The sequence below is a fragment of the Artibeus jamaicensis genome, unplaced genomic scaffold (genome assembly GCF_021234435.1).
Source record: "Artibeus jamaicensis isolate MK-2021 breed Jamaican fruit bat unplaced genomic scaffold, CSHL_Jam_final contig_797, whole genome shotgun sequence".
NCBI classification, from domain to species: Eukaryota; Metazoa; Chordata; class Mammalia; order Chiroptera; family Phyllostomidae; genus Artibeus; species Artibeus jamaicensis.
This window is the reverse complement of record NW_026521977.1, coordinates 387,501-625,608: the sequence shown is the minus strand read 5'-3', so window position 1 is coordinate 625,608 and position 238,108 is coordinate 387,501. Positions and strand designations below refer to the sequence as shown.

Sequence of the window (238,108 nt, the reverse complement as noted above, 5' to 3'; positions counted from 1 at the left end):
TAAGGACAGTACAACGAATGATTTCACTCATTTTGACTACATAGAATCTGAACCCCTTTTCTATTTGCAGGGAATTGTGCACCTCAGGTGTCGTCAGGGGCAGAGCTTGCTTCTCACTGTAGAACCTAGATGTATTAAAATCTTCATTTTCCAGCATCCCTTGAAGCCAAGATACAGGTCTAGTGGTAGTAATTAAAAAAAAAAAAAAAAAAGCTGGGCCCACAGAGACTTCCTGGTGGCAGTGTTGGTGGCATCAAGGTGGGGTTTCCATGGCAGCGGCAGCAACAGCAGCAAAACAAGTTGAAGCACCTGGTGCTTGGTGGCAGCGACAATTTCTGCAGCAGACTAGTTAGCTTAGTTTGATTTTCTGGCCTTCCCAGCAATTCTGTGAACTGCCTAAAAAAGTGTTTTCCAAAACTCATTTTCTGATTCAATTAGCCAGGACTGGGTTCTTTTACTCGCAACTGAGCACCCTAATTGATGCAGAAGTCTCAGAGAATCTGGTAAAAGTCCCGGATTTGTTCTTGGAGTTCCGGACCCCCTGTCCTGTGGTCTGTTGGACACCTTCATTTGGGTGTCTCAGTGTCACCCGGGACACCAGCCATCCTCTGGTTCTTCCTTGCATATTCCCGATCTCAGAAGCCAGGGATGTCAGAAAGAAATCGGGCGTGTGGTGTCAGAGAAGTTTGTGTTTCAAGGAGGGATGATCACTGCTTTTAATGCTCAAGATGAGACCTGGAAATCATTCCCGGTCCCCCGCCCCTTCCCAGACTGGTCCAGGTCCCTGAAACTTTCCCCTTACCTGGTCGGAGTGCTCTGCTGTTTTGTCCTTACTAATTATATTATAGTACTAACTATATTTTGCCCTTACTACTTATATGATGGACCTGGCAGGCAGGTCTGAGGCACACCCCCTCGTCCCGCGTACGTGGCCTCTGGACTGTTTTACCCACTGGGCGGTCCAGGCAGAGTATCTAGGGCCCGATAAAAATGTTATAAAAAATTTTTAATGACAAAACCTAAATAAATATACAATTAAATGTCTATAAACTATACCATATGTTAAACTCATTAATTGTCATTTTATGACAGTTTTCATAAAAATTTTATTACACTTGAAAATAATTAGTAGTTTAGAGTTTTTCAAGGGGCCTATGAAAGTAAATGCTAAAAAATTAAAGATGGTAAAACTTAAAGAATAAATGTCTAATTGAATATCTATAAACTTATGTTAAACCCATTAATTGTTAATTTTATAATTTATAAAAATTTTATTGCACTTGATAACAGTTTGTAGGTTATGGTTTTTTACTTCACAAGAACTTCTTCATTCAGAAGACGATTGATTGCTAAGAAGCCTGAGCCAACTGCCAATTCCACGAATTGCTCCTAGACAGATAATTTAAAAGGCAGTATTATAAAGACAATTTCCAACATTGGCAGTAGAGACCAGATTAACTGCAGGCTGTAGGTGCAGTTTAATGCTTGGTGTGTGTTGCAGGGCCTCCTAGAATGAGAATGTGCGGACTCTGGGAAGAGCCCTGGTCAAGGGCCGTGGAGCTGGGGGCGAGGGCCTCCTCCTGCAGCCAGGAGCCCCCGGAAGCCTTGCCCAGGACAGGGCTTGGGAGCTGAGAGAGTGATCAGCCCCTAGAGGCCAGTTTCCACCTGTGGCGGAGCCTGCTGATTGTCGGTATCCATTTGCTCCCTAGTTTTGTAATAACTCCCTTCCCCACCTTCCCGCCCCTCTCTACAGCTGGATGTTGCCTTATGAATGAGCCATAGCTGGTCCATCGTGAGAAGCAGTCATGTCTACGACAACAGGTTTTAAATGAAATCGCTTGTTCTCCACTTCCTCTCTCTTTACTCTTCAGACAAAAACATAGATCAACTTCTGGTCTCTACTTCAGTCCTGCAGATGGGTGACATCCTAGAGAATGGTGGCACTAGAAGCTGGAAGGAACCTCAGTTCCTTGACAGTCTCGTGAGGCAGTGCCATCTGCTTGAACCCACCTTGAACTTGCCTAGAACTGCCTGCTTGCTTACTTCCTGGACTACTACTTGAGAAAGAAATACATTTTTATCTTTTAAGCCCCTTTATTTTGGGGTCTTTTTATGTTGTTGTTCCAGCAGTTAGGCCTATACTGTTAACACACCAATTTTCAACCTTTTCCTCTCATGGCACACATACACTAATTACACTAATTACTGTAATTCTGTGGCACACCATAAAAAATATTTTTTGCCTACCTGTCCAAAAAAATAGGTATAAGAAATACTGCCCTGGCTGGTGTAGCTCAGTGAATTGAGCACGGGCCTGGGAACCAGAGTATCGTGGTTCGATCCCCAGCCAGGGCACATGCCTGGGTTGCAGGCCAGTTCCCAGCAGGGGACACATGAGAGGCAACCATACATTGATGTTTCTCTTCCTCTCTCCTTCCCTTACCCTCTAAAGATAAATAAATAAAATCTTTAAAAAATATGATCTTTAGAAAAAAAATAGGTATAAGAAATATTATTATACCTATTATAGAAAAAGAAATATTATAGTAATTACCTACCTTTTTTACTAAAAAATGACTTTAAAAAAAAGATTTTATTTGTTTTAGACAGAGGGGAAGGGAAAGAGAGAGGGGGAGAAACATCATTGTGTGGTTGCCTCTTAAGCACCCTCTACTGGGGACCTGGCCCAAAACCAAGTTATGTGCCCTGACTGGGAATTGAACCAGTAACCCTTTGGTTTGCAGGCCAGTGCTCAGTCCACTGAGCCATACCAGCCAAGGCAAAAATGACTTTTTAAAAAGTCAGGTGCCTATACTTGGACTTCTGGTACCAAGAATTAAGCAATCATTCACAACCTTATTATGTGATGTGACCAATAAAATGCAACTTTGTTTATGATTCAAGACTGCATTCACACCAGGCAGCTGTTGGGTTGGTCGTTGTCGTTTTTTTATTTGACAAAGGGAAAAAAGAGGAAAGCCGCTGCTCTAATACACTGCTTCCTGCCAGTTTCTCTACCCCTGGTCTCCACTCTGCAGGCTCTGTGTTCATGGAGAAAACAAAGGACTCTGTGGGAGGAAGCTCGGTCTCCACAGCCTCAGCCCCACCCTGGCCCATGGACAAGCCTGGTGCTGGCGGAAGCCTTCGTCCTTATGGTGTGCTCTGCTCCCCCCACTTACAGTGAGTCCCTCTGGCATGTCACTTCACGGGAGAGGCTGGGCCAGGGTGGTGCCTCTGTGAATTTTTAAGTTTATTAGTTAGGTTCACGAAGTATTCATCTTCTTTCCTATATGAAGTGTAGCTCTGGGTAACCAAATACAGTGGAACCTTGCTTCTCCAATTTCATCCCAGGCAACTGTTGGAGATGTGCTTTGCTCGAAAACCGAATCTCCTTTATTTGTTGCCTGAGAGACAAGTGACTGATCCTACAGGTCTCAGTGTGGAAATGTTGTCCAGTAGAGAACTGAGACCCGAAGTTTTGTTAAACAACAGACATTTTTTTTTCGTGAACAGCTTGGTCGAGAATTGATTTTTTTCGAGAACCAGAATGTTCAAGAACTGAGGTTTGACCGTAGTTGATGAGGTAAAGTTACCCTTTCAGAAGTATCCCAGCTAATAACAGAAGGATTAATAGGTTGGAATGTGACCATTTTCTGGTCCCCAATGAATTAAGGAATCTGGGCGATGACCATTGCTGGCTACCCATATCACAAGGAGAGAGACATCCAGACGTTACAGATCTCCTGACTGAAGAACACAGTATCACCTGTAAAGTGTTCCCAAACTAAGAAGAATCTGAATCTAAACAAACCTCTAAAGCTAAAACTACCAATTCACAGATGAAGCTCCCAATGGACAGGAAATGCCAAGAGTAGAGGAACAGCTTAAATGACATCACAAGGATATAATCTACATGATCCAGTCTATGAGAACTCACAGGACAAATGACTTTGTTTCTTTAACAAATATATCACAAGGGGGAAGAAGTGAGCCGGAGGGGGGACCTGTAAGAAGACTTAAAAAGCATGTAAACCAACTTCGAAGAAGGGACCTTACTTACATCCTGGTTTAAGCAAACTAAAAATAGCAGAAGACCGTTGGGAAAAGCTGAACACTGTCAGAATATTTGATGGTATTAAGAATTTGTTATTTTTATGCTATTTTAACTTCATGCTATTTATTTTATGTTATTTTTAGATGTGATCAAGATTTATAATAGAACATTAGGAAAACAAAAATCCTATAGAAAATGGCTAAGTAATTAATAGAATATAATTTTTAATGATAGGGAATACTTTAAATGAGACAAGTCTTTGTTTGAACTAAGAATCCAGCAGAGTAATGAGACACACAAAGGGAGAAGAAAACTCCAAAGTTGTTTTTTCTGCGTGGTAAACCTCTCAAGTATCTCAGAAAGCAGAGCTGTTTGTTTCAATAATTATCAAAAGGGAAATAAATTATTAAGACAAGAAAATACATATTTGTAGATATATATGTGTGTGTATAAAAATTTGGAGATCATTGTCATCTTAATATCAAGTCTTCCAATTTATGATAAATTAATTTAGCTCTGGTGTGCACTAACCTGACCTCTAATTAACTTTATCTGACACTGAAGCTGGGTCAGATATTTATAGTTGATGAGACAAACTGGATTACTTGCCAAATGTTTATTTCATTTTGACCTATAGACGTAAGGTTCAGTTTTACTTATTTTTTTATAGCCAGGGTAGGAGAAGAGAAAAGTAGAAAGACTTGCATAAATTGGTAAAACCTACCAGTAATCAAAGACAGACCTCAGTAGGAAAAAGTTACATTTTGCAATATATACTTTTGAAAGACATGTTCTTCTTTAAGAAATCTTAATGTAACGTGTAGTCTAAACATCTCTGAAGTTAGCTAATAGGACAGAAAAATTACGAGGTGTTTTTTGTGACATGGAATCTCTTAAAAATCTTTTGAATATGAGAGATAAATTTTAGTTAATGCATAAATCAACTGTTTCTGGACTTAAAAAAACCAAGCTCCGTCCCCCCCGGCACCCATCACGCTCCGGTGTTTTTACCAGCAGGGTCGGCAGACCTGGAACGAATGGCACTGATTGCTTCTCTGTTTTGTTATAGTGACAAACTTCAATCTGTTCTCTCTTCCTCAAGTGTTGAGCAACTTGATATTGCACTGTAACAATGACATTACCACAGAGTGTTCCAGTCAATAGTGTATAACTCTTGTTGCCAGTGGGGACATTGATGTTACAGGAATGGAATGAGAGCAGATTGTTGTGTGGGAGTGACCCCTGCAATAGACTGCGTTTCCTTGGCCGTATCAGGAGTTTGCCAGGTCGGTGGGCCTGATGTTGCAACCCATTATTTCACTGAGAATTAGTGACTTTAGCTGTGGTAACTAGCCATAATATTTAATATTTGAGCCACTTGAAAACTTAAAAAAAAAGGTTTTGTCTAAGGCTTTTACACAAAGGGTTCCTCAAGTAAACCCAGTACCTCTATGTACATATTTTAGGGAGTTGTGTTTTTTACCTCTTTGTGTGGCTTCTCTGATTTCTCTATACAAATGTTAGTGACATTTACACACTAGAAATGAACATTTGTCTATTTGTCAGGCTATCTACCCACCTATTTATCTTTCCATCTATTTAACTCTCACCGTATTCTACAAAGTCTCCCTCCTTCTCTCTGTCCCTTCCCCTCTCCCTTTTTTGTTTTCTCCCTTCCTCCCTCTCTCCCTCCCTTCCTTTCTTCCATTCATTCTTTCATGTACCAATGCCATGGTTTTTGTTAAATGGCTACTAAGTGCCAGGCACTGTCTCAGGCACTGGGAATAAGCAGCAAACAGACTGGGTCCCCATTGGCTTGGAATTCAACTTCGACAAGGGAAGAAAGGAAATAAGATTGTTTTAGCTGGTTTTAAGTGCTCTAAGACAACAAAGCAGGTTATTGTGATAGACTGTGGGGTGGGACTGCTTTAGATACAGTGATCTGGGAAGACTTCTCTGAGGAGGTGGCAAGTGAGCTGAGATCTGAACGATGAAAAAGAACCAGTCTTGTGGAGGTATAGGAGCAGAGCCCTGCAGGCATGGGAAGCAGTAAGTGCAAAATATTTAACTCAGCTTGAACTAATTCAGCCAATACAATGAGAAATGGTAGAGAGCAGGAGAAAGTTGTAATGCCTGTATGCAAGACACAGTTTGACAAAGTTATTAAAGTTGAGCTGTCAGTTTGGCTTCCTGGAAGCCAAGGTGAAAAGGAAAATGTGATGAATTTCAAGGTATGCTTTTTTTTTTTTTTTTTTTTTTTTTAAGAAAAGAGATGTCAGTTTTTCATAAGGAGAAAGATTTTTTGTTTTGGCACTCAGGATTGAAATACATTTCTTCCATGGACCTTCCTGTAAGGGATATAGAGTGATTATATTAGTCACCAAATTTATGGTAATTTATTACAACAGCCATATAAAATCAATGTAATTAAATTCATTTTGGTTGCAATAACAGTAACCCAGCCACTTGAACTAGCTTAAGCAAAAGAGGGCACTTTATTATAAAGATTTGAAATATTATGTGGGATTCAAAGGCAGGAATGCAGCCCATTTCAGGAAATACTAGATCAGGGGTGGGAAGCTGTCAGAACTCTTTGCTTCTCTCCTTTGTGGATCCTTCTTGTTCTTTTCACATTTTTCTTGCAGATTGGCTTTCTGCTTTCTTCCAGGCCAGAAAACACATCTGTGGACAGCTCCCGACTCTCTATGTTGTGATGTTCTATGTTAATGTGTTAGCTACCTAGAGAAAGACTGAAATCTCTCAGTCCCAATTCCAGATTCCTGGGGGAGGGATAGGGCTGGCTTGGCCTGAGTCGGGTGCCTGCTGTTGGAGCAATCAATGGCAGCCGGGTTGCCCAGTCCCCTTATAGGAGGATCCGGGGCTTGTTTCCAGAAAACGGTATCTGTCTACACTGCCGTTTTTAAAATGCAACTTGTAATTCATCTAGGGGTCAAAAAACCATTTAAAAGGTGGAAACCAGCACTAAAAAGAGATAAAAGGTATTAGCATGTGTAGGATGGGTAATATTATGTAAAACTTGTTTAAGTTATTAAATGTATAGGCACATGTGTGCTGAGTCATAATGTAAAACATATTTCTTTTCATGGGTTATGGTCCAAAAAATTTGAAAAACTCTGGACCGGGCAATCTGGTAGGATTCTACTACAGAGATGTGATAAGGATCATTATTAACCCTTCTAGTAAATAGAAGTTTTTTTTTAAAACATGATCTCTAATATGTTTTAAGGGTAAACATATGGCATAAGGGTAAAGTATGACAGCAGCTTTGCTCAGGTGGAGACAGTGGTACGAACACGCAGCTTTTTGATGATCAGGCTTAATTCAGAATAAATTACGGACCAGTGATTTCCAACTGGTTTTGTACCAAACTTGCTTGAAAACCTTTTTAAAATGGTTTAATGGGATCTATTTAATCAGAATTTCTGGAAGTGTAACCTGTGAATCTGTATTTCAACACAAAATAAAGCGACAACAGAACTCCCCAGACGCCTAGGCTACATAGCGGTGTTTAGGACTCACTGACCCAAAGACTATGTATCAACATATAGACGTGGGGTCGTCCGCGTGCCTTTCAAATAGTTCTCCATAACTGCAGTTTTTCTCAGCCAGACTTTTGATAAGCATTAGGAAGTGAACAGTTCAAAGTTATTTCTTGGTAAAGATGTGGACTGTAGGGCTTCTTTCACAGCTGCTGATTAAAGGCAGATCCATACACTTCACAGCTTGAAGCAGATGGCGGAGTGTATCTCCTTTTGTTGGACACAGTCTGCTAACCCTCATGCTCCATGGAGGTGGGGTTGGGAGAAGGGCCAAGGAGAAAATCCCTGTAAACTCTTCCAGACCCTTGTTAGACAATAGTTCTGTATTTCTCCAGGAAAAACAAAACACAAAACAAAACACCCTCTAGCCAAGACCCCCAAGTTCTACAGTAGAGGACATGATGGGGATTATTTGTGCTCGCCCACCAAGGCCATTTTGAGTTTTCCGGTGAACCGGACAGGATGAACCAGTTGCCAAATGTACCCCTACCTCCAAGCAATTAAATGAATAGGCCTGCTGTCCCAAGTGATTGGTTATCAATCAAATTTTACAGGCTATAGGCCTCAAATAATTAGGCTAGTATTGGGAGAGTTGAATTTCGTCCCCACAGCTGCTAGAGAGCAGGGCCTACGCCCACATAAATTATTCCTAGTCCGGGTCAAGCAGTCAGTACATTAGCAACCCGCGGGAGCAGTAGGTATTGCAGCCTCCAGCGGAGGGGGTGGGGTGGAGGGAGGCTGCAGTCACAAGGTTTCACAGAAGTTTGTAGCTAAAGTACCTCTCCCGGAATTGTCTTTTGGTCTGGCAGGAGTCTTCTCAGCCCCCTCGGTGGGGACAAACACCCTCCCTCCTCGGGCTCCCCTCCACACTGCATCCGGTTCATTTTTCTGTCTTTTTAGGCTACTTCTGAACCCACTGTAACACAAGGTCCCACTGGCGCCCAGACCAGACCTCGGGTCCTGGGGGCAAATATTGGCCCAGCCATCACCAATACAGTGATGATTCCACTGTTTGGAAGTTTTAATTTCGTGTCACTGGGGCTGCTTCTCTGTCCTGGAGACAGGATGATCCGGTTAGGCCCTAAGAGGAGCTGCTTTCGGGATCGCAGCCGGGGCAAGCAGGCTCCTGGTGGGGGTCGGTGGGTAGAAGGAGCTTTGTCCTCGCGCGGCCCCCGTCCGCCTCTTCCCGCGGCTGTTCCGCCGGCTTGGAAGTGGCTTTAGGTGCCGCAGTCCGGGCCCGGCGACCACCTGCGCCAGGTGTGCACGCAGGTCGGGGACCAGCGCTCTCGGCGGCGAGGGTGAGCCGCAGCTGGCGTCGCCGCACAGGGCGGGCTCCGAGCGAGCGGGAGGGAGTCCCGGGCTGCGGCCGGACGCGGCCGTTGCTATAGCAACGCGCCGGCAAACGGGCCGCTGGGCCTCCAGCTGCGGGTCGGCTGGCGGCCCAGCCGCGGAGGGAGCAGGTCTGGGCCCGCGCTCCCCTGCTGCCGTCTGCGGGGGCCGAGCCGTTGGGACCCTGATTTCCCCGGCCGGTGTTTGGGGTCGTCCCTGGCTGCCCTGGTTCGTCTCCACCTCTCACCTCCACCCCGTCTTGGGATCTGACCTTTTTTCAAAGTTTAAGGCGAACTTACTATAGGGTAAGTGTGATTGGGAAAAATTAACCCATCCTAAAAGGTTTCAAGTTGGTTTTTTCCTTCCTTTCTGTCTTTTAAAAATCTCCTAACGGGCCTGACACGTAGTAGGGCCTCATACAACGGTAGCCCTTTCTTACAGCACTTAATGGGGCCCCTTTTCACAGTGGATGCACATACCAGGATATAGCGAGGCCCTCACCGGCTCTCACTGGCCAGCGGACCGGTGATTTAAGCACTCTGCCTCAGTTTCCTCATCTGTAAATGCAGATAGTTTCTCACAGAACTCCGGGCTTCAAGGAGCCGGCAGGTGAAACTCCTTCGTGACCACTAAATGTAAAACACTTGAGAGTTAGGTGTAAGGGATAGGTGCGTGCTACAAGTGGGGTGATAGTCCTGGGCGCAGATCAGCCAGAGGACCTTTTTTGTTTGACCACCAAGCAGCCCCAGTGTCCAGCCAGAAAACTGGGCGGTCGTGCGTTGGAGAGGGCTGTGAGGATGGAAAGAAACAACACACTTTGAACCTAAGCTTTCCCTCTCTGTTTTATACATTCTTCCAGGCTTATTCTTCAAATTACAACCGGCATGCACGTATCTCACACGTTTAAATTTCTGGCCCGTTAAATTTCTCCTGCTCCTGTCTCTGAATCATCCATCTGGTTTGGAAGCCAGAAGTCTTGGACGCATCCTTGACATCCGCCATTCCATCTCCTTCCCTATCCAAGTCACCATCACAGTCTGTTCATTTTATCATCAAATCCATCTCAAATCCATCCACTTACAGTTATTTCTGTCCCTGCCACTATCACTCTGGACCAAGCCGCCAATGTCTCTTGCTGAGTCTCCTATAAGTAGCCTCCTCACTGGTCTCTAGATATTGACATGGTCTTAAGTATCCCCATCTCTTTGTGCTGCAGCCGGAGTAATCTTTTAAAAATTAAAAGTTAATTATAATTCCCCTGCCCCCTTGCCTTAAAATCCATTAAGACTTCTTGTTGTTTGTAGGTTAAAAATACAACTCCTTAATGTGGTCTCTAGAGTGGGTGACCATGTACTTTATTATCCAGTTCGAGGTATTTTTGAGAGTAAACGAGGTTGCCTGTGTTTACACTGGGACTGTCCATCAGGCAGATGGGGGCAAATGGTTGCTGTACCTGTAAGGAAGGCCCTGTGGCACCTTCCTGTTCTCCAGGCTCCTCGGGTTCCCTGCATTCGTTATATTTGCTCTTTTTCAGTCCTTTGTCACCATTTTTCTTCCTACTACAGGCCTTCGCATACGCCCTTCTCCCTGCCGGGTACGCTCTTCCCTCTTCTCTGTAGTCTAAAATAGCTCATCCTTCCCATCTCAGATCAAATGTTTCCTCAGGAAAACTGCCTCTGACCCCTCTGTCTAGAATGAACCCCCTTAGGGTCTAGGCTTTCCTGACACCGGTTATTTTTTCTTAGGAGCACTTGTCAGGAAGGCAGTTTTATTTCTCTGTGTGTGCCTGGCGCGTACATAGTGTGTAGTTAATGAGCGCTTGACTGTTTGAATCATAGGCATTTTGCCATATCATCAAACAGCCTCTGAAAATGTTGTATACTGGCCAAGAGCCAGACTCCAGAGCCAGACAGACAGGTACTTAGATTTGAATTTCAGCTCCACTGCATTTTTTTATCTGAAACCTGTGGGCCTAGCTGTGTTTTAATATTCAGAATTTTTCAGATTATAGAAAAGATAACAGTGTGTTACAGTATCACTTCTAGTGAGGTCTGAGGCAGCACCTGTAATAAAATAGTAATTTGTAAGATGACTTCACTCTACATGGAATAAGTGAAGACTGTACATAGTTTCACATCAGTTCAGGCCAGGTTTTGAATTTGCCGCAAGTTTATGAGAACACTTGGTTATCAGAGAGCTTGCTGAATTTTGGAATTCAGATGAGGGCATGTGAGTCCGTCCCACCATAGCCGGGAATCAACCGCTGTGCTCCTCTGGGCCTCAGATGCCTCAGCTGAGGAACAGAGATGGGACTGGCACCTACCTCGCTCGCAGGTTCCATTGGTGCTGTTGCGAGGAGTAAATGAATTAATACCTGTTCACTCCTTAAAGCGGTGAGTGGTCCTTAGTGCTGTAGGAGGGTCAGCTGTATCCTTTTTATTGGCTCTACCATAATCCACATTGTGGATGAGCCACAGTTTACTTATGGTTGGATATTTCTGTCTCAAGTACAAAAAAGTCGAGGTGAACATCTTCGTATTTAAATCTTTTGATTGGGTTTTTAATTACTGAAGATCATTTCTTAAAAATGAAGTTACAGGGTCAAAGGGAAGGCTCATTGCGAATGTTCTTGAAATGTGTTGCTGCCTTCAGAAAGATTGTCCTACCTCATCACCCTGCCACCCGGTTTCTGACGCCCGTGTTAGCACTGTTATTTAAAGACAATCTTCATGAATATCACAGGTAAAAATAGTACCTCCTTAATTCACGTCTTTCATTATTACTGTGGTTAAGCATTAACAAATCTTGCTGTTAGCTATTAGATATTTCTTTTCTGTGAATGACTCGCATAAACTCTATGATGGTTTTTATATTGGCGTCTCAGTTTTTTCTTACCAGTTGTTTAATTGTTTGATTTCTGCCTCTGCCAGCCCAGGCAGGAGCCAGTATGCTGGGCTTTGGCTGGAATTTATTGCCTGAGGTATCCCTGGAGCCTGGGGCGAGTTGTTACTTGCCTGCAGGCTACAGAACAATGTAGACAGTGTTTCAGAGGCTGGGTCTTGGGGGAAATCGGAGATGAAGACCAGGCTGACTGTCGGTGCATCTGAACCTTCATTGTAACTGGACGGGAGAAAAGAGGGCATCCAGGTAGGAGGCAAGAGTGATCCTGAACCTGGAAGAAAGAAGCTGGAACCTTTTTTTAGAGGAACCTTGCAGGGCTTTTTGTACAGACAAGGAGGGGGTCACTGGGGGCACTGACTTGGCCAGACACTGATTGGTGTGAACTCTCGATGGAACAGGAATGTTAACCTGTGCTTATCATGGAGCATTTCCCCACAGTTGCCTTTTCCTTTAATTTTTAATAGCTTTGAATTTATTGACTTTAAAATAATTTTATGTTATCTACCAATTAATTCTTTTCTTTTTGATTTATTGAAAGATGAATCTTTTTGATTTTTTTATGTATAGAAATTTCTTTTCATACAGAGATCAACTATGTTTTCTTAAAAAATGTTATTTTGTGATGTCAGCAAATTAAGGAAGCATTAATGAGAGTAAGAATTTAGTGTGATTTCCAATAAAAAAGCCCCTAAAAGATAATGCTGCAAAGGGTAATACTGTTATTTTGTCATCATCACAGTGGAATGCTCATCTGCAGTGACAGTTTGCTGGTAGAGAATCCATTTAGGATTCAGCAGAGGCAGTGTGTCCAAGGCTTGGGTTGTTGCACACTGTGCGTGCACAAGGTGTGTTTGCCATCGGCACACCTGACGCTGAGGTTCTCGTGTCTGCTCTAGGGAGCTCAGCCTCCAGCCAGCTGAGATATTAGGAAGAAAGCAAATACCCTTGAATGTTTTTCATGGAAATCAAATTAGTTTTTTCCCTTAAATTTTTTTATGTTGCTGGCAATAAGATTCAGTTATTTTTGTATTGTTATGAAAGTAAGCACCAGTATCCAGTATGGTAATACAGTTCAGTTATTTTCATATTTGTTGTTATGAAAGTAAGCCCCCATGTCCAGTGGGGATTTTCAAACCAACTGCTTTCTGTCATATCTGTTTGACTGCACACATGTTATAATGTGCATCCTGAGCTCCTTCTTGTAGTTGCACCTCACTTTTAAGTTGTGATATGTTACACAATTCACCTTTGAAGTGTGCAGTTAACTTTTTAATATATCACAAGGTTTTGTGACAGCACTATCTAGTTCCAGAATGTTTCATCCCCCCAAAAGCAACCCCACATCCATTAACAGTGGCTCCCCGTCCTCTCCTTGCCCAGGCCCTGGCAAGCCCTACTCTACCTTCTGTATGGAATTGCCTGTTTTGGACATTTCATGTAAGTGGAACCATGTAACTTGCAGCTTTTTGCATTTGGCTTTTTTCACTTAGCATGTTTTCAAGAATCATTTCTGTTTGCATTTGTATCAGTACTTAATTCCTTTTTATGACCAAATAAAATTTTGTTGTATGACTGTACCACATTTTGTTTATCTGTTCGTCAGGAGATGGCCATTGTTTTTTTTTTTTTTTTGGCTGTTAATGAATAACACTGCTATGAATATGTGCATACAGGCTTTTGTGTGAACATGTTTTCACTTCTCTTGAGTATATACCTAGACACAGAATTGCTGGTCGTATAGTAACTTTATGTTAACTTTTTGGAGGCTGCTGAACTATTCTCCAGAGTGGCTGCACCATTTTCCATTCCCCCCAGCACGTACGATGCTTCTCATTTCTCCATGCGACAACACCTGTTTCTTGTCCTTTTGAGCGTGGCCGTCCTTATGGATGCGAGGTGGTGTCTCGTACTTTTTCTTCGCATCTCCCTGATGACTAGTGATGTGGAACATCTTGTTTATTGGCCATTCCTCTATCTTCTTTGAGAAATGTCTATTTAAATCATTTTTTTTAATTCGGATTTTTTTTTTATTGTTGAGTTGTAAGTGTCCTTTATACATTCTGGATGCTAGGCCCTTATCAGATATGTGGTTTGCAGATATTTTCTCCCATTCTGTAGATTCTCTTTTTACTTTTTTGGTAGTGTCCTTTGAGGGACAAAAGTGTTTAATGTTATGAAGTCCAGTATATCTGTTTTTCCTTTGGTTGCTTGGCTTTAGAGGCCACGTCTAAAAAACTCTCGTGCGATTCAGGTCATGAAGATTTACCCGCATGTTTTCTTCTGAGAGTTTTATAGTTCTAGCGCTTATGTTCAGGTCCTGGATCCATTTTGAGTTAATTTTTGTGCATGTGTGAGGCAGGTGTCCACCTTTCCACGTGGCTGTCCGGGTGTCCCAGCGGCAGTTACCGTACACCTCACTTTGTTTGTCTGAGTCAATTTGTGAGTCATGTTTTGGGGGAACAAACTTCGGCTGATTCCTTGTCCCCTCGGTCAGATGGTACCATCCTACGCAGAGGACACTCCCAACAAAGGAATATCTGTATCCCTGTCTAAAACTTTAGCTCCAATTTTTTTGTCATTCAAATTTTCTTTTTAAAACAATTTTTTGAAGTTTTATTTTTCATTTGCTGTTTACATTCAGTATTATTTTGTATTAGTTTCTGGTGTACAGCATAGTGGTTAGATAATTATATACTTGGGAAAACATTCCCCCTGAAATTTCCAGTACCCACCTGGCACTGGATGTAGTTGCTACAATATTATTATTATTTTTTAAAATTTTTAATTAAAATTTTTTTTATTTTATTGATTATGCCATTATAGTTGTTCTATTCCCCCCTTCATTCCCCTCCACCCTGCACCCCCCTTCCTCACCATTCCCCCCTTTAGTTTATGACCATGTCTCAAGTTCTTTGAATTCTATATTTCCCCTACTATTCTTACCCTCCCCCCTGTCTATTTTCTACCTACCATCTATGCTACTTATTCTCTGTGCCTTCTCCCCCCTTCTCCTTCTCCCACTCCCCTGTTGCTAAACCTCCATGTGATCATTTCTATGGTTCCACTCCTGATCTAGCTGTCCTCTTAGTTTGCTTTTGTTTTAGGTGTGGTTCTTAATAACTGTGAGTTTGCTATCCTTTCACTGTTCATCTTTTTTATCTTCTTTTTCTTAGATAAGTCCCTAACATTTCATATAATAAGGGCTTGGTGATGATGAACTCCTTGAACTTGATCTTATCTGAGAAGCACTTTATCTGCCCTTCCATTCTAAATGAAAGCTTTGCTGGATAGAGCAATCTTGGTTGTAGGTCTTTGGATTGCATGACTTGGAATACCTCTTTCCAGCCCCTTTTTGCCTGTAAGGTCTCTTTTGAGAAATCCGCTGACAGTCTGATGGAAACTCCTTTGTAGGTGACTGCCCCTTTATCTCTTGCTGCTTCTAGGATTCTCTCCTTCATTTTAATCTTGGCTAATGTAATGATGATGTGCCTTGGTGTGTTCCTTCTTGGGTCCAACTTCTTTGGGACTCCCTGAGCTTCCTGGATTTCCTGGAAGTCTATTTCCTTCACCAGAATGGGGAAGTTCTCCTTTATTATTTGTTCATATAAGTTTTCCACTTGTGGCTGTTCTTTTTCCCCTTCTGGTACCCCTATAATTCGGATGTTGGAGCATTTAAAGATGTCCTGGAGGTTCCTAAGCCTCTCCTCCTTTTTTTGAATTCTTGTTTCTTCATATTTTTCTGTTTGGTCATTTTTTTCTTTTTTCTGGTCCGCTCCCTTGATTTGAGTTCCAGTTTCCTGTCCATCACTATTGGTTTCCTGTGCATTTGCCTTCATTTCAATTAGTTTAGTCTTCATATGTTTCTCTAATTTGTGACTAAAATCAACCAGTTCTGTGAGCATCCTGATCACCAGTGTTTTCAACTGTGCATCTGAAAATTTTGCTATTTCTTCACTGCTTAGAGTTATGGGCTCTGGGGCTTTGAGTTCTTCTTGAGCCATTTTTGGTCTGTTCGCGCCTGTTGTGTATGAGGAGTGGAGCCTTAGATGTTCACCAGGGTGGGGCTGCCCAGGTCGCTGGTTTGTGATGCTGTATGTGGGGGCGGGGTCAAAGAGGGGCTGTGGCGCTCCTCTCTGCTGCTTCCCATGGCTGGGGCCTGTGTGGTCTGTCTCAATGCTCGCTTTTTTGCTGGTTTATCTGTGCGCAAATGTGTGACCTCGGTCAGCCTGCCGCCTTGCGCCCTCACTGGGTCTGCGCATTGCAACCCCATGCCTGGGATCCACCAACCGCCACCCGTGCGCCTGGGTCGGTCTGACCGAGTTTTCCTGTGTAACCCTGCTCCGCCAGTTGCTGGCTCTGCCCCTCTTACCAGTCTGGCTGAAGTATTCGTTGTTGTCGGACTTCGTATAGTTCAATTTTCTGTGTTTTGGTTGTGTTCTTTGTTGCTAAAACTTTGTTCTTTTTAAACTTGGTTGTGCGAGAAGGCACAGTGTTTCCACCTACGCCTCCATCTTGGCGGAAGTCCCCCATGTAGTTGCTACATTATTATTGACTCTAGTCCCTGTGATGTACTTCCCATCCCTTAGACTGTTCTGTGACAATCAATTTTTAGGTCTTTATCCCTTCATCTTTTTCACCAGTCACCTAAATCCTCCTCCCCTCTGGCAACCATCATTCTATTCTCTGTATGTAGGAGTCTGTTTCTATTTTGTTTGTTCATTTAGTTTGCTCTTTAGATTCCACATATAAGTGAGATCATATGGTATTTGTGTTTCCCTTAGTGGCTTATTTCACTTAGCATAATACCCTCCGGGTCCATCCATGCTCTCACAAATGGGAAGATTTCATTCTTTTTTTTTTTTTATGGCTGAGTCTTACTCCTTTGTATGTGTGTATCACAGCTCTTTCACACACTCTTCTTAGCCCCAGACTTCTGTGGAGGCTTGTAACTTGGTGAATTGCCTTTTAGGGGATATAAGCTGCAGGGCTGCTTCCTCCTTTAACCTAAGGCCTCCAAGTGGACCCATGTGGCTGCCTCTTTGCCATTTTTTCTCAGAATAGTAACCTGATTTTCACTTGACCTTCTAGTGGATGGGAAGACTGAAGGAGGAGTTGCTTCATCCTTAGCTGAAGAGTCCCTAAAATTTTCCTTCGAGCCTCCTGGGAGGAATGGGAAGAGTCAGGTGCACCTGGAAGGAAAGGGAGTGAGCCTCAGGGGAAGGCGGAGCCTCGCAGCTCTGCACCTCGCTGACGGCTCTCCCCGCTGGAATCACCACTCGACTGAGCCTTGGCTGGTGTCGGAACGTTGTTCCTTGAAATGAAAAGACAGGGAAGGGGGCCTTGTGTCCTCCCAGAGGTTCCAGTGTCCAGTGAGGAAAAAGCTTAGGTGTGGGGCCAGTCTCACCACAGTTTGGATTTTGGCTCTGAGTTTCTATCTTTGGTTTCTTTATTTACAAAATGGGGCTTATCGTCCCAATTTTCCTGGATGATTATGGAAAACAAGTGAAATATTCTATGTAAAGTATCTAGCAAATTTGTAGCCCTTCAGTAAATGCTAGTTTCCCAGATTTTCTGGGGAGTTTGTATAAATTTGTATAAATCTTACAGTTTTTTTTAAAAAACTCCATACAGTCTTAGAGCTGGAAGGGACCTTCATGACCACAGCACTTTGCTGAGTCTGTCAGAGCTCTTTCATGTTTCTTTACTTGATTTATTTAGTTTTTATTGATCACTTACTGTATTTCAGACTGTTCTTTGTATGCCCATCGTAAGTCCATGGGGCAGAGATGGACAGACCTACGTGACCCGGGCTTGGCACACTGTTACCACTTCCCTCCTCCGCACTTCCCTCTGTGGTTCATTCACTCACTAAATTATGAGCCAGACTAGGCCAGGTTCTTGAAATACAAAGATACGAGTTTTTGAACGCCCAGGGTCTCTTGGAGGGAAGCAAAACCAAAACATTGTAGCAGCCTGTGGGCGGTTGTGGACTGGCGCTGTGGGAGCTGGGGAGCGCGCACTCCCAAGGCTGTCTCGGGGAGTTGGGGGAGTTGGGGGAGTTGGGGGCCGGTGAGCAGAAGGGCGGGCTCTCAGGCAGAATGAATAGCAGGCCCAAAGGAAAGAGGGTAGGCGTTTAAAAAAGCTGATATCCAGGCTTATAATCGGAGACGACGACTGGACAGGACAGAGCAGTGTTTGGCTTACAAAGAGCCTGTTGTGCTGGGCTGAGAGTTGTGATCGGTTTTGACGGAGAAGATGGAAGCACACTTTGTAGTTCAGAATTAACTGTCTGCTTTGGCTTTATTCTCCTTATTCTAAGCCTAGCTTTAAAAAATCCTTCTCTTTGTCTTTAGCATTTCCTCCATACATCTGCTGCTTTGGGCTTTTCCCTTCCTGATTCTCTTCATCCAGCACCTGCCATGTCGGTGTCATCCTGGGTTACTTGCCTGTCTCCTTGGAGGTGATCGCTTATGGGGAGCAAGCCCCCTGTGTGGCTTTACACTTTCTCTGGAAGGGTCTGTCTCCTGTTTGCTCCAGGCTTTACTAGGTAATGGGAAAGACCAGCTCTCACATTGGCTGAGACCAAGTGGAGAGAGAGCTAGCTCTTGGAGAAGAGAGAGCTCATGGGGAAGGCCCCTGAACTGGAGGTGCTGCCCTCGGGCGCTTCTGATGTCGGCCTAGTGCGCACCTCTCTTCAGATCTCCAGGGTCGCTCCCTGGTGGCCCCGCCCCAGGGCTGTGACTCAGGTCTTCCTTGAGACCTGAGTCTAGGCTGGTTAGTGGCATCCTGTGGCAGACCCTGTCCCTGTTTGGGTGCCAGATGTGGTGGACTCTGTCCAGCAGAGTCCGCCTGTTGTGGCTGACAGCGAGAATAAATGCACAGGCGACAACAGTCCTGTGGAGAAAAAAGGAACAGCATGGCTACTGTCTCAAGGGGAGAGTGTCTATGGATGCCTTGGCCACTCCCTCAAGAGGGGAGCACCCCCGACCCTTGCCTAGACAGGCTTTTATTGTTTTCCCTGAGGTCTTACATCATAGGAAGATTTATTATCTATCACAGAGAATATTATTGTCTACGTTTTAGGTACAATCAAGAAAATGGAAATAACATGCAGAGGGGAATGGCAATGAGCTGATTAGCTCTGTCCTTGGGAGAGCTCATACAGGCTTTGGAAGTTACCTTGAAGACAGACAATACACATTTGTTGCTTTAGACCAGGGTGATGGAGTTTTGGCAAGAGCAGGTCATAACAGTCTGTATGCATTTTCTAGGCCTGATTCCTCTGTGCATGCGGCCACACGTTTCCTAGTCTGAGCTGTCCCTTCAGACGTGAACGAATGTGCCTGAACTTCTGGAGGTGGTTTGTGTAGGTGTTAGTTCTGAGACTCTCCCCACATTCTAAGTCACTGAGGAACTGGGCTTGAGAGAAGATTGGGTAGAGGTGGGAAGGGAGAAGGAGGGAGCCTGTGTAGCTGGTTTCTTGGAGGCTTGTTCAAGTGTAGCAGATAAGGCGCCAGATTTCGGTCCGGGATTCTACCCTACCTCTTACTAGCTTCTTTTTTTTTCTTCTAAATTCCTTTAAGCCTAAAATAATTTTATGATTTAATAAATGTAGTAGGCAGTTACTGCTGATTAGATCTGGTTTCTTGAGGCACATTGAGTTTTAGCTTTTTGAGCTCAGCCACTAGTGAATTGCAATTGTAATAGCTGTATTTATTATACTCAGAATTGAGTGAGTTATTAATAAGCCATTTCATAGCCCTGTATTATCTCTTTTTCAGGCTAATTTTTTCCAATAGGATTTTCCTTAATCGTATCAAATGTTTCATTCCTAGAATGCTTAACATGTCTGATTGGTATAATCTCCAGGGAAACTAAACAGTGTTAATTACATCTAGTATTTTGATTTCATTTGATTCTTTAGATAAGATCAAAAGGAATTTTTAAATAAAAGGTTATGACTATTCCATATACTTGTATAACTATGCTTATTGCAAATTTAGAAAGTTTTGGTCATATTACATTTGTATGACCAGTGTCTCAGATAATTTAGGTATGGACAAATGGCTTGTGATACTATCTAGTTTTCGTACCTGCCCTATATTTTTCTCATCACTGTCTTTGCATTGATTGATATTTTCTGTTCATTTAGTTTGTTTCATAGTAAGTCCCTAGGAAGTAGAAGTTTCTTTGGTTTGACTCTTCCCCAAATGTCTGTTTCCTAGTGAATAAGTGTTTATAATAATTTGGAGAGTATGAATTTTAGTTCTGGGTGGCATTTAAAAAAATATTATACTTACTTATTTTTAGAGAGGGGAAGGGAGGGAGAAAGACAGGGAGAGAAACATCAATGTGTGGTTGCCTCTCATGTGTTCCCTACTGGGGACCTGGCCCACAACCCAGGCAGGTGCCCTGATTGGGAATTGAACCAGCAGCCCTTTGATTTGCAGGCTGGCACTCAGTCCACTGAGCCACACCAGCCAGGGCTGGGTGCCATTTTTCAAATAGAGATTTGGGCAAATTGAATTTCAGCCAGAGGAGAGTGAAGGGCTTGCGATGGTGAAGGGTCTTTAAATGGTACAGACAACAGCTGAGGGTAGTGGCGACGTGGAAGAGATGGCTGCCTGTGGGGAACAGGACCGAGGGACACACGCGCATTTCCTGGTAACGAGAGGACTGAGGCCTGTTAAAGAGGGACGAGGCGTATCCCTAGGAAGGATAGACTAGGCAAATCCGGTGGGAAGGTTACAGGAAAATAAGTTTGACTCAGTATGAGGAGAAACAGTCCGTCACTGGTGTCCAGCGGAATGACTGGGGAGCTAAACGGTGGGCCCCTGTCCCCGGAACACCTGCCGCAGTGTCCGTGCCAGCCGGCGCCAGACCGTCGGCGAAGGGGCTGCTGTGCCGCACCAGGCGTGCACCCTTCGGCACTCTTCCCAGGGTCTGGGCTCTGTGGTTCCCGCCCACTCCTGACACTGTGGTGTGGTTACTTCTCCATCCTAGGTTTTGCTTTAGTGATTAATATGATCGATTTTTATATTATTGAACATACCTCAGCACAGGAAGTGGTGAGGTGGGTAAAAACTTCCCGATATTACATTTTTCTGGTAGATAGTTCACAAAGTGGGTATATGCCACTTGCACACATGTGTACGAGGTGTGTCCACAGGTATCTGGCCATGTAATATGAAAAGTAGAGACAGTTATTGAAGAAGATGCAAGATACAAGAAGCATTGTACACAGGACAATGACTGACACCTCAGTCCCCTTCAAAGTAGGCACCTTCAGACCCCACACAGTTCTCCCAGTTGCCATCAGCCGCCCTGTTACATTTTCCTGAATCTCATCGAAGGTCAGAAATCTCTTCCCTTTCAAAGGTGATTTTAGTTTTGGGAAAAGCCAGAAGTTGCAGGGCACCCAATCTGGGCTGTAGGGGAGCTGAGTCACCTGGGCGATTTGATGTTTCACTAAAAAACTGCAAGAGATGTGATGTGTGAGTGGGTGTGTTGTCGTAATGAAGCTGCCAGTCACCAGTTGCCCATAGCTGCGCCCTTCCGAATCCAAATAGTTTCCGTGGAGAAATTGTTCAGGCTTAAGGCAAAAATTTGATGCAGATTCATTGCTTTACTCACTCAGTCATTTTGAATGTGACAGCCACACAGCACACATTCTCACTCAAGGTGTACCCCACCCCCACTGACGAGTACAGTGAAGTTGTCGTCATTCACGCACACTCATTCCAGTGCACTCTCCTTGGCCGCCGGGTTACATTGAAGTCATGCAAACAGTTCTCATCATAGTAACATTGGCTGGAATTTTTCCGGACAGACCTTGTACCTGTACACATACAGCTGTTTTATAGCATTGAGATTTATTATATTTTCATAGTTTTGTCCTTTGTTCCTACTGTTACAATATATATGCTTTAGAGACCCATGAGTCTCATAAGAAAACGTTTATTATTTTGACATTTATTTATCAAATTGATTTTTAAAAATACAGCTCTGTTAAGTCTTCACTATGGAGCCAGCAAAGAGCCTTTGTGGGAACAGGAACTAAAAACTGGTGGTTTTATTGTGAGCTTATTTGAGAAAGATCTATAAATAAAATAGCATGGACATTCAATTAGAGTTTTATATATTTAAGAATAGGAAGTGGGAGCACTCTAGTCATTTTGGAAAATTGTGTTTTCAGACTCGTTTACTAATTGGATTGTCGAGTGCAGTATTAGTGGTTTCAAATGGCATCACAATTCATTGCAGTTCTGACCTGGGGTAATAGATATTGAGGTAAAATGAAATCCATCTTCCTTAAGAACTACTGGTTTTATGAAATAATTAAATCTGATCTTAAAATAAAGCATTAAGTGAAAACCATTAAGAGTTCAAAAAATACTTATAGGTCCCATGAAAGAAGATTTAGTGCATTTAGCTTTCAAACAGTTTGCTCACTCTGGATGGAATGCCTTTAAAGCGATGTAAGTTATCATGCCAACAAATGAATGAAGTAGGGGAAGTTCTGTGTCTTCTTTTTGGAGTGGGCTCACCCTCCAGGGACAGACGGGTCTCTTCCGGAAGGCCTCCTTCCGAAGTGCTGGGGCGTCAGAGAAGGCTCTTGTGGGATGCGCCTGGGCTCAGTGTGGGCGCTGTTCAGGCTTTCAGTCGGTAGTTTGAGAAAAATAAGTCACGTCGGAGAATTTCCCTGGTTAGAAAGGTGCAAGTTTTAGAGTTCTTTAAATCTTTCCATTTAAAGAGCTGAAAGCATATGTGGTTAGGCCAGATCACCCCTCTCTCCCATGAGCTCTAGCATCTAACACAGGCCATTGGTGTTAGAGGATTTGGGGAGTTTCCTCGAGTTCGTTAGGGACAAGGGAGATCCTTGGCCGTCTTGGAGGATGGACAGATTCTCCGACTCTGCTAAAAACGAGTCTCCCATAGAGTCATCTTTTCTTCTGACTCCAGCCTGGATACTGTGCAATATAAATAGTGATATTTAATGTTGGGATATATGTATGATTTTTCAAATATTTGCATATCTGATAAAAATACTAAACAAGTGAATTTATCACTTTATGTCTGAACATTTTACAGTCATGCTGCTTAGTGAAAATATGACCATGAATTCCTGTTGAGAAACTCAATCGATGTTTTTCTTCCTCTCCTTGATGGTAAAACATCCTTGTATATCTTTCTCAAAATGTCATTAGTAATATTGGCTATAGACATCCATTTTGGAAGTATTTGGAATCATTGAGACTTCTTAGATACTCAGCTGGAGCATGGATCAGCTTTTTTTTCTCTTCCCAATTCTGCCCCTCCCCCCATATATTTAATTGTCTCTGGGCTTCTACATAGAATTGATGAAGAACTCTGCATGGACCTACTGACTTTACAGGCTTGTTTGCAGAGTAACAGTGGAATGAGACTGAGTAGTCATTGTTTCTGTGGTTAATTCATATTGTTGAAAGTTTCCTACAGTATCTGAATGTTAACTTTCAGCCATTTCACTTTTTTTAGGCTTTTTAAAAAAACATCTGTAGGGCTTCTCTACTTCCTCACCTGCTACCTTTTGGATTATTTGTATAAAGAAATTGCTCTTTTTCCTTTCTCTCCCCTTGTCTTCCTCCTTTTTCTCCTTTTCACAAACAACCGACTACCCACTACTGGGTGTGCTGGGAGAGCCCCGAAGATTCAGTGATGAGTTGATGACACCACCTGTGTCTCTGTGCAAGCCCGGGGGGAGGGAGGCGCATACACAGGCTGCCGGAGGGGGTAAAAGGCGCCCCAGAGCCGCGTGCTACAGTGCGGCAACATGGGGGGGAGGAGGGACTTCCTGTGTGTGGCGGGGGTGGGGGGATAAGAGAACTGGAAATTGAGGTAGAGGTAGGATTTAGTATTTATTCAGTTTTTTGCTCTTGTCAATGTTATTTCATCTGCATGAACTTTAGGCATTGATTTTTCAGTTCAGTGTGGTGGGATTTATAGTTGGCCAGGAGGTTTGAAGCATGTATTTTATATCTTTAGAAAAAGATCCCCTATGATAGATTTTTTTTTTAGTTTCTAGAGGCTCAGCAGGAGATATATTATTGCTCTTGATTTCTTGCCTCTGTATTACCGGAAGCTATTTCTGCCTGTTCTACAGAGAAGCCTATTTTGTCATTTTTCAAGGAGTCTGACCTGGTCACTGAGCAGTCTTAATGAATAGAGTCTGTTGTACGGAGTGTATTCCTAAGGCTTTCAACTTCCGTATTTATTAGTTTTAAATTACTGGTTTACTTGAGTTTTAAAGAATTCCTACATTTAATGGTGTTTGTAAAATATTCATAAATCTTGGGGAGCCCTATTTGTGATATTAAGTTGTATCAATTCGACAGATATTTCAAAAGGCACCTGCCATGTGGCGGGCATTTGGGTGGGCACCGGTGTGAAAGGAAGATGTGGTCCCCCCTCAGAGAGCGCACGGTTGAGAGGGGGATGCAGTGGGCCACCAGGCCGTTGAGAAAGGGGCCGTGACGGGGGCAGTGCATGGTACTTCTGGACTTGTAGGAAGGGCGCCTGTTCCAGACTCGGGGGCCAGGAGATGTGTTTTTGGATGAAGTGACACTTAAATTAAGACTGAAGGGTAGGCAGAGATTCTTCAGGTAAAAGGTGGAGTGATTGGGCACGGTGTTTGAAGTAGAGGAAATGACATAAGCAGAAGTCTGAGTCTGTGAGACATGGGAACTGACAGCGTCGGGAGAACCAGCCAAAATGATGATGGGCCTGGAGAGCCCGTTGGGGCTGAGCCCAGAGACCACACTGTGCATGTTGTGCGGGCTGTGCAGGCCACGTGGAGTCCAGATTTGGACTCACGGCAACGGGGAGAGTTTGAAGGGCTTTAACAGGGGAACAGCAGGAGTAGACATTCTTTTTAGAAAAATCATTTTGGCTGCAGTTTGGAGAATAAATTGGAGAGGGCTGGAGATAAAGAGATCAGCTACTCGGAGGCTGGTGTAGTAACCCCGGTAAGAAATATTGCAGCTGAGTGTAGGAGATGGCCATCGGCTTAACCGGACCAAAACTTCAGTGTGATGGAGGCTCAGATTAATTGGACGTTGGGCTGTGTTTTGATTTTCTGTCTTGATGAAAAAATTCTGGATTTTACACTGTTGTAGAACTAATGTCTTATGATATTAAAACATGATGTTTATGTTATAAATAGCAGTGAATACTATAAAGTGTACCAGACCTTATTCTAAGCACTTATATTTATTTATACTTTACAACAGTCTTATCAGGTAGCTGCTAATATTATCTCAATTGGACAGATGAGAAGACTTGAGACATAGGTTGAGTAATACACCCAAGGTCAGAATCAGAAAGCTGGGATTTGAGCATGCAAATTTGGAACCAGGGTCAGTGCTCTTAATCATTGCTCCCCAGCCCTGGAAGTTTGGGGGAGTAGGCACAAGCCCCCCTCTCCAACTCTCTCCCGTATCCATTCTGAAGAGAAGCAGATTGATGCTAAAGATTTTTTGAGATAGAAGGAGCATTTGTGGATCTAAGGAGAGGAAGAGTAGAATGACTTTTAGATTTGTGGTTTGGCCACTTGGGTGATCCCGGAACCATTCGCTGTAATAGGGAGCCCAGGCGGCTGAAGAGGGAGAGCAAGCTCAGACAAGCGTTGAGGGTGGAGGAGCAAGGTGAGCACGTTGAATTGGAGGGGCTTGTAGGTCATCCTGGCAGATCTACTCTGTGGACAGTTTGTTGTGTGTGTTTAAGTTGTTTACTGCCATAGTAACTAGAATCCAGAAAGCTTCTGTGAACTAGGTCTTGATTTACATAGGTCAGAGCCTTCTAGGTGAGGGAAGAGCAGTATTCCTGATGACTTCCTGGTGAAAATGTGGGCGAAATGAGCAGTGAAATGGGAACATTTGAATTATAGGCATTTTTGGTAAATATTTAAAATTTTCTTTTTAGAGGGGAAGGGAGGGAGAAAGGGTGGGAGAGAAACATCGATGTGCGAGACATCGATTGGTTGCCTCTTCACACTGCCAGCTGGGGTCCTGGCTGCGGCCCAGGCCTGTGCCCTGACTGGAAGTGAACCTGCAGCCTGTCAGTTTGCGGGACAACACCCAACCCACTGAGCCCCGCCAGTCAGGGCTGGGCATTTTTGTTTTTAAAGAAAGTTTCACTTTGGCAACTCCTCCTCTTTGGCTTTTATTTTATTTATTTTACTATTTTAAAATCATTTAAATCTATATTTAGTAGTTTGCCCTGGAGTTACTAATATTTATCTGTAAAAGAAGAATAAAAATATCCGCTCCGTTTGCCTCATTGTTGTTGAGAACTTAGAATGTCCTTTAGGAGACTTTCTGTTACTGAGATTTTTATTCCAGGAATTAAACTAAAATGTTTGAAAATACTTTATAAATGGTAAAGTAGGGACGTGAGTAGGAATTGGTAGCACCTGGTATTTAGTAGATTATGTGGCTGTGTCTCTGTATAGTGGCCACTGGGCAGTGGCCGCCGATTGCCTTGCGAAGGAAACTTATTTTATTTATTTATGTGTTAGTTTTGCCTTGCTTAGAAAATTTAAATGTTTAGCTAGTTCTTTAGGTAAATCTCTAAAATTTAGCTAAATTTTGGTGGTCTGAGCCAATCTTGAATGCTTATAAAATGGCTACAAATGGTTGGATGTCACATCTTTTTTGAAAGAGGAACTAACAAAATTTGCTCACTAAGAATAAGAAAGAGAAAAAGACATGGGTGATGACTGTGATTTCCAAGCCCACACTACCATTTAAAAGAGAACATTAAGTAACAATAAGTTCCAGGCGCTCTGCCAGGTGCTTGATTCCGTTGAATTGTCACAGTAACCAGGATTGGCCCCATTTTACAGAGGAAGCCGGGCTCGGAGAACCTGCCTGAGGTTGCACACTGGAAAGCGGCGGAGTTGGGACCTCACCCCGGGTCTTATCTGCAGAGCCTCTGCACGCAACTGCTGTATTTATTCTTCTAGTTTCAAGTTTAATTACTTTTGACTAAATAGTAGTTGTACTTGATACATGATTTAAAAGCAGGAGGGATATACAGTGAAAAAGGTCTTCCTTTTGTTCCTCTTTGTCTTCTTGACACTCAGTTCCTGACAATGAGCATCGTTTCCGAGATGTTCGGTTTGTATGTGCATGTGTGTGTAAACTAAATGTATAGAATATACATATACAACCTGCATACAAATAAAATCTAACATCTGTTTTACATAAGTGGTGGTATACTATGGGTCTGCACCGTGATTTTTTTTTTTGCCTTACAATATTTAGGAGATTGTTCCACTTAAACAAAGCATCTTCGTTTTTAAATTGCTGCATCCCACAGTGTGAGTATGCAACTAATCCCATAATGCGGGGCATTCGAATGTTTTCCAATATTTTACTATTACAAACAATGCTGTAATAAATAACTTTGAATTTAAGTTATTCATGCCTGTGTGAGTCCACCGTATATGCCAAACAAGATTGTAGGGGGTTGTTCTGAGTGTGGTGGAACTTGCTACAGGAAGAGCTGTATTTCATTACTAATATGGAAGTTTTTTTTTTATTCCAAGTACAGTTGCGCAATAAATCAACAAATATGTGAGTGCTTTTCTATCAGCAGGACTCCACATTAAGCACTGTAGTCATACACATGTAAGGGCTTACAGATTTCAAAAACGAGAAAATAGAGGGTTATGGCATAGTTGACTGGCCCGCAGTGAGAGATGTCTGCATATAAGCAGATACTTACTCAGTAGAGTGAAACCTTCATTCCCGAGGGAAAATGACTCGTTACCGCCTGGAAGAACTCCCCTGGGGGGCACTGATGCATTTGACCCTTAGTAGGATTATGGTACAATTCTCGCTCAGAAGAAGTTGCCGTATAGAAATAGCTGTAATGGCTCTGTTGCCATTCGGGATATCCAGAAAGTGGGCCAAAGGGAAACTTCAAGGTCTGTGTGCAAAGTGAAGAAACTGAAGTCCACCCGTGTGGGAAGAGCTGCAGAGCTGTCGGGTGGAGCCGAGTGCGAGCCGCACAGAGACTTTTGTCTGCGTAGCTTCTGCCTTGGTGGAGCATGACATGAACAGGGACACACATGTTGACACCACACAGTGATTTGTGTTTTTCTCTGTTGAGTGGACAGCTGCTGGTTGCAGGAGTGGTTCTGGATATGTTAAAATTAGCATGAAGAGGCTAGAAAAATAATGTATGTCCAGATAAACCCACTTAAGTCGGGTGACGTGGCAGATTCAAAAACACATCCAAGATTACTTTGTTTATAGCACATTGCATAACTAGTAAATTACAAATGACATTTGTGAAAAGTCATGGGGGCTTTTGAAATCTGAGCCCAAAAATGAGTGAGATTTGCTCTTATAAAATTGTATTTGCTAATTATGCATCCTTGGAATACCTTTGCTGATTTTTCTTTCTTGCTATTTTCTCTTTCTTCATCATTACCATTAAAATCTATAGTTAATGAACTGGAAAATGCAGAGTAAAGTCACTTTAATTAAAAAATTAAAAATCTCTTATCCAGAAATATAACCTCTTAGTTTTTTGTACTGTATTTGGAACATAATTATTGCATGTAAGACTAATACTATCATATTTTGGTAGTTGTATCACATTAGCTTTTATAGTACTCTGTTATAGTACTGTACTGTACTATACTATACTATAGCACTCTGTAGTGGTCTCCATTCTGAAATGAAATCCTTCATCCGAGGAGGTCTCCATTTTCTTCTAAATTAATCTTCCTCACTCACAACCTGTTTTGACACCTCTGAGTTCCTGCCATTGCCAACTGCTCTCCCTCAAAGCCCGATTAGAACAGAGTTGGCTGATGGGCACATAAGCTGCCCAGTGGTTTATGAGCCTTGTTGTGTTGCGCGTGGAGGCTAGTGATCAGATGGCCTTATTTGTGTGACACTCGGCTGGCAGTGTCCAGGGACTTCTGTTTCCCACACTGTTCAGAGTCTCCTGGCACTGGCTCCGAGGTGGCATCCGCAGTGTCCTCTAACGCGTCGTTCAGCTGGGCCTCGCGCGCCTGTGCCCTTTCTTGTCTCACCTTGTCTGTCTGCATCTTCACTTCTCACCTGTTCTGCACATTCTCTTTGCTGAAGAAGGAAGAAACAAATGGGAATTGACACATTTTTAGGATGTGATCATACATACAGCTTATTACTCTTTCATTCTTTTATGGATATCACATTTTTATGGAATGCTTATGTTTAAATTTAGTCTCATAACAAATTAATCCATTTACAAAAGCACCATTAAATCAACTGCTGTTACAAAGTTACCATGTCTCTGAATCAGGCATTAGTTTTTAACTATTGTCGTGAAAATATTTCAACTTGTGATGATGATCATCTGGTTATTTGGAGATAAAATGGAAAGCAACAGGAATTTGGGGGTTATTTGAGTATTTTGGGAAGTTTTGTTATATAGCAAGAACTGCTGGAGTCTGTTGGTTGTGCTTGTGCAGGTGAAGCATCTCACCTCAAGCTTGGGCATCCCTGTGTGTTAGTTGGCAGGCGTGTGATTCGCACTTTACAGCTCGGAAGACTGAGGTGCAGAAGTAAATGGCTGCCAGGGACACTGTTTAATAACATGGCGGGGGGGGGGGTCTGAGCATTGGTCCACTCACCGGGTCTTTCTTGTCTGAGTCTCAGAATTTCAGGTAATGGCCAGTATGTCCTGTGTTCTTGGTCATGTTGTGTTAATGAAGAAGTAGGAATGAATCATTTGTATGAAAATAGTTGATTACTTACTTAAAGTTATACTGCGCAGTACATTCTACTCTGGTTGTTTCTCATCAACTTGTCAAAATGGTATGATAATTCTTAAAAAAAATTTTTTTTAAATGGTAAGGTTTTTTTTTTAAGTTTTTATTTATCTTTAGAGGGGAAGGAGAGAGGGAGAGAAACATCAGTGTATGGTTGCCTCTAGTGCGTCCCCTTCTGGGAACTGGCCTGCAACCCAGGCATGTGCCCTAACTGGGAATCGAACCGCCATCCTCTGGTTCACAGACCTGCGCTCAGTCCACCGAGCTACACCAGCCAGGGCCTAAACATTTTTTAAAAATATATTTTATTGATTATGCTATTACAGTTGTCCCATTCCCCTCCCCCTTTATTCCCCTCCACACCCCCTCTCACCTGCATTCCCCCCCCCTTTACTTCATGTCAATGAATCATAAATATAAGTTCTTTGGCTTCTATATTCCCTACACTATTCTTAACCTCCCCCTGTTTATTTTGTACCTACCATTTATGTTACTTACTCTCTGCTCCTTTCCCCCCATTCTCCTCCTCCCCCTCCACACTGATAACCTGTCTCCACCTCTCCTACCGGTCTGGATGAATGTTTCTTCTTTAACTCCTTGGTTGTTGGACTTCCATACAGTTCGATTTTTGTCAGTTCTAGTTATTTTTTGCTTTTAGATTTGTTGCTGTCCTTCTTTTGGTTGTGTGAGGTGGTACAGTGTATCTACCTATGCCTCCATCTTGGCCAGAAGTTGAAAATTCTTTTTAAAAAAGGAGATTCTAGGCTTACAAAATTTGTTCCCCCCCAATAAGTGCTTTTTATATTTTCAAAAGGGTATAGAGTATAGCTTTTACACATTTCCATTTAAAAATTAAATTAGCATCTTTAATTTCTAGTTTCAAAAGTGTGTTTTCCACTGAAAGAACATATTATTATGTCTTTTGTAGGAGATATTTCTGTCTTTATTATTATAATGATGTTTTATTTTTTTCACACTTTTTTTTTTTTTTTATCAGATTATTTATTTATTTTTTTGAATTGATTATGCTGTTACAGTTGTTCTATTCCCCCCTTCATTCCCCTCCACCCTGCACCCCTCCCCCACCATTTCCCCCCTTTAGTTCATGTACATGTGTCTCAAGTCCTTTAGGTTCTGTATTTCCCCTACTATTCTTGCCCTCCCTCCTATCTATTTTCTATCTACTGTCTGTGCTACCTATTTTCTGTACCTTCTCCCCCTTCCCCTCCTCCCACTCCCCTGTTGCTAACCCTCCTTGTGATCTTCATTTCTATGTTTCCACTCCTGATCTAGCTGTCCTTTTAGTTTGCTTTTGTTTTAGGTGTGGTTGTTAATAACTGTGAGTTTGCTGTCCTTTCACTGTTCATGTTTCTTTATCTTCTTTTTCTTAGGTAAGTCCCTTTAACATTTCATATAGTAAGGGCTTGGTGATGATGAACTCCTTGAATTTGGTCTTATCTGAGAAGCACCTTATCTGTCCTTCCGTTCTAAATGAGAGTTTTGCTGGGTAGAGCAATCTTGGTTGTAGGTCTTTGGATTTCATGACTTGGAATATTTCTTTCCAGCCCCTTCTTGCCTGTAAGGTCTCTTTTGAGAAATCTGCTGACAGTCTGATGGGGACTCCTTTGTAGGTGATTGTCCCCTTAGCTCTTGCTGCTTCCAGGATTCTCTCCTTCATTTTAATTTTGGCTAATGTAATTATGATGTGCCTTGGTGTGTTCCTTCTTGGGTCCAACTTTTTTGGTACTCTCTGGGCTTCCTGGATTTCTCGGAAGTCTATTTCCTTTGCCAGCTTGGGGAAATTCTCTTTTATTATTTGTTCAAATAGTTTTTCAACTGGTGGTTGTGCCTTTCCCCCTTCTGGTACCCCTATAATTCGGATGTTGGAGCGTTTAAAGATGTCCTGGAGGTTCCTAATCTTCTCCTCATTTTTTTGAATTCTTGTTTCTTCATTCCTTTCTGTTTTGCCATTTTTTGCTTTCTGTCTGGTCCTCTGCATTGATTTGAGTCCCAATTTCCTTTTCATTCTATTGGATCCTGTGGTATTCAGCATTCATTTCACTTAATTTAGCTTCCATATGTTTCTCTAATTTGTGGCTGTAATCCACCAGTTCTGTGAGAATTTTATAACCAGTGTTTTGAACTGTGCGTCTGAGAGACTGGCTATTTCTTCGTCATTTAGGTTTATCGGTTCTGGGGCTCTGAGTTGTTCTTGCGCCATTTTTGGTTTGTTCGTGCTGTTAAGTGAGGGACGAAGCGGTGTTTCAGGACGGTCCCCAGGTCGCTGGTTTGTGACGCTGTGTGTGGGGGCGTGGTCAGAGAGGGAAGATGGCGTTCCTCGCCGCAGCCCAGAGCATCCGTCACTCGCACGCCAGGCTGATCCAAGCCGCTCACCTTCCTCTCACTGGTTTCTCCGCGCGTAACCAGGCGACCGACTGCCCACTCGTTGCCATGCGCTCCACAGCCACTGTGGCGATCGCCCTCGGTGGGCTGCCGGCGCGCTCACCGGGTTCTTCAATCCTGTCCGGTTTGGTGCCCGCGTCAACCGGTATCTAGTGCGGCTCCTGTGATTTTCCGTGTGGCTTGGTTGTGACTGCTGTTAAAAATAGTTGTTCTTTGTTTAGTTGTCACAGAGCGCGGTGGACCCTCCGCCTACTTCTCCATTTGGTCAGGACTGAAGAACATATTGTTGTTAGGTACATACGAAAAGTTGTGGTTCTTCCGTGTATTTGCTTGTGTTTTGTGACTTCCTTTTAACAATATAAGTTTAGTTTCGTGTCATTTAAACTGATGGGTTAGTACTTGACAGTTAGGTACAGTTGAGGTCACAGATGCCTAGCTGAAAACTGCATGTTTTCTAATTTTTCATTCAGTCAGCCCCAACTTTTATCTTACTCTTTTTAATAATGACTAGTTCTTAAGTTAAACCAGCAGAACCCTGGCTGGTGTAGCTCAGTGGCTCGAGTGCCAGCCTGGGAACCAAAAGGTCACTAGTTCCATTTCTAGTCAGGGCACATGCCTGGGTTGTGGGCCAGGTCCATAGTTGGGGGCATGTGAGAGGTAACCACACATTGATGTTTCTCTCCCTCTCCTTTTCCTTCTCTTCCCTTCTCTCTATGAATGAATGAATGAATGAATAAATGAATGAAAATAAACTAAACAAATACCAGTAGATTAGTGCATGAAAGTTGTTGAAAGCTATTTCTTTGTGACATTCTGATAGCTTCCATATCATATCCAGTATTTGATATTCATCTTGTATTTTTTTTAAAAAGTACCATTTTATTTTGAGACAATTATAGAGTCACATGTAGTTGTAGGAAGTAATGTGGAGAGACCCTGTTGGACTCTTCATCCAGTTTCCCCAGTGGTGACATTGTATATAACTGTAGAACAGTACCACACAGGGAAATCGACATGTACACGATCTGTGTACCTTATTTAGACTTTACCAGTTTTATGTGTACATGTGTGTACATGTGTGTTTAGGATCCCTCACTCCACAAACACCTTCCTCTTCTCCCCTAACCCTAGAAACCACTGATCCAGTCTCCTTATCTATGGTACTATCATTTCAAGAAAGTTGGTACATGCCTATTATTATATTTTCCCTTCATGTGCATGGTGTCCGAAAAGAAGAACATCTACAAGGAAAAAGGCAAAGGCTTCTCAATATTTGTTTCTACCTTAGTAGGTGTTCTACGGTTCTCTTTGACAGAAAGGTAAAGCTATCACTTCAGTGTTCACTAGATAAGTTATTTTCCCTGGGCATAAATTATAGTTTCTATATACTGAAATGCTGAGTTGCTAAATCTGTGTAGTTGACAGGTTAAAAAATACATGTAATTCAGATTTCTACTTAATATCACCTTTCAAAGAGACTGTTTTGATTATTCAAACTAAAGTAGCTCCCAACTTTTTTTTTTTAATCTCATCGTCCTCTTATTTTCATTATGGCACATAGACATTTTGTTGTTTATTTGTCCCTCTTTTCTTTAAATTTTTTCCATTGCAGTTTACATTCGATATTATCTGTATCACTTCCACGTGCATAGCGTGGCGTTCAGACAGCCATACACTCTGCAGAGCGTCCCTCCGGGTATTTCCAGTGCCCACCGGCACCATGCACGGCTGTGCAGTGCTGTGCACAGAATCTCCCGCGCTGCTCTGCACATCCCGCAGCCGTCCTGTAACCACCAGCCGGCACTGCTCAGTCCCAGCCTTTTCCACCCAGTTCCCCACCGCTCTCCCCTCCGGCAGCTACCAGTCTGCTCCCTGCATCTGTGAGTCTGTTTTCCTTTGTTTCCTTACTTTGTTCTTCAGATTCCACATATAAGTGGAATCACATGCTGTTTGTCTTTCTCTGACAAACTGATTTCACTTAGTCCACTATCCCCCAGGGCAGGGGTGTCAAACTCATTTTCACTGGGGGCCACACCAGCCTTGTGGTTGCCTTCAAAGGGTTGAATGTAATTCTAGGACTGTGTAAATGGAACTACTCCTTAACTAGGGGCCAGGAGCTCGGCACTGCCGCTGGCTGGAGACAAGGTGCCGGGCCGATAAAACAAGGGAAAGGGCCAGATTCGGCCTGCGGGCCCTGTGTTTGCCACCTGCGCTCTAGGTCCGTCCATGCTGTCGTGAATGTTAAATTTTGTCCTTTTTTATGGCTGAGGTGTAGTCCATTGTGTGTGTGCACTGCAGTCTTCTTAATCCACTCGTCTGCTGCTGGGCTGCTGCCACAGCTTGGCTGTTGTGACAGCGCTGCAGTGGACAGACACAGGGGCGCGTGTGTTCTTTCAAATTAGTTTTGGGTTTCTTCAGGTAGATTTCCAGAAGCGGAATCTCTGGATCATAAGGCAGTGCCATTTTTAAGTTTTTGAGGAAAACTTCATACTTTTTTCCTGTTTCCCTCTTAAAATATAAGCTCCACAAGAGCAGAGCCCTTATTTATGTTTTTCACTTTGCATTTCCAGTGCTGAGTGGTACCCATCATGACATGCTGTTATTGAATTAAATGCACTTCATAGGTGTGAAAATATATCTTTTAAGCCCATGGATTTTTAAAAATTTGATCATAAATTGTAATTTCCATGGCATCTGACCACGCCTGAATGTTGGTGTATAGTGTTGAAATGTTTGAATCATTTTACTAAAACTTAATCAACCAGTGATTTGTTTGGAACGTTAAACACCAGGAGGGTAGCACTATTCTTTCACACGCTAGTCAGGGCTGTTTAGGGTCATCCAGGTTCAAGTCCTATCCGGTAGTCTTGTGTGAACTGATAGAACTCTGCAACCTGTCACTCTCTTCATTTTGTGGCAGTACTGTAAGAGTTTGCTCTGGTAGTTGATTCCCTGGGTGTGAATCCTGTCTTTATCATTTATTAGCTGTGTGGCCTTGTGAAAATTACCTAACCTTTCTGTATCTTGGTTTTACAATCTGTAAAATGGGAGTAATAGGACCTATTTAATAGAGTTGTTACAAGAATTAAGTGAGACAGTTTTTAAAATGTATTTGGACCAATTCTTGGCACATAAGATATATTTAATTAATAAATGACAGCTATTATTGTTTCATATGAGAAAGTTAATATCTGTTTTATTCACTAATCAGGCAGTTGAAATAACACAATTTATGGCATATATTTAATTAGATAATGATAATGTATCATAAGAGTTTTGTCTATAATTGGAAAATTAACTTCAAGTTTATTTTTTCTTTTTTACATTAGATGGTTTCATGAATATCAAATAGTTTGGAAAGTGCTAACAGGAAATGAAATCTTAGAGGCCTGTGAACACCCTCCCCTGACTGTTGATTGTGACTCTTGCTTTGCCTGACAGAGGCCCCCTCGGAACATAGGCTGCTCTTTTCTTGTCCTTGAGGGTTGTGATCGCCGACGTGAATGTCCCAGGTGACCGCATGCTGCTAGTGAGAGGCAGTGGTGGGGAGGCTTGGGAGGTGGCCCCCAGCCCCCCTCCCAGACCCCCTCTCCCGCCTCCGTCTGGGTGCCCGGTTTCCGCCTGCTGCCCCAGGCACACCCTCTTACAGGCGTTTTCTGTGCCAGCTGCAGACGTGGGTGCGTTGGGGACTGGCTAAGTCTTTAGACTGCACCGCCCTCCCCTGTGATGACAGATTTATAGGAAGTTACAGAAATTTTCAGGGAGGTCCTGTGCACTTGCACCCATCGTCCCCTAGTTTTAAGGTCTTGCATAGCTGCTGTGTAGCATCGCTGTCAGGAAATTGCCATTGGTACAATCCAAGGAGCTTACTCTACATTTATTTTGTTTCTGTGGGTGCATGTGGTTCCGTGGGGTTTTTTTGTCACAGGCGTAGCTTTGTGTGACTGTCACTGCTGTCTGAGTTCTGAGCTGCACAGCACCATGGTCAGGCTCCCCTGCCGCTCCTTCACAGATCCCCACCCGCCTGTAACCCCTGGGAACCACTCGCCGGTGGTGGTTCTCCATGATTTTAGTTTTTCAAGAATGTTATGTAAATGGTATCATAAAGTATGTTACTTTTTGAGATTGGATTTTTTTCACTAAGCATAATTCCCTTGAGATTCATGCATCAAAATTTGTTGCATGTATTAATACTTCATTTCATTTTTATCTCTGAGTAGTATTCCTTAGTATGACTATACCAGAGTTTGTTTAACTGTTTACCTTTCAAAAGACATTTGGGTAGTTTACAGTTTTTGACTGGTGTTACTCTGAACATTTGTGTGTACAAGATTCCGTGTGAACATAAATGATCATTTCTTTCAAATAAATGCCCAAATGTACAATCGCTGGATTGTATGGTCAGGCCATTTGTAGTCTTAAAGGAACTGCCATGCTGTTTTCCAGAGTGGCTTTATCATTTTACATTTCTGCCAACAATGCGTGGTGGGACAGTATATGCTTATCTCCGTACTCTCCCCTTCACTTGGTATTACCTCTGTTTTTTGTATTCTTGTACATTTCCTTGGGAGATACATATATATGGCATCTTAAATGAGCTAAAGTTACTGTCTTGACTGAGTCATTTTGTAGAATCACGTCCACATTACAATTTTCAGAAAGATAAGCACCCAAATTTCAGCGCTTACCTCAGGGTTCTCTCTTGGTGTTGTATGTCGTGTGGGTTCGGATAAATGTGTAATGAACTGAATCCATCATGATGTCATACAGAGTGTTTTCCCTGCTCTAAGAATCCTCTGCTCTGTCCAGTCATCCCTCTGTCCCCAAAGCCCTGGCAACTACCGAGCTTTTTGCTGTCCCCATGGCGTCATGTCGTGGAATCACACGGGCTGTGACCGTTTCAGATGGCTTCTTTCATGAAGTAACAGGCATTAAAATTCCTCCGTGTCGTGGTAGCTCATTCCTTTTTAGAACTAACTGTACTGTAGTTTATCTATTAATCCGATGAAGAACTCCTGGTTGCCTCCAGTTTGGGCAATTATGAATAGAGGTGCTGTAAACATTCATGTTCAAGTTTTGGGGTGGACATAAGTTTTCACCTCTTTTGGGTAAATACCAAGGAGGATAATTGCTGGATTGTATGGTAAGAGTATGGTTAGTTATTTTATTTTTTTAAAATTGAATTTATGGGCCCTGGCTGGTGTAGCTCAGTGGATTGAGTGCGGGCCTGCAAACCACATGATCGCGGTTCAATTCCTAGTCAGGGCACGTGCCTGGGCTGCAGGCCAGTTCCCAGCAGGGGACTCATGAGAAGCAACCATACATTGATATTTCTCTCCTTCTCTCCTTCTCTTCCTCTCTAAAGAAAAATAAATAAAATCTTTAAAAAAATAAAATTGAATTTATGGGGGTGACATTGGTTCATAAAATAATAGTTTCAAGTGTATTATGTGATCACCACTCCAAGTCAATTCTCCTTTTGTCAGCATTTATCTCCCTTTACCCTCTTCTGCCCCCCCCCCCCCCCCCCGGCCATCACCTTACTGTCCATGAGTCATTGTTGCTGTTGGCTGGGTGTTTTTTTTTTTGCTTAATCCTTTTACTTAATCACCCAGCCCCAAAACTTCCTTCCCCCTGAAGCTGTCAGTCTGTTCTCTATGAGTCTGTTTCTGTTTTGTTTGTTTATTTTGTTTGTGAAATTCCACATATACTTGTCTTTCTCTAACTGGCTTATTTCACTCAGCATAATGTTCTCCAGGTCTATCCATGCTGTCACAAAGGGTCAGGTTTCCTTCTTTTTTAAAAAATATTTTATTTATTTATTTTTAGAGAGAGGGGACAGGAAGGAGAAAGCGTGGGAGAGAAACATCAATGTGTGGTTGCCTCTTGAGCGAGCGCCCCCCAATGGGGACCTGGCCCACAACCCAGGCATGTGCCCTGACTGGGAACCAAACCGGTGACCTTTTGCTTCACAGGCCTGTGCTCAATCCACTGAGCCACACCAGCCAGGGGGTTCAGGTTTCCTTCTTCTCCTTCTTCCTCCTTTTCCCCCTTCTTTTCCTCCTCCTCCTTTTTTATGGCTGAGTCGTATTCCGTTGTGTAAATGTACCACAGCTTTTTTATCCACTTATTACTGATGGGCACTTGGGCTGCTTCCAAATCTTGGCGATTGTAAATAGCACTGCTATGAACATAGGGGTGCATATATTCATTTGCATATATGTTTTGGGTTTCTTTGGACATATTCCCAGAAGTGGATGGAATCTCTGGGTCATAAGGCAGCTCCATTTTTTATTTTTTTTTGAGGCATCGCCACCCTGCTCTCCGCAGTGGCTGCATCGGTCCGCACCCCCACCCACGGTGCACACTGTGGACTCGCTGTGGCGCGGCCCCTTTCCCCACAGCCACGCCAGCACTGGTTGTTTGCTGAGTTACTGATGAGAGCCGCTCTGCTTGTTGCTATTTTTCATTTTGGCCATTCTGATCAGTGATATGCTATTGTTTTTTGTTTTAAATATTTTATTTATTTATTTTTAGAGAGAGGGGAAGGGAAGGAGAAAGAGTGGGAGAGAAACATCAATGTGTGGTTGCCTCTCTTGAGTCCCCTGCTGGGAACTGGCCTGCAACCCAGGCATGTGCCCTGACTGGGAATCGAACCTCGATACTCTGGTTCGCAGGCCCGCACTCAATCCACTGAGCTACGCCAGCCAGGGCCTAGTGATATGCTATTGTGATTGTAATTCACATTTTCCTACTAGTTGGTCTTCTTTTCATGGCCTTGTTTGCCACTTGTTTGTCTTATTGGTGAAATGTTTATGTTTTTTGCCAATTTTCTACTTGGGTTTTTTAGAAGGTTGAATTTTGAGAGTTCTTTATATATTCTAGATATAAGTCCTTTGTCTGGTATGTGATTTACAAATATTTTTCCCAGCCTGTACTTGTCTTTTAAAACCTTAACTGCATTTTTCATAGAGCAAAAAATTAATTTTGGTGAGGTTAACTTACCAGATTTTTTTTTTATTTGTTTAGTTTTCAAAAAACTGTATGCAGTTTGGTGTATCTCAAACTTCTTGAATTTGTGGGTTTATAGTTTTCATTGTGTTTAGAAAAATTTCAGCCATTATTGCTTTATTTTTTTGCCTCATTTTTCTCCTTTTGATACCCCATTTATACACAAGGCCTGTCCAGAAAATATGCAGCCACGTACTGTGTGTAAGAGACAGTTATTGAAGAAGATACAAGATACAAGAAACATTGTACGTAGAACAGTGGTGCCTCAGTCACCTTCAAAGTAGGCACCTTGGGACCTCACCCAGTTCTCCCAATTGCCATCAGCTGCCCCGTTGAAGTTTCCTGAATCTCACTGATGGTCTGAAATCTCTTCTTTTTCAAAGGTGATATTAGTTTTGGGAAAAGCCAGAAGTCACAAGGCACCAAATCTGGGCTGTACGGGTGTGAAAAAACTGCACAAGACGTGATGCGTGAGCAGGCTGGTTGTCATTGTGAAGCTGCCAATCACCTGTCACTCATAACTGTGGCCTCTGAATCATTGGATAGTTTCTGTGGAGGAATGTTCAAGCTTAATGCAAAATTTAATGTGGATTCTTTGCTTAATCGCTCAGTCATTTTGAATGCGACGGCCACACAGTACACACACTCACTCACTGGTGTCTACCACCAGTAGAGTGAAGTCATCACTGTTCATGCGTGTGTATTCAGTCCACTCTCCTTGGCTGCCAGGTTACATCGATGTCTTGCAAACTGTTCTCATTGTATTTACAATGGCTGGACTTTTCCCGACAGACCTCGTATGGACTAGAGGCACAAGTCACTGAAGCCCTGTTTGTTTTTTTGCTTGGCCTTTTTTTCCTGTCTGTGTTTCATTCTGTCTAGCTTCTCTTGCTACACCTTCAAATTAACCGATCTTTTCTTTGGAAGCACCTAATCTGCTTTAAGTTAATCCTAGCCACTCTATTTTTTATTTCAGGTACTGGATTTTTTTGTCTGTAGAGAGTCCACCTGGATGATTTTAAAAATACCATCCTTTTCTCTCCTACTGGTGTTCATGTGTTTCTCCAGTCACGTGCTGTGCACCGATGTCTGTCAACGACGGTTTTCCTTTCCCGAGTATCACAGTCCTGTGCTGTCTGTTGTGTTACGTGAAAATTGCTGTATCATGTGTCTTATCCAGTTTTCTAGCAGTTAAGGGCAGAAGGGTGAATCTGCTCCCACCAACAGGATTCCATCTTGACAGGAAATGGGTATCTGTGTGTGTACATTTTTAACAGCTTCATTGAGATATATAATTGACATACGGTAAACTGTATGTGCTTGAAGTGTACGACTTGGTTACTTTTGGTATATGTGTGTACCATCGCCACAGTCGAGACAATGAGCATACCCATTACTCCCGGAAGTCCCCTCGTGCTCCCTTTAATACTCCGTCCTGCCTTCCCTGCCAGGCCCCATCCCCCAGCAACTCTCCATCACTTTTCCTGTCGCTGTAGATTACTTTGCACTTTCTCAGATTTTGTGTAATTGAAATCATCTAGTACTCTTTCTGGTCTGCTTTCTTTTGCTCAGTGTATTTACTCCGATATTCATCCGTATTGTGCGTGTCGGTACTTCATTCCTCCTTATCACTGGGTGGCGTTTGGTTGTATGGATGTGCCGCAGTTTATATGTCCATTCACCTGTTCCTGGACGTTGGGTTGTTCGCATTTTTTGGCTGTCACAGAACAGCTGCTATGAACATAATTGTGTAAGTCTTTTTGTGGACATATGTTTTTATTTTTCTTTGTTATATACCTAGGCTATACCAAATTGAAATGATTTATTCAGTGTTAGATGTGCTTAACTTTATAAGAAACTGTTAAACTATTTCCTAAAGTGATCGTCCCATTTTATATTCTCAGCAGCAACATGTGGTTTTTGTTGCTTTACATCCTCCCCTGTACTTGATTTTGACAGTCTTTTAAATATCAACCTTTCTGAAGGGTGTTTAGCAGTATCCCATTGTAGTTTGAACTTGTATCTGTCCAATGAATAAGTGTTTTATGAATTTTTTTGTATGCTCACTGACCATGCTTATATCCTTTGTAAGGTGTCTGTTTTTTTTGCCTTTTTTGTGATGGGTTGTCTTTTTATTATTGAGTTGTAAGAGTTCTTTGTAATTCTCAAGATAGCCCTTTGATAAATAATATGTTTTATGAATATTCTCTCCCAGTCTGTGCTTTGCCTATTATTCTTTTTTTTTTAAAGATTTTATTTATTTATTTTTAGAGGGGAAGGGAAGGAGAGAGGGAGAGAAACATCAATGTATGGTTGCCTTTCGTGCGTCCCCTGCTGGGAACTGGCCTGCAGGGAACCCGCCTGCAACCCTGGCATGTGCCCTGACTGGGAATCGAACCGCGATTGTCTGGTTCGCAGGCCCGTGCTTTGCCTATTATTCTTAATGGTGTCTTTGAGGAACAGAAGTTTTAAATTTTGTTGAAGTCTAGTCTGTCAATTTTTCTTACATAGTTAATGTTTTCTGTGCTCTTTCTAAGAAATAACTTATCTGAAAGTCATGAAAATTTTCTATGTTTTATTCTAAAAGCTCTGTAATTTTATCTTTTGGATTTATGCTTGTCATCCATTTCCAGTGAACGGTTGGGTGTGGTGAAGGATGGGAGTTGAAGTCAAACTTCTTTTCCACACGCGCACGCAGGTGTGTCAGCGTCGTTCGTGGGAGAGACTTTTCTGATTTGTCGAATCACTTTGCTGCCCTGCCCACAGTCAGCTGACTGCCGTTTGGGTCCGCTGGTCTGCCTGTTCTTCCCCCAACACCACAGCACCTTTACTCTTGTGGCTTTATGTTGGGTTTTGAAACCAGGTAGTGTGAGTCCTTGTTTTGGACTTTCTGGGACTTCAGCCTTTACAGATACATTCTGGAATCAGTCTGCCGGTTTCTGTAAAATGTGCAGCAAAGTTGAGTCACAGAACAGATCTTGGTGAAACCCAATTCTGCTGCCGTTTCTTGTGGGTCTTCTTTGGGCAGTTTTCTTAGGAGAACTAGGCTGTGTTCTCTTTTAACTTCCAAAAAGGAATTTTAGGCCCTGGCTGGGTAGAGCTCAATTGGTTAGAGTATCATCACCGTATACCAAGGTTGAGGGTTCGATCCCCAGTCAGGGCACACACAAGAATCAACCCAATGAATGCATGAATAAGTGGAAGAACAAATAACCGCCCCCCCCACCAAATCAATAAATAAAAAAAGGAAGTTTACATGAACAAATGCTTTTCTTTAAGTGTTTGCTTGGGTACATAGTTGCCTAGTGAATCAGTGTCTTTGGTAGAACTGTGTTGTTATTATTTCAGTCTTAAAAATGTGTTGATTTAGTACAAGAAAAACAAGATAACATAGCATATCATTAAGTCTGTCTACAAAGGATGTGTCAGAGAATGAGCTTTTTTCTTTACGGTATCAGAACTGATCTTCCTTCTGCTACATTATCTTTTCTAGACAGGCATTAGGAAAACACTCAGCGACAGTTTCAATGGCACTGTACTTGGTAGCAAATACTATAATGAAGTAGCTTTATTGCTTTTATATTTCCAAGTAAACTGGAGTTCCTCAGAAACTTCCTACAGTCTGTTTTTTGCTGTTATCTTGAAATACATGCTTTAATAGTGTTACATTTCTTGGTGACATTAAATTGCAGAAAGAATTATATGACAGTATGTATGATATTTCTAGAATTTACCTAGCCATAGTGCAGTATTCATTTCTGTAATTATTTCTGAGTTATGTTTTCACATATATAAAACATTAAACACAATTCATGATTTCAGTTGCATGAATTGGTCCTTTTTAGTCTCTTGTAGTAAATACATGTAAATGTTATGAATAAGATCTTAGAGGAATTTTATGTCATTTTAATGGTTCATGTTTGTATTGAATAACTGAATTGCAACATTTAATTTCAATTTGGAGTGTTTGCAGAATAAAAAAATTTGAATTAACTGAAATGAATTAGAGTACCTCAGGATAGCGATGGAAAGAACTAAAAACTATATTCATTTTATTAGAGTGATCTTATTGTTTTATGAGAAAAACAAGCCATTTTTCTCTGGATGGCAATTATTTATAGTAAAGAAGTACCTTGGAATTAGAGATGGTTTTTCAATTTTATGGGTATTTCTCTCAGCTGAAAATAATTGCTGATTTGGGCTTTCCTTGGAAAAAGAGGTGGAAATTATATTATTAATTTTGTATGGCGGCATCTTTTAGTCATTAATATGCTGTATTACCCTGTAAGCAATGGAGTATTGTTTTAAAATGTCTATAATTCTGTGATATAAGTCCAATTAAGGAAAAAAACAGTTGTGTGCAGTAGAAAAAGTCCTGCCTGTACGCTTCAGAGCATCTGAGACATGACTTAGCCTGCGGCGAGGAATTAACTGTAAATGCTGTGGACATTAAGCATAAAAAGAGTTTAAAGGCCGAGGATCCAGGTGGTTTTGGTTGAGAGGAGTGTGTGCGGTGGCCTTGACCCTGCCATAATGGACGGCCAAAGGACTTCCCAGCATTTCCCACAGAATGTTATCCAGGTATAGGTCACTGGCTTCTGGTGCGGCCTCCTTGGTCACTAGGTACAAGCATAGCCCACTCGTTTCTGGAAACGAGAGGACCGACTTGACTGGTGCTGGTTGGCCGGTTGCAGCCTGAGTCCCAGAGAAACGCGCGCCCACGGGGCTCCTCTCCACGTCCTCTGGCGTCGGGGTTTGCCTCCGGCCGTAATCTCTCCCGGGTGCAAATAGTGATCACCAATAATGTTACGTTAGTGAACCATGTACAGCGCAGTGTTGTAGATGCTTTTCCTGTATCCACTCATTTGGTTCTCGCCTCAACGGTACGAGGTGAATGATATACTATTTTTTTCCATTTCACAGCTGGGCAACTGAGGCAGACATCACTCAGGTAGGAAGTGACAGAGATGAGCCACGAACCAGTCTCTGTACTAATAACCCTATTTCCTTTTATGCTTAGCTTGAATTTACTAATAAATCCCAAGTACATTTTTATTTTCAGCGCTTTAAACATTATTTTCACAAATCATTGCTAACTGGATCAGAGATGTTGCCAAGAAGCTTCTTCAGTAATTTCTTTAACATCCACTAGAGGTCAGTCTATCACTTGGCAATGTGAATATTGTGGGCTTTCTGTTTTTGGAAGTGCAAAATTTTAACTGTCCTAAGTTAAAGTAGTATGCTGTGACAGAGACTCGGGCAGCAGAGTAGTTTTTGAATTAGAAATATAACCAAAGAGCCATCTTGAGAGCAGTGAAAGCATATATGACTATTACAAGACCCAATATTGGCTCAACAGATCGTCCTTGCAGAATTTAATCAAGATACCCTGTGAGATAACATCTGGCATAGAAAAGGCTAATGACCTTCACCTTTCTTTATTGATTCTAAACTCACCACACATTAAACATTCAACCAGTTACTAGCACTCCAAATTTCTTTTCTGATTCATTTAATTCAATCAAGGACTTAGAATATACCCTGAAAGTAATGAAATAATGAAATTTCTAGTGTTCACTAATAGATACTCTCTGGTAAGTTTAAGGCAGTATAGATTTTAGAGTCTTTTTTAAAGTAGCCTAGAGAATTTTATTTCAAGTTTTGAAAATAATAAGGTATTGAGCTGAGATGCAGAAACCAAGAATCTTCATGTAGAAGCAACATTTCAAAGCAATTTCTACATCAGTGAAAGAGGAAAGTCCTGTTTTGGAGGGATCAGCTGTAGTTGTCTGGAGAGTCTAGGATTTTCCCGGGCACAGAGTGATTTACCGGTTGACCAGTGATGTTTGTTGTATGTAAGTAATGGTCTGGCTGCTGTAGGTTAAATAAAGCCCCTCAGGCAGCCTTCAGACTAACAAAACAATCTGACTTGACTTCAGATTTGTCACACTGGGAAAGAATGGCAACGTGCAGAAGAGGCCAGGCCAGGGAGGGAAGTTGTACAGGAGGGGGTGTGTCAGCAGAGTCTGTGGGTCTGGATAGGTAGTAAGGTGAATCTAGGGGATCTTTAGTAGAGTGAGGGACAAGAAAGGCTTATAGATAGAGATAAATAGGTAGAAGCAGAGAAGATACTGGGGTTCCAGGTAGACAGGTTGCCTGTAAGATCTGCACAGAAGAACAAATGAACAGGAAGGAAAGAGTTCATGATTTCTAATTCTAACAGTACTTTCCCCTAGTGTGCACTTTTACTTTCAACATGTAAGGTGCTGTGCTAAGAAGCTTGATATACGAGGTCTGTCCGGAAAAAGTCCAGCCATTGTTAATATGATGAGATCAGTTTGCATGGCATCATGTAACCTGGCAGGCAAGGAGAGTGGACTGGACGGCACCATGTGCGAACAATGACGACTTCACTGTACTAGTCAGTGGGGATGGTAGACACCCTTGGGTGAGCACGTGTGCTGTGAGGCTGTTGCATTCCAAATAACTGAGTGAGTAGAGCAACACATCTGCATCACATTTTGCTTTAAGCTTGAACATGAACATTCGTCCAAGGAAACTATACAGATGATTCAGAAGGCTGCAGCTATGGGCAGCTGGTGATTGGCAGCTTCAAAGCGACACATCTGCAGAGTTTTTTTTTTTGGTGAAACATCAAATCACCCAGGTGACTCAGCACCCTACAACCCAGGCACCCTGCAACTTCTGGCTTTTCCCAAAATTAAAATCACCTTTGAAAGGGAAGAGATTTCAGACCATCAGTGAGATTCAGGAAACTTCAACGGGGCGGCTGATGGCAATTGGGAGAACTGTGTGAGGTCCCAAGGTGCCTACCTTGAAGGGGACTGAGGCGTCATTGTCCTATGTACAATGTTTCTTGTATCTTCTTCAATAAATGTCCCTATTTTTCATAGTATATGGCTGCATACTTTCTGGACAGACCTCATGTATTATCTAATGTTCTCCTTCTAACAGTTGTATGAGGCAGAGTCCAATCCCCTTTTACAGACAAGGCGCCTGAATCTCAGAGTTTCAGTAACTTGCCTGGGGTCATATAGCTTACAAATGGTAGAACTGGTATTTGAACCCAGGGCTTTGTGACTCCAGCTTTCTGATGCAGAAGGTATTTCTTTTTTGCCCCAGTTTTATGCTGCCTGCAGTGTGGAGAGGGTCACAGGCTCACACCCAGTGGGAAATTAGCCCCACAGGTAAACCCCCTACAACAAAAGTAGAGGGTTATAACTTGCAGGGAGGTGAGGTAAGGATATTTTTGTTAAAAATGTGAAGTTTCTTAACCTTTGCTTATAAACCGCGGCAAAGACCTATATTCTCCATGTGGCAGTGATTAGATGGTGAATCTGTCCCTTGTACTTCTCACTACTTTGTGCTTCTTTCCCCTTCTCCTAAAACCTAAAACCCACTAATTACCTTACTAGGTGTCCTCTCTGTTGGCGTGGTTGCTCATAAATGACACTCCCGGAGGTGCCCTCTCAAGGACTTTCCAGGGCCTTAATAGGAAGAGCAGTGGGCCGACCTAAAAGAAGTTTAGGGATCACTAATTTGGTCTGTCAGTATACCTTTGTCACTTTATTTTTATACCTGCAGGCAGCAGGGCTTCTGAGACCTTTTAGTCCTTTAAAGATAGCTTTGATCCTAGATCTCTTTCTGCTTGGGATATGTTTTTGAAGGGACGAGGACAGAATGTCAGCTTTCTTCTCCCAAAGGCACCCGTTGCTGAATTTCCCCTGTAATCTAGGGCTTTCATCATTTCCTCCATGTTGATGGTGGCACAAGACCTGGGGAATAGCATTTATCTTTTGTTTTTTGACCTAAGTGACTGGTTAATGGTGAAAGGGCCATCAGCTAAGAATGCTTTTAATAAGGCCCCTTTCCTGGGGTCTGGCCAAGGCCTGTGGCCGACTGCAGAAAGTATTTCCCAAGTCCTCTCACTTTTTCCATCTGAAGTTGCTTGAAGGTGATGCTTAGGGCAAGCGAATGGAAACTTCTCTTTATATAGCGTTTAATCTCTGGGGTAAAACTTTGATTTACTTTGACCAAATAATATAGAATTCTTAACCTAGCAGCAGAATGTAGCACTGGAACCACAAGCACCAGGATTCCCTTTGAAGCTTTTAAGAAGAATTCTGTAAGGCCAGAGTGCCCGCTTTCTTCCAAGAGGCTTTTGGGATTGAATTTCCTTGTTTGTAGTCCATGAAGGCCCAAAGTCAACTCTCTCTCCTACTTGTATTTCATGGAGAAGGAAGAAAGTTGATGGGGATTTCCCTACAACCAGATTTAGGAACCTGCTTGCACCTGCACGCAGCCACTCTTCTTCAGGTAACTTCCCAGCTGGCTTTCCTGCTCATTTCCACTCTTGACTTTCTTGCATCCTACAACTAAAGTCATACTTTACAAATACTTGTCTGATCATGTTACTCTTAAAACTTATTTATTCCTCTGCAGTGCTCCTAGGTTGCATCTTGAAGCTTCACCCTATTTATAAGGCCCAAGAGGAGATTGTCTGCCTTACCCTCTGTAACTGACAATAGTGTAGCCTCTCTTCACTGTCCAGCCACACTGGCCCTCCTTGATTTCCTCGGATCTGCCCAGCGACCTCCTGGCTCCTCCTTTTGGAACGCGTTCTTTGCTTTTCCTAGCTAAACTGCTTGCTGTCCTTCGGATCTCTGCTCAGATATCACTCAGAGAAATCCTGATATATTCATAGTTCTTTTGATTACCAAGTCAACTGAATTACTTTCTACATGTTCTTATTGCCAGAAAGTTCCAGATCTCCCTTCTGAGGACTCCCCCTTCACTTTATGGGTGGTCTGAGAACCTGGAGGTTCCAAAGACGTGTTAGTTTCATGTGGCGAGTGGGGAGTGAACTGGAAATGTGGTAAGTGCAATGTAGCTGTTGCTGTAAAGACTGTTGGTGATGAAGACTGATCCTGAGTAGCCCAAAGGGGCAAATCAGCTGTTGCAGTGTGATGACCTGCCCAAGCTGCAGCATGTTTCATTAGGTTGCTTTCCTGTTCTCAGTCATTGTTCCTCAGAGCATACTCTTATATTACGAGCATGGTGGTTGTCGGCTGGGCCAGAGTCACCCTTCCTTTGTAGGCACCTGGGTTGAGTCACCAGCTCACACAGCTGCTGCCGAGCAGGTGCTTCTTCAGTGGCACGTGCAGCCCTTCTTGCTGGAGGACTTCAGTCAGGGCCATCTCAGGCTCACCCCAACAGGTCTCCTTCACTTCGAGTCCCGAGGAGTACTCCCAGAAGGCCTGTGGGCTTTGCACTCCGAGAGAAAAGGGAGTTACTTTAAGGTTATACACCCAAGAAAGGTCCCATCATACCCAGATGCAAGGTACTTATCTTGCAGTCTGACACTGAGGGAAGCAACTTAAGTGACTCTTCACAAAACAAAACAGCACCACGCTTCAAGGAGACTTCTGACTCTGCCCACGTGGAGGAACACTTCAGAGATTTTCTAGCTCTAACGATTTAACACACACCTCTCGGGCGCTCTATTTAATCTCTGCTTTAATAGCCACTTTTTTATTCACTTACCGATCTAGTATCCTTGTCTAAATGCCTGCCTTGCCTACTGTAATACAAGCTCCAAGAGGATGGGAGCGTTTCTGCCTTCTTCATTGGTGCATCTTCAGTGTGTCTCCAAGTGCTTTGTACGTAGTTCACGTTCTGTGCATATTTGATGAGTGGATGGACTTATAACTTATCCAAAATAGGAATTTAATAGCAACTATTCTAAAAATTCAGAAGATATTTAGAAAAGTAAAGCATGTTAATTATATTCCTTGTCATGGAACTAATTAAAACTTAACAAATAGAATGAAACATACAGACAAACATTCCATGAAATTAGGAACAGCTCCATTCCAGGCTGCGGACTGGTGTCTAAGAAGTATAATGAACTGCGGATCAAGTCTAGGAAGGGTGCTGACAGCCGATACTTGCTTCTCTAGATTGTAAGCAGACTGCGAATTTCACCGCAAGCAAGTGAAGGGCCCTACGTGCTCCATCCTAGGAGGTTTAGGAGTTGGGGCAGGCCATGCGGAAGACTTGGAAAATCCTCAAGGAAGCTGCTTCTGCATCTCAGCATAGACAGAGAGGTGAGACTAAGGGAACGATGTCTTTCTTGCCTGACTTCTGACGTATAGCGAAGTGAGGGGAAGAAAGAGGAAGCAATGACCGTGAGCTTCACGCAAGTTGACCAGAATCCAGTGAACAGAAGTGAATACACAACACATTAGCGAAGCCGAAGTTGGCTCCACTGCTTTACTCTAACCATGCAGAGGAAGTACATTGAAGATTAAGACTTATTTCAAGGGACGAATTCCAGAAAAATACATCTGTGTTCACTGGAGTAATCTGAAGGGAACATAGGGTTTTTAATGATTGTAATGGATCTTGGGAAGATCCTTAGGTCAGAATCGTGAGGTGTGGGAGTTGGAGCTGTGGGCAGCCCTGTCCTGCAGCGGGCAGGAAGTTGGTCCATCTCTAATGGTAAGAGCTGATTCCACTCTTAGAAGCAGAAATAAAAGACGAGAGGAACAGCCTGGTTGATGCAAACAGGCCGGGGGGTAGTGGTGCTGCAGTCTGTGGTTCTAGTTACCCCTGAGGCCCAGCCGCACCCCCTTATTTGACACACAGTATTGTAATTATTAGTTCCAAGTGTACAACATGGTGATTAGACAATTTATGTACCTCGTGAAGCAATCACCCTGATAAGTCTAGTACCCATCTGATGCCATACATAGTTATTACAGTATTATTGATTCTGCTTCCTATGCTGTACTTTACGTTCCCATGATTTCTATTATGGCTGGAAATTTATACTTTTTTAATCTCTTTCACCATTTTTTACCACCTAACTTCCCAACCTGCCCTCCAGTCTGGTGATCATCAGTTTGTTTTCTGTATCTACAAGTTTTTTTTCTATTTTGTTTTAAAATTTATTTTTAGTGAAAATAAGTGAAATCAGATGGTATTTGTTTTTCTGTGTGACTTATTTTACTTAGCAAAATATCCTCTAGGTCTGTCTGCGTTGTTGCAAATGGGAAGATTTCCTTCTTGTTATGGCTGATTAATATTCCACTTTGTACGTACACCACATCTTCTCCATCCACTTGTCTACCAGTGGACACTTAGGTTGCTTCCATGGCTTGGCTATGGTAAATAATGCTGCAGTGAACAGACAGTTGCACATATCTTTTCAAAATAGTGCTTTGTATTTCTTCGGATAAACACCCAGAAGCAGAATTGCCCAGCTGCTCTTCATGCATTTCCCAGAGTGTCTGAGGTGCTCCAGTGTCCTTCCAATACATTCTTTTTCTCTAAGCAGTTTAAGTGAGATCGCTGCTATAGGCTTGCAAGTGAGAGTTCTATCTAATACAGTGCAGGTAATGAGGACGAGCAGAGAAGATACAACATATGCAGCAGTGGCGTGCCTAGTAGAGGGAGCCGAACAAACAGAAAAATTTTAGATAGTAATAGAGAAAAAAGTCATTCAGAAATTAGGGAAATTCGCAATCTGTAAATCAAAAAGGTGCACAGTTCTAGGTAAAACTGAAACAGGGTGATCAATACCAAGTAAGCACATTAAAGGTAGTGTGTTTTAAAATTAAGAAAAGAATCTTACTAGCCCTTTAGGCAAAAAAAGAAAAAGCAAGTCATCCAAAAGGGAGAGATTTAGTCGGCCTCAGGCATCACAGAAAGAGCCGAGCGGCAGTAGAAGAGTCTCTAGAGCTTTGCAGGGGCATCCGTGGGTGTTTGCGAAGGTGTCAGACAGTGTTCTCAAACATGCAAGGGCCTCGTTCCTGAAACATCACCTCATGCGTAAAATTAGTCACCTAAGTGATAAATCAGGTAAAGAAGTTGGCCACGGAGAAGCAGATGTCTGGGAGGACTGGCAGCGCGCACGGCGCTCATTTAAATACAGAACTAAGTCAGACCTTAATAACTGTGCGTGTTATGAAAACAAGCAAATGTGAAGGTGATACAATTAATAATGAGAAAAGGAATTATGTAATGACTATAAAGCGGGGAAGATAGAAGAGGTTGTGTGTAAGTGTGGGAACTCATTTTTTGCAGCGGAGAGGGTCACATGCAGCTTACAGTCAATGGCTTTGTTGGTCTGAGTTGAAATCCTGGCACCTCCACACACCAGCTGGCTCTGCAGCCTCAGACCAGCCGAGCCTCATCTGTCCTCTGTGTCCTCGTCTGGGTCCCGCAGGTGGTGACGCCGGCCACCTGCTGATGTGGTTGTGGGGGTCAAGTGCAGTGATGTTGGGGGGGCGCTCAGAACAGTGCCTGGCCTCAAGTGCTCATTCAGTAAAAATCACCTATTTTACTGGAAGGAGAAAATGTGGGCAGATAGTTTTATAAACTCAGGACAGAGAAGGTCTTTCTAAGCATAACTTTAAACCCGGAGGCCATAAAGGAAAAGATTAATAATTTGACTTCATAAAAAGTAAAAGCTTTTTTGCATGGCAACATCATCATGGTAAGAATCAATGCACAGATACTCAAGCAGGAAAGAATGATTACAATATATTTCACAGAAGAAGGGTTGGTGTTATTAATATTCAGAGATCACTGATAAATCAACAAGGAAATACAAGCAACCCAGTCTAAAAATGGGTAATCGATAGGAACAAGTATTTTCTAGAAAAGTAAAAATAATAAAAATTGGAAAACATTCTTAGCCTCCCTTAAAGAACTGGAAATTGAAATACGCCATTTTTCATTTACCAAAGATGAGTTTGAAAATACCTAGTGATGGAAAGGGTGTGGTGAAATAGGCATTCTCACATCTCTTTTGGAGAGCAGTTTGGCAGTTACGGACATTATAAATGTTGATGCATGTTATCTCTGCAATGCTACTTCTGAGAATATGTCTACAAATATATTTATCTTAGCATACAAAGATATATGTGAAATGATGTTGTATATATCATTACTTACAATAGAAACAATTTGGAAAGGATATACCTGACTATTGATACTAGTTTGTTAAATAATTGAAGGTGCTTATTTGCTTTGGAATACTATATGGTCATTAAAACAAAAGATGTATAATTATATGTACTAATAGTGGAAAAATGTCCAGGCTATAATATTTAGGGTGCATAAAGCAAGTTACATGAGAATAGCTGTAATGTGATCTCATTTATAAAAATGATACATACGATTCTTATATAAATGCACAGAAAATTTCTGGAATGTTCCACAATACACAAGAACCAATGAAAGCAATTGTCTGTGAGGTGGAGAATGGAGAGGCCGTGCACTTTCATTTCCATTTTGTACCCCCTGGGCTCTTCCCACTTTTGTTAAGCAATCATCTTTTAATTTTGTAGTAATTAAAAGCAAACACAAATAATCTTTGATTGGTGGTGCTGGCGACTATGTTGCTTATGGAACTTAATATTTTGGGAATAAAATTATTTTGGGTAAATAGAAAAACTAATTAACGAAGTTTAACTAATGTTTACTCAACAAAAAGTAAAGCCCAACTTCACATGAAGCACGGAACCGAGCGCGCTCGGTGCTCACAGGACTTGGAACAGACCCTGCTGATACATGGGGCAGACGGAGGCGCGGACACTCCTCTTCGAGGCTGGATTTTTCCCACTGAAGCCTGATGAAGTCGGATCTGTCCACAAATACTGTCTTCACTACTTAACCCTTGTGGTGATGCCAATAGGAACGGGTGCCAGGGGCAAGAACAGTGCGGTGGCGAAGGTTCGGGAGAGGCTGCTGGCGTTTGCCGGCCTGGTGCTTTGGTTATGGCGACGAAGGCTGCCCAAGGCCTGGGGAGAGTGTGGGAAGGCGTCCTGCTGAAGACGGCAGGAAGAGAAGGCCCAGTCAGCATTCCTGAGAAGAGCTAGACCTGCTCCAGGCTGCACCTGCCATCGGTGTTTAGATTTTGTCACTGCGTACTTAGTGCCCGAAAGGAATGATTGCGTGGAGGGGATTGTACTTTCGTGGAGTTGAGCAGACTGCAGCCTTTTCTGGAGTTTGGCCATATGATTTTACAAATCTGTCTAGAAATCGTGACTTTTTTCCATTAGAGAGTCTGCAATTCTTCAGAATCTTGTGATTCTGTTCAGCTGAAGACATGTGAGCAGTGGCAAGTGACTGCAGCATCCTGGTGGCACCGGCTGTTTGCTTCTAAAGCCTCAGTCAGCTCTGCTGCATGTGGCCGTGCACTTGGTGGTGTCTCCCTCCCTGCACACCCGCCAAGTCCTGCTTCCGCTGTGTGGCTTTCACACCGTGCAGCGGTTTTCGAGGAATGCAGGTGTTTCCTTCTACGCTGATCTTTTTGTCTTTTCATTTAAGTGTATATAGTGCATCAGATGTGTAAAGTTTAGTTGCCCAGCCTTCCGCAACTGAATGATTAAAATCATATTTTTCCTTTTGTTGCTGGTGCTCCGTTGTACTAAGTTAGCTTAGCATTTCCAGGGTTAAGCCAACTCCTGTCGTTTCCTATGACAGTGGTTAGGCCTTCCAAGTTTACAGGCATATGAGCGAATTGGGTGACCTTTCTAAGTTAAAATTTTGCAAAGTGCCGCATTTTATCATTGAGGTCCCAAATGCTACACGTTGAACTCCTTTGGACCTCTAGACCTCTGGGACTTGAGGCTGATTTCATCGCTAGTGTCCTTTTTAAATTTATTTTTATTTTTTCAAACCCTTGTGTGGAGGGCTGACTTTCCGTAGATGGCAGCGAGGGCGCTGCTCTGCTATGTACAAAACCCTGAACATCACTAATGTGCTTTATGTTTGTTGTTATATGAGGAAAACATACCGAGTTTGCGGCAGGAAGTAGAAAGCTACAAGTAGCGTGTGGCTGATAGCCACATATTTATTATTTGGAAATGAATTTTTTGTGAAGAAGCTTAACTGTCTTTCTTTGAGGGTTTTGTCTGTTCCAATGGTAGTTGAGGTTACTATAAATTCTTTCATGTTGAATATAAACGTTCTTTTTGAGGTTCTAACATGATATGCAGAGAGTTAGGACAAGCGAATAACTGCCTTTTTAAAAAAGATTTGATTTATTTACTTAGAGAGAGGGGAAGGGAAAGAGGAAGAGAGGGAGAGAAACATCAGTGTATGGCTGCCCCCTGTGTTTCCCCAACTGGGGACCCGGCTCACAACCCAGGCATGTGCCCTGACTGGGAATTGAACCAGCAGCCTGTTGGATCACAGGCCCTTAATCAATCCACTGAGCTACACCAGCCAGGGCATAACTGCCTTCTTTACATCTGACTTATGATCCTAACCCCATTCCTTATTCCAATTCACTTAGTGTTTACATTGTGAATTATTTCTGTAAAAATAGAAGTAAGAAGGTATATTTTGGCTTGAATATTTGGTTTAAGATTTTTGTTTTGGAAGTATGGACTTGTATTCTGATTTTAGATGATAGGAATTTGGCCCTAAGTTGAAATTTAAGATTTCTCTTAGTCTTCTCTCTGAAAGAAAGTATCTTTGTCAATAGTACGTACAGAATAGGGAGCATTACAGCAGTGACCTTAAATCCTGTCCTTCTCCATTCATTCATTCTTCATAGAACAAGTATTCGTTAAGTGCCTACTATGTGTTGTACTGTTGGAATATGATGATGAGCAAGAACAGTGTTGTCCTTCCTCTCGTGATCTAGTGGTGGGGATAGTCTTTAATCAATCACTGACCAAAATAATGTAATTACAAATTGTGATAAGTGCTATGAAGAAAAAGTACAAGTTCCTTTGAAAGAGAAAAAAACAGGGAGACCTAATTTGGATAAGTGATGTAAAAGGCCTTTCTGAGGAAGTGACATTTAAACTGAGGCCTACAGGACAAGGAGTTTACCGGAAGGGAAAGGGGGTGGATGGATTTCCAGGCAGAGGCAAGAGGTTTTGTGATATCATTTTATAGTGCTTATGACCTTTGGAAATGCTTATATAATTAGGTACTAGTATATGAGCAAGACAGTTTATAGAGCTGTGTTACTGAAAAGATGTGTATAAATTACATTTTTATAAATGAATTCCTGAATTCCTGCAGGCTTACATTACACTCACTGTGCTATATCATCTGCATTTGATTGATGTTCAGTTACTTCAATTACTGCTAGATTGATCTTCCTAAAGCACAACTTTGATAATGCTTTTTCCTGCTCAGAAATCTGTACCCACTCCCCAGTTACTTGATCAGGTCCAGACTTCTCAGCCTGGTGGTCTCCGAAACCAGTCCTGGTCTCGGTATCCCACTTCGTCTCTAATTATTCCTCTTTCTGCACTACTTTCTGTGAGTCGAAAGAATTTCTCAGTGGGCGTGGATGCTTCCTTCTGTCCATCTTCACTTGCATTGTTTCCTTCTCCTTGCAGCCTGTCTACCTCCTTCTCAGGTTGTCTGAATCCCGTGTGTATTCCGGGCCCATCCCAGAGGTTACCATCTAATCTCCGTGTCTTCCCTGGCTACCCCAGCTGGAAGTCGCTGCTTTTGCTTCTGACTTTTTATGACATTTTATTTTACCACCCTTTAGGCACTTCCCCCTTCTTATTGTATTTTGTTTTGATGCTATTTCTAGGCATGTCTTATTGTCCCAACTGGAATTGTATGCTTTTTGAGTCAAAGCCTGTAATGGATAAGTCTTCGCTTCTGACACTGTGCTTAACACAGTCCCTTGCATATGACTGATGCTGAATAAAAAATTTTGGAAGGAATTTACAAGTTAATTGTGGTTTCTAGATTACCCTTAAAAAGTAGTTAATGATGTCTAATAAATACATCAAGAGACTGATATATGCAAAAATCCTTTTAATGTTAGCAATACTAAATTCAGATTTTCTCATAAAGGGAATAGTACTTGCTTGGGATGTTTATATGTCATTTTTGTGCATTTCTGTGACACTGATATACAGAGATTATTTTAGATTCATAAATGGTTCTGTCATTTTCATTTTTGCCTCTCTTTTGAAGAGTCGCATGCTCATTTAGCTGTAAAAAAGAATGGAAAGAGCACATTGGCACCCTCTCTGGTCGTCTGTACCAGGCGGGGAGAAAGAGCCCTGAAAGCGTGTCTGAGTGACCGACTCACTCTGCTTACTCAGGGCTTTCTGAGTGCGTGTGGCTTCAGATGAGTTTGGAAGGTGCCCACGCAGACCCTCCTTGTTTATTGGAGGCAGTTTTCATACTAGAGTAAACCGGGGACACAGAGGTTTAAATTTCTTTAAGGTTATTTTGAACTGGAAATTTTGAATTGCTATTTTTTAACCTTTTCTATTTACATTGTTCACATGATGAGTGTTTTCTAAAGACTATTTGTTTTAGTTATTTAGTCTTGACATAAATTTGAAATACCTTGGTTTATTACCAAGTGTGGCCAAATAAAGTAATAGTGTTTTAATTTCCATGATTAAAAATATTTTTTTTGAGACTTGGCCCGTGTGGCTTAGTTGGTTGGAACGCTGTCCTGTAGACCGAAGGGTTGTGGGTTTGAATTCCGGTCAGGTCACATACCCAGGTTGCAGGTTTGGTCCCCATCTGGGGCACATAAGAGAAGGCAGCCAAGCTGATCTCTCTCTCTCTCTCTCTGTCTCCCCCCGCCCCATTTTCTCCCTCCTTGCTCCCTTCCTTTCTAAAAATAATGAAAAAATGTCCTTGGGTGATGATTTAAAAAATTAAATAGATAAAATAAAATGCTTTGTTTCTTTAAAAAATGTTTTTTGAGCTCTACCCTGAAGGCATTTGACAATGTTTCCATCTGCCAATTTGAGTTCCTCTTTCAGATCCCGCGGCACCACAGCACCGGGCAAGGCCCTGATGAACCTGTGGTTCTCACCTGGTCGATGCTGGGAAGCAGGTGAATGAGGAAAGAGCTTGAGAATAGAAATTGAGTCTGTGTTAGGCAGCATCAATTGATGGAAGTAAGAAGTTACAAAAGGTGGAAACTAAATCTTTTTGTTTATTGAGATTTATTCATTCATTCTGCCAGTATGTTTGGTTGGTTCAGATCAGGTGTCTCAGCTGTGACACTGTTGACACTTCGGGCTGGCGAGTTCTCCTGTGAAGGGTTGTCCTGTGCATGGCAGGGGTGTAGCGTCGTCATCCATGGTCTCTACCCTGTGGATACTAGTAGCACTCTCCTGATTGACAGGTAAACTCGTCCCCAAACATTGCCGAGTATCCCCTGGGAGGGAAAATAAGCTCTGGTAGAGAACTGTTTTTCAGATGGACATTTAAAAAGCAAATTTTTTGAAGTGTACTTTGCATTGTTTTCCTATTTCAAATGTGGGATATGCTTCATGTGATTTACTCTTTCAGTATTCCTGGGTAGTGCCCTATCTGAAAAAGTGACTTAGGTCTTATTATGGAAGGTGGAAGTAGACAAATTACCTATAGAGATACCGAAAGGAAACCTTGCATCAAAAAATTTTACAGTTGACTTAACCACTATTCTGTAGCATTTATGACATCTTGGATCAAAGAATCTACTATTTTATGATCTTTTGAAGAGTACTTTGTATCTAGGATCAAATTATTACAAAGAAATCTTCTAATGCTTGTTATTTTTCCTCCTTTAAAAATGATCATATTCATCTTTTGTTTTAAAGCCTCTGTAACTTGTTGGTGCAGCATAAAAATTCCATCGTTACAGAGACCACACTCTTGGCTTCTCTGCTGCCTCCTTTTCTGAAGCTATGAGGGATGCAAAACATATTCAGAAAACTCATTCAAAGCTTTACAACTTATTATATCCAGGAGAGACAGATTTAAGATTGCTGAGGTTTCTGGTTGTAGCACTTCAAGCAGAAATCCATACTCCATTAGGTTCTCTAACATTGTGACCTTAATTTTCCAGATATTTTGCCCTTTAAATGGAAAGTAGTATTTTAATACTATTTAAATCTTCTGGAGGGGCTTGTAATATCACAGACTTAAGTTGTGAAACGTTTGAAACAAATGAAAAGTAAAATAGCAACTGACTTAGGACTGTATCACTTTATGTGTGCGCTTTTATTTCACACTTTGCAGGGAGAGGAAGATGTGCGGGAACACACTCAGTGCGCAGGCGCCGGTGGAGGAGCCCGCGGTGGGGCGCGCCGGGCCGTGCTGGAGCGGACTCTCTTTCCTGGGCTCTTTCTGGGCGTCACTTAAACAGTTTCTCATTAGGAGCAGTTAAATTCCCCGAACTTCGAAAATGTACTTTGTATAAAAGTATGGTCTGGGTGAAATGAAAATCGACATGGACAATAGCTGCTGAGTTATCTTGCTTCAGCAGATAAAGCAGAAAATGTAAAGCTGTATTATACTACTGAGCCCCAAACTGAGAACAATTAAAAAAAAAAAACTTCATAGAAAAGGAGAGATGAAAAGCCCTTTGTTCTTTCATTAGTAAATTAGGTCAGTTTTTAAATAATATTCTCATTGAAAAATGTACACATTTCTCAAATAATTGATATAATTTAATCCAATTCCCATCTTAAAGGTTACAAAACTAAACTGAATTCTTTAGAGGCCCTTAATTATTTCATCTCTTTTTCCACCGTAAAATGTTGTTTAGAACCTAAATTAATCATATAATCTTTTCTTTAATTTGTCCCTCACCAAAGGATAATACATCAAATATTCTTTATTAGCCTATAGGAGCTAAAAATTTATATTAGCCTGTGTTTGTGTATGACATTAGTTATGAGATAGTTATTAAGGGGCTGCAGTAACCTCCCTGAGTTCCTTACGTGTATTCCTGTTAGTTAAATGCCAGATAAATGGCATGAGTTACCCTAATGCCAAGAAATGATTGCGTGAGTTTCCAGGGGCCGTTGTTTAACATAAAGGACCATTGTGGGTAGATTCTACAAATATTTTCCTGTCCTGTTGCAGTCCAAAATGAGGGTAGTTTATCCCCGTTGGTGTTGCTGTTCTGTGGGTGCCCCATTGCTTTAGGGGAAAGGTGAAAAGGCCCTTCCCTGCTGGCAGCATGTACCCCGTTTCTGCTGAGAGTTTGGTTCGGTGAGTCTCCAGGGCAGGTTTTGGTTTCCATGTTGCCAGCTGTCTTACTTCACCTTATTCATTGACTCTCTGTCTCCCAAATGAGTACTCGTGGCCTCGTAAGACCAGGACAAGAGAGATCCTTCACCTCTGTCCAAAGATGGCCAGCAAGCCCCTGGAGGTCTTGACTTGCTATCAACATAAGAATGCCTTTCCGTAAACTTAGCAAAGCCTTTAGTAGAAAAACCTTCTGGGTACATGTGATATATTTGGATATGTCTGACATCAAAGGGAGAGCAGATTCGGGACAGCTCTTAAACTTGTTCGTCCCTGTTCATATCATCAGGATATTTAGAAATATTCCTGTTAGCCTTTATATACCTTCCTGTTGTCAGAATGGCTAACTGGCCAGACAGCAGTGGTTCACTGTCCCATGATTATCACCTGAAACAGTCCTCGACTCCTGACTTCTAGGGGCTCTTCTGTCAGGAGGTCATAGCTCCAGGTTATTCCCCTCATCAGCACCTTTTAAAAGCTCTCTACATTCTGTAGAGACGTGTGTGTTCATCCATCCATCCATCCACCCATCCACCCATCCATCCATCCATCCATTCACTCACTCATTTGTGAAACACCAGGCACCAGTGCAGGACACAGATGCTAAGTTTGAGTCATTCTGCAAAGTTTTTGGGAAATTACCTATATTCCAGAGCTCTTTGTCTTTCCAGAAAGTTTCCTGCTATTGGCTTTTTTCTTTAGTGGCAACAAAGCAGCCGTAAAATTACACATGTGACTACTGAAATGACAAGACTCACCCTTAATATTTTTCTTAATAGAACATCTCAGCATAGAAATAGAAGATACAAAGAATAACTAAGTGGAATTCTAGTACTGGAGCATGTAACAGTGAAGGAAAACATCGCCGGTATTTAGATTTAGGCTTGACGAAAGCCTGGTTCTGTGGTTAGGCAATAACACTTCCTCAGCGTGCGGCGTGGTCCCGGTTGTGTCATGTCGCGAGCGCCACATCACACGGTGAGACATGGTGTCAGGTTGTCTCACTTCACCGGGGCTATTAGCGATGACCTGTGGATGAGGGTGGCACCCGCTGGGTCCCCCTGGTGAAGTCTCCCCACCCTTGTTTCTCTTTGTTCTTGGTGTTCTGAACTTTTGTGATTGTTGGTGGGGATCATTTGTCGCTAACTTGCTGTGAAACCTGTGGCCTCTTTCAGTGTGAAAAGTCATTTACTCCAGAGATGGCTTATTTGTATTATTTCTTTGATAATTTCTTCTCTTAATTTTCTGTATTCTTTTTTGCTTGAACTCTTGTTATTCAAATGTTGGACCTCCTGGACTCATCCTTTATTATTTTTTTTCTATTCACTCCCATTTTCTATCTTTTTGTCATTTTTGTCTGTTTTCCAAGACACTCCCCAAATTTATATTCTAACTCCTTAATTTAATTTAATTTTTATTTTTAGATGTTAAGGACTCTCTCTGGCTTCTGAGTGTCTTCCCTTGTAGCTTCTTAGTTCACGGATGTATCTTTCAGCTCTTGGAGGGTGTTTGTGTATGTATAGTTTAGTTCTGCCCCGGCCCTCTCTTTGCTCTCTGAGTTCCTTTCCCCCTGTTTGTTTGGTCTCTTTTGCTTTGGAGTCTTTCATAAACTGTCTTGCTAGCCTTGTTATTTTTTCTGTTTAAGAAAGAGGTATTAAAATCCCATCGCAAGCTTTGTGTCGACCTAGTGCCTGTGACCCGGTGAGGATCTAAGTAACCTCTGTTTCAGGGGCTGTTGGGTTCTGGGGAAGAATCCCTGTATGTCAGCGTCTGTGCTGTGGTGGGGGGAGGGGAGAAAGAAACATCAGTGTGAGATGGAAACACTGATTGGTTGCCTCCTGTATGTGCTGCAACCGGAGATCGAACCTGCAAACTAGGCATGTTCCCTGACCAGGGATCAAACCTGCCACCTGTGGGACAACACTCCCACCTGCTGAGCAACCTGACCAGGGGTGTGTGTGTGTGTGTGTGTGTGTGTATGAGAGAGAGACAGTTTCTCCAGAGAGGAAGCTCTGCTCTCTTGCCTGAGAGATAAAAGCCTGGCCTCCAGCATTCTTGGAGTAAACAGGGAAAGATGGACAGGGAATCTCACAGTGGTGCTTCACTGTTGATCACAGACGAACCTGGACCCCAAGCCAGAACCTGGCTGAGAGGGTGACTTCCAGGCATTTGTAGGAGGGAGGGTAGTGGTCTGGCCGTGCAGGATCTGGTGATACTTTCTGAAATTTTTGCATTGATCGGGACAACTCAAATCTGTAAAGTGTTTCATCACATTTGAGACAATAAGACCAACTGTTCACTGCCTGGACCATTTATCGAGGCCTGGAAGGAAATAGAGGACGGTAGCAGATGCTGGTAATTGGGACTAAAGTGGCAACTGCACTCCAGCAGTTGTGGCAGATTCACCATAGTCGTCCGACTCTTGTGTGAAAGAAATAATAATTTTTCTAAAACTCATTGCTGTATGAGGTTTAGGCATGAGTTTTCATACCCTCCCCTTTCCTGATATCTTTTAAGGTGCTTGGAGCATTCTGTCATCCCAGGGAAATATTTGCTCTTCTCATTCCTAAACATTTTATTCAGTAGTTTGCATTTTCTCAGAGACACCCGGGGTATAGGGTCCCTTCAGAGGCAACCTCTTCATCGTCCTTGGTTTCTTAAGATCAGTAAGACCTTGCAGAGATGCACTTTCATTTCTGAGTGCTGTGGACTGTAGTTCTCTAATAATAGCAGCTTCATTTCGGTGGATCGTATGTCACTCAAACAGTAGAAGGCCCACTGGAACTGCGGATCACCTAATTGTCTTTATTGGATGATGATTTAATACGTTACAAAGTTGCATGCAGTCATTTCTGATGCCTTGGAGCAGTGGTTTCCAAACATTTTGACCCAGACCTCAGTGTGGAAAAGTTTACATCACACACACACACACACACACACACACTGCTGACGGTAATGTAATGAAAGGATACCTTTATGAATAGTGTTATTTTCTCTTCTATTTAAATTTAAAATATTGTGCCCTACAGGTGATCTACAGTTTGTAAATCACTGCATTGTAGTTCTTAATATTTTGGGGGGTGTGGTAGATTGTGGGCCTTTTTGGTGCACTGATGAAAGTACTGGAATCTCTTCCCAGAAAAATGTACATGCACATTTTTGCACACATTTTCAGGAGATTGATGGGCTTCGGGTATAAACAGGGACGTCTCCCTAGTGCTGAAAGCTTCTATGCTAGAGAACATTTGGGGCTACCTTGTTTTGTTGGCACATTTCACCCAGGGTGCCCGGACAGCTGCCATCGACTGCCCAGCAGATAGTCTGCCCTTCCTTCCTTTTTCTTACAGAGTGTTATTAATATCAGACTGTTGGCCGGAGACCATATAATAAATCAAAGTTCACCTTGCACACCAAGGTTAAAGGTCTCAGAGGATCCTTATGCTTTCTGGGTATACAGTTGTCTCTATGCTATTCAGAGTCAGTGCACAGGGACCTGGGAGAGACGAACACTTGCTTCCGGATACGTCAGGAGCTGTTGTTCTTTTGCAGAGACACTGCTTCGCCAGGACCTTAGCACACTGACCCCGAGCATCTGCAGGCCCATTCCCCAGCCGTCTTCGCGTGCAGTGCAGAACTTACTTGTCAGCCTCCCCTATCTTCTTTACAACCACCATTCGGTAGTCAGAGTGGAGCCCCAGCTCTGTTGTGTGAGCTTCTGCCTCCCCCTACCCTTCACTTTTCGTTCTTCCTGTCACTCCTTTCATAGAAATTCAGTGAGTTCTTTCTGCGTGCCAGGCTTTGTTAATGAGAGGAATAATAGGCTAGTGAGAACAACCCAACATCCGGGTGTGCGTGGTCACCCCTCGCCTCATCATTCCAGGACCTGCCCTCTGGCTCCTCACCCCGGGCTGCCGTCTCGGGCCTCCTGGCAGTCCCGCCGGGTCCTGCCTACTCTCCTGGGGTTTCATATTTAACTGTTACTTACGTGCCCATGTTGGAAATTTTAATCTGCAGTTTTTATTCTGCCTGGAACAGCAGACTTAAATCTTCTTATGCAGTTCTTCTTTTGTCTAGAACAAATGCTTTGTATCCTTTTAAATAATAATGTAAACATGCAAATCTTAAAATATCATTTCTGATGCTATGTTCTGGGTGCTATGTTCTGATGTTATGTTCACTATTGGGGAAATAACATCATGGGAAAATGGTGTTAATGTGCAAAAATTACCCCCAGAATTGAGAGTTTTAATCTTTGAAAGATGTCTTAGTAGTGGGGACATTTTTAGCTGATAAAATACAGGCTCATAGCATTGGAGCACTATTAGTGTTCTCTCACGAGCAGACACTAGTCTCAGACATCTGGGGCAAAAACGTGACAAAATTGGTCTTTATTACACTGATAAAACCCACAAATGATTTTATCTTCTTCACTTTTTCATGAAGGTAAAATATTTGCATATTATTTCAATAACTTCCACAGCAGTTGTAATGAAACCTGATACATTGTAATGGTGCAGTTAAAAGATGTTTGCATTACATCCATATTTTGTTGCAGTTATCCAAGAGTTTTTTTAAAGGATTCTTAAACTTGCCTGTTTTGCAGTCTGACTCAGCATAGACCCCATGCATGCTGCAGGTTAGCTCTTTCAGGAGTCCGCGGCAGACATCTCCGGTCAGTCACAGCCTTCCTTCCCTGCGACAACCTCACATTCTCAGCACACTGACCTGGGTCACTGCTAACCGAGTGCAGAGAGGCATGTGATAAGAGCTATTTACCGTGTTCGTTCTGCACCTTAACCATTAGAATGAGCAGAGGACACTGAAAGTCTGCTGAAGTTTGGAGAGAGGGGGCAAACAAGGACAATAGAACGACAGTACCTAATTAACTCAGGTACCGTCAAGCTGATGTCCAGGCTTTGCCATTTGTTGGTGTATCCAGCATTGTAGCAGCTGCCTTTCCACAGAGAGGGAGAAAATAGCAGCAAAAGGGAGGCCACCTGTGACCGATTCTTAACTCCTATTGTTTCTATTCAGGTTCGTATCCATGGTTGTACGTGGTGGACCCTGGATGCCCTCTTCAAAAAGAACTTTTTCAGCGTTCCCGGTCTTAACTCCCATTGAGCACGTAGGTCATTCCTCTCTGTGTTCAGGTTAGTTGGACACATGTGCAGGTTGGTAATTTTCAGTACCAGTTTGGTCAGACCTTAGCCCTTCCTTGGTAGTGAAACCATTTTAGCGCACTGTGTAGGGCACTGTGGCTAGAATGTTCTCAAAGGTGGAAATGGAACGGACAAGAAGAGCAAGTAGAGCACATTATAAATAGTAAAGGTATTTTATGAAGTATTCACTTATATGCACGTATGCGTATATTGGGACAAAATGTAAAATGTATTTGTTATTGTGGATCAGATAAAAATGTTTGAGAAATAACTAGACTGCAAGATCCTTGTAGTAGTCCAATTAATCTTTGCATTCTTCAGTTGATTTCATATTATAAGTGGATGTTAGTGCTCACGGAATGATTACAATATTTGCCTCAGTTAGACACTGCGCATTGGAAGTGAAGGGCTTGTTTACCCAGTCAGTTTCTGATATGGCTTCTGTGGATGTAGAGTTTTTTTTTTAACCAGGGCTGCCTCTAGGTGTACCGCCCATTATCTAGTCTTCTTTGGTTGAGTGGGTTTGACATGGATACGCCCTGTCTTTCCCCTTCTCCCTTCACCTTTATGTTTCCCTGTGCCTTTGTGTTTCTCGTGGGACCCATCAAAGACCCTTTGCTGAGACATGATGAGTGGTTTGGTCACAACCTGGACTCGTTCCCCATCCGTCACCCCGTAGCGTGTGTTGAGTGCTTACAGTTTATTGGACACTTTTTGTGCATTTCTGTATTATTTACAAGTATTTTACGTGTATTCATTTACTCCTCACAATGGTCCCGTGGAAGGTGCTTTGTTATCCCCATTGCGCCGATGAGGGACTGAAACGCAGACGTACATTAAAACCACAGACTCGGTGAGTGTTCAGGATCCGGACCTAGGCGGTCTGTGGGCAGGAGCACAGCTCTACCGAGGTGCAGAGAGCCAGGCCAGAGGGCTCGTAGGCCCGGGGAGTTTTGCTCAGTCAGTGCTCTTTCTTGGGGCAAGGTAGCTAGAGAGAAGGCCTCATGTAGTCTTTTTTGTATGACTGGGCCCTGAAATTCAGTGAAGCTGGAAGACAGACTGAATTCTCGTTTTTATTTTTTTGTATTTTTAAAATTATTTTATTGTTGTTCAAGTACAGTTGTCTGCATTTACCCCTCCCCACTCCCCACCCCACCCCAGCCATTCCCACCTCCCTCCCCTGCTTCTGCCTCACTTTGGTTTTGTCCATGTGTCCTTTATCGTTGTTCCTAAAAACCTTCCCCTTCTTCCCTCCCATTATTCCCTCCCACCTCCTCTCTGGTTACTGTCAGTTTGTTCTTATTTCAATGTCTCTGGTTATATTTTGCTTATTTATTTGTTTCATTGATTAGGTTCCACTTAAAGGTGAGATCATATGGTATTTGTCCCTCACCACCTGGCTTATTTCTCTTATCATAATTCTCCTCAGTTTCATCCATGCTGTCACAAAGGGTATGAGCTCCTTCTTTCTTTCTGCTGTGTAGTATTCCATTGTATAAATGTATAAATATATAAACTGATAGGGTAAATGTACAATAGTTTTTTTGATCCATTAATTTACTGATGGGCATGTAGGTTGCTTCCAACACTGGCTATTGTAAATTGTGCTGCTATGAACATTGGGGTGCATAGGTTCTTTTGAATTGGTGTTTCAGGGTTCTTAGGATGTAAGCCCAGCAGTGGAATTCCTGGGTCAAAAGGCAGGTCCATTTTTAGTTTTCTGAGGAAATCCCATACTGTTTTCCACAGTGGCTGCACCTTTCTTCATTCCCACTAACAGTGCACTAGGGTTCCCTTTTCTCCACAACCTCTCCAACACTTGTTTGTTGATTTCTTTGTTTGATGGCCATTCTGACTGGTGTGAAGTGGTATCTCGTTGTGGTTTTAATTTGCATCTCTCTGCAGGCCAGTGAAGCTGAGTGTCTTTCATATGTCTCTGGGCCCTCTGTATGTCCTCCTTGGAAAAGTGTTTATTCAAGTCTTTTGCCCATTTTTTTTTATCGGGTTGTCGTCTTGGAGTGGAGTTGTGTGAGTTCTTTATATATTTTGGAGCTCAAACCCTTGTCCAAGGTATCCCTTGGCAAATATGTTTTCTCAAATAGTTGGCTCTCTTTTCATTTTAATGCTGTGCTCTTTGGTCATGGAGAAGCTTTTAAAATTTTATGAGGTCCCATTTGTTTACTCTTTCCTTTATGTCCCTTGCTCTAGGGGACATACTGGTGAAAATATTACTGCGTGGGGTATCTGGGATTTTCTGTCTGTGTTTTCCTCTAGGACTTTTATGGTGCCATGGCTTATATTTAAGACTTTTATTCACCTTGAATTTATTTTTGTGTATGGTGTAAGTTGGTGATCAAGTTTCATTTTTTTTCATGTAGCTGTCCAGATCTCCCAACACCATTTGTTGAAGAGGCTATTTTTACTCCATTTTATGCTTCTGCCCGGTTTGTCAAATATTAATTGACCGTAGAGACTTGGGTTTATTTCTGGGCTCTATATTTTGTTCCATCGGTCTATGTGTCTATTCTTATGCCAAGGTTGTCTGCTTTCACTACTCCTATTCAACATAGTATTGGAAGTTCTAGCCACAGCAATCAGACAGGAAAAATAAACAAAAGGCATCCAAGTTGGAAAGGAGGAAACAAAACTGTCATTGTTCGCAGATGGCATGATACTATACATAGAAAATACTATAGACTCCACCAAAAAACTACTCGACCTAATAAGTGAATTTGGTGAAACAGTGGGATGCAAAGTCAATATTCAGAAGTCAAAGTCATTTTTGTATACCAACAATGAAATATCAGAAATAGAAATCAGGAAAAAATCCCATTTGATATAGCAACAAGAAAAATACAGTACCTAGGAATAAACCATAGCTAAGGATGTAAAAGTCCTTTTAACATTGTCAAAATGTCCATACTACCCAAAGCAATTTATAGATTCAACACAATCCCTGTTAAAGTACCAATGGCATATTTCACAGATATAGAACAAACATTCCAAAAATTTATATGGAACCATAAATGACCCTGAATAGCTGCAGCTATTTTGAGAAAGAAGAACAAAGTAGGAGGGATCACAATGCCTGATATCAAACTGTATCACAAAGCCACTGTAATTCTTACTTTTCAATTAATTTTTTGATGCTGTGTGGACAAAGCTTGAGATAAGTGGCAAGCTGCCTTGCCTTTTAATAAAAATTTGTATTTAGTCTACCCCCACCAATTTATTTAAAGTTGTTTTGGCAAATTTTCAAGGTCAAAATAATTTTTAAAAATGTAGATATAATTTACATATAAAATTTACTGCTTTCAAGTGTGCTGCTCCATGGTTGTACAACTAGTTTTAACTTCTGATCTGAGAATATTTCTAATTAGAAGAAACCTTGTAACCATTAGCAGTCACTTTACATTCTTTCCCTCCCTGCCAGGCCCTAGCAAACACTAATGTACTTTCTGTATAGATTTGCCTACTTTGGACATTTCAATCAGTAGAAACCATGCAATATGTGGTTTTTGTATCTGGCTTCTTTTACATAGCATAATATTTTCAAGTTAATCCTTGGTGTGTGTGTACATGCCACATGTTGTTATCCATTCATCAGTTGATGGGCAGTTCAGTTGTTTTCAACTTTTTTGACTACTGTGAGTAATGTTGCTCTGTTTCTTAGTGTATAAGTTTTGTGTGAGTATATGTTTCAAATTCCCTTGTGTCTGTTCCTGGGAATTGCTGGGTCAGCGGGTTACTCTGTTTGACTTTCTGAGGAGCCATCAAATTGTTTGCTGTCACAGCCACACCATTTTCCATCCCAGTAGCATGACATGGAGACAACAGTTGCTCCACACCCTCTCCACCACTTGCTATTTTCTGTTTTTGTTTATTTGTTTGTTTTACTGTAACTATCCTGGTGAGCGTAGGGTGGTATCTCATTGTGGTTTGGTTTGCCTTACCATGATGATAAAAGAAATTAAACATCTACTCATATGCTTATTGGCATTTGTATGTCTTCTTTGGAGAGGTTTCTATGCAAAAATCACTTGCCCATTTTTTAAAAAATTGGGTTCTTTTTATTCTTGAATTGTAAGACTTCTTTATAAATTCTGCATACTAGATTCTCATTAGCTCTGTGATTTGAAAATGTTTTCCCAATTCTGTGGGTTATTTTTTCACTTTCTAAGCAATGCCCTTTGAAACACAGATATTTTTAATTTGATGAAGTCCATCTATCTATTTTTGCCTTTGGTTGCTTATGCTTAAGTGTCATCTCAATGAAGCTGTGCTTAATACATGATCAGAACAATGTATTACCCCTGTGCTTTATTCTAAGAGTTTTATAGTTTTAGCTCTTACATTTAGGTCTTTGATCTATTTTGAGTTAATTTTATATGTATTGTGAGGTAGGTGTCCATATTGGTTCTTTCATGTATGTATGTCTAGTTGTCTCAGCATCATTTATTGAAGAGACTGTTCTCTCCCCATTGCATTGTTTTGATAACCCTTGTCAGAAATCAATTGGCTGCGGGTATAAAGGTTTATTTTTGGAGTCTCAATTTTATTTCACTGAACTAAATGTTTATCCTAGGCCAGTACCACACTGTTTCGTTTACTATAGTTTTAAAGTAAGCTTTGAAATTTTGAAGTATGAGTCCTCCAACTTTGTTATTCTTTTCCCCAATGTTGTTTTGGCTATTCTGGTCTCTTGCACTTTCATATGAATTTTAGGATGGTCAATTTCTGTCCTCCCCTACCCTCCAAAAAGAAAACACAGTTGGAATTTTGATAGAGATGACATCAAATCAGTAGATCAGTTTGGGGAGTATTGCCATGTTACAATATTAGGTCTTCTAAAACATGAAGACATAGTGTCTTTCTGGTCACTTTATTTAACAGGGTTTTATAGTTTTTACTTATAAGTATTATACATATTTTGTCATTTGCTCTTGTTTTTTGATACTACTAGATTGAATTGTTTTCTTAATTTCATTTTCAGATTGTTTGTTGTGAATGTGTAGAAATACGACTGAGTTTTGTTTATGGTTCCTGTGTCCTGCAGCCTTGCTCGGCCTATTAGCTTGTGTGTGTCTGTTCCTCAGGGGTTTTTATACATAGGGTCACATCATTTGCAAGTAGAGATAACTTACTCTTTTGCCATTCCATCATGGATGCTTTTAATTTTATTGTTATGTTTAACGCTCTCCAGGCTAGAACTTCTAGCACAGTGTTAAACAGGAATGGTGAGAGTAGACGTTTTTGTCTTGTTTCTGATGTTGAGGGCAGAGCTTTCTGTCTTTTACTATTAAGTATAATGTTACCTGTGGGGTTTTGGTAGATGCCCTTTGTCAATTTGAGGAAACTCTCAATGTTTTCATCATGGGGGATAAAGGCATTTTATCTGTTTTTTTTCTTTGGGTATTGATGATCATACACTTATTTTCTCCTTTATTATATTAATATTATATAGTACACTGATTTTATATGTTGAACCAACCTTGTATTCCTTGAATAAATCTCCCTTTGTCATATTTGTAATCCTTTTTATATACTACTGGATTTGGTATTTTGCTAGAATGTGCTCCTAATATTATGCTGAGGAGTTTTGCATTTATAGTCATTCCTAGGGAATATCGATTTGTAGTTGCGTAATCTGCACACGTGTGCATGCATACATGTGTGTGTGGTATCATTGACTGGTTTTGGTGTCAGTGTAATATTGGTCTCTGGCTAGTCACTTCATGTTTGAAGGATAGTTTTTACAGACAGGTTTTCCCCCCCTTTCAGAACTTTGAATATGTCATCTCACTCTCTTTTGGATTTCATGGGTTCTGATGAGAATCAGTTGTTATTTTTATTGAACATCCTTTGAATGTGATAAATCATTTCTTTGTTTATTCTTTCAAGAGTTTTTGTCTTTTGACAATTTGATTAATATATGTCTAGGTGTAGATTTTCTTAAGTTTATCCTACTTCGAGGTTTTGTTTTCTTTTTTAAGCTTCTTAGATGTGGAGATTGTTTTTCATCAAATTTGGAAGCTTCTGGCCATAATTTCTTCAAATATTCTTTTTGTCTTTTTTGTTTCTGAGTCTCTTTCTGAGACTCCCATTATGTATAATCGATACATTTGATGATATTTCTATTAGTGTCCAAAACTATGTATATCTTTTTCTGTTGTTCCTCAGACTAGGTCATGGCATTGGCTTATCTTCAAGTTCATTACTTCTTTCTTCTGCTCACTCAAATCTTGTATTGAGTATCTGTAATGAAATTTATTTCAATTATTGTTGTACTTTTCAATTCCAGAATTTCTATTTGATTTTTTAAAGAATGATTTACGTATCTTTAATGATAATATCTGTTGGTGAGATATCCTCATACTTTCTTTGAAGTTTTTAGACATATTTTCCTTCAGCTCTTTGAACATATTTAAAATAGTTCACTTAAATTCTTTGTCTTGTAAGTCCAACATCTGGACTTCATCAGTACCAGTTTACATTGAGTGCTTCCCCCCCCCCTTCTGTATGGTCATAATTTCTTGTTTTTTTAAAAATTTTTTCAGCCCTGGCTGGCGTAGCTCAGTGGATTGAGCACGGGCCTGCAAACCAGAGTATTGCAGTTCGATTCCCAGTCAGGGCACATGCCTGGATTGCAGGTCAGTTCCCAGCAGTGGATGCACGAGAAGCAACCATACATTGATATTTCTCTCCCTATCTCCTTCCCTTACCCTCTAAAGAGAAATAAGTAAAATCTTAAAAAAAATTTTTTTTCATATTGCATTTTTTTTGTTGTTGGAAACTGGATATTTTAAATAAGTTGGCAACTCTGCAAATGAGATATTCTTCCTTCCCAGGGTTTTTTGTTGCTGCTGGTTCTTGTAGTAATAGTTTTCTTAGCTACTTTTCTGATTATGCTAAGTCTTTGTTTCTTGTTTTCTGTAGCTCCTGAACTCTCTACTTATTTAGCACAGTGGTCAACTAATGATTGGAAGAAATTTTCTTAAATGTCTATGACTAATAAATCACCAGGCTTTGCTGAGGAGCCCTATGTGCATGTTAGGGTACACCTTCAGTGTTAAGCAAACTTTTTGTCAACTCTGCTAGCCTTTACTTTCTGCTGTGCAGAGCCTCGAGGTGAGCCAGAGATAAGAGCTTAGGAGCTCCTCAAGTCTTTTCCTCTGCATATGTATAGCTCTATTCGTGTGCAGCCTCCTAAATTCTCAGGAATATGTTGCAGCTTTTCAAATTCCATGTGGATCTTATTTCCCAGCTTTTCCTTTTAAGAATTTTGGTTAGTCTATTGCTCCAAGTGTTAATAACTGCCTCGGGCAGTTATGAAGTTAGAACTTGCTTGTAATTATTTTCAACAAGTACCCCCTGGGAATAGACTTTTTGTATTGGGTGAGCTCTGAATCAGGTCAAGTACAGATTGGCTTGTAAGTGGGGCCCCCCACTTATAAGGGAATCACCAGAAAGTTTAAGTGGAGACTAATATTTGGGGATGAGGATTTGAAAGAGCTGCAGCTCCATTCTCTCCCCAGTGACTACTCGGCTATAACAGGAATGTGGGCTATAATTTTTCAAGGCCTTTTGCAGAGATGGAGAGTGGGAGATGGGACTGAGGAAAGTTAAAATTCCACAAAGCTTACTGTTCTTACCGAGATCCAACTATTTATTTATTTAAAACAAATGCCTCCTGGATGGCTGCAAACCTTTGGTTAATTTCCAGAACTCTGAAAAGTTTATTCCAATAACTTTTGTTGTTGGTTTTTTCATTGTTTTTATGGGTGAACAAAATTTTGGAGTTTTTTAATCTGCCCTTTTTGCCAATAATCCATCATAGCTTAAGTACAACTTCTCAGACTTCATCTTTCTTGAGAATGTTGAGCCATTTTCCTTTTGACCAGCATTGATCAGTGGCCTCTCTTTCTCTGATTATCCTTTGGAAGCTGATGTTTCTCATGGTTCTGTCCCGGACTCTCTTCAGTGTTCATCCTGCATATCCTTCCTGTGCGATCAATCTCATCTACACCCCAGACCTCAATTTCCTCTTCTGTATGTGTCCAACCTCGATTTCTCTTTATCTGTGGGCTTATATACCACTGTCTGTTAAACATCTCTGTTTCAGTATTTTGAAGTCAAACTGGCTTAGCATGTCAAACTGAACTGATGATCTTATCTAAATCTGTTCTCCCTCCTCTTTACAGTCCCAGTGGTTTGGTGCTCAGCCCCTCAGTTTTCAAGATGTTCTTGACGTTTCTCTTTCTCACCATGGCCGTACGGTCATTTACCAATTTCTGTCACTCTGCGTTCTGAGTATATTTCCCTGATACCCGATGCTGTTTCCCTAATTAAGGCCACATTTCTGTCTTGCTTAAACTGTTGTTAATACTTTTCTTGTCTTTCCAGCTCCAGTCGTGTTCAGACTTCTGTATATTTTTTTATAATGTCAGTAGAACATGTTTCTTTTTTTTTGAAAAAAGCACATATACAGGGTCTGGCACAAATAATGCCCCCTTTTAATGATAAAATCATAGCATGTAATTCTGTAACATAACAATATCACACTCAAGCACACCATGTGACATTTTAGGTGAAATAGTCAAATTAAAACTATAAGTGATTACACCCATATTATTACCCTACCAAGCACACTCAAACAGGCCTTACAGAATCTGCCAGACACTGTATTTTTGTCACTCCCCGACTGGGTAAACAATTGATAAGAGTATAGACACCATCCCTGCCTTGGGAAGCTTCGGATGTAGTGAGGAACACAGACAAATACATGACCAAGTGCAATTCAGTGTGTGATTGAGCAGGTGCAGTGCACACAGGAGAGGCTCAAGAGCTCATGAAAATTTTAGAGGAGATGATATCTGAGTTGAGATCTGCAGAAAGAGTAAGGATTGCAACGATGGAGGGCAGAATGGGGTGTTCCAGGCTGTCAGTGCAGGTTGGAAGGCCTAGAGAAAGTGCAGGACTGCAGGGAAGAAGTTCTGTGTGTTGGACAACCGTGTGTTAGGGAAGTAGCCTGCGATGGCCTGAAGAGGCAAACTGAGGTCGTAGCAAACAGGCTCTTGTATGTTATGTTAAGGACTCTGTTTAATCTCAGTGATGTTGGGAACCAGTGAAGTAATTTTTGTTGGGAAAAAAAACATGATCAGATTTTGCACACTAGAAAGAGCATCCTGGCTGGAGTGCAGAGAATGCTTTGGATGAGAGAGCTGATTTGGAATCGGGGTGACCAGTTTGGAAGGGAAGGGACCAGTTTGGGAAGAGTTAGGAAGCCATGAAGTAATTGAGGCATGATATGATATTGATGTGGACATTTGGAATGGAGAAAATGGAATGGATTTGAGAAGTGTTTTGAGTAGAATGAATTTGTTATTGTTCAATGTGGAGAAAGAGGGAGAAGGGAGAATCTACAGAAAGTTGTTTGCATTATTTAATTAATAATTCTATCTATTTCAATACCTAGCTATTTAGAACATAAAGCTACTATGTATGTAAGTGTATTCATGACAAGAAAGTATATGGTGTTTTGTAAATTTTCTTTTAACAATTATTGACATCTGAGTTAAGTCTAAATGCCTAAGCTTCCTGAAGAGACTTTACTGTTCACTTGGTAAAAGGTAATAAGTGTAGACCTAATGCCTGGGTCAATTACTTATTTCTGTGAGCCTTGCTCTGTATTTCCTATTGGGATTCATAACTAGAATCATCTTAGCTTTTCTAGTCAACAATTCTTTTCCTGTCATAAATTTAAAACTACGTAATTGATTACATCAGCTTTCCCAGGCTAAATGAAGATGTTTCTACTTTGGAGTTTGCACTATGAAGCCATTAAAAACTTTTGCAATTTTCTATTTGTAGTATAGTGGAAGATTTGACTAAAGTCTCACTGATTTTAGGTTCAGTTTCATTTGGTCACTTTTGTCAAATGAATTTATGTCTGCATGACTAACTTTTGCTATTTGATTAAAAAGCATACTTTGAAATATGCATTCTTTGATTTTGATGGCCTTTTAAAAAGTTTATCGTTTCATCACTGAGGCATAAAAAGAGAGTCATTGATTATTTTTGCAGAAGACGTTTGGAAACTCCTATTTTTGGACTTTCATATTCTTCCACATGGACTTTGCTGAGATAATAATCTTACAAAAAACCACTGTCCCCTGAACTGTTCTAGGATTTGGTAAATGGATGTGTGGTTGGAAAAGTATTGTTAAACACAAGTAGCTTTCAGTTTAATTTTAATCAGGATCATCAATCTATTTTTATTTTAGGAACCAAGGAAAAATTTAATATTTCCAGAATATTACAGAGGACATTTTTTATCTTCATCATAAAAAAAGAAACATAATGATTTTCCTTTTAATTGAAGAGGAAAATTCTTTGGCTTGAAAAAAAGAAACCCTCTCTATTCTCAGTTGCCTTTGAAAATCTTGAACCTGTCAGTGGAATGGTGTAATCTAGTAATAACATGCCTGAGGCTTATTGCCTTTTCTTGGGCAACAGTATCAGCAAATGATGTGCTCTATCGATTTTAATCACATTGTTTTTACAGTTCCATTGCAAAGTTTTGAAAACTCACCAAGTAAATAAATCCGTGGTTATAGACACTTCCTGTCTCTGAAAACCTAACTATTTACATATTTTTCCTTCTTGATCAGTTGTTGAGGTATAACATAGACTAGTAATATTTTGGGAGACTGGTCTTGGCTAGGCTAAATAAAATGTTCTCCTTGATATTCAGAATTAATATATTTTTTAAGTAGAATTGTTATAAATTCAGCATTTGAGTGCCTGTAGCATTGAGAATTTAACAATTAACAAGCAGCTTGTGGGCTGGTCCCCCAAGCCGTTCCTGCTGCACCTCAGCAGCTCACGTCTGGAGCACGCTTGCATGAGGTTGTGTTCTGAGCTAGCGATGAGCTCATTAGATGGTGGTTTGTCTCTCGGAACCCATGTGGAACACTATTGGGAGCATCAGATTGAGAGATTATGACTTTGTTTACATGACAGGCTATTGGCTCTCTTACGCTAGGCAAGTACATTGTGTATTATATTCATAAGACCTGTTTCCATAATTCAGTGATGACTTTCAGTCAGTAATCCTTATCTTATTTAATGGTGGCCTTTCACTGGATAGAAGATGACAGAATGTAGTTCCTGTCCTGACGGGGATCAGTGTTACGAGAAATAATTTTGTTCTCTCTTTTTACTAAATTAATATTATTTCTACAGAAACTTGAAAACAGGGACAATGGCATGTTTTTGGTGTCTCGTTATAGATTGTTTGGAGTTGTCACATTTGCACAGATGTGGCCAAAGGAAGAAAGTTGCCTGGATATGTCTAAACCATGCAGCCAGTGTTGAGCATGGTCTTGACAGGCAGCTGCCTTTTCTCATACGATGTGACACATCTGGGTAGGGGCATTATATCGCACATCTCCTTCGAGGACGAGTTCCATGCAAAGTTGATGATTTGGAGAAGTTTGTCTTCTCCAGCACCCCTGGGAATATTTGGCATACTGGAAAGGCACTCTGAACACACTTACAGTAAGACGTTTTCTTAATGCAAAGTGTTGATTTGGTGAATGAAGTTTCCGAACCTCTCAAATTTACCTTCATATTCTTAATCTAATTGATCTGTTGCTGGTTGGATTAGTACTCCTGAGTACATATTTACTCTGTGTGTTGGAGAGAACATTTAAGTTTGCTCTCTTAGAAAACATTTACTCTCTTAGAAAACTTCAGTTTTGTAACAGGGTATTGTCAACGACAATCACCATGTTATACATCAGATTGTGAGAACATATTCATCTTATGACTGGAGTTTGTGCCCAATAGGTGAAGTGATCGATGGATGTGTTAATTTGGGGGAGTCCTTTCACAGTGTACAGGTATGTCAAGTTATCACATTGTACACTTTATCTGTGACTTTATTTGTCCATTATTCCTCAACGAAGCTGGGAAAAAAGATTCCTGAATATAAGAACACTGTTTTCTGTGAGCACCGTGGTGGGGCAGAGCTGAGTGTTCACGAACAGCCCTCAGAGTGGTTCTGCTTCTCTTCCGGAGTCTGTGGCAATGCGCCTTTGGCTGCCTTAGCTGCATGGGGGCCCACTCGCTCACTCTGCACCTGTTATGCCCTGTTTTCTTGAGTGGACGGGAAATCTTATTTCTTTTTCCTTCTATACTTTATTTAGCCTTTTTTAGCTAGTTCCACTGCTCCTCAGCACATCCAGCCTTCCATCCCATCCCTTCCTCCTCCTCACTATCCCCCTGCCCCCAGGGTAAATTCTCACAAAGCTGCTCTGTTACAGGTGAGATCCAGATTGGGTGAGTGAGTTTGGGGGATGCGACTGGTTTGGCTGGGTTTGCGGGAGGACGGACAGGACGACTCCCCGTTCCAGTGCTGAAGCCTTCCAGTGGTGGCGAGGTCAGGCACCGCTTCAGTTCCTTTACTGTCTGCTGTGCCTCAGCCGGTCATTAGAAGGGGTGATTTCATCTTCGTGGGTTTCTAGGGCTAGAACGAACTCCAGGCATCCCAGTCTGTGTTTAGTAACCTTCTAGGGTTTCCTGTTCACGGCCTTCCCACCTCTGTGTGTGTACTTCTAGGCGTTGAGTCTTTCATCTTTCACAGTTCTGTTAGGAAGGCCTTCACGTGAGACTGAAGTGGCATGTACCCTCCCTTTGAATTGCACTAAGACTAATTCCTTTGCCCTAATCCTTTTTAGGTCTGTGAAGAGATTAAATTCCCCTTGAGAGATCCCTTCTTCCTAGGACCCCCTCCACTCTTCGATGACCCTGCCTGTACCTGGCCTGAGTGATTCTGGCTCTGCCCCACAGAACGCGCATTCGCACATCCTTCCTGTGCGGGTTATGCACAGGGATGGCTCCGTGTGGCATAAAGGTCCCTGGCCTTGGGCTGCATATTTCGTACGGGGAGGAAAGACATGGGACAACAGGAAAGAATCAGGGAGAGGGTCTCCTGCTTTTATCCAGTCTTTATAAGCCGGACTTTTGTAGTAAAATCTCTGTTCTTACCTTACCTAACCTGTTGGTATGGGGACTGTATTTAAGACTGTCCCTCCAGATTACAGCTTAATCAGTGAGGAGTATTATACCAATTAAAATGGAAAGAAACACTAATGGTATGCATCAACTGTTAAACATTTTTTAAAAATCTATGAAATAATGTCAATTTTACATGTAGTATAAAATCCTTTTGTAAGACAACACAGACCCATTTGCCTAATCATGCCCTTTATAGATGTAGGAAACAAGTGCCAGTCTCCTTCAAAATACAACACTAGGTCTGAAGGCTCCGTGGGCCCCTCCTCAGGCTCGGTCAGCGAGCCGTGGAGACAAGTGGTTGAGAACTGAGTCTGCAGCCATTCAGCTCCGTCTGCCTGATGTCAGGTGACCACAAGTTCTTCACGTGAATAGAACATATTCTTGACCGAATTGACTGACTGTTTAGGTTCCCGTAGGTACAGTTTTAGGAAAGAAAATGAAAAAATTGCTTTTGGGGAAGAAAATTGTCGCTAGTTATATCTCATAAAACCATTCTTGTGTTCATTTTCTTGAGGAAATTGCTGTAAGTGTATCTATTAGGGCCAATATGTAAGAGACCTTTTTATGCTTAAATAAAAGCTCAGAGTTGTTCCATTGGCTTATCTTAGTTCTGAAAGTAAAATGAAAACCTTTAGCGGAAGGGAAGCTCACACGTTAGTTAAGTACTGACAGGATCCAAACTCACTTTGTTTGTTTGCATATTGTCTAACACCTGTGCTGTCCGGTCTTTGGAGGCACAAAGAAACACTATTATATTAGAAGCTTCTTTGGTTTTCTAATATATCTTTTTATATGTAAAGTCCTATTTAAACATAATTCCATGGTTCTATAGAAGTTATTCATCTTGGCGTTTACATAAAGATATGTTAGGTTTGTAATATTTGATTAATTCTATGCCACTAAAATATGAATGACATTATATGGCCTGCTAGAAAGTAGATTTATTTTAGTAACAAATATTTCATATCAATTCATAAGTGAGAAAGAAAGAAATGTGAGTAAACATTTGCTCTATTTTGGTTTTTAAGCTAAAATAATTAGAATTCAGCCAGCCAAAAAGAAATGATATTTGAAATCTAAATCTTGTCAAGAAATTCCACATGCAGCTCTTCAGCCTGTCGCTTTTGAGTTGCGGTGGTGAGAGTACAGAACATCACTCTGGCAGTGTAGTGGTTGGTGGGGGGCGGAGCAGAGATGGAACTTAGCAGCGAGTAATGGAGGTTCCTATGCTCTCTGAGTACAGCTGCTAGATACTTCCAGGGCCATGGACAAGTCAGAAACTGGAACAAGGAAGCCCTCCGCAGTCTATGTCAGTGTCAGCGATGTTACGATAACATGAGCTACTGAAGAATTGATGAAAAAAATTAAAGGAAATGCTTTTTGAACAGAGCTAAGAAAAAATCACTTTTTTAATTTACAAAACGTCAATATGGGGAATTTAATATTTAAAGATTCTGTTGAAAGTTCACGCGCGTGTGTGTGTGTGTGTGTGTGTGTATTTGAAGGCTATGGTACGCTTTTAGGAGTACTGTTTATTATGAGCTCAGCTACACTTGAAATAAACCTTTACATTATGAACATGTCCTTCAGTTTCTTATAAAAAGTACTCTAAAGTCAGTATTCTTAGTGCATGCATAAAATGATGCCTTACCCATCTGACATGAGGGCTTTCTACCCCTGCAGAGAGAAAGCACTGTTTTTCCCAAACAGAAAGGTTGTTGTTTGCAGATGTGCCCCACCCGCTCTGAGTCACTCGTGTTACAGGTTTACACTTCACCTGAAATGCAAAGCACTTTCTTCCATGGCCTGAAGTTAAATCATTTTGCAAAGTGTGTACAAATATATTTTGAGTGGGTTTTTTTTTGTTTTGCTACATATACTTGAAAAACAAAGCCAAGCATCTGTGAGAATGGCGTATGTGTGTTTAGTGGCGTCAGTTGTATTTGGAGTGTGCTTTTTATGTAACTTTTCCAGTACTCCCCTGTATGAGTTTTAATCAAAGCAGGAAAATTTGTATACCACTTTTATAAAAGGTCATACTTACTGGGTTGACTTGTCCACAGTTTCTATCTAATGATCTTAGCATACGCTGTACACATTACCCGGGGTAAATATAAGTACAGTATTTAGAATTTTTACACCTATTTACAAATGAGATTGGCCTTTTAAGAATCCCTTTCCCTCTTTTGAGATTACCACTATGGTAAGATTTTGGTTATAACAACAGAATGAAATGAACTGCAGGGCCTTTCACTGCTTTGAAACAGTTTATATGGGAATCATCTGTTCCCTCAAAGTAGGAGAGAACTCTGGGAGAGAACTCCTGAGCAACATGGTAGGCACTATGAATAAAAACAAAGCAAGGTAAGGGGACAGAGTGAATGTGCCTGTTGTCTCAGATGATGTGGTTAGAAAGGGTCTCTCAAATGAGCAGAAACAACCATGAAGTGAGGGCGCTAGCCATGCGCATGTCTGAAGAAAGCATCCTTGGCAGAGGAAGCATAGAGCCAAAGCTGTGAAGAGGGTGTGTGCTTGGCAGGTTTGAGGAACGGCAAGGGAGCTAGTGTGTCTGGAGCAAGGGAGAGAGGATGGTTAGATATGAAATCTGAGAGGTAAAGAGGGAGCAGTTTTGGGGGGATCTTATCGGCAAAATTCAACAAAACCTACACCCCTTTGTCATTTCTATTCAACTTAAATTTTATTCCTTAATCATATTTTTCTCGTTTTGACTTGATAACTCCTTTAGTATATTTTTACTCTTTTCCTATTTTTAATGAAGGTTTAAGGATGTACATTTTCTTAATACAGCTTTGCTTTCATTCTGTAAGGTTCATGGCCATAAGTCATGTCACCATCCCCAAGCTGCAAGGGAGGCTAGCAAATAGATTTTAATGAGCATGTTACTGCCACAGACAAATCAGGATTCTGTTAGTAAAGAAGGATGGGATAATAAATACTGGATAAAATACTAGCAATATCATAAAGTCCTGTGGACCCAGGAGGTTTTCCTTTGGATTCCCTGGTATACAGATTGTTACCAAGCATGGTGAAAAAAAAAGATGCCCGATTATTTTATGAAACTAGCTAGCATCTTGTATCAAAATCTGACAAAGAGGGCTGAAAAAATTATATAGACTAATTATATAAGTTTAACTTACGAACTTAATTATGAAAACTTAAAAATGTCAAATTTTCAGCACATTAAAATAATCCTTTGTCATGATCATGTAGGGTTCATACTATAAGTGCAAAAATGCTTTAATATTAAAAAAGTTTTTGACACACTGAAGCATATAAAATGATTCAATAAGAAAAATATGATAATCACAATAAAGATTTGATAAAAGTCAGCCCTCATTCCTGATTTGAAAACCAGTCTTAGACTAGAAGATATTTCTTTAATGAAATAAAGACACCTAACTTCTTACTCTGGTCCACTTTATTCAACTTCAAAGGAGAAGGCATAGTCCATATAAAGCCAGCCTTTTGTTCTCCTGCTATGATTAAAACTCGTAATGAGCCCTGGCTGCTGTGGCTTAGTTGGTTTCAGTGTCATCCTGTAACCAAAAGGTTGCAGGTTTGATTCCTCATCAGAGCACTAGGTTGAAGGTTCGATCCTCAGTCCAGGCATGGGTATGTGCACCCTCCAGTTTGAATGCATACAATCCCAGTGTGGGCACTGGTCCCTGGTCTGGGCGTGTACGGAAGACAACCAGTCAATGCTTTTCTTGTACATCGATGTTTCTCTCTTTCCCTTCCTCTTTCTCTAAAAGCCATGAAAAAAAAAATGTCCTCAGGTGAGGATTTACAAAAACTCATAATGTTGAGCATTGGATAAGGTGTTTAGGTTAGGACTTCTGGACAAGACAGACTATGTGCTTCCCTCTTCCCATAACCACATCAGAATTACAACTAAAGTGTAGAACAGCCATCAGTGAGAGCCACCTGAAGACCAGCTGCACAGTGTTACTATAACTAAGGACATAAAGAAGCAGCCATGTTGAGACTGGCAGGAGAATTGGAGGTGCAGAATGGGCAGGCCCCAGGCCCACAGTGTAGAGATTGAGAGTCAGGAGGGATACCTGGGCTCCAAAGGCCCTAGTGAGAGGGCCCAGCCTCACACTAGATTCGCTAATCCGGGACATCAGTGCCAGGAAGATGAGTCCCCATAATCTGGCTGTGAAATCAGTAGAGATTGTGTCCCAGAGAAACACCTTCTCTGATCAGAATGGTGTGAAAGTCGAAATCAGTCACAAGAAGAAAACCGAAGAACACACAGACACATGGAGGCTGAACATGCTGCTAAACAACAAATGGATTAACAATGAGATAAGGTCAGAAATTAAAAGACAACTTGAGACAAATGAAAACACGATGACTCCAAGTATATGGGGCACAGCCAAAACAGTTTTAAGAGGAAAATTTATAGCCATACAGGAACCTCAAGAAATGAGAAATGTCTAAAAAAATTAATCTAATCTAAAGAAAAAAAATAATGGAAAAGATCAGTGAAACCAAGAGCTGGTTCTTTGAAAAGGTAAATAAAATTGATAAATCTTTAGCCAAACTCATAAAGAAAATAACACAGAGGCCCCAAATTAAAAAAAAAGAGAGAAATGAAAGAGAACTGAAAAACCACACCACAGAAATACAAGAGCTTATACGAAAATGGTATGAATCAATATATGCCATCAAATTGGACAACCTGGAAGAAATGGATAAATTCCTAGAAACATATAAGCTTTTAAGACTGAGTCAGGAAGAAACAAAATCTGAACAGACCACTAATTACTAACTACTACTAAGTAATAATTACTAACAAAATTGAAGCAGTAATCAAAAAACTCCTAACAAACAAATGTGGGCCAGATGGCTTCACAGGAGAATTTTACTAAACATTCAAAGAAAAATTAATGCCTACCCTTCTCAGACTCTTCCAAAAATTGAAGAGGAAGCCTCCCAAACTCATTTCACTAGTCCAGCATTACCTTTGTCTGATTCTAAAATCAGACAAAGGCACTACAAAAGAGATAATTGTAGGCCATTGTGCCAGATGGGCACTGATGAAAAAATCCTCAACAAAATATTAACAAAGCAAACTCAGCCACATATTACAAAGATCACACGCCATGATCAAATGGGATTTATTCCTGGGATGCAAGGTTGGGTCAATATCTGCAAATCAATTCATGTGATACACCACATAAACGAAATGAAGGCTAGAAATTATATGATCATTTTAATAGGTGCAGAAAAAGCAGTTACCAAAATCCAACATCCATTTACAGTAAACTCCCAGCAAAGTAGAGATAGAGGGAACGTAACTCAACATAATCAAGGGTGTATATTTCAGACCAACAGCTAACATTGTACTCAGTGGTGAAAAGTTAAAATCTTCTCCTTAAGACAAGGAGCAGGAACAAGACAAGGATGTCCACTTTCTTCACTTTTATTCAGCATAGTATTGGAAGTCCTAGCCACAGAAATGGGACAAGAAGAAGAAATAAAGGCATCCAAGTTGGAAAGGAAGAAGTGTATAAAACTGTCATTATTTACAGATAACATGACACTATATAGAGAGAACCCTAAAGAGCCCACCAAAAAGCTATTTAGCTTATAAATGGATTCAGTAAAGCAGCAGGATACAAAATTAATATTCAGAAATTATTTGTATTTTTTTAATTAAAAGATTTTATTTATTTATCTTTAGAAGGGGAGGGAAGGAGAGAAATATCAATGTCTGGTTGCCTCTTGTGGGTCCCCTGCTGGGAACCGGCCTGCAGCCCAGGTGTGTGCCCTGACTGGGAATCAAACCACAATCTTTTGGTTCATAGGCCCTCGCTGAATCCACTGAGCTACACCAGCAGGGCAGAAATTATTTGTATTTTTATATACCAATAATGAGCTATCAGAAACAGAAATTAAGAAAATGGTCCTGTTTAGAATTGCATTAAAAAACCCCACTTAAGAATGAATTTAGGCCAAGATGGAGACGTAGATGGAGGATCCACCTTGCCTCTGTGCACAACCAAATCTAAGAACAACTATTTTTAACAGCAGTCACAACCAAGCCACACGGAAAATCGACAATACGGAGTCCAAAGGACAACTAGATACTCGGCTGGACCGGTACAAGGAGCGAGGCCAGCAGCGGAGCAGGTTAGCAAGAAAAAATTCCTGGGGCGGTGCGCGGTGCGCGCAGGCAATCGAGGGCGCTGATCGCCAGCGAGCTGGCTGCCGGAGCGCACAGGGAAGAGGCGCGGTGGGTCGGTCGGTCGCGCGCATTTACGTGCGGAGAAACCAGTGAGAAGGGAAAACCGCGCGGTGCAGCAGGCTCGCACAATTAGGATCGGATAAACAAGCCCGAGGCGTGTGAGTGACTGGATGCGCTGGGCTAGCAGAGAGGAACGCCATTGCTCCCTCTCTGACCCCGCCCCCACACACAGCGTCACAAACCAGCGACCTGGGTTGCCCCGTCCTGGTAAACAACTAAGGCTTCGCTCCGCTTACTTAACAGCACTAATAGACCAAAAATGGCTCTAGGACAACTCAGAGCCCCAGAACCGATAGACCTAAGTGATGAAGAAATAGCCAGTCTTTCAAATGCACAGTTCAAAACACTGGTTATCAGGATCCTTACAGAACTGGTTGACTTTAGTCACAAATTAGAGAAACATATGGAAGCTAAATTAATTGAAATGAATGGGGATACAAAAGATACCAATAGTAATGGAAAGAAAATTGGGACTCAAATCAAGGGAGAGAACCAGAAGGAAGAAAAAAATGATCAAACAGAAAGGAATGAAGAAATAAGAATTCAGAAAAATGAGGAGAAGCTTAGGAACCTCCAGGACATCTTTAAACGTTCCAACATCCGAATTATAGGGGTACCAGAAGGGGGAAAGGCACAACCACCAGTTGAAAAATTATTTGAACAAATAATAAAGGAGAATTTCCCCAAGATGGCAAAGGAAATAGACTTCCGAGAAATCCAGGAAGCTCAGAGAGTCCCAAAGAAGTTGGACTCAAGAAGGAACACACCAAGGCACATCATAATTACATTAGCCAAGATTAAAATGAAGGAAAGAATCCTAGAAGCAGCAAGAGATAAGGGGACAGTCACCTACAAAGGAGTTCCCATCAGACTGTCAGCTGATTTCTCAAAAGAGACCTTACAGGCAAGAAGGGGCTGGAAAGAGGTATTCCAAGTCATGAAAACCAAAGATCTACAACCAAGATTGCTCTACCCAGCAAAACTTTCATTTAGAATGGAAGGACAGATAAAGTGCTTCTCAGATAAGACCAAATTCAAGGAGTTCATCATCACCAAGCCCTTATTATATGAAATGTTAAAGGGGCTTACCTAAGAAAAAGAAGATAAAAAAGATGAACAGTGAAAGGACAACAAACTCACAGTTATTAAGAACCACACCTAAAACAAAAGCAAACTAAGAGGATAGCTAGATCAGGAGCAGAACCATAGAAATGAAGATCTCAGGGAGGGTTAGCAACAGGGGAGTGGGAGGAGGGGAAGGGGGGAGAAGGTACAGAAAATAAGTAGCATAGACAGTAGATAGAAAATAGATAGGGGGGAGGGTAAGAATAGTAGGGGAAATACAGAATCTAAAGAATTTGAGACACATGTTCATGAACTAAAGGGGGAAATGGTGGGGGAGGGGTATGCAGGGTGGAGGGGAAGGGAGGGGGGAATAGAGCAAATGTAATGGCATAATCAATAAAAAAAAAAAAGAACACCCCCCCCCAAAAAAAAGAATGAATTTAACCAAGGAGGAAAAAGACCTGTACTTAGAAAACTATAAGACATTGAGAAAAGAAATGAAAAAAGATAAAAGGGCAACTACACTGTCCTGATGGATAGCAAGAATGAACATTTTTAAAATGTCCATACTCCCCAAAGCAATCTACCGATTAAATGTAACTCCTATCAAAATACCAATGGCATTTTTCACAGAACGAGAAAAAGTAGTCCAGACATTTACGTGGAATGACAAAAGGCCCTGAGCAGCCAAAAACAGTCTTGAGAAAATGTATCATGTTACCTTATGTCAAACTATACCACGTGTTTATAGTAATCAAAACAGCATGATACTGGCATAAGAACAGACACATAAATCAATGGAACAGAATAGACAGCCCAGAAATAAACCCGTGCCTATAGTCATCCCTTGCTATATCGTGGTTCACTTACTGTGGCTTCACTGTATCGTGGGTTTTAAAAAAAATTTAATTCTGTAGTTTTTGGTATATCACAGGATTTTGTATACTTCACTGGTGAGTACCCATATAGAATTTTATATGTTGTTAAATTACATAGGTTTAAGAGTGTAGAAAGTGTTTAAGAGCATATGAAGTGTTTATAAGAGAGTGGAAAAGGTTTGTAGGAGTGTGGGAAGGGTTTATAAAGCCTTAAGATACATATAAATAATAAATATAAAGCCAATACTTTGCGGATTTTTACATATTGTGGGGGTCTCTGGAATGTAACTCCCTTGATAGGTGAGGGATCACTGTATGGTCAATCTGTGACAAAGGAGGCAAGAATGTCAGTGGGGTAAAGATAGTCTCTTCAATGTGGTACATACATACAATGGAATATGACTCAGCCATAAAAAGAAGGAAATCTTGTCAACTGCAACAAAATGGATGGACCCAGAGGGTATTATATTAAGTGAAATAAGCCAGCCAGAGAAAGACAAATACTGTATGATTTCACTTATATGTGGAATTCAAAGAGCAAAGCAAACAAAATAGAAAAAACTGATAGATATAGAGAACATTTTGATGGTTGCCACATGGGAGAGGGGTTGGGGATTGGGTGAAAAAGGTGAAAAGGATTAGGAAGTACACATTGCCAGCTATAAAAATAGGCACGGAGATGTAAAAAGCACAGCATAGAGGATACAGTCGATAATAGTGTAATAACTGTGAGTGGTCATGTGAGTACCGGACTCACTGTGGGGAGCACGTCATAGAGTCCGTGAGACACGGGTCACACCTGGAACTAGTATAACACTGCATGCCAACTGTGACTGAGAAACAAGTAAATAAATAAAAATAATAAAAAGCTTTGTCCAAGGTCAAGTGCTACTAAATGTGAGTTATAATTTCAATTTCATGCTTTTTGGAATAAATTTCAATTTCAAATGATAAGCAATCATTGGGAAGTACCAATAGCTTTGATAAATACTCAACTTTACAATTTCCAAACAATTTTCCAGGGTAGCATAATAAATAATGATTTTTTTGCCCATGAGTGCAGTTTTATTTTCCTCATCTTGATATTACCTTATTGAGGAAAAAAATAAAGATTCTATTTTTGGTTGACAAAACAAAGAAAGAAAAGGTGTATAAAAGTAGACAGGTGGAGGGGGAAAGGTATGCAGCTGATACCAGTACACACGTACACACACCCTCTTGCTAATGCTTGACCTTGTTTTTCAACAAAAATCAGTGACTACAGAATACAGAGGGGGGCAAAAGTAGGTTTATGGTTGTGAGTACATGAAAAAGTTTATTCTCATATTATTATTGTTTATTGTTGTGTTGTTTTCCATACAAACAACTGGAAGTGTGCTTTCGGCCCACCCTGTGCACTGTTAAATGGTATCTGAAACAGTATGGCGCAAGACTGTATGGTATGCACTGTTTGGTATGCACTGTATGGTATGCACATTTAACTGTGTGCACTGTTAAATGGTATCTGAAACAGTATGGCGCACGACTGTAGTCCCAGCTACTTGTGGCAGTTTCTCCAGGTGTTCCTTCATGTGCACTGCAGGACACACCCCTCCCTCCCTTCCAACCTGCCACTGAGTAAGCGCCGATAACTCTAGTTGGGTGAACTGCTGGACACACCTATTTTACATGCAGGGAAAGACAGCACCCATTGTTTCCTGTTTTTGCTGTTTGAGTTTAAAAACGAGGATACTTCTAGTATTGCCATGAAGTTTTAGAGTTAGGTGGCTTTATAAAATCAAATTATCTGCTTCTTTGTGATGGGTACCATGTACCTGCTCCCATAGTCAGTAGACGAAAGTTTAAATTGTGAATCACAGTAGCATGTGCTTCACATCAGTGTTTTACACTTTTTTAAAACCCAAAGTCACATTAAGAAGTACATTTTATAATCTGACCAAGCACACACACACAAACATTATATATATAATTAGATACATACATATATAATTAAAATAAAAGTTGCACAGAACTTACCAAGAATCGATGCAAAATACCCTGATATTTTCTGTTCTCTTTCATTTAAAAAACTGATATCAACCCACTAAATTGGCTTCTTTAGACTATGCTTTTCAGCAGTTTCACGGTTCTCAACAGAGAGGGTGATTCTTTTGATTGTTAAATAAATAAAATTTCTGGAGTCCAAGAATTCAGTTTTGAAAGAAATTAGAAATATGTCCTAATTTTGTTGTGAATATTAACTTTTTGTGTATAGGCTGCTTTCAGTGCTAGTTTTTCTCTCACCTCTAGGAGAGTGAGCGGATGAGATGGAATGTTCTAAATGGCGGTTTCTCTTTTTTCTGCAGCTCTCACGTGTGAAGAGAAGCCTAGTGCCTCGTTAACGTAAGGACCTCACTGACTGGAAGCTACAGGTTTTGCCATCAGCTTGCCTTATCCTTTTTGGTCTGGTTCTTTTCCTCAAACAGTGGAAACATCTTTCTTTTGAGTTGCTTTTGTTGCAGCATTAAGAAAATGGCTGATAGTGGCGTCAGGAAAAAACCCACAGGGTGCCCCCACTGCTCATCTGCCTCTCAGGAAGATCTCCTTTGCATGTGCTCCTGTGAGACAAGGCTCTCTCCAGTGTCGGTGGTGGAAATGTCAGAGACATCAAGCATTGCTTGTTCAGACATTTCAATTTCACTGGAGAGAAAAAAAGACCAGCAAATTAAAGATAACTCCTCTGGAAAAGATGGGGTAAATATCAAGGATTCTAGTTCTCAACACAAGTTGGAATCCTGTCCTCCAATGCCATGCCTAGCTTCATTCGTAGATCTCATGGGTCCTTGTCAGCTAATTCTTTGCCTTCTTAACTACTAAAGGAACATTTCTTTCTTATATAAGAGGTGAACAAAGTTGATTAGTACTTTCTTTTATGATATTTCTAACACTGCCCAAATTAATTACTTCCTGGGATTGTGAGTGATTTAGAATGTTGTTCCAGCTTTTAAAAAAAAAATGGTTCAAGCTGAATGAAATCTGAATTTTGGGGCACTTTTTTCAATGCAGAATGACTTGTGGTTGTGGTTAAATATAGGATGGTTACTATTGAAGACAATTCCTGGTTATCTAAATGGAATATCAAATATACTCTACAGAGTCAGTGTGCAGACAGTCTGTGACGGCCCCATCGGGCTGGGTTGGGTGCGCCTGCCTTTCCAGAGAAGAGGTGTGCGGAGGGTTTCTCTAGACACAGCACAGCTTTGGGGTCAGAGTGGGAAGTTTAAGAAAAGTTAGGTTCTCGGCCCTCAAAGTTGTACCTTTTTTAGATTTTCACCCTAAACTTTTTTTCTGATTTGTATTACAATATAGTAATTGCCATATAGGCATCTCTGAGTTAGTTGTTACTGGGTGAGTTGTTAACTATTATTTTCATTGGAAGCATACTTTGTGTGTGTCTGGCCAGTAATCTTTTATGTGTAATCTATTTGAAACGACCCCTATGTTTCAAAACAAGAATGATTAAGAAAGCTGTGAAGTTGCCTCCTTGTGACTTGAAAGAATCATTAAGGAGGTTCTGATCTGTCTGCTCTGCAGCTGATGAGGGACATACACCTGACTGGAGTCTGGGGCTCAGGTCGAGCAACTTCTTAAGGTCCCTTCCAGCCTAATGAGCCAGTAACTCATGAAGGGCTTACTGAGAATTGGAAAAAAGACAGCGAATTATCTTGTCTGCAGTAAATATCATGGCACACATTAAAGATTTGTCATGTTCTCTAAATTAGGGCTTTTACTTTGTCAACAAGTGTGCTGTATCTTAATATTACTTTTTCCCCCCCTTTTTGGTCTAAGCCCTCAAGAACCCCGAACATAGAGAGAAAGACATCTCAACAACAGTGGGGTCGGGGCAACTTCACAGACGGAAAAGTCCCTCACATAAGGATGGACAATGGAGCTGCTATTCAGGTATTTAGAAAGCAAAGTGAGCCACTAGGAGGAACGTTCACATTTCTTCTGTGTCACTCAGTGGTTAATGGCAAAAATGATTTAAAAATAAGTCTCTAAGGAAAGGAAGGAAAGAAGAGGGGAACTTCACTATTTTCAAGTATGTCGGAGTCTTTACTGCCAAAAATGCAGGCTGTTTTTTCTGTTCATAGAGGACCAAGTGGATTTTAATCAAAGTTTTTTATTAGATAAAATGAGAACAGGTCTTGCCTGTTGCTGAGTGCAACCGTGGAGTCCTTGTGTAGCGAAGACTACGCAGACTTTGTGTGGCGTGGAGTCACTGGGGGCGGAGCCAGGCCAGGCGGCGTCAGGTGGTTTGGCTGCTCACTTCCTCGAGGCCACTTTTTGCTGCCTGTGATGGGATGAGTGCCAGTGTTCGTTTTCCCAGGATTTTGATTATGGCATACAAATATGAATTAAATATTAGTGCCATTTTAGAAATGAAATGTTATTTTAACATCAGTTTAGAGGAACTTCAACAAGAATAGCCACAAAAGGAGACTTGTGTCAATGTTAACTTTAAACATTGTTTTAACAGATATTTAGCAATATACTTGAAGTGATCAGAAAAACTTCCTGAGAAATTCTAACTTGAAAAGTTTAAATCTCCTCTTTTAAGTGAAAGGCCTGTATTTTTTAAAGTGTACAAATTTACTGATTTTTAAATTTAGTCATGAGCTTTTATAAAGTAAAAATGTATTCATTGTGAAAAATTAGGAAAATACAGATAGAAAAGAATACAAAAAAATGATGAGCCATATATAACCAATGTTAACATTTATTACCTTTCTTTTTACATATGTATGTCACTCTATTTTTTTCTTTTCCATTTCTTTTCTGCTTTAAATTATGGAATATTCAAAGTATGTACATATTTTCAAGAAATAATCTTAACTGGGGTAGTAGGAGTTTTTCTTCTTCCATTTAATGGACAGTCTCATTTTAAAGATTTTAAACATTTCAGTAGAATATAAAACAGGAAGTTATAGTCATCCAAATTCTACTACCCAGCGATAACCACTCACTACAAATGAGCATGTTTCCACACAGTGTGAGCCCCGCTGTGTACACACTTGTTCACCACTGTTACCGTAGCACTGGATCACGCTCACCTCCACACTCCACACTGTGCCATGGACTTAGCCTCCGTCAAAGAAGATAGACCGGTCTTACTACTGTAATAGCATCCTCCTAAAATGAATACAAATGAGAACTCATTTTCTTCTTATTTTTACCACTATGTAATGATATCAGAGCAGATAGTTAAAAAAAAAAAAGATCAGTTTATAAAAAACTTGTTGGGCCATTGAGCTGTTCCTCTACCCAGTCCTCATTTTAAAAGTCCTATTTAAACAATATTAAAATTCTGTACCCAAGTTGTGGTTCTGTATGTTTAGAAAGAAAATGAGAATTTCATTTCTAAAGGTCAAGAAAAATTGGAGAAATGGTTATAGGGTTGAGATATTTTTGTTCTGTGGGGGAATAAAGGGGTAAATGATCATTTAAATTCAGATTTGGTTCATTTTATGTAATATGGAGCAGGGAGTGACGTATAAATATAATAAAAGTAAAATATTTGTCTTATTTTAATCATCTTAGGTTTTTGACTTTGATTCTCACTATTAAGTGGTAGTGAGGGAGAAAAGGGAGCCAAAGTAATGATGTCATCTGAAAGCAGGTGTCTGGGACGGGCCGCGCCCACCGTGAACCCAGGAGTCCCCACTCACAATACCCATGACCCTGAGTCCGGAGCTGCTCCTCCAGGGTTCAGCTCCACACACCCAGCCTCTCATTTCTCTCAAGAACGTCTGTGTAGAAGGATTCTGACTGAGTCTGTATGTGTGTATGTGTAGAGGCTCTGACTGGGTTTATTGATTGATTCATTGATTTCTCATTCCACATTTACATTGCTATACCTTTGAAAGCCTTCCTTGCCTTGCTTGGATTATTAAAAAAAACTCAAATTTTATTTTTTTTTGCCTTTGTTCACTCATATACGAGTCTCAGAAGCCACCTGTTTCAGAATGTTTACCTTTACTCTCCCAGGGTTTTAGCCCTGGTCTCTGGCCCCAATGTTGTTTTGTATTTTGATTTTAATTGAAAACTTTATGATTTAAGAATAATCCTGTCCCTTGAGTAGATTACAAATTCTGAGAATACAGAAATTGTTTTATTCAACTTTGTAGCCCCCAAAGTATAAATCACAAGGAAATATCTAAGGAAAGGCTAACATGTTGAAACTGAATTATTTCCTTCTTTCCTCTCTTTCCTTCCCCTGCCCTCCCCTCCCCTCCTCTCTCTCCCTTTCTTACCCTTCCTCCCACTTCTCTCCCTCCTCCTCCCTTTTCTCTCTTTCCCTTTCCTTCTGTCTTTCCTTCTTTCTTTTTCTTCCTCTCCTCTCCTCCCTCTCTCCTCCTCCACCCTTTCCTCCCTTCCCTCCCCCTCCCCCTTTCCCCCATTCACTAAAAATGGATCTTTGGCCTACAAGGTTTTAGGGTAGGCTTTTTAAAGGACGCAAAAGAAACAGCTTCTTAAGGAGCTTCTACACATCTGATCTTGGGGAAAAAATGAGTGAGAACATAAGTAAGACAGTAATAATAGTGTTTGAGGATCAGTGCGTACGTGCTGAGAGAAGTCAAAAGGAAGGAGCCCTCACCACAGGGCGGAGTGGGGAAGACCTTCATGAAAGAGGTGAATAATTGGGCATCGAGTCTTCTGTTACTAAAGTAAGTGGAAAACAGGAGGACTAGCAGCGACTTCACCTGTTGCACGGGGAAGGTGGACGTGGCCGCACAGAGCTGGAGCAGCACCTCCAGGGAGCCTTTGGCCCACCCAGTGAGGCGGTTGTTCTCTCATGCTCAGAAACTCTCTCAAGACCCAGACATCCTTATTAATTCCTTGAAGTTGGTTTGGATTGGGGAGGCTGACTCCTCCCAGCCAAATTCACAAGACATGGAAGTGTACCTGAGTGACCCACCAGTCAGGTTCCCGTACAGCGCGAACCAGGATGCCGGGTGCGCCGAGTGCTCGTGAGCAGGAGACTGATGATAAGCCAGAGGATGCCTGGTCTGCAGGGATGGTTTTTACTTTCTTCCCAGTGATGGTTTGTATTAAAATTTCTGTGACACACTACTTTTTCTAAAACAAAAGTAATAAAACAATAAGTTATTTTCAATAGAAATAATGAAGGTAAAGAAAAAATGTTACTTGATAGACAAGAAAGCAGTAGTTCAGTGGCTGATATGTGTTAGTTTTGTGGTATAGCTCTTAGAGTTTTGGGATAATTTGGGGGTGAGTGCATTTTATACACACATATATGTATGTATGTATTAATATTCCATTCCTTTGTTTTATTAAGATATTTCATTAATATTATAGTTGTGAGAGACTCATTTTTATACTTTTCAGGTTTTCTACATTTCTCTGTTAGGATTCTTAATGATTTTCCTCCAAAGGACATTTAATGAAATTCATCAAAGCTTATTTTTATTTAACTAAGATGTGTTTATTAATATTGAAGCAAATACGTGGTGTCTTGTCTTTGACTTTGCCCTGGAGCAGAACTGTTCCTCCTTTGGGCGGGCGTCTGCCAGTGTCATGTGCTCACGTTTAATGTCCAGTGACTGTCAGGGAGACAAAGGGACTCTTATTTTTTTATCCAGGAAATCTATACATTTGGAAGAATTTTGGGAAAAGGGAGCTTTGGACTGGTCATTGAAGCAACAGACAAGGAAACAGAAACTAAGTGGGCAATTAAAAAAGTGAACAAAGAAAAGGTAAGGCTTATTAGCAGCGTCATACTGAGGGCAGTGCAGGGTGGGATGGGCAGTGCAGGGGGGGCAGTGCAGGGTGGGGGGCAGTGCAGGGTGGGGGGCAGTGCAGGGTGGGAGGGCAGTGCAGGGTGGGAGGGCAGTGCAGGGTGGGGAGGGCAGTGCAGGGTGGGGGGCAGTGCAGGGTGGGGGGCAGTGCTGGGTGGGGAGGGCAGTGCAGGGTGGGGGGCAGTGCAGGGTGGGGGGCAGTGCAGGGTGGGGAGGGCAGTGCAGGGTGGGGAGGGCAGTGCAGGGTGGGGGGCAGTGCTGGGTGGGGGGGCAGTGCAGGGTGGGAGGGCAGTGCAGGGTGGGAGGGCAGTGCAGGGTGGGGGGGCAGTGCAGGGTGGGGGCAGTGCAGGGTGGGGGGGCAGTGCAGGGTGGGAGGGCAGTGCAGGGTGGGAGGGCAGTGCTGGGTGGGGGGCAGTGCTGGGTGGGGGCAGTGCAGGGTGGGGAGGGCAGTGCAGGGTGGGAGGGCAGTGCAGGGTCAGGGGCAGTGCAGGGTGGGGGGGCAGTGCAGGGTCAGGGGCAGTGCAGGGTGGGGAGGGCAGTGCAGGGTGGGGGCAGTGCAGGGTGGGGAGGGCAGTGCAGGGTGGGGGCAGTGCAGGGTGGGAGGGCAGTGCAGGGTGGGGGCAGTGCAGGGTGGGGAGGGCAGTGCAGGGTGGGGGGGCAGTGCAGGGTGGGGGCAGTGCAGGGTGGGGAGGGCAGTGCAGGGGTGGGGGGCAGTGCAGGGTGGGGGGCAGTGCAGGGTGGGGAGGGCAGTGCAGGGTGGGAGGGCAGTGCAGGGTCGGGGGCAGTGCAGGGTGGGGGGCAGTGCAGGGTGGGGGGGGCAGTGCAGGGTGGGAGGGCAGTGCAGGGTCGGGGGCAGTGCAGGGTGGGGGGGCAGTGCTGGGTGGGAGGCAGTGCAAGGGGGGCAGTGCAGGGGGAGCAATGCAGGGTGGGGGGCAGTGCAGGGTGGGGAGGGCAGTGCAGGGTGGGGGGGCAGTGCTGGGTGGGAGGCAGTGCAAGGGGGGCAGTGCAGGGGGAGCAATGCAGGGTGGGAGGGCAGTGCAGGGTGGGGAGCAGTGCAGGGGGGGCAGTGCAAGGAGGGGGCGGTGCAGTTCTTTATACTAACACACCTGCCTGTGACCTTGGGGCTGGGTCCAGGCTCCTCCCCAGGGTCTGTAGGCATTTCTGAAACCTTCTGGGAAGGGACCAGTTCTTAAACTCAGGGGGTAAGTATATCTAGAAAAAGCAAATATAAGGATAGCTAACATAGTCAATACAGCCAAATATAGGTAAAGTTCATGCCAGAGTGAGTTGAAGATAAGCTCTGATTATCAGTGTGTATAAATGTAGGGCTGTTGGCTGTGAATGTCTCAGCCAGAAATGAGTCCTGGGACTCTCTCCTGATGTGGTTCTGCTCTACTTTTCTCTGGTTCTCTCCTTCCCATTGCGTCCCTGTTTCCTCAGTGTTAGTTTATTCTGTTTATTCCTCCCACCTGCTCTTTTAGTTTGAACCACCTGTCCCCCAGCTATCTGCTGTGCACTTTACTTGTACCCACTGTGTTCCTCACTGGATTTCCCTGGGGCTGGAGAATGGCTGGGCTTGTCTTTAAGGGGGACTCTAAGTCCTCAGGTTTCACAGCTGATCATTTCATCAGCTTTTTAGGAATTTCTGTGCCTGGTAAAAAAAAATCATGACGTTTTTTGCTTAGCTTTGTGATGATGATAAATACTACAGTAACAAAATGCGGCAGTAGGGTTTTTAGTGTATTCTTTGAAACAAATGATAATAGATTGCATACCACTTCTCCTTGAAGATTAATAAAGTACCTTCTGAATCTTAATAACGGGAGAGCCAGAGGTCTTCTAGAAATCTTCAGGATTTTAAAGCCGTGGTGCCACACGGAACATTACTCCCTTTGCCCCTTTGGCATCAGGTAGGACGGGTTTAGGGTCAGGACGATACTCCTGTAATCAGGACCTGCTTTCGGTTTTTGGGATTCATAGTCTTGTGCACATGTGTCGATGCGGAGCGCTTTCAGGGCACTGAGGTAGTAAGATGAAATTATGTGATCGATATATGAATTGGACAGCACATCACTGTGTAATATGTGGGTCAGGCTGTTTGGGATTGGAGGTAGGAACGGAATTGAGGTGGATTTTAGGAGGAATGGTGGGAACTTTTCCATCTCTAGTCTAGACAGAAATTCACCCCTTACAGTGACTATTTTTCTCAACTCTATTCGGATAACCGTAAAATGTGACTTCCATCCTGCATGGGTAGGGCATAGTAGGTGGGAAGTTTTGGTTGAAGGGTGAAGTTGATTGGAAGTGGGATGACCCTAGGTAGAATTTTATTATAGATAAAGATGGCCTTATGATCGACCCCATTGCAGTCCTCTCAGAACTGTTACATACTCTCCTAAGCTCAGGGTGGGGGGCCGTGCTGGTGTGTGGGGGAGGTGTGAGGAAGGAGGGAGAGCTAAAAATCTTTGTTATCCCTTCAGAGATGTTTTATATGCTTGAGCACGATGCTTATCTGCAAATAACGATGGCCATTTGGATTCAATAGGGGAGGTGACTGGGGTGGTGGCAGTGGTGGTGAGGGGGGAAAAGCCCTAAAATTTCTTAGACGACATTGTATTAATAGAAACTCAATGACTTACACCCTGATTGGAGGCCTGTGCTCGCTCCGGGGTGGCTGCCTGTACCTTTTGCTGTCAGGTATGGTTAAGGGCTGCTTGTAAGGAGATGAAGTGGGAGTTAGGTTGGTTGGAAGGCAAGCTCTCGATTTCTCTCTCTCTCTCAGTTACTAATTTCTGAGGCCTGGGGACCAGGAAGTGATGTAATGCGGGGCTAAGTGCAGGCTCTCACTTCCTGTTGTTTCTGTTGATGTATATAAATATAGTCAAAGCGAAACAGCAACAGGAGAGAAAACTGCTTTGGTTTTATCTTCTCTGGTGGATGTCCCTGGAAAGCAGATTTAGTTTTTGTTATGCTAACATCAGAGGATCAACATGATTCTGAAGAAAACACCAAAAGACATATTAAAAACTGGAGTGATTTTAGTGAGGTGACAGACACCATATTATAGCTGATGTACAGGAACCAGCCCAACAGGCAGATGTGGTCTGAGCGAAATTATATTTAAAACTGGAGAGAGGAGAGAAGGGGCACAACTTAATTTTATTATGGAAACAAGTTGCATGTTGTCTTTTGAAAAAGACACTTTTCAAGAAAGTAGAAAAATGGAAGAATAACTAAATTTTACTTTGCGGTGTGTAGTAGTGACATTCGTGTATGAAGTCTGTGCTTCCTCGTTATTTAAGGCCGGCAGCTCTGCTGTGAAGTTACTGGAACGGGAGGTGAACATCCTGAAAATCGTGAAGCACGAGCACATCATACACCTGGAGCAGGTGTTCGAGACGCCCAAGGTAACGCCCCCGCGGGCGCTGCAGTCCGCATGTTGTTGTCATTACAGAAGGAGCGGCACTTCCTTCCACAGTGATCCCTGCGGGGCACGGTTGCTCGTGTCCTTGGCGTGAGTTTGTCAGTGAAGATTGATGAGAGTGTCCTGGAGGACTTTTATTATTGATTGTATAATTAGGTGTCTGATGATTAGATTGATGGCTTTAGTGATAGTTTTGGGTGGCATGTTGAAAACAAATGTTTAAAACAGAAACAACTTCATATACAACCCAGCAGGGATTAGAGCCTCCTTAGAGATGGCTTTACTTTCAGTTTGGTCCTTGGTTTCTCCATCGTAGTGTCTTGGAATATTGTCATAATTTTGCAAGATTAGCTTTATAATGAAGTCAGCATGTATTTATTCGGCACTATGTAGAAGATACTTTGTCATCTGTGTCTTGTCAACGTGTTAAATCTTCATTCTCCCCCTGGATGTTAATGTTATTTTCTTTGAATGCATGTCATTTTTATTTAGAGTTGTCCTGAAGGCTGGGGATATGCCATTCTGTGTCCAGACTGTCAGCGCCTATGGGCTCTGGTGTTACTTTGCTTGGAAGGAAAATAGTGGTTAGACATGTGGACTCTGGGGCCAGGTTCCCCGTGCACTTGAATTCCAGCTCCATTATTAGGACCATGACAAGTTACTCCTCCTCTCTATACCTCAGTTTCCTCATCTGTAAAATGGATTTAATAATAGGATCGACCTCATTTAATTGTTGAGTGATTAAATGGGAAAATGGATATAAAGTATCTGTCCCCGTAAATGTTAGCTGTTGCTTCCTCTGTCAGTCTCTAAGGCAGTACTAGTTAGTTTGGGTTATGCATTATGCTTGATTCATCGGGAGTGCTTAGTAATGAAGAAAGACCAGTCATCCTTCATGGGAGCAGTACGGCAAGGGTGCTGAAAGTCTTCTCTGCTCTCAGTCTTACACTTGTGATTTCTTTATCCTCAAATATTCTCAGAATAATTTTGCTCTTTGATTATCAGTTGTAGGCAACCTGTCTGATAAGGTTGTGCCTTGGTGTGGTTTTCTTCATGTTTCTAATGCTTGGGGATCATGGAGCCTCTTGGCTCCATGTGAGTTTATGGTTTTCATCAAATTCAGGAAATTTCTCTCCATTATATCTTTAAAAATCGTTTTGCCATCTCGCATTTTGGGGACTCCAAGTGCACGTTAGGTTGCTTAGAATTGCCCTCAGCTTACTGATACTCTATTAATTTTTTACGTCTTTTTTCTGTCCTTTCATTTAGCGTAGTTTCTGTTGTGATGTTTTCCGATTCAGTCATCTCTTTTTCTGTAGCATCGTATGCGTGTTTATCTTTTCCAATGGAAATTCGATTTGGGTCAATATTTCCTCCTCTTAAATATAGTCATGATAATTTAATATCCTTTTCTACTAATTCTATCATTTGTGTCATTTCTAGTTCAGTTTTATTCAGTAATTTTCTTTTCCTTCATCACAGGTTATATTTTCCTGTGTCTGTTAATTTTTTTATAGGATGTTGGGTATTTTTATATTTTTATAACTGTATTTTAGCTTTATTGCAAGACACAGTTAAGTTACTGTGTCCGATACTTTTGAAGCTTCTTTGAAGCTTTGTTAGGTGACGGCAGAGCAGTCTTGGGTCTTGGGCTAATATTTTTCTACTGATGAAGAAAGACCATTCAGAGGACTCTCCCAATGCCCCTGAATTGTGGGATTTTCCGCTCCGCCTCATGGGAACGCAGACTCTTTCTGACCGTGTGTAAGCTCTAGTCACTGTTCCCTTGGTTCCTTCTGCACGGTCTTTTCCAGCCTCTGGTAGTTTTCTTCATACACACGTGCTGACTGGTCCTCTGCTGAAGACCTAGGGTGATGCTCTGCGGGTCTCTGGAGCTTTCTCTGTGTGCAGCTTTCTCCTCTTTGGTGCTCCGTCCGTGCACTGCAGTTGTCTCGGCCTTCCTGGACTCCCAGGAACTGGACTCCCAGCCAGTGCCTGGACTCCCAGCTCCATCTTCTCAGTTCATGGAGACCCCTGGGCTCTCCTTGGAGCCCACTTCCTGCTCTGTGGCCTGGAAGCTTCTTCCAGACAGCAAGGTAGGATAATCGTGGGCTTGCCTTGTGGGTTTCCCCTCTCAGGAACACTGCCCTCTGCTGCCTGACGTCGGTCTAATGTCTGAAAATTGTTGTTTTGTATGTTTTGTCAGTTTTTCAAGTTGTTTCAGGAGAGAAAGTAAGTCTAGTCTATGCTACTCTGTATTGGGAACAAGCGAAGGTCCAAATGTAGAATAGTTTGAAGACAAAGGAAACCATTATCTGTGACTGTCGTTTTATGTATTGCTTGCCCTTAATTCACATAGATCAGGTCGGCCTCCCCCCACTCCCCAACTCACACAGAGGCCTAGACCTTCCACTGAAGCCGGCTTTAGAATTACTGGAAGTTGCTGCCCGATTGGTCAGGCCACGGTATTAGCACTGATCATCCAACTTAACTGTGTTTGGTATCTTGTGAGTCTAAATGTTCTCCACATTTACATGATGATTTCAATAATTATGAAAAGCCTTTTGAAAACCTGTTATTGCGGTAACTTTTATCACTGTACGTACTTAAAGTGGACATCAGTGCATGTTGTAAGCACAGCTAACATGACTGTTCCTTCCACCCTTCCACGGGCCGGTGTTCTCTGCTGTGCTGTCGGTACAAGAAATGTGGCCTTGTTTGAAAGCGTATTTGTGTTAGACTTTGCAGAATAGTTACTCACGAAATTGTAAGGCATTCTGAGGTTTAGTGAATCAGAATTTTAACTATAAAAGTAAAAAGTTAACCTTCTCTTCCTGTTCTCATGCTTGCTGACTGAACACAGAAATTACATTCACAGAAATTGTAGAATCGAATCAGACCCCCAAATTTCAAAAACAACAAAAATCTAGCAGCACAGAGTAAAGTGGAGATGGAGAGGGTGTTTGGTGACTGAATTGCAACAGGTGTGAAAAACACCTGTTTTTCGGGTGACCGTGAACCATTCTGACTCAGTAGGCGACTTGACTATTGTCAGGCCTCGAGTGGTCCCAGTCACATCCGCAGAGACAGCAGCGCTTTGTCTGTGGCTCCCACCCCTCCCGGCCAGGTGGTCCTGAAGGCCCACTGCTCCTTTCTCCTAGGTACCTTTCACACGTTTTTCTTCTCCTCCTGCTTGTCTCCCTTCCGTGCCTCTTACCCACCCTCCACACGCAGGTGGGCACGCACAGTGTGCTGCCGGATCTGGCGTGCTGCCTATCTTTGTAGGGCCTGTAAGCTAAGGGTTTTTTTAAATGTTTTTAAGTGATTGAAAGAAATTTAAAAGAGTAAGCTTTCATGATGTGAAAACTATATGAAACTAAAATTACAAAGTCTATAAATAAAGTTTCATTGTATTGTTTATGATTGGTTTTATGCTATAACAGCGGAGTTGAGTAGTTATAAAAGCAATTGTATGGCCTGCAAAACTTAAAGTATTTATTGTCTGGCCTTTGCAGAAAAAGCTTGCTGAGCCCTGCTCCACTTTACTGTTAGAGTGATCATTTAGAAATGCAAAATCAATAATAGCATATACCTTTCCTATTTCAGACGCCAGCTTAAAAATCTTCAGTAGCTCCTGCTGCGTATGGGAAAAAGGTCTAAACTCCTTTGTGTGGTACCCAAGACTCTCTACAACCTTGCACCAGCCTGTCCTTCCTGGCTTCCCCCCTCACCACCGTCTCCTCTCTTGTGCCCCACCAAACTCCCAGCGCTATTGTCAGTGGCAAAGTGGCACCGGAAAGTAACCAGAGCTCAGTTCAGCAACCTTGGTGCTTGAGTTTTGGCCGACCAAGAACTCAAAACCAAGATTCAAATGATTACAGAAACTATATTTAGAAAGTCACAGAAGTAGAAAAGGTGTGCCCACTGGGCTGTGTGGGAAACAAGTCACAGAGGTAAAAGGATGGCCCTTGGAGCTTAGGAGAGAGGAAGCCTGGGGGAAGAAGGAGGCGGAAGGTGAGGGCGTGCTCGCGCCCGCTGGGCCCCGCTGTCCCCAGGGTTTTCTCCCCTTTCTGAAGGCAGAGGGGGGCGGTCTTAGGGGAAGTTTCAGAGGAGGATCTCAAAGGAATGTTCAGCAGCTTTCCAGCTGTGCTCTTTCACGTCCTGGTCTCTGTTGATTGGGTGGCGACAGGGGCAGGGGTCATTAGTTATTGCAGTGGGTCCTGGTGTCAGCCATGGAGTCACTCCTCTGGTTTTGCTGCTTTTCTGGGCCTGGAGTTGAAACACAGCCAAGGCCTAAATGTTATTCGTCTGACCAGAGCTCTGACTCTGTGGTCAGCAGACCTAAGGCTTCGTTCCTAAAACCTTTAGGCAGTCAGAGCCTCATTGTTCTGAGGGCTTAAGGCTAAGGGAGTAATCGTGCAGAGGTTTGGGTGGGAGTTGTAAGGGGGTGTTCCCTGCCCCTTGTTCCTTCTCCAAGGGGGTTTACCACATGACCAGTGAATTGCCAGGGGAGGAGAGGTGAGGGGAGGGTCTAAACTGTGTGGCTAGTGATATGCAGTCAAGGGGTCTAAACTGCATGCCCAGTGATGTGCTAGGGGAGGAAAGGTCACCCTGGGGGTGGGGTTCCACCCTACAACTGCCCGTTGCTAGGCACCTGAGGCTTTCTGCCCCTGTGACCTTCCATGCATACCTGGCCTGTTCAGCTTTGCATACTTTGCTCCTGCCTAACCACCTACTACACATTTAACACTGAAATGTTCGTCATTCTTTTAACAGCCAGTGCCATTCCAAGTTCTGTGGTCTTTGCAAGTACCACGCGTTCTGCCTATTCTTGTCCACGTTCTCTATGCCTGTATAGCCATTCAGTCATCCAGACCTGCCTGTGACGTCACCTCCTCAGTGGGCATTCTTCAGGCCGACACTTCCCTGCTCTGTAATCTCATGGTATTAGGATCTCCCCTCTTCTGTTAATGCTTGTCACCTGACATTGCAGTTGTACAGACTGGGTCTTATCCTTCCTTGTCCTTCTGGTATCCTGCACGGAATCTCATACATGACAGATGATAAATAATTTTCAGTTAATAGATTGGTGTGAAGGTTGTGAACATATTTTTACTGTATATGTAATATATAACATGTTCAAGATCCCCACCTATATAATTTGTTCTCTCTTTCTCTCTCTTTTAAAATATATAATGTCAGAAAATGTACCTTGTGATGGAGCTTTGTGAGGATGGAGAGCTCAAAGAAATCCTGAGTAAGAAAGGACATTTCTCAGAGAACGAGACGAGGTGGATCATTCAGAGCCTGGCGTCGGCCATAGCGTATCTTCACAGCAACGGTAAGGGGAGCATCTTCCAGGTCACCGGCTCCGTGAATGCAGACCCCGCTTTGGTTCAGGGTAATTGTGTTCAGGACTCACAGTCACAGGAAGAGTGCCAGTCAGTATGGAAGAGTTTATTTAAACAATCAAAAGTTTTTCCTTTATAACTTATTTTAATTAGAAGTAAGGCAGGTGTACAAGTACATTGCCCATGGACAAGGATAAAGTTCTAATATTTCCATTCAATCATTTGAAAAGCAGCTATTATTATCAAATCAAAAGTAGACAAATCAGTAAGTGAAATTTCTAAAAACATTTATATACAAGGTCTGTCCAGAAAGTATACAGCCATGTAATATGAAAAATAGAGACATTTTTGAAGAAGCTACAAGAGACATTGTACATAGGACAATGCTGCCTCAGTCCCCTGCAAAGTAGGCACCTCGGGACCTCACACAGTCCTTCCAATCTCCATCAGCTGCCCTGTTGTGTTGTCCTGAATCTCACCAGCAGTCTGAAATCTCATCCCTTTCAAAGGTCATTTTAGTTTTTGGAAAAGCCAGAAGTCTCAAGGTGCCCAATCTTGGCTGTAGGGGGGCTGAGTCATTTGACGTTTCACAAAAAACTGCATGAGACATGATGAGTGGGCGCATTGTTGTGATGAAGCTGCCAATCACTAGTTGCCCATATCTGTGACCTTCTGAATCATCCACATAGTTTTTGTGGAGGAATGTTTAAGTTTCACATACAGTTTGATGCAGATTCTTTCCTCTACTCACTCAGTCATTTCGAATGCGATGGCCACACAGCACACATGCTCACTCAACAGTGTCTACTGCCCCCACCGACTAGTCCAGTGACGTCGTCATTGATCATGCGTGCTCACTGCAGTCCACTCTCCTGGCTGCCAGGTTACATCAGTGTCATGCAAACCATTCTCATTGTATTAACCATGGCTGGACTTTTTCCGGACAGACCTCATTAATAATTTTAAAATTGTATATTCTTGAAATATTTTCAAAATATTGTTTTCATGTATTCTTAAAATTATTGTTCAAGTAAAGTTTTCTGTCTTTTTCAAAATATTTTATTTATTTATTTTTAGAGAGAAAGGAAGGGGGGAGGAAGAAAGGGAGAGAAGCATTTGTGTGAGAGAGAAACATCGATCAGTTACCTCTCGCCCAATCCAGGAACTGAACCTACAACCCAGGCATGTGCCCTGACAGGGGATTGAATCTGTGACCTTTGGCTTTGTGGGACAATGCCCAACCGAGTCACACCGGTCAGGGCTTTCAGAATTTTTTTTTAGTTTTTTAGAGCTGTTTTAGGCTCATGGCAAAATTGACCAGAAGTTACACAGATTTCTCATACAAATTTCCCCACTCTCTGAAAGTAGAACAGACGTTCTTATGATACCTTTTATAATTTGACATGGCATAAAGCAAAAAATCACCTTTCATTTATGTGGAAAAGTTCTTGAGTGTTCCCAGACCCCAAAATAACCTACCAGATATCTAATACCAAATAACATTAACGTAGTGAAAACAGGGAAGACATGATAAACAAACGCCATGTTTTGTACGCCATCAGTCTGCTCAAGCAGTAGACTTCCCATTTTATCCATTAGTGGATATCAGCTAGGAAGACAGCACTTAGCAACTAGCAGAACCAATAGTAACTTTGTCAGCTTTCAAGATTGTTTATCTCTGTGTGTAAATAGTGCAAATAGTGGACACAGGCACATTCAGTGCATGCATAATCTTTATTTCAATCACTACGATCACAGTGCTTAATTATGTCTAGTTTTACAGGACTCATGAGCTCTCTTAGGCTTTTCTGATACCTTAAGACACATCTTGCTAATGAATGCCCAAAATAAATCAAGATAAAGCACAGATGCTCAGAGACACAGTTCAAAGCCATGGCAGCTAGAGGCCGAGATGTTGCGTGTAGTTCCCTGGAAAGGAGCTAGGTGGTGCCACTCACACTGCACGCTGCTTGGGTGTGGGCTGCCTCTATAAAGGCTCACTCAAAACAAGTGTTGAACTCGATTTTTGTTTTTCACATTTTTTTGTAAAAGCAAAAATCCTTTTGGGATTTCTTTGGTAGCAAAATCAGGTACTAGTTTAGGGTTTTTTTTTATATAAAAGCGAAGTGGTATAAAGTGAACTTTTGAAAAGTGGGGGATCCCTGTACCCCTGCCAGTACATGCGCAGCCTCCCCCATTAACAACACCCCCCAGCACAGTGGGACATTTTTGTCATTGAGGAACCTACGCTGATACATCATTCCCGTCCAAACTCCATACTTGACATTGGGATCACTCTGTACACTCTGTGGGTTTTGACCAGTCTATAATGGCATGTATCTACCATTATAGTACCATGCAGAACAGCTTCACTACTTCAGAGTCCACATTCAAAAATCATTCTGTTATTCTAATTGTTTTAGTGTTCTTTGGAGTTACTGCTGCTTTTCCTCATGCTTCCCTCCTTTTTTTCACGGTTAGTTGGCCTACCTGTGATTTGAGAAACGTTTCATTTTATAGATGAGAAAACAACCTTGTTCTAGAGAGGTGGAGCGGCATGGGTAGGTGAGGCAGAGCGGGTTCCGGAACCCAGGGCTTCCTTCAGCAGGCACTGCCTGAACATCCACTGCACTGCAGTCAGACCTGGGATAACGGAGATTCACAGACAAGGCCCCTCCCCTCAGGAAATTCAAGCTGGGGGGGACTGAGTATAGAAACAAATTGTAGTTCAACATGGTAATTCCTCTAGTAGAGAGACAGGTGAAGTGGAGCATAGGCGTGTAAGGGCTCCATCCGATGTGGCAAGGCAGAGACTTCACAGAGGAGGCAGGCGGGAGTGGAGGACAGATTCGGGTGGAGAAGGGGGCTTTCCCGGCAGATGGCAACAGCCTCTGCAAGGGCAGGAAGCCCAAGGCTTAATGCTGTGCTGAAGTCAATTTCCCCCCATTAAGGTCCAAATGTAGTCTAATTCAAAACAAAAATCTTACCAGGATTTTTCATGGAATTTGATACAATTATTCTGGAATGGGTTAGAATAGCAAAGAAACCAGTGAAAAAGGAGGCAGCAAGGACACTTGCCCTGCTGAGAATCAAAATGTATGGTAAAGATACATTAATTAACATTATGTGGTGTTTATGTAAGAAGAGATAAGTGGAGCAATAAAGACAATAAAAGTCCCCCAAATATAGGCTGGGCACTGTGTAAGGGGACTATAAATGGTTAGGTGTAACTGCCAGTCCAGGGCTTATTCAACTACATTTTTCTAGCCATTGTAGAATATAACCTTTTAAGCCTAGAGAAATGATTGCTATGGCTATGAACCAAATCAGTTATTGGCAAAGGAAGTGCTTAGTACATTGTCTGCCTGCACATAAAAACCCTACCTGAGGTCTAACATGTGCACCTGGAGATTTTGTGTCTCAAGGGTTCTTTTGTTTGTTTTTTATTTTAACACATGAAGAGTAGTGTGGTGATGTTACAGAAAAATATACTGAAGTAAGTGTAGTTTAGTCAAGTTGCAGTATGTTAAATGTTTATATCAGGAAAACATATGCAAAGAAGGAAAGAAGTGGTTCTCTATTTGAAGGTGTACAGATATAAGAAACATCACTGGGCTTGTAGCTGATACAAGCCACAAACACAGTTGTCTCCCTCCTCCTGGGAACCCTGACCTTGGACAGGATCCTCATCCACACTCAGGCCATTCGTCAGGAGGAGCAGCAACCAGGTCGGGAAGCATGGGAACCGGGAGAGACGAGGGAGTCAAGGAGAACTGGCTCCTTAAGCTTAGAAATGTGGAGAAAGGGACCTGAATAGTAGAAGGAAATGGAACAGGGCAGAGTTATGCTGGGCACGCCTCAAGTATTTCAGTGGTAGACAGTAAGTCAAATATATTAATTTGTTGTATTTGTGTCCCCTCTAATTATTTTTCCATTATTCATCTCATTTGCTTTGTTGTTTATTTTCTTGGTAGATATAGTACATAGAGATCTAAAACTGGAAAACATAATGGTTAAAAGCAGCTTTATTGATGCTAACAATGAAATGAACTTAAACATAAAGGTAAGATATTAGAAATGGTGGTAAATATTCACCCATAAACAGTTTGATAGTAAAGTAGCAAAGTACATCCTCTTTTTAAATATGTTGTAGAAGCTTTGAGCAGCCAGAAAATAAGTGACTTGTGCTAAAACAATAAAAAACTCACAAGAGGTTGTAACTGACAATAATTTTGCAAGTTAAGTGGTGAAGTTGAATTTTTTTAAGTACATATTCATTTGGATAGTTCTAAATCATTAGTTAATAGCAAGCAAACAGATGCTCTGAATTCTAATTAATTTCAAAATTATGCCTTTGATACTAAATGCCAAAGTCTGTATTTCTCACTGAAAATTTTCCTGGGTATTAATATTTATATCCTAAGCAAAATTAATGTGCCAAGTATTTATTCTTGAAGATTTTATTCAAATTAAGTGTTCCTTAATGTCAAATAAATGATAGGATACATTATTTATTACTTAGCACTTTACTAGTGCCTGCTCTCGAAACATACGAAGGCGTTAACTTAGGAATAATGTGTCTGTGGGTAGCTCGCTCTGCCGCGGATGGTAAATCCCTGTGGTACAAGTCGGCTTAACAGCATGGTTGTTTCACTTGAGTGAATGTTCTTGAACATTTCCATTGTAAACTCCGTGCAGGCAAGAATCATGTCTGTCTCATTCACTGTTTGTACTTGGAGTAATGCCTGACACATAGTATGCACTCAGTTAATATTCGGTGAATAAAGGAATACATTCTGTCCAAAAAACAGAATTGGATCGTGAAACCTTTTGTTTATTTGATACCCGTATAGATTTTCTGTGGAGAAGGACAGTGTTCTGGAACTTCAAGTGGGAAAATTGCGAAAACTCCTGGGGAAATGGATTAATCTGGTTACAAGAAGAATGATACCACACGTTGACAGGAACTTTTTCTTACTCCCTAAGAAACTTTGCATTCAGTGTCTATGGATTGACAGCCTGTCTTTGGTTGTGTGACCAATAAATGTGCCTGTTTTTCTGCTTTCAGCCCAAGGCTGTTCCAACTTGGGAGACAAGACCAAGGGCACATACTGAATATTTAACAACCGAATGTTTAATGACCAAGGTTTAGAACTGAGCAGAGAGACTGCAGCCGCAGGACTCTGTGTTTGCAGTCGCACTGTGTTTTTCCTGTTGCTTCTTAGAGTTTTTAATAGTGTGGTCATTGTTTTAACTAGTGCACTCCAGAAAACAAAGGGAATAATAAAGAAAAGGTAGTGTTCACCAGCGTTTTAAAAATAATTACAGAAAGGGGGAGTTTCTTTGAGTGCTGAAAAGGACAGCGATTTACACTTGTAACTGTGCTTTAAACCGAACATAGCTTGAGTGTCAGAAAAGTAGATAATAAACATAGTAAGGCCAGAATGTATTTTACAGTGAAAGAACTTAAAAATAAACTTTTACTTGAAAAAAATTAAATGCCTTCTCACAAGATGCCACTTCCCATGTTGAACTGGTGAATTTAATTAGAAGGAATGAGCAATCAACATCCTGGGTGTTTTCTCAAGATTTGAGAAGCCAAGCTTTTCTTTACCAAGTTTCTTCTTCACCGTGAGGGGAGGGTGGGGAGGAAAAGCAAGGTCCTTATTAGTAATACAAGTGAAGCCCCTCCATCCCCCCAGTTCCTTGAGTTAAATGCAATGATGAAATCCTGCCTTCAGAATGAGGGAACTCTGGGGCAGGAAAAGGGTGACTGAGTTTCTTCCTGCAGGTGACTGATTTTGGCTTAGCGGTGAAGAAGCACGGTAGGAGTGAGGCCATGCTGCAGACCACCTGTGGGACGCCCATTTACATGGGTAAGTTAGTGGGCCCGGAGTGGTTTATTCGGTATTAAAACGTAGAGCAAGCGATGTGACCAATTTTCCTTTGCCATCAGGACTTCGTGGCCCTGAGCAAGCTACTTTTTCTTTTAAGGTCAAATAATTTCAGTTGTTTTAGTGTTTTTCTCACTCAAAAAATTGTAGTGTTTATTGTTTTTCTGGGCTCTTCTTAAAATTGTTTACTTCTCTTAAGGAATCACACCCCCAGCTTAATTATTGTTTTTGTTAATTCATGCTAAAATCATGTCTTTTCCTTCTTTTGTTCTTTATTCAGTTTCATTGTCATCAAATAGTTTTTCATGAAGAATACTGATTAATTTGTAAAAGAACAATTTCCCGTTTTTCTAAATGTGCTTTTAGCAGCTTTACTAAGCTGTAATTTAAATGCCGTAAAAGCTGTGCCATTCAGTGAGTTCCCCTGCCGTCACAGAGTTGTACCACCTCACCACAGCCCAGTTCTAGAAAAGTCCGACCCCCCAGAGTTGCCTCATGCCTGTTTGTACTCAGCCCATCCCAGTCCCGGGTAACCACTCATCATCTTGTCTGTCTAGATTTGCGTTTTCTGAACATTCCCCGGAAATGGAGCTGCACAACATGTAGCCTATTATGCCTGGTTTCTTTCCCTCGGCGTCATTTTTGAGGCGTATCCCTGGTGTAGAGTGTGTCCGCAGTCGCACCTTTGTGTCGCTGCGCAGTGGGCCATCGCGTGGATGTGCCGCAGTTTGTCCACTCATTGGCTGGTGGACGTGGGGACTATTTCCAGTTTGGGCTGTTATGAATAATGCTGTTGTGAACATTCATGTGCGAGTTTTTATATGGCCATATGGTTATTTTCTTTTTTAAAAGATTCTACTTATTTTTTTAGAGAGAGGGGAAAGAAGGGAGAAAGAGAGGGCGAGAAACATGTGCTAGAGAAGCATAGATCAGTTGCCTCTTGCATGCTCCCAGTGCGGGGACCTGGCCTGCAACCCAGGCGTGTGCCCTGACTGCGAATCAAACTGGCGACCTATCGGTCTATGGCCAGTGCTCAATTCCATGAGCCACACCAGCCAGGACAATATATATGGTTTTATTTTCTTTGTGTCGCTACCTAGGAGTGAAATTACTGGCTCATATACTATTTATGTTTAAATCTTTAAGCAACTGCCAAATGATTTTCCAAAATGGCTGTAACATTTAACCTTTCTACTAGCAACGTATGAGGGTTTCAGTTTCTTCACATCCCGGCTGACACTTGGTATTGCCTTTTTAAACTGCAGCCATTCTAGTGGGTATGAAGTAGTATCTCAGTGTGCTTTTAATTTGTATTACCCTAGTGACCAGTGTGATGTTGAGCATCTTTTCCTGTCCTTATTCGTTATTTATATGTCTGCTCAGATGACACACCTATTCAAGTCTGTACCTATTGAGATAATCCTGTATTTTAAATTTATTAATGAAGTAATGACATTAATGGCTTTTTAAAATGTTGAACCATCCTTGCACTTGGTTTACTATATGCTGTATTCAGTCTGTCACCACTTTATTGAGGAGCAATGGGTGTAGCTTGCTTTCTTTGGTGCTGCCCTTGTCTATTGTGATGTTAGTGTTATGCTAGCCTCATTTATTTTATTTTGTGTATTTTGATAATTTTTATTGTATTTTTTCCCATTACCATTTATCCCCCTTATACCCTATTCCACCTCTACCCACACCCTCCCCACCTGCAGTCAATGCACTTGTCTGTGACCATGAGTCCTTGTTCTTTTTTGCTCCGTTCCTCCAACCCCCACTCTCCCCCACTCAGCTGTCACCTGCTCTCTATCTGTGAGTCTGTCTCTATTTTGCTTGTTAGTTCAGTTTATTCATTAGATTCCACATACAAGTGAAGTCATATGGTTCTTGCCTTTCTCTGACTGGTTTATTTCACTTAGCGTAATGTTCTCCAGCTCCATCCATGCTGTTGCAAAGGGTAAAAGTTTCTTCTTTTTTATGACTGAGTAGTATTCCGTTGTCTTTTTTGCTGTTAGGATTATCCTGGCCTCATTTAAAAATATAAAACACTTTCACTCTTTATATGCTCATGAACCATTTAAGAAGTAGAAATTATTTATTCATTAGTTTGATGAAGTTTGCCCTTAAAATATTTTGGTCCTGGTACTCTTTGGGGAATACAGTTTCTATTGTATTTTCAATTTATTCTAGGTTATTCAGGTTTTTCACATCTTTTTGAATCCTTTTTATACTTTTTTAAGAAAATTATTACATTGCAATTTTACATTTTATTGACATAAATATGCAAATATAGTCACATAATTTTCACATTCCCCTGCGTATTTGTGGTTCTATCCTCCTGCTGACCCCTAACATTTTTTGAGAAGGCAGTTTGACGTTATGTCAGTGCTACAGCCTCCGACACCGCCTGGCTGACTCGGGATTTCAGCTCTGTCCTCACTGCCTGCTAAGCTGCAGGCAAACAGCTGCTTTTGTCACAGTTTCTATGTCATAGAACAGGGATTTTGTCACTCATTTATTAAAATACTTTTGAGGGTCTTTGTGTCAGATACTGGGCCAGATATTGGGACTGGAATAGTGAACAAAACATCGTGTTGGTGAAAATACCAAACAAGATGGAGAAGTAAAATATCTGGTATATCAGAGAGAAGTGTGAAGGGAGAAAAATAAACGGGGAAGGGGAGAGGACTTATTTAGGATGGTAATAATACCGTCGTACCAGGTTGACGTGCAAATTAAATGAGAAAATGTATGTACAGTGATTAGCACAGTACCTGGTACTTGGTGCTCAACATTAGCTCTGTTAATATATTAATCTTTTTTTTCTTGATCAGATTTGTTAGTGGTTGGGCCAGTTTATTGGGATTTTATTTTTTTTATTTTTATTTTTATTTTATTTTTATTTATTTTTTAAAATTGATTATGCTGTTACAGTTGTTCTATTCCCCCCTTCATTCCCCTCCACCCTGCCCCCCCATCCCCACCATTACCCCCCTTTAGTTTATGTCCATGTGTCTCAATTCCTTTAGATTCTATATTTCCCATGCTATTCTTGCCCCCCCCCATCTATTTTCTATCTACTGTCTATGCTACTTATTTTCTGTACCTTCTCCCCCCATCTCCTCCTCCCACTCCCCTGTTGCTAATCCTCCTTGAGATCTTCATTTCTATGTTTCCACTCCTGATCTAGCTGTCCTTTTAGTTTGCTTTCGTTTTAGGTGTGGTTGTTAATAACTGTGAGCTTATTGTTCTTTCACTGTTCATGTTTCTTTAACTTCTTTTTCTTAGATAAGTCCCTTTAACATTTCATATAATAAGGGCTTGGTGATGATGAACTCCTTGAATTTGATCTTATCTGAGAAGCACCTTATCTGTCCTTCCATTCTAAATGAAAGTTTTGCTGGATAGAGCAATCTTGGTTGTAGGTCTTTAGATTTCATGACTTGGAATATTTCTTTCCAGCCCCTTCTTGCCTGTAAGGTCTCTTTTGAGAAATCTGCTGACAGTCTGATGGGGACTCCTTTGTAGGTGATTGTCCCCTTAGCTCTTGCTGCTTCTAGGATTCTCTCCTTCATTTTAATTTTGGCTAATGTAATTATGATGTGCCTTGGTGTGTTTCTTCTTGAGTCCAACTTTTTTGGTACTCTCTGAGCTTCTTGGATTTCTTGGAAGTCTATTTCCTTTGCCAGATTGGGGAAATTTTCTTTTATTATTTGTTCAAATAAGTTTTCCACTGGTGGCTGTGCCTTTCCCCCTTCTGGTACCCCTATAATTCGGATATTGGAGCGTTTAAAGATGTCCTGGAGGTTCCTAAGACTCTCCTCATTTCTTTGAATTCTTGCTTCTTGACTCTTTTCTGTTTGGCCATTATTTGCTTTCTTCTGGTCCACTCCATTGATTTGAGTCCCAGTTTCCTTTTCATCGCTATGGGTTTCCTGTGGAATTCCATTCATTTCCATTAGTTTAGCCTTCATATGTTTCTCTAATTTGTGGCTATAATCAACCAGATCTGTGAGGATCCTGATGACCAGTGTTTTAAACTGTGCGTCTGAGAGTTTTGCTATTTCTTCGTCGCTTAGATTTATCTCTGGGGCTTTGAGGTCTTCCTGCGACATTTTTGGTCTGTTCTGGCCCTTTAAGTGTGAGAAGTGGCGGCTTGGACTCCCAGGTCGCTGGGTTGTGACGCTGTATGTGGGGGCGTGGTCAGAGCAGGGAAATGGCGGCGCCCTCTATCACCGCAGCCGGTCCAACCGCCCACTCCCTCGCCTGTCCGCTCGCACGCAAATAGGCAACTGCAGTCAACACGCAGCACCGCCTCCCCACTGTCTCCTCTGCAGTCGCTCACCCGGTGGGTTGCTCGGTCGCTCACTAGGTCCAATCCTGCGTTTGGAACCCGCGTGTCTGGATTCGTGCGTCTGGATTCCGCGCCCGGGTCCGACTGAGTCCTCCTGTGCAACCCCTCACCAGACGCCAGTTTCGCCCCTTACCGGTCGGGCTGAAGAATTTGTTGTTAACAGACTTCCGAAAAGTTCAATTTTCCGTGTTCTGGTTGTGTTTTCTGATGCTAATATTTAGTTGTCCCTAAACTTGGTTGTGTGAGAAGGCACGGCACATCCACCTATACCTCCATCTTGGCGGAAGTCCAGTTTATTGGGATTTTAGAGAACTGGCTCAACTCTAATGTTACATAGTTTGCTTTCTTATTAATTTCAGCTTTAATCTTTGAATTCATTTTCTCTACATTCTTTTGGTTTATTTTTTAACTTTCTAGGCTAAATGTTTATTTTCAGTCTTCTCATTTTCTAGTAAATGCATTTGAGGTTCTATATTTTCCCCTGAGTAATTCTTTTACCATTTCTTTTGCTTTATACAGTGTCCAAATTACATAGACTTTCTTACTAGCCTGTAACTTTGGTTTTAGTCTTCCTCTTTAGTTCAAGATTTATTTAGAAGTGCTTTCAGAATTTTCTAGGTTGTATGATGTATTTGCCATTCACGTGAATGTGTGTTAGTGTTCCTAGCCTTTTTGGGTTTTGGTTTTCTTCATGTTAGTAGGCAATTGTGACTTAAAAGCATTACCAGCTTTTAGGAATTTTCTTTATGATTGAACACATGATTTATTTCCATAAATGTTGCATTGGGTATTTGAAGTATGTATATTCCTGGTTAGCTGAGCATAAAAATTTTTCCGTGTTTGTGTTTATAAAATCAAATGTAATACCTTTGTGACTTAAACTTTCCATATTGTTAATTTAATTTTTCTGGCTGCTGCTTTTGATGTCTAAGAGAGAAAAATTTTTTAAGATTTTTAAATTTATTTATCCTTAGAGGGGAAGGGAAGGAAAGGAAAGAGGGAGAGAAACATCAGTGTATGGTTGCCTCTCGTGCATTCCCTGCTGGGAACTGGCCTGCAACCCAGGCATGTGCCCTGACTGGGAATTGAACCACAGTTGTTTGGTTCGCAGGCCCGCGCTCAATCCACTGAGCTATACCAGCCAGGACAGAGGGAACATTTTTTAAAATTCTCTCATCAAGATAGGACTTTGAGAAATTCTTTTTGTACTTCTAGTAGATTTATTTTAAAAACCTACTTTACTGAAATATAATTGACATACAATAAAATGCACAAATATTAAGTGTAAAATTCTACGAGTTTTGAGAAATGCATATACTTTTATAATCCCCACCCCAGTGGAGATACAGAACTTCTCTGTCACTCCAGGCAGCGTCTTTGTGCCCCTCTCAGTCAGTCCCCATGCAGGCCCCAGCAACCACGCATGGTTTCTGTCTCCATAGCTCCGCGGTGTTTGTGTGGAGCTTTATATGCATTGAATTATGCAGTACGGAGTTTCCTGTCTGTTTTCTTCTGTTCCATGAAATGATTTTAGACATATTAGTAGTTTGTTCTTCCTTCCTTCCTTCCTTCCTTCCTTCCTTCCTTCCTTCCTTCCTTCCTTCCTTCCTTCCTTCCTTCCTTCTTTCTTTCTTTCTTTCTTTTCCTTCCTTCCTTTCCCTCCCTCCCTCCCTCCCTCCCTCCCTCCCTCCCTCCCTCCCTCCCTCCCTCCCTTCCTTCCTTCCTTCCTTCCTTCCTTCCTTCTTTCCTTCTTTCCTCCTTTTTTTCCTTCCTTCCTTCCTTCTGAGGATTATACTGAGTCCATTGGTTTTTGTTTTGGGTTTTTTTTGGCCTACTTGATGCATAAGGTTTCAAAATTGTTTTATCTTATTTGGGAAAAGGCTACTTTAGATTCCGTTCATATCCTTCTGTTGGCAAAAGACATCTGGTCTGTAGTTATATGGGGAAAATATAGCCAAGCACCCTGAGTTTTATGCGTGCTTATTAGTTGTCTACACTGATAACAAGTGAGAGAACAAGAGAGAAGACAGATGGTTCGTAGAGCTTTGCTGACTTTCTAAATGGCTTCTTGGCACGGTTATCCCAGCCTCGGCCTCCCTCTGAGAGCTGGGATGACAGTGCAGTGGAAATGCCTCTGATAGTTAAGGTGACTCTCAAAGAGTGAGGGACGGGACCTGGGCCCCTGCAGTGTGTCCATGTCGTACCTCTGTGGAGGTTCTTCATGGAATATAATCCCAGAATTTGCCCTTGTCATAGACGTGTGGCCAGCAAGCAACTCGAACTTTAATGATTCCATATTTGAAGAGTAAGTAGAGTTAAAGAAAACAAGCAGCTGCTTAAAAGAAACTATTGATCAGTTAATTTTCAATGACTTGGAGATGAATTACTCAGTTTATAGATTATCTACAGTAGAGTATTCATTCTCCCATTTACTTTTTAACTTTTTTGTTGCTTTTTAGCTCCTTTAACAATACAAAGAGGAAACGAAATTCCATTTGCTTTTAGTAGTTATAAAAGGGGTGCGTGTGTGTGTGTGTGTGTGTGTGTGTAGGTGAAGGAGATTAAAACTGTTTTCTAAAATAAAATCACTTTTGCCCTGACCCATGTGGCTCGGTTGGCTGAAGCATTGTCCAGCAAAGTGAAAGGTAGGCAGTTCAGCACTGGCTGGTGTAGCTCAGTGGATTGAGTGCGGGCCTGCAAACTAGAGGATCGCGGTTTCATTCCCAGTCAGAGCACATGCCTGGGTTGCAGGCCAGTTCCCAGCAGGGGACGTGTGAGAGGCAACCATACATTGATATTTCTCTCCCTGTCTCCTTCCCTTCCCCTCTAAGCATAAATAAATATATAAATAAAATCTAAAAAAAAAAGGTGAGCAGTTCAGCCCCTTTGACAGAGCGCACTGGGCTGTGGGTTTGGCCCTCGATCAGGGAGTGGACCAGATGCAACCAGTTGACGTCTCTCTCACATGGATGTTTCTCTCCCTCCCTTCACCTCTCTCTAAAAGTAAATAGATAAAATCTTTAAAAAATAAAAGCACTTTTGTAACTTTAGGCAAGTCACTTAACCTATCTGAACCTCAGTCTCCTCACTGGCAAAGTGAGTCGGATGCCTACACACTGGTCTCACAAGGTCCTCGACGTCACTGCGTAAGGGCCGTGGTCTGTACAAAAGTGCTTTGTCAGTGTTTGAGTTCTGATGAAATCTGTGCGTGTGTTTTATTTTTATATTTACAACTGTTCTGTTATTCCTTTCTCCTTAAAGATATTTGATTCCTTGCTGTAGAGATATAATAGACTTATTTCCAAAATATATGTGACTTTCTTAAAAGCCAGCATTATAAAAAATTTAATCATTAAAAAGTATGTGCTACCTTAAAGTTAAAAAAATAGTTCTACTTTGAAAAGATTGTTTCAAGGAACACTGTTGTGATGAACATGTTGTAAAGCAGGAAGCCCGGGGTGGGAGAGGTGGGAGCACTGCGCCCATTGGCCGATCCAGTTACGTCGCAGGGGGCTCGTCTTTGTGTGGGTTTTCGTTTAGAAAGCGTGGAAAACAATTCATGTTCTGTCGGAGGAGTGCCATAATGTCATTATCTTACCACAGCGCTTTATAACCATAAACCTTAGTTTTCCTGTGAATCCAGATTTCTACATATTGGGCTTACTTTAAATTATAACCAGTCAAGTCCTGTTTTTAATTCTGTTTTTGGAAAAGAACTGAGATATGTTGTCTTCTACTGTAAGTACACAATCTTTGCAATATCATTTCTCAGTAGTTCCACAGGAACGGAGAGTAGTCGTGCATTCAGTCACACAGTTTGTGCCGTCCTTCCTTGGAAGCTGAGTGACAGGAGTGAGGGGCAGTGACATCAGTTGTTAGGGCCTGTACATTATTCATTTAACATCCGCCGTCGGTTCTCGTTTTCCCTGTGGGGGAATAGATTACAGCACATCAGCACATTTTTCATGCTTTGTGTTTAAGCATTTAAAAGTCGTGCATTCTATTATTAATACTATTTTATTTCTGCTTGTTTGGCAGCCCCTGAGGTCATCAATGCCCATGACTACAGCCAGCAGTGCGACATCTGGAGCATAGGGGTCATCATGTACATTTTGTGAGTAGCTCGCTGAATGCGCAATTTCAAATGCATGTTTTCTATCATGATCGTGTCGATTTTCAGTTAAAAGTAAACAATAGAGTTTTTAAACAGTGACTGAAAAAACAATCAGGAGGTCAGTCCGAAAGCTCTCTCATTAGTTGTCAGGTACTTACATTAGGTATTTTTTAATATCATAAATTCTTAACTTTCAGCTTCACTTTTTATTAACCTGTAACAATGTACTGGATGAAGTGAACATAGTGAAAAACCTGCTGTGAAACTTCCCTGATCCTTTGCTACAAACCAAGCTTCTTTGCTTCTTTGTATTTTCTCAAGAGATCATAAGAGCCTGTCAGGTAGAGGGCTGTCCTGTGTACAGGCAGGTGTGATGAGTGCGCACTAGCCAGGCAGGGCTTCAGCCCAGGGTCCCGTATCCCATGCCTCTGGGTCTTTGCTCATGCAGTTCCTTCTGCCTAGAATGTTCTTTCTTCTGTGCTAATCTTTCCCCTGGATGTACCTAGGTCAGACAGTAACACCTTGTATTTTGCAAATTCCTATTCTGCTTCAGCAGAGTTACTATGTTTGTTATGCGTACTTTCCCATAGGACTTAAGGAAACATACAGAAATGTATGCAAAATAGTAACATTGAAAGAAGAGCAAAATAGTAAGAATATTTAACCAGGAAGGTTAGCATGTGTGTAAATTCGGTAGAATTAATTGTTCACTTCTCTGTGTTCTCATAGCACTTTTAAAAACTAGATTATAATGCTGTGCTATAATTATTGTATTATGAGTATTGTATCTATTTTCCTTGCTCTAAGTTCCATGAGGGACAGACATCTTCATCTTTGCATCTCTGGCATCTGGTACAATAGTAGGCATGTATGTGCTCAATGTCTGTTTGTCAATTGAATTAAAGTGAATTTTGTAAGAGGTGTTCTGAAAAGTCAGGGACCATTGTTCTGCCTCTTGATGAATATGAACATTTTTATGTTGATGCAACATTAGTTGTATGGCCATACTGAAGATTTCACCGTGTACTTCCTCTTCCAGATCATTTCTAAATATTGACATTACAACAGTTACACTTACGTAGTTTTGTGGGGTGGAATACACAGGCCGTGGAAATTGGATGATGGGATTATAGCTGTAACTCAGGTGGTCAGCATGCATTGCCTGCTCATATTACATGAAGTATAAATGTTGTCACGCAGTTTTGATCATTGTTTTGTGTTAGTTAGAATCATATCGTAAAAATTCTGAGCCTTAGTCTTTAATTAAAAATATAACCATTTTAACATAGTGCTTTATACTCTTAAGTCTTTCTAGACAACACAAATATATGTGCAACCTAATATTACATAATTCATGTGTTTGCTGCCTTCTTAGTTTTGAATTTGATATTAAGGAAAGCGATAGTGTATTAATATGTTCAATTTTTTCCTCTTTCTTGACAACACCATTTTAATTTTTCTGCTTCAGAGCATCACTGCATATCATCACAAGCAACATCTTTTTTCCCTTACAGTAGACTCTCACTTTGCTAATCGGTGCCTGTTCATTAATCTGCCTGAGCCCAGTGATCTTGGGTAATTTCCTTCAGTGAGGGTACAAGCATATTAACTCCTCCAGGGGGGTTACTTTCTTGTTTATCAGTAACTTCTGATTTATTTCTACTTAATTGGACAATGTTAACATACTTTCTCAAGGTGAAATTAACATAAGTACTCTTTATGGGTGTGTCCTCTGCTATTTTGACTCCTGTGGATGCAGCAGAAAACAACAGGAAAGCGTTAAGAGGCATTTTTCATGTCTTGGATTTACTTTTCTGGAAGTGCAGAAAATTGTTGTCATAAAATTTCACATGCTGCTGATTAACCAGCCATCAGATACATTCTTGTGTAAGTAGAATTGCAAAGGACAGAAAAAAAGTGGAATTTTAAAAAGTAGCCCTTAAGCTATAGTTGCCTGCTAGGCAGGCAGAGCAGAGAAATTGGCGAATGTGTGGTTGCTGGTGATTAACAGACTCGGTGAGCTGGTCTTTTGCTGGCTCGTACTTGTTACAATAGATAGTCATTGTCCATAAGACCTTTTTTTTCTGGCTTTTTAAAAGTTGCATTTTAAAAGTGAATAGTGGTGAGGTAAGTAAGATCAGAGAAAGGAGGGTCAGAAGGAGCTAGAGAAGTTGAAAAGTTTGCAGAGCAATTTGGTAAATACCCATCTCATACCAAAGAAGGACCTATTGGTAAATAAAAAGTTACATTGTCCAGCCTAGTTTGATAAACTAGTAGGACAAAAACACGCTTTTTCCCCTAGGAAAATCATCATCATCATTTTGATTCAAAATATTTATTAAATGTAGACTTATTAAAAAATGTTTGTGGGAAAGATTTTTAAAGAACTTAAAGGTATAGCTAAAAAATCAGTAGAACTTCCGGCCAAGACGGAAGCGTATGTGGAAATAATGTGCCTCCTCACACAACCAAAATTAAGGACAACAAAGATTTAGAAACAAAAACACAACCAGAACAGACAGAAAATTGAACTGTACAGAAGTCCAACAACCATTCAACCAGACCAGTAAGAGGGACAGAGTCGGTGGAGAGGGACGGAGGTTGGCAGCAGGAAAAGGCGGTGGCTGCCCGATCCGGGAGTGCAGGTGGCACAGGGCTGACTGCAGTCACACTCACACATTCGAGCGCAGATAAACTAGGCAAAAACGGGCAGCAAGATGGACAGTGCAACCCAGGGCTCCAGTGCCTGGAAATAAAGCCTAAAAGCACCAGTTGAAAAGGTTCTGGGAGAGACTCCCAGCCTCACAGGAGAATTTAATGGAGATACCCACAGGTCCTAGAACATAAACAAGCCCACCCACCTGGGAACCAGCACCAGAAGGGCCCAATTTGCTTGTGGAAAGTGGCAGAAGGGACTGAAATCCAAGAGAGAGCGGAGCAAGCGCCATTGCTCTCTCTCTGACCCCGCCCCCACATACAGTGTCACAACCCAGCAACCGGTTGCCCTGCCCTGGTGAACACCTAAGGCTCTGCCCCTCATACATAACAGGTGAGACCTGACCAAAAAATTATGGCTCAACCAGAAGAACAAATCAAAGCCCCAGAACCAATACTTTTAAGTGACCAAGAGATAGCCAACCCATCAGATGCACAGTTCAAAGCACTGATGATCAGGATGCTCACAGAACTGGTTGATTTTGGTCACAAATTAGATGAAAAAAATGAAGGCTACACTAATTGAAATGAAGGGAAATGCACAGGGAACCAATAATGATGGAAAGAAAACTGGGACTGAAATCAATGGAGTAAACCAGAAGGAAGAAAGAAACAACCAAACAGAAAAGAATGAAGAAACAAGAATTAAAAAAAAATGAGGAGAAGCTTAGGAACCTTCAGGACATCTTTAAATGTTTCAACATCCAAATTATAGGGGTACCAGAAGGGGAAGAGGAAGAGGGACAAGTGGAAAACTTATTTGAACAAATAATAAAGGAGAACTTCCCCAATCTGGTGAAGGAAATAGACTTCCAGGAAATCCAGGAAGCTCAGAGAGTCCCAAAGAACTTGGACCCAAGAAGAAACACACCAAGGCACATCATCATTACATTAGCCAAGATTAAAATGAAACAGAAAATCCTAGAAGCAGCAAGAGATTAGGGGACTGTCACCTACAAAGGAGTTCCCATCAGACTGTCAGCTGATTTCTCAAAAGAGACCTTACAGGCAAGAAGGGGCTGGAAAGAGGTATTCCAAGTCATGAAATCCAAAGACCTACAACCAAGATTACTCTATCCAGCAAAGCTTTCATTTAGAATGGAAGGGCAGATAAAGTGCTTCTCAGATAAGATCAAATTCAAGGAGTTCATCATCACCAAGCCCTTATTATATGAAATGCTAAAGGGACTTATCTAAGAAAAAGAAGTTAAAAAAACATGAACAGTGAAAGGACAGCAAACTCACAGTTATTAACAACCACACCTGAAACAAAAGCAAACTAAGCAAACAGCTACAACAGGAACAGAACCACAGAAATGGAGATCACATGGAGGGTTAGCAACAGGGGAGTGAGAGGAGAGAGGGGGGAAAGGCACAGAAAATAAGTAGCACAGACGGTGGGGAGGAAATGGGCAGGGGCAAGAGTAGTGTGGGAGATGTAGAAGCTAAAGAACTTATGATACATGGACATGAACTAAAGGTGGGGAATGTGGGTGGGAAGGGGTGTGCAGGGTGGAGGGGAATGAAGGGGGGGAAATGGGACAAGTGTAATAGCATAATCAATAAAATACATTATAAAAGAAAAGAAAGAAAGAAAGAAAGAAAGAAAGAAAGAAAGAAAGAAAGAAAGAAAGAAAGAAAGAAAGAAAGAAAGAAAGAAAGAAAGAAAGAAAAGAGAGAGAAAAGAGAAAGAAAGATCTGGACATCAAAAGTAAATTTGAGGGTGGCAATGATTTAAAAAAATCAGTAGAAATGTAACTGTTAGGGGACTTAGAGATCATTATACTTAAGTACATATTAGACCAGAATTTGGAAAGAATAATGGAATTGCACTATTTTATTCTTTCAGCAATAAAGTGGGAAAAATATAGTCTTGAGAGTTGAAGAGTAGACAGATAGAGTTGCTCTGTAAGGAATCCGGGTCCAACTTCTGTCTGGCCGTCGTGGGGGGAGTCTGGTGGTCTTGCTTGGGGTTGCTCCCAGAAGCCAGGTTGGCCGTAACAACAGTGGCTAACACTTGCTGACAATGGACTACAAAGAACTGAATTCGACTTTAAGCACGTTTTTGTAGGTTGGGACTGGATTATCTACTGAAGCATAGGCTTGCCTCTTCATTAAGCATAGCACAGTTCTTCCACTTAAAGATCCTGACGACACGTAGCTCCTGTGTTCTGGAATGTGTGGACAAGCTCGGGTTCCCACACTGCTCATGGCTGCACTGATGTCGGTCATTCGTCTGCTCAGCTTTCGCCCTTTCAGACTGAAGTGTCACATCATCACCATCTGACTTTTCTCATCCAGACCGTCTTTTGTATACTATTTTTGAAGAGTTGTGATCATTTTAATGGATTTTTTTAGCTTTGACTCAGAGCTATAGATGTTTCCAGGGTTATTCTTGGTTTAATCTTAGTAACATTTGTATAGTATTTTACCCTGGATAAAATTCTTAGATGGTCATTTAGACTCTGATAACTCAGTATATTTTCCCAGAATTTAGTTCAGTTTATGTGCCTTTGGCATGACATTACCCCTGCTCACAATAACCTGTGTCTCCTCTATTATCCGCAACTATTCCTGTGTGCACACCTTCCTGGATGTCAACCCTGGCTAAGCTTAGTGTTTCTCCACCTGGAACAGCTTTGGGTCATTTGCAGATCTGGGGGTTTCGGTGACAGGGGTGTCCAACCTTTTGGCGTCTCTGGGCCACACATTAAATACACAAACACTAACAAAAACAAAAAAAATTCATAATGTTTTAAGTAGGTTTACAATTTTGTGTTGGGCCACATGCATGGCCACCCTGGGCTGCACGCGGCCCTCGGGCTGCGGGCTGGACACCCCTGGGCGGGTGTAAGAGCCTAGCACTGATCTCGCAAAACCCCTTTGCGTCCATTTCTACACACAGGAGGTACGTGCTGTGTTACATGCTGCTGACTTGGCTCCAACTCTTGGAAACTCTGTGAATGAGTGATGTCCATGGTGTCCTGTCCTCACCAGCCCTACTCAGCTCCTGTAGATTCATGCTTATGGCTCCTTAAAAAAAAATTTTTTTTTACTGTGCTAGGATGATAAGTGGTTAAAAAAAATTTATTGTATTTTTTCCATTACCATGTAGTCCCCTTATACAACCCCCCAAATCACCATACTGATGTCCATGAGTCCTTTTTCCTTATTGCTCAGTCCCCTACACCCCATAACCCGCCCCCCGTCCATCATCCTGCTCTCCATCTATGAGTTTGTCTTTTCCGAAGAACCCTACCTTCTCGGGATGCGCCCGAGTGGGACAGCTTCCGAGGTGTCACTTTGCCGTCAGCAGTGTGTCAGGCGTGACTTGCTCCAGGACCCATGTGCCCCGCTCTCTGGCCCTCTGGGGCGTCCGTAGAGGTCTTGTCCAGCATCTTTTCTCAAGTGAACCATTTTTTGTGTCATTCTTCTCCATTGTCCAGCTTTTACATCCATGCACAGGAACTGGGAATATGGGGCCTGGACGGGCTTAGCCGTGGTCTGATGACACATCTTTGCTCTTGATGGTCTTTCCCAGTTCTTACATTTCTGCCCTTTCAAGTCGCAGTCTTCTTGCTCTTTTGTTAGAGATTTTACTTATTTATTTTCGGAGAGATGGGAAGGGAGGGAGAAAGAGAGGGAGAGAAGCCTCAATTGGATGCCTCTCACACTCCCTCAACCAGGAGCCTGGTCCACAACCCCGGCACGTGCCCTGACTGGGAATCGAACCAGCGACCTGCAGTTTGTAGGATGACAACCAACTCACTGATTCACACCAGTCAGGGCTCAAGTCTCAAGTCTCTTCTTGATTTCTTGGCTGCAGTCCATTTTTATCTTTTATTTATTTAATTTTTAATTGTTATTGAATTTATTGGGGTAACAGTGGTTAATAAAATTATATAGGTTTCACTTATAGTCTCTATTTGAATTAATGACTGAACCAAGATAACCAAAATTTAACAGTTTCAATGTCTTCATGTCTGTCCTTCTTCCTGTCCTTTATGTAAATATGAAGCAGCACTACTTCCAAGTCCTGTGGAAACTTAATTTTTAATAGCCTTATTTGGATTTTTAAAAAAATCTAAAGAAAATGATTGCCTTTGTTGTAGATTATGTGGAGAACCACCCTTTTTGGCAAGCTCAGAAGAGAAGCTTTTTGAGTTAATAAGAAAGGGAGAACTACATTTCGATGGTCCGGTTTGGGATTCCATAAGTGATTCTGGTAATGCGGATTCATTATTATTTACTAAAGCAAATATGCACAATGTAAGAATTGTAGTTTGCTAGTAATTCACATACTTGAAACCTCTGTTTAGTCATTGACTTTACTTGTAGAAATAACACTTTTTACTTGTGGAAATAGTGATTATCTTCACTGTGATTTTTATAGTCAAAACTTCCAACCAAAACAGAAACTACATAGTAAAAATTGAAGAGGAAATGTGCTGATTATCTAGTTAATTTTTACTATATAATATAAATCAGCTAATCCAGGCAATAAAACCTCACTGTAGGCCCTTAATTTTATTTCTAAGCTATTTATACTGATGATATTTGTTTTATAATAGTTATCTTTCCTCATGTCATACAGACCTAATTTTAAATAAATTGGAAATTAAGAGTTACTAATTGCAGTTAGGAAATAAGATATTCAGGATATTCTTTTATTTGCAGCCAAAAGTGTTTTGAAACAACTTATGAAAGTAGATCCTGCTCACAGAATCACAGCTAAGGAGCTGCTGGATAACCAGTGGTTAACAGTAAGTCACTGTGTTACAAAAGTTTTTTTTTCTTATTGACATTCTACCTTGCTCATTTCTTTTCATTTGGCCTCGTAGCTTATATATAGTTTTTATTTAAAAAATAGTCAATTTCTCTTATCTTCTGACACATTAAAAAAATGATTGAGTCTTGCACATTTCTGAAATGGGTATCTACAAACTTAGCATATCTAACAGGGAACTCGTGAGTCACCCCCCTGTGTAAGCATATTAGATAATGCTAAGTGTGAGATGCCTGCGTGCCATCCACATAGAGATATCAAATATACTTGAATATATGGGTCTAGAGCTAGAAAAGCCTGAGCTGGAACTGTAAGTATGGGAATTGGGAGTAGATAGATGCCATAGAAAGCTATTAGGCTGAAGAGATGAATTAGGAAGAAAATACGGATAGAAAGGAAAAGAGATCCCCGCACCCTGCTTTTAGATAATACAACATTTAGTAGAGGAGAAGCTAGCACCAGAGGCTGAGAAGGAGTAGCTGGCGAGGGAGGAGGAAAATTGCAAGAGCGGTGCCGGGAAGTTAAGTGAGAAAAATGTTTGAGAAAGTGAGAGCAGTCAGCTGCCAGGTAAATGCTGCTGAGAGGTCAAGATCAGAATGAGAAGCTTCCATTAGACCAGCCAACAGAGCGGTGGGTGGTGACCCTGAAGGCCCAGGTAAGTTTAGGTTCCATAAATTTATAGTGATATCACTCTTCTTTTAAATTTTCTAATTTTCCTTTGGCAATTTCTAATCATTTCTTTGAGTAATACTTTTTCTCCAAGGCTAAAAGAAATTAGTCTTCACTCAAAAATGGGTTCTTTCTGCCCTCTTTTATGAATATGTTGATCTCTCAAATCATTCTGTGCAATCAGTATTTCTGGCCTCAAGTAACTGTGCAAACGAGCTAGCAGCTAGACAGATCGTTGCAGAACTGCGCCGAGTAGATTCGTGCAGCAAAATCAGAACCCATACAACAGATGGTGTGCCTCGGAAACCTCTCTCTTTTCAGCTTCACACAAGGTTCGGGTTTGGCCATGTGATTATTTGTGTTCTAATTAGTACAGCTTTATTTCTGGCTTTGGTCATTTTTCCAGAAGCCTCCTTTTTTGAGCCACCATACCATTTGTTTCTGTGTGGTCTTTGCCAAATGGATGGAAAGCGACAGATAGCGTGCACTGTATCAGACTGTCCTAAGGAGTTCAGTGTGTGAAGTTGAGAATAGCAGCATCTTACAAACTTCTAAAAGGCAGAACTCTTTTCTTCTTACCCACTTGAAGTCTTACTTCATATCCTCTGTTTGAAATAACCTAAAGGGAACATGTTAGTTCTCTCAGTGCCTTGCTGCTTTATAACCGGAGCTTATCTTTTGCAGTCTCACACACACAACATTTTTTTTTCAAAGAGCTTTATTGGATAACAAGTTTCTAGGGCTTAACCTATGTATTGTCCATTTAGAAATATGGTACATATCTGAAGAGTATTCTATGTACATTTAAGTGAATGGAACTTAAAATAAACACATATTGTCATTCTGATTTCAAAAGTCCAAAGATCAGATGTAAAGAAAAATAGCCAAGGAATGGCTTTCCCGCCAGGAAGAGTCTGATGGTGACTCACATGCCAGGAGGGCCCTGGTCCCCCCCGTCCGTCTCTTCCCTGCGTCCTCTTTACTCTCAGCAGCAGTTCAGGAGTTTATTCCCTTTTATTGGATGAATACAGGTGCCTGTGGTGTTCCTTCAAGTCCGCTAGTAACAACTAACACCAAGAATTTGCATTTTAAACAAATTTCCCAGTTGTTTTTAATGTCTGCTTATATATAAGGACCCTACTATGAATTAAGGAAACATTTTTCTTCTGTGGTTTGTCAAGAAAGCTTTCAGATTTTAGCTCTATTGGCATTATTCAGACATTCAGTAGTTTTTTTTTTGTGCCTACCACGTGCCAGGACCTTTGCTAGGTGATGAAATGTAGCTGTAGACATGCAGGACGTGGTGTCTGACAGGAGGAGCCCACAGTCTAGTAAGGAGGCACGCCATGTACAAGATACAATGCAAGGGAGAGAATGATAAATGACCTAAGAAGCTGCCAAATGACCAGAGGTGCAGAAGCAAGCAAGTGTGAAAATAGGAAGTTCAATTTGACTGGCAGATTAAGATGCTGGAAGGAAAGAAATGGGAAATGAGACTTTTAGAAAAGGAAAGAAAATTGTGTGGAGGACTTGAATCTCAGGCTAGAAAGAATTTTAACTTCCTTTCATAAATAGTGGAGACCAATTATAGGCTCTTTGAAATGAAGGAAATTATTGTATAGTGTATAAGCCTTGCAAGGTGGCTTATTTTAAATGGGACAAGTGCCATTTACATGCCTATATTGATTTTAATAAGTATCTTTTTACTTAAACCACTGGACACTGTAGGGGTACAAAGATGAATAAAATGCAGCCTTTCCCAGGAAGTCAGTTACCACAGATCCTGGTGTACTTTGCTTTATAGTCACACTTTGCAAAGGCGTATGTGCTCAAGGCGTCTAGGGTCTAATTTCCAGAACAGCATGTCCTAATGTGTGAACAAGGCCCTTGTTCATTAATCAAAAAATTCTTATCCATGGCTTGGTCCTTAACTTTTGACCTTTAGCCTTAATGTACATACTCTACATAAACAAATGGAAATTTTCTGATGCCTAATTGATGGGTTTTTTCCTACTGTGTATTTTCACCCCAAATATGTTTATACTCAACCTTTATTTTACTATATGTAGTTGTTCTTAAATTCTGAATTATGTATATGAATATGCTGTTGAGGCCCTTTTAAAAAGGCTTTTATGAAAATTATGGTAAGAAAAACTGCACGAACCAGAAACCTTGGGGATTTATTTAATACTCAGTGATTAGTATGTACTTAGTAAGTCAGCAGATCCTCACTGGTAGTGGTTATGTGTGGGTCCAGGCCTGGCCCACTGGCCTCCACAGCCCAGTAGAGGGTGTGAAACAAAAGCACTGGAGAAGGAGTATACCATGTGTGTGCACACACGTGTAAGCATGCACTCTATATGTTAAATACAGCATAAAACAAAATGCATTCTATAAGATATGTAAATGTATACTCAGTATAAAAATATGTTTTATAGAGAGTGTGTAGGAGTATATGGTAGTGGTACTATTAGGTTTCCAAGAAGAGAGCTATTACTTCCTTTAGGGCCCTGAAAAACTACTTAGCGTGAAGGCGATACGTGACCTAGCTCTGAAAGAAGGGGAAAAAGTAGGAATTAATGTTGGAGTCATGCAAAGAAAGGGGGGTTCTGGATAAGAAGAACTTGACAAGATTTAAAGACAAGGAAAAAAGCACATTGAGAGACTATGAAGCGTAGTAGTAGCTCTTTTTCTCTAGAACTCTCCAAGGCCTGCAGGGAAGTGGTGGGGAACTAAGCTGTAAAGACCGTCGGGCTGTTTGGCTGCAGACCTTGGCCTCCGCCGAGAGGACTTTATATCTGACTTGTTTTGACAAGGGGTTCCTACTGAAAGGCACTGAAGGACCACGATCACAGCTGAACTTGCGTGAATTTTCTTCTTTGTCCACCTCCATCCAAAAGTTCCTTTGTTCTCTCCCCCGGTGTGTGCTGTACCACTCACCAGCGGTGTGCCAGAGTTCCAGTTCTGTTCTGCACCGTCTCATTGTGGTTTTAATCTGCCTTTCATGAATTACAAATTAAATTGGTCACCCTTATTTATTCTCAGTGGCCTTTTTCATGCCTTCTCTTGAAAAATGCCTGTTCGAGTCATTTCCGCAGTTTTCTGTAGGTTTTATATCTTTTACTTATTGATTTGTAGAGGTTTGTTACATTTTCTAGCTATGGGTCTTTTGTCATGCACACAACCACACAAATAAATGTATGCACGTTAACAAGCATTGGCAGATACTGACTGACGAAAAAGAACACGCAAAGGATCAGCAGATCCTTACCCAAGCAGATGACTTTGAAAAGAATAGATCACTGGAAATTCAGGGTCTTGAAATGGATCCCTGCAAACTATCCTTCCCACACGTCCTTGGAAAGTCTTTATGTATAGCCAGTTTTACCCATGCACCAATTTGAAGAATGTCAGTTTGGAATATATTGAGTTCACTTTGATTTTTCCAGCTTTATTGAGATAAAATTGACATATAACATTGTAAAATTTAAGGTGTACAACATAATGATATATGTGTTGATTAGTAAATGATACCACAATAAGTTTAGTTAATATATCTATCATATCACAGTTACGATTTTTTTCTTGTGAAAAGGACTTTAGGATACACTCTCTTAGCAACTTTCAAGTATACATATAATACAATATAGTATTGAAGGCTCAGCAACATCTCTAGCTAGAAGTTCTTAGCAGGCAATTGGAAATGAGCTCCTAGAATAATGGTATACAGCTAATTTTCTCAGGCTGTTTCCTCCTGAGGAATAGGAATATCACCACCAATCTGTGTACTCACATAGTTGCTGTACTTGTAAGGGAAAAATCACTGAGTTTGTCAGAAAAAAATTAAAGTAACATCAATTGCTTACTTTAGTGGTTGTTATGACGTTGATGCACCGTTGCCTTGGTCTCACTGAGACCCATTTGGAGAGGTTTGGTGATTTTATTGGGTGTGATCAGTTCTTTGTGGGTATCAGCAACCTACATTATTTCTCTCCTATTATAATTTACATTAATTACTAGTCATATAAAAGTAATAATTGAGACTAACCATGGCAAATGATTTAAATGATAAACAAAACAGAAAAAATAACTTTCTCCTTCCATTAACCTCATTTCCTCTTACTGAAGATAACCATTGTTAAGTCTCTTATGTGTTCTTTCAGAAACATTCTATACATTTTTGTGTATATATTTTACACAAATGGGTTCATATTATGCAAACTATTATCTTTTATCTAATATATCTTGGAAAGATTTCCTTATTTAAAAAAAATAGCATTGTATTCCAAGCTATGGATACAATATTATTTTGTGAATAATCCCCAGTGCATATGGATCATTTAAATTGTTTCATATCTTTCCTATTACAAACAGTGGTACGATAAATGATCTTATAAATACATGTTTGCATTCTGTGTCAGCATATCTACCGGGTAAATTCTGAGCAGTGGAGTTGCTGGCCAGAGAGAATGGGCGTTACGCAGAGGCTGTTGCTAACTCACCCTCTGTGAGAAGCAAGTAAATGAGAAAGCCTGTGTCCCCACCCCCTCCAACGTGGGCTGTTGTCAGACTCAAATTTATGTCCACCTGTCAGGTGAAAACTGGCATCTCATTATTTTGATTTGGATTTGGTGGGTTTTTTTTTTTTTACATAGATTGACTATTCTATTTTTCTATTGAAAAGACTGTCCCTGGGAACATGGCAGAATGAAGAGTTCTAGCTGTTTACAAAAAGTGGAATTCGATGACTGCGAGCTGGAGAACCAGCGTGTTTCGGTTTTGCCAGTTTCACATTGTATACCACCTCTCCATAGCTCGTGCGTGTCATTCACTTAAAAATACCTGTTACCTACCAAACACGGAGGGGCATCGTCCCTGAAAAGGCAGATTTTGTTGGGTGGGGACACATGTTTGAGTCTCCATTTGTGGAGCCTGTCCACTAAGGTATTAAATCCAAATCTTAGTATTCAACCAGTGCTTCTCCATGAATGTCTGTTTTTCCAGTTTTTCAAAATAAAATACTCTCAACCTTCTGTTAAATGAGTGGAATTTTTTTCCTTTTTTTATTGTTGTTCAATTACAGGGGTCCCCACTTCCCCCCATTACTCTCCCTGCCCTGCACCTCTCACATTCAATCCCCTACCCCTGTCCCCTTTTCTTTGTCCATGCGTCCTTTGTACGCATTCCTCAGTTTTGTACTTGTAATAGCCTCAGATTATCTGCCTGTTACTGCTGCCTTCTTGCCACCTGCTCCTTGATAGTTGATGAGTTCAGTGTCTGACCCTCTGAATAAAGCCAGTAAAGGGAGTTCAGGGGCTAGTGTTCTGATGGTCAGGTGACATACAGTCTACAGTGTCTGTCCTAACAATTCCTCCCATTTCTGTTTGGTTCGTTGGTTCATCTGGAATTTCTGTTGGACCTAGAAGGCTGATGACACCTACCCCTGGGCCAGTTATTCACCGGTCCGTCCAAGCACGTGGCGCAAGTCCTCTTCCAACACTGGCAGCAACAGGCGGCGGGGAGTGGGGGAAGGAAGGGGGGTTAGTCTAGTAAGTTACTGGCTGGACTTTAGACAACAGGGAAAGTCTGGCATTGATACTACCATTTGATATCACAAATGAATACAGGAAGCAAAGATAACGCTCCTCTTCTGGATCATTTGTTCTTCTCCAGTCTCTTTGGAATGAGAAACAGGGTCATTTCACTGAGGACGAAGGCACTGTACTTTAGGCGTGTGGAGTGTCAGTCACCCAGCTCTCGGGGGTATGCATAGGTAAACTGAGCATGTGAGAGAGTGCTACAGAGGCAGGTTCAAGGTAATACAGGAGTCCTTGCTCTTTGCAGTAGTGCAAGACTACAAAAATAATGCAAGTTGAAACTTCTGGATTAATGAGCTAGCCGTGAAATTTGAACTTTCTGCAGTTATAGTTAATATACCATGCTGGTTGAAATTTGAACTGTGTTGTTGATATTGTTTAACTAAGTCATGATGGCTGAAATTCATACATATTAGGACTGCGCAAAGCAAGGGCTGCCTAAGTAAATGGCCTTCCACATACATGGTACTGATTGTGTGTGATTTCTGTAGTAGTGACAATTTTGTTGGTTATGCTGATGATAGAGTAGGCTCACTGTTTTTAAGACCCTTTAGAAGTAACTTACAGAATGTAAATGTTTATTTGCTGTGTGTTTCAGGATAGGCTAGGTTATGCTGTGGTAGCAGGTGGCCCCCAAATCTCAGCACTCTTGATCCTTCCATCGCACATTGGCTGGGAGGGTGGGGGCAAGACAGGAGACTCTGTTTTCCTTTGTCCTCACTCTGGGACCCAGGCTGAGGGAGGCTTTTACACAGTGTTTCTGTGTTTTTATACAGTAGTTACTGAGGCAGGGATTGGGAACATGAAAAATTGCACATTATCTCTTAAAGTACACCCGGAAGTGATACATCCCATTTCTAATCACACTGCACTGGCCCAAACAAGCCACATGATCCTGCCTCAAAAGAGGTAGAGAAGCACAATTCTACCATGTGCTTAGAAGAAAGGAATGTTGGGTGAGCAGCATTAGTGACTAGTATAGTATCTAATGAGTTAATTTAAGGGTAGTTAATCTGAAAAGAGCAGTTGAGGATTGGGATTACAGACGTGTAATCTGTTAGATTGTCTCTGCTTGCCAGTGAGAGAATCGAGCTGAGGCCAAATCTTGGGTACTAGCATTCCAGGACTCCGGACCCTGTGATTCCATGAAAGTTGGGGTTGGAGGCCACGATGGAGCCAGGAGGTTGTAACGGAGACTAGCTGGATCATAAGGGTCAAGCAGAGCAGCGACAGAGCCCTGGCGACCAGAACCCCTTCAGACGAGCAGAGCCACGATCTGCCGCTGCAGATGATTTCTGCTCTTTTGTGGTCTTTGAGCCTTTGTGCTTTATTTGAATTTAAGTTGGCAACATCTTTGGGTTTTTTCCTATTTTACTGTTTTGTTGTATTTTTCTTTAAAAAAATTTTTGTTGAATTTATTGGGGTGACATTGGTTCATAAAATTACATAGATTTCAAGTGCACAATTCTAACAGAATAAATCATCTATATATTGTATTGTGTTCACCACCCAAAGTCAAGCCTCTCTCTGTCACCATTTACACCTGCTCTACCCCCATCTACCTCCCCCCACCCCCTTTTCCCCCTTGTAATCACTGTACTGGTGAAGTTGGCAATGCCTTTGGAGGTGCTGGGATACTTAACAGAGACAACTCTTCAATTGAGCCTTGAAGGAAATGTAGGCTGTGGGTTGGCGGAGGCATGGTCAGGGCATTCTGGAAGTAAGTGGTAGCGAAAGCACCAGTGCAGTCAGAAGTAGGATGCTATGAAGTTGTTAACAATATAGGCCTTCTTAAAACAGGATGAAATAAAAGAACCACAGGGAATTAGTTGCAGAATGATCCATGTTTAGTTATCACTACTTAATGTTTGCCTTTGAAGTATCCTGTCTCACAGTATCCCGAGTCACTGACGCTGATGCTTCAATCCGCCCACTTACCGAATGGATGTAGGATCCTCCCTAGCTCTACTCACGTCTGAACGTCCCATGTTAACCTAAATGTGACCCAAACATCTTGTCCAAACTTTCTCTACCAATCTGAGTTAGGAGAAAAATTATTTAAGGCATACTTAGTCTAGCAGGAGTCGTTTGAGACTGCATTCATGTAGTTCTTGGCATGAAATGGAATATTACCGTGTTTTGCCATGTATCATGCACTCCTATGTTTAGCGTGCACCCACGTTTTTGGCATAAATTTTCAGGAAGAAAACATTTCGTTTTCATTTTTAATTCAATTATTTATTTATTTATATTTAGAAACAAAACCAGTTATCATATTCCAGGGTATTATTCTGCATGTGGATATTGTTACTGCTTTCTAGAGTTACACATTAATGCATAAGCATAAATTTAAAAATTTGAAACATTCATATATATGGAATTGGTACTACCCATGTATACTGCGCATCCTTACTTTTCCTCATGTCTAAATGTTTCAGTGAACAAAAGGCTTTCCAATCAAACACCCGTTCCTTGGACACAGCACTTGGCTAATCAACTGAATTTAGGTTTCTTTACCTGGACACTTTGGTATTATATAGGTCTGCCCTTCGTGTCGGATCTACTAGACTTTGGGGAACTGCTTTCATTCTTCCAGCTTCCCTGCTACTCGTGTGAGGACAGTGCTGTCAGGGGGTCCTTGGATCTGGGGAATTGCCCCGCTGGGGTCTTTGTCCGTACAGGGGGTGTGCTCCAGTGGGGCAGCAGTTTTGCCATTTTTCAGCATTATAATATTTCTATGTGACTTAACTGAATTTGGGGGAATATATTACTAAAAGATGTAAGAATCCTTTTAATTTTCCAAACTGTCTGTAACACCAAAAATTTGTTAACATTAGGGCAATATACATTCTTCGGCAAGACCAACCAATGTGTTAGAAATGATGAAAGAGTGGAAAAACAACCCAGGGAGTGATGAAGAAAACGCCGCAGAGCAAAAGAACAAGTGGTCCAATCGAGAAAAGCCGGAAGTTTCCCAACTCAGCAGACCCGGAGGAGCTGCCCACGACGGCGCCAGCACTTCAGATGAAGACGAGGAGAGACAGGTAGGAGGAACCAACAGAGCCAGTAGGCGGAACGGTCGTTTCGTTCTCCAAACTGTAAAATACCCTCCCAGAACTTGGAACATCTCGTGCCACCCTGTCTTTTTTTGTTGGTGGTTCGTAACAGAGGCCCTACCTGACAAAGCAAGTAAAGTTCCTTCCTCCCTTGAGACCGTCATGGTGTAGCAGTGTTGCCTGCATGCTGAAGACCCCTGCATAGAGGGCAGGGGTCTGCAAAGGGAGATCAGACGGATCTTAGGCTGTGGGGGCCACAGTACTGTGTCAGAACTTCTCAGCTCCGATATTGTAGCATGAAGACAGGCACAGGCAACTTTAGGACTTGGAAACAGGTGGCCTGTCAGATTCAGCCCATGGGTTAGAATGAACAATTTTTACTCTACCAGGCCATACAGTTTGGAATGTGTTTGTGTATTACTTAGACAAAGAATTATTACATTATCTAGTTAATTGTGTCTAGTCTTTTGATACCTAAAACTACTTATGTAGGTTTATCATGTTGTTTTACTAGATCTAAAGAATAGTTTTATTCTTTTCGGTGAATAAATTTTTGTAAAATTCTGAATGATTCTAGATTGTGTTCTACTAAAAGAATATGCTCACAATATACCCGAACACTTTTATGTGTTTGTGGGGAAGAGTTTTCTGCATGTTTATTTTCTTTCGTGTTGTGAAATCTGCTGAGTGCACTTGAGCTCTTCTTTGATGATTGAGCCCCCTGCCGGTGGGGGCTGTGTGCCCCTGAGGGCAGCCCAGACCTCCTGTGGGGAGTTGCTACTCTTTGGTTCTTGGAGTGGGACTGAGAGGGTAGGGCCTGGCCCACACCCTGTGTTCTCGGAAGCCCGTCAGAAACTGGCAGAAAGAGACCTAGTGATTAATTGATTTTGATGTACTGGTTGGGAACTTCATCTACTTGATAGCAAATATCTAAATGATAAGCTTAATGTTTAATGATTCAGGTATTTTGAAATAATCATATTTTTGTCGTAATGTAAACATGAATTTACTGAGATCCCTTCTTCCTCTGTATCTGTTAACAGCTCCTGCAGTGCTTCACTGCTGTGTGTGTTTTCTTTCTTGTTAAAAATGATATTTAAAAAACCCACATTTTCATTTTCTTATTGAACATAATTTGAAGATTTTCCTATTAGCTGGCTTAGTATTTTATACACACATGTATATATGCACATACTGATACACACATACACAGACACATATACACAGACATCATGTGCAAACACATATGTTTACATACTAATACACATAGATCACACATATATACTCCCATGCATCTACATACACTCACATCTGTACAAACACATACTTACATACACATGCATACACACACGTTATCTTTTGAAGCCTTGGGTTATGTCTGTGTTTGTCGCTGAATCTGGCATGAAATATCCCTGAACCAAATGTCTGGTTGTCTTCCCTCACCTTTTCTCCTGCTCCGTCACACATCTGCTCTCTCCTCTGCTTCCCCCTCCAAGTCACAAAGTGTTGGGACTTGCTAAGCTGTTCTCAGCTACTTCCAGCTGGGGAACAGAAGAGTTGGAACTTGAGGAGCTTATGGGTGATAGAGCTATACCCAGTGGGTTGAGAATTCAAGAATATAGATTTCTACCCAACAGGAAGAACTAGTCCACTATCAGAGCTCATCTGCAGTCGAACAGGCTGGACCAGGGAGAGTGGACCCACCTCCCAGGTATTGCAGGTGTTCAGGCAGACTCTGGAAAGGTACTTGCTATAAATGCTGTAGCAGAAATTCCTGCACGATGGGCAGGACTTTGCCCTGGAAACTAAGGAGTGACTAAGGAACTTTCCCATGCTTAAGTTTAGGCTGTGATGTCTTAGGAGGGATACCTTTACCTGTTTGGGAATTTTTCTGAAAAGTGTTACCACTTGAAAGAAAGAATCCTTGCCTTGGCCAGGGACCCAGTTGGTTGAAGCATTGTACCATGCGCCGAAGGCCTGAGGGTCCAATCCCTGGTCAGGGCACACACCCAGGTTATGGGTTCGATTCCCAGTTAGAGGCAGTAAGTTGATCTTTCTCTCTCACATTGATGTTTCTTTCTCTGTCTCTCTAAAATCAGTAAAAACATATTCTCTGGCAAGGATAAAAAACAGAAGAATTCTCATGCATTTAATAAACTAAGTTTTTTTCCAAGGATTTTTATGAATAAATATGATACTTTGCTAATTATATTGAGTTTACGTTAAGAAATTACTTCTTTTGAAACCTTCATTCACGGTGGGCAGTGATACCTAAAGCTCTGAGGGACACTGAGAACAGGGCGGCCAGTTACTCTCGAGCCCATACAGGGGTCACACAGTCATTCATGTTCTTAGGAGTGGAATTTTAATTTTATTGAAATTTATTCTGTGAATATTGAAATGCTTCCCACGGGGAAATTTTGTTTGTTACAATGACATTATATGGACTATATGATATGATAATATGAGTAACCTATATCTACTAAATTAAGAAGATGTATATGATTATCTTTCCATTAAAATCTTCGAAATTTGGCTTTATTTACATGGAAATCTATCAGCAGTTCCTACTCTCCATTGTATAAACCCATTTAGAGCTCCTAATGTTGTATCATCACAAGCCAGGAAAATTACATTTTTTAGGTAAGTGCCAGAACCCTTGGAAAACTAACAGACAAAGTGAGGATTTGTTCAAAAACAAAAACACTTGAACTGAGCACTTTTCTCTTTCCCCGAGTAACCGTTCCCTAGTTCCAAACGCCCTGCACGTGGTGGGGAACACAGTTCGCTTTTTGAAACTTGTTTTCACGTAGTTGGCATTTGGCTGTCTGTCCTTTCTTTTTTCTTTTCATTTCTAACTTTTTGTGTATTTTAGGTAATGGCATTCTTTGAGGACAGAAACGTTCTTTCATGTATATCTTATGTTTTCCAAGCTGAGCACGTCTAGGTAACGTTTTGTGCCATTAGTGACCCTCTGAAGGCCCCACGGTGGGTCCTGGATCTACTCTCAGGCCCGAGACAAACTTTGACCGCAGCCTTCACTCCTCGTCCAGTGAGACACCTGGCGGAGCATTGCTTCTTGCAGGAGCATGTGCCTTTTAACATTAGGTCTTTAGTGACTTCTCATAAACAGTACTGATACTTTCACTATTTATTAAGCTCAGAAAACAATTTGTTTGTATGTGTGTAATTAAAATGCACCTCCTTGTAATCTTAGAGGGAGGGACTAGAAACTCTGGGTGTGATTTAAGGACTGTATTTGCCTTATAGAATTCCTGCTTCATGAAGGGGATACTTCTTCATTGTTAAATTATTTATTGAATGCAGTCGAATATATTTGTTTAATGAAAATGGGAAACATTTTTTATTCTTTTGTGATCATTTTTCTTGGCTGCAAACCTGGCCTTTATGGTATTGTAGGTGATGGTACATGTGGCAGATACTTTACCCAGTCTGGAAAGCAGAAAGGCAAGGTGGCTTAGAGACTTGGAAAGTTACTGTGATCAGTGAAATGTATTCATATATTAGTTCTTCAAGGACAAGATGTGTTTGAATTGAAATAACATTGAAATTAAACAGTTGAGTTATGTTGATATGTTTTATTGAGGAAAAAGTCAGGTTTTCATGGTATTTTAGTTGAGTAGGATAAAAAAATTTTCTTTTCTTTACAAATTGAATCTTAGCCCTCTGAGCTCATGTGAATCTGTGCAGGTTTGGTGGTGTTTTCATGATTTGCATGCTTTTGTTCTCCAGTATTGAAGCATTGCAGTCTGGCACATGTCCATGCACTGCATTTGAAATAGCATGGTGGTTAGAGCACAGGTTCCAAGCCTAGATGCCGGGGTTCAAATCCTGGCTTCACCACTTGCAAACTTTTCAACCTTGGGCAAGTCTGTAGGCCTCATCTGTAAAATGTTTTCATTTTGAAAACATTCATGTTTTCTCATCTGTAAAATGGGATTAATAGCATTAACCAAGAGCTAAATGAAATGTTACAGGTAACTCTTGACATGCGATAAGCACAGATTAATGTTAACTTATTACTATTATTATTATTAATTTATTTGTTTTGAGAGGGAGGGGACAGGAGGGAGAATGAGAGGGAGACAAGCATCGCTGTGTGAGAGATACATGGACTGGTTGCCTTTCACACACCCCCAACTGGGGACCCAGCCTGCAGCCCAGGCTTGTGCCCTGACTGGGTCAAATCAGCGACCTTTTGGTTCTCAGGCTGGCACTCAGTCTACTGAGCCACACCAGCCAGGGCTAATGTTAACTTATTTTATTATTATATTGCTAAAGAACTTGTGTAGAATATAACTAAAATTGCGTGATTTTTGCCTGCCTATTTCAAGGCTTCTTTGGCTATAGGTGTTAGAACAAACTAAGAACAAGAAATACCATTTTCAAAGGCAATAAGGTGATGCTTCCAACCTTAGTTGTCCTCTGAGTTTGGTGGGGTCCCCAGTGTACTGTGGGAGACTGTGTTATTTTCCCCAGTTGTTTAACCCCTCCCTGTAAGGGGTTGTACGTTCACACCCTTTGCCCTGTGACTTTGCAGCTCTGCCTGTTACAATAAATGAAGTTTTCTTTTTCACTCCACTAATGTTCATCTGAGTTACATGACTCACTTTGGCTCCTAGAATGTGAAGAGGTGTAATGTAAGCAGAGACCTTAAAAGTATTTGTGTGACCGCTTGCTCTGTGTATGTCTGCCGCCCGCCGTGAGGAGCCCCAGGTCTCGGAATCCTAAGGATTATGGACCAGACCTGAACCCAAAGCAAAGCCCAAAGTCTAACCTAACACAGCCAAGCCCTGCAGCTAATTGAGAAAAAGTAATGTCTATTGTTACAATACTTTTGTGCTTGTTTTTTATGTCGTTATACAGAAAAGAGTTAACAAATCAGGCCTACACTGCTATCATTCAAAGGTTTGCTTGCAAGGCTGGCCCTTGGCTGGCTTCTGAGAACTGAGGTTTTGGGATGGTTGCTACCATTAACTGATAAGAATGATTCATTGCGTCCTGGCTGGTGTGGCTCAGTGGATTGAGTGCTGGTCGGTGAACCACAAGGTCCGATTTGACCCAGTCAGGGCACATGCCTGGGTTGCAAGCCAGGTCTCCAGTTGGGAGCATGTGAGAGGCAACCAGTCAATGTATCTCACACATTGATGTTTCTTTCCCTCTCTTTCTCCCTCCCTTCCCATCTCTCTAAAAATAAATAAATATATTTTTTTAAAAAGAAATGATTCATCATGCCTAAACTGTTTGTACAAACAATATGCTCTCTGCTGAACACCTGCTTTCCTCCTGGGAGTCTGGAATTTTGGCAGGTGCAAGGCAGAGGCTGCCTACACAACCAGCTCCCAGCAGTAACCCTGGGTTGTGTGCTGTATAAGAGCTTCCCTGGTTGGCAGCATGTCACCTGTGTTGCCACAGCCTGCTGCTGTAGTAATTAAATGCATTCCGTGTGATGGAAGAGAGCCCTTGAAGCTTGAGCCTGGTTTCCACTGGACTTCATCTTGAGAGCCCATTGCTAATTGTGCCGTACAGCCTTCCACTGAGCTAAACCCTAGTGATGAGCACAACTGTATACTGAATCATGGAACCTGGGGGTGACCTTGGGAACCTCCAAACCCAGGAGCATGGCTGCAGCAACAGCTGACTAAGAGAGGTACAAATGATTGATTGTGCTAACGGGAATCTTGACCCCATTTTTCTTTGATCTAACAATGCTGTTTGCAGTGCCAGGTGCTAGTTTGGATTCATAGACTTCCATAAACAACAGCACTAAGGTCCCTGTTTTTACCTGCTCTGGAACCTCCCACGTAAGGGCTCGGGTTTCACCACCACGGACTCAACCAGGCATCCACAGTTAAATGGATAGATTGGTGAATCCTTTCCAGTCATTTCCCTGGTTTCCCAAACCTGGCTTTTGCTTAGTCCCCCTCAGGGTCTGTAGCTGTGAGGATGTGCTACATATACCTTTTCCCTGCGGAGAACCAACCATGAGGTTGGGTTATTACTAATGTGCTTCAATCAGATATATTAATTTGGGACAGTTCTTCTCTTTTCCTGCCTTTATGCTCTAATTGTCACATGTATGAAATCTACATAATTGTAAACCCCATAAAACAATGTTTTAATTTTTGCTTTAAACAGTCATACTTATTCCAGGAAATTAAGAAGAAAAGCTGTCATATGTTCACCCAGATATTTACTATTTCTGGTGCACGTCTTTCCTTTCTGAAAATCCAGTCTTTCATCTGGTGTGATTTCCCTTCGGCCTGACGGACTCCCTTTGATTTCTTGTATTGCATGTCTGCTAGTGATGAATTCTCCTGATTTCCTTTTATCTCGAATGTCTTTATTTTGTCTTAACTTTTGAAGGATATTTTCTGTTTACAGATTTCTGTCTTCACATGTTTTGGTGTCCGTACTTTAAAGATGTTATTTGACTGCCTTCTGGCTTCCAGTTTCTCTGATAAGAAGTCATGTGTAATTTGAAATGTCCTTTCCCTATGTGTAATGTGTTACTATCCTCTGAATGTTTCCCAGATTTTCTCTTTATCCTTGGTTTTTAGCAGTTTGACAATGACATTTTCAGGCATGTTCTTCACATTTATTCAGCTTAGGGTTTGCTGAACTTCCTGAATCTGTAAATTTGTATCTTTTGGAAATTTTTTCATTATTTTTTCTTAAGTTTTTTCAGACACTCTACTCACATGTTAGACCTTTTGATACTGTTCTGTAGTTTGTTGAGGTGTATTCTTTTTTTAATCAGTCTCTTCTTTAAACTGGATATATTGGATTGATCTGTCTTTAGGTTTGCTCTCCTGTTATCTCTATTTTCCTGTTAAACCTATCTTCTGACAGGTGTAATATTTAACTTTACATATTATATTTTATTCTAAAATTTTGATTTAGTCTGTTGATACCTCCTTTATTCATCAAATAATATTTTTCTTAACAGCACTGATAATACTTGTGATAACTATTTTTCAAAATCCTTGTTTACTAATTCCAACATCTGGGTCATCTCAGGGTCTGTCTCAATATATTAATTGTTATTTCTGTTAAGTAACTTTGCATGTATCCTAGCCATTGAAAATGTTACGTTGTGCTGACTCTGGATTCAGCTCTGTTCTTCCAAAAAGTGTTGATGTTTCTGTTTTAGCAGGCAGTTTTGAGGCTGAACACAAATGGCAAACTGTCTCTCAGCCAGCAGTTTAAAGCTTAGGTCAGTTCATGTATCTTCAGCTGGGCAGAATTTAGGACGTCCCTTCTCTGGCTGTGCCCTTTTAGAGATTCTCTCAGTACTTTCTGGTGTCTGTGGTTGCTTTGAATACTGTTCTCTAATTCTTAAGACCAGAATGGGAGGATTGTAAAAGCACTCAGTCTGGGGCAGCGGTGGGGAGAGCAGAGAACCCCATTGTCATCAAAGGAGGTCTATCTGACACAGCAGCAGAAATTATGGAAGCCAGAAAACAATGGAACGGCATCACTAAAGTGCTAAAAACAAAACAAAAAGCCCTGCCAGGTTGGAATTCTTTAGTGATTATTCACCTTCAAATATAAAGATAAAAATGTTTTCAGGTATGTAAAAGATGGGGGAATTTGTTACCAGCATATTTTACTGTAAGAGATACTAAAAGAAAAATTTCATGATAAAAGAAAAAATTCAAGGGAAAAGGAAATGATCCCAGATGGAAGTACTGAACTGCAGAAACATATGAAGGTCATTGGCAGGAGGAAATATGTGAATAAAGCTCCTTTTAAAAACATCATAACAGATGCACAAAAATAGAAAATCTAAATAGTTCTATATTTATTTTTTAAATTGAATTTATGATTGAGAATTTTCCAAGAAAGAAAACTGCAGTCCCAAATGATTTCACTAGTAAATTCTTCCAAATATTTAAAGAAGAAAGAAGAGAAAGCTTTTTACACCAACTCTTGAGAATATTTCTCAACACATTTATAAGGTGAACATAACATGAATACCAAAATATGACAGGGTTATTACAAGAAAAGACAATTATTAGCCATTATCTCTCATAAATATAGATGCAAAAATTCGAAACTCAATATTGGCAAGCTGAATCAGAAATACATAGAAAACGTAAGGCGTGATGCCTTACGTGATGATCAAGCTTACAGGATATTCCAGGAATGTGTGTTTGGGTTAGCATCCAAGAATCAACTGATATAACTACCACATTAATAGGCAGAGGGAAAGCCATGTGATTATCTCATTAATTTTGAAAAAAAATGGGTAAAATTCAACAATCAAACATGAGAAAAACCCTCAGCAGAGTGGGACAGATGGGAACTTCTTTTATATACTGAGAGATTTTTTACAAAAAAAAAAAACCAGCAACTTCTTTTTTGTTTTAATTTTATTTAGTTATTTTTCAAGTACAGTTCTGTCTATTTTTCCCATCCCAGCCCTAAAGCTAGTATTACAGCGGTGCCTCGGTACTCAACATTAACTCGTTCCAGAACGTGCGACCAGTGCTGAACCCTGAAGCGTTTTCTTTCTCTGGGTGGCATTGTGACTCTCAAGTTCTAGCCAGTGCGATGAGTCCCGAGAAAATGCTGAGTGTGGAAATATGTTTTTCTTACCAAAAAGCAATGAGTACAGGGTTTAATGAGTTCTGAAGCTGACAATTTCTGAGGTATCACTGTATTTTTAGTGGGAGAGGGAGGGAGAAAGAAAGGGAGAGAAACATCGATGAGAGAGAAACATGGGTTGGTTGCCTTCTGCAAGCACCCCAGGCACTTGCCCTGCCCAGGAATCAAACCAGTGACCTTTCAGTTCACAGTTCAGCACCCAACTGAGCCACACAGTCAGGGCTCTACTTATTTTTACTATGCTAGAGGAGTTAACCAGTACAGCGAGGGAAGTAAAATAAGTAAAGTTATGTAGATTGAAAAGAATAAGACTGTCTCTATTTGTAGATAGATGACACTAGCAATGACCAACTGGAAAACAAAACTTTAAAATACCATTTAAAATATTATTATAAAACATAAAGTACTTAGTGATAAGTTAATAAAATATGTAGTACATTTATATAGTCTACTATAGTACAATCTAATAAAAATATGTAAAACATTTATACCAAAATCCACAGCATATTGCTGAGTGAAATTGAAGAGTATTGAAATATATGGGGAGATACACCATGTTCATTGATTGGAAGATCTGATATTTTTAAGATGTCAGTTCTCCCCAAATTGCAACTTTAAAGCTACCTCAGTTGAAATCTGGGCCTTTTGCTTTTCTGTTAGAAATTCACAAGATAGTTCTAAAATTTATTTGGAAATGCATAAGAGCTAGAACACAGCAAGTTGGAAAGAACAAAGTTGGAGAACTTACATGACCTGATTTTCATACTTACTGTGTAGCTGCAGTCATGATGCAGTGGGGAACTGGTGTAAGAACAGACAGATACATGAATAAAACAAAATCAAGAGCCTAGAAGTTGACCCACACTTATGTAGTCAATTGATTATTGACAGATGTAAAGTCATTCAGTGGGCAAAGGATAGTTTTTTTCAATAAAGTGGTACTGGAATAATTGGATATTTATATAGGAAAACTAAATTTGACATTCTTAGCTTATACTGTACACAAAAATTTGTTTGAGGTGGGTTATAGACCTAAATCTAAAAGTTAAACTGTAAGTCCTGGGAGAGTATCTTCCAACCAGAGAGTAGTCAGAGTTCTTAGAACACAGGAAGCACTTTAAAAAATGGATAAAATGTAAGCCCTGGCCAGGTAGCTCAGTTAGTTAGAGCATTGTCCTGAAATGCCAAGGTTGTGGGTTTGTCTCCAGTCAGGAGATTGTGTGTGTGTGTGTGTGTGTATGCATACATATGCCCTGACTGAAGATCAATACAACCAATAAGTGCATAAATAAGTGGAACAATGAATCGATGTTTCTCTTTCTCTAAAAAATCAATACAAATCAAAATAAATAAAATGGACTTTATCAAATGTAAACACATTTGTTCATTTAAAAGATATTGAAAAGGAATAGGAAAGCCACAGACAGGGAGAAAATATTTGCAATAAATATATCTGACAAAGGACTTGTATCCAGTGGGTGAAGATAATTCCTACAAGTCAGTGACAATAAGGCAGCCCAATTTTGAAAATAGGCATGTTTCGAACAGACACTTCAGATAGGAAGATATACAAGAAGTCAGTAAGCATATGAAAAATGTGCAAGATCATTAGTCATCAGGAAAATACAGTGATATCAGGAAAAGCTGTAATGACATAATACTGCACTCTAGAATTGTCAAATTTAAAAAGACTGAAAAGTCCACCTTTCAGCAAATATTGGAGCAACTGGAATATTCCTGCATTGATGATAAGAATGCAAAATGGTACAATTCCTTGGGCATACAGTCGGCAGTTATTTATAAAGTGAAGCATTTACTTACCATTTACCCAGTAAGTCTCAAGTATAAGTTTGAAAAGGGATTTCTAGAATATGTTTTTTTTAACTTTTTTTTATTGTTATGCCATTACATTTGCTCTATTCCCCCCCTCCATTCCCCTCCACCCTGCATACCCCTCCCCCACCATTTCCCCCTTTAGTTCATGAACACGTGTCTCAAATTCTTTAGATTCTGTATTTCCCCTGCTATTCTTACCCTCCCTCCTATTTTCTATCTACTGTCTATGCTACTTATTTTCTGTACCTTCTCCCCCCTTCCCCTCCTCCCACTCCCCTGTTGCTAACCCTCCATGAGATCTTCATTTCTATGGTTCTGCTCCTGATCTAGCTGTCCTCTTAGTTTGCTTTTGTTTTAGGTGTGGTTCTTAATAACTGTGAGTCTGCTGTCCTTTCACTGTTCATCTTTTTTATCTTCTTTTTCTTAGGTAAGTCCCTTTAACATTTCATATAATAAGGGCTTGGTGATGATGAACTCCTTGAATTTGGTCTTATCTGAGAAGCACTTTATCTGTCCTTCCATTCTAAATGAAAACTTTGCTGGGTAGAGCAATCTTGGTTGTAGATCTTTGGTTTTCATGCCTTGGAATACCTCTTTCCAGCCCCTTCTTGCCTGTAAGGTCTCTTTTGAGAAATCCACTGACAGTCTGATGGGAACTCCTTTGTAGGTGACTGTCCCCTTATCTCTTGCTGCTTCTAGGATTCTCTCCTTCATTTTAATCTTGGCTAATGTAATGATGATGTGCCTTTGTATGTCCCTTCTTGGGTCCAGCTTCTTTGGGACTCTGAGCTTCCTGGATTTCCTGGAAGTCTATTTCCTTCACCAGATTGGGGAAATTCTCCTTTATTATTTGTTCAAATAAGTTTTCCACTGGTGGCTGTGCCTTTCCCCCTTCTGGTACCCCTATAATTCGGATGTTGGAACGTTTAAAGATGTCCTGGAGGTTCCTAAGCTTCTCCTCATTTTTCTGAATTCTTATTTCTTCATTCTTTTCTGTTTGATCATTTTTTTCTTCCTTCTGGTCCACTCCCTTGGTTTGAGTCCCAATTTTCTTTCCATTACTATTGGTTTCCTTTGTATTACCATTCATTTCAATTAGTTTAGCTTCCATATGTTTCTCTAATTTGTGACTAAAATCAACCAGTTCTGTAAGGATCCTGATAACCAGTGTTTTGAACTGTGCATCTGAAAGACTGGCTATTTCTTCATCGCTTAGATCTATCGGTTCTGGGGCTCTGAGTTGTCCTAGAGCCATTTTTGGTCTGTTAGTGCTGTTAAGTAAGCGGAGTGAAGCCTTAGTTGTTTACCAGGACGGGGCGACCCAGGTCGCTGGTTTGTGACGCTGTGTGTGGGGGCGTGGTCAGAGAGGGAGCGATGGCGTTCCTCTCCGCTAGCCCAGCCCGTCCAGTCAAACCACACGCCTCGGGCTTGTTTATCAGATCGGAATTGTGCGAGCCTGCTGCCCCACGCAGGCTTCCTTCTCACTGGTTTCTCCGCACGTAAATGTGCGACCGACCGAGACAGCCCGCTGGGCCTCTTCCCTGTGCACTCCGGTAGCTAGCTCGCGATCAGCGCCTTCGGCTGCTTGCGCACCGCACACCACCCGGGAATTTTATCTTGCCAACCTGCTCCGCTGCTGGCTTCGCTCCTAGTACCGGTCCAGCTGAGTATCTAGTTGTCCTTTGGACTCCGTATTGTCGATTTTCCGTGTGGCTTGGTTGTGACTGCTGTTAAAAATAGTTGTTCTTAGATTTGGTTGTGCACAGAGGCAAGGTGGTTCCTCCACCTACATCTCCATCTTGGCGGAAGTCTCTAGAATATGTTTACAGCAGCTTTATATATAAACAGTCCTAAACTGGCAACAGCCCAAATATCCATTAATAGAAGAATGGATAAGGAAATTATAGCATAAACATGCAATCAAATATTACTTGACAATAAACATATTAAATCATGGATGAATCTCAAAAATGTGATACAATACCATGACAATCTATTTCTTTAAGGATTTTATTTTTTAGAGAGGGGGAAGGGAGGGAGAAAGAGAGGGCAGGAAACATCGACATATGAGAGAGACATCAATTGGTTGCCTTTCACACCACCCACAGTCGGAGGGCCTGGCCTGCAACCCAGGCATGTGCCCTGACTGGGAGCGGGACCAGCAACCTTTCCGTTTGCAGGATGACACCCACTCCACTGAGCCACACCAGTCAGGGTATAGAATCTACTGTCTTAATAAAAATTCCAATTAAAACATGAAGCAAAAGAAGTCAGAAGCTAAAAACACATACTGTATGTTATTTCATTTATATGAAGTTTTAGAAAAGACAAAGTAACTTACGCTGAAAAATATCAAAACATTTACAGCCCCAGGATGGAAGGGAGTTGACAAGGAGGTGGCACCAGGGGACTTTCTAGGAAGTTGTTCTACTTCTTGATTGGCGTGTTGGTTATGCCGGTCTGTGCATTGTCAAAACTCATAAAACTGTACATTTGACACTTGCTCATTCTACTGTATGTAAATTATACTTTAAAAGGAAGAGATGTTTATATTTCTAATTTGCAAGTTAGTTTTTATTTTCATTATTTTCATGCAAGACCCAGCTTTTTATATGGGAAGGCTTATACAAGGAATCCGTGTATTTGGAAGTCGGTTTCTCTTCTTCCCTTTGCTTGTCCTTCCCTTCCTTCTTCGTTCTGAAAAGCACAGGAATGTGAGCGAAAGTGGGCGACCATTGCAGCCAGCGGTGCAGCGGAAAACTTGTATCAGAATGTTCTGTCACTTGCACCTTGTGCAGGCCTATTATTTGAATGTGTGACTCTAGAAATGGTTGCTATGGTGATAAACCACTTTACTTAAATAGCATATATTTTACTCAAAATTCAGAGAAGTGGTAGCAGTTTCTAGTAATCATGCACTGGTATTAGCTTTCAGGGATAAACCAAGAGCTCACAGGTTTTGCATCCATTATCACCAGATGAGTTCATCAGGTTAAAGTCATGCCAGTGAATAATGAAATATGTATATTTAGCCCAGTTTTCTTGTTACATATCTCCCCTTGCACACATGATGCCCTCTTTTCAAGACTGGTAATATAAGCTGGAGAAAGCAGGCCAAGGGTGCTGAATTACTAAAAGAGGGAACTGCAGGGAACCTGGTAAGGTCGTCTTTTCCATCATTTCGCCCCCGGTAGGCCTGGCTGCCCTTCAGCAGTCCCAAAGGGCGAGGCTCTGCCAGGCGGGGCTCAGTCAGGCGGAGTGCTGCCCCAACGTGGCCTTCCCGCCTGCCGCCTCGCTCTGAGATGCTGTCCAGCTCCAGTGCTGAAACCTTCTTTTATGGATTGTGATTACAAGGGTCCTCCAATTCTTTATATTTTTGAGACTGAAGAACTCTCTTATAAAGAAACCTCCACTCACTAATCAGATTAGTAGCCTGTCCGTAAACCTTCTTGGTCTCTTTTTTCTGTTTGAGCTGGTTGCAGTCTTTCGGGTGTGAATTCTCCATGATTTTATGTAAGGATAGAAGGTTTTTTTCCTTTGATTTTGAAGGTGCTTACTGATGATAGCCAGGTTTTCTTGGTCACTGTGCAATAGTGTACCAGTGTCTGCAGGGACTAGTCCAGTGATTTTTATTGCAGATCCTCTTTCTTGGATTGGGGATGGTAGCCAGCAGTCTCGTGATGACCCTTTAGACTCTTCCCCTCAGACCTGAACACTGATGCTCCTCTCTCGTCTTTCTCCCCCTTCGTACCAGCTTACGGGAGCCCATCACCTTCTGTTTGCCTTTCATGACCTGCAAGATCTCAGTAACTCCTGCGGCCTTGGCAGTTTCTCTTTTGTTTTCTCTAGGACTCATAAAATCATCCAGTTGTATCCGTGACAGACTTTTGAGGAATTCCATGAACTATAAGAACAGAAAAACAGCTAAATTTAATTAGTCTATAACCTAAAATCTATATCCCTGAAAAATTAAGATTTGTTCATGTTGCTAGAGAAAAACCCAGAAACCAGAATTTGCCTTCGCTGGTTATGTTCCAGGGAGATGAGAGACGTGGCTCTTGGTGGAGAAAGTTAACGCTTTGCCCGAAGGGCCGCATGAGGACCCGCCTGCGCCGCGTTCGGTTGGCACTGGAGAGCAGTCTCAGTGGGGGGAAATGTACGAGGCGTCTTTAGGACTGTTCTTATGACTTTGCTTCCTAAACTTCATGCAGCTGCACATTAGCAAAGAGACATAGTAAAGTGTACACACATATAATACTTAACAGAAAGCACACATATGCACAGAAGCTTGTAAGCGATAAACACTCGCATAAAGGTAAGTGGATTTGCATTGATGTTACCCGGGAGTACAGTGATTTATTTCACTGTACCCAATTTTAGGCCAGTTTTGGAGCTCCATTAAAATATGGTTGACAATATCAGTTTTAGTATGTATTAAATACCAGACTGAAAACAAAATAAGAAAACAGGCACTTGTGTGTTTCTGGTAAGAGCATTACTGTAATGACTCAAGTACATTAATTAACGAAAGCAAGTCTAAAGAAGAATGGAAACATTCAACCAGGTAGGAATATGCGTGCATCAGAAAGAAAGTGAGTCTCTGTTCCTGTTCTCCAGAGTGTTAGTTGTGGGGGACCCTGTTGAAAAACATTTCCTCAACGTCCTAGAAGGGGAAATGTCAAAGGGAAGAGGGTTACAGTTAGGTTCACCTTTTAATAGGATTTGTATGTCAAGTGAATTAAGTTTTTATGAGTTGAAATTTCTGTGATAGATTTCATGCCTTCAGGACCAGGACCGCAGTAGACAAAGCCCCTTACCTGCAGCCAGATGCCAATGCCAATGCCAGTGCTGATACCAGGACACCTGGGTGTTGTCCTCTTCCCTGCTGCTGAGCAGAGGAGTTTGCAGGGAGAGGACCCCACCTACGTTGCTGAATGCTAATGCGCTTGAAGTGTTTTCTGTTTCTTGAAAGACTATACAGAGAAGCAACACAGAAATTTTCTTGGGAAAAAAAACTGTGAAGAAAGGACCTGTTTACATTTCCAAATTTATACAAATTAATTTTCCAGTGAACAAAATTACCAGGTCAAGAATTAGCATACACTGTGGTCAGGTCATGCAAGAGTGTCATTCTGCCAAGGCACGTACTTTAGGACTCTCTGCAGTACACAGCCGTCAGGTGGATTTTCTCTTCCCTAAAATGCCAGCACCAAAAACCGTCACTCGACCTGTATGTAGTTTTGTTGCAGCCCAGGGAGGTCATTTACTCATTGGACACATAGATATTAAGTGCCGCCACTGTGCACAAAACATGGCCACCTGAATCACAGGAGCCTGGGTGGCCAGAGAAACACGAGGTTGATTGTTTTGTGTCCCATGTAATCTTCTCATTCTCAGTCATTACCCTGTCACCACGTGCTCACCCTGTTTCCCTGACCAGAGCACACACTGGTGAGCCCTGCCCCAGGCTACTGAGGCCCTGCCCAATCACACCGTGAGTCTCGCCCCCGGCCTGCTGGTGTCCATCTCCTGAGACACTCCCGGCTCTTTTAGAGCTCTGTGCTCTGCATCATTTAATTAGAACTGATCGCTTGTAGAATGGGTCTAAGGTCAAAATAGACTCTGTTTCTCTCCTGCCGGGATTAGAGACCGTCTTCTCCGTGCAAGGTGAGGTGACCTAAGAAGATACAGTCACCTGTTAAAGTCCGGTCTGCCTGTTTCATGGTTTGAAGCTATGAAGTACTTTCACGGCCACCACCTTGCTCATTCTCATAATAGACTCGTGCAGTAGATGTGCAGATACCACTGTCCCCACATGGCAGTGAGGCCTGCAGGCCTGGCCTGGTGGTGTGACGGGGATTAGAAACCAGTGCCTGGCGCCAGAGCGGACAACCGTGAGGCTGTGAGGAGTGGGCCCGGGCAGCAGCTCTGTACCCAGGCAGGAAGAACAGTCATGATGGGCTTGTGGGGACCCACGCAAATGCCACCGCGTGTCTGGAATCTGTGAAGACGAGCCGAGCACAGCTGTGTGTAGACAGACCTCCCTATGCAAATGTCAGCACACGTGTACTTTCGCTTTGTGTGGTGGAGGGTCTGAAATTGTATCTTGAGTTTGCTCTCCACCAAACACGAAACAGCCCTGTTTTCCTGAAGCTGCTGGCGGGGCTTTCTTTGCCATAATAACAATTTTACTATGTGATTAGTTTACATCTCACACCTGGAGAGCATTCAGCTTGCAAATCTGGGACAATTTTGTATTTCTTTGCTTCTTTGAATTGATGTGTGTTGCTTTGTGTCTGAAAATTAATCCAGCCCTTTTATTTCTAGCCCACTGCTTATAAAAAGAAATTTCCCGTGACCAGTAAGAAGGGAAACATGGACAACCTGGACACCAGCAGTTCAAACTCCACAACCAGCAGACTCCTTCCAGCCGGAATGAGGGGAGAACTAGAGAAACCCTCTGTGACTTCAAGCCATGTAACAACAACCAAATACACTTCTAAATCCTTTGCCCTGCCCAGAACCAAAAAGAAACTCTAAGGTTCCTTCCAACGCTGAATAGCACAAAACCAGAGCTGCTCTTTCTAGTGCTAAAATGAGGGGGTAGGATGTGTAAAGGACCAGCACTGTGTGAGCTTTTAGCTCCACCGAGCCCTGCAGTGTGTTTGCATCAGTTTAAAATTGAAGCTAGCTATCTCCATGCAGCGTGGCGTTGAAGGACAGCCACCCACAGGCTTGAGGGCAGGGCTGCGGTCGAAACCAGCGCGAGATCCTCTGAGGGTTGTTTAGAGGAGCAGGTGCCCTCAGAGCAAGGCTGTGGGCGTGCCCGCTCAGTTTTACTTCACGTTCTTAGATTTCAGCACAATTCTTTATAGGGAAACGAGAGCCAAGTGTGGTCATGGAGGTTCCTAATAATTACGTGCACGTTGCACTAGAAGACTTTGTTAGGAAATTGCTAATAAACTTACCACGGGCATAACAGCAGAAGTGCCTCGGCCATTCACGTGTGTTCTTGTGATGGTAGGTTGCTATAGATTGTTTAACACAATTTAAAGGTAGGAAAATAGGAGATTTTATAACTGCTTGCCATTAACTTGCTGCTAAATTCCCAATGTATTGATTGACTCAATAAAAGACAGATGTTACCCATGCACATTAATTTTTATGTTAAGAAGGAGTGAAGATCATAAGGTCCCCTAAGTCCCTATACAAATTGGGAGCTTGGCCCACCGCTGCACATCTCTGGGCAAGGTCATGAGGATGAGTGCAGGGGGGAGTACATAATTACTCTCTTTTTAAAAAAATTGATGTGAGAGAGAGAGACAAATACCGATTTGTTGTTCCACTGATTTATGTATTCATTGGTTGCTTCTTATATATGCCCTGGCCGGAGACCGAAATCACAGCCTTGGTATATTGGGATGACATTCTACCCAACTGACCTACCAGGCCAGGATCCATAATCACTCTTAGTATTATGGGTTTCTTATTCTACCTGGGCAAAATAATTTTGCCATTCCAGTCAAACTGAGTGAGTGGATGCTTCACTCGGTCTTCCAAATCAATTAGAAAGAGAACATTTGCATTGGCTTTTACCTTTATAAAGTAGTAACCTAGTTAGTTCCATTCCAACCCCCCAGCCCATGTAGGATTGTCACCTAGGCCTCCAAAATGACACACACCTGGCCAGCCGAGCATGTATTAGTTGCATATAGATCCACTCAGTGGCTAAAGGCAGTAGATGTGCTTCTTGTGATTAATTTAGAAGATGCTGTTGTGCTTTTGAATGGGTCAAAGGTAACCCTGACCTGTGTTGCCCCTGGCTGAGTGATTCTGCCTTAGATGTGCTTCCCCGGGGGAATCTGACAGCGGAAGTGTATGTAGTTTAAATTGTCTAGACTTTATTTTAAAACTGGCATTGACATAGCTTCTTCAAGATCTTTCTCCCTTCCTGTTACTTCGAGTCTTATCCGGTGCCTGTAAACCGTCTCCTGAGCTTTGCGCCTTCTCTCCGGGTTCGGTGGGCCAGTCTTTGAGAAGCAGGTTCTGTTTACCTGCTGAGAAGCTCGGTCTCATTAGCTAGGTGATTTCCCTCCCCCCCTAGTGCTTCCGCTGGCAGAAGGGATTGCTGCTGCTGGTCTCCGTGCAGGAAAGCCACCTGAGACGGTGGCTTTGATTCTGCCCTCCGCTGGGCCTGAAAATGGAACATGCTCCGTCTTCAAAATGCTCTTGACTTTTATAGCATGATGCAGTCTTTTGTATCACAGGGAATTCTCTTGTTAAATTGAGTACTATCCAAATTTCTGTCTACATTTCTCTTTGGTCCTAAATGAGTGATTTTGCTCAGGAGCTTGAGCAAAGATCCAGAACTAAGTGCTGAGTGGAAGGTGAGGTCATGTGTGTGCCCTGTCCCACCCAGCACTGGGCCAGGCCAGCCGCCCTTCTGTCACAAAGGTGCGTTCGATTACCTCTCCTCCATCCAGACCGTCATTGCATTTATGTAGAACCTTCTCATAGAAACTAGCTCACTCTTTCTAAGGGGAATTTCACACTATGTTTATTAATTTATTTGTGTGATGCACCTGGGCCAGGCCACATCTGAGCTTTGTCTTCTGACTGCTGTTCATCTTTCATATTTGGGGCCCTAGGGCCTTGCTTTTTCCATTTGCCTTCATGATTGTGAAAAAAAGTAGCTCTTCTGTTTCAGAGTGGTTTTTGGTGACCAGTAGGCCAACTTCAAGGCTTCGGTGACAGTCACCGTGGCCTCTGTGTGCTTCAGCAGGGGGGTTGGGCTGTGGTGTGACCCAGAGGGATACATTGTTTCTAGGACAGTACAGCACAGGTGTTACTTCCAAGAAATGCAAATACTGATCAACATTCTGACTTAAAAATAACAGACAAGTTAAGGCAAGAGGGACACGATAAAGGAGATAACTGCAGGCTTCGGGTGGGGCGAAGTTTACCTGAGAACAGAAGATGGTATCAGAGAAAGGAGTAAAGCAGAGAAGAAAGGAAAATGGGTTTGGGGTGGGACAAAAAGACAAGTAGTGCGTACAATTAATAGAGAACACTGATCGCATGACAACCCATGACTCTGCCAAACCCAGAGGCGGGCAGCAGAGGAGGGGAGCGCTGTTCTGGGGTCGCTGTTCTGGAGTCACCTTTGCTCCAGCCCAGTGGGAGGTCGAATTGGCCCCTCCTGTGGCCTGTCCTCACCCAGAGGAAGATACCGGCTGAAGGGACAAAGACCCAGGGAAGTAGAAGCTGAAAAAGGCTGTGATTTAAGAGTTGGCCGTGGAATAGCCCTTACATCTTGAGGAGCGATGTTATGTGATGTGGGGAGGAGGAAAGGAAAAAAAATCAAAACATTTTGTGCTTATCACTGAAATGCTTTGTTTAAATAATTCTATTTGACTCCAAAATGTAAGTTTCAGGTTAGACAAATCAAAAGCAGCAAGTCTTGAAAATGAAGCTTTTTAAATTCCAGCCCTGCTGTTGGAAGAGAGAATAAAGGCTTTGTTCAAACACGCATTCCCAGCAGTCAGCAGAGCTCTGAAATTGGCCGGGGAAGTGTTGCCCTAAGAAGGTGGCACTTGGCTGGAGACCAGGAAGCTGTGGCCTCTGGGAAATGAACCGGGGCTGGATGTGTTCCAGCTGCCTCCCCAGAACCACGCCGTCCTGCCCTGTCCTCTCCCACCAGAGAGGCAGCCGGCTCTCAAGGGACTACAGCAACAGGCTCCCTGGGCCACTGGGCTCCCGGGGATTCTGTTGGTGGGAGACACGGCGCAGCGAGCAGAGGGTGGGAGAGTCAGGCCCAGTTGGTTCCTGCAGCACCTGGGGCTGGGCTGTTGAGAAGTCGCTACATTTTCCTTCCTTGGGACTCAGCTCCTGCTGCGCCCCTCGCTCCTAGGTGTGTCCCCTGCCCCTTTAGGCCAAGACCAGGGACTGTTTCCTTGGGGCGCTGTGCCTTCCTCTGCAGGTTTTCCCTAAAGTCTCAGCACCTGCGTAAACAGCCTCTGTGTTAGACTTTCAGCTGCCCCGTTTGAGTGTACCACCTGTTTGCTCCTGGAACCCAAAGGGACCCAGGCCCTTGCCATACAGGTTCTGTACTGTTCTTGACTGGGGTCAGTTTTATATGTGGCTGCCAAGCTCCTCCCAAATCCCAGCAAAGAGCCTACATGGGTTCTTCCTGAAACTAACTGAGTGGTGAATAGGGGTTGAGGACGGGGGTGGCTTGGGAGATGTTCCCAGGGTTGGTACCCAGACTGAGCAAGAGAAATCTAACACTGCCCAGCTGAGTGTGAAGTTGTCTAGAGCCAGGAGCCTTGCATTTAAATCTTAAACTCCAATGGTTGGGGGTCAGGGGGCTATGGGAGCCTAAAGAATGCAACACTTGTAACAGCAAAGAGGACCTCTGGGCTGGGAACCGACTGCTCTTGCTGTCCCCTGGCCGGGGACCCCAGGGTGTGGTGGAGGCTTCAGGGAGGCAGCAAGAAGCCCAGGCCATCTGAAGTTGTCTCCCTGGGCCCTGTGTTGGTTTCATCTCCACAAGAGCTAAAATCAGCTTGCAAAGCATTTTAGAGTAAATGCTTCACTATTCAAAGGTCTCACCGTAGTTCAGTGTTATTCTTCGGGACCCTGTATTTTTCAGAGTGAGCTGGCATAGATCAGTTTGATTGCTCTGCAGTATGTTGTTATCACTTAATTCTCATTGGTGAGCCAACTTTTTTTTTGCCTTTGTTCTTCAAAGGAAGTCCATGTTCAGTGTCTGTCCTGCATTTTTGTGGCTGCCTTCCCTGATTGCTCGTGTAATGAACTCGACTCTGCTCCCTCTCTGTTAGTTCCCACATTTCCCTGAATTATCCGGAGCACCTCTCAGCAGGTGTGGTGGGGATTCCCGCTGCTGCGCAGTGGCCTCACTTCGCGCAGCACCACACACATGCCCGTGGAGCACGGGGAGATTCAGAGGGCCACTGCAGGTCACTAGTGGCTATCTCAGAGGCCTTCCCTCTTGGTTGCCTGGTGCCACCCCAGACATCGTAGGCGTCCCCGGTGAGCACAGGGTGGAGACCCCAGAGGACCTCCGCCCTGAACCGTGCAGTGGTTCCTGGCCTGGTGCAGAGGACAGGGACACCAGCTGCCACACGGACCCCTCCCCCCAGTGCAGACTCCTTCCCCTGGACTGTGCAGCATCTTCAGATCGTATCTGTCCTTGGCACTGACACAGGGGTCACCTAAATCTTTCTGCCTTCTGGGCACTGAGACTCCATTTTGGCCCCCTCAGGAGTCGGGCTTTGCAGACAGGAGCCAGCTGCCATGCTGCTGTTTAGGAGAGACTTCCAGTCTGCACAGAAAGTTGTCTCCGTCCAGGGGGCGATTGCAAGGCGCTGGGAGTCAGCATTTCCAGCACGCCGCCACGGGGGCATGGCAGGGGGAAGATGGCCTTGTGTGGCAGTGGCAGCAATGTGTTCTGGTCCAGGCAGTGGTTTACACTGAGTTTACCAGAAATGGAAGTCCCCCTGTGAATGGGACTTTGAGCCACGTTAGTGCAAGGGGTGTCTGTCTTTGAACTAAAGCCCCACTGCGGGGCCGTGACGTAATCATGGTGGTGCATTTCCAGAGCACTCAGCACCTGCCACACACCGTTCTAAGCAGTCTACGTGTGTTCTTTCAATACTGACAACCACCTGTGAAGTTGGTACTCACAGGTCTACAGAGGACTAAACTTCGGCACAGAGAGGTTAAGAAACTGGCTGCAGGTCACACAGCTAAGAAATAGTAGAGCCAGGGTCTTACCCAGCTGTGGCTCAAGCATGTCGCCGTCGCACCCTGTGCCTCTCAAGGCCTTCGTAGTTTAGGCCCAAGACTGCTGTCAGGTCTGGTCTCAGCGCTGCAAGAGGCCAAGTGGCTCGTGGACACCTGTGTCCCCCAGCCAAACCCTAGAGTGGTGATTCTGGCAAGTTTGGGGCTTGAGGTTTCAGAATAGAGTAAGTTTACTTGACGTGTTGACAGATTTGCACACGACCCAACCACACCATGCCAGGGTGAGGGAGGGCTGCATGCCGAAGGACTTGGCGTGCTAAACAAATTCTAAACGCCTTAGCGGGTCAACGTCAGGACTGGTCTTTTGAAACCTTGGACTGTAGTTTTGACCAAAGAGAGAGAAGAGGCCCCGCTGCCTCTTAGGTGGGGTAGCCCCGTGGGTGCAGACAGGGTAGATTGATGCTTCCCCGGAGCAGCTGCCGTGACTTCCATCACAGGGAGTGGGGGTTAAGAACCACTACGATGTTTCCATTTCCCGTGATTCTCCACCAGGCGGCAGGTGTGGCTGTGCAGCTGAAATATGGGGTTCAGAGGTCAGCTGTGGGAGCGCTTGGCTGCCCCACCTTTCCTGTGTACCTCTTGCTGTCGTCACCACTTGCTGCTCTATCGTGTGGTGGTGGGTGGCATTTCGTTGTGGGTGCAGAGACAGCACCGAGGGCGAGGGGGCACAAACTGTTTCTGGGGGCTTGGGCCCGTTCCGGGAGGCAGGACCGGGCAAACTTCTGGCCTGGGCTGCTCGTCCCTCAGTCTGCTGCCTGCAGCTTGGTTTCAGGAGAAGAGGGTCGTTCTGATGCAGGATTCTCAGTGCCCTCCGAACATTGGAAGAAAGGGCTTCTAGTGGGTAAGCTCCGAAAGCCCACTGAAGTGGGTAATTTTTGTACGAGGTGTTTTCCCTCCAGAAGCAGTTTACCCCTCTTCCCATCAGTCATGAGACCTTGTTCATTCAGCCACTTACATTTCATACCCACGTTCTGCTCGATAGTGTTTTTATACCACTTTCGAACCGAGAAACCTCATAAGGTCCTCCACCCCCCACGTGAAATCTCAGCGGGGTTGTCCCTCCTGCAGGATACTTCGCCAGCCTGTCTGGGGCAGGGCCTGGGGGCGGGGCCGGAGCCTGGGGGCGGGGCCAGAGCCTGGGGGCGGGGCCACTGTGGCCACCGCTGAAGTCTCCTTTTCCCTCCGGACTGCCCAGCACCACAGTCTGCGGCACCAGCATGAAGGAACAGGAGTTGCACAGAGAACGTTCACTGGGTGGAATTGGATTGAGAGACTCAGTCATTTATTCAAGAAATATTTATGGACTGTCTACTATGTGATAGGCATATGACTGGACATAAAATGATGTAAGACACAGTCAAGGTCATTGCTTTTAAGAGGCTTGCAGTCTGGGGGGCATGAAGAGGTGTCGGTTGTCATCAATATTTATACAGATATGTAAAATAATAATGTTTGTGATCAGAACTTGGGAGGAAAGAAACAGAGGGCTACAGTAGAGAATAACAGGGTAGGAGCCTTCTTGGAGAGCCTTTCTGAGGAAGCTTGAAGGCTGGAGGGAAGAATCCTTCAGGCAGAGGGAGCAGGGAAAGAGCTGGGGCAATTCCGGGACTCGGTCGGAAGGCCGGGATCACGGGGCAGTGGCAGGCGCAGGGGCTTTGGGGGCCACGGGGGCCACGAGAAGGAACCCGTTCGTTCTAACCAGGAAACTATGGACAGGATCGCTTTTGTCTTTGTAACAAACCATGAAAAGCAAAAGCAGGAGCAGGGGGAGTGGGTGGAGCACACTGGGTAGGATGGGGCAGAGAAGGTGGGGCAGAGAAGGTGGAGAGAAGTGGGTGGATCTGAAATAGGTCTGGGGGTAGAATTGGTAGGATCAGTGGTGGACCAGGTGTGAAGGGTGGGGAAAAGGGGCAGGTGACCAAGAAGTGACTGGGCTTCAGCAGCCACACTGATGCTGGTGTCACTCGGTGAGGAAGACCATGGGGGGGTGCAGTGGAAGGAAGAGCTTCACCTGGTCACCTGCAGCTGAGATGCTGCACGGCCTCGACGTGGGGGTAGCTGCTGGTCAGGGACTTAATGGCTGCAGTGGATCAGGGTGGATGGAGAGAAGGGAAGGGCAGCCCAGAGCGGAGGAAAGATGTTAAGAAAGACCCAGAATGAACAGTGAGTTGTGCACAAGGGCTCCTGGACCCTGGGCAGGGCTCACAGAACCAGGGCCCCAGGGAGACCTGGTGTCAAGGCGCCACTGGCCACACAGTAGCTCGTCTCCCTCCCCTCAGGGACTGAGCAGTGACTGTGATTCAGCAAGAACAAGGACTCGAAGGGAGTGGGGTGACATGAAATGCCATTTGGGAAGTCCCCGCGAGAGATGTGGCCCAGCTCCTTGCAGCTGGATTAATCAAATCAGAACAGGGACAGGTGACAAGCCCTCAACAGCGAAATCACAATTCCATAATCTTTTTATTGGAAGTAAATCAGAAAATGGGGGACCATGGTGGGGAGGGGGTAGTGGAGGTGGGAGGAGTATAAGGGGGATAAATGGTAATGGGAAAAATACAATAGAAGATAAACTATTAAAACATAAACAAAAAAGAAAATGGGGGGCCAGATACTTCCCCGCACCCAAATTTGAAGACTCTGTCTGCACTGCTCCTTCGGCCCAACTCTGCCCCTGGCAGCCCCCTCCAGCGCCTCCAGGACACCCTTCCCGGGCTGGGGGCCGCCCTCCTTCCAAGGCAGAGGAGTTCTGCCCTGAACACACACAAGGGCTAGAGAAGTCTTTATATTAACCTACCCCTGCTCCTCACTGGTCCCTCTGGGACTATTGAAATTCGACTCCTTCTGCCACATAAGGGCCCCTCAGGAACTGAAGGTGACCCCCCCGCCCTGTGTGCCCTCTGCACTGCAAACGGTCCCACTTCTCGTGGATGACTCCTCGGATGACATATTTTTTGGCCCTGCGTTCTAGTTGATTTGGACGCGGGCCCTCGGTCACTGGGGCCCATTGTGTTCCTGTTAGGCAGTCCTGTGAGCAAGGACTTTGGGGCAGTCGGTTCGAGTTGGCTAGGACAGGATTGGCGACAGTGGTCCCTGAAGCAGATTTGTCTTCCTATGTCCTTGTGACAGACACTGTCGGTGACCTTAAAGGAGCCCCTCCCGTTGTGCTGCCAGGGGGACTGACGAAGAGTGCTGACCTGCCTGGGTCAGGCTGAGGCTCAGGGCCCTGGGATCACCCGGGAGGCAGATTTTCCTAAGTGTCTGTCTTGCTAATTATCCACCGAGATATGCATAGGGGAGGGGCATGAACCAAACTCCAACCGGCTTAGCAGCTGCTGGAAGGACAGCCAGGGGCAGGAGAGGCTCGGCAGCCTTGGACCGGACCTGTCCCGGGTTCTCCACACACAGCAAGCAGGGGATGTCCTCTGTGTCTGTGTCACCAAGTGTCCCCAAACCTCCTGGTCTACAGGGGAACATTAACCTCCACGCTGGAAGTAAATGCCCCTGAGCCCTCCCGCCCTGTGGCCAGCAGGAGTCTGAGTCTTTTCCAGAGGATTCCTCGAAAGCATCTCAGAAGTCAGAGTGCTCCCCACCCGCCTCTCCCTGTTCCCGTGCTACTCTTCGCCTGGGAGCAGAGGCTCAGATCTGATGCTTGGAACCTAAGCGTAGCTTTAGATGTTCTCACCCCGCACTTTTATCTTCAGGCTTCTGTTTCCCCAGCTGTGTGCAGCTCCCGGGGACCCCGGTAAGATGCCATGTGTCCAAAGTGATGTGAGCCAGACCCCAAACCTGGGCGTCCTCCCAGCCTGGTGACAGGGCTGCCCAGGCCGTGAATCCTAGCACGTCCCCTGCTGTGGGGTCCTCTCAGGTGGCCCCCAGTGAGGATGGGCCGGGGGAAGTGGGTGGACATGGGAAGTCAGGGAGTGCTGAGGGGCCTGTGGCGTGGCCGGTGGGGCGGGTGGGGCGGAGTCTGTGGGGAGGAGCGTCGTGGGCACAGGAACGTGGGCCCCTGGGGATTTCTCTCTCGGGCCTTCGCCGGCCCCACCACGGCCTCGGAGCTCCCGGGCAGTCCTGGCACTCGACAGGCCTGCTTCCTGTCTGGGCCCCAAACCAAGTAATTTGCAGGTGGTTTTAAAATGTCAAGGAAGTAATACAAAGAGCATTATCTGCCCAGGATGGATGGCTCTGGCCACACTCATACCTAATGTTTTTTATTCAAAATCATTGAAAAACACAGAGCCCATAAAAGAGATAATGAAAGGTGCCCTGGCCAGGTGGCTCAGTTGGTTGGAGTGTGGTCTCATGCGCCAAAAGGTTGTGGGCGCCACCCCTAGGCGGGGCACATACCAGAGGCAACCAGTCAGTAATGTCTCTCTCTCAGTCTCCTTTCCTCTTTCTAAAATCAATAAACATATTTTGGATGCAGAATTTAAAAAATAATAAAAGGCATCTTTGGAGGTGCAAGGATAAGATGCAGGCTGACCCCTTGCTGTATAGTGAACCTCAGTGAAAGGGGTGTTCTGGGGCTCAGTGTCCACTGGACCAGAAGCCCCACTGGAGGAGGCAGGGTGTCAGCTGGGAGTGGGGGATCCTGGGAGCTGGGAGCTGTGTGGTGTCGCCATACTCTGCATTCAGGCTGCCCCCTGTGGGATGAACTTCCTGGATCCTACAAGGTGGCCAGGGAAGGCACATACTCTAACCTACTCACACCTCCAGCAGCTCCTCAACAGCAATCCCACCCCCATTCTCTAGGGGGCAGCAGCAGAAGCCTGAGCCGCTGTGGGTGGGAGGGGCCAGGCAGGAGACCCAGCTGACCTGGATTTCTGGATACCCTTTACCAATCATGTAGGGCCCCCCACCACTGCCTTTGGGTGTTAAGAGATTTAAAATGAGGTGCATTGTAACCGGACAGTTTTTAGGGGGGATCTGTTTGGCACCCAAGTGAAGATTAAGGGGCCTACAATGTCCCCACCTAGACAACAGACAACAGCATGAACCCAAGGCGATAGGAGTATTTACTGGTCATTCTTGAGTGACAGGGACACCACCTCTAGCTTCCAGTTATTGCTTTGGCTGTGACATGGCTGAAGGGACGTGGAGGGTTTTACAGAGTGCGAACGGGCTGGTCAAGTTACTGGCTTTGATGAACTAACCAGCTTAGGCAGCGTGTGGGACTCCGGGGAAGAGAGAACTGATACTAGGGAAGCAGCTCCAGATTCCCCCGAGGAGGAGCGCTTCCCACCCGGGCACAGTGTTGGGCACGTCCAGGATGCCAGGGGCCGACTCGTGGCCACCAGAAAATGTGATCTTATTTAAGAGAAATGCAGAAGCCACGCCTGCCTGACAGGGTGCCGTGCCGATGCTGGTCCACTCCCAGAGATCACGCTGGCGATGAAAGGACCTGGCACAGCTGGGCCAGAAGCTCTGCAGCCCTGCTGCGGCTCCCTGCCGTCTCCCGCTCCGGCCACTCCTGAGTAACACCCAAAGCACACCCGTGAACACCCTCGTGGGCAACCTCTGCCCCTCCCTGCTGCAGTGGGCAGGTTCGAGCCGGCCAGCATAACATGTGTGGACACACAGAAAACTCATTCACTTTCTGTCCCCTCCTGCCCAGGACCCAGGTTCCCAAGACTTGGCCAAGGTCCCTGTTCCCAAGTCCCCTGCCCCTGCTGGGTATTGCTCAGTGGTGCCCACGTTGGAACCACAGCTCCGATCCTACTCATTTCCCTGGGGCCTCTGGAACGGAAACCAGGGGATACACCTGTTGGAAATGTAGAGATGTCTGGCCCACGAACCCAGGGAGAAGGCTGTGTTCTCTAAGCTGAGTTTCCCTCCAGCGTTCACAGTTCTGCTTCCACCTTCCAGGGGAAAAGAATTCACAAACAAGTAAGTTGCAGACAACTCACTGTGGGCAGCGTGTCTGAACTGCGTAGTTACTATTAAAGATACAAGCTTAAATACATTATAAAATCATTCTCTGTGAACTTGAAAGTCATCTAGAGGTTCCCCCATTCTTACCTTGATGGTGCCTTGCTAGTTGTTTAAGTAACACAATTTCTAGGACTTCATCACCAGTAATGAGTGTCCGTCCATGAGCAATGGGGAGAGGGACTGGCGAGGCTCGTATACCTCACACCCCCCGAGGTGGCCCCAGGATGGAAGTGGTTCACACTTGAACCCACGCGAATGCCTGCCCTCAGGGCTAGGCTATACACTGGCCACCTCTTGTTGCAAATACATGTCGCTGTACACTGTAGGGTTAACTGGCAGGCAACTAAATCAGTAATGACGAAACTAAATGAATAGGGGTCTGTGGTTAAAAGGCGAGAGTAATGCCAATTAAAACCACAAGCACTCGGGGTAGCGTTCTTCAGACCCCACGAGCGTGCCTTCAGGTGGGAGCCCTGCCGCCTCCCCACCGGCCTCTGTATCAGAGTCCTCCGTAGACTCTGGAAACACGTTAATGGATTTAGTTTATGCTACGTGATGGGGGAAATGCTTTGTGAATTCCCGCTGGGAGGGAAAACATACTTGCCTGGGAAACCTCCCTCGATGGGCCAGAGTCCAGGTGATAACAAGCCTGAATCCAGGAGAGATGGGTGGGGGAGGGATATCCATCACTCTGAGATGAGGTGGTCAGAACCCTCCATTTGCAATGTCACCTCTCTGTCATCATCCCCATTATGGGCTGAATTGTGCCCTCCCACCAAATTCAGGTGCCGAGTCCTCTTGTGCCTGCATTTGGAGACAAGGCCTTGAGGAAGGTAACTGGGGTTAAATGAGGTCATAAGGGTGCGGCCCTGGTCTGATGGGATTGCTGCCCTTATAAGAAGAGACACCAGATCTCTCCCCCCAACCATTACCTCCCCCATGTGAGGACACCGAGAAGGTTGCCTTTTTGCAAGCCAGGAAGAGAGTTCTCACCAGAAACCAACCCTACTGTAGGTCCTTGATCTTGGACTGCCCAGCTTCCAGAACTGCGAGGAGATAAATTTCTATTGTTTGAGTCACATGGTCTGTGATATTTCATTATAAGTTGGCTCTGAACAATTCCATCTCCTAACTCCACCTATCTCCCCTCCTACCAGCTCACAGAACACCTGAGAGCAAGGGACAGGGGAGGGGCTGAGAAATGGGGATGGGCTCTGACCTGAGTGGGCTCTGGTGGACCCGAGGACCCCGAAGGAGGTGGTGAGAGCCCAGAGGCAGGGAGAAATGCCAGGAGTCAGGCTGAGGAGTTTGGAATCCCCTTGTGAGGGCTCTGGGCTCCCACAGGCCGAGTAATTGGATTTCCAGGCAGCAGGCATCCTCTCCCTTCCTGCACCCCACTCTCTGTGTCCGAATAATCTTGCTTCCCACACAGAATGAGAAGCCCTTTAGTCTTGGGGGGCTCGACCAGCTACCATGCCCTCTGGAGGCTCCTCCCAGGCCCCTTCTGCTGCCCCTGAGCCCCCAAGCCGGCATCTCCAGTCAGTGTCCTCCATCAAATCAGCACAGCTCGGTGGGACTCTGATTTTATATACACAGTAAAACCTGAACGCCAGAGAAATGCAAAAAAGGAAGTTAAAAACCTCACCTGAGATTTCACCACCGAGCGAGAATAACCGTTAACATTTTTGTGACTTCAAAACTTCTGTCCCTTGAGCCTTTTTCCTCCCCCTCTCTTAATGAATATGATTTTCTGCAAATGCCGTATTATAAAAATGCTCTTTAGTAACCTACGGTTTTGCCAAAACAGTGTATAAAGGGCGTTTTTTTATGTCGATAAATAGATTTTTGTCACTGTTATCTGGTGGTTGTCGGGGCGCACTGTTGGCCCTATAACAAGCCACTCCATACTGATGGACACAGACTGCAGGACCGTTGGCCGTGACAGAGCTGTGCGGCAGGCCCTCTACACATGGCACGTTTGTGCGATTAGCTCCTTTCCATAAATTCCCAGCGCGGCGTGGAAGGTGAAAGGGCATGTATACTTCATGTCCTGATCTGACTGCCTGACATCTTGGGGTGGCGGGGGCCTCCCTGGGGCCGTGGTGAGTGTGACCCTAAGATGAATGGGAAGCAACTGTTCAGCGGGGAATCAAGACCAGGTCAAGGGGGCTCCTTAAGGGCAGGGGCCCTGCTCCCACCCAAGGGGAGGCAGGGCTTTGGACCTGGAGGGGTTAATTAAAGAGGGATTCAGAAATCTATAAACATCAGAAATGACTGACAGGTGCTAATTTCTTCTTTAGTATTCACAGTGGCTTTCTGTTAATTAAGAAGAGAGCGAGCCCAGGGGAGGGGCTCTGAGCTGGGCATTCTGGCACAGGCAGGCCAGGCAGACTGCCCATCCCGGACCTTCGGGGGGCGGGGGGTTGAGGGAACAGCCAGGGCTCGGCTTGACCTTGAGGGTGCAGGCCCAGAAGAGCCCGGCCCCCAGGGACACTCCTCGGGTGCGAGGCAGCACTGTGCGTGAGGCAGGCAGCCCCTTTTCAAGTTTCTTTTGAAGCTGGGTGGCTGCTAGGGGAACCCAGGAAGAGACGGGGACACAGGAGACTTAAGAGAGAAGGGCCTGGAGTCTCCCATTTCCCCGGGAGTCCTTCCCGCAGGCTTGTTCTGCACAGCAGGGGGCAGCACTCTCCCCCCATGGCTGGTGAAGAAAATGAGGCTGCGCCCAGGCCTGAAAACTGGGCCTGCTTGTTTGGGGTGGTGCGTGGGGAGGATCCCACCCCTGTTCTTGGGCCGCAGGAGCACAGCTGCAAGGTGGAGACCACCCCAGGCACCTCGCTCGGCTCCCCTTCATCACTCTCCACTCTCCTCCCCCTGGGCTCCCACCCCAACAAAGCCAGGGCTGAGCTAGAGCTCTGGCGGGGGTCACTGTGGACAACTGGGGACAGCTTGGACATGGGCATGTGCGTGTGTGTGCACACATGTGCCCAACATGCCGATGTGATGATGGGTGTGTAACTGTTATGTTCATGCGAGTGGTGTATGATGTGCTGTGCAAATGAGAGTGTGTTCCAATCCCGATTGTACCACTTTCAAGCCATGTGTGTCTGGTTATGCTTCTACACATCTCTGTAACTCATTTTCTGCATCTGCAAAATGGAATAATGATCATGCTCAATTCACAGCATTCCTGTGAGGAGTATAGGAATGTGTGCAACACACTTAGCACATTTAGCCTGGAGCCCCCCTACTACTGTTTGCTTGGCAAACTCCTAGTCATCCTTCAAAACCCACAAGAAGGTCAGGTAGCATCAGGTCCCTGTGACAGTGCTAGAAGGTCTACCCTTGGAACCCTGGGCTCAAGGGCAGAACTTCAGTATCCAAAACTGGACAGAGGAGCCTCTGCTCCCTGCCACGCACCCACACAGCAGCGGGAGGGCTCCGCTGGCCAGAGCGCCTCACGTCAGCTCACTGATGTACAAGTGAGCACACGCCCTCCTGGGTGTGTGGTGCACACACCCATATAAGGATGCAGGCAGGCCAAACGTGCATGCACAGACTCACGCACAGTCCATGTAGATGAAGGAGGCATGAATACTTTGTGTTCTTAGTATTCACAGACAGAGGATTCACACACCTAGTTTTTGCACACACATGATGCACACAGATGTAAGCTCCACATTGCACACATGGCATAGAAGCATAATGTATAATGTATACTTTGTGCACAGATAGGACACATGTACAGTACTTGGCACAAATATATAAGATTTACACTTTGTACACATAAGCATCTGTATACACACTGTGCCTGCGTGCACATGTGTACACGTGTGGCTTAGAACAGTGAAGGATGGACATGCTGTTTATACATAAGGCAATGCAAGGGGAATCATGCACGTGCTTGTGCACACCCAGCCACATACAGAGGCCTGCGCTGTTATCCCGGGGAAAAGCCACCCTGAGCCAGTGCCCCTCCCTTTCACCTTCAGCGCTGAAGGCTGCATGGGACCCACAGATGGGGAATTAATTGGTGTCATTAACATGTGGAGATGATAATGACTTCCCATCGATCCCAGTGGCAGACGCTTGGCCACTCCGAGGAAGTGGACCTAGGAGCTCAGGACTGAGGCCCAGGCTCCCCTTGGAGAGACCTGACCTTTGGTGGCCACGCCAGGAATCCCTGCTGCTCCCTCCACCCGGGCAGTGGTGCCCACAGAGCACAGCAGGACGGAGGGAGCCGGGGACAGAAATCCAAGAGAGCTGAGAGACTCGCCCAAGGTCACCTGGCCTGCTGGAGGGCACAGGACTCCAGCCCCTCCCATCTACTCTCCTCTCCCCTGCTGCCCCACGCCCCCATTTCCTGGTCTTCACCCTCCACCCCTCCGTAGGAGAAGTCTGTCTCCCCTCGCCCCTCCAGGCTCTAGCTGTCTCCTGCGGGCTGGCTCTGGCCTTTCTCCCCTGGGCCCCGGATCACAGGGTGATGGGGCTCAGCCACAGGGAGGGGAAGGCCTGGGCTGCAGTGAGACAGAGCAGACTCGGAGGTGGTGGTTGGAAGAACAGACAGACCAGCAACCTCCTGCTTCTCCTTCAAGATGCTGCCCCCTCCAGGGAGCCCCCCAGACTGATCCCACTCTTGGGGTCCTGGGATCCCTTCTTCTTATTATTCCTCAGTCTTTCCTCCATTGCAGCCCTTCTCTCACAGAGTTAGATCTGTTTGCTCATCTTCCCCACAGTGTCATGAGCCCTTTACTGATGGACTGTAGCTAACCTAACTTTGTAGCTACTTCAGACATAGTCCAGCATAGCCAATAGTAAGTGCCTAATGAATGTTGGATAAATGGAGATAGACTCAGAAAGACAGATAGACGGACAGACAGACAGAAAGGCACAGACTCGAGCTGGAGAACATGTGCTCCGGGCCATGGTGAGTGGACAGGTGGCCCCCGACCTTGCAGGTTGGCCTGGGACCCAGTGTTCTGCAGAGAATCTGGACTCTCTGGGGTCCCCTCCAGGCTTTGGGGTCCCCCTTCCTATCTTACTCTCACAGGAGAGGAGTCTGTAGGAGAGTAGTCGAGGGTCCTGCAGCTGGGAGCGGGACTGGAAAGTGGCAGTGGCCAGGAGGTGAGGTGCCTGTGCTGACAAAGCCCGGGGACAGGATGTTCATAGCTGACAAAGCCCGGGGACAGGATGTTCATGACGTTAATGGGACCCAAAGACAGGACTCAGACTGAGGATTCAGACGTGGACACGGAGTCTGAGCCCATCCCAGTAGCCCCCAGAAGCTCAGCCTGGGCCAGGCCCCTGGGGTCACCCCCAGACTGCCTGGTTGCACTGAATTTGTTATTGTCACCGCATTTCCAGGGCTTCTAATGAGCTGCTAATGAGCTGTCAGCTAATTATGAGAATTAAATGGGGCAGCCAGGCTGGGCTGAACTTTTGCTGAAAGCTTCTGGAGTATCCGGAGGAGGGAAGGTTCCTGCCATCAGCTTCCTGGCCCCACCCACCTGATTTGACCTCAGCCCCAATGTGCATGGGGTGTAGGTGGTGGACAATGGAGAGAGAGAGAGCGAGAGCCCCAGCAGACCTAGATTTAGGCAAGTTCCAGCCTCATGGCTAGGAGGGGCTGCCTCCTTGAGGGCAGCTGAGGGGCCCCAAGGGTCTGACTCTGTGTGACCTTGGGCAGGTGCCCCGGGCTCTAGAGTCTATCTTCCTATCCTATCTTCCTATCCACTTTCACAAGTGGCCAGTGGAGGGCAAGAGCTGAACAAGATGATCCACAGGCCCTTTCTCCCATCTCAGTCCACTTCGGACCCAGTGAAGCCTCTCTCTTCACAGATGGGACTCAGAGGTTCCAGCCCTGTGCAGCTGGGGACCTGCCTGGGGCCCCATGAAATAATTAGTGAGCCTGAGCAGAGGGGTCTGTAACCCGCTCAGATGGGTGTGCATGCCGACAGAGCCAGGTGCAGGCTGTTCATAGATGCATCATTCAGAGCAGAGGCAGACTGGAAACACCCACGTGTCCACAGCAGAGGGAGGGATAGGTGAGAGGTGACATAGCCGCACTGTGAAGTAGTACGCAGCAGTGAAAAAGGACCCGCTGGCCCTGATGGGCACGGGTTCGGTGAGGACAGTTTGGTTAAATCATACTCGTCCCCCAACAACACAGGTCCCGTTTTGGTTACCATGGCGTATTACCTGTGACTGCATAAAATACACACTTCCCTGATGGCTTTTCAGTCCCCCAGTCACTATGGGAATAGCAGGGGCGCACCACCCTCTGTGACCAATCACGTCGGTTCTTTCGAGGTCTGTTGCAGATCGGCCACTGGCCGTTCGTTTCACACACACATACAGAGGCGCACAACGTGTTGCCTTCTTGTTGTCAAGTTAGAAAGCCATGTGACATCCCACAAAATTGCTCATCAGAAGAAGGAGTTAGCCAACAAAGATGAAAGTGCAACAAAGAAATGAACGTCGATCATGATGGTATTGAAATTTGACTCAAACGGAAATGGAGCTGCTGAAAAATTAGCCGACCCCGAGGATGCTGGCCTGCCCGCGTCCACTCTAGCTGCTCAGCTACAAGGGCTTAGTGCAGACAGACTTACTGATGTGACGGGGAAGACAATGGTGGGGACAAGGACCAAGGCGTCCCAGGGTAAGTGACGCTCGCACACTTCACCCTTTCGGGGGTATTTCACAACATTGAAAGCACGAAGGATGAGATGTTGGAAGTGATCCAAACTTACAGTAGGACAATTCACCAGGACACAGAAAAGACACTCACTCTATATCATCAGTCACAGGATAAGAGGAAGGTGCTCTTGGTGAGTTTGTTACAAAGAAACAGGACACTCAATAAGTATTAGTTACTTTTTAAAAAATTTCCCTATGCATTTATAACCAGCAGTAAGAGTTTTTAATGTTTTGACTTGAAAGTCACTGGACATTCCTTTTCCCCATTGATTATCAAGATGGCTTCACACGATTTCCACCAGCAGTCACGTTCGCGCTCCCGCACTCGGGCCCAAAGCAAGCACTGCCGGTACATCCAGCACACGGATGAACCTCACAGACACGGTGTCGCGGGAAAGCAGCCAGATGCAGGAAAGCACATACCCTAGGGTTCCATTTAACGTGGAATCCAAAAGGGGGCAAAACTAATCTATGACAATAGAAGCTAGAATAGCAGTTGCCCTTAGGTGGGGTTATAAACTTGCTGGGGTGCTGGAAATAGTCTCTATTGGATTTGGATGATTATAATACTGTAACATTATATATACTTAATCATTGTGCACTTTATATAAGGTGGTCCTAAATAAGTCATTTTTGGAGAAATTTTGTGAGCATCTCAGAGTTTTATGTGGCTCCATCTTCTAGAATTTGACATAATTGGTCTATTTCTCCTTCAAACTCTCTCCTTGTCCGGCTTTGGGATGCAGCCCTCCCGGTGCTCTTTGTTTCTTTCTGGCTTCTAAGCCTTGCTCTTTCCCCTTCCTCCCGTCTTGCTCGTCACCTGGGGTGCTTGTCCTGCCCTCGGGGCACCACCCTCTGCCCAGGAGCCCAAGCATGCCCACAACCCTCCTGGCCCTCACTAGGTCCGGGTGTGACCAGTGGTTTGACTCTGTCGCCCCTGTCACCTCCCCCTGTCCCTGGAGGGAGGCAGGAGGGAAGGTGAGGCTGCTGGGGGAAAGGCCTTGGGGGGAGAGGCGGTGCAGGCGGGGGCTGCTCAGGGAGGGTTTGGGCCTGATCCCCGCTCTGAAGAAGCGATGCCCCACGGATGCCGTCCCAGCCACCCCACGTGTCTCCCTGATAAGCCCAGAACTCCACGCTGTTAGCCACATACGGCATTTCGAAATGGCTTTTTTGGGGGGGTGAACCCCAAAGACATTGGACATTGCTAAGATTTACATTTTCAAATATATGCTGACCTTTTTTTCCTCTTTCTTTGAGTTCATTTGTCATCAGTGTATAATTGAATCAATATATTTCCCGATCAGCCTCAAGATTGAATAAGGTCACAGGGAGCCGTGTGTGGGCATTAGACATCATTATTTCACCGAAGGAGCAGCCATGGCGCGGGCATTCCAGGCGCCAAATGAAATTCTATTAGATTCTATTACACTTTTACAATTATAGAGACGTTCCAATATTACAAGGGGAAATGAAGTCATAATAAAAAAGCCCAGAGGTGTATTACAGAGAAATGGGCACACTATTTTTCTAGTTAAAAACTTGATGGAAGGAGATCCGCTGGATTTCGGTTGCCGAGATGTGACCTTGTTCTCAAAGCCCCTCAGCCTCTCTGCCCAGCACTTCCCCCGGCAGCCTCTGCCGGCCAGGGAGTGGTCAGAGCTGCAGTCCAGAGAGCTAGCTGACCCCAGCTGTTCAAATTGAGCCCAGCTCCTGGGTCCCAGGAGGCACAGGTGTGTTCCAAAACCCGTGGAAACAGAGGCAGCCCAGGTACGGAACCATTCTGGGCAGGGTCCCAGAGTGTGTGAGAGAGAATGAAGTAGCCTGAGCTGGCCTGCAGGAGGGTGGTGTGGGACCTCGAGGGCGTTGTGGGTTCATGTGGGCTTGGCGGCGGCTGCCCCTGCTGGACCCCCTTCATGTAGGGCAACATTGGTGTTTGGGGGTGCTCACTCCCTGCCATGGAACAGCCCCACAGATAACTGTGCTACAGTGAGTTAGGGGTCCCTCCAGCCTGTCCTGACCTCTCAAGACAGAGTTCTGCCCAGCCTTGGAGTAGAGATAGACAGGGCCCAGGGGGTAGTCTGGTAGGGCTTCCTGAAGGAGGGAGCAGGCAAGCCAGGCCTAGAAGGACTGGGAGGATGTGGATACAGGGATCAGGGTCGGGTGGGGTGCAGGGTGATGAAAGGCCTGGAGGTTGTCAGGAGCCATGGCGTTGGGGATGAGTGGGTGGAGGGCAGTTCGGAGAGCAAAGGCCGGAGAGTGGACAGAGGGCCAGGGACCAGGATGGAGGGACTGGACCTCAGCCTCTCTCCCAGTGTGGGGTGATTGTCTTAGGAGATCCGAGGTCAGGGGAGGGCCTGGTCAGGACGGGGCTGGGGGCTGCCCAGGAGGAATTAGCTTTGGGGTGAAGTAAGACCGGACAGCCGCCCACTGTGAGACAGGACAGGGAGCCAAAGGAAGGGGGTTCAGGGGGGTCCATGGGGCCTGGGTGGGGCTCAAACACCAGGGCCATCCTGGGAAGAGGAGAGTGACGGAGCAGGCCTGGGAACAGGCCTCTTGGGAACAGGCCTGGGGCCCACCCTTTCCTCGGGCCCTGCCCAGGCCCGGCTGAAGATTGTCTGGTGGGTGGATGAATGGGTGTGGGGACGTTTTCCAGGAGCACTGTGATCAGTGGGATGACGGTTCACTCAACGTTCGCTCCCTGTCTCTGGGGAGGTGCACACTTTCCCATCCGCAGGTGTTGGGCTTGGCTGGGTGTGGTGTGTAGGATTCTAAAGATGCCCCCCCCCCCCCGCACACACACCCCAAGATTCCCAACCTCTGGTTATTCATGAAACACTAACCTAGGTACTGCTGTGAAGGGATTTTGCAGATGTAATTAAAGTCCCAAGTCAGCTGATCCTAAAATGCAGAGACGATGCAGGTGGACCTGACCCAGTCAGGTGAGCTCTCTCAAGACAGAACAACACTGGTTAGCAGCAGTAAGGGCAGCGAGAGAGTCAAGGCACACGGAAGAGTTGTTGCACCGTTGCTAGCTAGAGGATGGAGGGGGGCCCGTGACCGGGAATATGGGTGGCCTGTAGAAGCTGAGCCCCCACTGGCTGACACACAGCAAGGAAGCAGGGACTTGGTACCAGAGGCACACGAATGATGCTACAAACCAATAGCAGGAATGAGCTTGGGAGAGGATCCTGAGTTCTAGATGACACTGCGATTGGCTGACACCTTGACTTCAGGCTGAGCAGAGAGCCACTGCACCCAGCCGGACTCACAGACGGGACTTACACTGTAATGAAGAGTTGTTGAGCTAAGTTGGGAAGTTCACCGTAATTCGTTACACAGCAGTAGAAGACTAACACAGCCCTGCGATTGGTTTGGACAATGGCCCGGACAGTGTGTGGGTTCCAGGACAAGGCATTGTGTTTCCACTCAGCCTCTTACCTCCTTTGCTGGTGTGAGAAGCCCGTGGCCAGGGAGCTATAGCCCCTTCTGCCGGGCCCGAGGAGCAGGCCAAAACCCAACCAAAACCTGCAGGCGGCCCAGCCAGCCTGCACCCTAAGTGGTCACCTGCAGCTGCGGGCCTGGGAGTGAGGAACGACGTGTAAGTCACAGAGTGCTGGAGAGGTTTGTCATGCTGTGATGTCGCAGTAACAGTCAGCTGTGACAAACACCTCCATCTGAGCAGCTGGGGCACAGGCCGGGACAAGAGGCAGGGCTGTGTTGGGTCCTAGAGCAGCACCCCGTCCACTCCCCCTTTGCTGCGCCTCAGGCGTTCAGAGGTCAGCTCAGAGCCCTGACAACCGCTCTGGGCTCTGTGTGCCCTTGCTGTTGGAGTCACCCCTGAGCTCCCTGTGCCCCCTTGGGTAGGGTTCTTCCAAGAAAGCTGGCGCCCTGCCACCTTCCTTTCCCTGCTCCTAGGGACATCCTCATCGTTGGTCACCCAAACTCTGCCGTCGCAGACACCTCCAGGGTGGTACATTCTCTTCTCTCTGAAGCACAACAGCTCCAGCTGGCCTCTGGCCTTTAAACTTTCCAGGAAGATGTCGGACACCTGCTCCCAAACTCAAAGGACACAGGTCGTGTTCCCCTGAGAACCCCTCCGATGGCCCAGCAGCCCTTCCCCACCGCTGCGGAAGGGAGAGGCAATGACCAGCATTATGAGATCTCGGCAGAGAAATCCCGGCTCCCAAGTCTCTCATCGATGCCTGGCTTCTCTCGGCTGCCCTCTGGAGGTGGTGACTGGGTGAGGGGCAAGTGCAGGACACATAAGTGCCTTCTCCCCTGAACCAGTTGAAAATTAAGTGGCCCGTGTGATGCTCTATCCCCCATGTGTTGGTGGGCATCGCCTACAAAGAGGGGCATCTCCTGCGTAGCCGCCACACGGCCAGCAAGTCCACAAACTGGTGTTGAGTACAACTGCCATGCGGTCTTCGATCCCACTAGGTCCCACCGGCCGTCCAGCGGTGGGTGTTCTGCATCACGCAGAGGACCCAGGCACTTGCCTCTGTGCCTCATTCGGTCACCATTCCTTTCGTCTGCTCCGACGTGGGGCAGGTCCTCGGCCTCCCCTCACCTCACTCTCGAGGCTATAGGCTGGGTGTTCGGTAGAATATCCCTCAGTGTGGGTTTGTCTGCAGTTTCTCAAGGTTTGGTTCAGGCTCTGCAGTTTGGGCAGAGACACGCTGGAAGGGATGGCGGGTTCTTCTCGTTGCGCCCAGTCAGGCGGGGCACGGTTCTGGTTCGTTCCCTGACTGACGGTCACTTTGGCCACTTGATTAGGATGGTGTCTGCAGGCTTCCTCCACGGTAAAATTACTCATTTTTCCTTTGTAATGAATGAATAACTATGTGGGAAGGTATTTTGAGGTTGTGTAAATATCCCTTTTATCATTAAAATTTCAATTTATTGGTTTATGTCAGTACAGATTCATGGTTTCCTGTTTTAGTCAGGGGGTTATAAACTGCTACTATTGCTATTTATTATGATGCTCAAATTGCCCCAAATTTGAGCAGTGGGAGCCCCTTCCAGCTGGCTTCTGTTTCCTTTTGATATTTGCTCCCCATCATTATTTGAGCACATACCTTTTGGCACAATAAGGTGTCTTAGGTTTATCTTGTACTTGCCCTACTCCAGCCCTGGAATCAGCCATTTCTCCAGGAGGCCCTGGTTCATTTCAGTGGACGATTATATGTAGAGTTCAAGCTCTGTACTCTTTGCTATACGTGAGTTGCTGCTCTCAGGCTCACTCAGTGGACTGAGCTAAGGAATGTATGCATAGGTCAATCAATAGATACATTTACATCTATGAGGTCTGTCCAGAAAGTATCCAGCCATGTACGGCAAAAAATACAGACATTTATTGAAGAAGACAGCAGGTACAAGAAACATGGTACACAGGACAACGATGCCGCAGTCCCCTTCAAAGTGGACACCTTGGGACCTCACACGGTTACCCCTGTGTCATTAGCAAATGCAGCATGGTGTTCCTTCTGCTCTGGTAGCAGAAGCCGTGGAGTGAATTGTGCCACGACGTGTTTCATGCCAAGATCCTGCATCAAAATCTCAGACACGGTAGTTTTGGGAATCCCTGGGTCAGCTTCTAGTCCCACACTGTCAGTTGCTGATCTCTGTTGACTGCAGCCCACACATGTTCAACATTCTCAGGTGTTCTGCTGGTCTTAGGCCTTCCTGAATGTGGATCACTTTCCACAGATTCTCGACCATCTTTGAAGCATCAGTGCCACACTTTTATTTGTGCCGCATTCATAGCTTCATTCCTGAAAACCTTCTGAATCCCTGAATAGTTTCCGTGGAGGAATATTCAAGAGTAACACAAACTGTGATGCGGATGTGTTGCTGTATTCGCTCAGTCATTTGGAATGTGAGGGCCACACAGACACACTCTCACTCAACAGTGACTACTGTCCGCACTGACTAGTAGAGTGAAGTCGTCATTGTTTACGTACATGTGCATTCCAGTCCTCTCTCCTTGGCTGCCAGGTTACATCCGTGTCGAACAAACCACTCTCATTATTATTAACCATGGCTGGACTTTTTCCAGACAGACCTTGTCGTATATTTTTGCCATCTATCATTTATCTATCAACCTATCATCACCTCTCTCACTCTCTTTCTCTCTCATATCTATCAATTATCTATCTCTATATCATCTATATCTCTACAGAAAACTGTGTATTCACATGATACCTCCAGTTCTAACTCCGGGTTTGTTCCAGTTTTCTCTTTTTCTTGTTTGTAAGTCCCTTCCCCTCGTATGCAGTCCGGCCCCTCCTGCTGCTCTGCTCTCCCACCAGCTGCCTCCTGCGCCCACCTGTGCTCTGACCACTGCAATTGACCGCCCTCCACATGGGTGTGCAGTCCTCCTGCTCCAGCTCCAGCACTGCACCCTTCTTGGGGCCACTGTGGCTTCCCTTGGCCCCTGGAGCAGACAGTGACCTTACTTGGCCCCACCCAATAGCTCTGGGACAAAATCATTCTTTAAAAGAATGGAAGGGAAGAGGAGTGGAAAATCCCATTGAAAATCCCTCTCACTTGCAGTGGGCAGCCACCCCTTTTCCAGCAGGCCCCAGGTGACACTGTCCTTTTGCAGACCTCAGGATGTCAGACTGGTGAGGAGCCTTGTTTATGCTCAGCCTTCCTCTCCACTCCCTCTGCTGAACCTCTCTGCCTCAACCCTCTCAGCTGAGGAGGCTGGAGAGAGTAGCACCTGCCTCCCACGTTGTGGAGAGGATGCAGTGCTCTAGGCCCGGTTTACTGTGGGCCTTCTGGGGGGGCCTGGCCCAGGGCCTTGTCACAGCCCCTGCCACCCTGTCCCTGCTCCAGCCCACTGGGGGCCATCGCTCACGCAGCAGTACACCGGAAGAAGCTTCAGGTTTCCCCTTCCACCCCTGAGGCGTTCTTCAGCAGCATCTCTAAGACCCTCTCAGGCGGGCCTGCTGTGTGCCCATTTCACGTCCTCACTGGGGCTCTTTGAGTCCTGACAGGTTTGGGCCTTGGCTGGAGGGCAGAGGAAGGCCCTTAATCCAGGGCAGGACTTGGCCCCTGCCACTGCCCGAAGTAGATCTGGGCTGAGCCAGGGGCATCCTGGTACCCCCACCCACCAATGCACTGCAGGCAGGCCTGGACTGTCGGCTCAAGGGGGTCTCCACAGCTGCCCTGGTGGGTGTGGGCTCGTTCCTGAGGCTCAGCCATGCCCCCCGCCGGGCATGAAGCTTTCTTTGCCGCTGTCTCTGAGATGGGGTGCGTAGCAGGACAGGACAGTGCTCAGTGGCCGTGTGCAGGCAGTCCATGGTTTTGAGGGGATGAAGGCCTGGTGGCAACTGGGTCACAGCGGAGGACATCAGGGCAGAGACTGGGGAAGCAAGAGGGCAAGGAAGAGTGGCGGAGTGACACCAGGGGTCTGGGTGGGGCGAGGACAGGGGTCTCTGTGGCCGCACAGGCTGGCCCTGGGAGGCCAGACTTCAGAGTGGACAGCAGCCATGCTGGCCAAGTCCTGGCGATTTTCTGGTTTCTGTTCCGATGCACCTGCAGACATTCCCCTGTGGGGAGCTCTGGTTACAGACTGGGTGTGAGCCTACCCAGGACCAGTGTGCATGGTTCAGATGTGACTCTGGGGTCCCCCTGAAGGACACAGTTCCTGTCATTTCTGAGTGACTCCTGGAGGAGATTGCAGGCCCCTCTTCTGTCCCCGGTCTTCTCCTAGTGGGGAGAGGTCTCAGGGCAGAAGCACCCCGGGGTGAGCAGGGCCCTCCCTGGGGACCAGCCCCTACACTTTCTGTGGTTCCAGGCCCAGGTTCTGGCTGTGCAGAGGCCTGGAGCTCAAGGCTAATTGTGAATTAGGAGCCCAATTATGTCTGGCAGATTTGGCTCCGCACTGCCTCCCCTTCCCGACAGACATGTATATTAATAGTTGGCACTTATTGAACCAAATATGAATATTCATCTTCATTTATATTTCAAGGCCTTTCCTCCTGGAGGCCCGCAGGGCTGCGACCAGCTCCAGCCCCATCACGGAGCTGACAGCTCGCACTCCTGGGCCCTGACTCCTGGCTCGCAGGGCGCTGCGGCCGCCTGGCTCCCAGCTGTCCACAAACACTCATTAGGGGCCGGACCCAGTGAGCTGCGGAGAATGTGTAATCGCGCCCGCGCTGCTAATTAGGGAGCTGATGGGGCATTGAGGGCGAGAGGACGAATTCTTTAAACAGAGGACGGGAAACTTGAAGAGCTGTAATTACTTGGAGCAGAGTTCATTTCAGAACTCAGGAGCCAATGAGTCTGATGACAGCCCTGCTCGGAAGGAGGGCGGGTGGGAGCGGAGGGAGGAGTGAGGGGGGGGGCCGGACACACCAGCTCCAGGCGCCCCCAGTTCCTGGCCCTTTCTTATTGTTCTGCGCAACTCAGCTGTGTGGCTGCACCCACCACCCCCGCCCCCCACCTGCCTGCTTCCTCTACCTGGGAGTCACTCTGGGGTCAGCCCCTGTCTCTCCAGAGTGCTCCTCCATCATGGTGCTGGGTGCTCCCGGCTCCACCAAGGCCTGTGGCTTGCCATCGACAGCCACCACTGCCCAGAGTGGTGGGTCACGGTCCCAGCATCTACCTGCCAGCTGATGCCCCTCTTTCCTGGGGTCAGCAGAGATGGGGGCTTTGGGTTCCACAGACACCCAGGCTGGGACTGGCAAGACTAACTCCACAGAGGGAGCAAGTTTAGATCGCTTGCTAACAGGATTTCCTCCAGAATCTCCCAGGCATGTCACCTCAGGCCTCAGACCCTTCTTGGAGGCATTGACTTCTGGGTGCTTTCCACTCCCGAGCTGCTCCTTCAGCTACAAGGCCGCCACCCCACCCCAGGCTCCCGCACACCTCGCTGAGGGAGGTCACCTCCACTTCTCTCAGGAGAGAGACCCCGCCCCATGCTGGTCTGTCTGCCCCAGTGCGGGGTCCCACATCAGTCCCTCATATCAGAGCAGTTGGGGCGGGGGGAGTGGACGACAGCCCACTCCTCCACCCTCCCTTTCCGCCTCCCCCTCAACGTCCAGTGCCGCCCAGGTCTCCCCAGACAGCTGTGGGCAGGAAGAGCGCCAGACTCATGGTCAAGGGTGGACATGGGAGCTTCTGGGTGGACTGTCCGGCCTCTGTTCCCACCGGGCTGAGCTGCATGCCCAACTCTTCCTGTCACTGGCAGGCTCCACCCAGCAGATGGGCACCTCCCTTGTCCCCGCCCAGTGTGCAGTCCTCGTTAGGTCTAAGCCCAGACTCTGAAAGGATGCACTTCCTCAGTCACCGAGCAGTGGCCCCTCTGCCCGCGAGCGAGCAGAGCAGCAGGAGCGTTGGCCATCTTCCATGTCAGCCTTTCCTCTGTTACCCAGGAAGGAGCTTTTGACTCAAACTGCATTTTGAAGGTCTGCAATCTCACCCAGAAGAGTCGTCAGCACTTCCTTTTATACCCAGCTGCGGCTTACTGCATGCCAACTAGCCGTGCCGGTGGCGATGATCGTAACACAAGCTGCCGCTTGCCGAGCACCTCCTAGCTGCCAGGTGCTGGCCTCAGTGCCTCACAGGATTGAGTGTCCTTCAATCCTCACAGTAGCCCCAAACGGGCATTATTATAATGTATCATTCCCCATCTTACAGGTGAGGGGATGGGGGTTCAGAAAAGCTTGGTGGCTTGTTGGTAAGCAGCAGAGCAGGGATGGACTTGAGCTCCGGTCTGCCCGGCCCCCAAGGCTGTGCTCCTCACCTTGCTCCTTGGCTGCTCCTGGAAGGCCAGGCCAGCAGGGGCTCCTGGGTCAGAGACCCAGGCTGGACGAGGAGAGGAAGGGAAGCCCTGCTGTGGGGGCGGGGAGGCTGGGGCCAGGCGCCGGCCCCAGGGGGCCTGGGGGTAATGTGGCAGCATCCTCTCCACTTCTGTGCTGTCAAGCACTGTAGCCACTAACCCCGTGTGGCTATTTAAATGAACTAAAATTCAGTAAAATTACAAATTGGGTTCCTCAGTTGCGCCAGCTCCCCATTTCTGTGTCAGCGGTCACTGTGGAGTATTAACCTCTGCCATCGCCAGTCACCCCACACTGAGTGCCAGGGGCTTTCCCAGCTCGGGGTAAGACTTGGAATCCAAAACACTGCAGAGCCTCCTCCCCAGCGCCCTTCAGAGCCTCAGAGTGCTGAGTGTCCAGCAGGGGCAGGGTGGGAAGGGGCTGTGAGTAAAAGCGTTAAGAGCCACACCCTCAGAGCTGCCTCTGTTGCCCTGACTCAAGCATCAGAGGCTGCAATTAGCAGGTGGCAGCCATCGCTGAAACCTGCCGGTGCCCTCCTCCGGAGGCTGGGCAGCGCACAGCAGCTTTGCTCTTTTTCCCGCTAGAAGAGATCAGATACAGAAGCATTCAGGCTGCGCCTTGCTCTCTCCTCTCTCGGCATGAAGTCTGTGCCCAGCCCTGCCAGGCTCGGATTCCAATTAGGGAAGTGAGGCTGCAGCCACAGAGGGACCGGCACCCAGCCAGCAACCCACCTGGCCACCTCCCCGACAATCAGGAGCTAATTGTCATGGGGCCTTGCTCAGCAGCGCTCGCCTTGCTTCTGCTGGCCCAGCTGCCACTCCTCGCTCCTTGGGAAGGGCTCAGCCCTTTGTCCCAACAAGTTCAAAACCATCTGGACAGAAGGTGGCAGCCCTGTGTTCACAGCATTCTGGACTTTCTCCCTGGCCAGGGGAGATGCTGGGAGAGAAAGCTCCCCCAACCGGAGCTGAGCTGGGGCAGCTGCGGCCCTCTGAGGACTGTGCTTCAGTGCTCGAGTTCAGATGAGGACACGTGGGTACCCTTACGCCTGTGCCTTAGCATATTCTATCTGGGGACGCAGGCCTGACAGCAGGATCAGGATGGGAGATAAGGCCCGAGGTGATGACGGTGGAGGTGGCGGCAGGGATGCAAAGGTCCTGGGCGATGGCTCAGGCCAGGCCTGCCAGGGCCACCTCGCCTTTGAAGCTGATGTACATAGAGGAGGGACAGAGAAGGAGGAGGGGCCACAGTTCCGTCCTCATCTCGGCATCTCACTCTACAGTTTACGAAGTGCTTCTCCTCAGTGTATCCCCACCGTTGTGGGATGCAGGCAGGTCAGGACTGCCCTTCCCATTCTGCAGAAGAGGGAAACTGAGGCCCACAGAGGCAGACTAATTTGCTCTAGGTCACACGGTGTCAGAGGTGCCATTGAAATTTGGTGCTTACCTTCTTGTTCCCCAGCCTGGGGCTCTGAGAGACCGTGGTCCCTGGCTGCCAACAGAAATGCCAGACCTTCCTTTCACTTGGGGGATGTAATTTATTGCGAACATAGCCGTGCTTGGTTTCAAATGGCCTGGATTTGGGACTGTGGCTGACTCTGTATTTGGAGTGTTAGGGAAAATGGCACAAATGAGAGCTCTCTACAACCCTGAAATCCATGCCAGAGGGTTCTGGTCCCGGAGGCAAGGATGAAGAGGTGCCCCGAATGCCCCAGGCCTCCAAGGAAGGACCCCACTCTCTGAGACAGCCAAAAACAATGGGAAGGGAGAATTTGGGGCCTGGAGTAACATACAGAAAGGGACTTCATTTGGGACCTTAGTTTCTCTGTAAGATTTGATGATGGGAGAAGGATGTGAGGTTCTTTGGGGATTTTTCTACCGCTGCTCAGGCCTCCATGGCCCACGCTGTCTGTGCGGTTCCTCATGTGCCCTGTGGTTGGACTAGCTGGACAGTGGGGCTGCTTATCACTGACGGTGGGGAAGCAGCAGGGTGGGTGACACTTTGGCTTAAGTGTTTATACTGGCCTTGGATTAATCAGTTAACGTCCTGTTCCAGCTGATGCAGAGGCTTCTGGGGGCTGCAGCAGCCTCTCAGGGGCTGAGGGAGGGGCCTTGGCTACCTAAGAGCTACTGGACAACTGATGGACCACTGCTAATGAACAACTGATTGTCCCCCCTTTACCCCGGTAGCCACTGGGTAGACCAGGAAGGCTAGAGAGAAGACACACTGGGTGACTGCAGGAAAAGGGGTACTTCATCTGCCCCTCACCGTTCTTATGCCAGACCTTCCTCTGACCCTTGTCCTCCCAGCTCCTGCCAAACGGAGGCTTTCCTAACCTGCTTGACATCAGAACCTAAGACATCCACTGGGCCTGGTCACTCAAGGTCACGGCATCTTGCTGACCGAGGTTGGGCATGAGCCCCGAGTCCTGTGGCCACCTCTCCTCTGCTCATCCCTCTGGCTCCATGTCCTGGGAGGAGCGCTGGACTCCGCACCTCTCCCGGGGCTTCTCTCTCTGTCCTCATGCCCTCTGGAGGTGCCGATGCCACACGGGGGGAAGTGGTGGGCCCCGCTGGAGCCCTTGAGCTGGTGGTGCAGGCTCCTCGGGCCCGGTCCAGCTGCTCAGAACCCCGTGCTGGGGTGTCGGGCATCGCAGCGCCGTCAGTAAGGCAGGCTCTGACTTGCAGTCTGCCACCGCTCCCCGGGACGCAGGGGAGGCGGGGCGTGCAGGGCAGGACACAGGCGTTCCCGGGGCCCTGGCGGAAATCATCTCCGACGCAACAGCGCTGCAACCTCATCCTCAACCTAGAATGGTTATTAACATATTAATTAATATTTAAAAACTCATTATGCCTTGACGATGGCTTCCTTAAGTTGCTTTTATATTAATTGCAGCCACCGAGGAGCAATAACCATACTTATGTGGCAAAATGGAGTCATTCTACTTAATTACCGAGGAGGCTTTACAGGCAGGCTTCGAAGCTGCGAACAATCAGAGAGTCGACGTGGGGTCTTCCTCTTAGATTTTCTTTTAAATGGGAGGCTGTGATGGTTAGACAGTTGCTTGTTATATTGAGATGAAATCTTCCCATCAACACGCCCCATTCTTCTCCTTATGCGGGGCTGGGGCACCTGGTCTCCCCGGGCACAGGGTCCTGGGAAGGCCTGTCCTGAGGCTGTGGACAGTGGAGAGGGGTGTTGCAGGGGCTCTAATGCCCACCCTCCATGTTGACAGACAGCCCCACAGGCCGAGGTCTAAGGTCTGGAAACGCCCCTCCTTCTTTGCTCGGTGGGGTTCTGCCTCTGAGCCCTGGCCTGGGCCGAGACCCCAGTTCTCTGTCCATGGTTAACATCAGCCTTCTGGGTAGATGGTGCCTTCAGCCATTTCAGTTTTCTGGGGGTGATCCTGCCAGGCTCTGGCCATAGCATCTGTTACTCTCAGATCCTCCCTGTTACTCTCAGATCCTCCCTGAACCACTGTCCCCCGGGACTCGCCTCTGCGGTGGGTCACACAGCCACTGCCCACCAACTCTGCCCACTGCTTACAGAGTCCTGTGACGGCAGTTGAGGCAGCTCAGTCAATACATGGGACAGCTGCAGAGGGTGAAGGTGGGAGAGAGGCCACGGCGGCCCTGCTGACCTTCCTCCGGCCTGTGTAGGCAGGTCCCTGAGCACCTCTGAGAACTTCAGGATTTCTGTCATCTTCAAAGGGGCTGAGGGTGCAGCTTGAGAGGGAGCCCTGCTGGCATTTACTTACCTGCCTCCGCCAGCTCCAAGGTGTTGGAGGTTCTCCTGGTGACATCAAGGCCTCAGACAAGCCAGGGGTGCTGAGGCGGGGCCAAGCGGACCCAGCGTGGTGTCTGTCTGGGAGGCCGGCGGACAGTGTGACTGCTGAAGTGTCTGAAAAAGAATCACAGACCCAGGCCATCCCTCTGAGTCCTGGCACCAAAGAAGCCCTCCGGGGCAGGGGCAGAGCTAAATGGTGTTGGGAGATGGCATCAGCTTACTGTGCTTTAGAAATTAGGGTGAAGTGACAGGCGGGAAAATTGGTGAATCCCTCCTGCAGAGCTGATAACACCAGAGCCCATCCATCACCCATGCAGGGGTGGCCAGAACCATTCAGGGCCCTGGCCGCTTTAAGGGGTCCTCTCAGGAGGGGGCGGGCAGAGACTGGCGGCCACCAGGTGCCCAGCATGGTCCTTCTGAATGAATGAAGCCAAGGCTCTGGACATGCGGAGGCCGAGACAAGCATGGAACCAAGCCAGGATCGAGGTTGTCACAAGGGTCACAGAGGATGTTACAGGTAGGGGCAGTGTGTGATTTACAGTTTGGTCTGGGGTCAGTCCGTGTAGTTAAAGGTAAGGCTGGATTCAAGTTAGGGGTCAAGTAAAGCTTCCATCTGGGTTTAGGATCAGGGAGCAAAATTGGAGTTTGGTTTAGGGGGGAGGTGTCTTGTCCTAGATGAAGGTACACATAGTTTCCTCCTCTGTGAAATGGGAATAATAGCGTGTCCTGTACAGCAGGTCAGCTCTGATCAGTGAGACGAAGCAGGTGAACCTCAGCACCCACAACAGGTGCTCAGTAAGCAGCTCTGTGGGGCCTGTGTTGTCTCTGGGGGTGGGGAGGGGGCTCAGCCTCAGAGCCTGAGATGAACAGGTGTGCTTGTGGTTCACTAAGGAGGCGCTCCCGGGACAACACACCTGCGAGGAGTGGGGGTGGTCCGAGGGCTGGGAAGGGCAGGGCTGAGCTGGCGTGTCAGGAGCCAGGGTAGAAGACAGGGTTTCAGCTCATTCCAGATCCTCAAAATGCAGTGTCGGTCCACTCCGGCCTGGGGAACTGTGCAGTGAAATGCTGCGTCCCAGGCGTCCTGACCTGGGACAAGGGAGCTGGGCTTTCACGCCCCAGGTCCTGTTGGTCTTTGTCCAGGGCTCGTGTGTTGGTTAATCATAAGTGTCAACTTGACTGGGCCACAGGACGCCCGAGAGCTGGTGAAGCCTGGTTTCTGAGTGTGTCTGTGGGGGCGCGTCCAGGAGAGATCAGCATTTGAGTTGGTAGTCTGAGTGAGGACAGCTGCACTGCCCTGCCCAATGAGGGCCTGGCTAAAAGGAAAACCCAGAGCAGGACTTACCGTCGCCTGCCACTCCCAGGCCTTTGGACTCAGACTGGGACTTAGAGCATCAATTCCCATGGTTCCTCTTGGGCCTCTGGACCTGGACCGAATTACACCACTGGCTTTCCTGGGTCTCCAGTTCACAGATGGCAGACTGTGGGCCCTCTCGGCCTCACAAGAACCGTGTGAACCAATTCCTGGAATAAATCTCTTCTGTCCGTCTGTCCTATCGGTTCTGTTTTTCTGCAGAATGCTGACTAACACAGCCCACCCCACGAAGGTCAGCCCTGGACCCCTCCCTGGCTCAGTTGTCCTGGGGTGGTCACTGTCATCAGCAACCTGCATATGAGGTGGTCAGAGGCTCAGGCAAACCGAGACCAGGGAGGAGCTGGCAGAAATGACAAAGGGCCTGTGAAGGGGCCTGGGCAGGGCACCCCCAGAGCATCTCCACTGATCCTGGGTGGAGGCCCCGTGCATGCAGCCTCACAGGAATTAGCTAAGACCACCCTGGTTAGACCCTGATCCTGAGATGGAAGCCTCTAAGGCACAAAGGTTCTCCAAGGGGAGGAACATGGAAAAATAACGATAAGGATAGCAGCTAACACTGGCATAGCAGGTACCCTGTGCCAGGCACTGTTTCAAGGGCTTTCTGTAATTTCCATACACGAATCCCAGAAGACAGACAACCACTCTCACTAGTTTACAGGTGAGGAAAATGAGGCTTGGCAAAGCCATCTGACATGCCCAAGGTCACATGCCCAGAAGTGGCCATGGCCAGCAGGGTGACCCAGAGGACAGAGGAAGTCAGCAAGGGAACTGTGCAGAGGGTGCTCCCAGGCTGGTGGTGGGTGCTGGCCTGGGCAGGGCTCTGTCAGGCAGATTGTAGGGTGCTGGGTTGGGGGACTCGTTCAGAGTTAACACACACCTGGCAGAATTCAAACCGAAGTCAAAGGGGTGACTTTTTCTTTTTTCCAGGGTTACTGAGACTTGGTTGATAAGCAGCACTGTGTAAGTTTAAGGTGTACAGCATAATAATTTGACTCTCATATATCATGAGATGATTGCCACGATAAACTTGGTTAACATTTTTCATCTCGTGTACGTTTTTTCCTTGTGATGAGAACTCTTAGGACTTACCTTCTGAACATTCATACATGCCACATAGCAGTGTTCCCATGGTCAGCGTGGTGTGTATTACAAAGGGTGATACTTTTATAACACAAGGTCACGGGGTTTTCTTTCCTTCAGTTTCCTCAGTGCCCTGCCAACACCACCGCCCTCTGTTCAGGGAGAGTCCCCTGCTGTCTCGGGAGGCTGGGGGTTGTCAGAGCAGGACCGCAAAGTGCCAGTCAGACTCACGTGCAGAACCGCCCCGCCCCGCCCCAGACTCCGTGTCCACTGAGAAACGGACATGTTGTAAAGCCAATGAGGTTGCAAGAGAAGAGGTTTTCTAGGTTCCTCAAGCTTCGTTGACATAACTGAGTCAAACCTGGTAGACTTGGTCTCTGGATTTTACTCGAAGCCACGGCATCAGGCAGGATGTTACAACAGGGAAGCAGAAGTGGCAGGGTTGAAGCCACAAAACGGTGAGCAGGAGAGCGGCAGCGAGGGGCCAGCAATCACAGCCCTGGTCGCCTCCTGCTGTGAAAGTACTGGGGGGGGGGGAGTCAGTCACCCAGATGGTTTGGGGGCCTCCTAGTGAGGGGGCCTAGACTGGAAACCAGGCCTCCTCCTTAGTGGGGCTCCAAGCTCTACAGGGGCCAGGGCACAATGGGATGACTCAGGCAGCGGTTTGGAGATGGCCAAGGAAGGTGTCCAGGTAGCTGAGCCAGAGGGCAGCCTCACAGAACCCCCTGCACCCTGTCACAGTGGGGAGAAAATGCACCTGCGTTCCCAGGCCTGCAGAGGGGGTGCTGCGGAGGGTGAGGGCAAATTCAAACAGGCTTGCCGTCAGTCAGGCCCTAGAGTTACAGAGCCAGGGTCTTGTTCTGGGGCCAGAAGTGCTGTTTGTCAGATGTCCCAGCCTCTCTTCCCACTTGGCCTGGGGCAAGACTCAGCTTCCAGCTCCATGATGGGGCCATGTGATTACTTCCAGCCAAAACGTTATGAGTAGAAGTGACTAACGTGTGACACTTCCAGGACAAAGCATCTAACTGCTAAAGCGAAACCTTCTGTAGCACTTTCTTCCTTCTGCTATAGTGATGTTCCCCAGTGTAGCCTCTCTGTCAACCTGGGTCCAAGAGGGAAGACTTGATACAAAACACAGCCCATGGCTGATGTGGGATGGACATGTAACATGAGTTAGATTTGGGGACTGTTTGTTGTTGCAACATAACCTACCTTATACTGGCTGATACAAATGTCATAAACTGAGGGCAGCACAGGATTCAAGGGCTCAGTTCCTGGTTCACACAAGGAGCCAGTCCATCACACTGAGACCAGAGAGAGCCCAGCCGGCAGCCCGTGGGCCCACTGCCTTATCCCCTGCTGTCGCGAGAGGTGCGGCCTGCCCCTGGAGCTGGCTGCCATCTCTGGAAGAAGGAAGTAGAACGGAGATGCATTAATAAAGGAGGGAAATAGTCCCAATAGCTTGAATTTTGAAAGACTGAGTATTTATGCAAAAGATGTTGAGTTAACCTGAAAGAGACTGTTTTAAACTAGAAAGGGATGAGCTAACTTTAATTGGCAAGTTAGAGGCTCCTCCCCAACTTTACATGCTATCTGAGGGAATGCTAGCTCAAAAAAAAAGATGAATTATAGAAAAATGAAGGTCTGGGATTTTTGTACACCTGAATATATAAAATTTTGCAATTTTGTGCCTGCCCACTTGGTTCTGTCTGACCCCAGAGCCTTATTCTCCCTTATTGCCCTGAGATAGCTCTTGTTCCTTAAAATGCTGCCCCCCCCAGAGGAAGGGGATCCAAGTGCCACATGCCCAGCTCGGAGTTGTGGGAGAAGATAAAAGACAAGAGCTGGGGTGAGGGACATGAGGAGGCCATTTGATGGAGCTTGTAAATCCTTTGTTTTAGAAATAGAGACTGGGGACAAAACGAGGCGTGTCCTCAAAGCCATGGAGCCACTGTGAGCTTTGTGGGTACCTTGGGGTGGAGGCGGTGCCTTCCTTTGCAGACGTCCTGTCTTCCTTTCTCGTTGCCTCTGTGTCAGAGCACCACACCACCATCTGCCACCGACTTGGGTCAGTTTTGACTCCTCTTCTTCCACAACCAGTCACCAAGTCTACTGGCCTTGACCATGATCTAGACCCTCCAGACTCACCCTTCCCCACCCTGCCGTGTGCCCGGGAGGCTTCTCCCAGCTCCTGTCCCTTCAGGGCCACATGGGCTCACCATGTCTCTCAATTGAAGCACGACACCTCGTATGTGGCACCCACAGTTCTCTTCTGTCCAGGTGCCAGTAGCTGCTTCCTCTCCATCTCTTTCCCAGACTGTGGTGGTGATCGGTCCTCACCATTCCTAGCTTTAGGGCAGAATGACTTGCTTTATAACTTTTCTGAAACCCACTAACACCTATGGAAACAGTTCACTGATGAAACTCTTCTCCTAGTACTCAGTTGGAGGGGGCCATCTGCACCTTCTCCCTGGCATGATAGCTGTAAGGTTGGAGATGATGGACATAAAGCACAAAGATCCAACACCTAGGACACAGCTGCCACTCCATAAGTGGAGCTGTGATTAACTGTCACCCCAAGTACTGCCGAAGCATCACTTATCTCCAGCCCCACTGCCATTTTCCTAGGAGAGCTTGCCATTAGTGTTCTCCTGACCATTTAAGTGTCCTCGGTTTGCCTGTCCCTAGTCACCCCTTTCCTCTTCTGCCCTGGTGATGCTGCTGAAGCTCTCACATCTCACCATGGCACTCCCATGTGCCGGACCTGTCAGCATGTCCCTGGAGGCCAAGCTGCCCAGCCTGGCCCACAGGCCCTTCCTGACCCTCCCTGCCCATCACACACTCAAGACCCCTCAGGGTGGGGGACTGTGTCCCCAACTCCCCGGGCCCTCCTTTGTCTGTGCTCTCAGACCTCACGCAGTGGATGGGTTTTCTTGGCTGCCTTTCTCACTAGACTGTTAAGACCGAGAAGATCAGTATTCTGTCCGTTAGCAACCCCCCAGAATCCACCAGGAAGCTGGGCCCCCAGCAAGTCTGCGAACCTATCTGTGGAAAGAAGGAGGGGAGGGTCAACTTAACAGTGTCTCCTCTGTGGCAGGCTCTGGGCACATCATCCTCTGTTTGTGTAAGAATCGCCAGCCTTTAACAGTGCTAATACAGACACAGTAGTTTTGTGACTAATATCAGCCAGAACTTTCCAAATGATATTAAGATTAGAAGGTCGGGATTGTCAATAGTTGGAATGTGGGCTGCAGCAGGACAACAGATTTTCACTGGGACCTGGCGGGGCCTCTTAGGGAAGCTCTGGAGATGCCTGGAGACTTGGGGCACCAACCTCACCCTTCTCTGGGGCCAAACATAGCGGAGGGTGGAGGCGGCGAAATGGGGGGCAGTTTAGAAGGGGAAGTCTCTGGACTGGCCCTTTTCCTGGGGACCCTGAGCAGATCTGGGGGCTTCCAGGTCCAATGTGGAGGACTTAGCCAGGCAGCTTGAGACACACAGGAAATGTAAAAAGCCAGGTGCTGAGAGAAGACGGAGGTCGAAGGCGATGCCCGTGGGAGGGCCCGTCCTGCGCCTTATAGAATGCTCCTGACGATGAAACTTGGCCGGGGCCAGGACGGGGCAGGGAGCAGAGGTCTTCCACCCCCACAGGCCCCAGCCCCCCTATCCACTGCCTAGAAGGAGACAAAGCTTGTAACTGACACCTGTGAGAATAAAATAGTGGCTAAGACTCCTGTGCCAGATGGTTTGGGGTGAGTGTGAGCCCCACTCCTTACTAGCTATGGGGCCCTGGGTACGTTAGTAACCTACCTGCACTCAGTGTGCTAATCCGTGAACTGGGGCCGCCATAGCGTGTGCCTCACGCAGTTGTCAGGGGGGAGAGGAGTGGACGGTGACAGCTCTGGACCATGCAGGCACATAGCCAGTGCTAGGGAAGAGTTTGCTGTCATTTTACAGGTATTGCCTGGGAGCTTAAGAGAGGAAGTAAGGGTTGGAATGGGCACCAGGGAAGGAGCCATGGATTGGGGCGTAGGTGATGAATACAATTTCCTGTGGAGGAGAAGGAAGGGGCAGGGCATGCAAAGCTGAGGCCACAGCCTGAGATCTAGTTGGATGGCCCTTGGGGGAGGGAAAGGGTGTGAGATGGGGCCTAGGAAGGGAGAGGGGATGTGGCAGGCGATGCAGCCAGGCTGAGGGGTTGGGCTCTGCCCCTGGGGTGGTAAGAAGTCACCGGTAGGCTGTTACCAGTGTCAAGGAATGGGCAGACCGAGGTTCTACAATCAGTCTGGGTCAGTGAAGAAGAGGGGGTCGCTGGGTGGGGGGACTGTAACCTGGGGTCGGGTAGCAGTGGGACCAGTTTTCAGGCTCATCCTGAGTAGAGACCACATCAGGCCAACCTCGGGGCACCGAGGTTCACTCTACATAGAAGGAAGGGGCCTAGTTCTTCAAGGAGACCAAGTTGGAATCCCTTTGTAAACCAATCCCTTCATTTCTCTCCTGAAGAAAGAGCCCCGTTTTCACAAATTACATTTGCTTAATGGGAAGCGACCAGAGACCAGCCTGTTTCCAGGCTGTTGGAGGTGCTCATTTGCATATGGATATGCTATTTATAAACGTATTTCTATTCATTAAAGCAGGTTCCCCAAGGCCCTCAGCTGTTCAACAAGGTGCGGCTGTGCAGGCGTGCCTTCTGCGTGAAGTGTGTGCCCTCCCTCTGGCCCAAGCTCTGCCTCACCTCACCAGGGGCACCAAGAAGGCTGTGGGTCCGGGTCAGGGCCGGCGGGACCCGGAGAGCGGATGAGGACTGTCCTGGCGGAGGGAGGGGTGGGCAGACTGGCAGTGTCGGGATGAGAGAAGGGAAGGGTTTTGGGTTCCAGGGCTGCACTGGGCTGCCGGCAGTCCCCACGGGTGGCTGGGGAAGTGTCAGCCTTCTGTCTGGAGCCACAGAGACCAGGGCTGGGTAACGTCCTCAGTCCCAACCCTTGCAGCTGCTTCTGTAGAGAAAGCCCAGGCTGGTCCCAGTGGTCATGCCCCGATCAGCCGGGAAGGCTCCCACCAGTCACAGTGGGGTGACCGAGCTGCGTGCAGGGCCATCCGTCCCCTCTCACGCCGCCCTCCATCCTCTCAACGCACATCTTTCTAATGGGATTAGGCGTCACACGGGTCAGGGAACAATTTATTATTCTGCTGGCTAGAGCCAAGTTTCCCTTTGAAAAATGGTTACTCCTGGAGTCGGCAATTACTTCAAAATAAATTTACCAAAGACAAATTGTGCCTCTTGGGTCAGTAAACGACTTGCTGTTTGGGGCTGAGGAGACAAGGTGTTTATTAAGGACCGCCTTCGTTTCCTGTGCAAGTTTTTCAGTTTGAATAATTGTCCAATTAAATATAATTTGGAAGTCGGTGCTTACCCAGTGCCTGGCTTGCAGGAGGAAGAATCACTCGGAGGCGTGCATTAATAAATCCCCAGGAGTCCCACGGCTCCCCAAGCCCATCCTTTGGTTTAATTTTGAGAAATTTTTTTGGTCTTCCCACGGCCGATATGCCCCCTGTTTGGAAATGAGTTTCTTTCCCCCAAAGAATTCAGGAGCCTCTCTTGCCTTCATCTGTCTGTCCGCTTCTCTCCAGCAGGCAGCGGCATGGCGTTTCTCCGAGGGGCTGGCGTGCCGGTGCTGGGGCTACGTGCCTTTATGGGGCTGCCTGCTTCTGGGTTCTTCTTTTATTCATCCAGCATTCATTCAACAAACACCTACAGGGAACACACCCTAGGCCAGCCCCGAGGGTGGAAAAGGAGAAAAACCAGACAGAGTTCTGGCCCTCAAGGATGGCTCAGCCCACTGAGAGACAAGGACACATAAACTGGCCAGAGTAGCGCAGTGGGGTTAGTGCCGTGTGAGGGGCAGCCCTGGGAGCCCCGGAGCAGAGGACACCCCTTATCTGCTCCGGTCAGAAGAGGCGTACCCAGAAAAGGTTACAGCCAAGTGCAGCCTGGAAGGACACGAAGGAGACTGACGTAGCGGGGGTGAGGGTGTCCCAGGAAGTGCAGAAGCCCAGGAGTGGCAGAGCGCGGAGGGGAGTGACTCGAGCGAGGTGAGGTGCGGGGCATGTGCAGGCGGGTTATGGTGGGACGCAGGTGGGAATGGCTGGGGCTGCTGTGTGGTGGTGCCTGGGGCCAAGGGAGGGGGTCTGGAGTTTATTTGGATTTAAGGGTGACACGGGACGGGGACCAGGGGGAGTCCAGCAGGTCCCCTGGGGTGTTAGCAGGTCTCAGGAGGCGCTGTGTTTTAAAGCCGAGCCTGCACTTGTGCAACTCTGAGAGCAAGTGTCTTCAGTTCCAGGCCCTAGTCTGGGCCCTGGGGCACTCAAAGTTTTCCAAGACAGAGTTACAGGACCAGGTTTTTTTATGGAAGAAAGATCATCTGTGTGCTGGAATCCATCCTCCCCATCCAGTGCAGCCCTTGGATCTAAATCTGATCCAAGGTTTAGATTTAGGATCAGGGAGGCCAGTTAAAAAGTGATTGCAAAGATCCTTGGGAGAGGAGAAAACGCCGGTGAAGGTGAGGGCAGGGAGGAGGGAGGAGGGGCTGTACTAGGACACAGCGCAGGCAGGCCAGAGAGGCGGGAACCGCCGCCTGGCCTCCCTGGATGGCTCCGTAGACTAAGGGAGAGAAACAGGTGTCTTGGAGGCTGTGTCACTGTGGGCAAAGCTGCCACCTGCATGGCCTCAGGAGGAAGTCTGGTGGAGACGGATACAGGGAAGCGGCCACACTCCCTGCAGCTCAGCTCAGAAGAGGCTGTAGCTTGAAGGGGTGCATGGCCAGTGGGGTAGCAGGTCTGGGCCGGGCCCGGTACCAAGGTCAGGGTCAGTGAAAGGACGAGTCTTGGGTCTAAGCCGGTGACCAGGATTCTGCTCAGCACATTAGACTGGGAGAAGGAAAGGTCACCAGATCACAGGCCCTGAGTCTCAACTCTGGGCCACCACCCTCTCTCCCCCACCCCTACCATAAAGAAGCGGTCAGTGTAAAGTCCCCTTGGGGCTGACGTGCAGTTGGTCCTCACAGTCTGGCCACCTAGCATTGCGTTCACTTGGGGCCCAAGAACAAGGAGGAATGAAGTGAGGACTTGGGGTGTGCCCTCTGACCTGGGCAGGGCACTGCCAGGCCTGGCTCCAAGGTTCCAACCCACCGTCCTGGTCCAGCGCAGCCCCGAATGAGACCAGACGTGAGGAGGTCAGCCTAGCTGGTGGGCTGACCCTGCCTGTACTCCCTGAACCCCCAGCTGGCGGTTCTGATTTTCCCCGGGATGGGCCAGAGGGGCTCTGACTCTCAGGCCTACAGAGGGGTCCTCAGATTCTCTGGCTCACTCCTTCCATGCTGCAGATGGGGAAACTGAGGACAGGAGATGGAAAGGGTCCCTTGGGGGCACAGAGAGTAACTGGGAAAGCCAAGGCCAGCCCCAGGCTCCCGTCAGCCCACTGGGGCGGTCTGTACAGTCTCAGTCCAGTGGGCCGCTATGACAAATACCTCAGCCTGGGAGGCTTACAGAATATGGCAACTCATTCCTCCCAGTTTTAGAGGCTGGGTGTCCAAGATCAGGGTGGCCACACGGGCAGGTTCTGGTGAAAGTCCTCTTCGGTTCTGCCCACAGCCGAGGTCTCTCTCGGTCCTCACACAGGGGAAGGGGCAGGGAGCTCTGCGGGGTCTTTTTTATAATTGCCTCCGGAGGGCCCTTCTTCCCAATACTATCACCTTGAGAATTAGGATTTCCACATCCAACTTTTAAAGGGAAACAAAATTCAGACCATAGTGCACAGTAGCGATTATATCCATTTGCCCAGCCTGGGGGTATAGTGAGGGTGTGAGGTTCCCCACACAGGGGTCCATCCTCTGGGGGTCATTTGCAGAGGAAGCTGAGGGCCCGGGGTATTTCCGTGCCACCGTCCTGGCTGGTTGGACCTGACCGGGTGACAAGTCCTCAGTCAGGGGCCCACCCTAGTAGGAGGGGACTGGCGGCTCAGAGATTCGGTCGTGGGGCCTACAAGCCGCTGTCTCAAGGCCAAATGGGCCACGCAGTGTGCAGGCCTGGGGAAGGGCCTTCCTCTGGGAGCCTGAGGTAACTCTGAGGAGAGAAGATGCCTAAGTGAGCATCCGGTCTGGGCATCCTGGGCGGGGCCCCCTGGAGGCCGGGGCTGGACCGCAGGGGGCAGATGCTGGTGCAGCTGGGCTCCCTGCTCGGCCCGAGTTGAATGGGCATTTATTGAGCACCTCTGTGTACTACATGTGCTATACTACGTACTGTTCCAGGTACTGGTGGCAGTGTAGAGAACACAGGGGCAAACATCTCTGCCGAGATGGAGTGTAGGTTTTAGAGGGGAGACAACCAACAGAAGCAAGTAATGTCACCTGCGATAAGTGCTCTGAGGAAAAATGAAGTAGGGGAGGCGGCTGGGGAGCACAGGGGACGGGTGCAATTTTATTTTTGTTATTACTTTTTTTCATTCTCACCCAAGGATATGTTTTTATTGATTTTAGAGAGGAAGAGAAAGAGAGAGACAGAAACATTGATGTGAGACAGGAACATCAATCCGTTGCCTCCCATACATGCCCTGACCAGAGATTGAACCCGCAACCCGGGTATGTGCCCTGGTCGGGAATCGAACTCACGACATTTTGGTGTATGGGCTGACACTCCAACCAACTAAGCCACCGGCCAGGGTGGGACCACTGCCATTTTAAATATGGTGGCCCGAGAAAGTTTCACAGAGAAACTGATCTGAGTGGAGACAAGCCTTGAAGATGTTGGTGGAAAGAGCTTCCCAGGTGTGGGAGCAGCAGTGCTAAGACCCTGAGGTGGGACTGTGTGTGGCCTGTTGCAAGGAGGCCAGGGCTAGAATGGAGCGAGCGAAGCGGCCGGGGCTTGGGGGTGGCAGTCCCAGAGGACGAGTGGTAGGAGACACAGAAAACAAGAGAATAGGCTGAGGGTGGGGGCAGGTGAGTTCAAAGGCCTGTGGAGTTGTCTGCCCACCTTAGGCAGGGCTGGCTAGGCCCTGTGTGCCGGCTCCACGGTCCCAAAGCCTCCCCGTCGGCCTGGGGCGCCTCCCCCAGCCCCCCGGGAAAGTGCCAGCTCTTCGGCAGCTCGGCTGGGTCCCGTGGGAAGGCACGCGGGGGGGTGCTGAGCAGGGTGCTGCAGCCCCCACCATGCTGGGCCCCTCCAGCTGCTACCCCCACTCTTCTTCAGCCCCACTGGGAAGGAAGGAATGGGATTTGTGTGCCCATATTCACTGCGATGGAGGTGATCCAGGTTGAAAGAAAATCAATAAGATGTGTCCATTTATGTGGCACAAAGGAAGAAAGGTCTGCAGACAGAAATAGGCCGGGATTCACACGCAGGCGACTTAATAAGACTTTTCCCCAGTTTGAAGAGGACGGTAATTTAGATTTGCCTTTGAACGTCTCCTTTTTTGTGCCTCAATAACTCTCAGGATCAGCCTGCTTAGGAAGCCAGGGAAAGGAGATTGGCCGCCTTCTTAGAAGACAAGCCCGTTTGGGAAGGCCGCTCGCTCGAAGTTCAAACACGGGCCTTGAGAAAAGATGAAAGTGCCGCGTCAGCACATCCTCGGCCCATTGATGTGATTGAGGCCTGGGCCTGGTGCATTTGGGCTGCAGCAGGACAATGAGAACAAGGCCCGGCTGCCAGGAGGCCTCCTCTGAGCCTCGGTGGTGCGGGAGATGCTCATTACCGGCATCAGGGCTTCGTGGCCAGGTGGGGGCGAGAGGCAGCTGGGCCCTGTCTGCAGAGCGCAGGCCCCACGGCCTTCAGGCCTCACAAGCCCCACAGGCCCAGGTCCCACAGGCCACCTCTCAACCTTGGCACAGGAGGCAGGCCCGCTCGTATCTCAGGCTGTGGCTTCCCTGGCTTTCAGCAGGTAGGTCTCAGGCTACCTCTCTTGCCCAAGCTCGGCCCATGGGCAGACTCGGTTCATCCCAAAGGGGTCTGGAGTGTCTGAAGGAAAAGGGGAAGGGCCAAGTCCAGGCTCCTTCAGGCTCTGTGGAGGAGGACACAGCACTGGCCACCTCTAAGGCTGGGCTTTGGGTGTCCGGCAGGGCTGGGCTATCTGTTTTGTGCTACCTGCGCATGCCGCACCTGGGCTGTTCGCCCTTCAGGAATAGCTGGGGCCCTACAGTCTCAGGAAGCAGGGTGGGCCCCAGCTGCAGATTTTCCACCCTCTTCCCAGGCCCAGCTCAAGTTTCCCCTTTCCCATTGGCTCATCCAAATCTAACCAACCTGCCAGAGTCCTCACTTCCTAATACCATCGCACTGGGGTAGGGTTTCAACAGATGAGTCTGGGTGGCCGGAACATTCAGTCCAGGACAAAGTCCACTCCCCTCCTCCCCAGTTTCCCCCTCTGCACACCCAGTGTGCTGGTCTCTGCGCGTCCAGTTACGGGAGCCTCGAGCCACGGGCAGCGCATGACACCGGCCTTGTGGGAGCCCAGACGTGTCGTCGGTGTAAAATACACACTAGATTTCTGAGACTTATTATCAAAAAAGATATGAAATATCTCATGAATAATTTTATATGGATTACCTGTTGAAATGATAATGTTTGGAGTTATAGAAACCCAATAGTAATACTGAGTTGCATAAAATTTATTACTAAAATTAATTTTTATATTATCTTTTTAACGGGACTACTAGATGTTTTAAACTTTCATATATGGCTCACGTGTATCTCTGGTGGACGAGGTGACACTGGTTTCTGCGCGAGAACATCTAAGAATCTGGAATGTGAGATGGTGGGTGTTAAAGTGCTTTGAACGGATCCCGTTTTCCCAGGGATACCGTGGCGGTCAGGAGGGGTGAGAGCTGCCTCGGAAACGGTTAATGCCAGTGACCACTGTCCTGGCGAGGTAATGTCTTCAGGGGGTCTGCCTCCCTGGTGGCCAAGGGCGTCACTGGTAAGCAGAGGAGGGCTCCTACGGGTGCTTCCTAGTTTCCCCCTCTGAAGTTCATGATCTGTCCAGTGGTCACCAGAACAGGTAATAAGGACCAGCTGGTTTTCATGAGGGGCCTGGGGCCAGGCCAGGGGTCCCCCTCATTCCCAGACTTCTTGGGCCTTTCTACATGTGTATGCTGCTCTTCTTGGAAGGCCCTTAGTGCTTTTACACACCTGGTAATGTCCTACTAAAGCTCCAAGAGCCCCCAGATGAAGTTCTCCGATCCTCTGTCAAATGCTCACCGCTGTTATACTGTGATGGACCACCACTCCCAGCTGTCTCCACGTGGCTGGAAGCACCCCAAGAGCAGATTGGGTGCCTGCGCTCTGGGGCCCAGCACTGGGCCAGGCATCGAGCACGTCTACCTGGTGAAGCAGAGTGTGACTGAATGGACAGGACCTGGTTCTGGATCAGCCTTGGAGTAAAGCAGAGGTGTAGGGGTGGCTGGGCAGATGGTAGACAGAACTCAGGGGTGATCAGAAGAGCAGTGTGTGTTGGGGGGGCAGGGGGAGACTGAGGGTCCAAGGCACTTCGGTGACCCCTGCACTAGTCGTCTTTGAGATGTGAAGTCCTCTCTGCAGGGTCGATCTCCAACAGGCTTGGGGCAGCCTGGCCAAGGGGAGCAGGAGACACAGGTCCTCGCACCCTGGGCAGCCCAAGTAGGAGCCAACAGAGCAAGTGGGGGATCTGGCCCAGGAGCCAAGGGCGGTGCAAGAGGCCCTGCAGGTGCTTAGGCAACTTCATTAAGGAATGGGGTATAGAGCCTGAGAGAGAGGAGCTCCCTGTCTGAAGATAGGGGGCTCCTCCTGACCTGGGACTGGAATCTGGAACAGGAGGGTCCCTTGAGAGATGAAAAAGCTAGAGTGCATCTGGTGAAAGAGGGCTAGAGAGGCCACCTCGGGTGGGGCAGGCCAGGGTGAGGCTGGGTGGGGGAACCAGTGTAACGAAGGGAAGGGTCAGGGCTGGGGTGAGAGGGGGCTCGCTGGAGACAGGCTGCTGGGACTCAGGGGCATGTGTTGGTCCTGTGGCTCCCAAATGTGTGGCTATGACGTGGGCAAGTGTGTCAATAAGGCCTTGGGCTCCACAGTTGGCCACTGAGCTACCCCAGGATGGCTGTAAGATTCTGTGCACTCTTGCAAGCCCCATGAGCAGATCACACACTGTGGCCCTCAGGCAGGCAGACCGGGGGCCTACCTTGGGTCCAAACCTTGGCTCTACCTGATGGTCCAGGACAGCACTGCCCTCTCCAAGCCTTGAACTTCTCATCCGCACAATATTTGGGGGCAGCTGCCACTTCCTGCCTACCCTGGGGGGCCCAGGCTACAGCTCAGCCTTCACCCCTTTGTGGAGGGGGCTCTGCACGGCAGCCAGCAGGGGCAGATCCCAAAAGCTCCTCAGAGTGGGCAGATGAAAGGCGGTGGCCCCCACTGCCTGCTCCAGCCTCCTGGCCAGTCACTTCCCCTTTCCTCCTTTCCTTGGTAGAACTGTAAGAATTATTATTTTTTAAATCCTCATTGGAATGCTAATTTTGATTTTGAGTGTCTGTCATGGGCTCTTTGAAGTTTTTCAGACAAAATAAGTATCTCCTTAACAGAGGGGATTAGTGCCTACTTGTTTAGAATCCTCTGACTGAGACTGACAACCAATTTCAGAATCTGTGGGGTTTAGGGAGGCTGCAGGAAGAGGGGTCACCTCCCTCCCTGGTGGTCAGCTTTTCCATAAATGGCTTAATGGGGTTAGAGTTTAACCCGTCAAACAGGGATCAGAGCCCCCAGCTTGAAAGCCAATGAGCAGCGAGGCAGATCTTGCTATTTAAATCTAGCAGGACTTGGTTAGAACTCTTACTCTCTTAAGTTTAAAGAAAACAAACCCACTTCCCTTGCAGAGTGTAGGGCCTGCTCCAGCCAGCTGTTCCCAGCTTTCCCCCCCAATGCAGGCCCTTGCAGCACAGGTAATTCATGACCCAGCCTCAGCCCAGGCTGGGATGCTCCTGGCTCTATGATTTTGTTCAATTCCGGAGTGCTAATGGGGAAATTTGTAAAGAAAGAAATATAATGAGTTATCACAAAGCTCAGCAAGGACTCGACACCCTGGGCACGTCCCATCCATCAAGTACCTGCAGGCCAGCCGCTCCAGAAATCTTGTGGGGCCCCTGGGAACGCAGCCTTGCCTCTGCCTGGACTTAAGCTGCGGCCACTTCTGCAGTTTGCTTCCCCCTTTCCTCATCCCCCAAATCGCGGTCCTTAAGGGCCAGATGGCTGGGGGGTGCGGGGAATGGTGTAGGGTATGTGAGAATAAAAGGGGAGATAATTAAGGATTTATTTGCTGAAGGAAAATTATCATGCGGGCCATTTTTATAAGCAGCGTTAATACCATGCGTGGGCCTTCAGAGCCCCCATGGGCTGCAACATTTTCCAGGGACTCCGACTGCCAGCCCATGCCCTGGAGCTGAGGCTGTGGCTTGGTTGGTTGCTAAGCCTAAGGCCATGAATGATGCTGGGTAGCCAAATCCATTCAATATGTAACATGAAGCCAAAATTTAGTGAGCATGGACCTGAGAACGGCCTGTGCAACCTCCTCTGCAGAGAGCAGGTGAGTGACATGATGTATCCATTCTGCTGAGTTAAGAGGCCATGAACTTGAATCACAGATCCCCTAGGCGCGCAAGAATTCTCTTGTTCTTCTAGATTTCCAAATATGCAAATGGAGGTCAGGGAGGGAAGTGATCTTCCAGAGGACTCACAATAAGGTGCTGGCAGGTTGTCGCTCTGTATATGTGATGGACAGTGTGGTTGAGGCAGGGTGGGACAGTGGGGAGGGCGGGGCTTAGACTGTTAGTCCTAGGGGCCTAGCTGTGTGCTCTCCTGACCCTCGACCCTCTGTTGCCTGCACAGCTGGCCTGGACCCCCAGGGCTCTGCCCCATCAGGTGCCTCAGGAAGCCCTTCCAGAGCTGCAGGGCATGTGAAGACCCCATAGGTGGCAGATGGGATGACAAGAGGTCTGCTTGATCTCAAACACAATGATGTGTTCCAGACTGGTCCGTAGTGAGGTTCCAGGTGGCCTTGCCCTGCCTGCTCAGATCTTGCCCCTTTTCCTCCTGTTTTTATAGGCAACCTGGAGATCTCTCAAGCCCAGGGAAAGTCAGCCTGGAGCCTCAGAACAGGCAGGTCCTATAGAAAGACCACAGTCATCTTCCTCGTATGGATAATAAATAATAATAACTGGTAGAGCTGGTGCTCACTGCATGCCAAACAGTTCTGAAGGTTGCATGTTAATTAGCTTAGTCTTCTTAACAGCACTGTGATGAGATACTATTGTTATTATTTCAATTTTGCAGATTAGGAAGCTGAGGCATAGAAAGGCTAAATAACTTGTTCAAGGTCACCCTACTAGTGAGGGAGAGAGTGGGAATTCAAACCCAGCCAACCCAGCTCCAGAGCCAGTGCTCCAGGGGCCGTGGGCCTGGATTCTTGAACTGGGTACCCACCCTGAGCCAGGCTGAGTGGCTAGAGGCTGAGGTTTCTTTGCATCGTGAAGGATGAGGCACAGAGAGAGGGCAATGGATGCAGAGCACTGACTGAGTTTTGAGGAGACCCCAAAGAGCTTGGAGCTGACCCAATAAAAACACCTGCCATGTGCCAGGTGTTTTACCCATGGCATGTGACAAAAGTCTACTGGCAGCCCTGCAGGGTAGAATTGCTGTCTTCATTTAACTAATAAATAAGAGGAAGACTCAGAGGAGTTAAGTAACTTGTCCACAGTCACACAGCTCACAAAGAGCATAGCTGGGTTTCAAACCCAGGCCCACAGTGACCAGGCAGCAGAAAGGGGCAGGTGGGGATGGGGGAAGGGCGGGAAGGAAGGTGAGAACTCAGAATGATGTGCCTGGGGGACTGCCGATGGCCGTTCTGCAGATCCCCAGACCTGGGCCCACCCACACCAGGAAGTCACGCTTAGAGCCAAAGGGCACAGGGTCAGACTGGCTCAAGACCAGATGGGGATTCTAGAGAGGTAGTGACCTTCCTATAGGAGGGTGCTGGCCTGGGTGGAGGCAGGGCCTGCAAGGACTGACCTCCTCAGCTCCTAAGTCATCGCCCCATGTTCCCTCTGGGGCAGTGGGGAGTTGAACTATGGCTAAGCAGAGGGAGACGGAGCCCCATGGACCGGGCAGTGGGGAGGCTGAAGCCCCCTGCGCCACATCGACCCATGTTTCCTAACCCCCAGGGGCTCCAGCATTGCTTCAGTTTCCCCTGCCCCTTCACCTCGTGTCCTTTGTATTCCCGTACCCACTGGGTCACCACCCCCGTGTCCCCCCAGCTTCCTCCCACATCCTGAGGCCGGTCCTGGGAGCGGAAGGGTTACGGCTTCTGCTGCTGAGTGGAGGCTGCGGTTCCCCCAGCGTTAAGCAGCTTTAGTGTCTCCTACCCCAACCCTGATTTAAAATTCATAAATGCTAATCCTTCATAATTTACGGTTTAAAAGCAGCCCCACTCACAGGCCCCGTGGCTACAGCTCTGTCAGAGTAATTATGCCGCCAAGCTGAAATTGGACTACTAACTGAGATATTAAACAGGGGGGGGGATCCTTGTGCTGGCAGCCGACCCAATTATTCCAAATAAGCAAACAGATTAGTGAGTAATTTTCCAGTTAAATTTGGTGATTGGTGCCAGAATTGTATGTTAAATATTCAGAAGTAAATAGATTAAAGATGAAATGTTCCCCCCTCCATTTTTTTCTGGGCTTAATTTACTGTGTATATTAAAACTTTTTCATGAGGAGAAAAAAAGTAAAAATGATAATTAAAAAATCCAAATAAACCCCTCTGGGCCTCCCTGTGCAGCCTCCTTGGCGGAGGCCGGAGCTGGGCACAGACTCCGCCAGCCTCCTTGACTCCCTAACGCTCCTGCATAGGGCCGTCACCTCCCCTAGGCCCAAACTCCCACCATCCCCAGCAAGGTGGGGTGCGGTGTGGGATTCTTGGCATCTGGGCGGGCTAGGGTCTCCTGGTCCTGGCACGCTGGGGTTGTATTTCTGTACAAAGAGAAAGCCCAGATCTGTCAGTCCTAAAATCAGACAGGTGAGAAAATCCGGGCAAGTGTTGGCAGAGGGAGAGGCGATTTGTGGGCATGGGAGGCTCTCGGGCTCCTCCAGGCCCACGGTCCCCTCTGGTTCTTAGGCCCCATTGCCCGAAGCTGGGTCCCTGGCCTGTCTGTAGCCACTGGCCCTCTGTCCTGGGGGTGGGGGTGTTGAGCAGTGGCACTCCCTTGCCCCCAGCACACACCCCTGCTGGAGCCACCCCACGGCTTAGCCTCCTGCACAGCTCCCTGGGAGTCTGAACACTCACTTCCCTACTTCCTCCTTAGATTCTCTGTGGCAGCTCAGCCACAGCCATATGTCCGACAGGGAGGGGCCTGTGGGTCATCTCCCACAAAAAGCAAATGTAGAAATGGAGGCCCAGGGAGGACAATGGAGTATCCTAAGGCACAAAAATGGATGTAGGACAGGGCTCTTCGGCTAGTCTGCTGGTGCTCTCTCTGCTGCCCCCTAGAAGGCCCAGGATTCTGGTGCAGGCTCACCTGGGCAGGTGCACAAAGCTGCATAGGAATAGGTAGAGAACAGGGAAGGAACCCTTGTTCCAGGCCAGCTACATCTGCAGCAGGAACAGAGGGTGCAGGGGGAGAAGCCCGTGGGCCCTGCCTGGGACAGCCAAGCAGGAGGAGCTGGGAGAACATGCCTGGTGGGGAGTGGGCCCTGGAAGGGGAGGGCAGTCCTGGACCAGGGCCTTCTGTCTGGTGCCAGTCCCATCCTGCTCCTTAACATCCTGAGTCCAGGCCTGGAACCAACCTTAGGCACAGCCTCCTCCAGGGTAGCCCCCCTACATCCTCCCTTTCTCTCAGGGATCCCCTTCCATTAGCTTCCAACTCCAGAGGCACGGAGAGGGTACAGGTGGAAGCTGGAGACTCCCAGGGCCCGAGTCACCCTCTCCAGAGGCCACCTCCCCTTGCCTGTCTGTCAGAGGAGTCTATGTGGCTCAGGTCATGCTGGGAATACTGTTTGTCTTCCTGGTTTCTGGTGGCTCCTTTTCTCTCCTTCGGCCTCTGAGGGGCACACCCAAGGACAGGGAGGCAGGGGAGGAGGGTAATCCAACTGTCTCTTCCCAACAGAGTACACTGAAGCTACCTATAGTCATAGGAAAGCCGGCCCAGGCCCCAGGACAGCAGCCCACGTGGACACTGGACTGGCAGGCAGGCCTCTGGGCCCACAACCGGTCAGAGGAGGCTGGTGTAGGGAAGAGAAAGGACATGCTCTGCCTCGTCAGGGGGCCTGCCGGGCTCAGTCTTCTCTGACCCACTAGCTAGCTACTTGGTCTCAGACAGGGAAACTCAGTATCTTCCCAAGAATCTTTTGCAAAATACATACACCCCCATGTGGAGTCCCCTAAGGGTTATTAACCAACCATCCAATGATACTTGTTGCTCCTGGACCAACGATTTGCAATTTGTAAAAGTTTTTATTGAATTTATTGGGGTGACTGGTTAATAAAGTATACAGGTTTCAAGCACACAAGTCTGTAGTGCATCATCTGTATATTGTATGGTGTGTTCACCACCCAAGTCGAGTCTCCTTCCATCACCATTTATCCCCACTTTACCCCCTGCTACCTCCCCAGCCCCTTTTCCCCTCTGGCCATCACCTTACTGTTGTCTGTGACTATAAGTTCGGTGTTTTGGTTTTTTGGTGGGTTTTTTTTTTTTGCCTAATCCTTTCGCCTTTTTCATTCAGTCCCTCAACCCTCCTCTCCCCTTGATAGCTGTGTCTATGAGTCTGTTTCCATTTTGTTTTTTGGTTTATTTTGTTCACTAGAGTCTACATACAAGTAAAGTCATGTGGTACTTGTCTTTCTCTGACTGACTTATTTCACTGGGCATAATACTCTCCAGGTCCAACCATGCTTTCCCAATGGGAAAATTTTTTCTTCTTTTTTACAGCTGATTAGGATGCCATTGTATAAATGTACCCCAGGCCCTGGCTGGTATGGCTCAGTGCTGGCCCGCTATCCAAAGGGTCACCAGTTTGATTCCCGGTCAGGTCACAGTCCTGGGTTGCAGGCCAGGTCTCCCATACATGGCGTGCAAGAGGCAACCACACACTGATGTTTCTCTCCCTCTCTTTCTCCCTCCCTTCCCCTCTCTAAAAATAAATAAAAATCCTTTAAAAATAAAAATAAATGTACCATGTTTTTTATCCACTCATCTACTGATGGACATGGCTGCTTCCAACTCTTGGCTGCCATAAATAACGCTGCAATGAACATAGGGGTGCATATATTCTTTTGAATTAGTGTTTCAGGTTTCTTCAGATAGGTTCCCAGAAGTGGGATTGCTTGGGTCATCAGACAGTTTCACTCCTCTTTTTTGTTTTATTTTATTGATTTTTAGAGAGAGAGAGAAACACCAATCTGTTGCTCCACCCACTGGTGCACCCACTGGGCAACTCCCACATGTGTCCTGACTGGGGGTCAAACCTGCAACCCAGGTGCGTGGGGACAACACTGCAACCAGCTGAACTACCCAACCAGGGAAAAGCAGTTCCATTTTTAATTTTTTGCGGTAGCTCTATACTGCTTTCTGTAGTGGCTGCACCAGTCTGCATTCCCGCCGGTGGTGCAGTGGTCCCCTTTCTCCGCATCCTCACCAACACTTGTTGTTTGTTGATTTACTGATGGTAGCCATTCTGACAGGTGTGAGGTAATATCTCATTGTGGTTTTAATTTGTATTTCTCTGACGATTAGTGACATTGAGCATCTTTTCATTTGTCTGGTGGCCACCTGTATGTCCTCTTTGGAGAAATGTCTTTTCAGGTCCTTTGCCCATTTTTAATTGGATTTTTTGGTGTTGAGTTATGTAAGTGCTTTACAAATTTTGAGTATTAACCCTTTATCAGGTATATCATTGGAGAATATGTTCTCCCATTCAGTGGGTTGTCTTTTCGTTTTGTTGATGGTTTCCGTTGCTGTGCAAAAACTTTTTCGTTTGGTGCAGTCCCATTTGTTCACTTTTTCTTTTGTTTCCCTTGCCCGAGGAGATATATCAGAAAAAATACTGCTGTGAGAAATGTCCAAGATTTTACTGCCTGTATTTTTTCTAGGATTTTTATGGTTTCAAGTCTTACATTTAAGTCCATATTTTGTTTTGAGTTTATTATTGTACATGGTGTAAGAAGGTGGTCTAGTTTCTTTTTTTTGCACATATTTGTCCAATTTTCCCAACATCATTTATTAAATAGACTATTTTACCCCACTGTATGTTTTTCCTTCTTTATTAAATATTAATTGGCCACAAAGGCATGTACTTATTTCTGAGCTCTCTGTTCTGTTTCATTAATCTGTGTGTTCATTCTTATGCTAGTGCTATGCTGTTTTGATTAGTATGGCCTTTTAGTATAGTTTGATATCCAGTATCGTGATTCCTCCAACTTTTTTCTTCTTTCTCAAGATTGGTGTGGCTGTTCAGGGTCTTTTGTGGTACCATATAAATTTTTTGATATTTGTTTTAGTTCTGTGAAATACACCATTGGTATCTTGATAGGGATTGCATTGAATCTATAGATTGCTTTGGGTAGTATGGAAAATTCATGAATTGGTATATGCTTCCACTTATTTGTATCTTCTTCAGTGTCTTATAATTTGGGGGGTACAGGTCTTTTATATCCTTGGTTAAATTTATTCCAGAGTATTTTATTCTTTGATGCAATTATAAATGGGATTGGTTTCTTACTTTCCTTTTCTAATCGTTCATTATTGGTATATAAAAATACAACTGATTTCCAGATATTTATTTTGTATTCTGTTACTTTACTGAATTCATTGATCAGTTCTAGTAGATTTTTGGTGGAGTAATTAGGGTTCTCTGTATATGCTATCATGTCACATGCTGCAGTTTTTAAAAGTCGTTGAACCCCTTCTTCAAACAAAATCTCTTTTATAAACAAGCCTATTTTTTATTGTTGTTCAAGTATAGTTGTCTCCATTCCCCAACCCTCACTCCTCCAACCCCACCCCTCACCACCTCCCAACCTGGTCCATCCTACCCCTCTTTGGCTTTATCCATGGGTCCTTGTATTTTGCTTGCTCAAACAAGCCCATAATGCAAAGCAGATAACAACAAAGCTAGGATTAAATGTCTTAGTTTGCCACTCCCCTACGCCCACTCCCTCCACATTCTGAATCATCCCTGGGCACCCCTGGAATTCCACCAGGGGCAGCCACCCAGGAGGCGGAGTCTCTAGTCGTGGTTCCTGAGTGCTCCTCCCTGAGGGGCCCTGTACATGAGTCCAGCCAGTTCAGTGTGGCCGCAGTGCGCGGGGTGGTTAGCGAGTGGGGCAGAGCTCGTTCTTCTGGGTGCTGCTGAGGACAGCTGCTGTGGTCCAGCCAGTGGTCAGCCGTGGCCCCCCTCTTTCTCAGAAAGTTCATAGCCTACTTCCTTGAGAGTTCCCTGGAAAGAGGGCTTAGTCAGGACCACAGAGTGAGTGGGCCCTGGCCTCCCGGTCACACCCCAGCTAGAGGCCGTCCCTGGCTTCTCTCCTTTAGGGCAATGCAGCCCTTCCTCCTCAGACCTCAGGAAAGGTGGAAGGAGAGGTCTGAAAAGCTGTCTTCACATCCAGGGGGTCTGAGCTGTGCAGATCTCTCCCATTTTTATCTAGAAAAAAAGAAGAAAGAAAAGCCCCCAAACAGAGAACACCCAAAAGCATGTATCAAGCACCTCCTTTGTGTGGTCAGCATGGGGAAGGACAGTGCTCCCCACCTGCCAGCCCTCCCATTCCGGGCTCGCCCAGGCCTGCCGATGGCCTCTGCAGCTGCGAGGAAAAGTTCCGTCCTCTTCCACCAGTGCCCGGCTGCGCTGAGGCCTGGGCGCTCCCCAGCCCTGGTGGTAAACTCAGCCACAGCCTGTTCCACACCTGTGGGGGTCTTTTTCTCACCAGGGTGTACTTTCCATAGTAACCAGGCCCCTCCAGTTCTCCTCACTGGTTTGCTCTGAGTTTGGAATGAACATAATTTTGCATGAAAAATAACTTTGTATAAACCAACTAACTAAACTTAACCTTAGCTTTAATGCCCAGTAGCTTTTTAAGAAAAATTCTATCAGACTTAATAAGCCTTTCCAAAGACAGCAAACTTTGTCTTCAGTGAAAGTTAAAACAACAAATAATAACTGAGGGAATCTGAACACAGTTTTAGGACAGAGCTAGCAAGTGTCTGCTGGAGCAGCTACAGGAATTTGGGGCTGCTGAAGGGTTTATGTGCACAGAAGGCCCAGCCCTTTACTGTACAGGTACAGTGGGGTCAGGTGGGAAAGGCTGCTTCGTCATAGGGTCCCCAACAGGGGGACATTCTCCTGCAATGGGAAGCTCTTGTTACATGGGTAGTGTTGGATCCCAGAGAACCTACTCTGCCATTCCCAGTGCTGAAACACACGGAGGGACACACACAAATGCACACAAATACACCCCCATGCATGCTCGTGCATGCTCCTACAGACACACGCGGAGACACCCAGAGGAGCAAACACACACGCACAGGATACACCCTCCCGCACACACTGGGAAGCCTCCTATTCCTCTTCAAACATTTAACCCTTGGGAATTGGGACTCCAGGCTGTGGAGTGTGAGCAGACCAGCTCTCCATGGGGAAAACAGCCCCTGATTTATAGTGTTTGTCAGTTTTCTAATGTAAATACTTCTACCATCAGATCTGAAGCTCCCGACTTACAAAATTCCTCACTGTCTCTAACAGTTGGCTCTTCCTCGCTGACTCCAACAAACCGCTATCTCCAGGCCCATGTGTCTTCCATCCCAGGCCTGGCTGCTGTAGGAGTGACCTGAACAGATGGCGTGAGGAAGGGCTCAGCCTAGAGCAGGCAGAATCTCAGGGAGGTGCCGTGTTGAGCCCTGGTGAGAGGCAGAAGGGTCATCCAGACACTGACAGGCTTCAAGGCGCCCAGTGAACCCCTGAGGGGAGGAGCCACGGGCCGAGAGACTGTGGTGCTACACTGAGGAATGACATATCACAGCTACCACGGGAGGAGGGAGCTACCCGTCACTAGAGGTAGCGAAGAGGAACCGCGCAGCATGACACGTGAGGGATTCGCACCCGCCTCTTCGTACTCCCCCCATCAGGCCTTTTGCCCCAATGCCACCCAGAGACCTGAAAGCCTGGGTTGTCCTTGCTCCCCCTTGTGGAACTAGGGAGCCCAGTTCTCACTTGCAGGAGACCAGGTCGCCTGAGCCTGGCCTCCTGTGATGCAGGGACCACTCTACGCTTTCATGGGCTTGGCTGAGAGCCAGGCCCGCTCCTGTTTTCTGGCGTGTTCGTGCCCTTGGGAGGGCCTGGTGGGAGGGGGGTGGGCATCCCTGCGGCAGCAGCCTGGCTCTGCCTGTGCTCGCTTCCCTGCAGGCCCGTGTTCCAGGGTGACCTGAGGGGCCTGATCTCCTCTGCCCAGGGAGGTGGGCTCCCAGCTGAGAGACCCCCAAAGGTGTAGGTGTGTGGATCTTGATAAGTATAGAAGTATGTACATATGGAGGAAACATAATTTAAAAGAATAGGAAACTAACAACTTGCATCTTATCGAGCACTTATTTTATCAGATGAGGCTGAGTAGTGCTGTGGTGAGGAACACAGACCCTGGAGCCAGACTAGCAGGGCTCATGAGCCTGCTTCTTCCCATGACCAGCTGCACGACTCGGGGCAAGTTCTTAATCTCCCTGGACCTCGGTGTCCTCACCTATAAAGTGGACATGAAACAGGACCTACCTTACAAAGCCATGTTGAGAACGGAATGAGCCGATCCATGTAAAGCACTGATAACGCACCTGGCACAAAGGAAGTGCAAACTTCCATTGTTGTTATTGTTCTGTGTGTTATTGTTCCACAGCCCACTCGACGTCAAGTGCTCTATGAAGCAAATTTGGGGGTTTATCCCATTTACTCCTCGCAACCCCACCACTAAGCTGGTGTGTTACTGCCCGGTGTTCGAGGACGAGGAGTCCGAAGTGCAGAGAGGCCGAGTGACTTGCCCGAGGCCCCACAGGGGTAGCGGCAGAGTGGCACTTACGCCTCTGATCCTGGGGCACCTTGGTGAAGGTCCTGACAGCAACCTAAGCCATGGGCAGGCACAGTGGTCTTTGTCCACAAACAGATCTACGGAACTTGTGCCACAGAGACACTCCCTCTCCCCGGCCTAAATCTACAGTGAGCAGCAATGGGAGGGCTGTCTCTTCACCACCCCATGGTGGCCACTTGGCCAAGAAGAAGCCAGAACAAATGGTGGGAAGGTCAGGAAAGGCCTGCCTTGTTTTACACTCCATGTGCCTCACCTGTTACCCTGTGAGACAACCCTTTGCCACTTGATAAAATAGGCAGGGGAAGTTTGGGGAGGGAACCTGTCCCTGCAGGGGGATGGGCGAGAGGCCACACGGGCCTGTTGACTGTGGGACATGCTGCCTTGCCCCCCAGAAGCTGTGGGCTGTGCTCCTGGCCTTCCAGTGTCTGTGCCCAGACCCCCACCAGAGGGAGGCCTCCCTTTGCCACTGTGACTGGTCCCTCCTGGAGTCCCAGGAAGCAGCAGGGCAGGGGGACCCCCCCCACCAAGGTGACCAGGGTTGAGGAGCAGGCCGAGAACTCACCAGAGGGAGGTGGTGGAAGTAGGACTGTGCTCCAAGCTCCGGCACCTGCTCTACTTGCCCACTAGGCCTCCCATACAGAACATAAATTCAAAGATGAAATTATAAGAATTTCAAGATAGCAACCGTAAAACATTAAATCCTTAGCCCAGGGCCCTCCTGAGCATGGGCCACCACACCCAGGCCACAGCCCTCTGGTCACCAACCGGGGCCACGGATCTGCACCCAAATGCCTCCTCTTCACCAGGCCCCTGCACGGACACTGCCCCCTGGCTAGTCAGCAGAGTCCCCTTCACCTCCAGGAGGAAGCCCTCTCCACTGGCCCTCTGACGAGAGCTGGCTTCCTCCAGCCTTACCTGTCACCCGCTGCCACCACCCCTTGCCCCATGCCCCGTACCCCAGCTGTGCCAGTCTACTTATACTCTGCTGCTCCTTTTTGCCACTTCTGCTTTGGATGTGCTGCCATTTGCTGCAAGCTCTTCCCCAGTGCCACCTGTAAGCTCCTATTTAACTTCGATGAGTTCATCCAGCTTGTCGCCACCTTATGAGGTCTTTCCTAAACTCCAGGAATGGAAAAAGAAGGTTTCTTTTCTTTCCTCTCACTGTGCCTTATTCTGTGATAACCTATTATAACACTTATTACATTTTTTTCACTTATTTGTTCAGTATATTTTTATTGAGCATCTATTATGTTCTGTTACAGCCTGGCTGACACTTTGTTAATCTGACTCTCTCCCTTGGGTCAGGTTCCTGCAGGTCATTGCCTGGTTCTTTCCATCTTGATATCTTAAGGCCTAGAAGCAGCTAATAAATATCTGTGGAAGGAAGGAAGGAAGGAAGGAAGGAAGGAAGGAAGGAAGGAAGGAAGGAAGGAAGGAAGGAAGGAAGGAAGGAAGGGAGGAAGGAAGGAGGGAGGGAGGGAGGGAGGGAGGGAGGGAGGGAGGGAAGGAGGGAGGGAGGGAGGGAGGGTAGGTGGGTTTTCCTGAGGCCACTCCCCAGCCCCATTATCTACTGACGTTTGAAATCAACACTTTTAACACACATCTGCTCACAAAGCCCTGGAGCCATGAAGTAGCAGCCTGATGGGAAAGAGGGGGCACGGGGGAGGCCTAAGGGGAAGGAAAGGTGGGCAGAGGCCAGGTCATGAAGGACCTAGAATGCTCTGGTAAGTTTCACACTTTACTCTGTAGGCAATGGGGAGTCACTGAAGATTCCAGGCAGTTGAGTGACTCCATGCCATCTTGGTGAGGTCACTGTGACTGCTGACCCAGGATGGACTGGGCGGTGTGGGGTGGCGGCAGTGAGACAGTGGAATTCACCCTGATGCTGATGTAGGTGGGAGAATTGTTTGGTCTCAGAAAGGTTAGCTCCCAGAGCACCAGGGCTTTAGGGTGTGAACATTCCAGACCCAGGAGAGCATGTTCTTTGCCAACTGCCCCCTGCCCTGTGCCCACCAACTGGGAATGTGTCCTCCTCAAGCCAACCAGGACCAGAGGTCATCTCTCCACATTGCTTTTCAAGTTCTTTGGCCTTGAGAAGTCATCAGGAAATGGGATGGGATGTTGGCTGCAGCTTTGAGGGGCGGATATCCAGTTTCTAACTCTAATATTCAATCCATTCTGAGGTTTTAGAAACCATAACACAGACATGCACATACTATACAAAATACACATATGCCGCATCCACGAGCGAGCACAAACATGCACTCAGAGAGCACCCATCACACACACACGTGCACGCACACGCCATGGGCACCCGGCACACACACCACCCAGACGTATGTGAATGCACAGGCATGGGAGTGGGACGGGGGACAGAATAGCTCATCACAGTCACCCCAGAGACACCACTCCCTCCTGCTCCTGCAGAGGTCCCATCACGGGGACCCCAGCCCGGCCACACTCAGTGCATGATTACGACCTTCCCTTCTTCCCATGGGGCTGCTATGCACCCTGGTCCCACCCTCGCTGCCCTGACCCTCTGACTGAGCCCCCTTCCTGACCCGGCCTCCCACACCCAGCGGCCCCACCTTGGCGTCACACCTCTTGACCCCTCCATGACCTCATCCGACTCTGATGTCGTCCTTACTGGGATCAGGGCCCGGACCCCTGCAGAGCACCTGCTGGGGGAGCATTTTCAGTGCAGACCTTTCTCTGAGCCGAACTTTGCTGCAGGGAATCAAGAAAGAAATCGGTGTGGGCCCCACTTCTGTGTTCACCCCCCACCCTGCTCTAGAAAGGGCCACATTTTCCTCAGCTGCCTTACAGTGCCCTGAAAGAAGGTAGGATATACATTAAAGCCCATAGGTGAATATATATATTCGAGTCTCTTTAATTATTACTGACAACAAGTTTTTAAAAGTCTTCCATCCCCCCACTTCCATCCCGAGGCGTCATGAGCCCCTCCCTTCCTGTCGGGTCTGGGGGCCCCATGACTGACACGCCTCTGTGAACCCCTGTCCTCCACTGTCCCTGACTCTTCCTACCTCTCTGGTTGCTCCGCCTCACTCCCTTCTCTCACCTCCCCCTTCACTGGTCTCCTACATGTGCACTGAGGCCCCCACCTCTCTGTCTCCAGCCCTGAGCTGTCTCCTGGGCTCCAGACCCTCAGAGCCAACAGACTGCAGACATTGTCACTTGGATGTCCCATGTTCAAGGCAGAGCCTGTCACTCTCCTTCCACCCCTGGCCCTCGCCCTGCCCCAGACTGCCCTTCCTCCTGTAGTTAGCACCCCCTACACGGCATGGCCTTACGACCACACAATTGTCTGGAAATTCTCTAGAAGCCTGGCGGCCTCCTAGGCCCTCCACGTCTCTCTTTTTGTCTTCTCCCCAACTCAACAGTCACCAAGGCCAGTTCACTTTACCTCATTAATGCCTCTTGGATCTGCTTCCCCTCTCCCCCATTCCACCACCCTGATGCAGCCACCTCAACTCTTCCCCAGCCCACTGGAAGCATTTCCTGTCTCAACATCCCCTACCCCCAATCCAGAGCAACCTTTCTAAGACAAAAATCACATCATGCCTTTGCACTACCTGGAACCTTCAACGGCTCCCCATTGCCACAAAGGAAAGTACGTGATCCTTACCAGACCTCCCAGGCTCTTCAGGGTCTCTCCCCTGCCCGCTCTTTCTTCCGACTCTTCCTCCCCACCTCTGCAGCTCTGCCCCGGTCACCCTGCTCCTCGGTGCCTGCCCCACCTACAACAGGCCACCACTTCATGCCTCTATCTCACTGTGGTCAGATGCTAGTCCAAAGTTTTAAATTTAAAGTACCAGTAGAGATGGGACTGGCGTGGCAGGAAGAGCCTCTAGTATACACTCTGTATTCACTCAGCCATCACTCAGTGAGCCTGTTTTGTCCCAAGCACTTGCTAGGCACTGGGGATAGAGTGGTGAAAACCCAGGGCTCTGTCCCTGGGGGAGACAGGATGACGGGAGGTGCAGGATAAAGAGGAGCCACTGAAGATGTTCATCAGCGTGTGATGGGATCCTGATTCGATTTAGACACAGGGTGTTGAATGCAGTGAGGAGCAGATGTGGGGAGGCCGGTCTGGGACTAACTTGTGATCTGCATGGAAAGAAGGCGGTGGGAATGGAAGGTGTTCAGAAAGTAGACTGGGCGGGACTGGGCGACTGCTTAACTACAGGGCAGGGGAGAAGTCCAGGATGGCTCCAAGGTTTGCCTGTGGCAACGAGGGGATGGTGGTGCCTGTTGTGAAATGAAAACACAGGGTGGGGAGCAGACATGGGCCTCAGCCCTCCCCAGTGCCTGTTTTTTATTGTTGGTATTGTTTTCACTAACAAGGTGAGCACTAAATACTAGAGCAAGCAGATGGTAAGTGCTTTACTTGCTTTATCTGATGGAATCCTTACAATAAACTCCAGAGGAGACAATTGTTATCCCCATTCTATAGATGGGGTTACTGAGGCTCAAGAAAGTTAAATACTTTTTGTTTTCGCCTCGCTGGCAAATGAAGGAGCCAGGATACCAGGCCACACCTGGCTGACTCCTCTCTTGACAGCTATTAAGGGCTCTATCACCTCCACAGACAACCCCTACCCCGGCATGTGAGGCTCTGGGGGGCTACACTGGCCTGTGTCCAGGGCCTACTCATCGCAGTTTCTCCCTCCGTTCCCTGCTTCTTACTCCTGGGTCAAGCTTGTTCTTTCTCTTCATTTGTCTTCTGGATTCCTGTAGAAAACATTTCCAGTGCTGGGACTGGGTACCCAGAGGCAGCCGTCACTGGTCAGGGTAGGGCTCCAGAGCTGGGGCAGTGTCTGACCTCTGCTCACACATACCAGAGCCATGAGCCGTGCCCTCCAAGGCCTCTTTTGCCCCTTCCTCGCCTGCCCTTCCACTCTCTGAGCTGGACCCCTGGGACAGAAGGCGAGGCACTGCATGGGGTTTGCAGGGGCTGGGTTGGGGAGCTGGCCTCGGTGGAGCAGAGAGGGGAGGCAAGGCAGGCAGGGGGCGCCACAGACCCTGCGGTCGTTCCAGGGCGAGGACAAGTCTATGCGGTTGTACCTGATGAGCTCCCCTGAGCAACCAAGCCCTGGAAAATCAATACCGTTTTCCACTTTCAGTGTTGAGCGACTCCTTTTCATTATGTCTCGCACTTCCTCTGTGCTGCCGGGGCCCGAGATGGCTCTCTGGCCATGGTCCCAGATCTAATCTCTGTGCTGGCTGACAAGCCCAGTGAACACATGGCTCTAGGACCCACGGCCCGTGTCCCACTGCCTGGGGACCTGGGGCTGGTCCTCCTGCCCTGGCCTACACCCATCTCTGCCCCCCCTTCCTGCACACACACACAGTATACACATGTGCGTGTGCTCAGCCCCAACACATCACTTACGTTTCTCAGAGAGTGGAATATGCAGCCAGGTAAGCACCCATTTATCATTTTAGCCCTTTGGGATGAAAATTTTTCCTAAATCTCCTCTGAGATTAAAAAAACTATATCTTTATGTCTTTTTATTAAAATAATAAACATTTGTTATACAAAGTTTGGCAACTATCAGCATTATGAGGAGAAATTATTTCATTCAGGAGTCATTAATGAAGAAGAAAATGCACACAGGTGTGCGTGCATATGGGCTCTGTGAGGACGTGCATTTGTGCACCAAGGGGAGGAGGGTGTGCATCTCGGCTCAAACAGCATCTTGTCGGAGGGGGAAGGAGACTGATCTCTGTGCCCAGAACAGTGCCTAGTGTACAGCAGGTGCCTAACATACGGTGTTGGTCGAATGAATTTATGACTGTGCTTCTGCATAAGCATATAGCTCCTCATAGGCTCCATCCAGGCCTTTTCCTAGCTCCAGCTCAGTTGAGAATCAGCAAAGAAACAGATTCCTGAATAAAATACATCCCAGATCTTACTTTGAGGAGAGTTCCCATGATGTCAGCCAAAGCCTATTTCACAAATAATTAATAAGGTTTGGTTTTCTAGTCTTCACGCTCCGAAGTGAATATCCTGGCCTCCAAACTCACCGAGGCCCAGGAACAGCATGAGGAAGTGAGGGTGCTGTGGACAGCCACCCTGGTGGCTTAGAGACACCTGTACATGCAACTGCAGGGCTCGGAAGCCACAGCGCTGTGGCATTCTGTGCAGGAACCAACACAACAACCACCACTGCCTCAGAGTGCGTTGATACATTACACTCCCAAACATAACGGTGACCTTGGCCATCTCTAGAAGATGCAATCCTGTCTCCGGTGCTGTCTTTAAGATGGCATAGGAGGTATATGGTATTTATTTGTGTTTTCTCCTGTTCTTCCCAATGGCCTGTTGCCCTTGCCATTCTGCACGCTGTGGCCTACAGCCTCACACTAAACTGGAAGGGGAGAGAGGCGTGCACCTGTGTCGTCTCTGGGGTGGACGGCAATCTGGAAAGCACAACTGTGGCTGCTGCCCTCCCCCGTCCCCTGCACCCTTTACACCGGGTATTTAGCTCTTTCCCACCCAGTGGGGTGGATTCTGGTGCACCGAGAGCACATCAGCCTTTGCAGCAATGATTAATTGACCCTAGCAGTTTAAGACTGCTTATTTGCACACAGTTATGAAGTGTCACAATATGTCTCAAATGCAAGCGGCTTCCATTAGAAGCGGAACGACAGAGTGGGAAGCGCAAGCAATATTTCCTTAAAAGTTCATTGTAGGCAATGGGGTAGTGTGCGAAGCTAAACAAATCCAGGCAATAATGGAAATGTAGCATGAAATTACTTCTGTAAACAACAACCATTCATTATTTGAACATTTTTCATAAGCGAGCAGGCAGAGAGAGGGGCCCGGGCTGTGGGTGGGAGCGGAGGGGGCTGCAGCAGGCAGGCAGGGCCCGCACACCTACTGGAGTTTCTGGGCGGAGCTTTCTCAGGGCTCCCTGAGCCCATCTGTCTTCTGAAAAACGCCGAGAGGAGGCTCCCTTCTGCCCAGCGCCTGCCGTCGGGTTCCCTTTCTTCATTAAGCAGGACGGGCGCAGGCAGAGGGAATGTATGATTCAAGGAAGAAAGAGAGGCCCACTACTTAATGTTGATTTGGCGGAGTGTATAACCCCGGAGAGAAATGTAAATAGCAGCCTGCAATAACATGACAGCCCACTAATCATATTTACAAACGATATTAAATCTGTCTGCACGCAGGCCTGCCTGCGGATTGGCCCGGCCGTAATTGTCATTGTAACCAGCGCTGGCTTATGGGAGGATTTAACTGCAGTGATATAAGGTGAGTCGCGGGCTTATTATGACTTTATTATTACCCGGTTTATGTTTATTAAAACAATTTGTCATGCAGAGCAGGAATGGAGGAATGGGAGCATTAAATCGTACCATACTCAACCTGGAGAGACGACTCCGGGGATGAATGGCAGCAGGCCCCCAGCCTGGACTTGTTGCCTCGGGAGCCGGGGCCCATTAGTTGCAGGGCCTGGAGCCCTGGCCTGGCCAAGGAAGACCACTCTGCCCACATCTCAGAGCCGAGCAGTACGCAGACTGAGTGTTTTCTGTGGCTTTGACTGCCTTTCAAATAGGAGTTGACGCGGGACCGCCAGCGGAAAGACGAGGGCCTGAGTTAGGGTGGGGTGCTCGCAGAGGTGCCCGTCAGGGTGCACTTGGGGCTCCTCTCACCGTGGGAACAGGGCCGAGTCTGGGAAGGCCGCACCCAGAGAGCCTGCAGGGACTCAGCACAAAAGGTCTTGGAAGAAGTTTAATAAAAGCCGCTTTATTTCCTCTTGGGGTCCTTATTGGTTATTATCAAATTTATTTCATCCCCAATCTTTGTTCTTTGGCAAGGCAGAGGAAAGGGAGGGTGGGTGGGCCTGAGAGGAACAGGTCCACACGACTAGTAAATAATACTCCCTCTCCCCAATCCAATTACCCAAGGAAGAGAGGTGCCGGGAAGTGGGAGGGCCGGGGTAGCGCTCCCAGTGTAACTGGGGCTGAAGCCTTGCATGCAGACATAAAAGTCACAGGCACCAGTTCTAGGAAAGGATCCACCTGCTGGAGACAGACCCACCCACACACTGCAGCTGGGCCTGTGACTGTCACAAAAGCCTCAGAAATGGGACCCTTCATAGGAGTGTCCTGGAGAGGAAAGAGCTCAACAGTGGCAAGTCGAGTTCCCACGGACCAGGTGGCTGCATCTCAGCTAAAAATTCTCTCCCCGCTTCACGGTCTCCACTGGCCGTCACAGGTCCTCTGTCTGTACTGACACGAGGTAAAGGCTCCCCTTCCTCCACACAGAGCTGGCAATGCAGGGCCCGTGGGCTGGTGAGCATGACAAAGTCTAGCCTGCAGCTCTCATTTACCCGTTTAGCTCTGAGGCAGCAAATAATGCTACACAACTGTGCTCGGTGCCCCTATTCCCGGGCCAGCAACCTCACAGCCTAAAATACCATTTTTTAAGAACTCATTGTCTGCACAATGTCTCCAAAGCCACAATGTCCAGGGCAGTGAGGTGGGGAGCGTCTCAGAACAGGTACTGGACAGTGGAAAGGGTGTTCCCAGCATCCTCACCCGCCAGGATGCCCACAGGTCTCGTGCTTCTTTGTGGGGGAGGGCAGGCTGGGACAAACAGTCTGGGTTCCCTTCTGGGCCCCTGAGCCGGGTAGCCTATAGGACATAATGCTAGGTGGTCTCAGCAAGGGGAGCTGTGGGACACGGCGCCACCTCTCCGTCTCCAGGCCCCATGGAGAAGCCATAGCTGGCTCCCAGGTGTGTGGGACACCAGGTGGGTCTCTCAGATACAGAGTGTCTCTAGAGGGGTCACCACCTTCCTCTGCTCTCCCATTCCCTGCCTGTCCAAAAAGGCCAGCTTGGGAATCCTGAGTGTGGGCTTTTGGGCCTGGAAGTGACATCTCCGGCCAGAGCTCAGCCTTCATTCTGGGCAGGCTTCGTGCCTCTGCTCACATACCTCCCGTGGTGAGGAGCTCACTCCCTCCTGCAGTGGCCTCTCTTGCTGTTGGAAATCTTTCCTGGGATACCCGCTACTTCCCACCCATGTGACCATCACACAGTTCAAGGTCTACAAGACTTCTGGCATTTCAGAAGGCCCCTTTGTGTCCCCTCCTTGTCAGTGTACTCCCGCAAAGTCTGTTCTGCAAGTCTTGGCACTTTGCTGTAGGGATCAAGAACTGAAAATGCAGCCGTTCCCCAGAGTGCCCTGCAGCTGCTCTTCCAGCCCTGCTGAGGGACTCCTGGGCCCTTCCGCAACTGGAGTCCTGCCTCCTGGTCCCCCCGAGTCCCTGCTGGAGGAATCCCTGGGAACAGGCCCCCAGCTTGCTCTCTCCTGCAGGTGAAGGCAGAGTTGGGCCCCACCCCCAGGGTCTGGCCCCAGGACGGCTATGGGGGACACCTTCTAATTGTGGGCCCAGCTGCCCAGGCCTGGGCCTGCCTGTGGGCCTTGGGTTCTCTTTGTTTCATTTAAGAAAGGAGTCACCGAACAGTGGCTCAGAGGAGGAACAATAAGCCTTTATTGAGGCTGCCCTTCTCCACAAATGCTCAACCTGCTGGCCTCCGGGAGAGGCCATGCTGGCAAATTAAAAGTCTCTAAAGTTTTTTATGTCTCCTTGGACACTTCCTGCAGCTTTAACGCTGAACTGGCTGGTCTGGCTCAGAGACAAAGAGACAGGCTGGGGTCATAGAGGACTGACCCGTGTGGCTCCTTTCTGGTCAGTAGATGTTGGGTGGGTGGGATGGGGGTAGGTCTAGGGGACTCTGGGACCCCAAAAGGCCTATTGGGTCAGGGCTTTTCTTCCTGACAGTGTCCATTCTGTGGATGACAGACACTGAGTCCCCACCAATCTTCTCTGAGGTCCACCCTTAAGGAAAGTACAGGCTGGGGGCCACAGAGCTAGGGGAAGGTGCTGTCACAGGGGCAAAGGAAGCCTCTGGCAGACCTCCAGAGTCTTAGCCTCCCACCCACCCCACCCTCCTCACTCAGTCCTGAGGTCGGTGTATCCCTGAAAAGCGTTGGTGGGCCAGATCGGGTCCTGCCACAGGTGAGATCTGCCACAGGTGAAATTCCTCACAGCAAAAAACCTTGGCTCAGAGCCTCTGTGTTCGCAATGTGGGCTGAGAGGCATCAGGGCTGGGGGAGTGAGGGACAGGGGGAGAGGGGCTAGAACAGTCCTGTTAACACTTGTCCTGACGTTATTAAATCTTTTCACTCCCAAAGAGCCAAGATTTCCTGCTATGTGCCAGTCCGGTGCTAGGCTGTGCCGTCTTTCCTGCAAGTGGTGAGTCACAGGCACCAAGGGGGAGCCCTGCTGGGCCAGCCAACTTTTTCATGCTGTGCAGGGTGCCGAGACTTGCCGTGCAGAGGTGACCTTTGCAGAAGGGTGGTGACTGGAAAGGGGGCACAAAGGAGCCTCTGGAATGCTGGAAATCTAGACCTTGAATCGGGTGATGGGTACATGGGTTTAAAACAAACAAGGGTTGAGTTGCATGTTTTGTTGCATTTAAATTTAAGATTATAATAATACCGAACACACGTAGGCCCTGCCCTGAAGGGCCTCAGTTCAATCCCATCTCTGCCACTCAGCTGGATTCCTTTAGGCCTATCACCCAAAGCCCGAGTCTAGGTCTCTTCATTCATAAATAAGGAAGCTATCACCTCTTTCTCACTGCCTGGCCCCTCCAAAGGGTCAGTTTTTTTAAAAACCTGCCAGTATTATAAAACCTTCCTCAGGGTTCTGGGGAGAGCTATAGCTCTTACCTGGTCTTACCGCCATCCCAGTTATATTATTGTTTTTGGTGTGTCCCTCATGCCTCTAGCTGCTCTTCTGTAAGGACTTGAGGTAACTGCTCTCTGCTTCGGAAAGGGAGGGTCCAGAACTGAGGGCCGAGGCTGAGGCAGGGCCTGGACACTGGAAACCAGGGGCAGAGTCCTGGGAGGTTAGGGCAGCTGGGTGTGGCTTGGAGATGGGCCAGGGTAGGGTTTGCTTTCCCTGGGCAGGAAGGGAAGAGTCGAAGAGTTAATGCTGCCAGAACAAAGGCCCAGGCACGAGAGCTTCGCAGGACTGGCTCTCTGGGAGAAGAGCGGATCTGAGGTCCAGACCAGGGGTGGCAAAGTGGTGCTCTGGTCTCTGGTGCCGTGCATGCCCAGCGCCCAGAGCCTGCCCACTGAAATGCCCTGTCTCTCTCGGGGCCCCCATCGGGTTAGATGTTCCTGGCTGTTCTTTCGGAGAGGGTCCCTTCCTTCCATCGCTCTATCTGATCGTCTGCTAGGCTAGTTTCTGGCAATTTCTTGCTCCATTTCTTTAATCCCTGATTCTCCTCAAGCGCAGAGGGAAAAAGCTGAAGGCCTACTGGTGGGGGAGCTGGGGGAGGGGTAAAAAAGAGAAAGGAAGGAGCTCCCACCCTAGGCATCAGGCTTGGTACAGGGCAGGGATAGCAAGGGTCCTCGCGGGTCCCGGACCAGGGCTGTGAGGCCCAGGCTGAAGCTGCCCCCTCGTCCTTAGCCTCACCGGGACTGGCAATGTCAGTGTGAGTGTTCTATGGGCTGAGGCAGTTGGGCTGCAGTCATTTTTTTTTGTGGCCAAGAACAGAAGCCTGGGATGAGCAGCACCAAAAGTAAAAAAAGCCAGACCACCGGGAAGAAGATTCTATTCATTCACTACAGCTCCTCCAAATCCCAGGCCCCGAGGTCAGGGCTCAGACAGTTTCAGCTGGTAGTGAGGGTCCATGACCATGAATGTCAGCTTCCTACTGGCCGAGGGCTGAGGAGGCTGTAAGAGTTCAGGGGACTCAGCCATCCTGTGCTCTCCCCTTGGGGCTTGCCCTGCCTGCCCCCTCAGGCCTCAGAAGCCTTCCTGCTCTTCAGAAGGGGCAAGAGGGACCATGGCTTGGGGGCAATCTCTGGAGAAGGAGTCATGTGAAGCCCAAAACTTCTTAGAGGAAAAACCTATTGAGAAGCTCAAATCATGGCAGTAATTAGTCCACTTATTTTGCAAAAGTTCAAATTAAATGGAAAATTTGGTGCTAATAAAAATGTTCCATTTTCCCCTTTTATTAAATCCAGCTCTGTGCCTTCCAAGAATTTGGGACTAGCCGGCCCCTGATGGCTTTCTCACAGCCAGTTCATATCCTCTGATTGTGCTTTGCTGAGACAGAACGCACTCTCAGGGCCTCTAGTTACTGGCTCCACTGAAAAATGTCCTTCATAAGATAGCAGCATTAACCCACCCCCAGCCACCCACTCCTTCAGTTCTCCCCCTCCCAATATTGCTATCAGTCTTTCGTGGGTGTCACTATCTGCTGTGTGGGCCCCTAGAAACCCAGGCCTAACGGAGGGGGGGCTAGCGTACTCCCTGTAAAGCTGGACTTCTGGTCTACCCCTTCTGGCACCCAGGAAAATCAGAGCTCAGCATCGTCTCCAAAGAGCCCCATGCTCCCGCCACTTGAGGCAGCTTGCTTCCTGACAACTGTCTGGAAAAGAACTGAAGCCCCCAAGATTCTGGTTACACTTGCACTCTGATCCCCTCACTTACCCACTGGGTTAATGCTGCTCCATTTGCCTCTCTGGGCTTCAGTTTCCTCATCTGTAGATCAGGGATCATGCTAATCACTCTCTGCCTCGTGGAGTGTTGTGGAGTGTTGTGAGGGGGAATGATGAGAGGGCGCTGCAGAGCCCCTGAGCCAGGGCAGGGCTCATCTCAGACGGCAGCTCCGCTTAGAGGTGTCTCTTTGCCCCAGTCTGATTGTGAGGACCCCTTCTCTGCACTCCCAGAGCTCACCTCAGACAGTGTCAGAGTTCCCCTCCCACAACCAGACGTGATCATGTGGAATTCAGCTCTGCCTTCCCTTCGTCCGGCACAGGGTGAGCGCCAGGCAGAGTATAGAGAGTGTGATCCTATTACTACAAAGATCAAAAACAGACAAGCTAACCAATATTTTTAAGGGATGCATAGATGAGTAGTAAAACAATAAGAACAAAGAATTAGTCCAGATGGCATTTACCTTGGGGATGAGGAACAGAATGCAATGCCAGAGGAACACACGGAAGATTTCTGAGATTCTGGAAATACAGCCTTTAAATGAGTGATGATTTCACAGGTGTTCACTTTATTTTCTTTCTTTAAATTCTGTGTATTATAAGTATACTCTTGTATACATACAGTATAGTGTACTATGACAAGTAAATGAATGAGGTTTTTTTGGACCTTTTTTTTTTTTGCTGTTTTTCTAATTTCATTGCACTGGCGTCATAGAATGTGTCATTAATTATATCCAATTTTTAGTATCTGTTAAGACTTCCTTTGTGGCCTATTATATAGTCAACTTTGTTAACCTTCCATGTGTACTTGAAGATAAAGTGTGCTCTTTAATTATGGGATGCAGGCTTTACACACGTCCATTAAACACCGTTACTGTGTAGTTCAGTCGTACGTGCTCAGCTGCCTGTGCTCCCGCTTCTTGTCTTGTTTCATCAGTTTCTGAAAGAGTAATGTAAGATTTGCCCTTAGGATTGTAGGTTTCTACCAAAGTCTGTCAAATTTTACTGTGTAATTTGGCCTACTATACTGTCAATTTTTCTCATAATTCTGTTATTTTTAAGGTTTTGTTATTAATAACAGGTTCAGCATTAATATAGACTTCTATTGAGTTTTCCTCTTATTAGTTGACACCTACCTACCTCCTTTAAGTCTCAAGGTTTGTTTTTGTCCTAGAATCTTTTTCACTTGCTACGAATATTGCTATATCTCCTTTCTTTTGTTAGTACTTACATGTTTTCCTGTCCTTTCACTTTTAAACTTTCTGCATGATTATGTGTTAGTTATTATGTCTCTTATCAACAAGTTATATCTGGATTTTAAAAATACACTCTGAAAATATCTCAGAATAAGTGGGTTTAATCCATTTCAATTTATTGTGATTATTGATAAACTTGGAAATAAATTCTACCATGTATTTATGTTTCTTTTTCTTTTCTGTATTTTTAAACTAGATTCACTGAGTTCTTTTTAGCTTTTTTCTTCTCTTTACTGATTTGAATGTTACCCCTTTTTAAAAAGTCTAAATTTAGTCAATATCTTTATTTGTATCCTACAATGCAAGGATCTTTAAATGTTTTAACTCCAATCCCTGCTTCCATCTTCTTGCTATTTATAAAATATTTTAGTTCTACCTTGTTTTTAACTCCTTTCAAAGATTAGTCCTTCTTTCTTCACTTTTGTAGATTATTTAGATCGACCACACATGTTTTCTAACTTACTCGCTCATCATGCCTTTCTTTTGGTCTCAACTTCCTTCTCACTAAGGTGCATCCCTTAGTCATTGGTGCAGAGAGAATCGTGAATAGTAGACTGTCTCTGACTTTTTCTCAGACCTACTATTTTGCCTTTATTGCAAATAAATTCCAAATTGCCAGTTATTTGCCTTTGGTACTATGAAGATGCTATTCCTTTGTCTTTTGGAAGCAATGTGGCTGCTGAGGAGTCTGCTGCCAGACCGACTGTTGTTCTTTTTAAGACGTTCTGCTGTCTCCCTGTGCTTTTCTCTTTTATTTAATGTTTTGAAGTTTTCCCGTACACGTCTATGTGTGGATTTATATTGTTTGTATTTGTATTTAAGGGGTTTAATCAATTTGAGGACTCATCTCTTTCTTCTGTTATGGAAAATTCTTACTCATTTTCTCTTCTAGCATGCCCTTCCCTGTTCACTCTGCTCTCTTCTTCTCGAACTAGGGGAAATCTTTGCACCCTCTTTTTTCTCCTAATGTTCCCACATGGTGCCTCATTTCCTCGTGTGCTTGGTAACTTTTTACTGAGAAAAAAAGAGGGTGCAAACCTTCTTTTTTAGCACCACCTTTAGTGATAGCATCACCTTTAGTAGCGTTTGTGCTTCTGTCTTGTGTGCCGTAGTTGTCAAAATATTCCTTCCGCCCTAGCCGGTGTAGCTTAGTGGTTGGATCGTCATCCCGTAACTGAAGGGTTGCAGGTTTGATTCCTGTTAGGGCACATACCTAGGTTGTATGTTCATCCCCAGTCTGGGTGCTGGTGCATGCAACCCCTGGTCCAGACGTGTATGATCCTGGTCCTGGCACATATCCCCGGTCTTGGTGCCTAGGTGGGCGACCCATTGATGCTTCTCTTGCATCAATGTTTCCCTTTACCTTCCTCTCTCTCTCTAAAATAGCCAATGAAAATGTCCCCGGGCGAGGATAAAAAATATGTATATTTCTTCCAAGCAACTTCACGGTTCCTGTTGCTGGTTCCCTAAACCCATTGTATTCTCTTGTAGGTCCCGGGCCACACAGGTAGTGTACTTGTGGACTTCACACCTGCTTCTCTCCTGTTCCCAAGGCTTCAACTTCACGTGGACTCTTTCTCCCCCACCCTCTGTCCCAGGCACATAATATGCTTTCTTGTTTCCTGAGCTCGTGATTTTCTCTAGTTCCATTTTCATATACGTGGCCACCTTGCCGTGCTCCCAGTCATACACAAGGGACTTAATTCCAGCTCTGTAGAGCTCCAGGGCAGGGTCTCCTGCGCCTGCTTGGGTGTTCACACCTCACCACGACCACCATGTGCCACCAAAGCCTCAGCTCCCACACACCATCCTAGCAATAAACACACTGTTTCTGGTCCGGATATTTCTCTCCATTTTTCCTGTGCGATGCTATATTGAACATGCCCATCCACTTTGTTATCTTGTTTAGAGGTTTAGTTTAACCTCTTTTAAATATACAAAATATGTGTATCATTATTTTTTATAGTCAGCACTTAATTGAATTTACCAACATATTTTTGTCATTTCCTGCGGTCACCCATGGTTTCTTGCATCCTGTTTGTCTTCCCTTCGTGTCCACTTTTCTTTTCACCAGAAGAAATCTTTGTTTCAGTGAGGGGCTAGAGAGGCATATTAGCTTAGTCTTTGCATGTCTATAAGGAGTTTTATTTGCCTAAACTTTTGGATAATAGATTAGAGGGGTATAAAGTTCTAGATTAATCATTATTTTTCCTTGGCATCTTGAAGAAATTATTTTATTTTTTTCTGACATCTGTTGCTGAAAAGGACCCTACTATTGGTCTAATTTGATTTTTACCACAATCTGATTCTTCCTTCCAGTATCTTTTTAAATGATCTCTTTACCCCAATGTTCTGAAGTCCCACTATCACCTGTCTGGATGTGGAGCTATTTTTTTTCCAACTCAATATACTACGTAGATTTTTTAATCTGAAAACTTATGCCTTTCTTTAATTTTGGAAAAAATGACAATTATCTCTTTAACTATTGCCTCTGTACTGTTTCTTTGATTTTCTTTTTATGTAATTTTTATTAGAAGCTTGTTTGAGCTCTTCAATCTAACTTCCATGTTTCTCAATTGCTATATACAATATATGTGTGTATACACACTTGTATATGTATACATATATACACACATCTAACATCCATTAACATCCATGGATGTTTCTCAACATGGATGTTAGATATATAAATATCTAAAACTCTATCTGTTCATGCTATATTTCGAGTGAAAATTTTTAGTTCTAGATTACAGTTCAATTCTCTGATTCTCTCTTTAACTGTGCTCAGGTGTGGAGTTTATTTATTCTATTAAGTATTTAACTTATGTGATTTTGTTTTTATTCTCCCAGATTTCTAATTGGTCCTTTCTCATATTCTCTTGTATTTATGCCCATTTTTATTTTGTAAATTTTTGTTTTTTATTAATCAGACTTTTACCTCGACCTCTTTGGACTTCTAAATATACTTATTCTAAAGACTAGATCAGACTCTTCCCTCAAATCAATTTTATATAGTGTGAATTTGTTTGGATTACTAATATTTTTGCAAAAAATTTTTTCTATATCTTGAAATATTTATTTGTAGGCTTATTTTAAGTGGGGATTCCTTTTCTCCTTCTTGGGTGTAGTAGCATAAACTGTTGACAGACAACCCAGCAAAATCATGGCTTTGGTTCCATTTGCCATTTTAGATTTCTGTTCCATTTCTGGTTTATGGAGATATTAATCTTATATTTGAGCCTGCCTATGAACTTTTGGGTTTCTCTTTATATAATCTGCTGTCACTGCTCCTTGTATAGACCAGACCAGGTTATCAAATTGTGAAGCACCTACATCATCCTGAGGTTGACAATCCCTCCATCTCTGTTCAGAAAATCGAGATCAGGAGAGTGATGGGCGCAGTTCGTGTCAGCTTGCACAGTGGCTTGGGCCACATACCCACCTTGCTGTGGGGGTGGTGCTGGATGCCCAGACGGAGAGCAGAGCCTTGCCACCGCCCCCTGGGGCAGGGAAAGGTGTATCTCAATGCAAAGGGGGAACAGTCACCCAAGGAGGGAGATGGGATAGTGTGCTGAGCAGCACACAATCATGGTCACATACAGAGCCTTTCTCATGATCTGGAGCACCCAGAAAGCTTAGACATTTATACTCCCATTTCAACACTGTGAGCATCCAGGGGAGGGCAGAGTGCAAGGCAGACCCTCAGCTAGATTGACAGGAGAACACGTTAGCGCAGCGCAGGAGAGCGCAGACCTGGGGAAGCTCCCGTCTCCCCAAGCTCTTCTCCAAGGACAGCGGGGGCTGGAAAGCGGGCAGTGTGCTCGGTCCACGTGTGAAGTGCCTTCAACTGAGACAGAAGCGTAAATGGACAAAGAGGCCCATGGTTCCAAAATTAAAGAAAGAGGGGCCTGGTGCTGAGCCGAGGCTCAGATGCCATCTGTCACCAGAGCGGAAACAATCGTTTGTCGAAGTCCTAGCCTGCGTACCCAGCCCAGAGTCCTGTGGTGCTGGGCAGGTAGGCAGTCCACCAGGGTCTCTGGTGGCAGGACAAGGGGTCCATAGACCTTGGCTAGTCAAGGTATAGACCCCTGCTTCCCACACCAGGGCTCCTGGGCGGGGTAGGGGTGGGGAGGGCAGGTTAGGTGGAGATTGGTGGGTTCCCCGGCAGGGCTCCTGGGCCAGCGTCTGCCCTGTACCCCAGCCACCCGATCTGAGGCCTCTCAACACTACCACTGCTGCAGTCGCAGTTAATGGCATCTTTCATTTCATTTAGAGCTTGATTTGTTTACAAACTAATAAATATGATTTATAAAATGTGCCTGTGGTTTGCTAATTACTGCACATATGGCGTTTTCATTTTGTAAAACTGGCATTTGCATTCTTTGTAGATTATGACTTTGTGTCCCCAGTGCTAATTAGTCTGATTAGGCAGATAACTTCCCCGCTCCCAGGCCGAGAGGCCGAAGGCTGTGGCATTGGGGGTAAAGGGGCCGGGGCTGTGGCCAGCCTTGCAGCGAGGAGACAGGGAGGCTCCGGGACTTTGCCGAAGACCCTGGAATGTCAAGCAGCTCATTTTGTGTCCTTCCCTGAATCTAATTAAGCACAGTTCGTTAGCACAAATTTCTTAATCAGGCCTAATCTTCCCACTGAATGCACAATTTCTGAATTGTCACAGAGCTGGGTCCGCCTGCAGGGGATCAAGAGGCTAGCAGGGCCCTTGGCGGAAGAGTGCAGTGACGGCAAGCTGCTGGACACGTCCCAGTGACCAGCGAGGATGCACAGCACCAAGCTTGCCAGGAACCCAAACCTTGGGTGGTCAAAGAGGATCCCAGGCCACTAGGCCAGTTTATGAACCTCAGGGAAGAGGACTCCAAGTGGTCTAGTCCACAGGACAATTCCTCGGGCCCAGGACAGCCTTGGAGACACTGGAGGAGCAGTTGGCAGGTTGGGAACCAGGCTCTGAGATCTTGGGAGCAGGTCCCAGCAGGGGACCCTGTCTTTGAATGGGCCCCAGTCAGAAGCAAGGGCAGCCATGTCTGGGGATGAGGGGCCCTCTGGTTCTCTGGCATGCGTAACGGTGAAGTTCTTGTAAGGTAAAAAAGGGAGGAAGAGAGAGCCTTCTACAAATGACTGGAAGTGGACCTCTCACCAACATTGGTAGATTTGGGCTGATACCAGATTTGTGTTAGAAAAATAAGAAAATGTGCCATTGCGTCGACCCTGAGCATCACTGAGCAATTTGTCCCTGCTTCATTACCTTCAAGGGACATGGCATCCCCCAAAGCATTTAGTGTGTGGTGTGGCACACGTCGTTAGAGCATTCCTGCCGGAGACGGTCGTAGTTTGGACAGTGCTCAGGGAAGGCCCCCTGCTGATGAATGTGTGGCGGTGGAGTTGCGATGGACGGACAGTGGAGTCATGGTTTGTGGGCGCCGCTGAGGCTGGGGAGAGGTTTCCTGAAGACTCCGTGGGTGCTAACAGAGGCAGTTCTGCACCTCTGCTCCCCTCCCCACTTTTTTTGCTCTCTACGCAAACATTTGGAAACAGCCTGGTCACACGCTGTCCAACCTCCTACCTCCCCGAGACCATGTGGCTGGTTCCTCCATCAGCCCTGGCTCCAGAGGTCTTCCTCCCCAGCTGGATAAGTGACATCTCTGTGCGTCTCCAGCTCCCTGTACTTTTCCTGTCACAGTGATACTAACACACTGGGTTGTGGGGACTATTATTTTGTCTGTATTCATGAGCGACTTGAAGGCTGAACTCTGTCTGTCTTACTCTCTGCTGTAACTGCAATGTAGGGGAACTTGTTGGGTGGATGGAAGGATGGATGGATGGTGGATTTCTGTGAGTTCTAGAAACTCACAGAGTTTCCTCCTGTATAGGTCTCTCTGCCCGCTTGGAGGCTCCAATGCAGGAGAGGAATGTGGTGGTGGTTAGGGCAGCAGCACTGACTCAGTCTACTTCTTTGTGTCTTTGGGCCAGCTAGGTTAGGAGGCTTCACAGACCCTGGGAGGGAGGAGCCAGGGTCCCAGGACCACTTGGGCCTGGGATGGCCTTCATCACAGAGTCAGGAACCTAGGAGGAGCTTCAGACCTGTGCTTGGAAGTCAGGGAAGTTCTAAGGGGAGAGTCTGAACCTTGGAAGATGAAGACCTCAGATCTGGTCCTGGTTGATCTTGAAAAGGTCATTCCCTTGTCTGGGCTTGCATTTTTTTTTTCTCTGAGCAATATGGATCAAATAGTCTCCCAGACCTCCTCCCTGAACAATGTAATGATTCAGAGAAGTAACTGTAGAAGAGAGGGACCATTGTGTGCATGTGTGTGTTGGTGTGAACGTGTATATGCACAGGTGGGGGATCCACACCAGGGGAAGTGAGTGAGGACCAGGCAGGGCAAGGCCTGCCCTGCTCTGTCCTTCAGGAGAGCAGCCCTCTGCTCAGTGTCAGGTGGTCCCTCAGCACTCTGAGGGGTGGGCTGCGCCCCTTCCCCATCTCCCAGTTTGAAGTGAGGGAGGCACTGTAAGAGGATTTTGCCTTGGTCCACTCATTTGAATTTCATAGCCAGCTTCCTGGTGGATATGATTCTTTCTTTCTCCAAAATCTTAATACATTCTGCCTCAAAATTGTTTTGAAGTAATAAAGGGATTTTCACAGGCAACAAATGAGTCTCTGGAGAGACTTAATCTGAGGCCAAAAAAGCCAGAGGTGGGGATTTACCTCCTATACCAGCTCCTTTCAAGTGAGACAAAGCGGAGGACCAACTTCCACTCCCAAAGGGGATCCACAAGGGGGCAGGAGAGAGCACCCCAGAAGCCTCTGCTCTGGGCCCCAACTCTTGTTTATGAGCAAACCAAGGCCAACAGCTCCACTGACCTCATTTCAACCAGCTGCTGGGAGCCACGTTGGCCACGGACTGGCTGCCTCAGTCCACCCTGGGGTCTGCACTGTGTACCCCAGTCTGTTCCAATCCTGGCTGCCTGGCCACAGAGCTGGGGAGGGACCAAGAGGCAACACAACCATGGGGCAGGTGTTGAGGGGACAGAGGGCTGGAAACCGAGCTCAGACCTCCTCTCCCGGCCCAGGCCTGCACACACAACCTCCTGGAGACCTCGCCTTGGGTGTCCCACAGGTGCCTCTGAAGCACCGTGTCCACAACTAGAATCCTAACCAGCTCCCAAGCCCACCCTCCCCCTGTGCTCCCCATCACCAGATGGCAGCACCCCCTTCCTGACCAGGGCACGGAGCTAGCTGGCATTCTTGAAGGGAGTGGGATAGTGGATGCTTACCCCCACCCCTCAGAGACGCTCCAGCCTCAGGGAGGAGCCAGTAGGGGCACTTGACCTGACCAGAAGTAACCCCCAATTCCCGGCTGGGTACCAGGGTGATGGGAGCCTTCACCACAGGAAGTTCTAGGTATTAGAAGGATCCCCTTCTAGTCCACGGACGACCCCCAGGGGGCCCAACCTCCCTCTGTACGTCTCATTCTTTGCCAGGCCTTCTCAATGAGGCTGGACCGATACTGGTGCACATTATTTCATGCATCCACTTGGACCTTCTGCTCTTTAGATTAGATCTATGCACTGGGGTAGTGGTGCACACTTTTGCACAAGCATCCTCATACCTACTAACCTTTCCTTGGCACATGTACACACCACATGTGTGCACAGGTGCCCATGGGCCTACACGACACCCCTCAAACATGTGCAGACATCCAGGCCCACAGATAGCTGTGCAATTGTACATCCACTCATGCACATGGAAGTGAATCCTCATCCTTGCGCTTGGAACTCTCACTTGGCAGCCCAGGAATAAAAGGAAATGGTGCAGGTCAGTAGGTGGACGATACTCTCAACTTTCTAGGTAACACCTAGAATAAAGAAAATGATGGCACCTCCTTCATGAGCTGGGGCCACAGTCAGTCAAGGGCATGTGCTGCTCTGGGGGTTGGTCAAAGCTCCTACCACTGGCAGCAGAAGACTCCCTGCTCGGAGGCGCCCTCAAGGTGTCTTGTGCGTTTCAGGTCACTTCTCAGGTCTTTGGGACAGCTGTTATATCGTTGGGAAAGGACTCGCCAAGGTCAGAATTTGGTATTGTTTCTAAGACCCCTCTTACAGGCTTCATGACCTTGAGCAAGTCACTGAACTCTAGGCATCCGTTTCGTACAGATGGGGACAGTGGCACCCACCCGCCTACCTCTTGCAATGATGTGACTCAATGACAGCGAAAGTTCTTCAAAGCTGCAAAGCCGTCCATGTATTTGGGGGCTTATTAATATCTTCTCCGTTTCCAAAGCTGGCCTTCCCTCAGGAGACGATGTAATGTTTTTGAACATGGAGCACATTCCTAAACTGTGCCCTCCCCCTCTCCAGTAGTTCTGCTTTGGGTTGTCAAAAATGGTAATCTTCTCTCAGGCCTGAAATTATGAGCCTGCTTTATTGGTCAAAGGCCATAATAATTTGAGCTCTTATTTTATAAACTCATTTCTGCACAGTGATATCCTGATAGGAGCAGGAATAATAAATCACAAACATGTCCCCCAAGATTGCATTGTAAATGTCAAACTAGACAGGAAATTGTAATTAAAGAAAGGAAATTGCTACAAAGAAGCACTTGATTTTAAAATGAGCCAAGCATAGAATTTTCTAAGCATTTAATTATAGTCCAATTTCAACTGACTTGGCTTTTGCAGTCATATTTCTTATTATAACTCTTCTACATAATAACCCAATCTCCAGGCTCACATAGGTCTGGCCCGTCAGAGGGTAGGGACACTGCATAAGTACAGGGATTAGGAACTTTATAGGAACAGTAATCACGGTGGAGGCAGGGGTGATGGACACAGGTGTCGGGATTTTAAATCAACCGCAGTTGACTTTCCAGCCCACAGGAGCAACCTAACACCTGCGAGGAAGCAGATTTGGCCTGACCAGCTCAGTGAGAAAATCCGCTCAGGCACTTGCTTCTGGCAGGAGAAGAGAGGCCTGGGCTTCCATATTTCCTTCCTCCCACCCAACCCACCCGCTTGTGGGTCACGCTTTACCCAGGCCGCCCTTCTGACTGGGCACGGTCCAACATTCCTGTCTCGCACCTGGGTGCCCAGTGGTTTGCATCCATCTTCAAGCAGGTGTTCAGTGTCCAGAGGGCCTAGAGGTGAAAGAGCAGAGTGGCTGGGAACATGGAAGAGGATGACAGACAAATCTTGGTTTGAGTCTTAAGTATGCCAATCACTAGGAATTGGGCTGAGTCACGTCACCTCTATAGGCCTCAATTTGCTGATTTGTAAAATGGGCATAATGACAGTCTCCATGTTGTCTGGTACATGGTTAACAATCATAAATGAAGTGATTATAAAGGTTACTATGGCCTGAGATGGTGTTGTGCCAAGGAGAAGATGGGGACAATGATGAACCGTCTTGAATGATGTGTGTATAGCCCAAGCAGATGCGGCTGAGCCAGTGCCGAGAGCGGCGGATGCGGGACATGGGTGGGGGTAGTGAGGGATGATCAGGGCACATGGTGAGGAGCGACCAAACCACCTCAAGAAGTTCTGCTGGTCAAGGAAGGATTCCCAAAGTAACCTGCCCACTGGATCTTCTTGCCTCTCCATCAAGTTGATGGGGCCAAGAAACTGGTTGGCTTCTGGTTCAACTCCTGGAAGCTGCTGCTGTCGGCAAGGACGCCCCACACCCACCTGCAGGCTTAGCAGCTGCCTCGCTGCCTCGGCAGGGGCCAGGAAGACTCGCAGCAGGGATCCTTCTCTTTTGAGCCTTGCACTTCTTCAGACAATTCAGCTAGGTCGAGGGCCCCAGAGTGGGTGAAGTCTGACACCAGTAGAACAGGACTTAGCATTCCAGAAAAGCCCAGATACTTCTGTCTGGGTGGACGTGTTGCCTGGGGGAACACGATGCGTCGGGGCCCGGCGGGTCCGCTCGTCTGGCGGTCCCAGCTGTTCACTGCAGGAGCTCCAGGGAGTGCTGTTCACGTAGCCCACTCGTGAATTCCCCTCTTCGAACTGGGCAGCACACAGCCTCTTCAACTGAGCACCACTCACCTGGACTCCGGGCCCAGAACTAAATAAATCAGAGCTGGATCAGTAGGGAGGGAGGTGAGGGTCAGGTGGAAGAGAAGTACAGAGCAGGTTTTGAAGATCAGGATTTGAAATAAAGAGTTGAAGATCCTGAGGATGGGAGCAGAAACCAGAGGAGCAAAGTCCCAAAGAGCAGCAAAGGCACGTCTGGAAGCCCAAGCTGGGGATGGGGGCTGACGGGTGTCCTCCCCTGGGCAGCAGCGGGGCCTGGTCTCTGCCCTCCAGCAGAGGATCTCCATCTGCATCTGTGGCAAGTAGTCAAGTGTGAGGGACCACAGCACACAGGATAGACAGTGCGTGCGGCTGGTGACATAGGGCCAGCTTCCTGGCTATGACCGTCAAGGAGGACTGGCTCTGGCTGGGAGAACTGGAGAAGGCCTTCAGCAAAAGTGACATTGGAGGTGGTCACAGAGAGAGTGCACTGGAGTTTTCTAGGTACCCATGGGGAAAGGCATTTGGAGAAGATGGAACAGCCTGAACAAAGGCACAGAGGTATGAAGATACTTTCACTCATTCAAAAAATGTTTATCATAGCCACCACGTGCCAGGCACTGTTCTGGGCACAAATAGGTAAAACAAACACAACCCTTGCCCTCATGAAGTGTCCATTCTACTGAGAAGAGAAAGATAATAAATGATAATATAATAAACAAATCGTATGGTATATACCTGTGCGCGGTATCCCAGGTGGCTGCATCTGTCCCCATGCACCTACCTCTAGCTGGTACGGAAGGCAGCTGTGCACTCAAGACTATAACTTTGTCCCCCACAGCTTGTAACCTGTTAGTTAGGGACACCCCCAGGGCTTCTCCTGTAAAGACAGACCTTTGGGAAAGGAGCCCAAACTTCCAGTTAAGAGGGCATTTTAATGAGGGAACGTGGGGCATTCCGGAAGTGGCCATGCCAACGGTAGAGGCAGCGGCCTAGCCTGCCCCAGGGCACGCCGAAGTCGTTCTTTCCTGTGGAGAAAGGGTCCCCAATCGTCAGGTTGTGCTGTCACACCAAGGCTTTGTCTCATTCTGGTCCAGACACAAGACCACACCCACACGTCTCCTCCGGGCCTCCCCTAAAATCCCCACTGCTGCCATGAAGAATGTTGTTCCCTGGCCGTGACCAGCTGTCCTCCTGCCCCAGTGGACCCATCTCCCTGCCCTGCGCAGTGCTGCACTCCACCTTCCTAGCCAGCTCCTGCACCCTCTTTTCCAGGGAGCAAGCCTCCCCGACCTCTTTCCCCCATCTCTGCGGCTCCCCGCCCCTTACTCTGGGAGCATGCCCAGCCATCATTGAGGGTCCCTGGGGCTAGAGAGGCTTGGGCTCCAAATCCCAGCCCTGCCTGCAGGGAGCATTCCCCAGGTTCTCAGCAGCCACCCTCCGGGCCACGAGCCCTCCTGGAAGAGGGCTCACCTGCCTTGCCTCCCCTGCATCCCCTCTAGGGACCTAACACTGTGGGAGCACAAAGTGGGCACCTGATCCGTATTCAAGAACAGATCATTGTCCCCCCCAGATCCTGAGGCCTAACAGGGAGGAACCAACCTGGCAGGGGCCTCAGGCAGCAGAAGCTGATGATAGAGGATTCAGAGGGTCCTGTGGAGGCCCCTTGTGGTGGACAAACAGGACCTTCAGCGAGGAGCCCCAAGCCACGTCTGAGGGAAAAGCAACGTCCATTAAGTCCATTAACTTTAACACTGAAATCAATGTTGCGGCCACCAGAAGTAATTAGCGTAATTCACATTTCAGATCAGGAGATATTTGAAAACCAAGTTTAATTATGTTGAAAAATGACAACTTCATTTTCCCTCCCTGGATAGGTTCTCCTGATGTTCCCCACACTTTCATTAAAAAAAGAACTGGTTGTAAGTTTTTTTTAAAAAATACCATTAAGCAAAAGCAGTACTTTGGCTATTTCAGAGCTAATAAATCAACTCAGATGCCCACAACACAGTTCGAGTGGCTTTGAAACGTTCCCTTCCTTTAATCAGGACAGAGCGTGTGGTTTTCAGCCTGAGAGAATCCAGCTGGGGCTCTCAGGCATCCAGAGTGGCTCTCAGAGCTAATCAAACCCATTTTACAGCCGAGTAAACTGAGGAGATCCCCAAATCAGAGACCGGCTATAGCTTACCTTGTCATACCCCATGTTAGCTATGAGGCATGTAGAGATGGCCCCTGCCATCAGGGAGCTGGGGATGTGACCTGTCAGTGCAGACCAGTTTGGGGAGTCAGGAAAGGAAGAAGTGACAGCAGATATGACTCTTCAACGATCCGAGACTTAGCTGGGGGAAGAAGGCAGCCATTCCGATGGGGGAGAAAGTGACAACCGAGGCCTGGCAATGGGTAGGAAACCCAGGCCCAGGTAAAGGACGCCTACTCAGGCTCTCACGGGAAATGAGGTCTGGGGACATCGCGTCTCCCGCACTGTGATTTCCCAGACAGGAGGACCGTGTGTCCATGTGAGGCTATCAGGGCTTCCAATACAGTACAGAGGGCAGCCTGGAAACCAACCTGCCCCCACCTCACCCCATTCCACCAGCACTCCTACCACCCTTCCCCCACATACTGCTCCTGCAGCACCTTCCCCAGCCCCCCACTTTGTCCCCACCCTCAGATCTATCCCACCCACCCCAGCATCGTAGCCTGACCACCCCCGTTTTCAGCTTCCACTTGAGCCTGTCTTCGTAGCCTCTGGCCCCTCTGACAGATACATCTGAACCTCCCCCACCCATGACTTGGTCCCATGTGTTTGTTTAAGAGGCTGCCATGGTGCTAATTGCTGTGTTTATCCCTGCTTGCCAAATGCGCTCTGTTTTGCAGGCATTTGCTTGAGAGGCTCTGGATGCCTGGTCTCGCTTGTTTTGCTTTTTGTGGGAAGGGAAAGAGAAGCATCCTTCTGAGCCTTGCCTTTCTGGGGCCACAAGCTCAAACTAGGACCAGGGACTGTCCCCTTGTCCTCTTTCACCCCTCCCTCCAGGAAGGGTCTCTGGGCTCCCAGTCCGCCCCCTGGGTCAGGAGAGTTTAGGTTTGCTGCCGGGGCACCATTCTCTCTCGGTAGAATCGCATCTCTTTTTTCCCAGCAACCCCGTGGCCCAAAAAGCAAGCGTTCGATTGTTGGTTGTGCAGTCTGGCCTGGCCTGTTCTCTAAGTACAGGAACAACCTAGATGAGAATGTTGTGCTTCGCTGGATCTCAGAAGATGAGGCAATAAATGTGAGCCATCCCAGCCTCCAGGAATCCCCACGAGGGCTGCTCAGCCAGGCAGGCCTACTCCCAGTACCCCCCTTCCTTGGCCAAGCTGCTTCATTGTATGGGCTAGCAGACCGGGTAGGGGGGAGGGTCGTCCTCCTAGGGTCTTCTCATCACAGCCCCTTGCTGAAAGGCCCCACCCCCCTCCCCTGGGCCCCACCAGCCAGGCCAGGGTCAATGGGATTAAAGGCTCAATTCACGCCAGTCAGTTCTCTGGTAACACGATTTCATTAGAGGCAGGCAGGGAGGAGAATGGACGGAAACAGCTGGTGTATAAATTATAAAGTCTACTTTGTACTGAGTGAGCACACCTTTCCCCAGCCACATGACTAATTAATGTGGAGGGGAGTGGACTTGAAGTCAAATTGCCTTTCCCCCTCTCTCTTGGGGTTTGGTTAACAACAGGTCCCTGCAAAGCTGGGAGAAGGGAAGATTATGCAAAGCTATCATCGTATGAAAATAGCGTATTAACATACTGCCTGTGAGCTGTGTCCAATCAGTTCCCTCCCAGTGGCGTGTGTACGAAACAATTAGAATGGCATTTCTACCACGCTTCTTTAATACATTTTGGCATTAATATAATCAAGGAGCGGGGGCCTAGACATCTTGCAGGCACGGTTTCCTGTAACGCCCCTGGGATGCTGGGGGGGCGGGTGGAATCTCGGGGAGCAAGGGTGGGACACGGCTGCGCTCCTCTGGACCAGAACCTCAGACACATTCTCTGGGGGGACACCCGGACTCTGCCAGGCACCCCAACCTCTGTCTGCCCAGGAGCAAAGGCTTCCTTCCCCTGGACAAGGGACCACAGAGCCAGTGGCTCCAGAGTTAAAGTGATCCTTTAGAAGCCTCAATCATATCTTTTAATCCTCTGCCGAAACCCCCTAATGACTCTATCCCGGCCATGACCTAGCCCCTGCCTACCTCTCCAGCTCACCTCGCCTGGCGGCCCCTCCTGTGCCAGCTCCAGCCACTGCAGGCTCCTTTCTGTTCCCCATACGCACGGAGGTTCTCCCTGCCATGGGGCCTTTGTATTTTTCTTCCCTCTGCCTGGGGTGGTTTTGCTTCTCTTCCTGCAGGTCTCAGCTCCTCACGAAGACCTACCAGATCTAAATCACCTCCACCCCAGTCACTGTCTGCCTTTGTTTTGTTTCCTTTGCATGTCTTGTCCTGATTTCAAATCGTCTTGTGTATGAACTCAGTCCTTGCTCATTTGCTGCTTTCCACTGGGACATAAGCTCCTGAGGGCAGGGACCTTGTCTGGCTTGATCACTGCTGTATTCTCTATACTACAGTGGTAACTGGCACGCAGTAGGTGCTTGGCAAATATTGTTTGTATGACTGAATGAATGAATGAGTGGATGAACTCAAATCCCACCATCTGGAGGCCCTTGGGGAACCAGTGCGACCTGGTGGGGATCCTGGATTTCCTGCCACCCCCCTACATGGTTTTGGGGAACCCAACACCTCCTCTTATTCACCGAGCCTTCCTTCAGCACCTGCTGGTTGCCCAATCTTGAAGAACTGGGAGAAGAAGGAATCAGATATGCTTCCTGTCCTGGGGGCCTCGAAGCCTAATTGGGAAACAAGTCTAGACGTGGAAAAGAGGACCAGCTCTCTAAGTCAGGACTTGAGCAAAGGGGCGCAGGGGTGGAAGGGTGGGAGTGAAGGGCCTGGGGCCAGTTCTATTGCTCATGCCATCCCGTGACCCCAGGCCAGTCATTGAATCTCTCTAGGTCTCGGTTTTCTTATCTGTAAGGCAGAGCAAAGTCAAAGTCAGCCTTAGAGCTAACTGAGTCCCGGTTTAGAGACAGGCAAACTGAGGCCCAGACCGGGAAAAGCCTTGCCTACAGTCCTGGGTTGAGTTAGCGGTAAAGCCAGGACCAGTGCCCAAACCAGGGGTTGTGTGTGTCAGTGCTGTGCCAGACTCTCTGCTCCCCTCTGCTACCAGCCACCTCAATGTTCCAGCGTCCTCTGGGGGGCCAGCTGGCACCTCACCCCACAGCTGAGATAAAGAGCTGAAAGCCCTGAGCATGCTCCTCCTTCCAGCACAACAGGTGGGACCACATCTGAGTGAATGCATCTTTAGGCCAAGAGCCCCTTGGGCCTGGCCGTGAGACATCTGGAAGGTGGCCTGCTGCCACTCCCCGGGTTCTGCACGAACAAAGCATTTTGTTTCTGTGGGAAAGACCCAGCACAAACAAGCCCGGATCAGATCCTGTCTGCCTTAACCTACTCTGACACTCCTGGGAGGTCACCTCACTGAACGCCGGTGTCTGTATTCAGTGTAACCACCGAAGGACCACTGAGCATCTACTGCTTGCCAGGCACTGCCCTACTGGCTACAGATACATCTGTGAAAAAAACACTTTTTCCTGTAGAGCTTATATGTGACGGGAGAGGCACACAGACTACTGCTATATACCACTGTGACAGTAAGTACTATAAATAATAGTCAGCACTTTCGGACCCCCAAACCTCCTGACTGAGCCCATGCCCTCTAAAGTCAGCCCATCTTCCTAAGGTCCCTGCCAGGTCTCATTCTGTGAACCTCTGCTGTGGTTCCCCCTACAGTCCTGTCCTGCCCTCCCGCTTAGGGAGGGGCTCCTGCTTCTGGGCAGGGCTGTCGTCTCCCAGAGCATGTCCAGCCTCTTTCCCTCTGAGCGAAGGCATCCCCACAAGGCAGGAAGCAAAGCTGTCCCCACTTTACAGAGGAGGAGACTGGGGATCAGAGGCGTCACCGACCTGCCCAAGGGCACAGAGCCTAGCAGAATTGGAACTCAGACCACCTGGCTTCAGGGCCCGTGATCACTACTGATGGGATGGGACGCATGCAGACCTTCGAGGGCAGAGGCCATCCCCCTGACCTGACGGAGCTCCCGACAGCCCCACAGTCACTCGCCCTCAGATTGTGGCAGTGACTCCCAGGATGGTCGCTGAGTTTCTTCATCTTGAGTCTCTCGGTGCCCACCCAGGGCCTGGTGAACGTCAGGTGCTACTCTAGCACTTTGTCCGTATCAACTTATTTAAGTATCAAGACAACACCAGGAGGCACATGCCATTATGGCCCCCTTTATACAAATGGTGAAGCTAAGACCCCAAAGGGTTACATATCTTGTTCAAAGACACATAGGTCATACCACGAAGTGACAACTGGATTTGAACCCAGGCAGCCATACCCTTGACCAGGGTTACTGGTGTTGAGCACTTGAGACATGAATAAATGGATGAAAACCCACTGAGGGTCTGCTCAGTGCCTTGCTCTGGGACAGGGTGGGAGGAGGGAGGCGTGCAGAGAGGCAGACGGACAACTTCAGGGCCAAGTGGTGAAACTAATGACAGAAGACAAAAGAGGAAGGTGGGTATAATGCAGCTTAGCCTTGGAGGCCACGATTTAGCCAAGTTGGGGACAGTAGAAGAGGGAGGGCAGGCTAGGAGTGGGAACAGCCTGTACAAAGACATGGAGGAGGCTCAAAGAACAGCATGAAACTGGAAAGACCAGCGTAGAGGAGTGTGGCGGAGCCCGTGGGATCCTTGAGGAGGGGTGCTGGAGGGGAGGGTACTGTGTGTTGTTACACACACATACACACAGACACAC

At 45.7% G+C, this 238,108-nt stretch overlaps 1 protein-coding gene across 3 annotated transcripts; it reads left to right on the top strand.

The window, feature by feature from the left end:
* Positions 1-8,852: 8,852 nt before the first annotated feature.
* On the top strand, positions 8,853-150,941 carry STK33 (serine/threonine kinase 33). Of its 3 annotated transcripts, none has more exons than XM_053672957.1 (14): positions 8,853-8,912; positions 64,154-64,269; positions 87,921-88,308; positions 89,404-89,517; positions 93,219-93,332; positions 96,677-96,781; positions 102,001-102,139; positions 106,124-106,212; positions 107,941-108,025; positions 116,436-116,511; positions 123,339-123,451; positions 123,904-123,989; positions 133,116-133,322; positions 150,129-150,941. In XM_053672957.1, exons 3-14 carry the CDS (start codon positions 88,087-88,089, stop codon positions 150,339-150,341), a joined length of 1,563 nt encoding a protein of 520 aa, XP_053528932.1. In that variant the 5' UTR covers positions 8,853-8,912; positions 64,154-64,269; positions 87,921-88,086; the 3' UTR covers positions 150,342-150,941. The 3 variants fall into 3 exon arrangements, with proteins under 3 accessions (XP_053528932.1, XP_053528930.1, XP_053528931.1); XM_053672955.1 differs by having other exon boundaries at positions 8,858-9,248; XM_053672956.1 differs by lacking the exon at positions 64,154-64,269 and having other exon boundaries at positions 8,858-9,248.
* Positions 150,942-238,108: the final 87,167 nt, after the last annotated feature.

Coding starts and splice junctions, on each gene's coding strand:
- STK33 (XM_053672957.1), top strand. CDS start 88,087: ATGGCTGATAGTGGCGTCAGGAAAAAACCCACAGGGTGCCCCCACTGC. Junction 106,213..107,940: donor AAATGAACTTAAACATAAAG/GTAAGATATTAG, acceptor TTCTTCCTGCAG/GTGACTGATTTTGGCTTAGC. Junction 108,026..116,435: donor TGGGACGCCCATTTACATGG/GTAAGTTAGTGG, acceptor CTTGTTTGGCAG/CCCCTGAGGTCATCAATGCC.